Source organism: Sciurus carolinensis, chromosome 7 (genome assembly GCF_902686445.1).
Source record: "Sciurus carolinensis chromosome 7, mSciCar1.2, whole genome shotgun sequence".
In the NCBI taxonomy this organism is placed as follows: domain Eukaryota; kingdom Metazoa; phylum Chordata; class Mammalia; order Rodentia; family Sciuridae; genus Sciurus; species Sciurus carolinensis.
Window position 1 is genome coordinate 17678450 of NC_062219.1, and position 288358 is coordinate 17966807.

General features: G+C 42.5%; 1 protein-coding gene, 2 long non-coding RNA genes and 1 pseudogene across 6 annotated transcripts; 2 read left to right on the top strand and 2 right to left on the bottom strand.

Annotated features, from left to right (window-relative positions):
* Window positions 1-14379: 14379 nt before the first annotated feature.
* Sash1 (SAM and SH3 domain containing 1) lies at window positions 14380-183351 on the bottom strand. Of its 3 annotated transcripts, XM_047557584.1 has the most exons (20): window positions 182555-183351; window positions 143674-143802; window positions 104645-104695; window positions 104478-104527; window positions 81635-81675; window positions 79065-79151; window positions 76698-76810; window positions 71293-71394; window positions 47328-47460; window positions 42140-42486; window positions 36812-36886; window positions 35274-35417; window positions 33583-33718; window positions 32396-32565; window positions 31443-31652; window positions 30545-30695; window positions 25269-25382; window positions 20459-21582; window positions 19143-19274; window positions 14380-17682 (listed from the first exon to the last, which is right to left on the bottom strand). In XM_047557584.1, exons 1-20 carry the CDS (start codon window positions 182717-182719, stop codon window positions 17419-17421), a joined length of 3738 nt encoding a protein of 1245 aa, XP_047413540.1. In that variant the 5' UTR covers window positions 182720-183351; the 3' UTR covers window positions 14380-17418. The 3 variants fall into 3 exon arrangements, with proteins under 3 accessions (XP_047413540.1, XP_047413541.1, XP_047413543.1); XM_047557585.1 differs by lacking the exon at window positions 104645-104695 and having other exon boundaries at window positions 182555-183347; XM_047557587.1 differs by lacking the exons at window positions 71293-71394; window positions 76698-76810; window positions 79065-79151; ... (3 more) ...; window positions 143674-143802; window positions 182555-183351 and adding an exon at window positions 52851-53587.
* On the bottom strand, window positions 74207-75276 carry LOC124988409 (lanosterol 14-alpha demethylase-like; annotated as a pseudogene).
* A 13589-nt stretch (window positions 183352-196940) lies between the features above and the next one.
* LOC124988265 (uncharacterized) lies at window positions 196941-209254 on the top strand. Its single transcript, XR_007109402.1, has 5 exons — window positions 196941-197007; window positions 197665-197799; window positions 199793-199821; window positions 208657-208825; window positions 209207-209254. It is a non-coding gene; the product is annotated as an uncharacterized LOC124988265 (long non-coding RNA).
* Window positions 209255-219447: 10193 nt separating this feature from the next.
* LOC124988264 (uncharacterized) lies at window positions 219448-261216 on the top strand. Of its 2 annotated transcripts, none has more exons than XR_007109400.1 (5): window positions 219448-219819; window positions 220092-220174; window positions 223975-224066; window positions 259226-259371; window positions 260838-261216. It is a non-coding gene; the product is annotated as an uncharacterized LOC124988264 (long non-coding RNA). The 2 variants fall into 2 exon arrangements; XR_007109401.1 differs by having other exon boundaries at window positions 259229-259371.
* Window positions 261217-288358: the final 27142 nt, after the last annotated feature.

Sequence of the window (288358 nt, forward strand, 5' to 3'; positions counted from 1 at the left end):
GGTCATGGGCTGCCCAAATAGCTGGTTAAACATTATTTGTGGTGTGTCTGTGAGGATGTGTCCTGACACGATGAGCACTTGAATCAGCAGCTTGAGTAAAGAAGTTGGCCCACTCCAAAGTGGACGGGCATCATACAGTTCACCAAGGGACTGAACTGAACAAAAAGGCAGAGGCAGGGGGAGTTTGCTGTCTTGGCCTGAGTGCTGGAGCTGGGCCACAGTTTGCTGGGCCACAGTCAGCTGGGACTTCCACCATTGGTCCCCTGGTTCTCAGAACCATACCATCACTTTTTTTTGGTCTCAAGCTGGAAGATGGCAGATCATGGATTTGGCCTCCACAGTCACGTCAGCCAATACCAATACTTGGGCAGTGCGGCCATGGCTGGCAAGCACAGGTGGAAAAGTCCAGAGACTGGCCCTAAAATCTAAAGGCTGCATACACACACACACACACACACACACACACACACACACACACTGTTTTTGTTTCTTTGGAGAACTGTGACTAATACACAGAGCACGAGTGCTTCTTTATCAATGCGTTAAGAAAACAAAGAAACAAGAGTTAGCAGTGAGTTCAAGAGCTACATGATTTCGAAGTATAAAACATTGTGGGGTACCTGCAGCACTGTGAGGTGACATGAGGATACCCAAGGTTTGTGCTGGTGACTTCACAGATGGCATAATCACTGAAGGTTATTTCTTATATTTATAACTGAGGAAATGACACACTTCGATGAGAGGTTAGTGGGGAGAAAAGATGCAATTTTTCTGCTCAGGTTTGTAAACTCTGAGTCAAGAACCCCCATCCAGACAATTCCTGCATTAGCATTTCCCCAGATGTCTCTACATATCGAGCAGGTTCTTTAGAGGCTCATGCCAAGGAGACCTGCCACCTAAACACAAGTCTCTGTCACTTCCATGCCCTTGATATGCACATAAAATACTGTTGGGAAGCTTTGGTTGCCTCTCTGGATGCCCCACTGAGAGATCCCGCCCTCAGTATCCCTGCCTCCGCACAGGGAGGCATTCAGAACACAAATGCACGTGGTCTCCAGCAGGAGGAAGAGGAAAGCTCCCAGCTCCACAATGCTCGCTCACACGAAAGCACAATGACATGCTTGATGATTTGGGGTGGGAGAGTCATGTGCTTCTTCCCACACTTGGCCAAGTGAGTCAGTCAAGAGGGAACGCTTGTGCATTTGGGTGGTATTGGACGGGACAGCTGACCCACTGACCACTTGGCTGGTGAGGATAGACAAGGCTGGCTTCCTTTCTCTGTTATACAGCTTGTAAGCCAAGTCCCAGAGGCAGAGGCAGGAGGCAGGGCAGAGAGGCCCGGCCTGGCCAGCACAGGCAGGAGCCTAGACCTAAAGTCCAGCAACCACGCATTTCACTCTTCTTGGGGAAGTCTCCTCAATAAGGCGGGAGGAAGGTACTGGAAGACTACTGGTGGGCACTGTTTATCCAGCAAATATCTTCTGATCCCTGGCATGTACTAGACCCTGCTGGATGTTTGGGAAATAATGATGACATTTGCCAAGCCCTGCTCTCTCTGAGTTCAGTCTAGGGAGGGGAGGAGGTAGTAGGCACAGTGTACGGTGAGAACACACAGATGCGCCTGGACCTACCATGGGTTATGTTTGGAAAAACTCATTGTAAGTTGAAAATATCCTGACTCCAGAATGCATATGACACACCTAACCTGCTGAGCCTGCCTTACCTGTGCTCAGAACTTCTGTTAGCTCAATGGGCGAGGCCATCTAACTCAAAGCCTGCGTTAGTGTTGAATATCTCATGGGACTTTTGGAGTACCGTACTGAAAATCAGAAAAGCTGTTAGGTCTCACGCTGTAAGTTGGGGACATCTGTATAGGTCAGAAATCTACCCTGTGCTGTGGAGCGAGGAGGCAGCAGGGTCCCCTTTAAAACATGACCTACAAACTGCTTTACTCAAACCATTAACATGCAACCATCAAACACCTTGGGTTACTTTCCTGTTTCCTGTTGAATGCTGTACAGAAATGGAAACAATGCATATTAAGTCCAGGGGAAGGAATGGGGACTGATTTTTTTGTCATTGTCCTTGAGAAAGCACTGGGTTCCACTACCTCCACTCCCAAGAATCCTTTTTTGCTCAGCCCCACCCCTTGCCAAAGTCAGTAAAAACGCCAAGAAGTCAAAAATAAAGCCATTAAAAAAATAATAAAATAAAAAGAATAAAGCCATTATAAAATTCCATCAATCAAGGCAATTTGAAGACTGGTGCTGGCCATTCCTTTGAGAGATGTGAGTAAGAGAATATCCAGGGACCAGTGAGGAGGAAGGTGAGCCGTGTCAGACCTCAGAGAGACCATCCAACAGCACAGGCCTCAGGGTTCAGCCAAGAAGCCGGAATAGCACCAGTTCCCTGGGAGAAATGGCAGAGGGCAGTTGCTGGATTTCAGGTGACAGTGGTGGCATTTCCACTCATTCTGGTGGAAAGGCAGCCTCTTAGATGGCTGCTTTTAATGACTCATTGTCTTCCTGGGTGGGACATGGGAGAGAGACTCTGGAGCTGACCACTGGGACGCTAGCACAGGGGGCCGTCTTCGTGGCACCCGTCATTGACACACATCTGGGGGTGGCTGCGGTAAAGTCATGGGTACTGGGAAGCCACTCCTGCTTTCCCTGCCAAAAATAAGAGAGTAAATTAATTGTCCAATTTGTACGTTTTTAGAGAGTGCTCTGAGCAAAACCAGCCATCTTGCACCAGGCACATATTTGGCCTCACCCGGCTGGTCTAAAGAAAACATCTCATGTCTTGGTTTGTGAAAAATCATTCTTCGCATGTCTTTTGAACACATTCCCCAAATGGACACTATACATTTTCTCTCATTTTTGAAGGGGAAAAATATCTGCAAGGAAAATTTGAGTTTTTCTAATGTCCTCCAACCAGCACGAACCCTCGTCAAAGCTTCTGTGAGCATCACCCTCAAACCTCAAATCCAGCAGGGGAAGAATCCAAGGGAAGAAGAATAGACTGTCCCCAAAGGTTCAGGTAGCCACCGTCTCCATGTGTCCTGACAGTGCAAAGAAATACTACTGCATGCCTGCCTGCAAAGCCCTATTCCATACATTCAGAGCCTGCGACTAAATAGGAAGTGCCCAGGTGCCAAAATAAATGAGTCTCCTCCCTGGGGTGGTGCCAAGGCCCTGGATTTAGACCACAGCTGAAAGGGCCCATGGAAAACTTCTGGAAAGCTCCCCTAAGAAGGTGGAGGGAATCTGCTCCGCAAACAAGGACAGGGCTTTGCAGGGAGACACAGCTCTAGGATATGGAGACTTCATCTATCCCCAGGTGGCCCTTGACAGACACTTGAAGAATTCTGAAGCTGGGAACACAGAACAGGAGAAAAGGGGACTTTCTTTTGTCAGGTCCTCGATCTGGAGCCACTTCTCATGTCTCCTTTTCATCTTCTTTCTGTCCAAACTCACCCTTACTCACTGCTCAGAAGCAAAACCTCAAAGCAGATTTTTAATTGGTGCATCAGAAAAATGCCAAGAGGAGGCTCATTGGATCAAAGAGATGACTGGCATTAGCCAAAGAGGGAAGGACTGGAATGAATCTCAGAGGAGCCACGTGAGCTACAGGGGGCAGTGTGGACCCATCTTCCCATGTGCCCTAGTGGCCCCAGCCCAGGAGAGAGAGGTCAGCTCTGCAGCTGTCGCTGGGTCCACCCTTTCCCACCTGGCCCTCAGCAAGGGGGCTCCTCCTCTCACTTGGAGGTTTCCCCAGGTCTGTCCTTGCAGACAGCTGCAAGTAATAGAAGCACCGAGACCATATGGGAAGGAGGAGGGCCAGAGGAGAGACCAGGCCAGGGAGAAGTCCCTGCCATCTCCCACATGGCTTCATTTAATTCTGGCCAGAGCTCACACAGCATGGGAGCTTGAGAGCCTTCTCAGCCTGGCCAAGCAGGCCGTTAAGAAGCTGCCACGTAAATAGGATCTGTTCTCTGATGAGGTGGATCTGCCTGTCACCCCTGTACCTTAACTTCAGTGGAGCCTCACAATGATTCCTCTCTAAAGCAAGTGGTCATTAGTGATACCCTGTGACATCGGTGGCCAGGAAGACTATCACATTTTGTCCTTTGTTATACAGAGTAGTCCCTTGAAGGAATATAGGTCAATTTAAATAGGGACTAAGTTGCCTCCTTGTTTTCTTAGAATGCAATGTGATCAGAACTTCTTGGGCTGAGAAGGTAGTGATATCACCCAAGTGCCCCCGGTTAAGAACCATTCCAGGGAAGAGTGAGTTGGGATGACCTGGCTTGTTTCCCCCAGGAGAAAGTCCTTTTGGGGATTGGTTTGGGCAGATTATGTAAGCAAGTGCCACTGACAAGACTCTTCAGGCAGAGAAAGCATCTTGCGAGACTGAGTGCGAATCTCCCTGGGGACCTCTAAACTCTAGGCAGTCATAGCTGGAAAGACAGGGACTGTTCTTTGTCCTCCCACAAAATAAAATATCACTGTGGTTTTGAGTTCATCAGGAGTGATGAAAGCAAGGACGCACTGAACCACAGGGACGCCATTTTCACAGTGGTCAATGAAATTATGAGGGTGGAGAATTGGAGCCTGTCGATAGTGGACAGGTTGCTCTGGCTTTAATCTAAACCTGTCGTTTGGAAGCAAGACAGGTCTCCTGGGGAAAACCTGGCAGTCCCAAGCAATTTTTTACAGGAGCATCTTAGGAGAAATACAACACACTCTGTAATTTGAGTAAGTGGGGCTGAAGCAATTAAATTAAACAGAAAAAGATGACCTTACCTTTTTAAAACAGATCAATCTGGGTAGTTATTTTCAGACATGGAACTAACTCTAAGCTGTTGGTATTCTCTGACTCCTGTCACTCATCCTTCAGTTTAATGTCATATTTAAGGAAACGAAGTAGCATGCATGAGAGCTAGTAAAATATCCCTGAACAGAATTTCAGTCAATTTGTGACACTTTTAAACATGGGTTTGAATTGGTTTATTAAGAATTTAGTTGTTAGGGGGAAAACACATTTGGACCCCTCCCTGAGGACTCTTTTACCGTCCTGAGATCAAATACTTCAGCAAAGGGCACCACAGGAAGGGCGCTGGGCTGTCAGGAGCCATTTGGGCCCCCTGGGGCTGCTAGGCCTTGCTGGAGGAGGCTTGATTTCAGATGGTGGGATTCACACAGGCAGAGAAGTGAAGATGGGGTGAGGATGATGTTAGCCAAGACAGACAGAAGAATCCACCATGGAATGTTCCAGAGAGCTGAGGAGAGAAAGCACATCTGTTGGCACAGGAATGGCTATAGCTCCGAGGGACTTGAGTGCTTCTTTCAGGACTAGCTCTTCTTTCTGAAGGGAGATGAGAGGGCTTTCACTACAGCCAGATCGCAGAGCTGAGAATCTTCCATCTCCCAGATCCCACTGTTAGCCCCAACTAAGAACCATCCTCTCCCTTTCCTTGCTATATCCGCTGCTGATTGTAGCAGGTTTTCCTAGGAAACGTTTTGTAACTGCAGGTGGGAGATGGCTCCACAGTGGCATCGAAGGTCCCACTTAGTCATTTCCCTTTCTCCTCCTTGGTGGGAGACTCATGGTCTCACCCCCTTCCCATCCTCTCACTGCTGCCTGTCAAGAGGTGGGAGTAAGATGGGGGGTTGGCCTTGCTCTCTGTTAGGGAAAGAAACATCACCCCAAAGACCAGAGCTGACTTTACCTGGGCCTCATTGGCTACAACTGAGCCCTGTGCCCACCACTGACTATAAGGGAAGCTGGTCAGTAGGGTCTGCACCACCAGGACTGGTTTGGATCAAATACATTCCCCATCCTGGGACTGGGATTCTGAGGTCAACAAAACAAAAGATTCTGTCATCAACAGTAGGGAGGCCGTTGGATAAAGGTTGGTGGGCCAGTGAGGACCTACCCACCCCTCATCTTCTCCTTGTATAGACGATGGCAATGAGGCTAAGTGGGGAAGAGCCTGCCTGGGGTCATACAGCAAGACCATGCCATCCCCAGGTGACCCAAAGAGTATACCAAGTGCTAGTGGTTCTGCAAAGTCAAGGCCCCAGAGAACCTGTCACTGAGGAAATGCACAGTTCTTAACCCTCTCAATGCATCAGTAACTTGAGGAGCTTGAAAGATACCCCAGGAGTGTCCTGGCTCCACTCTTCCTGTTCATATTCAAGTGTTCTGGCTTGAGACCCAGGAAGCCCCCTTTCCAAAGGCTTCCCAGGTGTTACGGGGGTTTCAATGTGTCAACTTGGGTTACTATCTCCAGTTAGTCAAATGCTAATTCAGGTGTTGCAGGTGGGATTAAAGTCCATAATCAATTGACATTAAATAAGAGATGATCCTGGTCCATCTGGGCCCTGATTCAATTTGTTGAAAGATCTTAAGAGCAAGTTGAGGCTTCCCCAATGAAAAAAGAAGTTCCATGTGGACAGCAGCTTCAGCCAACTACTCTCCCTGGTGGTCTGTCCTGTGAATTTCAGACAATTGCCAATGCCAGGCAACAAATCTCTACGTATGTATTGCCCACTGGTTCTAGTTTTTCTAGTGGAACCCTAATACACCAGGTGATTTTAATATGCAGCTCAGGCTGAGAATCAGTAGTGGGTAAGTCACAAGTTATCAGAATAAAATAAGCCAAGGTCTAGCCTCATCTCTTCTACCGAGAAGTCCCTGGGGCCCCGCGGCTGTAAAATAGGAAATATACTGTCCATGGCACGGTCACCAGTGTGAAAGTTTCATACTTTCAGGTATGTATGAGTACAATGCACATCTGGACAGAATGGAGGCTACTGTTCTTATTACAGTGTTGGGCTATTCTTGGCCACCAACACTTAAATGCCATTAAAACAAAAAAATGAGTGTGGAGTTCCACCTCATTGGCATCTAAAGGTGAGGACTTTGTTTCAGAGACACTTAAACACTACCTGTCCCCAACTTACTCCTAAAACAGGCAGAAGGGCACCTGAGTACACCCAGAGACACGCAGCCACACAGAATTCATGAAACTGAGGCAGGTCACCCACCACTAGTGAAGAAAAAAAGACTGCCAGGGAGTCAAGAGGGCTGCAGCGTTTATTAAAACAGACTACGTTCTTTCATTTACTCTTTCTCATTCTCCTAGGGCATTTTCATAGGTTTTTTTTTGTTTGTTTGTTTGTTTTTTTTTGGTTTTTTTGTTTTTTTTTTTTTTTGGTTACAAAGCACTTGGAAAGTCACCCAAGTCTTGCTTTTGCTCCCGCAGCGGCGTTTGGTTTCCAAGTTGCTGGCAATCAGGAGCTCCCTTTGGCTGCGGCTGCGCAGTGCGGCCACTTTCCTCCAGATTTCCTCTTCCTCCCCAGGCTTTGGTAGCTTTCAGCCTGGAAGACCAGTGCCCTCTGGTGGCCGCACGCTGCAGTAACTACTCCTTGTGCAAGAGCTCGCTGCAAGAGGTTCTGGGATCTGATTTCTTTCTAAGCCACGGACGCTCAAGTGCTCCAAGTAAGCTTTTGAAGGGCAGAGAGGAGCTGTGTATTCGTCTATTTATTCTGTCCTTAGTCATCTGTGTATGACCTTAGCGCCTTTATAGATGAAGGAAAAGCACCTCTGAGTCTCTGTCTTTTCTCTATTAAATGGAAGGGTTAAAACGAGGCTCCTCCAGATTTAACATTTAGGATTCGGGGCTGGTAGTTCACGAGCAATCAACACATATTCGTGTCAAATGGAGAGGTTTCTGGTTGATCTGAGAGCAAACCTGTGCATTCCTGGATCTTAAATTGCACTCCGAGACAGATAATAAGCATAAGCATTAAACATAAAGTAATAAACTGCACAGTACACTACAAGGTGAGAAATGAATGCTAGAGGGAAACAGAGCAAGTAGGGGAATTGAGCGGTGGCAGAGGCAGGTGAGCCTCCTGCGGAAAGCTCTGATCAAAGACCTGCAGGAGGAGGGCATGAGGGAATTAATCATAAAGATTTTGGGGGAAAGAGCATTCCAGGTAGAGGAGGACCTGAAAAGACCTAAGGTGAGAACCTGTCTGGTAGGTTTGAGGACCAAGAAGCCTGGATGAAGGTTTTAGTGATGGAGTGAGGCCAGCTGGCAACAGGAGACAGTTACATAAGCCTTGGAGGCTGTTGTAAAGTGTTCGTCCTTGACTCTGAAACAAGTGGGGAGCCACCACAGAGCTCTAAGCAGAGGAGTGGCAAGATCTGACTTATACTTTTAGGGTCTGTATTTGCTTGGGCTGCCCTGATGGAATTCTGTAGACCTGGTGACTTACACAATAGTAATTTGTTTTCTCACAGTCCTGGATGGAAAGTCCACGATCAAGGTGCTGGCAAATTCAGTCCCCATGGGGACCCTTTCCTGGCTTTGCACATTCTGCCTTCTCTACTCTGTCCTCACAAGGTGGAGAGAAGAAGAAGCGGAGGGAGACAGGCTCTTCCTCTTCTCGTAAAGGGCATTAATCTCAACACTCAACATGGGGACTCCTCCCAAAGTACCCACGTTCTAATACTATCACACTTGGCGGTGGGGCTTCAACATAAAAATGTGTAGGGAGACATGAGAGTCACCCAGGCAACTATGTGAGCTAAGAGAGGGTGGGATGGAAGCAAGGAAGCAGGAGACCTTGGTGACAATCCAGGGAAGGACAATGGTTGTGGCTTGGGCTAGCATGGTAGCAGTACATGAATGTAGTGAGAAGCCATCAGGTTCTGGAGAAACTTTGGAAGTGCAGACAACAGGACTTCCTGATGCTGAATGTGGAATGTGAGAAGAAAAAGAAGTCAAGGGTGACTAGGAATTCTGAACAAACGAATTTGTGTTTAAATCTTAGCTCTGTGGCTTACTGGCAGTGCTAGCCTGGAAAAGTGTCTTAACTTCTCTAAACCTTCTTATTCAATATGTATTTTTCAGCCCCTCCATGTGTCAATCACTGTTCTGGGTGCTGGTGACACAGGAATAAACTAAAAAAGGTTCCTGCTATCCTGGAGGATCTTTGGTGGAATAGGGACATTAAATGACCATCCAGTGTTCACTGAATGAATTAAGTGTGTCAGCTGCCTGCAGCCACCATACAGTGCTTTTCTCCAGGAAGCAGCTGATTCTACCACCCTCTTCTGGCTTTCTACCCATTGGAGGACAAATCATGTCACGCAATTGGACCAACCAATGAAGGGCCAGAAGACTGAGTGGCAGCTTTCCCACTCAGAAATGACTCCCTAAGAATAGAAGTTGGTCCCAAGGACCAGAAATAAGAGAATGATGTTCCCACACAGAGGAATGGAGCCTCTGGTTTTTCTTCTTGACTTTATTTCTGTCTGGATACCAAACCCAGCACAACGACCGCGGAGCTGCGAAGAAACCGAGCTGCAGATGGAGACTCCAACAAGCCAACCAGCTGTGCCAGGATCTTAGCCAGTAGTTTGTTCTTATTATAATAAACATCCTCTTAGTTAAAAGCATTACGTCTCCTCTTACGTGTTTTAGAAGGGAAAACCATAGCAACTTCAAGTTAACAAAGTTTGAGGAAAGAATGATTGGCCAATGGGGCAGCCCTCAGAACTGAGCTGGCGGTAGGCACTCCAGCCCACAGCGCTGTCCCGCAGCAGCACCTGAGGACAGGAAGCCCCGAAGGACGTAGAGTCAGCTCCACTGTCTGCCGGATTTCAGTCAGTTGGCCGCCTGTGATTGGCTGATGCTCCGCGGCTGTGCTTGGCCGGGACTCAGCAGTTTGTTACAAACTGTGCTCCTTTGGATTGGTTTATGTTCCAACTTGGGCTGCAGTTCCTCAGGGAAGGACTTGAGTTTGGACGCATCCTCTGGCCAGATTTAAAGTTTGACAAGGGATGATGTCTGGGGTTCTTTCTCTCACTCGAACCTGGCTCTGGGGTGAAAAGAAAAGTACAGAGATCACCAAGAGTGAGACGAGGCCCTTGGATGAAAGTCTGAGGTTCTAGAACAGTCAAAGGGTGAGTAGAGGAGGAGGAGGCTGCCAAGGACATTGAGAGGCAGCAGTTATCAGTGGAATGTTCCAAAGCGGGGTGAAGTGGAAGCTCAGGAGGAGGAGGAGGTAGTGAATGGTAACACCATCAGATGCCCCAGAGAGGACAGGGCAGGGGCAGGAGGTCTGCTCTCCAGTTCACAGGCAGAATGTTGCTTCCCTTGGAGGTCTTGTTTGCAACCAGGGAGCCATGGGCTGCAAATGTCAGAGAGTAAGGAGGAGGAGACAATGGGCAGGAACATCTTTTAAGACATTTGTCTGGAAATGCAAGAGACAGAGAGCAAGGATTATCAAGATGAGGGAAATGTGGGGTTGAAAGGGAGATTTTAAAGGGAAAAAACAGTTCACACCGTTATAGTTGATGGATCTTTCTTCATAGGCAAAACCAGCAACTCTGACTTATGAGCAAGAAAGGGAATATTTCAGAAGAACCCTAGGTAGCCTACTGCAAAGGTCTTCAATCTGTGATTCTTTCCAAAGCCTACTGCCTCACATAACTTTGATAAGGGAATCTGTTTCTAGATCAGTGTGGTCCTAACACTGATCTGCCTAATCATCCTGCCAGGATTCCTTTCTCATCTTTTCTTTCATACATGTCTTTCTCTTATAAAAAAAAAAAAAAAAAAAAAAAAAAAAAAGCATCTATTTTAACAGTCTTAACAGGTTGTAAAAATTTCTGGGGCTTTAATTAGGAAACCTGGAAGTAACTGCTGTTACAACATTTTCTAGGATCAAGGTACCCTACGGCAGCAACCCCCCCCCTCCATCTAATGTGAGACATTTCCAACTTTAATTTTTATATTTGATCATTACTTGTCAAAATTACAATAATGTTATATATTGGTAAAGAATTGGTCAATGATAATAGTATAGGGATAACAAAATTCAGATTTTTTAACAGATAGAGCATAATAATCAAAAGATGAAAATGAATATCTGTTCATAAACATTTTTGTTACAGGGAAATAGAATGAACAAATATGCATATAAAAATCTATTATATTAGGATGAAAATCTGTGGAGGAAGTAGAATGGATACAGGATCTTTAGAAGGAAAAGGAATGGAATAAAAATTTTAAATTGTTCTTGTGTCCTTTCAATGGACAAGGGGAAGGTATCAAAGTTCTGTGGTATTTATTTTCCAATTGATACATATTTAAAAGTAATGTTGCTGTTTTATTTTTCAACACAAATGTTTGCAGTACAGAGGGAAACGTGCAGTTGCGCAAATATTTAAACTTATGGTTAAGAACATGTACAGGCCAACTTTAACAGGTGCAGTAGAGTTCTTCCTGCTTGAATTATTTATTCAATGAGCAAAAGTATTTGGCAGCCATTGGCACAGGAATCAAAGAGAAGGACAGGAAGGCAGAGGGCGCCTCACTTTCTGGACTTCACGGACTCTTGGGCACCACCATGGGGCACTTCCGCCAGCACCATTCAGTTCCAGTCCTCTCGTGTGGATGACATTCAGCCTAAGAGCCTGATTCCACAGGAAGGAGACTGGGCTATGCTCACTGCTCAGGGGTGGATGGGGACAGCATAACTGAAGGTTGTGTCAAGATCACTTGAAATGTGGATGGTGCACTTCCACCTAAAGGAAATGCAGTGTATAAAGGGAGGGGGGAGAGAGAGAGGAGAGAGAGAGAGAGAGAGAGAGAGAGAGAGAGAGAGAGAGAGAGAGAGAGAGAGAGGAGGAGGAAGGTAGGGCAGCCTGAAAAGAACAGCAATGGCCTACTGCAAACAAGTTCAGGAAGAAGCTCTGGAGAAGAGAGGGAACTGATGATGGCCTGAGGGTCCCCAGACTGGAGGATCCTGAGTTAAAAGTAGAAGGATTGGACCAGGTGGATCAACACCTTTTTTTTTTAATGGCAGAAACAAGAAGGGAAGACTAAATGAGGACGCTACAGAGTTTGCAAGGTGCAATGCATGGTTTCTGCTCTTCCTACCAGACAGGGAAGAGACCATTCACTCAGGGAGAGGGGCAGGAGAATCAGGAGTTTGGGCTTGTAGGAGATGCTATTTCTCAATTATTTTCTTGTGCTTTCAGGACTTTGTTTTTAAAAGCCTAACGACACTTGATTATAATCTATATAACTGTCTCCTCCGTTCTTTTCTGCACTCAGCCTGTTTCAGGTTCCTACAGTCCTTTGCATACAACTCTTACAGTTCCAACCATATTCATTATCTAACTTTGGGGGAAAGTCTGTTGCAGCTGAATGGAGATGGAGGTGAATTCCAGTGAGATTATTCTTAGCTACAATGACCCCCACAGAAGTGGCCCAAGTTCTTCCATACTGGACTCTAGCTTGCTTTGGTTAGCACTTTCAGTTGTGTCTGTTAAAGTTTACAGGACGTGGGCTTAGTTCACATTGCATTGCTATAACATAATACAACAGACTGAGTGATTTTTAAAGTACAGAGACTTCTTCCTTACAGTTCTGGAAAGCTGGCAAGTCCAAGATGGAGGTGCAGCATCCAGTAAGGGCCTTCTTGCTGCATTATAACATGGCAGAAGGCATCACCGGCCAGATAGAGCAAGAGTCACAGCTCCCTTTCTCCTTCTTCCTATAAAACCACTAATACCCATGGTGGGTCCCACCCTCATGACTTCATCTAGTCCTAATTACCTCCCCAAGGCTCCACCTCCAAATATCATCAATATATAAACTTGGATATTAAGTTTCCAATACATGAACTATTTGGGACACATTCAAGTCATAGCAGGAAATAAAGCTAAATTCTCTTTGCAGAGTGGTTTTCTCTGAACTCATGGTACTGGAGGGGACTTGAATGAGGAATTGAAATGCTTCTAATAAATGTTGTCTGTGATCCCCTGACCTCTGTTTTAATGAGAAGTCACCTCTTTCTCCCCCAAACTCACACATGCTTACAGTTCCAGGAAGTCCAGAGTATAGTTTGCCCTGAGAGGGTCCTTGTGGCTAAGGGTGAAGAAAGTCATGATTCTAGGAACCCCAAAATGAATTGTGCAGCTTAAGAACAGTTATCCACTACCTTCTTTTTTTCTTTTCCCTAATAAAATTTATGTTATTCATAACTTCTAAGTGAATACAACATAGGTACTTAAGTATGAAGAGTAATTAGAACACAAAGATTCTGGTCAAGCCTTCTTAGGAATGCGAAGAGAAATGTCTCTTCTTTGAATTGATTTTGCAGTCTGCTTGGGATAAACAAGGTTTGAAGTTTATGGTTAGTTCTTTAAGATAATGCAGCAGTTAAGATAAACTCTTAGAAGACGTGAAATATCCCCATTTCCAAAATGGATCAGGTGTGGGGACAATAATTTTAAAACAACTATCTTCATAGTGTCCTTTAGTGAAATCCACCAGTGAATTTAAAATTTAGAACACACATAACATGGATACAGCTATTCTACATGGCAAGCGATAAAGGTATAATATTCATAATGGCTTTTTTTTTAACAGCAAAAGGTTATGTGTTCATAGAATATTGGTTAAATAAATTACCTGCTTAATAGAACTTTCTGTAGTCTTTAAGGCAGTGTGTTGACATGGAAAGATTCCAAAGGTATATTAATTTAAAATGAGAGTGAGGAGGTGTGAAGAATTAATATCATTTCTGTATGGAAAATACATATGCAATTATATTTGTAAATACATGAGTATTTCTGAAAAGCTAGGCTGTAACACTATTATAATAGCTGCTTGTAGAGACAGGAATAAGGTGGTTGCTGAGAAAGGAGACTGATTTTTTTTTTGTCTCCAGTGCATATATTATCTACTCAAGAAATGTTTTTGGTATACCACACACCCTGCTTCCCCAATTTAAAAAAGTATGTCTTTGGGGGTTGGCAGTATAGCTCAGTGATGAGCATTTACCTAACGTGCACAAGACTCTGAGTTTGATTCCTGACACGAGGGATAAAAAAAAAAAAAAAAAAAAAGTCTTTGTTATCAATTGTGGTAACACTGAAAATATATTTTTGTCAAGTCGACTAATTTCTCGAAGATCCAGACCTGGAATTTTTTTCTCTCTTAAAGGAAGTCTTGGGTTCTACTATCATTTAACTGTGCAATATCAGGTCAGTCAACCACCTATGTGGCCTCAGATTCTTCATTTGAAAATGATGGACTTAGAGGTGATTTCCAACATTCTCTTTCTAAGATGCTGTGATTATATGACTCAATGACTATTTGAAAAAAAAATTCAATAAATCGACAAAGAGAATCCAGGTACATGTCAGATAGTGTGGTGATATGGCAGAAGTAATTGTTTATAATTTTTCACAATATATATATTTCATTTCTTAACCATACTTCTTGATTTCCCCTTCCTATATACCCCATCACCTTTAAAACATCCCAAGAACAACAAAAGAAGCAGATTCAACTGAAGAAATTTATTTACTTTTTTTTCTAGGTACATAGATGACATAATTATAGACAAGTTCTGATACATAGGAAAACCCTTCTGTCCACCTTTCTTTTTGCTAAATGAATCATCACAATAATTTTTACAAATTTTAAAACAATACACAGCTTTCTTGGGCTGAAGCAATTGCAAGAACATATTGGTACTGGTATATTACAGCTACTTACAATGTTTAAGAACAGCAATGGAGAAAAATAAGTTATTTAAATATTGATTTCATATACAGAAAGTGCAATGTTGTTAGTTGTTATATAACTTGCTTGACTGTTTTCTCTATTAATTTAAAATCAAGATAACTTGGACTCAGACAATTATTTTTTTCTGAATATAATGTAGTATGCACATGTAGCAAGTGACTTGGGGAACTGAACTCTTTCGCTGCAGTTATGAAAGCAAACTTTGCTATGTCAGGAACTGATTTCTAACATGAGTCATTTCTAATTTCAACCACACCTGGGTTCAGGATAGAGAAAAGGACCTCTGAGTAAGTGAAGCCCATGAAAAGCTATTTGTTCTTGGTTATCCAGGAATGTAAATAGTATTTGGGAAACTGTATTTCCTTCCAGAAGCTGTGACATAAAAATTATACACAATGTCATGTGTAGCTACCTGAGCTGAACTGCCTTTCTAGGTTTCTTTTGTGCTTTCCAAGGAAGACAACGATTTTCACCGTTACTCAAAACTTTTACCAAATGCAACTGATTAAAACTGGATATTGCTAAAGCCTCCCACCTGTCCACTAACATCCACAGGCAGCCCCAAAGCACCTCAGTCAAATGTCACATACAAACATTCAGGCTTTTCTCAGACCAGATTAAAAGGTGAAAGAAAAAGCAGACCAAACAAACATTAAAGATATAAAACAAAATTTTAAAAAAAAAGAACAATAAAGTCAAAACAACCTCAGCCCCCTTAGATCAGACGTTCACACTAAAAATTATTTGTGGTCCCTGAATTTAATTTTCCATGCAAAGGCAATGACGTCTGAAGAGCGATAAAAATACGGTTTGGCATTCTCGAAACCTCTGGTGCTAGTTTCAGTGAAAGTCCTGCACTGGGAAGGAACTAAAACTTGGAAATTCACACGAGAGTTCCCCTCCTGCCCCCCCCCCCTTTTTTTAACCTCTAACGTGACTTTCGTGTGATCTTTTTGCAACATTTGTCAGAACGTGAAGCCGAGTGAGGTATGTCAAAGAAGAAAAAGCCCCACCTCCATCACAGTACAGAAAATCTGTTTGAATGCTGTAGTTATCTGAGGACCCTGCAGCCCCTCCACCTTCCAGATGGGCTATTCCAGAGCCTGAGAGGACAAAAATGAGCTGTTTGCAAGAGTTAATAGAAATTTGGCAGCTTTACCTTTTTTATTTTACATTTCCACAACTTCTTCACATGGCCTCTTATAGGAAATGAATATTATTAAAGAAAAATACATTATTTTTTAAAAATGTATACCAAAGCATGAAAAAAAAAAAAATCACCTGAGAATGTCCTTTTCCTCAGAGACATGGATCCAGATAGATAAAGCATATGTTAAAGATGACTTTGTAATTAATGAAATCACTTTTCCTACTCCCAAGGGAAATAATTTGTAGATGAAATATTAGAGCACTTCTGATCAAGGTCATGTGTTCAAAATGTTTCTCCTATACACGATCACATTTGAGATTTCAAATAGTGCTCATGATAAGAATGTGAAGGAAAAAATTATTTTGAAAGCAACAGAAGCCTTAAGAGTTGTCTAAATTTGCTGTTTGCTAGAAAATCAGACAATAGAATAAAAGAGGATACGATATGCTGAAATCAGCTGAAAAGCAACTGAAAACATGCAATTCTTAACACCTGGCTAAGGTGGTTTATCTGGCTCTCTCACGAACCCTTGTTTGAATTAGAAGAATTATCTAAATAAGAAGAACAGTGCTATCTTAATTATAAAACCAAAAAGAAAAAACTTTAATAGCATCTCATAAAATACTTCCCTTTTTAGAAACAACTTTCTGAAATATTCAACTTTATGACTTTCTGCAAAGGTGATCCATTAGCTGATGACTGAATTTTGGAATGGACGTTGTCAGGATTCCAAGTCAATACTGCAACAGAGTGACTCATGTGGCAGAATACAAAACTGATTAAAATTAAAGGCAGTTATTGCAGTTAACACACACACACACACACACACACACGAATTTCAGACGGCTTTTTCCTGGATTTGTGTAGTTAGTTTAAAACCCAAAAGCCAACATGAAATGTGTGCCTAATAAACATCCCACAAAGTAAGCCATGTTAAAATGAGACAATTAGAAAAGCCCATTTTTGCTGGAAACATCCCAGATACATTAGATGGCAGTCTAAGCTGAAGATTTGGAATTAGGGTTACAGGGTTGTGGACACTAGTTAGATAATGCTTAGAAGCTTATATTAAGGCAAATAAAAGCTGATTGCTAGGAAGCAAATATTTAAAAGTCTTTTGTTTATCTAAAGGAGAATAGGACTTTCTTTTTCCTGGTACAGCCAGATATTCTAACTTCTGAACAAATGCGCATGGTCAATAGTGTACAATTACTCCAGAGTCTGTTACTTTGGCCTAGCTAAGTCTGTCTGGCTCGGGCATCCACAGGACCAACAGAAGGGCAAGGGCGTGCTCAGAAATGGGTCAGGCTATCCTGCCCTTTCCCAGCCCCCTGCCAGGACACAAAGACAGACCAGAGGCACAGCACTTGCAGCTAGTCAGCATCGGCTCTTCTGTGTTCTGAAAATAAGTGCTTGTCTTGCCTTTGGGGGTCAAAGAGAACTGCACCAATTTCCTTCTGGGGGCTTTTCTGGAGAAGGTCCTCGGTCCTGTGCCTGGGTTTCACTCTCTGTAGGCCACACTTGGGGCCCTTCTTCTGAATCTGGCTGGCCTGCCAGAGATGGAGGAATTGCATCAGCTTCGTAAGCACAGTGAAAGGCTGGCTCTTGTCCAGGGAGGTCTATCGGGAGCCTGGCTCGGGCCTGGCTACATGGCCTCGGGGCTTGGTGGCAGTTTGAAGAGTCTGGCTGCGGATACAAGCTTCCTTATGTGTCGCTCCTCTGTGATGCCGGCCTCCTGAAGGCAAGAGTGGGACAGAGAAGGCACTTGGCTCAGTGTGCTGAACCCCGCATCAGAGAGGGTGCTGGTGTACATGGGCAGGCCAATGGAAATGAGCCAGTCGGACACAGAGGCAACGCATCCGGGAGACAGAGGCTTTCTACAGATTTCTGTGAGGCCGCCACTTGGGATCTGGATAAATAAAAAAAAAAAAAAAAAACAGTGTCACAAAGACTCTGCATGTGCCAGGAAGGACCACTTCTTATATTCCTAAAAGGGATGGTACTAAAGCACACCACTGCTAGAGTATTAGAAAGTGATACTGTTATATCAAAAATCAAGACTAGCACAAAGAATTCTCAAAGATGAACAAATCTTTAAGAAAGTGTTCTAGAAGGTTCTAGAAGGCATCTGGACTTAAACCCCAATTATGTGTCCAAGTCTCCAAACTGTAAGCCTTTATAGATCCTATTTTGCCTCTATGTGCTATATTTTTCAACAGGAGATCCCTCAGGTGATTTGCAGGGAAAAACCTGTGCGAATGTGAGAAAAATGGTACTCAAGGAGTAAGGTTTTTATAAATTCAATTTTATACTATATTCTGAATCTAAATTAAGACACAAAATTATGTCTTTGATTAATATAGTTCAAAAGGACTTAGAATACAATAGTATCAAGTGTTGGCTAGGACAGGGAAATCCACATTTAAATTTGACTACTGGGTACACATAGGGCTACATCTTTCATAAAGGTGATGTGTAACATGTATGAAAATCCTGGATATTTTGTCCAATCTTGATTAAGAAAAGAATATGACTTCAGAAATTACCTTGGAAGTCTACAAAGATGTTCTTTACTATGTTATTTAAAGTAAAAAAACTGGAAAAAAATTTAACTTTTCAACAATACACAATTGGCTATATTAAGGAACAATAATCTAATAGGACACATTGAAATACTGATTATAAAAAAGAATTTTTTTGTAACAGCAAAACAGATTCACGATCTGATAACTAAAAACAATTGGGTTTCCAAACTGTACATTTACTATTAGGCATGCGCATAGAAATAACTAGGTTTTTGTAAAGTGAGAAGTAAAAACTGGACATACTTAGGGGTGTACAACCTGATGCTTTGATGAATACACATTGTGGGATGGTTAAATTAAGCCATTTAACTTGTGCACCACCTCACGTAGTTAGCACTTTTCTTCTGAGAACACTTAAAATCTACTGCTTTAGTAATTTTCTAATATACAATATATTGCTATTAACTCTAGTCATATGTGGTACAATAGAGTTCTTTGACATTATTCTTCCTAACTAAAATTTTGGGCCCATTAGATGGATTTTTTAAAAAGTTGTCATAGTGCTGGGATTATAGATAATTTTCTTTCTAAAATTGTATCTTGAAAAATTTCTAGGTACTTGGGGCAAAGCTCAGTGGAGAGCGTGCATGAGGCCCTGGGTTTGACCCCCAGCACCCCACCTCCAAATTCCAGGCTGACCGTGTATTACTCTGCCAACTGTCTCCCCTGCAGGGCTATACCAAGCCTCATTTGCTTAGCACTGATTAGTGCACAATATCAGCACTGTAACTAAACGCACTACAGACAGCTGCGGGAGGGACTGCCGGAGGCATTTGCTGCTCACCGCCATGCGGTGCTGCTTCCGGAGCAACTTCACGCGGATCTGGTCCAAGTTGGTGGCAACGTCCCTCTCAGGCTGATCGAGGTCCTCTGCATATCTTTGCACCAGGGCTTCTGGAATCCCACAGCGGCCATGCTGCCAGGGAAGAAGAAAAATGGGGTATGAAGGGTGGTACAGATTTCTTCTTTTTCTTTTTCTAAGATACATCAAACATAAGGAAGGATAAGACATTTAAGCTTCGGGGAAATAACACCCAAAGTTTTAATATGAAATAACTATATGTTCTTTATCACTGGGATGGATGCTTTTGAGGAAATACATTTACATCTTCCAGATAATGGTACATTCTAGAAAAATGGTTTGAAATATGAGGGCAGAACATGAGCATCCTGTGGTTTTTCAGGCCAATGCCTTCACGTGACTCTACCTCACCATTTTGCGAAATCTGGTTCCTCCAATATTGTTGAATATAGTCAGTCTCCTAAACTGCAGAAAGATGAATTTCTGTTCTAGATATTCTACTCCTGGCCCTTCATCTGTTACAAGTTATATCGCCACATCCCTACACCACATTCGCTTTTATATTCTTCCCATTTTCCTTTCAATGGGGTTGATTCACGAAACGTTATAGAAAGGCATTCATGCCATTAGAATTTTGTAACAAGAATTCTCATATAAAACATGCATTTCAGGAGTAATGTAGAGTCATCACTGTTACTGATTTATCTTCAAAGTCACTTTGGTACTGGTAAATCTTTTTTTCTTCTTCAAAAGAGAAAGGATTTTTTTCATTACAGATTTAAATGTTTGGGATACAATTTTTTAAATATTATCTTTCCTTCCACAATCTAGATAATTGTGTACCATAATTACTATATTACATTTGAACAGGGCTCTACAATTTTCAAAGTATGTTCACATTTACTGTTCTTTGCTCCCAGGAAGCCATCTAAGAAGTAGTTATGCAGGTTATTTTTAACCCCAGCTGACCTATATGGAAATGAAGTGGGGAGGTGTTCCTGTCAAGTAGGACACCCACACTTGGACTTGGTCTCCTGCCCACTAAATGATCCTTCTTGCAAACCAGATTTGGCACCGATCATTCTCCCTGCAAAGCAAAACTGCCCCAAACTAGAAACTAACAAGCAAGAGCAAAAGAAAAGAAGACTGCAGGGCTCCACTTGCATTTAATCTGGGGATGGTCCCTGTCCACCAGGGGCCACTGGAGGGGCGGGTCACACAGCAGCACTCTCAGAACACCAGGCTGCCTGAAATGCCAAAAAAGAAGGACCAGTGCAGTGGGGCTGCGCCTTGAGTACCTTGTCGGAGTAGGGCTCCTCGGTGAGATCGATGCCCTCGGCGTGCAGCTTGCTTTCGGTCAGCATCTCCAGATCCACGCCCCGGGCGCAGGACACCTTCCTGCTCAGCGCGGCGCCCAGCCTCACGCCGTGCTCCTGCAGGCTGGCGCTCTCGGGCAGCTCCGAGAGCCAGGGCGGTGGCCTGGTGCAGGGGGGGCTGCCAGGCTCCGGGCCCGAGGGCGACCGGGCGGCAGGTGCTGGGCAGTCGGAGGGGCCGGTCTTCTTTATGGGCAGACTGGGAGCATCAGGGCTGGGCAGGGTCCCGCCAGGGCCCCCGGGCACCAGGTGGAGGCCGTTAGCAAGGCGTTCTCTACTCTTTTTAGCAGGAACAGGTGGAGGCTGTGGAGCTTTTGGCTGTGTCCGTGTTTCAGGGACCCTCTGTTCAGCATCTGCCCCTTCTTTGGTGCCCGGGGGATGGTATGTTCCTTCAAAATCAGGTCCTTTTCGGTGAGCCTCCAGAGATGTCCTTGTTAAACTGTGTTTGGCTCCGGGAGGCTGAGCCTCAGAGTTTCTGGGCAAACACTGAAGTGATGAGCCGCGGTCGGTGGCGGCTGTGGGGCCATCGGGTTTCTTAGTAGTCATTTTCTGAGGTTCAGAAAATCTCTTGCTTTGGGTCAGTAGCAATGCATTGTCGACAGCGGAAAGTCGCTCACGGGCCTGGACCTTTGCGGTAGAGGCAGTTGTCTTTTGTGGCACTTCAGGTACAGTCTGAGGGGAGGGTTCTGTCACCTCAGTAGGCACATCTTTTTCAGCGTCAGGCTCTCCTTGAAGATCATCCAGGGAATGGGATCGGGGCCAGGCTCCCACCGTCTGGGGGTCCTCCAGGGTCTCACAGCTCCGACAGATGGAAACGGGGAGGCTTCTCCGGTTCTTATTCAAACCAGTTACTAAGGGCGGGTCACAGTGCTTGGAAGTGTCAGGGGTGAGACCTCGGCCCAGCCTGCTCTCCTCTCCCCGCTTCCCTGCGTCCACTGACTTCGTTAAAGGCAATGTCGGGTAGTTGCCCAGCTGATTCCTGTTAAAAGACTTCAGGCTGGACTCAGTTGACGACTTGACAGATAAGAGGCCAGTTTTCTGAGTCTTGCCTGTGAGACAATCACATTTTAAAGCCAATCAGTCAGATGCATGCATTAAGACATGCTGGCATATTCGAGGTCTCCAGTTCCCACATCCCATCGTGGGATTACACTAAGACACAAAGTCATCGTTCAAGACATTGGGTGAAGTGGGTCCCATTTTTATTTTTAGAAAGAACTAATAAAAAGACTCACAAGGGGACTAGAAGTCATTGGTTATATGGAAAAGAAACACAGTGTGTCAGGCAATAAAGGAAAGTGGGGCTTCATGTCTGCTCCTGGCTGCACTCAACTCAGAAGAAGGCTGACATCCCTACCCCATCTAGAAACCACATCCATGAGGTGTCTGTTTGGTGATGTGTCTTTAAGGTTATGGCTGAAAAGGAGAGGTGGACTGGTTCCTGGGAAGTTTCTATAAATGGTCCCTCTGAAGGGGTTATCAACAAATTCTCACATCACACCTTCTCTGAAGCTGTGCCCTGCTAATAAATTTATCCAGAAATAACCACCCAACTTTGATACAGTCCAGGAAATACACTGAAGTGAATACTTTGCCAGAGACCATCTGTAAAATAATTGTATGGTTCTAGGTCTCAGCAAAAAACTGCCCTAGTTAAATAATGAATTGTCAGACTGATAACTAAATTATCAATCAGAAACAATCTACTTTACTGGATGACTGCTGATTGATATTAACTGCTGCGGCTTGAAAAGCTTTATCAAAAACATGCCACAGGCCAGGCACTGTGCTAAACATATAGGCAGGTGATGCACACCAGCACTAACGAACCATCCTCTGTTATGTCTTTGGTTAGTAACATGTTTGTTGTCTGCTTTGACAATGGACTGATGCCTGAGGGGATTACCCTGATAATGGACTATATGAACCCAGTGATCTGGGCCTATAGATAAAAATGAAAAATCCTAAAATCACATCAGGTTTGGAAGGTATGAAGAAATGACTGGTTCTAATCTCTGGAAAGCCCCTACTTGTAAGTCAGGGTTTCTTCCTACTACGTTGCTTCAAGGAACATTTTAAGTATTTTAATTTAGAATTTTGACATCTCCCCATTAAGCGACTCTCCCCCTTCCGACACATAAAGCAGCAAGGAGAAACCAGGCTGTGGGCTGATTTGACTGGGAGGGGAGAGGAAGGGTTGGTTGGTGCCCACTCAGAAAAGGAAATGGCTACTTTGGGGTAAATGAAAGACATTCTTTGAAAAACAAATCTCTATGTGTATGCTATACAGATGAGAGGAAAGGAACCGAAATGAAAGGCCAGAGCTCTGATATGACAAGTAGCTTGGCCTTCAGTAGCAGGAAGGAAACAGATTCCTTCCATAATTTCAAAGACTTCTACCAAACTCATTATGATTTCAAACTGCTGATATGAAATGTGTTACATCAAGTATAACTGCACACATTAAGATGAATGGAGAAGAACAGTGGCCCCAATCAGACTTTTTATTAATGATCCCATCCTTGTTGATAAGACAAAGATCGATACATGAAATATTTTGCACTTGGCAAAGCAGAGACATGGTCAAATGGCGTTTGGTCTCCCTGGCGTATAATTACATGAGACCTCAAACTCTGTCCACCTGTATGTTCTACACTGATAAGTAACAACATGCTAGCCATTTATTTGTAGGTTATTATTTTGTTGTCACCCAGAGATCAGTAGCTGAGTGTTAGTCCTGAACACATTAGCCATGGTCCCATTTTTCATTAACAGAAAAATCAACACAGATAAATGGAAAAGGGAAATTCCCTCTTCAGAAAGCATATCACATTAAAGTTCAAAAATCAGTTAAAACGGAAATTTCTTAAAACTCTACTAGCATTAATTTTGGAAGTATATTTTTTCTTCACCCTAATTTGCAATATAAATCAGAAAGAAATTCCATTTTCAAATTCTGCTTAGATTGGAAAGATCCTTGAATTCACCCTGAGTTCAAAGTATGGTTCATCAGCTTCTTTCATTTAGTTCTTCAGCAGATGAACCTGAATTCTTTGGGGCATGAACATTTCTGTCAGTGATGCCTGTGAAATCTTTACCCAGCCAGAAAAGTTGCGATTAATTTACTGAAATTTTTTGGCTATGAAAAGGTTGTTAATAATAACAAAATAATAATGACAATAAAATCTGGGCCTACATGAGAATATGAGGTTTTCTGCAACTCAGGATGTGTATGTGCTCCGGGAGGTGGGGTTTGGGTTCCTTGAGGTTAGGCTTCATAGAGATCCACTATCTTCCCAGATTGACACAATTCCCTGAGTACAAGTGCAAGGGACAAATGTTGAGGTCCCCAAGATACTCTAAGAATCGAGATCAGGGTGAGGCAAACAAGGTGTCCAGGATGCCATGCTAAGGAGTGAACATTCTGAGTCAGGCAACTGCAGACTGGTACCTGGGAGTGAGCAGCTCATCGGAGTGTGACCCCTGGACACCTACTTGCCTCACCTTAGTCCTGATTTTGGTGCCTACAATGGCTGTCAGTATTTTGAACCATGATCCATAGTAAGAAATGCACTTTACATTCACCATCCAACATATGTGCACTCACACGCACTCACATACACACACGAACACACACACAAACACTAAAACACAAAGATTACCAGTAATAACACTATCAGTACTTACCAATGTACTTATGGAATGCCTAATATACTTTATGGAATGCATTCTGGTATTTTTTACTCTATTTTGTCTCATAAAACTGCTATCCATGACCCACTAAATTGACCTTAGAACCCAGTAATGAACAGCGAACTGTAGTTCACGAAACTCTGCCTTAGCAGGTGCTCATGAATATACTAACACACGGACTACTGGAAGGGATTCCGGTGGCAGCTGAAAACCATCACACCTGGGCATTTTTCCCGACAGTCTTCAATAAGTCACGATGGCAGTGAGAACCCTTCACTACTATTTCTAATCTTGCACTAATAGGAATCTGGGGTTCACAACAGGAAATCACACACTCACTCATGGTGACATTAGCTTACCTGAACGCATTCTAACTGAAGACTGCTTCTGTTTGAGACAAGTAGGCTTTCTGAAACTTGACACTGACTGCTTCCTGAGTGTTAGGACAGGGACACCACAAAAAAGACACGTGGCCTTCCTGTCACCGTCTTCCATGGTAACTGCTTCTGGACTGACTCAGGCCAAGCAGCTGGGGTTTTAAGATGTGGCTGCTAGTGTGACCCTGATGGATGGTGTACCTGGTAAACAGTTTGCCTTGTGGACCTCACAGTTCCCAATGGTCACATGTTGGTTGTCATTACGTAAGGGCACAGGAGACACAAGTTTTAGGTTTTACAGATGCAGGTATTTTAGATGGAATTCATGAACCTCTTACAGCAGCCAGGAGGAAGACATGCAGGCCAGTCGCATACTAGCATGCGGAAGAGGCTAGAAATGAAAAGGCAACTGCTGGGTTCATCACAGTAAAAGAATCAATCCTTTGGGGACTGGGGTTGTAGCGCAGTGGTAGAGCACTTGCCTAGCATGTGTAGGCACTGGGTTCCATCCTTAGCACCACATAAAAATAAATAAAATTAAGCTATTGTGTCCATCTACAAAAAATATTAAAAGAAAAAAAAAAGAATTGATCTTTTGGAGACCCTTATACTTCTGAAATTGGGAACTGTGGAAACAGGTTCTGGGCGGTCTAGGTGGACATTACCGTGTTCCAGGTTCTCACTGCTCTCGTAGCAGCCTGAGTCTCGTGGGGAGCATCCGCTCAGGCCCTGGCTGTCCACAAGCAGCTTCTCCTGGGACCCCGACTGGTCACTGTTACCTGGAGAAGGTGAACACATGGCAAGGCATCACAAAGGGCACAAGCAGCTGAGGTTCCCACATTGGATCCCAGTTTTATCCTCTGTCACTGCCATTGATTTTAAGCCTTAGACTTTTAGAAGGGGGCAAATTATTTTAAGATAAAAATGAACACTTTTTTTTTTCAGATGAAGTATCAATTGCATGAAGATGAATCTGGAGAGCGCACATAGCAGGAGTTTGACAGTGACTTTCAAATGACCAGACAGAGGGGGACCCAAGGCCCTGAGGGGAGGAGACCTGCAGGGTGTGATGCTGGCCTGGGGAGCACTCATGGCCACCTCCAAGTGAGAGCACCAACAGGGAAGAGCTGAGTGAATAAATATCCTTTCGCTGGGTGCGATTTGGACATGAGCTTTTTAGAGATCTGTAAGACAGGTGTTCCAAGGTACTTATGTCAGCACCTCTCTGAATTTGTGGCTTGTATAAAACTATCAAATGAAATATCACATTCTGTTGGCATCCAGGAGACTCTTAGCTCTTGGTGACATGTGCTGGCTGTTGTATTTCCTTGGCAAGCCTGAGGCTGGCCAGAGTGGGCACAGACCCCTCAACTGAGGAGGAGCCGGTTGCAAATCCTTTGTCTTTGTTGTTTGGGATGAATTAGAGGGTTCCTTTCAGTTTGGACTTCTTCTTTGTCTTGGACCAGCATTTTCACTTCCTGGTCACAAAACAGAGATAGGGAACACTCCAGAAACCCTCCAACATGGAAAGTAAGCAGAAGATGCTTTTAAGGTGGACAGGGGCAAGCTGAGTATCCTTGTGCTGAGGAAACCTTTTAAAGGGAAGTGTCATTATTTGTCAATTAGGCTCAATAAGCCCAGGGGGAAGAGGCAAGAGGAGCATCAGCTGCCTCCGCTGAGGGATTTGCCTAGAGTAATTCCCACGGAAAATCACGTGGGCCCGTTCCCCAGTGGCATGACTGCACCTCCTAGAGAGGCCCGCAGAGCCTTATGGGGGACACTGAGGTTCATCAGAGCATCATCGTATCAGGACGCAGTGCGTGTGCTCAGTCACATAAATCAGAAACCAAGAACATACTTTCTGCATAAAATAGCTAGCTGCAGTGACAAATGGCTTTAATTTATTTTCCTTTCTCTTCACCTCCCGCCCTCCTATCCCAACCACAAACACAAAGAAAAAAGAAATCAATAAGCCAGAAATATGAAGCCTTTTTTCAGGTCATCAACATAAAAATGTGGGGAGGCGGAGAGCTGCCATTCCACACATGTGCCAGCGGGTCCCACTGTCCCCTGCCACTTCCTGCCTGTATTTCTCACAGGGAAAGCTTCTGAACGCAATTATGGCACAGATCATGGCAGAATAAGCCCTTAGAATAGAACCCTGAGTTAAGAGAGCTAATTGTTAAATGAGTAACTAAAAATTAACAAATTAGAAGCTCATGAGCAAACACTGCCCACCCCCAACACCCAAACTTGGGACATTCTTGAGTGATGTCCTCATCACGTGGAAGAGCCTGTGGATTTGGAGTGGCTTCTGTTCCGGCCTAGCATGTTATTTAGAAAAATGATACTTGGAAAGTGGTGGTTTTGAGCTCTCCACTGTTGTCCAGGAAGAGCAATGAGTGTCATCTGTCACTGGTGGCAACAGTTCAGTGTACCACAGTGGCCAAAGCAGACTCCAGAGTGCTGACCAAGGAGATAAAAACTGAACACATGTTCCCTGCCGCTGCTTGGAGATGCATGCTGGGTCTGCTTGCTGGGGATCCTGGCCTCACCAGACATCGTGGGCCACTTGGAGTTGTCACACAGAGGACAAGGATCCCTCCTGTCACCTGAAACCACAGTCCAGGTTATAAAGCCATGAGGCACAGGGTACGGGGCTAGAGTCACTGTCTCCCTCAGGGATAGGAAGAGCTGGGTAGCTGGCAGAATCACACCCATAACCTTTGCCCTCGCTAATTAGCTCTAATGCCAAAGTACAAGAGAAGAGAAAGAAGATGAGTTGGAACCCTGCGAATTCTCACAGTCAAACAAGAACAAAGGGCTGAAACCCTGTTTCAGTATGACCTGAACTTGGACCTGAAGGGACTCTACTTGGGTTAAAGTTTTCCCCACCTGAACCCAAATATGCACATACATGCATGCACTCTGAAAGAACATGCTAAGGCACGTATGAACCTTCAAATGTCACGGGTGGTAGGCCAAGAGCTGAGAACCAGAGAAGGGAGAAGAGAAGTGGGATTCTTGGTTAGCAGCACTTTCAATGGCCTTGTAACATTATTTCTTAAGAAAAGAAGGAAAATGAGGCAATATGGCAAAATGTTACTTTCAGTCGAATACAGGACGTGGCATGTGTAGGTATTTGCTTTACTTTTCTATGTACTCCATACTTGAAATAATTCCTAATTAAAATTTTATGAAAATTATTGTTTTTATTGAGCTGTATACTTAAAAATGGTTGACTATAAACTTTATGGTATGTGTATTTTACCATAATTTTAAAAATTTTAAGGGAGCTTTCATTTAGCAGACCCAAGGGAGTGTAAGACAATTAGTGTCTTTCCCAAATGGAACACTGTGTGAAGGTTGCCCTTCTGTATGTGCTGGAAGACTCTGGACAGCTTTGATTTTCAAGCAGTGCTCTTGATAGAAGGCAGAGCTAGAAAACTTTCAAGATCTCTACACAGCTTCAAAGAACTCAATACCTCTATCTCCCTAGAGCACAAGAATTTAGTTTGACAGAAACCTATAATTATGTTCCTCTAAGTTATCTGTTACTTAGAAGAACTACTTCTTAAACATGATGAATTTAACTGCATTGGAAGTAAAGTCCCACAACCCCAGAATAAGTCTAGACCTAGCCTCTTGACATTAATCAGTACCTCTGAGCTGTCAGAGCCTTTGTTTCAGAACCAATGACAGGAAATTCTACTTTATGTATGAGGGAAATTCCAAAGCAACCAAACAACCCTGGTACAAATCTCAAGATGTGATCCTAGCTGGGCACAGTGGCACACACCTGTAATCCCAGCAACTCAGGAGGTTGAGGCAGGAGAATCACAGGTTCAAGACCAGACTTAGCAACTTAGGAAGGTCCTAAGCAACTCAGTGAGACCCTATTTCAAAAACAGAAAGTAAAAAGGGCTGGTAGCTCAGTGCTGAAGTGCCCCAGCATTCAGTCCCCAGTACCAAAATAAATAAATAAAAATAAAATAGAAGAATAAAAGAAAATAAAGTTCGAGAACCACGGGTCTGAGCCAATGTGGCATGAAAGAGATCAAGCACAGAACCCTGTCTTACACTCAGGATTTAGGGGTATGGGAAATGTAATAAATAGTATATAAAAATGACTGTTCTCCAGTCGTTTTTATAGCAAATGAGCTAAATTATGGAGCAGATGGGGTTTAGAAAAATAGATGACTTAATATTAATTCCTATTAAAATAGTTGGTTGGCTATACCAGTCATTGTCCTAGGTTTTCTGCACACAACCTGGCCATACACCCCAGGGTGTCTCTTGGGAGATTCCAATACTATAAAGACCTGGTTACACACTAACATTAAATATTAAATGTAATTCCCTGAAAACCTATCCCTGAAGGCTGCTTATTTATTGAGGGTTCAGACATCTGTTTGATGGTGTGTGCTATTCTATGCTATCAGTTAACTTGGAGCACCTTTTAAACAGAAGTGAATTTGAATGTACTGACACACTCGCTTCCATGTCTCCTGGAAATGATGCATTCAGTACACGTGCTCCTCAGCTGACCATGGGATTCCAGAACCCCACTGTGAGTTGAAAATACCATAAGCCAAGAATGTATTTAAAATACCCAACCTGGTGAGCATCCCAGCTAGGCAACGTGGGGTCCCGCCATGCTGGTTGTTCACCCTCGTGATTGTGGGGCCCACTGGGCATTGTAGCTCACTGCCGCTGCCCAGTATCCTAAGACAGTATCAGACTGCAGATCAGAAGTCTGAGAAAAGATCAGGATTCAAACTTTGAAGTATGGTTTCTACTGAATGTATATGACTTTCACACCATCAGAAAAAAAAAAAAAAAACAAAACCAAAAACAAAACCTAAGATGGGGCCATGTGTATCATACATTTTTTTTTCCCCACCATTAACCATGGTTTTGGTGTGTTTTTAGCAATAGAAATGCTATTAGTTACTAATATTCCTGAAGCAGAGCCCTTGAAAGAAAATGTATTTGAATTCAATAACTGTAAAGGATGCTCCCTTGGTGATGAATAATTTCAGGAATATTTTTGATGTCAGACTGAAGAATAAAGAGCAAGATAAGACGAGGCTAATGGAGCAGGGGATCTGATGCATTCAGATAGACTCCATAAAAGCCACATGCTCACTGAATTCTGTTCACAGGCTATAAAAATAAGCTGTCATTTATTTAAGTTGGGAATGCTCGCACACAAACATGGCCTCCTTCTTTAATGGAAACTGATGAATTTTACTTAGTCGCTAACCAATCTATTCAATAAGAAAACCATTTGTCACATGTTTTGAGACATAATAAACCCTTAGCTGGGCAAGAAACTTCCAGTTGGTCAGTCATTTTTGTGCCCAGGGATCCTAATTACCTACTGAAATCTGCACAGCACAGCAGTACTGAAGGCAGAGTGTATTGGTTTCTTAGAACTGCAAGTCAGTTCTCCTAGACACTAGATATAGCACTGTCCTCCACTGTTACCCAGAATTATGCCAGGAAAGGTACTTGTGGTATATTAAGGCTTAATTATTTATTTGGGGGGGTACCAGGGATTGAACTCAGGGGCACTCAACCACTGAGCCACATCCCCAGCCCTGTTTTCTATTTTATTTAGAGATAAGTCTCACTGAGTTGCTTAGTGCCTCGCCATTGCTGAGACTGGCTTTAAACTTGTAATCCTCCTGTCTCAGCCTCCCGAGCCACTAGAATTCCAGGCATGCACCCAGCTTCTGTTAAGGTTTATGATGGGGATATCTGCACTGGGGATTTTTGTCTTGGAGCTGCTTTGTACAATATGAAATCGACATTGGCTCTGGAAAGATTAAGACCAATGAGTGACTCCAGGGATACTGAGAGCTTACAGGAGGTCTTCAGGTGACCAAAGACTGTGGCTGAGCAACCAATGGCTACGTTGGTGTCTGCAGAGACTTACTGTCATATTCCTGCAACAGTTCCACGGCTGTCAAGAGGACAGCTCTGTGTTCTGGGTCCCTGATATTTAATTCGTCCAAGTCTTCTTCCTCCAGGAGCTTGAAGGTGTCCAAATCTTCATATCCATTGAACAGGAAAGTGGGCATGTGCTCCTGAAGACAGAAGGACCGTGTGAGTTGCAGCCCAGCCTGTGATGCAGGACCAACAACTAGCCTCAGCCCCCTCAGCTCCTTTCCCACATTTGTTATGTTAATGAAAATATTAATACCATCTGTAAGGTACTATGTACTATGCCTCCCAGTCCTCCAGCTTAGGAGGCAGGCAGGGTGCTTTCTTAATCATGGTTAAGATGTATGTACGCTGCAGACTAGGGTGGATTCCACTTGCTGGCATTATAATTGTGCCCTTGAAATAAACTAATTCCTTTATCACCAACCCACAGTGGAAAAGCCTCCTCCTTCATGTACAGAGATGCTGACATCTAACTTGGTGAGCCCCAGGAATCTCTCAGGAGTAAGAAGGTTTGTTAGAACTGCAAGTCGATTCTCCCAGACAGTCTAGGAAGAGAGAGTCTCCACTGCACGGTCCCCCTCCTAGATGCTGGAGAATGACGGAGGGCCGTTGCCTCCCAGCCCCCAGGGAGCTGGCTGTGAGCAGGCACCTGGGTTTTTGCTTCCAGCACGTCTTGCAGCAAACGTTTGATCTAGCGCTTATACTATCACCCGAGCAGAGGTCAAGGACAACACCCCAATACTGGCAGTGCTTTCTGTGAATGGGCACTCACCATATGACTGCAATCCCTTGTGGACAACACAGACCACCTGAGTGTACCCTTTCCTTTATCTGGGAGAAGGAAAAGGCAAGGTGGGAAACGCGTTCCCAGAGTGAAAGTGACTGACCTTCAGGTTAATCCGATCCAGCAGATCCTCCACGGATTTGGGCTGCGGTGGTCTTCCTTTTCTCCTTCTCCTGGTGGGGCGCTTGGGCTTCTCCTCTTCCTCATTGAGAACATCCACGTAGATGAATTTGAATGTGCCAACTTTGTTGTTCAACAGGCCCATCCAGGTACCCATGGGTGGCTTGCTGATTATATCAATGATATCCCCTTTCTGTGGCCCAGGGAACAAAGACCTTTCCATTAGGTACATTTCTAAGCATGAATAGTGAATCAGATCTGTGAGTCTCAGGGGAGAGAAAAGGCTATTTAAGGCAGAACCAGGTCCCTCAGGTCACCTTTCTGAGCAATAAACACGGGAAGACTAGAAGTTTCCAAGAGGCCAGTCAGAGCACTTGGATGACACATGGGCCCCAAGTCACAGCCCTGTGCACTGCACTGCACAGTGCAGCCCTGGCACTGCAGGCCAGCAGGGTCCGGGCCCTCAGCTCTCTGAACACCCTCCCATTATCCACAGGGCTCCTTCTTCTTGGAGAAAGAATTTCCCACCAGTCATAAGCCAGCAGCAATCCGTGCCCTGTGATCACTTCATACGGTTTACGCAACTCCATCTTTACATTCCACCTAAATATCTCTGTTTCCGTAAGGAAGGCAGTAATCCATCTTCAGATGGAAAAGCATAGAAAACTGCGAAGTTAGGGGGGCACTAGAATTCTAGAGGGCAGCTAGGGCAGAGGACAGGGTCGGGGTAGGAGGTGGTGACCCCAGACCCTCTCTGCCTGGACTGTGGGATGGTTCTCATTTCATTTTACTACACAGGTGGCCAGCCCACCAAGTGGCCGAGACATTGTGCGGTCTGCACAGTACATCCCGGTGGTCATAGGTTTGGAGGAAAGAAAGCCTCTCAAAGAGACAGCAGAGCCTGGGCTAGCTGCCCAAGGCCAGGGGGAGGCCCACCTTGAGCTTCAGCGAATCCGTGTCATAGGGACTGGGGGTGAAGTCGGTGTGCACCCGGGCGCGCCCACAGAAGGGGCCCCGGTAGGGCGGCTCCTCGTCGTCTCCATCTTCCGACTTGACGCTCTCCCTGTTGCTGGTGGAGGAATCGGTGGTGCTGACTGTTTGGCCACCTGGGCAGGAAGAACGGAGAGAGGGAGGGTGAATCCAGATCCCTACCAAGTGAGGCGGAAAGGAACTAAAGGCTTTGCAGATGCCCAGGAAGGGCAATCACGTGCCACAGCCTTAGCAGGACCAGAGCGGGGCCACTCATGAGCTCTCTGGCCGCTTATATCAAGTACCTAGTTGGACAGAGGACTCAGGACGTGTTCGCCTCATGTCAGGATTCCACGTGACCTGGAGACTCTGCTGGAGGACACTGCTTTGCTAGAACCAGCCTTTGCCTTTAACACTGTGACCTCTTTTTTGTACAGTACACTGATTTTATCACACAGATGAAGAAACGGAGTGGCCAAGTCACTTACCCAAGGGTAAGCAAGTGGTGGATTTAAAGGTGATCTCTCCCCCTTTATTATCTGGCCAACACCAACCACCCTTGGCCCTGAAGCAACTGAACAGCATTTGTCAGGGATGTTTCTAATTCTCCTTCCTTCCCCAGTCCCCATGGTTTTGTTGGTCACCTTCATGTACTTTTCTTCAGGCTTATTCTCCTCCATTCTCTAGATCCTTCCTCTGAGATGCATTCCCTAGGTTCTCCAAACAAAATTAATCACCCACTCTTCTGTGTCCCTGCTGTATACCTGCTATCAAACAAATGACTCCAAATCCAGGTATTTTAGCCAAGCATTATGGTGCACACCTGTAATCCCAGCAGCTCGAGAGGCTGACGAAGGAGGATTGCAAGTTCAAAGCCAGCAATTTAGGGGGGCCCTAAGTAACTCAGCAAGACCCTGTATCTAAATAAAAAATTAAAAAGAGCTGGGGATGTGGCTCAGTGGTTAAGTGCCCCTGGATTCAATCCCTGGTACAAAAAAAAATCCAGGTATTTTGCAGTCTGACTTTCTGACAGCACCCTAAGGGCAAAAACTTGGTCTTACTTATCTTTAACTTGCCTGAACTTGAGGTTCAATCAATGTCTGATGTTTTACTCCAAAGGAAATCACCCACAATTACAAACTGGACTGACTTACTCATTGAGCTCTGCCCACTCAGGGAACTTCGAAGACTTTCTACAGATCCTCCGGCTTTGAGCTTGGGTTTGTCTATGTGCTCAGAGTCTGGCTGTACAGAAGCGGGGGAGCCCGGCGGGCCGTCGAGGCCTGAGTCCTGAAATGGTTTCAATAAATACAAGTTTCATAAGTGGACAATTTTTGTTTTGTAATTCTCAGCAATTGGTCAACTCTATCAATCAAATCCATCTTTATATCCATACTTGAGTCGATGACCAATATTCTCTTCCTTTTCAACCTATATTCTTGCTTAATTTTAGTGTTGTAACCCATGGTACTATTCAGTAAGCATATGAAAATTATTTTTCATGCTCAAGTAAATACTCGGGTAAAAATCTACCTTCCACATAGACAAAATATTTACATAAAGGCTTAGGGACTTAGCATATTCAATAGCCCAGTAATAAGACTGAACTTCAAATGTAGGTCAAATACGATCCACTATGAATGCAGAAGTATTATCAGAGGACATTTAATCTACCCTGAAAGGAAAGATATGGATGAAAAAAAAAAGGGAAAAAAGAAAGAAAAAAGTTTTCTCCTCAAAAAACAACTAGGCAGATTCTCATGTTCCCATTTATACAAATTACTGAAATTGGCTAAGTAGTTAGCAACTTAATACCCAGATATATAGCAAAAATATCTTTTCAATATTTAACAAAAGTCCCTACATTCCCAAATCATGCACACTCCTACGGTGAGAACCATAGACGTAAACTGAAGATGTGCAGGTTTTGAATTCAAGAGCACAGGGCTGATGAGTTGGTTGTTGAGTGGCTAAGAGGAAGATGCTTGGTGTTGAGCTCGCTACATCCACCAGGGGGCAGCAGCTGAACAAAAATGTCTCCACCTCCTGCAGCTCTTTATTGGGAACATAAAGTGTCATTCCCTATTTCAAGTAATCAGCTCATATACAGGTACTTTAACAAGCTGAAAATGAGTACCACAAAGGTTCCGGGGAGCGGGGGGTTGGAAATCCAATGGTCAAAATTACCTCAAGTCCCAGCTCTCCAAGTGTTTTTATTCTCTGAACCCATGTAATTAAGGCAGACCCTGATCATATTTCTGGCAGTCAAAATTTTTAGAGAACTAGGAAGAAAATCAATTCTGTGATCTCTTCATGGCTACAGATAGACCCAGTTAGTGAAAGCACCACCCGCTCCTCCCATGGAAGCCTCACAGCTACCAAAGTCCAGTAGCCAGGAAGCATTTTCTGAGTTTTCTTTTCAGACTTGCTTTGTATTTCTAGAACAATCTATGCTACATCTGAAAAGTCTGCTGTCCAGGTGTTGAGGTTGGACTCTGGTGATAGACATTTTGCAGCATGGGTATTTTAGAAATTTGTGTTCAAGTTTACAATGCTTATTGTATGAAAGAAACATCTCCTCTTTATGTGGCTGTCTCTTCTCCCATATGGATGCAGAAGGCAGGGCCTGTGTTTTATATTTCCAGCACCAAGCACATTGCATTGACAACCCTAAGTGCTTAATAAATGTTTCATGAATTGAGTGTCTACATAAAGCATGGTTCTACAGCAGGTTAGTGTCAAGGAATATGCACACTTAGCACCATTTAAAATCTCAGATGGCTCATCCTCAGCTTTCTCTGTTGTCAGGAAGACCCAAGGGGGCTTTCCCTGGGTGGCCACATACCTGCTCAGAGACAGAACTGCTGTATTTTTTAGACATTCTCTTCCTCATTGTCTCTTTCACTGATTTCACTTTTTTTCCAAGAGAGATGCGAGAGGCCGTGGGTGATTTGATGACTTCTTTGTACACGAAATCTCCTTCTTTACCCTGTGAGACAAAACATAAATACTTTGTCTTGGAACATGGAGCCCAGAAACAGGTTTTACTACCCAAACCATTAATGTTCTAGCTTTCAGGAAAACACTGGCATTCCCCAGAATCTTGAAATTTTTCTTATGTTAACTCAGTGCTGCTATTTATCTGTTTGATTAGAAATTAAAGCCTAGTTAGAGTCTTTTTGTTTGTTTAAAATGGGATGAGTCACTTTTTTACTAAATCTTAGTACATTCTTCTCCAATTATGATTTTTTTCAATCATATTAAACACACAAGAACTTCATTTCATTAGTACACAGGGATCTACATGAACCAGGGCCCATGTAACCTCAGCAGTTGGGGAGAAGGGAGGGATAATACTATGGAATCATGCTAAGAAAGTGCTAAGGACACAGTGGTAGAAGCTCAGACATGAGAAATGCAACATCAGATTAGATTTTTGTCACTGACGTTCAGTGTGGTCACCGCCTAGGAGTGCATAAACGTCCTTCCCTGAACAATTGAGACTGTGACCATCTTGCCCCAAGAAAGAAAATAAAAGCACTTTCTCTCATTTTTAAAACAGATTGACTACATAAAAATTATTGGTTTAGGAATTAATAAAATTTGGTATTCAAATAAAATAGTTTAATCTTCCAGAAAATTCTTACCCTGTGTCTCACAGTTGGGAATTTTAGCTGTTAATTGATCACAACAAATTTAAAAGGGAAATCTTCACTTCACAGCTTCATAGCAATATACCTTAGGGTCCAGTAAAACTGCAAGTAAAATTCACCTATACCCCAGGAGCCTTGAGAAAGATGTCGGGGGACAGAACCTTTATGACAAGGTGGTGGCATGGCCCTAGACCACAACCTAGAGCAGGTTCACGGAGGCAGTGACCTTGGTCTTGAGGTGTTGGGCTTGCTTTGGCCCTAAGAAGGCTGGGTTCATTCTAGAACACTCTATATCAGAAAGACCTAGGTTTAGTGGAGACCATGGGGGGCCATGAACTGAGTCCTCAGTAAGACTGTCATTAGAAATGCCACCCCCTACTCTCAGAACACAAGTCATGGGCCTCACTGCTTGTGTTTAGCTGTGGTTCTGTGCACCTGCAACTAGTGTGAATAAACGGTTTGTGGGGGCAAATGACTGGGACTGCAGAAGCCAGGCTCATCTGGATTTGTTTATGTGAGGAAAACTGGAAGCAGAGTCATTCAAGGAACTGTGCCCTCTCAGGAAAGCCAGGGAGGCCAGAGGGGGTCATCATCCACTCTTCCGTGTGGACGGTGCAGTAGGGTTTCTCTGCAAACACGGATTAGGATGCTGAGGAAAACCAGGGTCCACTCTCAAACGCATCGGCCACGTCACGTGAGATCTAACCTGTCGGTTCTGGGCTCTACTCACCATAGGATCAGAGGTGTTACTGCCCACGTGCAGAGAACGATTTGTCAGGTCGAATCCTCCAAAACTGCAGGTTCTCTGTGGAAAAGGAGGGGGCAGGGCAGGGATAAGCCCGTTATGCTAAGTCAGCTGAGCACAACCCCACACACGTGCCTTCTGTGGGACATCTCTGAATCACAAATACGTGTACGGGATGAAAGGAGGAAACAAGAAATGATGAGGGAAAAAGCACATGATTCATGTCAGAAGGGAACTGCACTTACTCTGCTCTTCACAGACGCCTGGAACTCTGCCTGCACCCGAGGTCTAAATCCCCAGAACATGCAAAAGACGACTGGATTTTCTTTTTCTTTCTTTTTTTTTTTTTTTTTCTTAACCAAAAACCTTCCACGAATTTAGTGCTATTAGGATTCCCTGATCTCGACATAGAACTTCCCCTTCAAATTCCCTTAATATGAGCTACAAACATCAGTGACAATACAGGTATATCGCTTAGTGGTCATGGAAACCAGTCCTGAAGCGCTCTGCTCTGCTTCTGACAGCAGGCTTTCCTAAAAGGCTGTTTTGTTTAATTTTAAACGCTGAAAAGGGGAAGGGGGTTATGTTTATAGCAGTCCAAACAGGCCAAGATTACTCATCACTGCTTCTCCATCCTAGCCAAAAACACTGCTAACTTTCCCATCTAACTGCCCAACTCAATTAATTATAGCCCTTTTCTCACAGTGGATGGAGCAGAGACACATCTGCCCAGAGAGAGAAATTCTGCTTGAGTGACTGTCTTGGACCACGCTCTTTAATTTCAATAGGAAAAACACTGATGTTATAAAAATGGGTGAAAACTTTATAGCACTTTTTGTTAGTTTCAAACTTCATGGAACTGCTTATATTTCAGCAATTTGGTATTTCCAGAACTCAGATCAAATTTCTGTTGTTTTTCTATCACAAATCACTCAATGACCACTCTTGCTGCCCCCACCCCCAAACACACTAATTTTTGTTATAACTAATGATTTTTTTTTTACACAGTTAGCAATAAAAGCTGAATACCAGATTTGGGCCCCAATATTTTGTATTACCTGTTTCTTAGAAAACTCTAGTTAACAGCTATTAAATGGAAGAAATAAACAGGAAAGTACAATGCATGTTACAAACATTGTCTATTTAACATAAATGTACTTTAGACATATGTGAATTTACTATTCTAGGAAAGCAGAAGCATCCTGGGAAAGAAAATGACTTGGTTTTTGAAACTGCACAGAGGTAGACCCAAGTTCTGGTTTGGCCACTTACTTGCTAGGTGTCCACAGGTCGAGCTTTGAATTCTGCATTAGTGAAATCATTTTTACATCACATATTTGAAGACCCCTAGCACACTGTCTGGCATGAAGCAGACACGCTATGAATGCTGGTCTCCCTGCTTACTTCGTTATGGCCTTGCTGAGAACTTGGTAATCCTTCCTGACTACCTTGATGCCGAAGCTCAGGCTTAGTCAACATTATAAATATAATGAATTATAAATAATTATAAATATAACGAAGGGTTAGAGCTCCATTCTGGGCCTTAGATCTGGGAGCTCAGTTGTAAAACCAGAGCATGCCAAGAATGGGTCACAACCAGAGAGGTGACAATTGTGGCATTAGGTGAGGTAGAAAGAACAAGGCCTTTGGGGACAACTAACATTCAGATGTCCCAGAACACTTGTTCTTTATCAGCACCGCTGCTGCTGTTTTAAATGACCTACTACCCACTTGCTTTCAGTGATGTTCATCTAATTTTGTTAAATATTAGTCAACCTGAATTCCTTTCCATCCAACTTAACTAGACTTCTGTCCAGCTCTACAAAAGGAAAGAGAACTCTCCATGCAAACAGCCACCAGATCACCTAACTGGGAAGTAGTACTGTGACCATTTCTCAAGGCAAAATTTTGACATTAACTTTCCTTTCTGGCTTATAATGCCAAATCAAGTTTTCTCATTTTTGCAAAGGCAGCGACTTTATTCAGTTCCTTTCCTGTGACTCAGGGCTTCACAGACACAGTATGGCGCCCAGATGCCTGATTACTTTATGGCTTTTGCACGTCCTTGCTCTAAATGACATCTACTGCAACTCTGGAGCCCAGCATGTTATTTCTGATGCATATGAAATAACTGACAAAGAATTCATGTGGAAACTATGACTGCAGTAAATTAGAAGCTCATTTAAGTTTTGTATACACCCGTTGTGTGCATTTAGGCCTAAAATAAAAAGCTGAAAGAAGGGGCTGGTTTGCTTCACTACCAACTAAAATTCCTCCCAGCGATAACACTAAGATTTCTGAAACATTGCTTTTCTTATCAATGGAGGACTGACAAAAATATAACAATAAACATTGCTTGAATGAATCTCCAACTTCTTCTAATAAGATTAAGTCGTTCTTGAAGCAACACCCTTCAAGAGAGAATCCAAAAATAAAAATTAACCCATCTTTGACTTGGACAATCTAGATAAATGAAATTTAAGTCATTTTTTTAGCTTATAATCTCTTGTATAGATAATTATAAAACATTTTAGATAGATGCTTGGGATGAGGAGAGCTAGTCAATGGATGGTCATGCAGTTGAAAACATGTTCTGGAGGTTGAATTTAAAATGGACAAAATTCCGAAATGTCATGCATGTCTGTTCTCCCAAACAAAAATTGAATGACCAAATAAAAAGGAAGACACGTGACCATTTCCAGTGAATACAAAGCATTATCATTTCCCTGAGGTTTCATCAAGCATATATGGCATTTTTGAAAGGCAAAAAGATCAAGGCTAAAGATTAAAGGAAACTGTGCACTCCGGGATAAAATGGAGGAAATGTATGGCAGGGAGAATGGAAAAGAACATTTCAAATGAAAGAAGCAAAGAAATAAGAACGATCCTTTACAAAAACAAAGCCCCAAGGCTGGGGGTGTAGCCTGGTGATAGAGGGCTGGCCCAGCTCTGGGTTCAATCTCCAGCACCAAAAAGAAGAAAAGCACCTTCTATTGTTAAAACACATATTCTCGCTTAAGTTCTCTGCATTAAAACAGTCCAGTACTGCTCAAGTTCATAGCATCATGAAAATACACAGCTCAGACTGATAATTGGGACAAAGATCACACAGCACCATCTTGGCGGGGGGTACTCAGAGACAAGGTGGCCTGATATTCATCCTCAAAGTCAGTGAAAAGTGATCATTGGCCCACAATGTTAATGAACACAAATCTCAGAAATACAGCTTCTTGAGAGACAGACCTGATGTTCTATTATTAATCTGGCAATAAATTAGAGGCACATGAGCAACTCAAGCTGCTTAAACTGAATGAATTCTCAGTATTATATAATTTAAACTCACAGAGATGAGCCATCAAGTACTATGTGGCTCTGTTCTTTCAAGGTTTTATATAAATATATTTTATATAAACATATATACATTGAGAGAGGGAAAAAGAGAGAAATCTCTGAGACACACACATATGCGCACACACACACTCGTAATTTATAAAAGATCTGTGGGTCAGAGTAGACCAGAGGCTGAATGAGTGACAAAGACAATTCTGTTATTTCCAAATAAAACCAACAAAAACTGTTGCCATGATGTAGAAAGAGCCAGAAGAAAAGCTTTTGCCACAGACGAATAGTATTAAAAGTGTTGCAAGAAGCATACAAATGTGAAAAGATAGAAAATAAGATCTAGGAAGAAAGTCAATGCATGTGGGAAGAGTTGGAAAACCCAAGGGCTAGGAAGGATCCAAGATCCTTTCAGAACAGAGAAGGTCATTTTAAGGATGGCATTGACCAATCAGTCTTCATTTTCACAAAAGCAGAACTTGACTGAATGAATTTAAATTACAGTAATCGTCTGGGGAAGAACGTCCTATTCATGAATGTGAAGGAACCCTGGGAAAAGCCACCATCGAAGCATATCCTGCTGTAAAGGTTCTTTCAGACCTTTCAAAGGGGCCCAGAGCCAACAGTCCGGGTGGATTAAGCAAGGTGCCAGAGGACAGCAGTGCCAGCTCCTCCTCCCTCCGTGCCATTTCACATGGGCCATTGTGCAAGTTCAAAGTGAGGTGGTGATTCCAGGGGGGAAAATATCTATATTCTGAAGTTCAAAATAATTCATGCCCAGAAAACAAATTGTGCTAGGTCTCTCTGACCTTTCAGAATTACACTTGAAAAACATTTTATTATTTGGACTTGATTCCTCCTTGTGGACAGAAGCATCTATGTGGCATTAGAGGACATTACCAAACGTCAGTTCCTCTGTTTAAAAAGATAAGAATGCCAAATAGACTTGAGCAGAGCAAGAGCGCTCTAGTTCATTGTTTTCCCGCCTGGACTTAAGGACTCGCCACCTGTACCTACAAATAAAAGGGATGTGCTTCACCAATGGGCGACGGTTGACCGCAAAGTTTCCGAGAGCAAGTCCCTATTGTTTTCACCAAGTGAGAGTCAGCATCTCTTTCCAGGGCCAAACGGCCTTCTGTTTTGAATCAGCTTCTTTGAGGTCAAGTGACGTGATGGCTGGGGATCAGGAGGGCCACTCCAGCAAGGCAGCCCGGCCCCACCCCTGTACCCTGGATGCCCCTCTGGGCCTCGGCCTCAGCACTGAGTTTGAATTCAACATCAAATGGCTTCACTCAGCCTGGGAGAAATGGGAAGGGAAGAGAGAGCCACCAGGAAGGGAAGGCAGGGTTAGGAGTGGAGGTGATGGAGGAAGGGATGAGGGGAAGCGGAGAGGAGGAAGCCAGCCTCCAGAGAAGAAAGGCCACGTTGCCTGATGCACCTCACGGAAATGACAAGGCCATCCTCACCACCGTCGTGGAGACTCACAGACTTCTGGTGGATTCTCAAGAGAACCCGCTTAGTACAGCGGTCCACCGTGGCGGCCCACTTGCGCTTTGCCTCCTCCTCCTCCTCCAGCAAGCACCGCCTCAGGTCCTGCTTCTCGGCCTTGCTCAGGGTCCTGTCTGAGGCGGGCCGCACTAGCTGGGTCAGGTTCAGATGGCTGTACAGACTCCGCTCCACCACGTAGGTGACATTGAACTCGCTGACCGAGGCGCGCCCGCGCACCCTTCTGCCGGGGAGGCCGCAGCTCCCGCCCCCCTTGGATTTCTGCCGGGGCAGCTGCAGGTCGCAGGTGGTGCCGTTCACTCCTTTTCTGGAGGGGCGCTGGCAGAGAAAAGCTCTGGAACAGGAATAATTAGTATCCGTTTTCTTCAAGCGGATTTGCTTGCGGACACTCTGAACCTCCTCTAGGGACACCAGAAAGTGGTGCCTGCGGCGATGGCTGTCATAGAAGAAAACACCGTCCGTACTTACCCCGTGGCTCAGGGACCCCAGGCCCTTCTTCATCTCCCCCTCGGTGAGGGAGCGCGACACTTTCTGGGCCTTTTCTTCTTCTGGGTAGGAGAAGAATGTCCCCATCTTCTTGGGGGGCTTGATCAGGCCCCGACTCTCTCCTTTGCTGAAGGTTTTGACCAGCTTCCGGCCAGCTCCCCAGGTGTCCAGGCTGCTGGACGATGGGGACGTGGTGATAGAGTCTGAATCATCTTCAGGAGGCTTCTCCGGAGAGCCATCGAAGAAAAAAGGCTTCTTGTGCACTCCAGAGTAAAGGGCGGATCTTTCATCCAGGACGGGGGAATTCTCCAGCACGTGCTCCTCCCCACCTGCAGGGAACCAAGAGAGCCCCTGTGACCACGCCTCTGTATCCCCCACGGGCTCTAGGTCACCTCCCCCCTCCCTCCCACAAGCTAGGTCACACGGAGATCACAGCTCTCCCCGCCCACATCATGACCCTTTTCACAAACACAGCCCCCACTTGAATAGGCCCCCCACTTAAATATGTGTATAACAAAGAAAAATGATCCAACTGTGCAAATGTGTGGTTTCACACAAGCGTACGGTTAACAGGTGGCGATGTGTCTGCTTCTCCTTCTCTAAGAATTTTTGTAGACCAAACACCTTCACGGATCTACTAAAAATGCCATTTGCAATATCCAAGCCAGTCATGATCATGACATGCTTTCTGCCTTTCTAGATAATCTCCTCTCCCCTTTAAGGGCAAGCGGCAGAAGCAGGGAACCGGTCTTTCCCCTTCCTGAAAGGCCCTCCTCTAAGCGTCTCTGATGGCTTTGTGTGGTTGGATCCTGATGAATGCCCTGTGGCTGACAGTGACTTTTTTTTTTTTTTTTTTTTTTTTCTTCCCAATTGGTACATGTGCCATTTAAGTGATTAAATCTCCAAGAGAGTTTGGGCAGGGGAAACACCATCAAGGGTTATATCTTGCAAATGTGATTGAAAAATGGCCCCCACTTGACTGGCCAAACACAGAAGTTAGGGAACTGGGTGGTCCCAGTCAGATATTTCCAACCACTCAGGCCCTGCTGAAGCAGGGCATTTAAGGGCCTTGACACGCAGGCAGCTCAAGCGAGTGTTCCACTTTGTCTAAAGGACTCCAGCCTGTGAAGCCCTTGCTGGAGCCAGGTAGCGAGCCAAGCCCTCCAGAGTCCAGTGGAAAGGCTGGGACTTGCTGGCAGGAAAGCCGAGTTCTTTTCTGCATGTGTTATGTGAACAGATGTGAGGAAAGAAGTAGGTCAAGCTGTGGGTGTAGTGATCCCAACTGGCTGTGTCCCTCGAATTATAAGGAAATGCTGGAGCTTCGCAGCTTTCTGCCAGCTGAATAGTGAGGAGGAAAAAATACAAAGTTCCTTGGAACAGAAGGACCGCATTAAATATGCCAGCTGGGATGAGGGTCTGGTGCCTCGTTAAATGTCAGGAGAAAAAGGGACAGGAATGCTCCATTCAGAGAGGGAGAGGTGTTCAGAAGGGTACCAATCCTCGCAAATTCTAAAAACCGCTACCTTTCCTAAATGACGATAATTACAGTTACAAATAGAGGAGGAAGAAAACAACTGCTATTAAATCTAGTTCCAGATGAACTTTATGTTCACGGCCAGGGATGGTGGTGGAGAAGGAGGCCCTAAACTATGTCAAGCACAGAGTTCGCTGAAGAATTGTTCAGGAATCTTTTAGGAAAGCTTAAAAGCAGAGGTCAGGGCCTGACCGGATCTAGACAGACCACAGGAAGCTTCCTGCTCTTTCCTCAGGACACCTGAATAATACAGCAGGGAGAACAAGGATCCGTACGCTGTTTGAGATGCATGCAGCAGCCTCTTCTAGAGGCAATGCACCCTCCACTTCCAGAAAGAAACAGCTGAGACAGGACTGCAGGCATAGGCTGTGACAGAGACGGCCCAACAGAGAACTGTTTTAAAGAACCCAAGCTTGGGTAAAGTCTTTGTTGAGTCCAGGTGTCTCAGGATGTACAGAATCTCTTAGCAACACACAATCCTGATGGGAGGCCAGGTGGGTCCAGCCTGGATATTGGAAGGACCTGTCACTCAGCAGTGGTCTGCACATTTTCTGGATTGTGTTTAAGGTTGTCGTCAGAGATTCCAATACTTCTGATGTCACGTTTGAGCCTGGAACCAGCTGGAGCACACATGTACGTGACATATGTGACTCTGTTTTTTGGGTTCTGAAAAGTCAGAGCCTGGTAAGGACTTGGGAGGAAAGGTGGCAACAGCCTACGAAGAGGCTGCGTCCTGAGCTTGTGCTGAGTGCAGGCCACGTGCAACGCAGTCCTCCTGTCAATGCCTATGGGCAATGAACTCCCAGCCTTGTCTTGGATTCCTTGGACTTAGAGCATTGCTTCCCCCATTCTTCTCTGACTTAAAGGTACAACTGTTCTTTTGGCAGAATGGCACCTGAGATGAGCTCACTCAATCACATTTGGTGTGGTTTGCTTCCCCTGAAGGCCTTTACCTATCTCATGCAGCTGATACAGGCATACAGAAAGGAGATTTTGACAGGAGGATATGGGGTGACTTCATGCCAAAGACACAGTCTTGTGCTCTGGATTCTGGTTCCAACTCTGCCACTCACCAGCTCCATGACCTTGGGTGATCACTTCTGTGTACTAATGCTAGCCTATCTACATAATATCCCCAAAATGCATGTTGTGAGAATAACATTTAAGGAAAAGAGATACATGAAGCTACTTCTAAAGCTGGACAGCACTGCACAAAAGCCAATGAATCTGTAGAGGGTAGCTGAGCTGGTACCAGGACAAGAGGAATATCAGTTCTATGGACAAGACACAGAAATGGGCAGATGATAGGAGCTGCCATGGCCTGTATTAAATACTACTGTCCAAGACCACATGTACCAGGACATGGACTCAAAACTCAAGCTAGGCAGGTGAGACTGGGTGAAGAGTTATTGACTGTCCTGGCTTTCGAGTGGAGACACCGAGGGGTCTGGCTGCCTAGACTCAGCTCTGGACCTTTTTCTGTCAGCCGACTGGTAGACCTCGAGTAAATGACTTAGCCTCTTTGTGTCTGTTTCCTTATTTGTGAAGTGAGGTTGGTGTAAGTACCATTCTAAGGATGACATATAAAATCTAAAGCATTTAGGAAAGTGCTGGGCACTCAGAATGCTCTTGGTAAAGGACAATTACTATTCAGACAACTTGGTACTGGCACAGGCATGCAGGAGATAGTGACAGGATCAAATCTCTGAGTCCAAAGGCATCAGAGAAGAGGGGTTATAAGGAGCATGGGTCCTAAATTCTTTTGCCAAAGAGGAGCCTCAGACAGCTGTGTCATGCCAGGGCTCCAGGGAGCTCCAGGGCAGCAGGGTGTTAGGGGCAGCCCAGAGCAGATGCCCTGAGCCACGCACATACTGGGGCTTCTTCTGGTGACATGGACAAGCTTTGCGACTTGCAACTTGAGTTCAAGTCCATCTTCCATCTGTGAAGCCTCAATCATACCCAGAGGTCCATGGGGTGATTATTTTCCACCTTCTAGTTATAATTCTTTGTATATTATTATCATTTTTTCCAACTAGGCCTCTCAGAGATAGCTGAATTGATTTATTCTGGCATGATATACAAATTAGGGCATCTCTGTATGTTTAAAATGTTATTCTCGTGGAAGCCTGCCCCGAGACACTTGACTGTTACACAAGAAGGGCCTTCAGGGTGGTGGACCTGAAGTTGGGTACTTCACCCATTTTATTTACGGATAAGACCCACCAACTTGTCAGAGCTGAAATTTGGTTTTGGCAAGTGTGCATGAAGCTTGTTTTAAAATATGCCCTCAGGATTGAACTTGGCAACCCCATATGGTTATCTTAACAGTTCCAAACAGCACTTGTGTGTGGTTCCACAGGACCTACTATGGCATGAGGAAATCAGGATACGTCCTACCCTGTGGGAACCAGGGCTGATGGGCAGGATTGAAACATTCAAAAGTCAACATTTTACTCAAACATAAACAGAATTACTGCACACAAAGACACTCAGATGCAGCCCTAGAATTAAAGATAACTCCAAGTTTGTAAAACCAGCCATAAAGCTGATTTCTCTCTTGCTGGTCCCCCTTTTCTCCTTCTAATCTACATTTTGCCACAGGAACCCCTTACTCTCAATACTATTTTAGATGATTTAAATGAATAAATAATAACAAAATTAGAAAGCATCAGTAAACTCATCAGCATCAATGATAAACTCTTATCATTGCAAATAAGGTGAAATCCAGTTCCCTGCATGGCTTGATTTTATTTACAGAGAACGAGAAGGCCTCTACAGTAATACTTTTGAAACCTACATGTTAAAATTCCTCAAAATGTAGATGTGACATTTTAACAAGTAATGTGCCTTTTTTTTTTTTTTAAGTGTGGTATTTTTTTTCCAATTTGTTTACTATCATTTACAAACAAGAAATTCTTTTATTTGTTTTTTGGGGGAGAATTTTACAAGATGCTGCCAATGCATATTGCTAAAAAGGAGAGATGAAGAAGGCTGAGGTTTAAACTGTCATAACTGTAATTCAAAGGTTAACTGTTCAGTACCGTAAAGCCCAGCTGGGCTCTCTCTTGACATTACTGCTTCATCTCAGCAGCCTGTAATACTGCTCTTAAAGATCCCCTCAGAACTGAAGGTCCTTAAAACCCCATTTGAATTGAGACTTGAGATTGTTTACCAGAGAACAAATCACCCCTCAGAGATTCAAAGGGATATTAAGTGCCTTGATGGTTAGATGTTTGCTCAAGAAGGATGCACTATCTATCAAATTTGAACTAAAATCACTGAGCAAGAACTATAGACCTTTTTGGAAGGAGAGGCTTATGTAAGAAGTTGCAAGGTTTATATAAAATGGTACAAACTCTTAATTAAAGCTATACTACACTTGAGAGAATTTCATTGTAACATAATGCCATTTCCCATATTTGTCACATCTAAATTACTAAGCCCCTGAAATACTCAACCTGGGGGCTCCTTCCTTCCATAACATGCAGAGCATCCTCCTGCTAATGAGCAGCCTCAATTCCATCAGCCTCAGCCAGAGCTCAATACATTTTCCACTTGAAATCATATTGTTCCTACTGAAAAACTGACCCCAAGTGACTTCTTTCGGAATAACCAGGGTGGAGTTGGCTTTTTTACCTTCAGTGCTGGGCTTTTTCATATCTTCCACCCTAATTAGTTTCTTTCTGACTCTGCGAGTCGAGTTGACCAGCTTGTGTAACCTCTTAAACTTCACCGACTCCTCAGTCTCATCATCCGATTGTTCTCTTGACTGGCAAAGAAACAGAGGAAAAATTAATCAGATAATTGCTCCACAGCCGTGCTCTTGCAGCTGGGTATAGCTGGCTTTTCCACCAGCCGGAACCTGAATGGCTCTGTGGCTGAACTTGGGGCACCAACAGATTTGCCCAGCAGGTTTACACAGCTGCACATACCATCTTAAGGTCTAATTCAGCATAGAATTAAGTCCTGGGCATGAGACACACATCCTTGCCTTTGAATGGCACATGGGACATATGTCTCATCCGACTGTTTCCCTGTCTCTTTTAGAGACAGGACCTCTTCGGCAGGACTCTCTCCGAGCTGGCCCTATAATTCCAGTTACACTGCTGTGGTTTGGGCCGGGCTCTCCTTTGTCTGCCCCATCAGGACTTGCTGTTGAACGTGGTCATCAACTACTTCTCCAAACCAAAATTCTGTTGACTTTTTCCAGTCCTCCCCTGAAAATCAAAAACAGCAGGCAGGAAAGGGGAAGCAGTGCAGAAACCTCCTCCTGTCCGATTTGTCAGGAGTGATGCCACATCACAGCCATTCCTTCCGCCTCCCGGCTCCTTCCAAGGGCTCACAGGCGAGGGCAGCCTGCATTCCTCCAAGGGAGGCAAGGGAAAAAGCTGACCTTTTCCGCCATACAGTCCAGTCCATATTCCCCAGCAACCCATCCCGTTTTGCAGCGATTCAAGTATGTTCTGGCCCAGCTGTTTTCCCTCAAGTATCAAACATTACAGAGAGAGAGAGAGAGAGAGAGAGAGAGAGAGAGAGAGAGAGAGAAGGGGGGGAATCTCTCTCCACAGCAGTGACCCAGGCTAAAAACAATCCTTTCCTTGTGAACAAAATGAGAGTTTCATTTCCAAGTCGGCTCCAACATTCAATATGCAGCTTCCTCTGCTGTATCGATTCAAAATGTGGAAAAGCAAAAGATGTTTCCCACTAACAGCATGCTGCATGGGCCGGAGCTTGGGCCGTGCTGGGAGCGCAGCCTCAGCACACCCTGGAGACCCATGAGCATCCAGCTAATCCTGCATATCCTGACAGCAGCCTTCCCTCCACGTCCTCAAACCCAGTTCACGAAATGGTAGGGAGCGAAATGACTCAAACCAGAAAACAAAACAAAAACAAACCACATATCTGAATGCCATGTGAAGGCGGGGACTTTTACCCCAAGAAAAGCTCCCATTAATGCCAATTTTACGATGAGATAGGGAAGCAAGAGTTAGCAGAGGACAGCTAACTCTTGTTAGAGAAGATTCTGTCAATGACCAGGCATAACAACGGTGCAGGATGTAAGTGCACAAATATTTTCTTAGCACTCTGGCCCTCTCTGTGGGATAAACACCACCACTTTCCTGGCCTTGGTCCTTCCCTGGAGCTCAGAGCCTAGCGTCACGGTACTTTCTCCCTCTTGACCACTAATGATTAATTATTATAAACCTATCAGCAAGTCATTAGGAAGGGGTACTGTTCAGTCTCCCCTTCTGGGGATTTATCAACATCTATGTCCAATTTCTCTCAAATTCCTAGATGAAAACATTGTATATGGGTTTCAAAATTAAAGTTAACTATGGGTGACCTGGTTAAGAAGAATGGAAACTGGATCCTTAGGTAACTGAGAAGGTTGGTTATGTTGAATGCTGACAATTAGGTATGGTACACTTGGCTAAAATTTAAGAGGTAAAAAATTTAACATAAAAAGTGTAGCCAAATTCATATGAATACTGTCAGATCTGAATTTCAGTTTTACTTGGTTGAAATGTTGACAGGTGATGAAATGGTCCAAGTGGTCAACCAGAGGAATGAGAACCTGGTTAGCCCGCTCTCTGGGTAATCAGCTCCTGAAGAGCCCACGGTGCATGGAATTACAAGAAACGCGACAACATTGTGCCTGGTGATGCAGCTCAAAAGCCAAGCAATTGCAACAGAAGCGGCAACTGTGCCTTACAGAATGTCTCTGAACATATCCATGAGAGAAGCCCAAGACATGTCACTAACTTTCACCTTAAAAATACCGGATTCAGGTAAAATGAGATAAGCAGAGAGTGCTCGTAATCAAGATACAGGAAGCCGTGGTACATGCCCCAAATCCAAATGCACATATACTTTACACCTGTTTGTTGGTTGTTGGTGATTGTGGTTTGTAGGTGAAGCCAGAATTGGGGACAGGCAGTTAGTGTAGAAATAGGGGATCGGGTCAATTCGAGGAAATGAAGCCATGAAGCCATCTGCCTCTGGAAGTTGGCGACTGCCCCTGGGAGAACGGAATGTCAAAGATCTCTGGAGTCCATTGATTACCAATTTCACCTGCCTTTATCAAGGACTGCAAGCATGAAGCTGCTAATTAACGCCCCCTGGGCCCTTACCTGCCTGAATCACCTTGGCCCTCCCCCTGCCCATGGCTTCTCACTTTATGCAAAACCGGGCCTAGTCAGGTAGGCAGGAAGGAGAGAAGTGGGGAGAAAACTGGAGAACAAGAGACCTTAACCTATAAAAGATGTAGGGTGCACTCACTTCTTGGGACTTTAGAACATCAGCCATGGCGCCCTTCTCCCTCCTGGGAGAAGTCTGTATTATTACTTTTAATAAAACCTGCTTAATACGTTTGCCTTGGCTGCTTCTCTAGTGTTCAGACTTCAACATTAGAGGGAGCAGGATGCGTCACCGGTAAACGGCGGTATCATAGGTATGCATGGAGGGGGCAGACGAGGAAGTGAAAAGAAATAGGATACAGAAATTAGTAATACAAAAACCTTAGTCCATGAAGACACACATCATCTGCAGGGGAGGCACTTTAGACAGAGCTTTTCAGGGAGAAATCCAAACAGTTCCACCAGGACAACAGATATCCAGGCCGTGCCGGCACAAAGCCCCACTTTCCCTTGCCCAGATCCACGGTGGTGAGAAATAACAGATTCCAGGTACTTGGTTAATTGCTATCACATGCTCCATCTACTTTTTGAGAAATGTAAGCTCTTTAGAATGTTGAACTGATGCTTTTCTATTTTTCTAAAGAAGAAGGAGGAGGAGAAGGAAGAGGAGGAGGAGAAGAAGGTTTTGCAGGTGCTTGCCATTGACAAATCACAAACCATGGCAACTGACAACTTCCTTTGCGTTATCATGTTTTGGATTCTGGACAAGATTGATGCAGCAAAATTTATATGAAGAAAAATGTAAGATATAACCCAAGTCGTTCAAGAAATATGTTTTCTTTCTTGTTCTTTTTAAAAATATTTTTAGTTGTAGGTTACTCAATACCCATTTATTTTTTTATTTGGTGCTGCTGAGGTTCGAACCCAGAGCCTCACACATGCTAGGCGAGCACTCTACCACTGAGCTACAACTCCAGCCCTGTTTTCTTATTAAATAAAAAATTTCCTCTTAAGTCAGCCTGTAAGTTACTTGAGTTCAAGAGTGCTTTTGATTAATGGAGACTCACTTCCTCCTGAGTCCCCAGGAAAAAAGTTGTGAAATATTTTAACATGAAGATATTGTAAAAGGCTGCATTTCTTCTAAACTGGGTGGTAAATCATAAATGCTTCATATAGTATTTCTCTTTTCAAATAACCATGTGCCACTTCTCAACTGCTGAAAGTAGTGTATCGTGTTTTTTATTTAGGAAATATACTACCCAGAATGGAAGTTTGAGAACTTTTAAAATTAAGAAACACAAAAGAAATACATATAGGCATATAATTTTTAAATTAAAATGTTATAAATATTTAAAATAAATATTCCCACCTGAAGAAGCTTTGTGAAAGATGAAGGAAATCTGCATCGTATATAAAATAAATGATTCTGAGAAACAGGATCAGAACTATCATGACAGATTTTAACCAAAGTGAAAAAATATTCACACATATTCAACCATGAGATGGTAGTGTCTCCTTCCCCCGAGTCAGAGTTTACTAAAATTTACTAAAAGAATTTTTAATTTGATCGCCAATAAACAAGAGGTGGATGCTGTCATCTGTATACCTCCCCATCCAAACCTTCAAGAGAAAAAGGCATCCTATCCCACCCAAAGGATGTGGGAAAAGAGTGGCTCCACAGTATTGTAAATAGAAACATTTGATTTCTAGCCTCTCTGCTGCAGATTTTTCCACCAGAAAGCCCATATGGCTCAACTTTTAATTACTTTGGCTAATGCTATATGTAGTAATTCTGTGGTGAATGCTTAAGTGTTTCATTTCTGGTTTCCATAGCAACATTACATCAGATTGCAGACAGCTGGCTCCACAGTTTTTAACCATAACAAATTGACCAAGCCAAGGCACAAAACTATAGCTGCTTTAAAGAGATAGTACACCATTTGGCTGCCAGGACGCTGAATGGGGAACCTTCAGGGCCATTTGGCACAAGAAGGAGGGTGGAGCCTCCTTCCTCCCCAGCTTCTTTTGGAACAAGTGCATCCTTGACACATCTGCGATGTTCTAATGGGAAAGCCATGGAGCCAGCGTGGAGAACTTTTATAACACAGCTACATGCAGGATGATCGGAAAAGGGAAACAAAATTAATCACATCTGCAAGTAGGAAGATTTGTGTCCTGGAGCACAGTCAAAGCATCCCCTTGCTGCTGCAGGCAAGCCTGTCACTGCTGCTGCAACATACTTCACTCGACCCTATGACAAACACTTCTTGCAACTATGATGTACAGAATAAATGCTTCCACAGAGCCACATGGCACAGTAGAAATCAATGTGCCGGAATAAAGGTTAAACCAGACTTGCAAGAACTACTAGACCCTTCCAGGGACCACTTGAGACCATGCTGAGCACCGATTACAACCCTGCCCTTTTCAGACTCACTCACTCAGCTTGCTTCCCTGTTCCAAACCTGAGACCCGCTGTCACAATTAACACCCAGGCTAAGTCAACTTATCTCCCCAGTGCCTCATAACACTGTAAGATAAATAAGCATTTCGGAGAATTATTTTCAAATTGCAAATATACTTGCTTGTAAAAGTCACCCAACAGTTTCTTTATAAACTAGCACATCGTCAGACATAGCCGTTTCATCTTCCTATGTCCAAATTGTCACGGCATTAAAGTTAAGAGAAGAAAACCCATTCCTTGTGAACTTACGAAAAACAATGTACAGCGCTATCTGAATTCAAGTCTGCACAGCTCACAACTGAGTTCCTATCCACGCACACTCTTTCTCTCGCATTCTCAAAATAATATTTACTATTCTCCAAAAGCTAGGCACCGTTACAGGGGAGACTGCAGGGTAAGAACGCTCAGGGTTACAGGCAGCAAAGTAAGCAAAGAAGGACAAATCTAGAGGAATTCAAGGATAAAAGAAAGATGCATCATAGGAGCAATCAAAAAGCTTTTTCTTGATTCGATAGGAAAAAAGTTTTTCTTTCTCATCAAAGGCATTCGGTGACTTACCGGTTTCGGCATTTAGCAGGCGTAAGGGGCAGTTTGAAAAAGGTCCGGTACCCCCACCCCCTCCCCAGTCCGGGAATGTCTTCCTCTTGATCCGTCAAGTCTGTAATCTCAAAGTCAGGATCGGGCACTCCTTGAACATGTTCTCTGCAGTTACATGATCGGGCAGGCTCCACCGTCACAGCCCAATATCCAAAGAAGAAGAAAGTTAAGACACTGGATTCAATTAGCCTCTCTCTGCCTGCTGCCCGATTCCCCAGCCGCTCGCTAACTGCATAAGTTGTAAGAAAGGCATAAGTCATCAGCTCTAAGCAAATCTCCTATTCACCACAAGGAAAAAAGGGAGTGTTGTGCATGGCCAACAATCCCTGTTTTCACTGAGGAAGGCTCTCTGACCTCCTGCTGGCCTCCAGTTCCTTAATTGCTGTCTATGGAATTCCAGAGAAAGAAAGAAAGAACGCGAGAATCTGAGCAAATCCAGGACAAGGACTAGCCCTTAAAAGTGACTGAACTTAAAAAAAGATCTCTTTTGCAGATATTCTTCCAAACCTTTCCTGAAGGGAGTGGTCTCAATTGAAAATAGACACCTTCCAGGGGCTATTTTTGAAATTACTGAATTAAAACTTATGATTTTGGTTTTTTCCCAGAGTTGTCACTTTCTGTCTCCCCACTCCCTTTTCTATTTTAACCACGAGAGTAAACGTAGGCTGTTTCCCGGTCACTGAGGCTTCTAAAACTGTCTCCCCAAATCACTTCAAGGATCGTTTCAGGGCAGCTGAGTTCTCTGGCATTCTGAAAGCATGAGCCTGGGGACTGTGTCACAAGATGACCATTTAATTTTCTCAGGGGTCTCTGGGGAGCGCCAGGCACATGCTGTTACTTAAACAGAGCATCATCTAAACAACACAGGACTGAAAACCCATATAAAGCCTCCATGACGTGGGCTGCTAGTCATGTCTATCTTTCCAGGGCTGAATTCATTCAGTCCTAAGTCATTTATTCCCCTTGCGCAGTCTGAACCAGCGGTCTCTCCCATTGTGTGGCTCTTATGTATTATGCATGGGCCAGTCTCTTTGGAGGACATCGCAGAACACAATGAGTACTAATGACCACCTCTCCTTAAAAAAACAGGAGGTTAGATATGGAGGGGATCAGAGGTGCCTAAACAAAGAGAAAAAGGGGGTACTGGGATACACAGCTCTCCAGTGGAAGGTCAGGGTTTACCTTGCAGAGGTCCCAGGTTCTGGAGCGGACTGCCAGCACCCTCCCCTCTCCTGGGTCCAGCCTGCCCTTCTTCCCTGGCTGGCTGGCCTCGCTCACTCTTTGGCAAGAATTGCATCAATCCCACGCTCCCCCAAGTCTTCTGCCCCAGAAGTGTTTCCTCCCATCCTTCAGAGAACTTCCTTTTCTTCTTCCTTTTAGGGTTTGCCACAGCTTCCCTGTACTACCCAGTTCCCCATTCAACAAACCGCTGCTCCCACACACTTTGGTTTACAAACTCCCTTTCCCACAGCCAGCTCAGGACCACATGTGCCCCAAATCAAACCATGGCAGGTACTTTTCCAGTGCTGTACATCCGAGGATGAGAATTTACCAAAGGCCCTCCATTCCCAGGTACTGTGCTTAGGGTTTACATGCATGACCCCACTTCACAGACAGCACGGCAGGGGAGAATTTGGAACTCTGTGGGTTTGCTCCCTACACAACTCTGTGTTAAGAGGGATTTTCTTCACTTAGAACTCCTCAAGACTGTCTGGAGAAGACCCGATCGAATCTTCTTGTTACATAGGAGAAACTAAGAAAACAACTATGCCCCAGTGGGGTTGGGGTCCAAGGAAGAGGATCATTCCTGGGCCCCTGGAGATAGAACAACCCAGGTTTCATTTCCAAATCTTCCAGCAAATCATGTTACTTCTAGGGGTCCAAGGATTCCTCCATGAGTGACTTTGGCATAATGATATTTACCCTACAATGCTGTTGTTTTTAAAATTATGTGCACAGAATCAACAGCCGGAGTTTGGTAATGCTTATTACCTCTGCGGTCTTCTATTTTATTATTGATTGAAGTTCAAACAGCGCTGATTTTAATTCTTACAAACTGCTCTTTTGAGTGCTGTGGAAAGAAAAGCAAGGACAGCTTCCCCACGTAAAAGCTGGGGACTCGTGACATTTGAGGGTGTGTGGCACAGGCTGCTGAGATGCCAAGAGGCCAGACCAGGATTAGGAGCCAGGACTCTGCCATGAAGCAGATGCAGGTTCTGATCCCGCTTGTGGCCCTTGGGAAGAGCGGGTGGCTTTGAGCATGTTTCTCAACTTCGCTCCTTTCTAAAATAGGCAACGAGAAGCATCCTGGGCTCTTGGGAGGAAGGAAGGAGCCTGGCGTGCGAGGCCTAGTGCCTGGTAGGTTTGGAAGCCCCAGGTCAATGCGAGACCCAGTGAGGCTCTGGAGCAGACTGATCCAGACACCAAGAGGAAGGTGGAGGGAAGAGCATCTCCAGTTTTCCCTGCCTGCCCACTCCTCAGCCTGCTGAAGAGAATGGGAAAGAGGGCTGACATTGCACACACCTTTTCAATGTCACTGCTGCCACCTCTTGGAGGACAATTCAGGGTATTCACAAAGCTATTCAAAACTGGGCTCCAGTGGAGACAACATGGACTGGTCTTTCAGAGGCCGGAAGCTCTGCAGGGACAGGGACCTGGCTTCTTTCTGCTCCTCTTGTATTCACAACGCCTAGTCAGTTCCTGCCCATAAGCGAGCCCTCAATAAATATTTGTGTAACTGGCAAGGAGTGAAGAAGTTTCGACTCTGCAGCCCCATAGCTCCCAGCCCTCATGGTGTGACAGTGTAAACTGGGAAATTTGAAAACTAGACTGGGCCAGGCCGTCCTGGGAAACTTCCTAACTGGGAGGGAAGAGAACTCGTGAGGGAAGGGCCTCACTAGTTTTGTTCTCCAGGGACTGGACTTGAACTGAACCAGCGCACAGGTTTTACAGATACACAGATTTGAGCATCTGACTTCATGAGGTCCCCAGAACAAGGTCCAGAGGGCTCACTGCGGAACGTGCCTCTGTGAGCTCAGGTCCCTTCCCTTAGCTCCAGCTTCTGTGTGTTCCTCCCCGCTCCTCAGAAACTATGGGTAGAGGCCCTTCAGAGCCCCGCTTCTCAACCCCACACTCCTCACGTCATCTCGAGTGCCCCAGGCTGTCCTGTGCGGGAGACCTCTGCGCTTGCTGGCTCCTGTTCTAGGGAGAGCTCCGTGGCGCCCACCCATCTGGAACACCTTCCTGGCCTTCGCCACCCAGCTGTAGTCAACTGAGGACTCTGCACACACCATGCCTCCGCTGTATTACCTGGTCCCTCCCTGCACTTCAAGAGGACCATGGACACTTGAAGCCATTTTTTCTATCTTAGGGGCATTTATTATCTATGTATGGTTATACACAATACATATTTAATATTAAAAAATTGGCAAGTGTAGAAACACATAAAGAAGTAAGAGAAATGGCCTACCCCCACCACATACTCAAATGTGGTAATGTTTTTATTTTGTCCTTCCACTTCCCAACACACACAGACACACACACACTCCACCCTTATGCTTATGCTTCTGTACAAAAAGGATGACATTTGACCTTTAGCTTCCCTACCTTCCACAGATACAGTGTCCCCAAAGGCTCCCTCAGATGAATACATGGTCTAAGTTGAAACAACACACGTGCCTGTAATAGCACTTCCTCCATGAGACCTTTGGTGCTCTGCAGGTTCCTCCAGAGAAATCCAGAACTCTCTGTGGATACTAATCAAGGTGCTACAAATCCCACTTGGTAAAATTACCATGTATTGAGCATTTTCTCATGTCAACAAATAGAATACAAAAATATAATAATTTAATTGCATTCCATCACAGAAGCATTTACTTAAGTCATGCCTCTCATTGGACATTTCTGTTTCTCATGCTCAACATTATAGCAATGCCCAGTGAACACTTTGGGGTAAAATTTCTAACATGTAACATATTCTTTTTAAAAAATAGATGATTGGCAGGGCTGGGGTTGTGGCTTAGTTGTGGCTCACCTAGCATGTGTGAGGCATTGGGTTTGATCATCAGCACCACACAAAAAAACAAATAAATGAAATAAAGGTATTGTGTCCATCTATGATTAAAAATACTTTAAAAAAATAGATGACTGGACTGTAGAATTGGTGAGTAAAAACATACCTTTAAGACTTTTGATACATATTAATGACTTGCTCTGAACATGTATTATTTTAAAATCTCACAAGCAGTAAAAAGGGTGTCTGTTTCCTCACACTATCGCCAATACCGGGCATTGCCATATTCTCTTCTCTTAGACAAATAAAAATAGCACCTATGCTGGTGCTAAGTAAACCTTTCCTGGTGGAATTGAAAGAATGAATGAATGAACGAAAGAATGAAGCAACTGATCCAAGGCATTTGAAAAGGCAGGGACTACAAATCAGCTGTATCCCTAGCTTTAGAAGGTGACAGTTGAGAAGTCGAGGGGTAGGGGGAGCTCCAAGGCAAGCTCAGAAATGTATGTGCTTCACGTCAACTGCATACGTGAAACACAGACACAGGGACTGGGGTGTGAGAGGACTCACCTTTGGCTGGGGACACTGAGGCATGTCACTGGGAGGCACTTGTCTCAGGTTTGGGGACATTCTCATATTCCTAAATAAGCCTGAAAGTCCAGTGTTTGCATAGTCCTGAGGTCCCACTCCTTTGTGCCCAATCTGACCTTAGATGCTTGTCTTTCTAGAGGGACAAAGAAGAGTCCGGCTGATGCTGTGCCTTATAAACAGCATGTGACAGCAATCAGCAATGGCTTCCCAGCCCCTCCTCTTCTCCAAGCTGGATTTCATAATCTCTCCAACAAGCCTGATCTCTCTCCACGGTCCAAGAAGTGATGCATTCAAGGTCCCTCCCTACCTTCGGGGCAGCATTACCGTCTCTAGCTGGTTATGTTCAAAAATTTCCCAACTGTGAGGACTGAGCATCGTCCAGCCACCACAGGGGTCTCTGGTCATAGTCATTGAGTTGATGTGTCGTTCTTTGTGTTTACAAAAAAATTAGTCTCACTGTGTTTAAAGAAGTCATATTCAGTTAAAAATGTGTAACTATATTAAATGCAAAACACATTGTGGGGTTTTTTTTTTTTCCTCTTTTATCACGAAGAAGTCAGGGAAGGAGACTCATCGGTTTAGCAAGAAATATTTTGCTTATTAGATGGTGACATCACTGCCTCTGAAACTGGGAGATTTTTGTCAGCATATGGAAAAAAAGATGAGATTCCATTCTTCTCCCAGAGGTGCTGTGTAACACTGAAATAATTTCTCTGGCAGTTTCAAAATTAACTAGTTGTCGCCAGACTTGAAGAAAGAGGAAGACGAGGAGGCGGAGGCAGAAGAGGAGATAATTATAGGATACTTTTATTTGGAAAAAGTATGTGAGAATTTGAGGTAATATTACCATCCCCTAGGGGCAAAGACTTGTCAGCACTTAATTCACTTAAGAAACTTTAAAAAATTAATGATGAACCCAAAGGAGTAGCAAATGGATGTTCCCTTCCACAACAAACTCTATTCTATTTTTTAATAAACCCGTGAGCTTTGAATTGCTCTTAACCACCCCAAATAATGTTGCTACTTTCCCCCAAAAGGAGTAGGAAAAAACAGAAGATGTCAGGAATCCTACTATCAAGTCCACAGTGACTCGGAACACAGGTGAACCCGCTCGCCCCAAATCTGCAAGTGGTCAGGGAGCAAAGAAATAAGTGCCTTTCAGCTCCTGAGGGGTGGGGTGGGGTGGGGGGTAGAGGAGAGAGGGCTGAATTCCTTCCCATCTGTAAATCTTCGGGAGATTTTTCTGTGTGGAATTATGTCACCCTGCCCATAGGTTAAGGAACCGGCTGTCCATATTAAATAGGCTACAGTAACAAAGTTAAGGTAGAAAGGGGTACTGGGCAGGTTGTCCACAGCTCTGCAGGATCCTCTCAGGACTGGAGTGGTGGACCAACATGCACCTAAGGTGGGAGGCACCCCAAGCCCCTCAATGCCAAGTACACGGGACTTTCCCGTGCCACGGAGGAGGGATGACTCAGAGAAGCACTGCCAAGTGGGGCAATTACACACGCATTGGAGTCTCCAGTTTCTGGAGTTAATGAAGTGTTCATCCCCAGAGCGCTCAGTGTCCAAGGGGATTGGGTGGTGTTACAAAGTCACATTACTTTTATGGCATCTCAGCCTGACTGACTCATGGATCAGGCATGATGACTTCTTGGACAGGGCTGCCAAACAACTTTGTCTAGGCAGATGACGATGTAGAAATACAGAAAAGACGGGGCCAAGTGGTCATGGAGGGAAGGTGTGTGCACTAAGTTCCTTCCTCCAACCCAAACTCCTGCCACCAGGTCAGCAGTCATCTGTCAAAGTTGGAAGTAGACTGTCACCCCAGAGTCACAATCTACAACCTTACCCTGATCCTCCCTCTGTCTGCAGAATGAATAATAAACAAATCTACTTCAAGTTCCAAACTGAAGCCATCTAGGCTGAATCCCTACCTTCTAAAAGGAGTCATTTAGAGCTGGGAAGACTGATTGTCATCTGACTGACAAAACTACCAGGCACAATCTCTGCCAAACACTGAACCATGGAATGTCTTTCTCACAACAACTAGAAAAATGAACAACGGACCTGCTTCTCCAAAAAAAGTTCCCAAAATCTAGCAAAGATATTCCACCAAGAGCAGCCAAACAAGGAAAGGTACATGTCCCAATGTATTAAATGTAAACACTCCATGGTCAAGGTAAGAAAGGAATTCCTGAAGGCCCCCACTTCTCCAAAAGCCAGATGGGCAAAAGTCCAGAGAATTCTTTCATATAAGACCAAATCTGGAAGGAAGGGGAGTGCACGGCCTCTTCCCATCTCGATGGCTACTGGGCAGCAAAGAGTGATGTGATGGGAAGTCGATGGTGAGGCTGATCCTGACTGAAAGTGAGCCTGGTTCAAAGGAACTCACTAGAACTGGAGAAGCGAAGGAAGGAAGAGTGGCTCTGCTCTGCCAATCACCCACAGACCACCTGACTTGAACTTGGTACAGCACCTTGGACAGTCTCGGGAGAGAGAAGGCAGAGCACAGGTGTCCCAGGGGAGAACACATTCTGCCATGCCTCTGGCCACTCATCAGGCCCCAGCAGCAACACACAGAGAAAAGTTCTCAACTATTATCTTGGAAAAAGGGCAGATCTGAATGGCAAAGGGTCAAAAATAGGCCATTCTTACATGAGCACAAATAGAAAATGTGACCAGTGCCACCCAAGAATGATCAAGGTAAAAAACACATGACAACTATTCAAATAAATATGAGGGAGAGAATGAGAGAATGAGAAAATGAGAAAGCATTGAAAAAAATCAGATCTTCCGATCTTGTATCTCTACCAGGAGAAAATAAAAGGAGGCAAAGAAATTCCTAATTGTTTCACTGTATAAAATAATTTAATAAGTACATGAATGCAATTAAATGAGTCCTCTAGACAAGATATAAAACAAGAATGAGTTAAAAAGTCACAGACATAAAGACCAAGACATCCAATATAGAACAAATTCCTAAATAAGAATGAGCAAACACAGAATGGATCTCCTGGAAGCTAAAATACAAACAAAGGGAAAAGTTTCATGTTACTTGAATCACTTTTCTCATATGACCCAAGTTTTAAACTTACCCAGTTCCTCACCTAGACCTTGGACTTGCTGTTCCCTTCACCAGACCTGCACTTCTCTTCCGTCCCTGGAGAACTCCTACTCTGTCACCTTCCCTGGGGAGGCCTCCTCAATGGCTCACCAGGGCTCAGTGGATTCCCCGTGTGCACCTTCACACCAGGTGGGTGCAGCCCAAGTAAGTCCACGATCATGCCATCCATTTCTTTGTATTCTCTTTTCAAATACAACTGTGTGCACAGGAACCAGCACTCAGTAGGTACTCAATAAATGTTTGCTCAATGAATGAATAAAAGAATGCTTGAGATGACATTCTTTCATCTACTCTCTGGGTCAAGAAGTGGTTTACATCCTTTTAGGAACTATTATGCAATGCTACTAGCATAATACCTGCAACAGTACAGGGAACCTGGACTGCCAGAGGGGAGGTGGTGTGGTAAGAAAAGGAAGAGAAAGATGGGCAAAGAATAAAAGAGAGTAGAAGGCAAAGGGATATTTTCATAGAAATTATTATGTTGAATTATAATTAAGATATTAATTTCCAAATGAGTGCCATTTTCTGATGACTGATTGTTATTCTAAGAGCTTTGACATAAGAGGTAACTGTGGTGACAAAATTCAAATGGACTTTAAACAGGTGATGGGCAGCCTACGATCTCAATGGGCTGGCTTAGGACCCAGCTCACAGGATCAGGCTTACTGGATGCTCAGTCTGGAATCTCTCCATGAGCCACGAGAGGGCCTGGTATCTTTCCAACCCACCCTATAAGTATGGCTTGGCACGAGAGCATATGATTTAATGAGAAATAGACATGACGAATCAATAAGAACCAATGATGGAAATCCTCTCTTATCCTCAAACTCCCCGAGGTGGCTCCCAGAAGCAAAATAAGAAACTGCTACTGCAAACTGAAATGCCAATTCCTAACCCCAATCAGATTGCACCTATACTTGACATAATAAGTTAACAGGGGGAAAGTGGTATGTAGATCTTATTTGATAGTCATGTATCAGGTTGGATATATGAAAGTGACATTTTTATAGGTCAGAAGCTGTCTATCTGTACAATTTCATGGGGCTTAACCTCATGATAAAAAGAAGACTGAATTAAATCCAAAAGTTATATGAGGTTAAAACTTTTATAATAGACATCTCCAGATTATGTAGTACCTGCACATGTTGTTGGTATTTATTTTTATTCACGTGGCCCTTGATATGTTGAGGAGGGTCTGCAGGTACCACCTTCAAAACCCTGTAACTGCACAAACTGGTGAAAACAGAGACATAGGCAGTTAGTTTGCAAAGAGTCAAGCTTCTGGTTATTTCTGCACCTCTGGTGAGAGTGTCCTCCAACATAGCAGGTGTATAAGCCACACCTACATACTTAAAGAAATCACCCTCAACACTGAGACCCCAGATGATTTCAGTACAATTCACCCCTCCCGAAGTCCACCTATGACCAAACATGCTTGCTAAATCACGTGAAGCCATCCCTAGATCCACTCACATCAAAGTGAGTTGTCTTCTGAAACAAAAAACTGCTTACGCACTTCGTAAAAGTGTAACTACGTAATCAAGCACTTTTGTTGAAAGATTTGTTCTGACCATGCTATCTACTGATACGTAAACTTAATGGCATGTACAAAAATAGCTCTTTTAGGAGAACTCAAAAATTTCAAGACAGCTACTGGGAAGGGCAGAAGATGTTTATACAGAGTAATGGGAGCTAACATTCACTGGGGATTTGCACTCTGGGCCATTAATCCTTGTGATACCCTGAAGGAATGGTAGGATGGACCTGTCTTCTAGGTAAGGAGACTGTAGCACAAAGATGAGTGACCTGCCACAGAAGCAGAGCTAGCAGGTGGGAGGGAGGGTGGGCTCTGGGCCCAGGTCTGACTCACGTCTGAGCTTAACAGGCCCCTCTCCTGCCCACGTTGGGCAAATGCCTGATTTCCAGAGGTTGGTTAGAGGCAAGTGCCTCCTTCTCATCTCACTGTGTTTCAACATGGTGATCTTAAGGGACTCATCAAATACATGCCTCAAACTTTGGCCCCTGTCCCAGGGAGAAGGCTGGGAATGGGAGTGGGCAGCAGGGAATAAATGACAGGAAGTCACCAAGCAACAGCTCTCAGTCAGCTTAGATCCTGTTGGAACACATTTCTTATTTCTCAAAAGACCTCACTGTGTATATTTTTCCAATGGATTGATTTTGCCTCTTAATCTTACCCTAAACTGGACACCTAGGGAATCACTAACTTTTATCCTTTTAATAAGAATTTTAATATGTCCCCATTTTACTATCATTTTAGTTTCAAAACTTACCATTTTATGAAAATACTGGTAATATTTCTTTTTGTATATTCCCACCCAAACATATAAAGTGGAAATTCACAGAAATTACTCTTAAAAATCGGAATAACCATCTGCAGACTTTAAGTCTGCATTAAAAGACCAGAATCAATAAAAGTTATTTTTAACATAGTTACACCTAGAAATATTTAGAAAAGGATTATTTATTCTGGCACAACATAACTCAAAAGTGGTATGAAGAATTGCTGAGCTGGGAATGCAGTTCAGTGGTCAAGTACTTGCCTAGAATGGGTCAGTCCCAGGTTCTATCTCCAGCCCTGCAGAGCATGACTGATATCTGTTCTAAGAACTCAGAGCATAAATGTCCTTTGGCAACTATCGCTAGGCCTCTTTTCTACTTTCTCAAGTGAAATGAGTAAATTCAACTTTTTAATTTTTTTTCACTAGGTTGCTCACTAAGTTGCTGAGGCTGGCTTCAAACCTGTGATCCTCCTGCCTCAGCCTCCCAAGATGTTGGAATTCCAGGCATGCACTACCTTGCCCAGTTGAGTAAACTCACCTTTTGTGTGAGAAATAAAATACTAAAGCACATGTCCAACCATCCCATGGTTAAGTCTAGCACCATTAAAGCTTCAATAAGTAGAATGATTTTCTATCCATAAATTAGAAAACAACAACAACAAAAAAACTTGTCATTTAGAACTCTTTTAGGTTGAAACCATCACACTCAGATCTATGAAAGCATTCCCTAGAAAAGAAACACAAAGGAAAAAGTAAACACCAAGCAAAGGAAACAACTTATTTGGAAACGTAAGTTGTTTCTACACTTGGAATCTATCCTCTCTTAAATTTCCTTACCAGAAAACACAATGATGTAGGAAGACAGTGGAATCAAGGCCCACCATTTTTGTAGCAAAATGGTTCCTATATCGCCAACTTCATGACCATGGCATACATACATTTTCACATAATTTATGTATCGAACAAATCACACCATCCACATCATGAAAATATGGAAATAATACTTTTTTACTTGTCAGGAATATTTATAGGTGGGAGATTTTGTAAATTCATCATGTGCTGGCATAAAAAAGTCTTCCTTCAGGTTATATAGGATGACCTCAGTGACACTGGTGTTTATATTTTCTTTGAACACCTTTAAATAATAAAAATAAGACTGGCTGGGCATGGTGGCACACACCTGTAATCCCAGCTACTTGGAAAGTTGAGGCAGGAGGATCACAAGGACAGTCTGGGCAACTTGGTGAGATCATGTCTCAAAATAAAAATGAAAGAGAACTAGGAATGCAGTTCAGTGGTAGAGCACTCTGGGTCCAATCCCCAGTACCATTTGATTGATTGATTGATAGATAGATAGATAGATAGATAGACAGATAGATACAGATAGATGATAGATGATAGAGAGACAATCAAAAAAACTTCCAATAATTTTTAACTTACACACATTTTCTAAAAATTCCTCTAGTTTTAAAAAATATATTCAAAATAAACACATCAAGAATATCCCATTTAAAAAAAAATCAGGTTCAACCCAGAATAGCAGACTCCAAAAACGGCATCACGGATATACACATTGAAGGTTCTACCCTCTGCTTCTCAAAGGAGTCAAAACTCAAGCTCCTTAGGGCCCCCCGGAAGCACATGCACTAGTCTCCCACCACAGTCCATAAAAGCGACTGCATCGCTAGCCTTTCCTTCCACCATAATAGAAGCTAAGCCTTTCTCTGCAAGAACCACAAAAAATGAACTGCGAGGGATGACCCGGTTTCTGCACATACTAGAATTGCTAATTGTCTTTCAGAAAGTTCTAGTTCAGACTAAAGCTGTGGGAACCTCTCCTTCCAAAACATCATATCTGAGTCATCTGGCTTATTGAAGACAATGCCTGTTATTGATGCAGGTGAGGAGGAGGAGGAGAAGAGAGGAAGACACCAATCACTAAGTAAACCTTGCTGCTGAAGAGGGGCAAGTTCAGGGGTTCCAATTTTAGAAAGTGCCCAAAACCTTTAACAGATGCCAACAGAAACATCCTAGAACGGGAGATATTTTAGTGGAGACCTTCAAAGTCCTCAATCAAGGAGACACTTGAAATGGCATTTTGTAAAAAAAGCAAAACAAGTGGCCACGTAGCTTTCTGTCTGTCTGCTACGTCAAACTTTGGACACAGTTCAACCACGTGGCTCTCCGGCACCTCAAACCAGGTTAGTGGCAGTATGTGTATCTGGCAGGAAAGACTGAAAAGATGTACGTGGATGGAAGGCTTTAGTCTAGCACCACAGTTCACTTTATAACCTGAGCCGCAGAGGTATTTCCCACTTCTTTAAATCTCCCCAAATGCAAAAGTGTCCGCTTCTGAAACGATGACAGGCTTTACAAAATAACTCACTTCACAAACACACGTCACAACAGCAGCTTCACACTGCCAAAGAACTCCAGCTCCAGAAACACAATGACCACTTTGGGGGGAACATGCTTTATATGAAGTGAAGCAAATGAACAAGAACCAAATACGTGTTGGCAACAGACTGTTAAGCGCTCTTGTAGTTTTGCTGTCATTGCTGTTGTTTTATTTTTTATACATTACACATTTTAAAAATAATTTAAAATAACGTCACTATCAAGTGCATGCAGTTTGGCAGTTTGGCACATTTTGGAATGACTTCAGTGCAAACATTTTCAATGATATTCAAGCACCAGGTACAAATCACCAACTCTTACCTACCAGCTTTGCAAAAGCATAAAACAAATGATTTAGTAAGATTTATATCTTGAGTAAAAAGCTACACAACCTAGTGAGGCAGAAAGCATGATTTCTTTAAATGTTTTCTTAACAAGAAGGTAAACTGAACCTCCAGGCACCAAGCTGATAGATAGCAGAGAGCAACAGCTCTTATAACCTTTCCCCTGGCAGAAAACAAATGAACATAAAATTACTAAAATAAATTAAAAGGAAAACATTAAACATTCAATGTTTAACAAGGAATAAAGTTAAGGTCTCCACCAAAACCCCTCTTTAAAATGCTAACACTCCCAACAGAAGTTTATTATTAATGAGAAACAGCGCAGAACAGATTCTCTTTTGGCAAAGAGAAAGCTATTTTTCACTTCCCCTGGTAACTATCTTTAGTACTTAACACTCTTAGAAAGGAGGAATGTGCGTATGGATTTATTGTGAGGCAACACGCAATTATCTAATGTCAGTTGTGGGGGTGGGGAAGCCTATGAAATCAGTGCAAATGAAGTCCTAAGGCATGTCAGACATCAATATAGGCATTGAGGTCTGGTGACAAAGGCCTTATGATCCCCGAAGCTTTCATGGCCTGGGCATTCCCAACCAGAGCCAGTGGGCTATTTACATCTCAGTATAGAAAAGAATCGATAGAAAGCTGAAAATTGCCTAATTCATGGTGGCCGAAGGAGGACACAGTGGGAATTATCTGAAATTAACTGCTCTGCTATGGAGGCAAATCCAGAATAGTGAGAAAGAAGGTTCTGGATGGGAGCATTTCAAGCTGACTCACCATAAAAATACAGGAAAGGCTACAGTAAGACAGGAGCAGCAAGCATCAGACACGTTAGGTTTGCGATGAAGTTCAAGCAAACTTCAGTGACGGTGGAAGTTGACTATAGTTTTGAAAGGCAAGACTCAATGGAGGAAGTCAAGGAGCCAAGTGCACAGGGTAAATAATGCTTCAGAAAACTCTCTCCATTAACAGCCACACTCTCATCAGCCACACTCTCAGCTCCAAGAAAGGACACACTTTTTTCTTTTTCCTTTTTTGGTACCAGGGATCGAACCCAGGGGTACTTACCCACTGAGCCACATCCTCGGCCCTTTTCACAGTGTGATTTAGAGACAGGCTTTCACTATGTTGCTTAGGGCCTCACTAAGTTGCAGAGGCTGACTTTGAATTTGCAATCTTCCTGCCTCAGCCTGCCAAGCCACTGGGATTACAGGCGTGCACCTGTGTACCCCTGGGCCCGGCAGAAAAGGTCACTCTTGTGGAAGTTTGTACACTAATGGAGGGAGCATAGGATTAGGTCTGGTCTTTCATCCAATGACAACAGGCTGAGTTTATTTTCAAGCCATATAGAGAGTCAGTTTGGCAAGAAGTTAATAGTGGAAATGTGGACGTGGCACGTCAAACTTCTGTGCACGTGTGGGGGTGATCTGGGGCTCTGCACTAAAGGGCAAGCTTTGTGAGGGCGGGGCTGCCTCTTTCTCCTCCACTTTTGTACCTGAACTCTAGCACTATGCCTGCTACATGGCAAGGGTTCCATAAATGTCTCCCAAATGAACAAATGCAGAAATGCTCCAGAGAATAAAATGCCCAACCCTTAAGAAGAACCAATTTCATTCTGTGAATTTATAGCTAAGTGATGGCTATGATTAACCCCCTGAAAGGGATCCAACAAACCAGAATGTAATAATTCTTCCTTAGCCTCTTGTACAAAATGCTTACAGCATTCAACATACATTTACTTTTTCCTAAAGAGACAAGAATCTCTCCTTGCAGGCTAAGTGTATGAGGTTTTAACACAGTTCTATGTGCAGACAAAGTCTTCTAACTTCCCTGACTCAGATGCTGTTAAATCAGGAGAGTACACAGTGGGTCTCATACTAAAGAGCCACTCTGGACAAATGGGTCTGTTTTCTTGCCTGAGTTGGGTTTGAATCACACCGGTCCTGAGTTACTGTATTTATTCTTCAGGATTCTTTAGGTTCACAATTTAAATTATGTTAGTCTTTAGAACTTGGGATAAAAGACCAAAAAGGCACAATGTAAACCATGGACATGGTTCTTTTGATTACCTCATAGTTCCAGGACACAGGGCTGGCTGGCCTATGACACATTTATTATTATAAATGGTAACGTCTCAATCTCTTTCACACAGAAGCAAACCGGGCAGGGCTTTCGATCTCATAATCCTTGGGGCACCCTGGTCCTTGTTTCAGGAAATTAGGAATAAGAAGGTACTAAGAGGGTTCCTTTCACTTCTGATAAACCACCATTTGTTGCTTAGATGCAAAGAAAGGTAAAGATTCAATCTGCAGTCGCAAAACATAAAACCTGCTCTTAAAGCAGCCAGGAAGCACAAATGCTCAAATATAACTGTGTTTATTAAACATTTCAACATGAGCTGGACACTGGACTAGGTGCTCACTGGAGAGACAAAGAACACAGCATGCCTGTCTTGCTCGCAGAGCTTGTGATTTCCAAGAAGCCAGGAAATGTACAATGATTTCTGATACGCTAGGATAACCGTTTAGGGTTGACATATAAATCTACCTTAACAAAAGCACAGAATAGGAAGCAATAAATACACTTGAGGAGGCTAAGGAAAGTCAGAGTTGGAACTGAGAGTCAGGTTTTACCTTGAAGGATGCACAGGGTCCCACCAGGAAAAATTTGGAAGATATATTTTAGGTAGCAGAAAATGCATGTGGTAAAGCACAGAGGTATGAAAGCATTAAGTTTGTCCAGTAATGTATGCAGGGTCCAGTGTGGTTGGAGGAAAGGGGACAGGGTGTAGGGTGAAGGATGAGATCGGAGAAAAGGATCAAAGCCAGATCACACAGGGCTTTGACTGGGCCAAGAAGTTTGGAATTTATTTATAGAAACGGGAAACTTTTAGGCTTTCTTGAAACACATGATTGTGAGAAAAGAGGTATGTTTTAGGGCGTGGACAAGAGACTGGGACACAGAGGAAGAGTTGCTTCCAGATTTTAAGGAAGATAAAAACTAACAAGCTAAACAAAACATCTGTAGAAAATATGGGAAAGGATAACCCCCTCCATTCTTTATCCACACAGTTTGGTCATGGCACCATGAAATGTCTACTTGAAATTCTGGAGTTTCAATTCCTATAATCCCTGTGAAACCCCTACTTTAAAAAGGACTATGTTGGTCACATTAAAAACAGCACAGATAACAAAATTCATCAAAACCGAAAAGGAAGAAGTCAGATTATGTCTTTTTGCAAATGACATACTCTTATGTGTAGAAAATCCTCACACACATACACACACACACACACACACACATGCACGCACACGCACACACGCACACGGCATTTAAAAGAAGAAAAACATATATACCCTCAGGACCAAACTTAACCAAAGAATTATACACTGAAAACTGCAAACATAGCTGACATAAATTTAAAAAGACCTAAATAAATGGAAAGATAGATTCATGGGTTAAAGAACTTCATATTTTTCAGATGACAATACATTTTTTTCCTGTAGATTCAATGCAGTTTTTATCAAAACATCAAGGGCACATTTTTTAGAAATAGAAAAATCCATCCTAAAATTCATATGGACTCTCAAGGGACCCCAACTAGCTAAAACAATCTTTAAAAAGAAAAAATAAAATTAGAGCTCTCATGCTTCCCAATTTTAAAACAATATAAAACTGTGATAATCAAAATAGTATGGTACTAGCAAAGTATAGATATCTAGACCAATGGAACAAAACAGCCCAGAAATAAACTCTCACATAGACAGTCAACTAATTTTCAGTAAGGGTAAAGACCATTCACTGGGGAAAGGATGACCTTTCCAACAAGTGGTTCTGAAAAAACTGGATATCCACAAGCAAAAGAACAAAGCTGGACCCATATATTACATCATATGCAAACATTAAAAATGGGTGAAAGATCAATGTAAGAGCTAAAAGCTATGAAACAATTAGAAGCTGAGTACTGTGCTGCATGCCTGCAATTCCAGCAATTTGGGAGGTTGAAATAGGAGAATTACAAGTTCAAGGCAAGCCTCATGAATTCTGCAAGACCCTGTCTCAAAATAAAAAAATTTAAAAGGCTGGGAATGTAGCTCAATGGTAAAGCATCCTAGGGTTAAATCCCCAGTACCAAAAAAAAAAAAAAAAGCCAAAAACTCAAGATGACACCTTCTTCACAATGATTTTGGCAATGATTTCTAGGGTATGACAGCAAAACACAGGCAACAGAAGAAAAAATGACATTGGATTTCAAAATTTAAACTTTGGTACATCAAAGTAAAAATGCAACTCACAGAATAGGAGAAAATATTGATAAATCATACATAGAATAAGGGATTCATATCTAGGATACACAAAGAACTATAACCCAACAACAATAACAACACAATTTGAGAATAGGCGAAGGACTTGAACAGACATTTATCCAAACATATACAAATGGCCAGTGAGTACATGAAAAAAATGTTTAACATCCTTATTCATTAGGGAAATGCAAATAAAAACACAAATGGGATAACATTTTATAACCATTAGGAGGACTATTATCAAAACAAGGGAAAAGATTTTTAACGTTAGTGAGGAATGGTAAGAAAATTTGGAAACTTTGTGCATTGCTGGCAGGAATGTAAGACGGTGCAGCTACTACAGAAAATGTATAATGGTTCCTCGAAAAAATAAGAAATTAAACATAACCAGGTGTAGTGGCATACACCTCTAAACCCAGCTCCTCAGGAGGCTGAGTTTGAGGCAACCTGGGCAATGGAGTGAGAGCCTATCTCAAAATAAAAAATGAAAAGGGATGGGAATGTACCTCAGTGGTTGAGCACCCTGAGTTCAATCCCTGGTGTCACAAAAAGGAAAGAAAAAATTAAACATAGAATTGCCATGTAACCTAGAAATTTTTACCAGAGCCATGACCCAGAAGAACTGGAAGCAGGGACTCAATGAGATACTTGGACACTAATGTTCACAGCAGCACTGTTTACAACAGCTAGAAGGTGGAAGCAACCCAAGTGTCCACTGATGGACGAATGGATAAACAAAATGGTATACACATACAGTGGAACATTATACATCCATAAAAAGGCATAAAATTGGACATATGCTTCAATGTAGATGAACCTTGAAAAAATTATTGTGGTTTGAAGTAACCATACACCTGAGGACAAATGTATGATCCCACTTTTATCAGGTGCCTTAAATAGTAAACTTCACAGAGACAGAAAGTACAGTGGTGTTGCCAGAGGCTGGGGGAGGGGAGAATGAGGAGCCATTATTTAATGGGTGCAGAATTTCTGTTGGAATGATGAACAACCAGACATGGATTGTGGTGCTGGTTGCCTAGCATTGTGAGTGTCCTTAATGAAGCTGAACTGAGCATTTAGAGGTGATTAAAATGGTAACAATTTTTTTGTTGTGTATCCTTTACCACAAACAAGCCAAAACCCCAGCATAAGAGCATGCGTCTGTCTATACATGAGTCTCTGTTAGCAAGAAAAGAAGAGAGGCCTTATTTTCAGGCCCAGGGGAGAGCTGGGAGTTAAAGAAAGCAACACTGAGGCGGAAATGGTTCAGGTCACCCCTGAGCGGCAGGGGAGGTCGAGACACCCCGGGCCAGCAAACTCACATTGCAGGTGGAGGAGCCATCGAGAGCCGGGTAGGAGCCGTCTGGCCAGTCCGCGGGGTCCAAGGCCGCCGACTGCCGGTGCTGGGCCTCGTATTCCTTGAGCTGCAGCAAAAAGAAGTGGAAGGTTGAAATGGACATCATGGCGGAACGCAGGCCACCACGGGGCTGCAGGGTCAGTTTGGGGGCCTTCTTCATGCCACTGTTGGTGACCAAGTGCCAACCCAAGACGAGTCTCCCAGAACCAGAGGAAGAGGAATACCCTGCCCTGCGGGTTTTCATCTAAGTCAGACAGACAGGCACAATGGGCCCTTTGTCTCCCGCCTTCCACAGAGAGCCTTGATTTCCCCTCCAGCATCCAAAGGCATCTTTCCTCAGTGCAATTATAAGTTTGAAAACGGAAACCATTTGCAGTGGGGCCTCTGCAACACCTCCAGCATGTGGAAGTCAAAAGCAGGAGACACGGGGGAGATTACAGACGTCTCAGCGACACAGGCAGGAGGCTGAGGCGGACCTAAAACACATTTCTCGTTCTTGAGAACTTCAACCGATGAGTTCAATGTCACTACCTAACAAGTGAATGGGGTTCACTGGGGACCCTTGAGGATAGGGAGGAAAATGACAACTGGAATATCTTCAGATATTTAAAGCTTCTGTTTAGAAACGAAGTCTCTGGTTTTTGATAAACAGAAAGGCAAGTGAAATGCCTTAGAAAAGGGAGAAAATTTGACTTAGCAAAATTAGATGAAGGACCTTTGAGAATGGCGTGTGAGAAGTTCTAGGTGTGCTTTCATAAAACAGAACTGAGCTCCGCTACTTAGTACAATTAAGTTGTCACTGCATTAAGATTCTATCATAAAGTCATTGTTAGACATGAATTTAAGACATTGATCAAATTACGCTCCATGAACCAAGCAAATGAGCAACAGAAGTAGCCTGATCCGAAGCCCAGGTGATAGTGACAAGGCACGTCTGAACCACTGGAACTGAGGGACGCAGCAAAGCCATCACACTGACCCTCATCCCTCAAGGAGAAAGCAACTTTTCCAAATGTTATTTTCCCTCAGAAATTCTCTCCTGCACATCTGTGTGGAAGGACATAGGTGGGATTGATTATTGGGCAAAAGGTTGGACCCACACACCAAATGCCAGCTGGGAGCCCGTGCAATTCCTTAACCTGTCTGTTTCAATTCTTCCACCCAGAGAATGGGGAAAATGATCAATCTATCTCACAGACTTGAACCAGAATTCAGTAAAATATGCAGCAAAGCTCTTGACCTCCTCTACCCAGGCAATGGAGCTATTTGTATAGTACTATTATCATTACCCTGTAGTTTCAGATTTTTAAGACCCTCTACGTTCACATCAACACCATATATTCAAACTTTTTGTTATTCAGGACACTAATCATTTTAGTCTTTCTCACACATTAGGGACATTTACATTGTTCTAATCTTTACAGTATACTTATGCTACATACTAGAATGTTCTTCCCATGTGGATATGTGTTTTTGAGATGCTATGTTCTTCTCCCTGCATACTCGGGAAGAGCTGCCAATTGGCAAATGGGATCATTATGGGATTATCAGATTTTCTTTCCATTTTCACACTACACCTTAGCCTCAACTTACCTGGAATAGCTAAATAAACTTCATCTGTAAAAAAAAGATACAGATTCCTAACTGGTAATCCTCAATAAATTTAGTTTGTTTTTTTTAAATCTAATTACTTTATTTTCACTTTTACACAGATGTGGTCTTGAGGAACCAAAAAACTTATCATGCTTATCGGATGGATAAATGCATGATATTTAGAACTTAGATCACATTGCATGAGTAGTCTTTAATATCAGGATTTATATTTTTAAGGAAATACAAAGATCACCTAACACTCCCACTCTCCTTTACACCAATTTCCAGTTAAATTTTCAAGGAACATATTTTTCTAAAACCCAACTCCATCGTTGCTGAGTATCATCATGCCAAAACAATTCACAGTATTCTTTTTTACCCAAGACTTTAAATACAAGTTTATTCCCTATTCTCTTGCTTCACAGCACCCCCACCCCACTACCACACACACACTGAGCCAGGTAAATGAATAACCTATAACTTCCCAGAATCTCACTGGGCTTTCTTCACCTAGCAGAGCCATTATAAGATCTGAAAACCCTGAACTTACTTGCCAAGAACCATGTATGTCCTTGAGATTAGTACCTGGACACCATGTTATTTAAAACCTGCTGATTATCTTGAGCTGCCTAAACTTTTTCTTTTTTTTTTTAACTAATGAGCTTGACTTCTTTAAAACACATATAGTAAATATTCATCACAAAACTATTAGAAAATGTTGAAAATGTCACTAGATTGGATGGAAGTATACAGTTAATAAAATGTAAAAATCATAAATTAAGTTTGCTATCTTTATAAATTAGGCAGTGAAAAAGAGTACAATGCGTGTAGTTGAGTGAGCTTCATTCTCTTCAGATACTTTTGTAGCTTACGATATTGTTTCACACATTAGTACCTTGTAGTCTTTTTCACTTTGATCTTCATTTGTATTGGGTAACTGGGTTTCCAGGGGTGTGAATCATGGCTGTATAATTTACAGTGGGAAAATCACCCATCCATGAGATCAAATTCATACAAATGAAGCCTGATGGACCCAACTTTCTCAATTTGAACACAGGCAAAAAAAACCCTGTGACATCCAGCTCCAATGGTGCATAGGCAAACTCCTCTGCTGATGGATGTTTTGTCATTATCAATCAGGGTTCATATCCAGAAGTTCTACCCATGAGTCTTTGCGACTTTGATTGATAGTGGAAGGCCCAGGCCACCTGACATCCTGGAGCAATGATACACCCTGATACTGCCTGAGGAGTTTAGGTATTTTCATCATGGTTGTTATAAGAGGTTTATCTTAGCATTTCTTTTATACAGTGATGGAGTAAATTTAGATTCTCAAGCTGGCCACAAGCTGAAGGAAGCAGAACCTTTGTGCTGACTGTTTTCTGTTCCTGATCACATTCACTTAAAGTGTTTTGTCTCTGGCTAAAATGAATCCCATCGAGGTTCCAGTAATGGAGATGCATGCTGCCCTGAGAAGAGCAATCAAAACAGCGTCCCTCCCACTTCATCATCTGTCAAAGGGTGCCCAGCCCTGTATGGTGAAGCTACTAAAGTGTGAAGAATGCAACTCTTTCTTTCTCCTGACTGCTTTTCTGGGTTGCCTTACAGATGATATTCTTGAAGTCTTGATGAGCAAGGAGGCTGCATTTGAAACTAGGCAAAGCTGCCCACCCAGCAGCAGCCAGGCGGCATGACAGAAAGCGACAAGCAAGCCTGCACCCAGGATCACTTTCCCATTCAGTTCACTTCTGATGTAAACAAAGCTAGCTGCTAAAACTACAAGCTCATAAAGCTTTAAGCCTTTTTTTTTCCATTTCTTCCCCAAGTTTAAAAGCATTCTTTGGTTTCTTTTTCAATTATTGAAATATGCTATATAAGTTGGACAAGGTTAGGTCACTTTTTAACAGTTTTCTCTTGCTCCAAGAAAACTGGATTAGGTATACCACATGCAACCTTCTCAAACACAGGTGCAGTGAGATGACTGTGGATGTCTTTGGTTTTACTATTAAGCAGGTGCAGAGCATCACTCCTCAGAAGAAAGGTAAACACTGTTATCTGTGAACCTAGATGCAGGTCCACTCTTCTCATATCTGTTTTCTAGAGATTCAGTTGGATTTTTCCCAAATTCTATGGCATCACCAAGGAATGGAACTGGAGGGAAAATGTATGGGGGGCTTTTTGTTTCAGCCAACAGCTGTGCCAGAAGGTCAAGTCCATAGAAAGGAGACAGATCAGGCTGAGCATGAAGGTGCAGGAGGTCGGCACGGTGGATGTTGATCCCTGTCACCTGCTCCATCACCTGTCCCAGCAAAACCTGCTCATCTGCAGTAAACCCAGCCAACACCATCCCTGCCATTGCCACTGCGTTAATCTGCTGGTGACTCTGAAGGCCAAGGTCACTACCACTTTTCCAAATCCAGAGATGGAGAGAAGTCAGCAGATGGGTATCCCAAGGTAGCACTCTCTCTCTGGTCTCCTACTAGACCCAGCCCGCCCTCCACTCACAGAGGGCTTTTCCTTGCAGCATTGTTTCAGCAACAAATTTTCTTTTTTAAATTTAAAGCTACTGAGGCTTAGAGTCAGGTATTCTAAACTAAACCCAGTATGCTTATTGAGGTTTCAGACCTTTAAGTTTCCATTTAATGGTGGCTTTGGTTTGAATGTCCCTTGCCAAAAAAAAAATTCATGTTGAAATTTGGTTGCCCCTGTGGCAGTGTTAAGAGGTGGGCATTGGAATTTGGGAGATAACAGGCCATGAAAGCTCTGCCCTCGTGGGTAGGATTATTAACGGGTTTATTAACGGGTGAGGTTATTAGCCTCCTTCCCTTCTTGGCCCTTCCACCTTCTGCTGTGTGAGCACCCAGTCTTCCTCTCCTCCAGAGGACACTGCATGCAAGGTGCCCGCCCCCAACACAAACCTACCAGCACCTTGACCTGGACTTCCCAGCCTCCAGAACTGGGAGCCAGTAGGTTCACATTCTTTTCACATTACCAGTCTAGGGCGTTCTACTACAGCAGCACAGAACGGACTAACACAAAGCCAGAATTACAACTTATTCAATGGTTTCACAGTAACTCGAAGGCTTTCCTTAGTTTCTAATCCTGTCTATGACTAGTCAGTACAATAAGAAACCAACCATTCAACAATCAGTCTGTTCATTGGTCAACAACAATTAGCCTAAAGGCTAATTGGCTTCTAATTTAACTCAGGGTCAGGGGAAAGACACAATAAACTGCAGCTAATATTCCCTTAGATATGAATGTAAGCAAAATTTTAAGGCATACCTGAACCACAACTTTGGCCTCTTAGAACTGATGTTTATAATACATTTAATTTTCATTTAAAAATTGATTCTTAATCATTGATTACATTCTTATCAATTTTTTCCAATGGAATTCAGAGAGTCATTCACTCACTGAAGTGGTCCACAGATGAACAATACCTGCCTTTCATTTGTTCCCGTATTCCCATATAGATGTGTTACATCATAAGGTGGAATGCTCGCATCGAGTGCGTAGAATCAAATCAGTACTTCATCTGACAATGCAGGTGAGTGATGGCCATTGAAATATCGGCAAAATTCTAGTCTAGGGTTGACGGTGTGGCTTAGTGTAGAGTGCTTGCCTAGCACATGCAAGGCCCGGGGTCCAATCCCAAGCACTGTCCCCCCACCAAATTACTTTCGATATTAGCTTCTGGACCCTGTAGTGCCCCCAAACATTTTAAGTGTAAGGAGGCAGCACGCGTAGCTGTGGGCCCAACACCTGCTCTCTTACCCTGGCGAGGGCCTCTTCGATGGTGATCATCTTTTCTTTGACCATCATCATCAGCTGAATCCGCTCCTCGTCACTCATTGTTATCTCACTGGCGACATAACCAACGTCTTCTCCTGGAGATAGAAGACAAAGGGCGTCAGGAGCGAAAATGAGAGAAGAAACAGGGCGCATCATCTGGAACAAGGGCAGGCTGCTGCTGAGGGGCACCATCTGCACCTTCCGCTACTGCTGGAGCGACCGAACAGAAACGCGTTGCTTTTCAGGATGCCAGTGAGCATGGCTCCTTGGGAAAAGGGTCCCGAGTACACGTGGAGGCTATCATAGGTGGGAATCTTTCAAAACGACCAGCACTTTTGTAACAGAGCGTCTAGTTTTGGAAGAAAGCTGACAGGGAGCTCCTTGTGACAGGTGGGGCAGAGATCTAATTTAAACAACTGGATCTGACCCGAGCTCCAGGGCTCCTCTGGCCAAGAGCTCTCAGATTCCTTCCATTTGGAATACAAATAAGAAGAACGTATATTTGGGAGAAACGGGTGAGAACCCTCTGCCATGGTAGATAAAGGTAAGGCCACAGAGCCAAACCCTGCAGTTTGCTCCAGTCCTACATTCCTGCTGAGCCATGTGACTGCAGGTCCTCACAGGACAAGTTCAGATAATAAATATGATATGAAGCACGCTAAGCTAAGTGGAGGAAAGGTACTAGGGGCATTTATATCTGGAGGTATTATCTTCATAATAATTGTCCAAACTACAAGGAAAGGTCAGCTTCTGACTCAAGACCACTGAAGACCAATCCCCATTAGGATCCTTGGAAAGCCTCTTTCCTGCAAAGCAAGCAGACTGCATCACCACTAATATATATGAGGCAGGATGGCCAGCTGTGCCCTTGGTCATTATGTGGGAAAGGACATCAGTGACAGTAGGTACCCACAGACTGGGTGGAAGCCGACATCCAGCCCCTCACCTTTCTCCTTTGCCTTATCTTCTTCACATACTTCTGATGTCATCAGGATCTCAGCCCTGGCTTGGTTCACCCTCAGTGTGCAGGGACAGAACAAGAGAGTCTAGCTGCAGACTCCTAGGAACCCATGACAGGCAGGGCCTATCTTGGAATTTATGTTCCCTGTCTCATTTCTATTTTGTAATCAATCAATCAATCCAGAAGTGCCCCTCAAGTTTCCATTGCCACGGGTACAAAGAGTGACAGCGTGTGCCAGGTGAGGAGAGATGCCTGTTGGGTTAGTGCATTTCGCTGTCCCCACTGCCTCTGAGCACAGCTGTGTTGGGGTGTTGGCTGGGTTTTTAACAAAGCCTGGGAGCTGGTAAGATGCTGGCTTCCCCCTTCCTCCACTCTCTCCCTCTTCACCTTTCTTTTTCCATAGCTTTCTTTCTAAATAAGACTTTATTCAAATACAAGATTCATTTGGAATCACAAATGATCCTGGGTGTGCACCCAAGGGAAAAACTGGGGGTGTCTCAGAGGAACTCCTCTAAGTAGGACATCATAGCAAAGTAATGGCACTTGAGTGCTGCCCAGGAAGCCAGGTGTGTGGTAGGGATATCTGATGTCCAGGTCCCCTGTTCCCGTTTCTGTGCAGGAGTAACTGATGGAGCATTCTGAACAGGGTAGGATATTTGATTTTGTAAAGAAAGACATGTAGTGTCATTGGTGAGGAATAAAAAAATGTTTGCTTATTGATCACCGTGTTCAGTCAGACTGGAATCTGGAAGTGAATTTGTTCTGGTTTCCTCTGTGAATGCTGGGGAAACATAAATTATAGGACCAGGCCTCAAAAGGATGGCATATTTACTTACCATCTAAACAACAACAAAAGAAAAACCCAGAGTAGGGCAGAACCGCCTTCACAAAGCAGCCTGGGCAAATTCCCATGATGTCAGACCATTAGAGAGTTTCCAGGGGCAACAACCCCATCACTGTCCCTGCCACGGAACAGCGTCAAAAGTTCAGAAGAATGCAAAGTCTCCGAGTGGGGGTGTGGACAGGAGGGTCCAAAACTAAAAACTGCTAGACCTTTCTCCACTCTTCGAGGTTAGCGCTCAGCAAGTTTAAGAGTAAAGACGTTTCTGAGGTCTGTGTTACTAGGAACACTAACAATTTGGCCTTTGCTGCCAGCTCTGTAAAAGGAATGGACTGCTAACTCCTCCTATTTTGTTTTCTCTGAGTTAAAAAAAAAAAAAAAAAATGACCAAAATGAAGTCTTAAAGCTAATGACAGGAATGTCAGAAAAGCTGACCATTTTTACAGGCTCATGCAATGAGCATAACTTCCAACATCCATTTAAATGAGCACACAGGCTTAGTTTGGGAGCTAAAAGGACCTACTGTCCGCCAGCTGCATTATAGTACCTTTTGAAGTCTGTCTCATTATTCCTTTTTGGTTCTTTCGGAAGTTCTGCCAGAAATACTTATTCTTCTTCTTCCAATCTCCTTTCCCTTTAAAACGAGAAAAATGGAAGAAAAGGCACAAGTAATAAATTCATTGATAGCAGAAGTAGCCTCTTCCTTATCATTTCAAAGCTTGAAAGAATTCTCTGATTTAAAAAAAAAAAAAGTTTTTCTCTTTCAGTTTGTGAATGACTGGGAAATGCCTATAAAGTTGTTTAAAAGAAATGCAAATTTCTTAGTAGCAAGAAATGGCACAGTAGGGTTAAGATGAGAAATAAAGAAACATCAAAAGGCAGGCAAAATGTGCATTCTTGTACCCGCTTTGATGTTTGTTTAACTAGTCTGCCTCATTCGGCCTTGTCTGTGGTTCTTTGGGTCTTAGCCACAATTATTTCCGCTATACCACAAGTAGGACACTTTAAGAAGTTGACTTTATGTTGTTATTCCTGTCGTTGATCTACACTTGTTTAATTTCTGTTACTTCAGATTGAATGAAAAGAACAGAACAGAATAGTTGGTAGTCCTGTGACCCACAGGTCACTCTAGCTGGTTCTAGGGGATTCCGAGGGGTTGGGGGAGGAGGCAGGCAGGCCACAGAATGACCCACACTGTTTCTCTACGGTGTGGCATTTGTCTGGGTCTAGCTAGGGCATGGGTGGGGCAAGATTCCCACCTCTCTGGCATGCAGGCCACTTGGCAACCTATCTACCGATTAGCCAGGGCACAGTGACAAGAAAAACACATTGCAATCCTGCTGTGACACCTCCCAGCTGGTCTCCCTCTAACTTCCCATCCTTCCTAGACTATTTTGGACGGCTTATGAGTGAAAACAAATTCCTTGCCACAGATAGACATTTTTAATACTTGGTAGGGTCCTGATCATCAATCCTATGGAGCACCTTTTAAAAGTAAAGGGAAGCCGGCACCGCAGTGCACACCTGTAATCCCAGCAACCTGGGAGGCTGAGGCAGGAGGATCGCAAGTTCAAGACCAGCCTCAACAACTAAATGAGGCCCTAAGTAACTTAGCAAGTTTTGACCCTGTCTCAAAATAAAAATTAACAAGGGCTGGGGATGAAACTCAGTGGTTAAGTACCCCTGGGTTCAATCCTTGGTGTGTGTGTGTGTGTGTGTGTGTGTGTGTATGTTAAAAAAAAACCAAAAAACTGAAGGGAATAAAAGAATGGGTAGAGCAGTCCTATATTCTTTAAAAACAGTGATATCTGCCATTGTGCTGATGTGGCACACTCAGGAGCAGCAGCTTCGTCACTGTTTGGTGGCTGTCTGGTTGCTCCATGGCCACTGGAAAAAGGACAAAGTGGTGGGTTTCAGTCTAGACTGGTGGTTCCCAGCAAAGCAATGCTTGGAACAGACGTGTGGGAAACCCATCCCTGGTGCTCCCAGGCTGGCAAGGGTGTCATTTGTCAAGACGGGGTGCCCTCATTTAAGTTCTGACAACCCCAGAGCCATGGGAATAAAGCCAGAGCCCTCCAGCCAAGACGGCCTCTGCTCTCAGATCTTAAAGGCAAGTTTAAGGGCCTCTGCTGCCCTTGGGTGCCACACTGAAGCAAGTGGCAGCAACGAAGGGTTAAAAGCAGAGTGACTGTCACTTATTCAAACCTTTCTCAGGCAACTAGAGAATATAATGCATTTCTTTGAGCTATATTCCCCACTTCTCCCATTGTTATGTTTCTGAAATAGAGATACAGCTCCAAAAAATATATATCGTATTTATTCAGCACTTGCTATATCCAGGCACTTTGCTGTCTAATGAGCATACCTCATTTAAGACTCGCTTATAAGATGTGCCATATTATCATTCTCATTGAGGAAAAAACCAAGGCCTGGGGTCGGGGGGAACGTCCCAAGACTGAGTTGACAGAGTTGTGACTCAAGTCCAGCAGCACAATTTGAGCACTTAGGTCACTACTACCCACCCACCCTCCAGCCCTGACTAAATCAAGACTGGGTTTTATAATCTAGAATATATAAAATGTATAATGCCTTAAGTGCATACTTCTGGGTCCAAAGATTTCAAATTGAAGAATTTACCCTAATGACACTATCAAGGGTAGAGAGTCAAGGAATTTTATAGCAGCATCATTTGTCCATGACAGAGAAAAAAGAAAAAACAAACTTAAATGTCCAGCAAAGAAAAGAATGGTTATTTAACTATGGCACTTCCAATACAATGCAGACTTACAACTTTCACTGTAAAGAATATTCCATCATGGGGGGAAATGCTCATAACTTTCAATTTTTCAAAATTATAAAGCAGTATCAGAATATGATCCTACTTGTTAAAGAAAAACCCTACTCAATGGAAAACAGAGAGAGAGAGAGAGAAGAGAGAGAAAAAAGAGAGAGAAAGAGAGAGAGAGAGAGAAGAGAGAGAGAGAGAGAGAGAGAAGTTGTGTATCAAAATCTTAATAATATTTCTGGATAGAAGGATTCTTTCTGGTTTCTGTAGTTTCATGTCTTCATTTTCTATAAAAATAGTTAGATAGTTAAACCAAGAAAAGTGGTACTGACCTACAGAGCCGTCTTCTGAGTTTGATTTATGAAGAGGGTGCCTAAAATAGAAAGACAGATCAGGTTACCAGGGAGCACTGCTTTCAGGAGTGAACTACAGACCCTCCTAAGCTAGTGTGACCCAGCATCCATACCACCTCAGAGCCAGGAACATTTGCTACGGTCTAAATATGAGATGTCCCCCAAAAGCTCACATGTGAGACAATGCAAGAAGGTTTTGAGGTGAAATGACTGGGCTCTGAGAGTATTAACCCCATCAGTGAAAGAATCCCCTGAGAGGGATTAACTGGGTAGTAACCGAAGGCAGGGAGCGTGTGGCTGGAGGAGGTGGGCTCTGGGGGTCTACCTGTGGGTATGTATTTTGTATATGGTAAGTGGAGTCTCTCTCTCTGCTTCTTGGTGGCCACATCCCCAGCTGCTTTCCTCTGCCACACTCCCACCATGGTGTTCTGCCTCACCTTGAGGCCCGAAGATGGAGTCTTCTGTGGACTGAGACCTCTGACACTGTGAACGCCCAAGTAAACCTTTCCTTCTCTAACTGTTCTCCTCAGGTCTTTGGATCACAGCAGTTGAAAAGCTGACTAAAACCACATTCTTATGTGATCTTTACCACCAGACTCTCCCACCCATCTGCCGACTTCCTAGGAACAGACTCAGGTACCATGTGCCGACATTTATTAAAGACTCGCTTTAGAACGAGACCTACAGTAAATGAAGAGGACAGACTCCATCAGGGGATCACGGAAGCATCTTCCACTATGGTGAACTATTAACTCCAAGTCACGTCACTGCCACTGGGACGTCTCTTGGGTACGTGGAAAACAAAAATTGCATAATCATGAAAATTATCAACTCGGCACCATATGGGTCGCCTGGTGCAGCAGGTGAGTCACGCTGAAGGAAAGCTATGGGGTTGGGTGGAAGGAGGGTAAGGATATCATCAGCAGGAGATCGATGCCAGACAGAGGAGGCAGCCAGTGTGGAGCTACTCCAGTTGGTGGCTGCCAACTGGCAACTGCAATATCCATCTTGCCAGATCTTCCAAGTTCAAAGGCAAGCCAGAAACCTGCATTTTTAGATGAGAGTGCCACGTTTTTAAGTGATAGCAAATAACTCAATGTTTCTAGAAATGGGTCCAATTAAGCAACACATGTCTGGGCACCAGATTTGGCCCCATGCAATATCCTAGGGCCTGACTGCCAGTTTGTGACAGCTGATGTGGGTGAACCCAAATGACCCGAAAAGTACACACAGCCTAACACCAGTCGAGTAAGCATTTCTCTAGAAAATACTTAAATACCAATTTCAACAGAAAGGCAGGAAAGCAAAGAAAGTTAAGACTGGTCGTCTCAAAAAGGGAAGAGCAGAGACTGGAGCAAAGTCTTTCACTGGGTGAGTCCCAAGCCCCAAGGGCAAGTTCATAGTCCGTGGGCTTGATGACAAGGAAATTTTGAAAGAAAGAAAGAACCTGTGATTGAGCAGAAGCTGAGCACTCAAGACACTCACACCCAAATCTGCACTGCAAGTTCACTGCCAGAAAGGAACGTGAAGTGGTTTCTGATGAAACAGTGTAGCTAGAATCCAAATGTTTGGGAAGATAGGTCTGAAAACCTGTTACACTGAGAAAATCAGAGGAAGAGAAGCAGAACAGGAAATTCACCTCTCCTGGACTTGGCACCACATTTGCAGGCATAAGGAGTATAAGGTGACCAGAGAAGGGGAGACAGGCTCTTCTTGTTCAGGGACACCTATAATGCTCCACCATTTCCAATGCAGTGCACTATGCTGGCTGGTGACTAGGACCTGAGTCTGCAAACATCACCCTGCTCTAAGTTTGCGAGGACAGAAATGTTCTTAACCACCGCAAAAATCTCAAGATGTCTGCGGTGAACTTGATGAGAGGAGAAGCTGAGACAGGGAGAAGCACTTGCAGAGGACAGGAGTAGTTCTGAATTCTAGTTATTTCCCCTTGCTACCATGCTGCCAACACAGAAAATACAACGAAAACCTACTGTCATCAGATTGGGTCAAAATGTAGCTCCTAGAGTCCACTTTCATTCCTTCTATCCTTGCAAAAATGAAAATGCCTTAAACATACTTAACCTTTTAAGAATTGCCATTTCAAATTTTAAAACATTCAGTCAAAATGGATTGAATGATATCATAAGGAAGGTTCATGAGTACATATGAAATGGACACACAAGCTAGGGAGGGGGTGGATGTGAATGAAGATGGACATGAAGGAAGAGAGGAAGGGGAAGTGGGAGGGGGGACAAGCAAGGGAAGGAAGGGGGGGGAGGAGGAGGAGGAGGAGGAGGAGAAGGAGGAGGAGGAGGCGGCGGCCGCATGCTTAGAGGCACAAAGGGCAGCTGAGACTAAGAAGTTAGCCAGTTGGTTGGGAACTAAGGAAAGAAATCATTCAATGAAAAATGTTTAAACTGTTTGGGTTCTTACATTTAAAAAAATAAAACACCTTACTCTAGCATTGTGAACTCAGTCATGGTAGCATGTATCAGTCCACCTACCCCTCTTCAACAGGCCACAATCTATCAGTAAGTTTAATGACCACTTAAAGCAAAGGATGCCCCACATCTATATTTGTGCTTAATCTGAGGACTAGAAAAGTACTGACCTAATTGCTCAGGACAAAGTATATCAAATTCCCCAGAACTGGATGGAACTAACTATGTAATATATTAGAAATATGTACTACAAACTTCTACTTTTTTTTGACAGAAACATTTTCGTGGGAAAGTGGTCTACAGAAGCATTACTTTCCTTAAGGCCTTCACTGATTTAGAATAATAAATCCTATCAAGTTGTCAGAAACTTTCCCATTCACTTAATGTAAATCCCAATTTGACAGGAAATTATGGTCTCCAGAAGTTAAGGAAGTGACCCTGGAAGGCTGGGGATTGTGGCTCAGTGGTAGAACACTTGCCTAGCATGCATGAGGTCCTGGACTTGATCCCCAGCACAAAAGAAAAGGAAAGAAAGAAAAATAAATAAAAGAGAGACAAAACAAACCAAAACAAAACCCTGAGGATGTGACCCATGGTCCCATAGTTACTTGGCAGTCACCAGGGATTGGGTCAAGGAAACATAATGCAGCACTATTGCGTTCCTCTCCTTCTTTGGATAATATGTATTTAAAATCATCTCAATTCTTTGCTTAAAAAATTCAAATGCTGGGCTGGGGTTGTAGCTCAGTAGTAGAGCACTTGTCTGGCACATGTGAGGCCCTGGGTTCGATCCTCCACACCACATAAAAATGAATAAATCAAATAAGATGTGTGTCCATCTACAATTTAAAAAATATTTTTTTAAAAATTCAAATGCTCATCCCTATTTTTCCAACCCATTTTTCACTCTTTCTGCCAGATACCATAAAACTCTTAAAACTTACATTGCAAAAAGCTCTCAAAATACTACATAGCTATAACAAAACATAATAGTATTTTTCTCTCTAGAACACTGACTTACAATGTTTTCATTATTTTTATTTACTTTCTTCAAATTATCATGAATTTTGAATAATTTTTATCTTCAGTTTTGGTCTTGTCTACAGCGCTTGCGTTTCCCAAGATGACCAGTAGATGGCACTGTAGGGTCTCTTTTGATCTTGCAGGGGTTAGTGGAATTTTGTTTTTAACATTTCACAACTTCGACAACCTACATCCCCGTCAAAGAATAACAAGCTAATGTTTTGTAAATATGAGGCTCCTCAACTCATCCATTTGCAAAGGAGGAGAATGACACTATGAATTTTGACACGATGAATTCTAACTGTAAACAGAAGCTGGCAGAGAGGGATCCAAAGTGCCATCTCCTTTTTCCTTGACACTGATTATAAAATTCATCCAGCAGGAGCCAAAATCAATGATGTAACCAAATTTCAAACTTGGATGTTGGCAGGTGAAAGAAGTCATTTGCTGATTCCCTGGTGGAAGAAATTAATGCTCAGAAATCAGCTCCAAAGAGGCCTCCTTCCTGGCACTATCTTTATTCCAGTCAGACACTGGGTCTAAGAATGGCAGGTGCTGGAGGCCAGTTTATGGGCCCTTTGGATCCATCACTTTCCTTGTTAATGGAGTAAAAAGGATGAGAACTTCAGTAGGGTTTCCATAACCAGGAAACAATAATTAACATTCTGTTGCACGTTGAAAACCTATTTAAGTATTTGACAATCATTAAGTATTGCATTTAAAGTCTCAGAACTGAGCCTTAGCAAATCCCTTCTCACCAATAACTACTATTAGAACCCCAAACTGCTGAAGTGTGAACATTTTACCTCAAGATCTCTCAATTACTTGAGCTGTTTCTAAAGGCAAAATTCACTTAAGAAAAATAATTAGTTAAGGAATTGTTAATTAGATTTAAAAAATCAATTGAAGGGTGCTTCCTCAGAATTTGACTAAGGTCTTTCATCCCATCTGTTATGGTTTGGATTGAGGCATCCTCCACAAAGCTCACGTGACAATGCAGGAATGTTCAGGGGTGAAATGATTAGATTATGAGAGCTGCAATGTCATTGGTGGATTAATCCATTTGATGGATTAATAATTAGACTGGATTACTGGGTGATCACTATAGGCAGGTGGGGTGTGGCTGGAGGAAATAGGTTACTGGGGGTGTGCCTTTGGGGATTCTATATCTTGTCCCTGACTCCTCTCTCTCTCTCCTTCCTGGCCACCATAAGTGAAGCAACGTTCCTCCACCACACCTTTCCGCCATGATGTTCTACTCACATCCGGCCCAGAGCAATGGAGTCTGCTGACCATGAAACAGTGAGCCCAGGAGAAAATATTTTCTTCTCTAAGTTGTTCTCGTCAGGGATTTTAGACACAGTGATGAAGAGCAGATTAATACATTACTTCGATCTTTGATAATTTCTTTGTCAAATTACTTTGTTCAGTCATTTTCATTATTTCCAATAAATATTAATTCACCTCTCAGTGTGACTTGGGCATCCTCTGGGGCACTGGGAATGTAGCAGTAAACAAGACAGGTAAGAATGGTGCCCTGGAGCTGGATGAGAGGGAGACAGGAGGGGGACAGCAGAGTCAAGGAGTGGGGAGCTCTGGAGTGGAATGGACAGAGAAGGCCTCTCAGAAGAGGTGGCTGAGATGGTGTGACCTGGGGAAGGCAGGTAGGTATCTTCAGGTGAGGAAACCAACAGGTCTGCTCTGGACACATGGCGTGGGGTTGCTTAGCAAACCTCCCTATAGAGATATGAAAGGAAGGGTGGGCTGCAAGAGCCTAGAGCCTCAGCAAGAATCTGGAAGCCACTTGCATATTTAAAGTGAAGAAGCCAACTGAAGAAAAGTATCATGGAAACTGAGCCCTGAGGCAGTCCAACTTTTAGGGGTCTGAAAGAGAAGGTGAGGCCGGGTAACAAGACTGGTCCACAGAGAAAAGGAACACCAGGAAGTGTGCTTTCCCCTTTCCTGGTGGAATAATAATCAACTTGATTTTACAAAAGTTGTATTGCTGTCCTAAACTCACCATGCAGGTTACATTCAGGTTGCTATTCTCTGTTATTCTCTTTTCTACAGATTCTGTTGCTTTACAGCAGATATCCTCATAAAACCACAGGGAGGAACAATCACAAGTCAAAATGAAATTCTTTACACTTGTATGAAATGTCATCTCCAAACTCAATGCTCTTATGGATCCTCCAACAACAGAACAGGTTTATCACTGAATGATGGCCTATCTGGGGTCACAGAATTGGGTGGGGGCACAGCGGCCCTCTCTCTCTTCCTTGCCATGCTGTTTGTCACTCACACAGATCTCACACTGCACGCCCTCACGTGCACCCCTCTTCCAATTTCAGGGATGAATTGAAAGGACACACGTACATACAGGCCCTGCTCTGGTGTCAATTGCTAGATGGATGCTCAGAAGAACTCATGATGATAAAACATTTCCAACACCAAACCTGAACATGTCTGTGGATTGATTATAACTAAGCACTTCAAGAACACTTTCCAGGACTGGTTGTTCTGCTGCTGCATGAACCTCTGGTCTTCCTGTGGAAGAAAAGGAGGCCGAAACAAAAACGAAAACAAAACAAAAAGAGAGAAACGTGGCTCACGTTTATTTTTCTTCTTGTGTCTATTTATATACAAATAGTCTAAGGTGCATCCAGGCAAAGACAGACAACTCTATCTCGTTTTCCCACATGGAGCCTGGCACACCAGAGAGTGTAATGAATGCCCAAGTGTAAAGATATTTCAAAAATAGACTTCACATTCGGGCTTTGATAGGCTATTCAGAAACTTCACTATAACCAAAACAAAATAAATAAATAAATAAGAAAAGCAGTTACAAGCTAATTTCTAAGCAAGGAACATATGTTACATTAGGAAAACTTAAACGTAAAGGGATTTTTATGATTCCATAGTCCTGAGTCTCAGGAAATTATCTTCTCCATTAGTTTATTTCCTGCTGAATTCTGAATCAGGGCTCTTGCTATGTCTGGCTCTTCCTGTGTCACCCCCCCTGCCAAGGCAGCCCCAAAGCCAGTAGCCTCTTCCTCAAGACGTGGAGGACATTCTCTGTGCTATCGAATTATGCATGGACAAGAGGAGGTGCAAGAAAGTAAAAAGGCTGAGGGAACTATAAGAAGTTAATATTTTTTTTGTGTTCTATGTAAGTATAATTATGTACATTCATATTTTGCTTAGAGATAATTTTAAATAAAATAATTCCTTAATTCGATATTATCCTTGGAGTATTAAAGACACCTTCATCATATGATCTTATCTCTTCTACTTAGTAGAAATAAATATGGAATGAAATTCAGTTAATGCTTTTCTACCATCTGCCATAAAAATTCAAAGGTCACCTTTTCCTTAGCTGTAGGGCTAGGATGCAGGTGAGGTGACAGAGATATGAGGTCCCAGGCCATAAGGAGATGTCATTTGAGGGTTGAGTGGTTACAAGAACAAGTGTCTCTTTCAATTCTGTGCCCTAAGCGCCTCTCTTGCTTTACCCCAAATCTGGCCCCGCATGGCCAACAGAAGTTGGATTTCATGTCCGTGACATAACTCAGTTTGCAAATTCACTGGCTGAGAATGAAAGTAATTCTAGTGCCAAATCTGGCGTATTGTGAGAACACCATGAATATTTAGTATCAATGAAACACTGGTGACATTTTGTCAACCCGGTCAAAGCACTTTCAGGATATCCAGGCTTTTTCTTTCATTTCACGCTCTAGTCCCAGTCTGTGCATTCTGGCTTTTTCTTACAAGTTCGCCTTCATACAAGATCAAGGCAGGAGTCTGCAGTACCAAACCCAAGGCCATAGCCCTGCCCAGTCCAACCAAGAGCCCATACACCATGGAGTCAAGCAGACCTGGGGAAAAGGCCAGTACTGCCACATCAAGCCTTGGGGCTCTGGGTGGGAAGGAGTGATGACGAAACAGGACCTTCTTCCTGGACTGTGCGAGCCCAACAGTTCCTGGTCCTTGGTAAACACCACGTCCATTCTTAGCCTTCCCCACAGACCCCTCATTCCTCCAAGCGATCCCACCACACATCTCCTATTCTACACTCTAACCACTTCTAAACCACTGAGGTTTCACCTTTCAAATTTTAACATTAACTTCTCTCAAATAATTAGAATGGCTGTAGTGATTTCCCTCCCTCAAAGTTTTTAACAACAATTCATGCTTTACATAGCATTACAAAACAAACAAAAACATAAACACAATGGCTGACCAAGACATCAAAAACTCTTTATCCAATCTATTTTCAGCATATTATTATTTCCATTTGTTTCTATCCTACTGTCTTCCTTAAGTAGTATTTAGTTTAATACAGCACAGTATATTTAGTTTAGCCAAGTAAATGCTAATTTTTTTGTTGATGCTGGGTATTTTTTCAATATGGACACTTGGCCAGGGAATGGCTTGGGTTCATTAATTACGTAACATTAACTATCCAAAATAAATGGCAGGTTTCTCAGATTTTGGAAGTGTACCTATCATCTCAAAACAATAATATTACCCAATCTTAATTCTGGTTTGTAGATAACTTTTATCACATAGTATAAATTCTTGCATTTGAAGAATACTTAAAGGACATTAAAGAAGTCTGAAATTGTCATGAGTTTTGGCATTTTGAACTTTTTCCATCCTACCCCCATTTAATATCTTTGGTTTAAAATCATCGTTAAAACTACATTGGGTCAACTTACTTTTTACATATAAGATATGTCAAAAGGGCATCTTGCTCAAAAAAAAAAAAAAAAAAAAAAAAGAGGAGAAAGGTACTGCCAATTCAGAAGCATACCTGTGGGGTTAATGACAACCATCTTTGCTCTCCTCACCCCCGCTAATCGTAGTGACGTGGAAGTGCCAGGAACTTAAACATGGTCTTGCCTCTGCAAACCCAACCAGGCTCCTTTTGGTTTGTACTCAGTAGGGATCATGGCAGCAGAGTGGTACCTACATGTGAATAATGTCTCAAATGCTGGCCTAAGTCCTGCCCCTCAGGAAGTGGCACAGCACAAGGTGTGCTCATCATATGGGTTCTGCAGTCCAAATGCCAGTGGTCAAAGCCCTACTCCTTACTGATCAGTAACTGTGAGCAAGTTACTTAGAACCACTGGATCCCAGTTTCCAGCTATGCAAAATAGAGAGAATGTTATATATGACACAGTTTTTCCAGAGGTTTCTCTGAGTTCTGACTTGCACTGTACTCAGAACATCCTTGCACATGCTAAGCACTGAAAATAAGTAAAACAAGGTATGTTCTTATTTCTGGTCTTTTCTTTCAACCAGCTTTACCTAGGAGTCAAGCTCTCCAACTCCTTCTCAAAATGCACTTCAGCTTCTCAGCATGCGAGAGATGGTTCTCTGGCTCCTCACGGGTGGCCAATAAGCCCTCTGAGCCAAAACAGGGCTCCAACCCTGCTGAATCTGAAAATCCCTCACAAAGGTGCTCTGAAAGAGGGCTGTGTCCTTCCATTCACCAGTTGATAACTTGTCCTGAAACTTAATGATGTAGGTTACTGGCAGAAATTGAAGTTTCATGTCTGAGAAGCAGCCAAATGCCATCCCCCCCAGGGGAGGCCGTGGCCTGGTTGTTTCTGGGGCATGGACTCAGGGAGGCCAGGGCTACACAAGTATAAGAAGGCAGAGTGGAATGTGCCTGGGGATGTGGGTTCCCGGTAGGAGAAGCACACAGGGAGAGGCAGTCGGTCATCCTTTGCAGTTTCCTAAGACCTCTCAGGGATCTTCTCTTGTCCATATGGGCCATACATTCCATGTGTAGCCTTGTGAGTCTGAACTGAACCAGAAGTTGATATAAATTTGTGGTATGGATGCCAGCTTTTGATGCCCATTACACTACAGATGGTAACGATGTGTCCCCCCCCACTGAGAAGGTACAAAAGTCTTCCCAACCCCCTCAACTTTAAACTAATCTTCAGCACCCCCATGACATAGTAGAGGGCCCAGAGTATCTTAAGTAAGGCCATAGATACAAGAATCAGTAACTAATCAGTGTCATATAAGAACAAGCAATGATAACTTTTTATTTGCTTGGGAGAGATAATGAACTTCTATGCAGTGGGAACCCTACATGACATGGCCACTCCTTCCAGGAGTTTACCATGCATCAGGTGGACTTTAATGATGTGCTGCAAGGCTAGAACCACAGAGTCAGTTGCCTCCATCTCAATATCCATCTTTCTTTCTGACCAACAGCTCCCTGATTTCATTTGAGGTGGCAGTGTGCCCTGTTAAAACCCTTCCCCAGACTCCCTTGTAGCTAGGAGAGGCCAAGTATGAGGTTCTGGCAGAGAAGAAGTACTAGAACTTTCTAGTGGGGTGTTTCTAAGAAAGTTAGTGCAGGTCTGACTCAGTATATACCTCCTTTGTCCTTTGCTCCTCCCCTTCATTCTACCTGAAATGAGGACATGATACCCAAGTAGTCATCATCTTATCATAAGGAAAGTCACATGCTAAAGATGGTGGAGTGGGAGAGGGGATGATTCCTTGGACAGCGGCACCAGCCTTGGGATCCCTGCCTCTAGTCTCCTTGTTAAATGCTGAAGTTGAGAATCAATTCCATGCAAAAGACCCTGAAAAGAACTAACCCATTATAGTGACGCAGAGACCGAGGCTCTACATGACTTGTCTGGAGTCAAAAAATGGCACAGTAGTCTTCCCCTTCTGTGTGGTTTTGTTTTTCTGAGTTTCAGTTACCCAGGGCCATCTGTAGTCCAAAAATATTATATGGAAAAATCTAGAAATAAACAATTCAGGCTGGGAATGTAACTTGGTGATCAAGTGCTTGCCTAGTATGCTCTAGGCTCTGGATTCAACGCCCAACACCACAAAAACAACCTTTTATTACAGTATATTGGTATGACTAATGTGTTTATTAAGAGTTATTGTGGTTAATCCCTTCATCCTATGTCTAATTTATAAATCAAACTTTATCACAAGTACTTATGTATAAGAAAAATCATAATACATATAGGGTTGAGGACTCAGTGGTTTCAGGCATCCACAGAACATACTGGAATGTATCTCCCCCAGAGAGGAAAAGAGCTACTGTGGATGGAAGTCACAGAGCCAGAGCTTCAACTCAGGTCTTCAGACACCTAACCCAATGTTTTTTCCACTAAAACCTGGGCTCTCTGAAGACAAGGGCCTCACCAGCCAGGTAAAATTGTGAGCCCGAAGCTAAACCACTGCACCTTTTCTCTAATTACTAGTGTAAAAGTGCAATTGCGGTTTGTAGCTTGGCTGCCTGAGTCTGCAGCCCTACGTAAAACTGACTTTTGATCATTCCTCAGCAGACATAGAAATTAAACTACAAAAATATGGAAAGGACCCTGAATTTCTTCTGTTCATTCTGGTTTTAGTGAAGCCAGTAATCGCCAATGCTTTCATTTAACCCTTCCAGGTCAATTTTAGATTTATGTCTTTACATCTTCTTTTCTTATTCTTAATTATTTTTATTATAATGATTAATGCATATTAATTGTATAAAATTATGGGTTTCACTCTGACATTTACATTAGGTTTTCAGACCTTAAGAATCACTAAATTTTTGTCAAAAGCAAAATAAAGACAGGGCATAGCATATTCTTCTCAACACACCAGTTAGTATTTACAAAATGAGAAAAAATGATAAATAACTTCATACGAGCTTATGCAGTGCACTTTTGAAAAACACCTTTAGGCTGGGAGAGCACTTGCCTCATATATGAGAGGCTCTGGGTTCAATCCCCAGCACTGAAAAAAAAAATTGTTTACATTATTTAATGGCTGCTACCGTTATTTCTGGAACAAAATTATTCCTTCCCTCTATTTCCACTTTTAAATGTTTTGCATATGTGTGATAAATATGTGATCCCAAACAGGCTTTCCTGCAAAGAAACATGGCTCAGGACTGAGGCAGGATGGAAGGACAGGAATGCTCCGCATGCCTCTCTGGAAGGTCACTTAGCTATCACTCTGCATGAGGCTGGCACACGGACCCACAATGGTACAGGGGGAAGGTGGGGTCAGGGGTCCCAGCACAGCCTGGGCTAGGGGAGGAAGCTGACTCCTGGCGATCTCATTAAATTTATAGGACCCTACAGGGAAAGCAAGCCTGCAGGGGCTGGCCCTTACCAGGCACGGTGAGAGCAGGAGAGGGGAGAGAAGGAGAGGGGAGGAAAAGAGGCTTCTTTCAATTATCTCCTCCATACGTTTCCATGGCGATGGCTCCGGAAGCTGGTCAGAACTTTCTCAGTGGAAACAAACAGCGGCTCTCATTCACCCTCGCCAGGCCTGCTGGCCACACTGGCCACTTGTGCAGTCTGAGCACAGAGGACCCCAGGGAGGGCCATGGGGGCTGCCCAGCCTTTCTTCTGTCAGCTGCTCTCAGGGACAGCAGGGGAGTCCTGAAGAAGCTGGCTCTGAAGGCCAGAGTTGGAGGTGCTTTGGTATGGAGGGCACTTCCTTGCTGGAAGCACAGTGACCAATCCACCCTCCAGGACACCACTGTGGGAGCAGTCTGCTGCCCTACTTCTCTGGCAGGCAGCAAGAACAATGTGGTGGCCTGACTCTGGGTCCTTTCGATGGCAACCGCTGCCATAACCACTTGAATTTTTCTCCCTGCCTTTGATTGCTGTTTACACACAGCTGATCGGTGTTTAATACATTATAAACGTTATGAACATGGAAACCCAAGCTTCCCTGTCTTCTCAGTTTTAAACCCTCTAACATCTTCTCTCTTACACTCATGCACCCTCCACATCTGGACCCACTCAGCAGCTGGCACCCTTCTCCTTCCCTGTTATAATTCTGCAGGTTGGTCTCACTTCCTCCTGGGACAGCTCTGTATCTCCCTCCTCTTCTGACTCCATGGCTTCATCAGAAGCCAGAACGCCAACATCTGCAGGTCAGCACTTGCTGAAGCTGATCCAGACACCAGGAAGCTCTGTCAGGGTCCCCCGGGTGATAAAATGACCCCTACTGGCATCAGTCAAGAGGCCCCCAAATTCTACTTGTGCTTGAGAAGCAGAGGGCTTGGATCTGACTGATAAGACTCCAGTTTCTGTAGTAATTCAAAAACCCCAGCTGGCTTCCCAAGAATCTCCAGGAAGAGTTTTTAACATCTCCAGGCCTCCACAGCTGGAGAATCCAGTCCATTAGATCTGGGTGGGCCAGGGCATCTGTCTTTGCTAGAACCCACTGGTCAGTTCTGATGTGTAGATAGGCGTGAAGCACTGGCTTAACCCAGTAGACAGGGGAGCACAAACCCTCTCCCTTCCCTCCGCATATCCTGACTCCAGCACCTCCAAAGAAAACTAAGCAATAGCACAGGTGAGACTCACAGACAAGGACACAGGGACACGAGAGGACAAGCAGCCATGCCCCTGCAAGCATTATCCCGACTGTAAGGTTGTTCAGACAAAGCTTCTACACAGAGGCTTGTGGGTCAGGTTTAGCTTTACCCCGGTGATTTCTGCCGTGCAGGAGACACTCGTTAAGGACCTGAGGTTGGAATTTGCCAGTGGATGAAAGAATCTGGAGAGTGGAGGGATGAAGAAAGGCCCGACAAGTTTCAGACCTCCAGGATCTTTCCCATCACGGGCTTCCGGTCTCCTGGAGGCCATCAGCCCAGCTCTTCACACTGACATGGTCTCGTAAGGTACAGAAGGAGCCTCAGTGGGCAACACCTGGGCTGGTCTGCAGTCTCCCATGAGCCAGGCGTGGGCCCCACACCCTTCCCCCAAGCAGCTGTGCTCCAGCTGTGCGCACGCTCGCTCTCTTCTACCTGGAAGTCACCTCCCCTTTGCTCTGCTAAGCACCTCCCACCAGTCATTCCACGTGCTCACTATTTGGGAACCTGTGATGGGTGTGGAGTCTGACAATGTAGCTCAGCTGGATTAAGCTTCCCAGAATTCTCTTCCCTGAATGGTTCCAGGTTGGCATGGGCCACAGGAGATATTTTCTGCTGGATGTGGACATAAGTAGCCATTTCTCTCTATACTTCAAGACCTGTGTGGGCACAAGATCCGCAGCACTCACATTCCTGCTGAGTGTCCTCCTCAGGTTCTCCGAATCCTGGACCCGTCAAGGGGCACCAGCAATTCCTGCAGGTCGCCAGAAACCAGGAAGTTGGAGGCTCCTTTGGGGGTGCTGAAGATGGCATGGGCTTCGAGCAGTTCAGCCTGGCTCCCCCGGGGGGCATGCAGGGTTTGCTCCCTGACTGATGCCCAGGCAACCTGACTGATGCTCAGACACAGCAGGAAAAGCTCACCTGGACTGTGACGAACCCCCACAAAGCCACAAGGTCAAAAACCCTCTAATCAAATCCTCACTGTGTCTTAAGGTTCTGCATCTCTAATAAAACCCTGACTGACAGTGACACCACGTGGTCAACCCCATGCCTGTTCCTGAGCTCCCTGGCCCTCTTTCTGCAGTTTTCTGTCCTGATGGTATTCACATTGCACTGTAACTACCTTTCACGTCTCTGCAGACCGGAAGGGGACAGCTCTCCCTGCCAACCTCATCGCGCCAGGGCCTAGCGCATTTGTCCACATAGCTGAAACTCGATAAATGCTTATTAAATTAAGCCTCATCTCTCTGCAGGGCCTCACTCTTCCTGGAGTTGTGATGGGCTGTGTGATAAGAGGCCTGGGCCCTGCAGATAAACAGACCGGGATATGAAATCCGGCTCTTCCTCACCCTGGCTTTGTGATCTTGGTAAGTCATTTAACCTTTCTGAACCTTGGTTTCCTTAACTGTGTAATATCATCCACGTTATAGACTTGTTAGAAGGATTAAAAAAGACAGGCAGGGAGCACTCAGAACATCCAAGGCAAGTCTTATTCCTGCTTCTGTTGGAATGCTATTTATTTACCTTCCCATCCCACATCTCTGGCCCAGTCTCTGTTCACTTTTTATGCAGAAGAGAGAATAAACATCAGCCACTTCTGTGTATTAAACTTTCCCGGTGGCAGTGCCTGTCCCCAGCAATGGCAGCAAGAGCCTGCACAGCCTGATCTCGGTGCAGGGTGCAGCCCAGCACGTGGCCTCTAGCTGAGGCTGGCCAGCTGGAGGCTCCCTCACCAGACAGAGTGAAGGGCAGCAGGGCTTGTTGTTGGGGACAGCTGAGGTGGCAGACACTGGCACAGCTGCTCCCACCCCCGGCCCCACATCTTGGAATGTTGAGCCCCTCAAATATGCCACGTGATGGAGCACACAGGTGTGCACACAGATATGTGTGTACGAATACTTCAGCACTCTAAGACTACAGGGGCACTGGAAAAATGTCTGTTTGTTTACAACCCCCCCCCCCAACGTTTTATGACATGGAAACTAAGGTCATGTAGGGAAAGGACAAGCTCTGTGTACTCTACCATCCATGAGACTGAGGACAGACCCCAAGACACACCGCCTCTGCCAGGGCAGCTTGGCAGCTTAGGGAGGGGTGGGCAGGGGACAGGTAGGATGGGGGCCAGGCACTGTGTGGGATGTTTCACGACCCTCGGAAAGAGCTGTCACTGGCTTGATGGATTAGGAACCTAAGGCTTAGAGAACTCACACACATTGTTCCTAATCACACAACTAGTAGAGTTCAAATTCAGACTCAGGTCTGTCCAGCCCCAGGGCCTATACCTGCAGCATATGCGGAGTCCAGGCAAAGTTGGTGGGTGTGAGGTATGCTTTGCCTAGGCCAGAAAAATGGGAGACCCCAAGTTAGAGGGGCCCTGGAGACCCCAACTCAGACCATCTCTGTGGAAATGAGGGCACTGGAGCCCGGGGTAACACAACCTAGATGAAGAGTCACTGACAGGCAGCACGCCCAAAACCTGGGTGCTCAGTCAGTAATCTTGCCCTTGTGCCCTTGACCTCTACACACGGCTATCATAAAACTGATTAAAGCAAAAACATACGTAATACATACAGTATACCTGGCTTGTGGTCCGCCTGCTTGTTTTCTAAAATCTAACTTTGCTGTTGTGTCTATAGTTCCTCTGGTAAGTACAAAGAAGCAAAGAACGGTGGCCCCGGCTGTCCCTGCTTCTCTCTCTTAACAGGCTACACGAGCCCACCTCCCTTTCCTGGGAGCAATACAGTGAGCGCACACTGAAGTCCTGACCACCTCAACTGGGGAGAAGCAACTTGGTGACTTCTCCAAAGGCACACCTCCACACGACTTCCGTGTCCCCTACACAGAGGCAAGACCAAGGCCTGGGGCACACAAGGCGATTTCCCCATGGGAAAACACGGGCATCCCCTCCCCACCCCACAGCCCTATCACAAACAGGATGTAGAGACAGGACGTGTTAGGCTCAGCTGGAGGGGACATGGCTTGACCTGGATTTCCCAGCAATCTCACGACCTCATCAGCTCTTCTCACTGGATCTGGTCTAATTCCAAGGTGTGATAATCCCACAGCATGTGAATGTCTGTCATCCACTTCCATAAATGAGCCACAGAGTTGGACCTGGGTCACATAGGAGGAAAATCAATGTGACAGCCAACAGCAGTCCCTGTCCTTGGGGAGTGTCCACAAAAGGATGAAGCCTGAGCCCCTCTCCCTGATGCCAGCTTCTTAAGAAACAATTTACTAAAAGAATAGTAATTTCTTACATATTTCAAAAGGACTTGATATAAAGTTACCAGAAATTAGATTCAAGATTCTATGCTTAATACTGTGTAAATCCACAACAAATTTCCTTTCAAATTTCCTTTCCCTCTATATGAAATATCTGGAATAGGCAAGATTAATTAAAATAAAATGATGATTGCTTAAGGTTTTATAAGCAATAGGATTATCATAGCTAGAGAGCACCTTCCAGAGTTTTGTAGTCATTACCACAACCAATTTGAGGGTAATTCTGTAAATTCAAAAATAACCCTTGCACAGTATGGTGAATGGTAGGGCATATGAATTCTATCTCAATAAAGCTGTTATCAAAAATAAAAGCACTTTCCCACGAAAATTGCAGGTCTAAAAAGTTTCTAAATTTTAAAAAATAACTGTAGTATTTTGTATATGATTCTTGATGTTATCCCTTTATCTGGAGATGGTACGTGGTCCTCCAGGTCTATTTTAAGAGGAAGAAAAGGTCGGGAGATGACTTGAACAAGACTGCAGAATATGGGCAGGTCAGGAACGAGGGACAGTCATTGGAAAGAGATTTGGGGATTTGAGGACGCCATCTGCTCCAGCAAATGATTTTTTCAGGTGGCTTTTTAATGTTAATACTGACAAGCAGAAACCATTTCGTATTACACTGCTATCAGTTAGGGGAGAGAAGGCACATGCTGGGTAAAAGGTAAAGACCAAGGTAGTCCTTCTGCTCAGCAATTCCAGGCCTATGACAATCCATTTCTAACTGTATTTCAAAGAGCCAGGGGCACTCACTGAACTCGATGCAAGTACCAAATGAGCTTGTGGTACTGTGTGGACCCCACAGAAAGTCCTGAGAAGGGGGCAGCAAGCTCTTGGCCTCAGAGCTCAGGCCATGCTGATTCATGTGGGCTCAGAAGAGAACACAAGCAACCAGAGTCACTGATAAGGGTGTGAACTTGGGCCAGACTGGATTGACCAGAAAACCAAGCACTTCCTACATGCCAGATAGCCTACTAAGTGAGATAAGTATTACAAATATTGTGGTTGTGGAATCTGCAGATGAGAGGCCATGGAACTCATCTCGGGGTGGCAAAGCTGGTATGGAAGAGCCTGGGTTCGAGTGCAGAGAGTATGGAACCAGGCAGGGAGCTTCACCCCAAGGCCACAACAGCACTTGGGCTGGACTGAGATGTGTGTCTCCAGCTCTGGGACCCCAGGCAGGTCAATTATTCCCCCAAAGAGTATATACTTCAGTGAGTTTATTAAAAAATTAAATGATAAACTATAATGAAGGTGATCAGCACAGTGCAGAGAACTAAAGAGCTGGCCTCAGCTGTGCTAGGGAAGCAATCCGGAGTTGCCAGGCCCAGGGCTGAGTTGCTACGGTTGGATGGAGCTCGCCCAAACGATGGGGTGACGGTCAGGGGTCAGGGGCGCACAGAGAAACCCTAGGAGCAGCGGTTTTAGAGCCTCGGCACACCATGGAACAGGCCTGCCTGAGGAACTGCAGGGGCTGCGGCCTGACTGGAGAGCAAGTAGCAAGGGCAACGAGGCCAGAGGGGAGGTGGAGGACAGAAGAGGAAGCGAGGGGAGGAGGAGGAGCAGCAGATGCCCAGAGCCAGGCAGGGGCCAGAGGAACTGAACAGGCTTCTTCCCTGAAGTCCACGAGGAAGTGGGGAGAAGACAGAGACTGGAGGGGAGAAAGGGAAGCTGACATAGCCGGAAGTCTTCAGTCCCCCGGGAAACAAACCCGAGAGCCAGCAAAGCCCAGGTGCCGGAAAGCTTTCACAGAGCACCCACAGACCACAGCCCCACCGGCCGGCTCCCTCTCTTTTATTCATCTGTCTTATGAATCATGCTTTATGTTTTTGGGCTTTTTCACTGTAAAACAGTTCAAATGCAGTCACAGGGAATGAAAGAAAGTGAAACTAAATCAGTGAATTTTCAACTCTGGTGAAAGACCTAGTAGAAACCAAGTTATAAATACTGGCTAAGGTGAAGTTTCGAGATCTATTTTGGACTCTCCCACCTCTATAGATAAATAACTGCATGAGAGTAGAACTTGCTCCTATTTCTAAGAGAACCACGGATGGTAGGCTATTTAATTGCTGCTATTTATTTCATGCTGATGAACCTGGCCAGCCCCTAACCTCTCAATCTGCAGAAGCAACACAATTATAAATACTTGTGAATTAGAGTGGTTAGGAGCAGGGGTCCTTAATGAAACCAAATTCAGGATCTGCTATTAGTAGCCAACTTATTAACCTCTTGGTGCTTCCCTTTCTGTATTTTGTAAACAGGAATAATGTCATACAGAACTCACAGTGTTGTTCTATATATTAGATAGTCAATGTTAAGTAATTAGATCAGTTCTTGGTACATACTAAACACCCAATGAATTATATATCAGGTATATAAATGTCATATGTTATAAATTAGTTTATATATTATATATATACATATCATTACCTGTTTTTCTTTCCAAATCACAGTCCCTATGAATCAATTCCATGTGTCTATAGAACACATAAAAATACATATGTACACACATACATACATACATACATACATACATGAAACTTGTTCTATTTGTTCATCACACATCTGAGAACCCAGAAGAGCAGCCTCTCCACACAGTAAGTGCTCAGAAAGCAGCTGCTATATGAAGAAATGAGAAAGATAAACTGGAATGGGCTGAGTAGAGTTTCTAGGAAAGCTTTTAAAAGGCATGTGTCTTTGACCAGGTGTGGTGGCACACACCTGGAGTCCCAGTGACTGGGAGGCTGAGGCAGGGAGATTGCAAAGTTTGAGGCCAGCCTCAGCAACTTAGCAAGACCCAGTCTCAAAATAGAATAAAGGGACTGGAGGTGTAGCTCAGTGGTAGAGTGCTTGCCTAGCATGCATGAGCCCCTGGGTTCAATTCCCAGTACTGGGGGAAAAAAAGGAGGGGGAAATGTGACTTTCATTGTCTTCCAACTGCCTCCTTCCCTACATTCTACTGTCTCTTCTCACCTAGAAGATGCAGCAGCCCTTTTAAAGCCTTGAAGAAAAAATGGAGGGGAGACAGTTCAGGTTCCTAAGCTAAGCAACTCAGTGAGAGTTGAACTGGTGGGGAGGTGGCTCAGTGGTGGAGTGCCTCTGAGTTCAATCCCCAGTACCCACTCCCCCTCAAAAAACAAAGAAAAAATGGGACTTTGTTGAACTGGTGATGGGGGTGGGCAGGGTCCACTCTTCCTTGTTACGGACTTACCTACCTACTGAGCTACCTACCTGCCTCCATCTCTGTTTCTCTGAGCAGGCCCAGCACACCTAGCTGCAAGCCCACCTGGCAAGGTCCTCCAGTGCTGTGATGGTCCAGTTGTGTTAGGATTCTCATTTCTTATCTCCCCCACAGAGGACCCACTACCTCCACCTCTGCTGATCAGAGTTATCTTCCTATAACTTAAAACTTAAACTCTGTTAAATGCCAAATACCACTGGGAGAAGTGGGGTTATTTTTTTTTTCAATATTTTTAGTTGTAGTTGGACTTAATAACTTTATTTTATTTATTTATCTTTTCATGTGGTGCTGAGGATCGAACCTGGTGCTTCTCACATGCTAGGCAAGCGCTCTACCACTGAGCCACAACCCCAGCCCGGTGGTGTTTTTTAGAAACAGACATTCACATCAAAATTCATGCCATAATCCACAATTCATCCCTCCCCCAGAAGAGGTTTAGCTGGGGAGGAAGCATGTGCTGAGGTCCCAGAGATAACTGGGGCGACTGGATCCGGAACACAGGAGTCACAGGGCCAGTTGCTCCAGTTTCTGGATTCCTGTTGCCTCAGAACCTCTGCCTCTAAGGGTGGGCTGCTGCAGGACTTGCCTGCTTTTGTTTACTGAGATCTCTTGCCTTTTGAATAAAAAATAGAAGAAAATTTCTGCCCATAAAACAACACTGAGTCAGAATGTATTTTGGTTGGCAGACACTTTGCGGACGCTGACCAGACACAACCAACTGGTTTGCTAGGTCATCCTTCATAGCTTGAATATTCAACTGCAAAGCTCCCAGCAAGGATTCTGGTGGGAGGAATAGTGGGATTTTCCATTTGAACATATTTGAATTTTCAAGTGCAAAGAATAAATTCTGAACATAAACGGTGTTCCAACTCTCCTCAAATGATAACCTGACCTAGGTTTTCACAGTAATACTTTATCCTTAGAAATGAATACAAAAATAAAAACAAAACCACTTAAAAGATTTAAACTAAAATAATCATCAATTTAAGGATAATCATCACCATTTTGCAACCATTACATTAAATATTGATTCAGGCAAAAATCACCCAAAGAATCTAAAATCATTAGGTAAAAGTTTGATGAGGAACAGGATATTTACAGTCTCAGATTACCTCCCCACAGACTATGCATTCTTTAAAAAGAAAAAAAAACTTCTAACTTCCCAGAGAAAACCTGGCAAATACCACCTTAATCGAATGATGAAAATTCATATCAGTGATCAGGGGACAATCATGTGATTCTAATGTGAGGAGAAAGAAGAAACAAAGGAACCCCATGCAAGGAACACTTCAAAAGCATCCAGCTCACAGTCTTTAAAAATGTCAAGACCATAAAAGACAAAGAAATGCTCTCAGATTAACTGTGGCCAAAAAGACATGACAAGCCAGGAGTAATTGTTTTTAAAGGACTGAATTGGAAATTGAGTGCTGTCAGAGACATTACTGGGACAAGTGGACAAACTTGAGTATGAAATGTATATTAGGGAAAGTGATAAAATCTCCTATATTTGATAGTTAGACTATGGTTCTATAGAAGAATGTCCTTGTCTTTAGGAACTATATGCTGAAGTATTTAGGGCTGAAGGTCATGACGTGTGCAATGCACTCTGGATTGGTTCAGCAATAATAATAACTAGTGGTACCGTGAATGAGGGCTGGGGAGCAAGAACAGGCCAACGTCAACAACTGTGAGTCCAAGTGTAATTGATATGGAAGTCACTGCACAGTTCTTGCCACTTTTCTGGAAGTTATAAGTTTTTCAAAGTTAAAAACAAAACAAAACAAAAAAGAGTGTCATAGTTCTCAAAAACCATGAACAGGGACAAGAAGGATGAACTGTTTGAAACTTTTCAAAATGTTTAGAAAGACATACATCTGAACCACTTGAAAATACAGAGGCAAATTGGCAATATTACAAACGAAGAGTCGGGGGCTGTGGAGAGAGAGCCAGACAGAGAGACTCTGGAGTGGATGTGCACATGTGTGTAGGTTGAACATTTGTTAACCTCAGGAGGCCGTCAGTCTCTCTCTTGGCCACAGGAGTCATACCATATTTTGCTAAGTAAAGGATATAAACACGGAAAGAATGACTCCCCAAAACTGAGAGGAAGGAGAAGTACCCAGCCTAACTAAGGTTAGTACAAACTTGGTGAGTCACTTCCTCCCAGAAGGAAGAGCAAGCATTTCTGGTTCCCTGAAGGATTCAGAGATGCTCAGAACCCCGACCTCTCTGCCTGACTCTTGCTAGGGAAGCGGTCAACCAGGTCAGGGAACCACAGCCCGTTCACTCAGTGCTTCACCACCAACAAGGACCTCCATGTTCAAAGTCAACATGTACCTGAATCTCCTGTCTGGGTTCCTGAGACGACACGATGAAACCAGAGCAAAAGAAGTTCTTGAGGTGGACACATTTATCCTCTCCCTTGACTGGGCAATGGCCTTGGTTTTCTCTGGCACATCACCCTGTGGCTCTCCATCCTGAAACCAAACCTATGCAGCCCCTTGCGTTCAGAACTGGAGCTTTCTGGCAAAGCAGTCTGCCCTCCCTGACTCTGCCTCTGTGCCAACAGCACACACACGTGGATGGATTAGGCAGAGCTGGACTGTAAAGCGCACACACACTCTCCTAACGTGTGCTTCTCATTCCAGAAATACTTCATTCCTAAACCACTTCTATGCCTCTCTTGGCACGAAACAGTGCAAGTGGCTCTGTGCCAGAGGAAGTGTCTGTTTAGAGATTTGGACTTTCTTTAAATTTCTTTACCTCAGAAGATCATAAATAGAACATTCTAGAATAATTATAAAGAAATAAAGTAGAAAAGGGAAAGGTTACCAGGAGGGGAAAACACATTTGTTTTGTGGGTTTTTTTTTTTTTTAAGTTGCCTAAAAGAAATACTGAAAATATACAATAAAGCATAACATTATCCTCCATGAGAGTAGAAATTACAGGGTCCAAGTTAGGACAAGGAAACAACAGTATTTCCTTTAACAGGAAAGGTTGGAGGGCATTTGCCAGCTTCTGACACACACACACATACACACACATAAACACTCATTCTTGTTTTAAGGTCACCTGGAAAAGTGAGGTATGGGGAGGGGTTTTTAATTGTTGTTTTTTTGGGAGAAGCTATTCCTGTATTTGGCTTCCTTATGATTTCCATCCTATGTTAAAATTGTCATAAGTCATGAAAACCCACCTCAGTTGACTTACCTGTCCTCTCCCTTATTTCCAAGGGTTTATTTGGGGCTCCCTCACAAGAAACCGTGTGAGATCAGTAATTCTTCCCAGAAGCCTCAGGCTTCACCAGCTGGATGGCAGACACTTTCTGAGCCACCTCAATTCATGCACATGCACAGGACCCGTAAGGGCCACACACACACCACTGCCCACTCGATTTCCATCTCTGTGGACCCAAAGACACCTTCCTGGAAACCCGGATGGTGGGCAGAGGAGGGGACACTTACTTTCTCTCCACTTCTGGTGTTGACACGGCGCTACAGAAGCCAAGCGACTCCTAGGAGAGAGAGAAGAATGGCAGCGTCAGAGCCGGTAGGGCAGCGGGCTTCATCTGAATATCACTTAAGGAGAACAGGCAGAAGCAGAAATAGATGATTAAAGTCATTGTGCTTACTTCAATCTGGGACCGCAGCTGAAGTGATGTGGGGCTGGCGTCGGGTTTCTCCTAAAACAGAACAGATGCCGGTTTAACGAGACTCCCCAGTGTGGCACACACCAGCGAGACAAATAGATGTGTAAGAAGAGACGGGGGATTTGGGGAACGCAGGCTATATGGTGGGAGGAGATGGCCGAGATAAATAGATTTTCTGGAAAAAACTCAAGTACTTTTAAAATGAGAGCTCTGGTCTCTTAAATTTGAACTGTTTACCAAACTGCACTGCTGGACATTGCTGACAATTTTATTGCAGAAAAACACAATTTAACGGAAGGGCTCTGACAGTGGTGAAGTCATTCCCTGGATATACTTAGAGCAGGAGGACTCCAAATTTACTGCAACCAGCTCAAGTTCAGTTTGTTTTTCAATAACAATGGAGTTCCAACCTGATTTTAAAGTTCTAAATGTATTCAAGGTACTCAGAAATGTAGGGCTTGTTCCAAGTGTCTTGAGGAAACAGCCCACTGGATATTCTCTTACAATCCTAAAACATCACTATATTCCTAAAATGCAAATGAACTGGCCTATCTGAAAATATACAAACAAAAACTCTCAGCATGCAGGTGATAAATGAAACATAAACGCATGATATAATGAGTGCACTGAAAAATCATTAAATCATAAAGGAGAGGTGAAGAAAACAAACAAGTTTAGAGATAAAACCATGCAGCGTGACACCTTCATTTATGGTAAAGGACATCATATTCCCTTTGAAAGTAAAACAAAAGGGGAGAGATAAATGAGTTGCCTGTGATGAAAATAATGGATTGAAATGACCTCTGTCAGTAAAATACAAAAATTATAGATATAATTATGGGTAAAGAAGAGCTGTCCTAGTGCACAGAGCTCAGAGCAACACACTGATATCCATCGCAAGTAGAGACTAATTCTCAAATGACACAGGTGTAAATAAAGGTCCTCATCAATGAGAGGTCTGCAGACAAGAGAAGGTTCCCCGACTGTCAAACTAAAAGCAGGACTTTGGGTAGTTTCAAAGGAAGTCATAATTATCATTAACATTACACAATGATTGGGTTTTCTCCAATGATCCTACTGAGATATTCTTAACAGCTGTCAGATTCCTCAGGCCTGCACATGCACTTTAGGAACCATCTTGTTAGTCTCAGCTAACATCATGGAGCAAGCAGATCATCTGCAATGATGCCTTCTCCAGTGCATCTAATTTATTAAAGTTGCACATAATTTATTAAAGTGTAACATCTTAATGGACTTGCCACTCACTCACACCCTAGTCCCAAGACCTTGTTTGCTATAAAAGAAATCAGGATGTCCAGGCACAGTGGCACATGCCTGTCACCCCGGCAACTTGGGAGGCTGAGGCGAGAAGATCACAAGTTCAAAGTTATCCTCAGCAACTTAGTGAGGGCATAAACAACTTAGCAAGCCCCTGTCTCAAAATGAAATATAAAAAAGGGCTGGGGATATGGCTCAGTGGTTAAGTGCCCCTGGATTCAACCCCTAGTACTGATGGATAGATGGATGGATGGATGGATGGATGGATGGATGGACGAACGGATGGATGGACGGACGGACAGACAGACAGGGTGATGTGAGACCCCAGAGAACTCTCTCACTAACTTCCTCCTTTCATCTGGTGCTGTTGTTTATACTGTTTACATTTCTGTACCAAACTTGGTAGACTATAAAACATTGTATGGAAATGTTCCAGTTACATTCCAAATCGAACTGGCATTACATCAAACTCGAGTGCACTGACAAAGGGGATACATACTTTGGACACTACTATTGCTCATAGACCAACCCAGATGCCCATACCTAGCCTTTTAGCATCACAGAGAAAGTCAGAAACTTCAACAGTAAGAGGTAAGTAAAAGTAAAGTTTGCAATGTTTTTATCCCAAGTCTTCCTGTTCCAGAGTTGGTACAGAAAACCCAGAATGGTGATAAATCTCTCCAGTTCCTCTCCAATCTTCTCTTAAAATTGCCCACTTAACAACCAGCTCCAGCTCATCTCCTTCCAGAATCATCCACAAAAGTAATTGATTCAACTCACCACCCCCATTCTTACCTTTCTTTTAAGCTCTAATTTTCTACCTCAATAGTAATGGTCCATGATAGGAAATTATCGCCTTTCCTTGTATACATCTACCAGCATCTTCCCAGTAGATCTGGTTAAGTACATCACTTGTCAAGCCAAAGATGTAATACTAACAGTATACTATGCAAAATATATTTGTTCCGGTACACAGAACAGTTGTTAACAACCACGTTAAATGATGATCAGGAAGTGACATTTAAAGGTTTCCCTTTCACATATACTTTGTTACTTATAACAGGCATCTGATTGTGTTTTAGCTACTTTTTAGGAACTTGCTTGAGGGTGTACTTAAAATTCATTGTGTTAAAATAATGGAGCCAGGTAATGCTTTTGTGCAGAACATTTGTTTCATCAGGGAAAGTTCACTGATGTACAGACAGATTTTCTACAGGAACCCTTCCACTGTTTTTAAAAAAATTTTTTCCAGAACATGTGACAAAATTATTTATTTCAGGGCACATCCTATAATTTTATCACTCAAGGAAAGAGACTATCTGTCATTATTTAGAGTTATTTCTTAGAGAAAACTTATCCTACAATAAACACATTACACAATTGAGAAGAAGCTTGTAAAATTATTCACTTAGTTAAGGACTTAAGAGATGCTTTTAGGAAAACAAAATGAACTATTGGGAAAATTCCATTATTTATGAGACTGAAGGGGTCACGTGGTATCAAAGACAAAGGTGCACGTATCTTTGTAGATTATGAAACATAAGATACACAAAAGAAGTAATAAAAATCCAAGCTAATATTTGAGAACCCATCCTAAAGTCTGAGAAATGGGATACATGAGCACAGTTAATGACGGCAGATACTCTGACATACACTTGGACAAAACATCTTAGATGCAGAGCATGAAGAGGTCTTCACTGTGTTGCATGCAGAAGGAAGAAGTTCTGGACAACTTTTTATTCTGTTCACGCTGAAAAACATTTAAGATTTGTTTTCAGAAATCCACAGAAGGTGCAGAGGTGACTGACGTAAGGGGCTGAGCAAGGTGCACAGAACAAAGGGCGTGGCTCTCATAATAACAGCAGCAGGGATGGGGGCGAGAGAGGCTCCAAAGCATCCCTCCTCCTTGTCCAGGTTCCAGAGTATACTGGCTCCTTCTCTGCCCTCACCGCAACCAGCATAGTCAGGGGGAAAGAGCAGAAAGGTAAAGTTCTAGAAAGCCAGATTTGGGAGGAGAGAAAGAAAAATCAAAGATAAATACTTGAGTATTTATGCCCTGGCACAGCTGCTTTATTCAAAGAAAAACTGATGATCCACAGGCCAGTTCCTGGGATGGAAATGATGGTGTTAATGGCAACAGTAAAAACTGTGAGGACCATTAAAACACAGTCGCTGAGTACATGTGTATTATCTGAGCATAATTATGGAAAGAAAGGCTCACCGGGAAAGAAGCTGCTGCTCTTCCCCCTAACACATACTGGCTGTCTCAGTCACTCCTGCCAGGTAACAAATCATCCCAACGGGGGCATCGACCAACACGCACTTTCTGATGCTCGCACATTCTGTGGGTAAGAATGCAGAAGGACAATGGCAGAAAAGACTTGTCTCTGCTCCAAGATGTGTGGGGCCTCAGCAGAGAGGAGTCAGAGGACGGGGGTGACTGGGTAGCTGAGCTGTGACTACTGGTGAGCTCACCTCCTCGCACACCTGGAGGTGGATGCTGCCTGGCAGCCGGACCCATGCAGGGGCCACAGGCTGTGACCAGCTCACAGTGCTCTTCACAGGGCTGCTTGGGCTGCCTCCCAATAGGAGGTTGGAGTCACAAGAGGAAGCACGTGGAAAGAGCCAGGCAAGAGCGACATTCCCTCTGCAACACAGCCCCAAAGTGGTGTCACACCTGCCAGAGTCACAGCCTTCCTTCCCCGGTACAAGAGGGTCCCTGGCCCCCACCTTAGCGGGAGGAGAGAGAAAAATCTCACTGAGAAGAGCCCGAAGATGGGAGACATCCCTGTAGACAGGTTTGGTTGACTGCCAAGGACACAGCACGCTACCAAGTTTCTAATGAAGAATGAGATGAGACCACCTATTCAACACAAGGTCCATAAGGATTATTTTGTGATTTTTTTCCCAGTTTTCTCCAGTAGAATAACTTGGAAATTATTTGAGCCTGAATCCACGACTTAAAGGCTGAAATGATGCACTTCTTAGTGGCTACATTTTGCTCTAAAGCACTACAACCCATTGTGATGGACACCAACGTCAAAAAATCCCCCAGGGCCGGTATGTCCTGGAAAACAGATATCATGCCCTGGTCCCCAGTCCAGCTTTGTTTCTAGCTTCGTAAGGAAATCCACACTTTTTCCTTCCTCACTGCTGCCAGGACCGCAAGCCAAATGAACTTGACAGCTGGAAGAGGAGGAGGGCCAAACCTCCGTGCCTTTCCAAAAGCAGAGAGGAAGAGCACCCAGCGCCCACCAGCTCCACGGAGTGCCAAGTTCTCCTCCCCAACACTGGGTGCAGGAAGGAGGAGGTGGAAAAAGTCAGACACCGCTGCTGGCCTAGCATGTGCAGCCAACTGCTGACGTACTAGACTGATGGGGTCCCAGCTCTCCACCGCCGGGGGAAGTCGCTGCAGCTGGTGGATTTAAAAACTGCTTTACATGAAGACTTCATGGCTGTGGTTTTTTCTAGCGGGAAAAGTATGCCTTGTTTTTTCTCAACCAAGGTCCTTACCAAATAACAGAAAAACTAGACACAGTGAAACACACAGGTAAACTTACAGGTAAATGCTGCTTCAACGAAAAGAAAAACCTAGGCTTGGCTTTTACTTGGTTTCCAACCCACTGCCAATGAGTCCTTGCTATCAAGCCCCCATGGGTAATTTGTCAAATTTTAAAGCAGGTCTCTTACTCCCATTTTTAAACATAAAAATATCATCACATCTTTATATTTCTTTGAAAATCAAAAAGACCCTAGTTAGGGATTTCTGGGAGTTCAAGCTTGATCCGTATCTCTCTGGCCCTGTGGAGACTCACTTTTTCACCTTTCCCAGAGTCACATGGAATGAGCTGCCACAGCACACGGATAGGTGCAAGGCAATCACGGATGTTGATTCTGGAACACCAGAAATTTGACATACCTAAAGTTCCAAGTCTCCTCTTTACCTGGAAAACAGCTTCCCTCTTGTCTGACTTCTCTATTGCAGGTGATCAATGGGACATCTGTTCATTTTATGGTAACTTAAAATTCAGCACTCTCTTGGGAGCCTTCTCCCTGTTCATGAGCTCAGCCAGCAGGGGCTATGGCTTCTGTCTCTACCCATCTTCTCTCCGCATCCATCTAACACATTCCACTGAAGTCCTTTGCATCTCAGGTACCTGAACTGTCACTGTAGGGTGAAGTAGGAGGTATGTCTCAGAGTTGAGAGGTTCAATTCCAGTTCTGCTCCTAACAGTGAGACCTTTAGACCTTGGTTTTGTTTTGGTTTGGTGTTTTTCAATGGCTGTGGAAGATAAAAGAACCACTAGATTATATTTAGGTTCTTTTTTGTTTTTTGACTATAAAATCCTATAATGAAGTCAGGTACTACCCATTCAATCACTACTGTCAAATAAATTTTGAAATAATACTCAAAGTTGTCACTGTTCAAAGATCATCAGCATCACCTGGGAGTTTATTACAAATGCAGTCTTGGCCAGGTGAAGTGGTACATGCCTGTCCTCCCAATTACGAGGGAGGCTGGGGTAGGGGGATTGCCAAGTTCTAGGTGAGCCTTGGCAACCTAGTGGGACCTTGTTTCAAAATTTAAAATAGGGGGTGGGTGGAGATGTAGTTCAGTGGTAAAGCATACCTGGGTTCAATTCCCCAGTACCAAAAAGGTAGGTAGGTAGGTAGGTAGGTAGATAGATACATAGATAGATAGATAGGGGAGGGGGGTTGGAGCCCATCCAGGCCTCTGGAATGTAATCCGCTGAGATCTTATGTTTAATTCTGCTTGAGAAACACACTGCTATGTCATTTCTGTTTCAAAATCTTTCAAGAGACAGTGCTGATGGAATGAAGTCTGCATTTTGGGAGGAAGGGCCACTCGTGGAAGGGGCCCTCCCAAGCCCTCTCCTTAGCAAACACATGGTGTATGCACTGTCCCCTGAGCACATTCCATGTCTGGTGTCTTGATTCTGCTTGTGGGGCCTGGAATGTCCATCCACGCCCTTCTCGTCCTTTGGACCCAGTTCCACACACCCCTCTTGTCAAACCCTGCCTGCCCTCCTGTGCTGTAAATTACTCACCCGAACACGATCAAAACAATAGTGACCCGTGCTGTTTAATGAGTGTACCTATGTTGGCAATTCTTCTCTCATTTCCTTAACTAGACTACAAATGCTCTCATAACAGGGATTCACTGTCCCTTCACAGTCTATCAAAACCAGTTTATTCAGTTTATTACATGCTAGGGCCCCAATTCAAGCGCTAAAGGTATAGCACCAAACAAGGCAAGAGATCTCCAATATAGATCTATAAGAACTTAAAAGAAAATGCTAGGATGTTTAATCACTTTTAGGTAAAACCCAGCGGTGGCCTGAGGTTTTGCCCCCATTCCTGCCCTTTCCTGTTCTATCTCACTCATATTCTCAGGTGAAACAGGAAGTGATAATCATTAGTTGGGTTTCTATAAGTTCATAGCTGAGAATATGAAAATTTTTATAATAAGTGAAAGTGAATGGGAAAGAACTCCTATCCCTAATATCAATGAAGAAAGACCTCAAGGGAAAGACATTGTTCCCAGCAGAAAATTCTATTTCATTAGTTGCAGCCTTAAAATCTACCCATATTTAGCAGATCAGTGAATTTCTAGAAGCCTTGGTAAGCAATAAACCCTAAAATTGTAATTTTCCTCTGGTCATTAATGTTCTAAGGTAAAATAAAGGAGTCTCTTGCTTTATCAATCTGTGGTCTGCAATTATTAATTACATATGTATTTAGACCTCACCATGTACCAAACAAAAACAAAAACAAGAACCTTAAAGACAGTTTATCAAACCTCAGTTCAATGTTACACCACAAATTAAAAGTTTAAAGAGCTAATTTAAATGATATAAAGGGTAGGGGGAATCAAGATTGAAAGTAAAATCAATTCAGAAATTAAGTTAGTTCACCAAATTCAGGTCATGGGACCCTTTGCTGGAGATGGACCATGTGATCAGTGAGTGTCACCAGACTTTGTTTTCAGGTATTCACACAGGGCACATGACCATTTCTGCTACTGAATATTTCTTCTCTGGCCTCTGACAAAGGGAATACTATATGGCACTGAATGACATCATGAGGAGTCCCTGCAGAACTCACTGTGGCCCACCAGGGCGTTAACCCTGGACAAAGCCAGAGTTGGGTTGGGAACCCCTCTAGGGGAACAGGGCCCCACGAGGGGCTTCCCTCAAGTGCACACTCACTCCCCACCCATTCAAAGGAGCTGACAGGATGCTGAGTGCAGGGGCAGAAATCAGACTGGAGAGACAGCAGAGAGAGCTCTACCATCTTGACGCACGGCTGAGGAAAAACAGCTGAGAGTCGCTGCAAATTGGAAGAATTGGTTACATTCAGGGATAATGTCCACCTGCGAGGGTCACGCTTGGCGCTCTGATGGCTCATTTCAAACAAGACAGTCTAGAAACAGCAATGCTGACTGGGCGTACACCCTCTCACTCAGGGGCAGGAGTAGCATCATGACATGAGGACAGATCCTTTCGGCAAGATGTGAGCACCCTGGCAGAAGGATGTACCTTGTGCTTGGAACAAAACTAACACAGGGTCATCACAGAAACGATGTAAATATTAAAAGGTACAGTGTCCCTGAAACCATTTTAATTAATCTTTTAAAGAAAGACACTAACAAATTCTATTGTTTAAATTTTTACTTTACTAGCAAAAATCAGCTTACTGACACCAAGCTACAGAGGATCTTGACACTAAGCTACAGGGGGTCTTGATACTCAGCTACAGAGGGTGCTGCCTTTCCCAGTGATGGAGGCCATGACAGTAGCCATTCCAGATGGATGTCCCCATCCACCAAGTCCACCCACCCTTCCTGACTGCACTCCACACTCACCAGTGAGGTCCTCTAGGGACACGTGGTTACTCTTTGGGATTGACTGATATGAGATAAATGTGGCAGGAAGCAACTGGAGGGGTCCACTTCGTTTTACTTCCTCCTGTTTCTCCCCATCTCCTCTTTCATCTCATAGTTCTTTAAGTTTAAAAATATTTATTGAACAAATACCTTGTGCCAACCACTGTTCTGGTCAACCAAGATCAGTGAAAGGACAGCCTCTGCCTTTAAGGGGCTTCCATGCCAGTGACTCTGCTGTAGTCTGGATGTCCAGTGTGGTAAAGGCCCATGTGGTAAAGGCTTGGTCCCAGAGTGGTGCTATTTAGGTAAATGGCGGAATCTTTAGGAGGTGGGGCCTGGCAGTAGGTCCTGGGGTCATTGGGAGGATGTCCTCAAAGGAGACCGTAGGATCTCTGTGCTCCAGTTTGAGATGTGATACCTGCTCCTACATGAACTCCTCAAAAGAGGCCAAATCAAGCCCCCTTACCACCCCACCTCCTGATCTTGAACTCTGAAACTCCTGAAACTCCACAACTGTGAAGAAGATAACCCTCCTCTTCTTTTTTGGTGTTGAGGTTCAAGCCAGGGCCATGCCCATGCTCAGCAAGTGCTCTATCACAGAGTTACATTCCCAGTTCAACCTTTTTCTCTTTATAAAATTATCTGTCTCAGGTATTTTGTTGTAGCAACAAAAAGCAGACTAATACAGACTTCTACAGTCAATCACGGAATCACTTGCATTTCACACATAGGCGCAATATCCCTTCTGTTCTGGCATCAGGTAACTCTGCTAAGGTCTAGATACAACATCTTCCAGGGGATACAGGAAAGCAGGACCCCACCCCTTCATTAAAATGGTATGTGGAAATGGTGTCAGATAATCAGCATCAGTGGGAGAAGCTGGGGCTTGCTGACACAGAGAAGGGAAGGAAATTCCAAGAAGCAGAGGGCAGAACTGCCAGAGTAGAACTGCCCAGTCTTGTCCTGGTGGCTCTCTAACAGTGACAACTGCACTGGGAAAACTGGGAGAATCTGAGGTGGAAAAAATACATTAAATTTTAAAATAATACCTAATGATTATAAAGAACATGAAACCAGAGTATTATGGAAGATATTAAATGTGGAATTGGTATAAAACTTCCATATAAGATCTTTTCCATTAAAAAAAATAAGAGTCTTGAGCTCACTTCCTTGAAAATAACTTTGTGTGCACGGTGGCACACACCTGTAATCCCAGGGACTGGGGAGGCTGAGGCAGAAGGATCACAAGTTCAAAGTCAGCCTCAACAATTTAACAAGGCCCTAAGAAACTTAGTGAGACCTTGTCTCAAAATCAAAAATAGAATCAATCCCTGATACAAAAATATTAAATTTTTTTAAAAAATCAGGTTCTATGCTTGAAGGGGCTGTCACCATTCTAAATCAAGTGTTAATGACAGCCTCCTGATGCTCTTGTTAGTCAGTATTATCAAGAACTGTACTCATACAACCAAATGACCAAAATTATTTTAACCAATTTTACAAACACTTAAATATAAAATTTCTATTCCTAGGACCTAACAGCACCTTATTGTATTAACGTCATAGTTCTATTTCTTATGAAAATATAACAGATGTTAAATCTAATTGGAGATTTTTGGTTGGGTATTACAAAATACTGACAAAATTCTAATGTATACCCCAGTTCCAATGTGTAGTGCTCACCCTGAGGTTGGCTTGGCCACACTGGATTGGAGGGTCCCAGTACCCCAACACCATGTCTGAGCACTGCACCCTGGACTTCATGCCTGACCTTGAACCAAACCCTCACAAGAGCTCCAAGGACCCTTCACCACGTGTCCAGCAGCAGTGTGCTCCATAGTTGGGCACTGATATGTCTGCCATCTTGTGTTCTCTACTCTTAGGAATCACACATAGACACCCACTCTAGGACCAGCCTCCACCAAGAGTTGTAAGAGAGGTTCTCAAGTTTAATTCACTACAGATCTCTGGAGTGCTTGTTAAAGACAGATTGCTGGATCCCACTCCCAAAGTTTCAGGCTCTGTAGGTCTGGGGGTGGGCTCTACCAAGGCACATTTCCTCCAGGTTCTTGGGTAAAGTTGCTGATGGTGGGGAACCACATTTTGAGAATGGCTGTCCCAAATCAAGGGGCAGAGCTGCCTCTAGTCTGGGAGTCAATGGTCTGTAGGTTGGAGGGAACCATTTATTTGGACCCACATCTGAACTCTGGCCTATCTTCTGTGTACAGACTAATGGTTTTAATGTTAAAAGGAAAGACAAGGACTCGATATCATTTTTTTAAATGTCAAATAGAGCCAGGTGTCTGACAGCAAAAATTATTGACAATATTTGGAAGCCATATCAACAGAGGATTCAAGCTTGACTGCAAGTCCATCTGCGTGGGATGGGATCTTTCAGAAACTGGTCAGACCTTGCAATGACTACTGCGACTACTACTTGGCTGGAGTATAATCATTGGAAATTTTATAGCATAAATTATATCTTGCATTAAATTTTTATGATAAAATTAACTATGAGTCCTGAACTAATGACTAAACATTGTGGAATGAATGACCTTCAGACACCAGTGACAGTCTGTAACTAAACACATTCATGTATTCATTTATTCAACCAATATTTCCTACGTGTCAGCTTGGTACTCAGTTGACAAGTTGAGTACCAGGTATATGAAGAATTATCACTGACCTTCAAGTGCTCACAGTCATGTAAGAGAAGCACATAACAGAATATAACAAACCAAAAGTCTCCACGTTATCATATTAATACCATCTGAACCAATCAGTATATAGCTTGGGTATCTGAACATGGGTTTTACAAAATTATGTGACCTGATTGAACTGAGGATAACAATTTTAGTGACTCTTCTAATAGATGAAATCATGTTTTGTCACGAAGTGCCATTATTATTGTTGTCTACATTGTTATAAAATCAAATGTACGATCATGACCTTTAACTGCCTGTTTCTTGAGCTTTAAATCATATTTTCAAATCATTTTTAAAGGTTCAAAATCAATGGCAATACCAGTGCATTGTGAACTTATTTACCTCAACTATACTTTGAAAATAAGTGGTGAAGCAAGAAAGTGCTGGGGAGTGATATTGGCTAAGTTATATTGTTCTATCGGGCACATGTGCAAGTATATAACAAGAAATCTCATCATAATGTACAGTAATGCACCAATTTTAAAAGTGGGGGGAAATAAGTGGGGAATATTTATTTTATTTTGTGAAGTATTGCCTGACTCTAGAATCAAAAAGAAAGCCAAACTGGATCTTTTGTTTTCCAAAAATTTTTAAATCTTTGAAAAATACAAAGTAAAAAAATAAATGAACTTTAGAATTAGTAATGTCTAATGAGTAAAACACTTAAAAGTACATGGATGGATGTCACTATTCAAGAATGAAAAAACTAAAACAAAAATTGTAGTCTTGGGAGGTTGAGACAAATGCCAAACTTTATAGCTCAGGGCAAACTTTTTATTATAAATGCTTGCAAGATCAAGTTTAAAATGGAAACACAAGCAGACAAGGCTCCAATGTAATATACATAAATGATATGTTTCTGTTCCTGTATAGTGATTTTCCTCCCTTCTGAGCATTAATCTTTGAGTGACTGACTCTATAAATTATTGAACTAAGTTCAAAAGCAAATGAAATTTAAAATACCCATTTATTGAATGGCAAAAGTGCCATGTTGAAATTACTGTGATTTATCTGTTTCTTTAACGATTCCTGTAGCAAACTTACTTCATTGCTCAAAATTATTACCTGGTTGCATAGTTGATTCTGGCTTAAACATAAATTTATCCCCACTGTTCAGAACAGCAGCCATTTGTCAGGATCTCGTTCATTCAGTTACAGTCATAAGGCCTAAGTTTTCTTTCTACAGCTCTAAAGGGACACACTGTGGTACATGTGGCTAGTACTCACCTTTCAGAAACTGATGAAGTTCACGTGCACCATTGATCACTACAACAGGGGAGGCGCAAAGAGGAGCGCCATCTAACCAGGACAGAGTTCGCCCACCATGGTCACCTGCCTATTTACAACCTGTGTGGTCCCAGCAGCTCAGGCACAGATGGGTACCATAAAGGCAAGTTTCTCTGCAGAACCAAAGCATTTCTTGAGCATTAATGCCTGTGGGTACTGCGATCGCAGCAACTGCTGTGGTTACAGTCTGGTCTAAAAGCCAACTTCTCCCTCACACCAAGAAGAGGATCCTCTTGGGGCTGGGTATGGGTACAGTTCAGTGGTAGAGTGCTTACCAAGCATGCAAGAGCTCCTGGTTTGATTACCAGAACCAAAAGAGGCAAGCAAGGGGCTCCCTCTTTTTTCTCCTCCAGATTTACTTAGTGGAAAAATTGTGTGTGGCAGGAGAGCACGTATTCAGGCTAGGGGTGCAGTTCAGTAGAGCACTTGCCTAACGTGTGTCAAGTTCCATCCCTAGCACCACAAAAACAAAAAGCATAATCTCCACTGGGCAGAAAATTTGCCATATACATGATAATGGATGAAACTCTCCATCTATAAAGAATGCTGAAAAGTAAATAAGAAAAACATAAGTTAAGACAAAAATGGGCAAATGATTTTAAGACATGAATCCTAGATATAAAGATAAGAAAATATGCATGTTTGTACAAATGATCAAAGAAATACAACTTTAAAAGCCTGATGAGACAACTTTCTGCCAAACTGGTAGAGGGTTTTTTCCCCCTGATAATATTTAATATAAGGAAGTATGAAATAAGGGATGCATTTATATTGCTGGTAGGAGTGCAAACAATAGAATATCTCCTAGTGGTGATTTAACAGTATTTCAGGAGTCTTTAAAACACCTCACTGTACAATATGCTAAGTTCATATCTAACAATTGTCCCTAAAGAAGTAAGTTATTAAGGTAAAGATGTACATTTAAAATGTTCAAGGTCACTTATATTTATAATAACAAAATACTGAAAATTCCCTAAATATCTAAAATGCTTACATAAATTATGTATATTCACAAAAAATAAATCATTAAAATCATTAAAAATACCAATGCTAAAAAATACTTAGTAAGGGAAAAGTATTCCTTAGCGGAGGTTATGGAACATAAGCACGTGTGTATTTTTAGTATGCACATATAAATAGCAGTCTAAACTCCACTGGACGGGAAATTTGCACATTTTCCCCACTGGTACATCTCCAGAACTCAGCAGAGTGTCTGGTACTTAGTAGGTACTCAAGATTTACTGAAATATTTATGTTAGGCGAAAGCCTATGGGTATATCTGAGTTGGAAGTACAGTGGGGAAGGGAGTTTAGACACAACCTTAATTTTCTTCTTTAAGCTTTCCTGAATTTTCTAGTTTTCCTAATATGTGTACACACACACACACACACACACACACACTGCTTTCACAATCAGCAAAACAAAAATGTTTCTACTTAAATTATCATTTTTCTTAATACTGTTCCTTATAGAGACCCAGCATCAGATCTGGTTTGAAATTTACATGCAGACATGTGCACACGATTAAGGTCCCAGACTGTAGCCAGAACACTGGAGGTCCATGACAGAAGATCTATGTTAACTCTTTAAAAATCACATTGGGTGGCTCAGGAGGCCGAGGCAGGAGGATTGTGAGTTCAAAGTCAGCCCAGTAACGGCAAGGTGCTAAGCAACTAGGTGAGACTCTGTTTCTATATAAAAATACAAAATAGGGCTGGGGATGTGGCTTAGTGGTTGAGTGCCCCCCAAGTTCAATCCCCAGTACCAAAAAATTAAATAAATAAGAATAAAATAAAAATCACGTTGGTCATATGATGACTAATTTCCTTTCTACAATAGATCTTTGGGGAATACTTGTCATTTAAAGATGCATTATTCAAAACATCATACACATACCATAGTATCTTATTTTTTAAAAATGTATAATATAATTAAAGATCCTAAAGCATATATAAGAATTTTCCTCATGTCTGTTCTACTCTCCCTTTGCCTGTAACTGCCTTGTCTAATTCTCCTTTCTTACAGCACAGAAAGGACGTATTGAAGTATTTTCTTGTTATTTCTTAACTGGCCTCAATCACCTAAATAGTGCCAGGATGGTGATTAGAACATGGTTATTTCATACAAAATTATGCAGATTATATGCACATTTTCTATGCACATACACAATCATTATGCCAACTTCCCCCTAGCAGAGAACATTTTTTTCTGAGGAAAATCTAAAAAACAAAAAAGAAAAACTTCAGAGGAGTACAGACAGGAAACATATTTGGACCTCATGGTCAAGGGCAGAACACAGACGGATCACCCTTTCCTAGCATCTGCAGCAGGGCAGGCAAAAGCAGCGGGCTCACATACAATGACTAATGTACCTGGGAAACAGGATGGCAGGGCTGACTGTGGCCCCAAAACTATGTGACCCTCTCAAAAGGTTGAAATGAGTCAAGAGATATGACTGTTATTTTCAGATTCAAGACAATAAAGAATTTTGAAGATACAAACAGATCTTTCTTCTTTTCTAACCCTACAGTGATAGGTACCACATCTAAGTCACCCGTATTTCCCCTACCAGGTCCCAAAATAATGTATGCAGATTCAAAGCACTAACACTTGAGTTTTTCACTTGTATAAAATTCAACAAGAGAATCCAAGAGTGCTTTCATTTACCACAAAACCTCCAGTTCAAATGAGAAACATTATCATTCTAGTCTAAATTTTAAATGTTATACCCTGTACATTTTTAAAGATGCTATGAAGACTATTCTAATCACCAGACAAATGCCCTTAACAACTCATGAAAATACTCATTATACCAAAGAGAAAAATGGGCTCCAAAAATCGAGAGGATGAATAAATGAATGGAACAGTAGAGGGCTGGGGTGTGGCTCAGTGGGAGAGCACCCGCCTGGCATGCAAGAGGCCCAGCACCACCAAGAAATCAATGAAAAAATCAGAATTTAAGAAATTCAAAGTGGAGACATCATGGTACATAACACCGAGCATTCTACATGTGGTAGGAGAACAATATATGTCTATAAGTTGAATTTAAAGTTTTATTGTGGTTTCATTTCCTAGGTATTAATATTGTATAATTTGATTCACAAAACATGAGCATTGTGTTGAAGCAGTAAAGAAAAACAAGGAGAGAAACAGGTTCAAGGAAGGACAGAGCCACGTGAAGTTCTATATATATCCTCCATCACATGTGCCAAGGGCTTTGTTAGGGATTACATGGCCTGCCACTTGTCCTTGCTGATCCTGAGCAGACCACCATGGGAAAACAAAGCGGACTGCTGTGGGAACAAAAGCACATAATTATTTTCTTGAAAATCTCTTATATAATTGGAATCAAATGGAACACATTTTAAAAATCAAACTGCTATCTACGCCAAGGTGCTAGCAAATCACAGAAAGAGCAGCAAGACCCCTTTAGCATGTAGTCCTTAAACCCCAAGGACTACCAAGTGCCCACCAAGGCCACCCCACTAGTTCTCAGCCTGCAGTTCACTCCCCACTGCTGGCAATCACTAGATCTCCACCTATAAATCGAGTTCATCACAGTTGGGTGAGTGTCCCCTAAAGGTTCATTTGGTAAAGGCTTGGTCCCCACAGTGGTGCTACTGGGAGGTGGCAGAAACCAAGGGGTGGGGCCAAATGAGATCCTTGACTCATTGAGGGTGTGACCTGGAATCAAGGGACACCCCCTCCCCCCCCCCACCATCTTTTCTCCTTCCTATCCGACTTTGCTTCCTGGTTCATGAGGTGACTCACCTTTACTCTACCACTCACTCCTGCCATTATGGCTGCTTTGCCAGAGGCACAAAGCAATGGTGCCAATGGATCTGGAACTGTAGGCTCTAAAACCATGTACTCAAATAAACCTTTTCTTTTTACCAGTGAATTATCTCAGGTGACTTATTACAGTAATGCAAACCTGAATAATACAACCATACAAAACCATTTCCTGCTTCACTTCCCACCCATCAAGGCCAACTTCTATCAAGTGCTTGCCTACCTGGTGCCCCACACCATTCTAGGCACTGTGTGTGTGTGTATATAATATATATGTATATATATAATTAATATAATACATATTACATATAATATATACAAATATATGTGTATATATACATATATGCATATGTATAATATATAATTTATACATATTACATATATGTATTACATATATATATAATTTTTTCCCATTTAATCTTCTCAAAACCTGGTAAGATAGGAACTTTTACTATTTGCATTTTTACTAATGAAAAGATTGAGGCATGGAGAGATCTTGCCCAAGACCACACACTAGAAGACGGTAGCATTTACTGATACCCTCTGATGTGATCCTGGGCACCTGCTCTTAACTGCCATGCTAACACCTATCGGTCCTGCAGTCAGCGCTCCTATGGCAATGACAGGCTTCCTTCAGCTTTCTGAGTCTCTATCTTCCTCCCTACTCCCTCGCCTGTGCCCAGGAGTTCTGTTCTGTTTCCTTCCTTCTAAGGCCATGTTTACTGATGCCTGCACAACCCTCCTCTTCTCCCAGGCCCCACCCACACTCAGCCTAGTGACCAGTTCTCTTCCACCTGCTACCAGACCTAGCAATGGACAGACACACAAATATGGACTGCTCTAGTTTCCTAGAGCCACTCCCACCCCACTGTCCTGTCTGAAAGGCCCCCATCACCTGCTGTTCACCCAGACTTGAACTTCACACTCAAGGACTAAGCCTCTCCAGCAAATCCCTGCAGTGAGGCCTCTCCAATGGGTGCATTTATCTCCAAGTACTGGTCTCTCCTGTGTGTCTCTGTAGGGGACATCCTGCTATCAATGACTCCTGCTAACAATGACTGGCTTTGTCTGGAAAAATCCCAAAGTTCCTAAGAATGGTGTCGAATCTTACTTAATAACTACCCAGGTCCTTGGAAGGATGCTGGGTTACCTGGTCCAACTATAATCCAAGGAAGGTACACAGAGAGCCCCAAGACACAAAGACACTGCTGTGAGCGGGTGGTGGACGCGCAGGAAATCCCTCTTTCTGCAAGCCACGGAGGGGCCTGCCACCTGTCAGCGTGCGGTTAATTAGGTAACACTTGTGAAGGGTTTTGCAACATGTAGCACACATGTTGTCCAGGATCTCACACACATGGTGCTCTACAATACAAAACTTCGGAGCTATTTTTAAACTCTATCTACCAGTTGAGCAAATCTCAAGAGTATCTCTTTTTGTAGATCACTGTAAACCCATTCCTGTTCCACTGAGATACCTCAAAGAGGAGCGCACAACTGGTGGGGATTACTGAATAGGATACAAAGGATATTTAAAACAAACCCCCTAAAAAAAAAAAAAAAAAAAAAAAAAAAACTAGTTACAATCCATGCTTCATTTTCAGGGAAACCACAAAGAACCTGCTTCACTTCATTATGATTTTGACAACAAGCAGTTCAAGGGGAAAGAAGCAGATGAATTCTTTTGTGTCTGTGCGGATGTCACTTCCACATATGTGAGAGTCACAGAGCTGGTGGCCATTCCAGGACACACTGGGGAGGTTTCTGGGATGTCTCAGAACCTGTGAGGACAAAAGCCAACTTCTCTGAAGCCCTGGTCAGACTTGCTTGGGCAGCTAAGCCAAGTGCCTTGTGGGAGGGTATAGGATGAAGAGTGAGGTCACCTTTACCTCCCAAACTATAATTATGGGTAGCTCTTCTGGCTTCAGGAAAAATAAAAGGTTTATTTTTAATTAATGAGGGCAGGTCACTAATTCCCTCTTTAAAAGAGCTTCCTTTTGCTAAAGGGAATCCCATGAATGAGTGGGCAGTTTTAATGAATTGCCTTTGGCTAAGAGGTTTGAGGGGAGTTCCTCAAAATGGTTAAGTTCTTCCAACCATGGAGCCACTGGCGGTGCCTACATGCGCCTGGGTCTCTGCTTCGACAGTCACCACTGCACTGCCTTGGTGGCGACCTTTGTCCCGCTGGCTCTCGGGTGGCTGCCAACATTTTTTCAGTTCTTGAAGTTTACAGGGGCAGGCACTAGCATGTTCTCAAGCCCATGTGGACGTATCTTCAACTCAGCTTGCAGACAGCACTGTCGATCTCCCCAAGTTCCTCAGTCAAACCTACAGTGATTTCCATTGTTCTCATCTTTTTTTTTTTTTTTTTGTACCAGGGATTGAACTCAGGGGCACATGTCCACTGAGCCACAGCCCCAGGCCTATTTTGTATTTTATTTAGAGATAGGGTCTTACTGAGGTGCTTAGCACCTCACTTTTGCTGAGGCTGGCTTTGAACTCACAATCCTCTTACCTTGGCATCCTGAGCTGCTGGGATTACAGGTGTGCACCACAGGACCTGGCTATTATTCTCATTTTTACGAAAGCAATCCTATGCTCCATTTCCCACAAAAGTAATACTTTTCCTCAATAACTGTTTTACCAATCCTGTCTTTTCCCCCAGATGTGTGACATAATATGGAGAACCTTCAAGAGAAAAGCTCATGTCGAGCATAAGTCAGAAAAGTACAGCGCCTCCTTCAGGCTCAGCATTTAATAAGAAGAATGGGAAGAAACGCAAGCATATGAAAATCAGTACCTAGGTTCCTGTAGAATTATTGGAATTTCCTAGGCATACAAACGATTATCATTGGTTAATATCAACACCTAAATTATTCGGGTGGCATGCACATACCAATAAAAACACTAAGTAATTTTCTCTTTCAAATTAAAAGTATTCAGTACCATAATCTAAATTCATTTGCCAACGGAAGTCCTACTTTCTTATCTGAAAAATAAGATAATATTGGTGGCATTTGTCTTAGTTCCAGCTACTCAGGAGGCTGAGATGGGAGGATCACTTGAACCCAGAAGTTTGAGGCCAGTCTGGGCCCCACAGTGAGACCTCCATCATACCCCTGCCATCTGTATCTTCTTGTCTATGAAGTCCACAGCATTGGCACTGGTTGATTACACACAGTCAGGCCTAAGCTTGGTGTGTTACAGATCCTCCCTCTTGGGAAATGTACCAACATTTCTGGGCTTAGTGGAAGGGAAGCTCCCAAGAGGCACACATTTCCCTTACTGCTGCAGCCTAGGACCATGACCAGTGAGTGCCTGGTTCAACAAATATGTGCTGCATAAATTTTTAAAAAATTATTCCCCATAGTTCTCACTGCAGTCTTCAAGGTGGGAATTCTGTTTGTCCTCTTTTTGGGGGGAAACGAGGGCTTGCAGAGGCTGGGTAACTTGCTCCAATCACTAACTAGGAGTGGCCAGGCCAGAATTGCCACCGGTTCTGCCTGCCTCCTGAGTTCACCCTAAATCAAACCACTTTGCTCTGCTACCCAGGAGTTCCCTACAGTCAATTCCCACTAAAGCCATTTGTATCCGACAGCAGGACCACATTAATTCTCATATAGAGACACTCCAAAAGTTCTTCCTATTATAGGCCTTCTGACTATGTCTTATGACCTGAGGTTTAACAATCCTGGGTTCTCCAATGAAACAATTTAGCGCTTCTTCTATTTCTTTACATGTCTCTTTTTAGTAAATACTGTGCAGACCAAAGTATAGAAACGAGCCTCATGGGATGAACTGCACCTGTTGCAAATATTAATGCTGTGCCCCTGGAAAGGCACCCAATCCCCCCGGAAGTACTCCCACTGTCCAGGGGAGGCAGATCCAGCTTCTCCAACTGCTTTTACCTGGGCTTTGCAAAAAGGAGCAATTCACCAACTTTGTTCTTTCTTTCTAGTTTTTCATCCTTCATTATCGTTCTTCTTTTCTCTCTGGATACAAATATGTTCAACTATCCCCATAAAATGATTGAGAGGAGAAAGGAAGGAGAGAGGAGAGAAGGAAGGGAGGAAGGTGGTAGGCTCCTTCTCCACTCCTTCATTGTTTCCACTCCTCAGAGCCAGAGTTCTAACTTGAATGAGTTTCCAAGCCCTGCCCACGGACCATTTGAGGCCCTGCATCAAGGGAGGTACTTACTCACAAGGACAGACAAACATCAGAAGGAGCGTGAGAACCACCCCTCTCCTTCCAGCTGCTTCTCAGACTCTGACACCACCTTTCCTAACTGCCTGGCTATATTGCTCCTTAAGTTCCTCAAACAACACACTGCACAGGGGTCTCTGGTCTCCCTGCACACCCACCTCCTTCCCTGTCATCCGTTAGTAGCCACACTAACCTCCCAAGCTTGCCTTCACTCACTCCATCCATTCCACAGTCAATCGGGTTCTAAATCACTCCAACAAAAGGTCTGACCTGTGTCCTTCCTTCGATGTCCACACCCAGGATCTTTGCTCTGCCTTATTCTGGACTGAAGCAACACCTTCTCCTGTTCTTCTTCCTCCCAAGTATTCCAATGCTCTAATGTCAAGCCGAATTTCCCCAGACAGGTCCTCATGTCACTGTCCCAATCCAGAACTTTCCCATGTCCCTCTTAACAACAGAACACCATCAAACTGTGAAACTGGCATTTCAGGTTTCTACAGTATGGACACAATCTACTATCCAGAGTACTGAATTTCACTAATTTCCTTGAAATTGAACTCCCCTGAGCTCCCTTAGAATCCTAAACATGAACTCAAACTGGCTAAATATTAAGTAGTTCAAGCCACTACTGGAATAATGAGGAAATTAACTTTGGTAAGAAATCAATACACACGCCAGGTTCACACATCTTCTAAAATGGTAAATATTTCCCTACAGGGTCTCATTATTAAAACCATAGCAACAAACTAATACATTTGCACAAGCTTACACATTTTCCAAAATAGTAAATATTTCCTTACAGTCTCATTATTAAAACCAAAGCAGCATTCCAATATGTAGAGCTGTTTTCTTTAAAACTGCTGCCTTCCTTTTATTTCTACAGTAATAATTTTCCTACATCTCTTGTTCTACATTCTTTATGATAGAATATTCTGGCTTTTGGGCATTCACTGCAACTGAAGTAGCTATGGTACAAATTCTAGAAACCAAACACAAAATTCTTCATTGTATCATTGTACAACCTTTTCAAGCAACTTTTTTTCTTTAATTCAGAGATACTTTAAATGCAGCATCCAAGCAGATACCTGTTACTTCGGCCCAAAGAGAGCAGTTGACGAATTGAAATTTATGTGAAAAGTAATCACTGGCTGCTAAATCATTTCTTAAATGAACTGTAATGTTCTCAATCATTAAATAAAAATCTAGCCAAAATGACCCTTCTTATTTTCAAAAAATGTAACCATATAGACATGAAATATATATATATATATATATATATATGCGCATGTGCAGGTTTACATCTTAATGACAATTTATCAAGAGTCGGAAGTATCAACATTCAGTCAGGCTTCGCATCATCAAATGGTCTTAGCACAACAGAAACTCTACCAAAATGGTGATTTAAAAACTGGTGAAAAAGTCTATCAAAAGTGAAGCTTGAACAGAGACTTTGGCAAATATTCCCCCCATGATCTTTGGGAAAAAATTTTCGAACAACTGAGGGCTGGGGATGCAGCTTGGAGGCAGAGCAAGTGTTCATTAGCATGTGCAAGGCCCCGAGTTCAAACCCCAGCACCAGAAAAAACAAATTAAGTAAACTTTCAAACAACTGGGAATTTCAAGGTGATTTCATGCTTTATATTATTTCATCAAAAAAAAAAAATTGTTTTTTTGCTTGTTTGTTGGTGCTGGGGCTCAAACCCAGGACCTTGCAAATGCTAGGCAAGTGCTCTACCACCGAGCCACATTGTAGCCCAATTTCACCATATTTTACAAAGACAATTCCTAAATACCGAGGGGCATTACTTTATTCCATACAGGCTTAGATACAGCCTTGTACATGGTGAGGACTCAATAAATGTTGACCAATATAACTGCATAATACTAAATTTCAAAAATCTTATCCCCTCCTATTTCATCTGTGGTCTTTGAGTGGGAAAAGTTTTATACTGGGGTACACAGTAAGTGCTCAATCAATATTTAGTGACTGATTGAATCATAGGATTACATATTTAACTAGAATTCATGAAACTGCTTAAATCAAAATGCAGACCTGGAAGGCCATTTTTATGTCTATGTCACAGACAGGTGGACAAAGCTCTGATATTGCATCTCTGGGTAGCCTGTGGCACTATGGTGTGTCCATTTTCCACCTTATGTAGTTTCCGTTTACTGTCCTTTAAGTGCAACTTATATTTATGATTGTTCTAGAGAGAAAATGTAATGCTGATAATCATGGCTCATGGGTTTACAGGGGGTAATGTCTCTTACCTCAAGGGGATCAATGCTGAGAACTTTAAGCACCTTCTGAGATAAGAAACATCTGTTCCAGATTACTCATAATCACTTTTGTGATTTGAATACACAACCACCAATGTACCAGTGTGAAGCGGTGCCTTCCACAATCATAGTTTTTTCTTGTAAACAAAACCACACATGCCCCTCAAGATTCTGGAAGTTTCTCATGGTAGGCGCTCATCAGGACTGCTCTACAAGACACGCTCCAAATCTGCTGTCCCTCCTTTACATGCATACACAACCTCGGGCTAATGTATGCCATGAGGATTTCCACAGGCAGCTCCTGGTGTGCAGTATGGGAGCTTGTGTTAAGCTAGGAGGGTGCTCCCCATGGTCTGCAGTGAAAGCGACTGTGGAGGTGACCCAGCTTTGTCATTTGACACACATCCCACAACTGCCTCCAGCAGTTCAATTTCACTAACAACACAAGGAAACCTCCTGTTGCCAAATATGAATTGCAGTCTTTAGGACAATCATGGATTTACTTGGATAGAAAATAGCTCATATAGTCTTCAGATGTCATTGGTATAAAAATGCCTCCTTTCTCTTACTTCGGTAATATCGATGGCGGCTTCTGCAGCATTTGACACTTTAAAGAAGACAAAACTGAACTTGAGAGTTCTACCATCAAAACTTCTAAATCCAGTATATCTACTCACATATCATCTGATTACAACTCTATATAACTGGCATCCAGTTAATGTGTGTTGAAACTCTGCAAAACCTGTCACCATGGGGCCCAAGTCACCATGGGGCCCAAGTCACCATGGGGCCCAAGTCACCATGGGGCATAAGGCACCATGACAGCTGCTAGGAAGGACACAAGGTTGTAACATAAAGCCAGACATTTGGGTGTGCATCACCTGGTGGAAGAGGTGAGGCAAGTACCTGAGAATAATACATGATGCAAAAGAACAGACGCCGTGCGAGAAGGAAGACAAAACTGTGCTGGAGGTTTAGAAAGACAGGTGTCACTTCTCTTGGAGAACCAAGGAAGGGCCTACAGAGGCAGTGGCACCAGAGGAGAGTGGAGCAAGAAAGGCAGTGGATGAATGGAGGTGCAGACGAGAAAGAGCTGCAAGGGAGGCCAGATGTTCTCCATAACAAACCTCTTAATAAAAGCTAAGTTAGCTGGACGTGGTGGTGCACATCTGGAATCCCAGCAGCTCAGGAGGCCCAGGCAGGATTGCAAGTCCAAGGCCAGCCTCAGCAACTTAGTGGAGCCTCTGTCTCAAAATAAAAAATAAAAAGGGCTGGGGTAAAAGTCAGCGGTAGAGGGTCCCCGAGTTCAATCCCCAGGACAGCAAAAAGAAAACAGAAGAAGTTAAGGAAGGGCCCCATACCATATACTCAAGATAGATCAAAGACCTGGACATAAAATCTTAAAGTTGAAAACTGGCAGAGACGACACAAAGGGAAAGCCTCTTGACATTGACTTTGGCAATGATTTCTTGGATATGATGCCATCATGGGTAATTTTAAAAAGAAATAAATGGGGCTCCATCAGAATTATAAAATGTTTTATGCATCAAAGGACACTATCAATTTAGGATAAGAATTTAAAAAATGTGCAAATCATATATCCATTGTGGCATTAATAGCCAGAAATACATAAAGAACTACAATTTAATAGTAACAAAATAAACAACTCCACTAGCAAAAAGAGAAAAGGATGTGTGTAGACATTTCTGCAAAGAAAATATAAAGATGGTCAATAAGCATATAAAAAGATGCTCCACATCACTAACCACAGGGAAAATACAAGTCAAAATCATAGTGAGATACCATTTCACACCCATTAGGAGAGAATTTTTAAAAAATAGAAAATAACCAGTTTTGACAAGGACATGGAGAAATTGGAAGCCTGTGTTTTATTGGCAAGAATGCAAACAGTATGTAGCCACTATGGAAAACAACAGGAAGGTTCCAAAAAAATTACAACTGGAATTCCGTATGATCTAACAACTGTACTTCTAGGTATATTCCCCCCTCCCACAAAAAAAATTGAACACAGGGATGCTGATATTTGCACACTCATGTTCACAGCAACATTATTCATAATAGCCAAATGGTGGAAGCAGCTTAGCTGTCAATGAATAAATGGATAAACATAACGTGGTGTATGGATACAGTGGAATATTACTCAGCCTTAAAAAGGAAGGATATTCTGACACATTCTACAACAGTAATGGCCAACTGAAGACATTATGCTAAATGAAATGAGCCAACCACAAAAGGACAAATACAGTCTAATTTCACTTGTAAGAGCTACCTGGAGTGGCCACATTGATAGAGACAGAACAGAACCGTGGTTGCCAAGGGCAGGAGAGAGTGCAGTAAGGAGCTGTTGTTTAGTAGTGGTGGCTTCCATTGTGCAGGATGGAAAGGGTTTTGCAGGTGGAGGGTGGGAATGTTTGCACAACAAGGAGAATGTGCCTACTACCACTGAACTGTCCACTTAAAGAGTTAAGGCAGGGCTGGAGGGACAGGTCAGTGTAGAAGGCTTGCCTAGCACGTGTGCAACCCCCTACATACCTCTGCTGAGGACAAAGTCTTCCTACCCTGCTCTGTGACCCCTCACTCTCCTGCGGCTCTCTGAGCTGATAACCCTGCCAGCCAGTTCCCTCAGGCTGGACCTTCTTTGCAAGCCTTACTTCTTAAGCCCAGTCTCTCAGCTGACCTAGAAGGTGACTGGCATACGTGCGGCATGCAGAGGGTACCACTGTTTCACACCATGCAAAAAATTAAAATAACTTTAAATAAGCCAACTGCTTTTATTTATAATATCTTGTTTTCTTTTTCTTTTTTTTAACCTCGTGCAGTTCAGAAACTGATTTCACTCATATCAACAAGACTCACGCTGAGCTTCCTGATGAAGGTACCCTCCGAGGTCCACGTGGAAAGCCAAAACAAACAAGCAGGAAAATAAATGGGTTGCCCAGCAGATTAAACCTCACCAAAATGCTGGCTTGTGTTTAACATCTTCATCTCCGCGGTGACAGACTCCCAGCAAGGAGAAAAATGCCCCTCTGGCCTGATCTATTGCCCTGCCCGTTTTTTTACAATGTCCATCTTTGAATCAGTGAACATGGTTACAACACCCATCTCCATCTGGAGAAAATGTCCCATGGAGGTCACTTCCAGTAAAAGAAATGTGGAGGTCAAAAGAGTACACTGTTAATGTCTGATTTTTAAAAAAATAATTGAGATTTAACTTAGTAAACGCAGACACAATTCCCAGCCACAATCCCAGGTCAACCAGGAAGCCCAGTTTTCCTCCTGATGTGCTGGGATACAGAAATGCAGAACTTGCCCATTAGACAGAACAAGTTCCTATAGGAAGATGGGGGTTGGGCTCAATATGAGAAACCAAGAAGAATCTGCTCCCCAGAGGAAGCAAGTGAGGGCAGGCAGCTCCAGGCAAGGCCAGGGTGTTACCACTGGGCGGTGCAGGGGGAGAGGTGGGCTGTGGGTGGAGGCAGACGCAGGTGGTGAGCAGAGGGAATGGAGGCCTAGGAGGCGAGGATGAAGGCTTAGCAGCACCGAGGAGAGATGGGAAGGGGAGGGCAGCAGATGGACGGGTAGTTCCTGTGCATCTCCACCCTCAGCCCAGCTGGACCCAGCTACACCGGAACTGGTGGGAATCGGGCAGAGTCTCCACTTCCCACTGTATCTTTAAACCACAGAAGCTGAGCAAGGAATAAAGGGGCCTGGGCTGATCAGATCCTGGGCAAGTAGGGCACTTTCTCGGCGCTCCTTCCTTCTCTTTAGGCTAGCCCTGGCCACCATTATTGCTAACATTCCCTCCTTCCTTCCCTGTCCCACACCCGCATGCACACACATGATCACAGAAGGACAGTCAGTTGGTGCGAGAGACAAAGAATCGTCCCGGTCCAGAGTGCAGAGTAGGAAGAGAGGAAGGGGCGAGGAGAGGAGAGGGAAGCAGTGGCACCTGCCACCATCTGCTCACAGGCAGGAAGGTCTGCACATTAAGTCAGCCACCCTGTGAGCAGAATCCGCCATCCTTTCCAGACTCTGCAGGGCTGGCCATGGCTCCCTCACAGGCCCCCCTGGGCTCCAATAGTTGCCTGGTTATCTGCTGTTCTGCAGTTCCATGTGACTGGACAACAGGCTCACTTGTGTTAAATTACAGATGAGAGCTGCAGCCCTGGAGAGTTCACTATCAGATGGAACAGAAACTCCAACAGGGGGATGGCACCAGCAACCGTGTGCTGGGGCCACTGCGAGCTGTCAGTTTGGAAAGTGCTGGAATACCAAATGCATTTCTCTATTTGATACCAGTTTTTACGGTTTAGCCTTGTTTCATCCCAGATTTTTGTTGTCTTTAAATATTAAGACAACAGCCTATCCCTTATTTCCACATTAAGAAATAGGCAAATATAAGACAACTTTAAAGCAGGAAAGAGATCTTTTTTATTATCTAATATACTTTAATTGGGAGTCTTTCCTCCTCTAATTAGACATTTGAATCTCAACATATTTAACATTTTTATTGCCAGCAGGTTCATTCTGTAATAAAGGCACTTCTCTAGAATTATAATTTCTGAAACTTTCTTGCTTCAAAAAGTTTTTCTTCATCATTGTTATTTTTTTTAAAGCAAAAGGATAGCATGCAGATTTCACTTTGAGGACAGAAGTGCAAATATCCCCAGCATGCACAAGTATTGTCATTCATTTATCCTGCAAATATTTGATTATTTAATACATGATGGAAACTGTTCTAGTCACAGAGACACAGTGACAGACCATGTACTCCCTATAGAAAGGTGAAAATAGAATTAAAAGTACTATGGATTTTGGAAATAGTGGTAAAGATGGCACAACTTTCTGAAAACACTAAAACCACTGAACTGTATGCTTTAAAAGATGAACTTTATGGTATCTAAACTATATCCCAATTAAAAACCTCATTTAAAAAGCCCTATGGGAGGGGCTGGGTAGATAGCTCAGTCAGCAGAGTGCTTGCCTTGCATGCACAAGGTCCTGGGTTCGATCCCCAGCACCGCAAAACAAAAAGAAAAAAAAAAAAAAGATTGTATAAAAAAGCCCTATGGGAGTGTTCCGGGGGAGTACGTACCATGTGTTTTCACACAGCAGGTATTCAATAAATGTTTATAAAGAACGCAATCAGGGCTGGGATGCAGCTCAGTAGCGGAGCACTTGCCTAGCATGCATGAAGCCCTGGGTTCTATGCCCAGCATCACAAACAAGAATACAATCAGCTATAACATTTAATTAAGAGAAGATACCCACCTGGAAAACGAAACATTTATACTTATAAAATCTGGGATACTGCTATAGTTAGCATGGATGGTCATTCTAACTATCACAGCTCCTCGAAGGCCAGCCCTGATAAACTCATCCCGACCTTAGCTGCTTACTTCTGGTGGTCTAGCTTATGGTACGGCAAGAGCGGGGCGATTATACCTGGCCAAGCTCAGAAACCAGCACTGCGCTGCACTTCAGGTTGCAGGGTCCTGACCCTAGCCAGAGGGGCCTGTCCTTCCAGCTAAGGTGTCCCTCTATCCAGCATCACCTCTTCCAGCTCATTTCTGTGGTCTTAGGTACGTGCACCGCCGTGGGAACTGACACAGAGTCAGGGTTTGTCGTAAGCAGATCTACATCAGTCACCTACAGGTTAAACCGAAACAATCCTGATCTGTGTCTTCTTGTCCCATTGTAAATGGTCTTCCTGGAACACGGATTCTATTTGCTATTTTACTAGCAGTTTTCCCACGACACCACATAAATTACTGGAACACCAGAAACTCAGTCAATGTTGCTATTTACCAATTCTTTGTCATTCACTTTCAGGAACAACATGGCATATCATCATTTAGCCATCTGTAAAAGTTATTATATAATACTCTAAAATTATAAAATTATAGAACCCTCTAATAATAGGCCATTCTGTTGAATAAACTTCATTTTCAAGAAAAAAATAATATACAGGTAAAAAATAAAATGTCTTCATTTACTTATTTTTTACCTTCCTGAATGGAATTTTTTTCTTAATTCTATTATCTGCTGTGTTCTGAAACAATGTAGGGAATAATACATAACAGATTTTTTTTTTCCCCCAGTACAAGGGATTGAATCCAGGACACTACCACCGAGTCACATTCTCAGTCTTTTTTTATTTTTTTATTTTAAGGCAGGGCCTCTCTAAGTGGCTGAGGCTGGCTTTGAACTTGTGATCCTCCTGCCTCAGCCTTCCAAATCCCTGGGATTACAGGCATGTGCCACAATACCCACCTTAACAGATTCTTTTAAATTCAGGATTGCCCCACAGAATTGCAAGGTATGTCAACTTGTTTGTCCCTACTTTAAATACTCCAGGTTTTGAATTTTTGGAGTTCTGATATTGACTTTCTACATTTTCTGTTTCTTCGTTTGCTAATATTTCTTACCACTATCAGATGACTTTCTCCAACAATAAATCACCCTCTTTTAATTTGCTGCTTCTAACCTGCTGTACATAAAACATCATGTATTATTTTATGTGTGTATGCACAGAAGAGAAAAGAGACAGAGAAAACACTAAGTAAAATTACTGTCTTTGGAAAGAGGCTATTAGAAGATTTTAATTTGGCACTGCCTTCCCATTTGGTTTGAAAGTTCAGGAATTTTATTTCAGGCAGAAGAAAGCACGATACTGAGTAAATTCATTCTGTGTATTTGGTTCAGTTATTCTGGCTTTCCAAAAATATATGTCTGGAAGGACATAAGTAAAGGTGGTAACTTTAGAAAACACAATTTCGAGCATCCACTCTCTCTTTGGTGAACTTACTTTAGATTTTTAACAAATGTATTATTATAATTTGTATAATAAAAATAATTTTAGTCACACCAAAAAAAAAAAAAAAAAAAAAAAAAAGAAGAAGGAAGAAGAGGAGGAAGAAGAAGGAAAGAAAATGGCTGGGTTCAATTCTCACTACTACTAAATAAATTATTTTCTTCTAGTATATTATGCTTCATAACACTGAACCTCCATAATATGTCACCTAAGCACTTAAATAATCTGTGAACCAAGCTGTCATGTACTCTTCCAGGAGGTGGAAGAATCTCCACAGAGGAAAATGCAAGGTTAGTGAGTGGCCTGGGGATTTGAGATTTCACTCACTCCTGATGTCAAATCCCATCTCTGATACGTACTAATTGTTGACTTTCAACAATTCCTAGGCTTATCAACAGTCTTATCAATAATTAGCAGTTCTGTTATAAATAACTATATTTATTATAAATGTTAATTGAGTTCCAGTACATACCCAGAAATTCTGCCAAGAGCTCTACGAATATGATTTTATTTAATGTTTCCAACAACTTGATGAAGAAGGCATTCGCATGTGGTAGAGCACAAGATCCTGGGTTCATTCTCCAGCCAAAAAGGCACTGCACCCTACCAGGCAGGGAAGGGCCTAAGGGTCCATCCAGAGAATGCCCAGGCTGGGGCTGATGGACCTGGGTCTCTCCCACAAGGTCACACCACCTCCCTCTCCAAGCAATGATGTCTGCCCAACTGAAATCAAATGATTGCTAATATCCACCTCACGGGGTCATTAAAAGAAACAAAGTCATAGATGTGGATGCCTTATCAATTATAATGTGCTTTCACAAATGTCAGTTTCGTGATAAACTTTAAGCATGTTGATTATTACGGCCTTTTCATGTTTTGTTCATTGCTCCCTAATTCTTGGCAGTATTTTAGGCAGTGAAACAATACCCCAAGATTCAGATGTACATAGTTATTCTAGTGAAACAGAAAAACCTAATTGATAAATTATAATATCGCTAGCACTTTAAAAATTCATCAAAAATATTAAATAGTAAATTTTTTCTTAAGTTAAAATTCTCCTTTATTAAAAAAATGTTTAATCTCCATGAGCTGAGGGCCTGACTCCAATGAAGAATTCAGATAAAATACCAAAACAGATTCTGAGAGATGAAAGAGATCAAAGGCATGTCTTAAAGAAGAGAACCCACACCCTAAGGAGAAAGGACATATACAGACAAACAAAAACTCCCTTTGAAATCACAGATGGAAATCTGTCTTCCTTTCGGCATCTTTGTTAAGAAGCCACGTCTCTGCTGTCGCACACATTAAAAAAATAACGAACACCCCTACAAACACATCCAGATGTTCAGGAATATTCATGATGTGCTTCCAATTTGGTTTGGACTTGTCCTTGATTTATTTTTGATTAAGTTCCATCAGCTTCTGCTGAGGCCCATGAGATGAATGGCATTGCTATTACACAAATTATGAACATCTTCATATTCTAAGTAATTGCAGAAAGTCTCTCAAACTATCCCTTGTAAATAAATAATTGATGCTCTGGCCTTGGAATGTCAGAGATAGAAGCAGTTTACAAACCCCTGAACTTGAACTCTAATTCCATTGCTAGAGGTGCAAAATTATGCCTCCATTTCTAAAGCATAGATGACATATCAAGGGAGGAAGAGGGAAAAAAAAAAAAGCTAGAGATTGACAAGTCAAGGAGAAAAAAAGCTAGAACCTGATTTTCTTTTTTGGTTAAAATAGTGATAGATTCAAGGAAAGACTGAGAATGTCTCTGAGAATGCGCTCTGAGAATGTCACATTAGGTTGGATCCTTCCAAATAGTGAATCTGGATAGTTGAAAACACAAAATAACTAAATCATCTGCACAAAACAACTTTGCTCGATGTTTTTGCCATTGTGCTTTCTTCTATGTAGAATAAACTTCTTGAAACTCCCAAACTGAAAAGGCAGCTTCAAATTAAAGCTTGTTGAAATGGATGCAATGACCTTCTGATAAGAGGTGGCCAGGAAAATCTCCAGTTAACGTACTTGGTGACAGAGGGTGTATCTCCATGGTGGAATGTTTTGCCCAGCACGTGGGAGCACATGGGTCTCTTCCCCAGCACCACAGACACAACAAGCAAATGTGCATGGCCCTACACTTGGTGATCCAAACCAGCTCTTTCTACCATTAGCTATTTCAGCACATCAGAGCAGTGGTAAGACATCAGCCTCGAACATGAACTTAGGGACCAGGAGGCCAAAGTCAGGTGTGTATGGGGACAGCATCAAGGGCTCACAGCCCTGCCCCAGTTGACTTGCAGGTTGGGCCCTATATGTACCTATCTGTATTATCTCATTCCAGATACCAATGCCAGCAGGGCCTTGGGGGACAGATGAGCCACTCCTCCTGGACCACCCAGTGGTCACCAAAGGTCTCTATTTAGACCTCAGACAATATCGTCCATCCAATGACATTACCAATCTGACTTCAGAAACCCAGCCTAAGGGCTTGAAAATATACATTCACCACCCTCCTTTAAATTTTGTCTCACTGAAAGACCACACTGCCTTGAGTGTACCACAAATTAACATTTTTAAATAGCCTGTAATTAGCTTATGATTAGCACAAATATCTTACACCATAATCACCCATGACCAAAGTGTGAAATGTAAACATTTAGATGACACTACAGTTTTTGGCAATCTGCTTGTGATAATCCAGGACCTCCCTCACCCTCTGAAGGGTCCTGATTCCAAAAACAACAATGCTCTTTTTCCTCCAAGCCCTGGGCAAGTATGGGATTCTGCCCTTGGAGTGGCCTCTTTGACTTTGAGCTCCTTGGTTTTTTCCCCACTGAGTGTTAATTTGATTATCATTTAGGAATTCTCTCTGTCATATATAAATGGAGCAACAACAAAGTCTGGACCTTGTCCTTTCTGTCAAGTATTTGTATTTTTTTTTTTTTTTAAAGAAAACTATTTTGGTTTTTAATCTCACAGGCATACTAGGTTTTGTTAAAGCAAATGAATAAAAAAAAAATCAGTCATTTCTAACTGCTTGGGAGTCATCAGAGAAGAAACTGAAGTTGCTGATCCATATTTGAAAAATCTGAATACACTTCAACAATTAGACTGCTTGTTATCGCACAGAACACAAGTTTCCATAATCACACAAGCAGTCTGCAAAAGTGTCCAAGTTTAAGTGAATTGAAACATAAATTTATTGCTGCTTTAGTAAAATCTTCTTAATAACCAAAGGTATAGGATGTCAAGATCAAATTCGGCACCAAGAGATCTGTTTATGCCCAAGTTCACTCCGTGCAATGTACAAAAACTGCTGACTAAATTGGGACCGGGCACCAGAGCACAAATGCGACTTTGTCTGAGAGGAGCCAGAGCAGGGAACCGCATTACCATCTGGCTTAAGATATAATGCCTCAGTGTATTTTGACATCAAGTGTGCGAATCCCACAGCAGAATGTAGCTCAGACGCACCATCGAATGCCCACTGATTCTGATTGCAATCTGCAAGTCAACAGGAGCCCAAAGCTAGAGAATAATGGGAGTTAACACAAGACAAAACAAAACAAAAACAAATGACTTTCAGAGCAGCCCGTGTCAGAGGGTGTGGGTTTTAGCAGGGTGATTTAGGATCATAAGCAACACGTCCTCATTCTGGAAAAGAGAATGGGAATATGGAGGGAACGCTTGTCATCTTTGCTTCTCAGTTCTGGGCACCTTTATTCCAAACACTGAGGACCCACAGATGGAGCTGGGGCAACCCTGCATTGCCTATCATTTTCTTGAATATTCATGGAGTTCAAATGTACAGGAAACCCACTTTCCTCATGCTCTGCTGTCTGTAGCAAATTGCAAAGGAAAAGCAATCAATAAAACACAACAAAAACTCTTCCATGCCAAAAACGTTAAATGTAAACATTTAGATCACACTATAGTTTTGGTAACCTGGTTTTGATAATTCAGGGCTCCAAAAAAGACACCACGCCTGGGTTTCCCTCCCCCTCTGAAAGGTCCTGATTGTAAAAATAATAATTCTCTTCCCCATCTCCCACCCCATAAGCCCCGGATTCTGAAAAAAAAAAAAAAAAAAACTCCCATGCCCAACGTGTTAAAACATCAAGATCACAGATGGACTATTGTGTGCATTCTGTGTGAAGCCACAAGCAAAACAGAAGCAAGTTCACCTTGGCCAGCCAGTCACTGAAGGTAAAATGGCAATGACTTTTGTTTTGTCTTGTGGAGAGTGATGAATCACAACATTCTATGCTATCTCCTTATAGGATTAACGATCCAAGGACCTGTGAAAGAACAGCACGCAGCGCAGCTTCCCCACTTCATTCAGACCTCGGTTTCTAGTTACAGTGAAATTCCTGCAGTAGCTGGTAAAAGTCACATTTTCTCCCTCAAGTTTTAGCTTTGACCCAAAACATGACCTTGACCTTTGCCTAAAGCTATTCAGCACTGCCCACAGTTCCAGGTCAAACCAGGTCTGTCTTCTAAGTTCTCTGTGATTGGGGAGCCTGGCATTGCTTCTAGGATGCCTCCTAAACTCACCTAAAGGAGGCCAGGGGCCCTCTCCATATTCCTGCACAGCGTTTTATTACTGTGTTCACTTGTTTCATGCCTCTACCGAATTGTGACCTCTTTGTGCATAGGGAATACATTTTATATATATATATATATATATATATATATATATATATATATATATTTTTTTTTTTTTTTTTTTTTTTTTTTTTTTTTTTTGTACCAGGAGTTGAACCCAGGGAACTTCAACCACTGAGCCTCATTCCCAGCCCAGGAATACATCTTTTATTTGTGTTCCTAGAAGAACCAAATATGGGCTTGATGCTAATTTTTTTTAATCACTAAACACTTTTAAATGATTACATAGAGAGCTGGACACGGTAGTGCACACCTGTAATTCTAACAATTTAGGGAGGTTGAGACAGGAACATCACAAGTTCCAAGCCAGCCTTGGCAACTCTGCCAGACCGTCTCAAAATTTAAAAAAAAATTGAAAGGGGTGGGGATGTAGCTCAGTGTTGGAGCACCCCATATATTCAATTCTCCATATCGCAAAAAATAAATAAATAAAAATAAAAAACTGTAAATAACAATCAAATGTGAGTAGGGGGTAAGACAAAACAGAGATAGTAGGATGCTGGTAATGACTGTGGAGATTGGCGAAAGGCACAGGAAGTTCATTATACTTTGCTGTTTATATGTATTAAATTCTCCAAAGCAAAAAGCTAAAAAAAAAAAAAAAAACCCCAAAATCCCTGAATAAATATTAATGAAGTATGAATAACAGATACTCTCCAGCATTACTGAAGGAATTCTTGAACTAAGAAGAAAAAGGAAGAAAAAGAAACCATTGGAAGACATTTATGATGGCTAAAAGGCTTTTAAAAATTAATTCTCAAAATGACTATGTGAGATATTTATCCCCCATTATACAGATGGGGAAACTGAGGCTTGATGAGGGTAAGCACCTTGCCAGGTGAACAAAAGAGCCAGAATGTGAACCCCTGTCCAATTCCTCCAGTCTATCTTATGGACCTTCCTCACTTTTTACCCAAGCAGCAAGCCCAGGGCCAGGAGTCCCACCTGGACCTGGAGTGGTCCCAAGACACCTGGGCAGCATTAGAATGCAGAATGCTTTCATTTGCATTTCTAGTCCCTGAGTACCTAGTGAGGCTCTGCCTGGACTTCCTCTTCCTTCTACACACACAGCTATGATAACGATTTGGCACAGAGTCCAGGCTGGGCTTTGGCTGCCACAAATACGTCATCGTCAACAGTGAGCGTGCCGCATCAACAGCCACCCAAACTTGTTCGCTGCCAACATCCAAACAGAGTCAACCTCAGAGATGCAGAGGAATCTAATGCTGCCAGTAATAAGAGGCCACCTTGAGCATGTCCCTTCCTGGCCAGGGTGTCACTTTGACAGATGTCAGACTTAGCATCACTAGACATGGGTCCCTTATGGAACTGGAAAGCTGCTATCATTTCTGATTGCAGCTTCTCCTAGCCAAAAAAACACACGGTGCTCAGGGAGGCGCCAAATGTGGGGAAATATGGGCAACTTCCCTGCTGTTCACAAGCACTAATGTCCCAATGCCCAACAGAGGCTGCGGCTGCCATCCAAACACACCATTCCTTTAGGGGCCATTTGGTGCTAAATAAAAACTCTTCCCACTATTATAAATTGGAATTGGAATCCCTGCTTAAACCGTTGAATTTTTACCCATCTGTACTCCCTGTTGACTTCATCAAAACTGGCCCCAAGGACCCATGGATCCAGGTGATTAGGTCCTCAAGAAGTAGCTTGACATCTAGTCCAGAAAGTTAATTACTAACACAATTATCAAAAAACTCCCCCCTCCCAGGATTAGATCAAGCATCTTTATGGGCAGGGTATCTCTGGTTTGTTCTCTAGTTGACATGTAATTAACACTTACAGACAATGCATTTTTTGACTTTATAAAGCTATTTGTAGCTATTCTGACTACAGAATATTTTCTTAAGCCCCCCAAATCCACTCACAAGATTTAGAATGAAATCAAATCATAAATTAATTTATCCACAAAACTTTCCCTGAGGGCTCTTTTCTACATGACTTTTTCAATGTAATATACATTCTGCTACCTTTGCCCTTCTAGAATATTTTAGGATACTCCATGTTACAATTTCCTCTTACTACTGCTGATGGATCATTGCTTCTGAAGACATCTCACATTCTCAGACCCAGAGCTGCTCCAAACGGTGAGCATGAGACAGTTTATGTAATTGTTCCAAGGCAGAATTGAGAGTCTAGAAATAGACCTAAAATTCAGATGCAATAAAAGGGAGTATTATGGATTGAAAGCCACAGTTCTACAAGAAAGTGAGCTACCATCAGAAGTCTATGATGAGCTGACCACTGAGAAAGGGAAATTTAAGTAAATCGCAAGCATCATGTACATGACATACATGATGGATAATCTCAAAACTTCTAGATTCCTAAACCATGTGAGTGACATGTGAAACATCCCACATCTAACCTGGTCTTCAGTAGTTTGGAAATTCCCCTTTACTGCTACAACTTGCCTGGAATTTAAAAAAAAAAAAAAAAAAATAGTATGAATGCCAATTTTAGATCTTTCTTTTCTCACTAACTACAATTTAAAGAATGAACAGTCAAGCTTCCAGCCTGGCTTGAATTAGCTCCCATCAATTTTACCCACCACCAAGTTCTTACACCTTTGATGGGAACTAATTAAGCTCGTGCGGTGTTTTTTTTCCCCCAGACTGCCTTTTGCTGGTCTGGAACACAGCACACCAAATTAGGCCCATCTGTCTAAATGGGAAGGAGGTCATTTATCCCACCGACAGACAGGCTTCCTTTACAATCTAGAAGCTGTGTCCCAGGTTTCTGAACACCATGGATGAAGGGTTACCCCAACTCTTGATCAGCTGGCATTTTAAGAGCAGTTTAATGTTGTATCAACAATCATTTTCCAATTCACAGCCATCATTCCCTCACAGTGAACTCTTCAAGGAGATGAGTTACCACATTAGCATCCCAGATCAAAACTGCAACATCAAGAATTAGGGGCTGGAGCCAGGTGTGGTGGCACATGCCTATAATCCCAGTGACTCAGGAGGCTGAGGCAGAAGGATTGCAAATTTGAGGCCAGCCTCAGCAACTTAGTGAGGCCTTAAGCAACTTAGTGAAACACTGTCTTAAAAAAAAAAAAAAAAAATAGAATTAAGGCAAGGGCAGAGTGTGCTTGCCTAGCATGTACTGAGGGTCCTGAGTTTGATCCACAGCACCATAAACATAAATAAATAAAGTGCAATATTTAAGCTATTGTTCTGGCAATAGTGTTGATACAAAAGTATTTTTTTATTTAACTATGCCCCAATAGGGGAGGCTAGTTATTTGAGCAGGCATAGGAGTCTTTTGACACATGAGGTCACTTTCTTAGAAAGAAAAAAATAATCCTACCAGTCATACAAGCCAAGGGACAAAGTTATAGTGGGAAAAAAATATCCCTTGGCAATGATGATGCCCAGGAGGCTTCCTGGGCCAAGGTGTCAGGCTCCGGGACAGTTGAGGCTTTCTGCCATCGACTGACACTTCTCAGCCTCAACTGACTTTATTAAACTAATGCCCCTCCCTGTGGACTACTAAATCGGTGAAGGAGAAGGAAAGAGCATGAACTCATATTTGGCAGTCATGATATAACATCACTCCTGACCCAAGGACTCTTTTCTTAGGTTGAGTTGAGGAAAGAAATTAGGACGCACAAGAACTTCAAGTGCCTAGTTAGGTGGAAACAGACCACGACCACTTACGGATTGTACGTCAGCGGTATCCAACTACATGGAGGGTTCCATCTAGAAGGAGTAGACTGAGAACCCTTTTATACAACATGAAAACAAGTGTTCATAAAGAATCACTCTTCATTAGTTCTACATTAGTTACCTAATTCTTGTTTTTTTTTTTTCTTTTTCTACCCTAAATAGATTTATTTAAAATTTTTTAATAGGACAAATAAGGCTTCATTCGATTGACTCAGTATTTGTTAAACAGGTTTTTTAATATATAATTTTTTTAAAAATATTTTTTTATTTTTACAGACACATTTTGATTCATTGTACACAAATGGGGTACAACTTTTCATTTCTATGGTTGTACTCAATGTATATTCACGCCATTCATGTAATCATACATATATGTAGGGTACAGTTTTTAAAGACACAGGGATGCTATTACTCCAAACTGGTTCGTGCAGCCTCTCACTATGTTAGAGGGTCCCAAAAGCGCTATCAGGATGAGTAGATATAGAGGGCTGAGCCTTTTCTTCTGAGGTCCCCACAGTAAATGAAACAATTTGAAAAGCATGAATCTAAAATGAAGCCAACATGTAGCTAACTTAATTGATAAGTATGAAAGTTTCCATAAGTTATTTAATTGCAAATGTACAAGGGAACACCAGCATACACTTAGATATATAGAGCTCCTAAGCTATTTATTTACTATGTATCACAAAGTTCAAAAGCTCTGCTAATTACACATGCAAAGACTTTACAACATGGCTAAGTGAGAGGGAAGACTAGAGTCACGAAAGATGGTGATCACAAAGCAATCTCAATGATGAGGAAGAACTGTAAAAAATCAAGAGGTGATATATATCAGGATTATACTGCAGATTTTAAAATGTCCAGTGAAATACTGAAAGCCCACCTCTAAAACATCCACATGCTTATGGCCAGGTGAGAGGTTATGGGTAGATTCTTGCTTCTTTAAATTTTTATTTTCTTTTTCAAAAATAGAAAAGAAAGAGAGAAGAAAAGAAAAAGGGAAGGGAGAAAAGAACTTGCCTAGACACCCTCTGAGCAATAAAAATTCAGTACACACTGGTCAATGGTAAAAAAATCATCCTTTTTTCCTAAGTTAAAAAAAAATGAAAATAAAAACCCAGTCTTTCAATGACTGCACAGATTTGGTCATATTGCTTCAGCCAATACTCATTCAATTTAATACCTGCAGAAAAACTGGGCTGCTCTTTTGGGGACCTGATCTTTTTTAGTGGACACAAGCACAGCAGCCTGTAGATGGAGGCCCCAGGCACAGCGGGGGCTGTTAGAAGAACCAGGGAGCTGAGAGACCGGAGCATGATGGGAACCGCTGTGCTCAGGGGATGGTACTCCCAGGGCCACCACTCACCACATCCAGGTCCTGGGACACCCGGCGCTTGCGCAGCTCCTCCATCCTCTCGCACACGTCCGAGAAGCAGGTATTGTAGTAGTCTGCATACTGCTGCGCCAGGTCGTCGATGTTTCCCAGTGAGCCATCCTGAGGGGGAGGAGGAGACAGGAAAAGAACAAAGGCGGTCAGGTCAGGTCAGGTCAGGTCACCCTGGAAAAGCCCCGCGGCCATCCGATCGCCCTCTCACAGCCTTTGGAGTAATAATGGCTGATCTTTATTACTCAGTGAACATGCGCCAGGCTAAGTTTTACACGTGGGAGCTAATCCTCAGGGCAGCCCTCTGAGACAGAACCTTGTCCTTTTTCTCCTGTATCACTGAGCAAACAGTAGCTAAAAGGAGGTGAGTGACTGCCCCTGGATCCCAGGGCCAACAAGCAAAGATGCCAAGTCTCCAACCACTGGGCCTCCAAAGCCACGGCATCAGCCTCGCCTCTCTTGGAGAGTGGACAGGCCAAGACACCGGGTGTGTGACAGGCTCCTTGCCACTCAGCTGCAGTCAGGGCTACACCAGCTCCTCCAGGAAGCTTATGAAAAAGACAGATGCCAAGCCCTCCTCCCAGCCATTCTGAATGAAACCTGAGAACTCAGGTATCCACGGGGATGCTGCATCTGGGATGTACTTCACACCCTCCCAAGAGACCCTCAGAAGAGCGGAAAACCGTCTTCGGCAGTCATCAGGGTTTATGAGTATTCATCATTCAGTATTGTAGTCATTAATATTCATCAGACTTATTATTCCTTAGCCATTCCAAGTACAGGTGCAAGAGCACAAATTAGAAATTCAGTAAATGCATCATTTGTCCCTTCCTGGAAGCAGGTGCACAGGTGGTGGCAAAGGAGTTTACACCAGTTCTGCAGCCACATGCTGGCTAAGTGGCCTCAGCCTCACTGCTCACCCTGCCAGTGACACTGGAGAAGTGACAGCACCTACCTGGCAGCAACACTACAGGAAGAGCTTGTGTGCGGCATGCGGGCTGCCAGACACACAGAAAATGCTCCAAAGGTCCGTAGCTAATGTCATTTGCCACGAGACCAAGTTTCACACTGGGTTTTCCTTGAGGAAGTGCATTCCTAAGCTCACATCTGAACACATGGAGAGAGGTTGGAGATGCCGCCTATGCTTGTAAGTTACGCCATTACTCTTTCTATCAATCCATCTATTCAGGAAGATATCGCCTCTCCTTTGCCCCTTTTAAATCTCCCCTCCCTCAGATATGAATAAGTGACTTTACTAACACAACCAAGTCACATGGTTTTACCAAAGCAACCAAGTTGCATTTTAACTTCCAGACAACTGAAAAATTGCACCCACATTCTCCAATGCTCTCCAGCCCTTTCCATCATGTTGATTCTCCCTGACAGCAACACATCTAGCCCTGCAAAAAGCAGCCTTAGATACAAGTAGGTGTGGGGGAGTCCCGAAGTCTTTCCGCTAAAAACCGTAAGCTCTGGTGAGATCTGGGTCACAGCAGGCAATGGTTCACTTCCACATTCCCTGATTTTAGGAACAAAAGGGAGAGAAGAAAAAGAAATTGAAAGAAATGATTTTTTAGAAATGCTCCTTTCTTTCCCGTGACTAACATGTTCCGCATTTCAGTCAAGTGCCTCAAAGTTCCTAGTAGAGATCTGGAGAAAAGAAGGACTCTCACAAGGACAGCAAGATCATTGAATGTTTAAACATGCCTGGGCAAAAGTCATCTCCACTGTGGGCCAGAGATGACAGGCTAGACACAGCAGCAGAGGTGGGAGGCCACCCTCCCCAAGTTCACTGTCAAGTTTCCAGTAGGGAAATAACATCCACCAACATGGGATTCTGCTGAGAACCTCAGAGGTCACCTGCCAGCTCTCTTTTCCTCTTCTGCCGCAATGAAGAAACCGACTGAAAGCAGAAACTCTGTGGAGAGGGGAAGCTGGCCAGAATATCTTAAGGTGGGGTTTCTGAAATACAGCATGATAAATCAAAGTAGATCCTAAGGATTGCCCTGACTTGTCTCCACGCAGCCACACAGGCCTGTGGGCCATGGGACGAACTTCAACAACCTCCCAGCTGGTTTTCTTGTCTCCTTCCCCACCTGCCCAGTCTGCCCTTGACCCAGCCACTTTCACCTTGCTCAGTAGAGATCTCCCCAGGTCTCCCTCCACCAAGAAACCTCCACACCATTCCCATCACACACTCTGCAAAATAAATCCCTGAATAAATCCCAAGTGGCTCCAGTCCCCTTCACCTCTGATTCCCAGTCCCATTTGGGTCAAAAAAGAAAGCTGAGGCCTGTGGACTGGAGAGGACCTGGGGAGCAACAGGCAGCTTCTTCCAACGGGGAAGGAGGCACAAAGCAGGCCCTCACCCTCCCCGCCAACCTCTCACCTCACCACCTTGTGCCCAATGCACAAATGCCCCAGCAGACGGGCAGCAACTTGCTGGAGGGAACTTTAAGAGACAGGAGGACTAAAGAGCAGTTTCCACAGCAGCATCTGTTCTGACCACCAGCTAACACCAGCTAGAAGAGTAAAGTACCAGCCACTCAGAGGTGAGGGCTCAAGTCCATGGCTGCCCTGGCTATTCTAGAAGAACCTGGGAAGTTCCTAGGACAAAGGGAACTGGGCATCCTTTGACTTCAGGACATCGGCCTTCTATAAGCCAGAAGGTTGCTTATACTGCAAAGGAGCAAAGCCCTCACTGTCCCTGTTTGCGGAAGCATCTCCTGCTTTCTTAGCATTTACTGGATAGATAAAGAAGGACCCTTTCCAGTGTGTGGGGGTGGAGGGGACTTGCAACAACTGTACCCCAGAATCTGCTTTTATGAGTTATATCCCTGATCCCCACCATAACCAGGTCCCCTGGAAGATCCTGGGCTATTCAGAATCATCTTAGTCTCTCAGGAATGTGATGCTATCTCATGTAGAAACTTCTCATTTCATCCAACAGGGAAACAGACCATTCACATCTTCTAATAGCCCAGTGTGCTTGCTAAAGAGGTTGCATCGGACACATCTTGCTGTGGCTTGCTGTTCTTCAATGGAAATCTATCCCTTCCTCTCACACACACGGGCACTACAAGTCGTGCTGTCCATGCCAAAGCACTTCCACCTAGAATTCTGGCTTTTCTCAGAAATGACCAGTTTTCATATTTGTGAACCATATGACCTGTCACAATTGACTATTTTCTTGGCATAATGCAGGCCACTAGAACAGTATTGAAAGGCAACTATTTAGACAGCTGTGTTTCAGTGACCCTGCCCCACGTTCTCTCTTCTCTCATATATCTTAACAACACCTTCAAAGTCAACGCTTCACTTCAGTTCTGAAGTTTGCCATCTACTGATCTCTTTTCCTACGAGTGCGAAATTTGAATTCCCTCTTTCACTCTGAACTATTCAAAACTCCCCCAGTAATTTGAGGGCCTGAAAAACATACTGGTTGTGCATGAGGAGGAAAGCAGCTGTTCAACCCAAGCGAGGCCAAAGACAGCCAATATTTCACTCCCTCAATATGGCACCACGGCCACTCCTCACTTGGCGCTCAGCGGGTAATGATTTAGAGCGGCAGAGCACAGCTGCCTTGACGTTGTCCCAAATCACTTTCCAGATGTGCAGTAAGCCCCCATAATTGCCACTTTCGTCCATCTTGATGATTTAAATGCCAAGAAAGGCAAAAGAACAAAAGAAATGTGTGTGTGTGTGCTTTGAAGAGTAGGTTTTGTCTGCCACCCTCTTAAAAGTCCTTTGTGTCCCAACCAAATGAAACCAATGAACGACCTGGTGATTTTCTCTTTTTCCACTCAAACTCTCGCTTCTTTAAAGAAGAAGAAAATAATAAAGAGGGTGAGAGGAAACATTGGCAGATGATAAGTGTTTATGGCCTTCATGACAGAGATGACTTCAGTAGTGTATACTTATCTCTGGGCTCACTGAGTTGTATACATTAAGTATGCACAGCTTTTTGTATGTCCATCATATTAAACCCATGCTCTTTCAGGGAGTTTTTCAAAAAACAATTCCATGTTTTTTCAGAACTATCTAGCAATCTTGGCTTCACTTTCATCCAACTTGTTTTTATTTGAGATAGGTACAGACCGACTCAGTGAAAATATTTACTCCCACTAAAAGTATTTGCAACATGAGTCTGTAGGGAATTTGAATAATGCAGCTAATATTTCAAAAGCATCATACTTACTGCATCTTTCTTTCAGGAATGTGAAGTTTATGTCTGACTCCACACCCTACAATGCTAATGTTAAGAGGCAATGATGTTGCAAAACAAACTATAACTTTAAATCATTTTCATTCACCATAATAAATACTTTTTTTTTTTTTTTTTTTTTTTTTTTGGTGGTGGTGGTACTGGTGGTTGATCCTAGGGACACTCTACCACTGAGCTAAATCCCCAGACATTTTTAGTTTTTATTTTTATTTTTATTTTGAGACAGGGTCTCGCTAAGTTGCCTATACTGGCCTTGAGCTTACTATCCTCCTGCCTCAGCCTCCCAAGTAGTTGGAATCACAGGTACACACCACTATGCCCAGCATAGATACTTCTATTAAAACACTGAAAGAGATTCCTTTTTAAACCTTTGCTTTTAAGGATTTGAAGCTTCTGAGCTAGAGGTTATTACTTGCCTAATCTGTTTCACTTCTTTATTATTTTTCTCTTTTGGTTCTCATTTATTAGACATGAGCCCAAGTTTAGGAACAGAGGAAAATGTTATTTCCTCAAAAATTTTTTTTCAAGCAGATTTTGAAATTTTGAGTCACATTATCTATTTCCAAGACTTTCCCATGCCTGTCTTTAAAAACAAGAAAAGAGATACATGCAAATGCAAGTTCTCTTTCCTTTTCTCATTACAGAACTAGGTCGCTGCACCAGTACTATGACTGTCCACCGCACTTGGTGCATGAGAATTAAATCTTGGCCCTAACGATCAGTTCAGCTGTGAAAGCCAAGCTGTGTAGCTTTCCCCCAAGGCCATGCAGTACATTTATACCCCAAACCCAGCTTTCATACAACCAACATGCAAATAGGGGATAAGGGACTTTGAACCAAACCTGTTCACACCAGGAGGACTGTTGTTACAATTAAGGAGGAAGGAAATGGCATCGTTCTCCAAAAATTGGTTTAACAGTATGTATGAGTTCTGTCTCTGGAAGACAGAAAAACTCAGAAGACAGAGGCATGTGTATCATTAATTTTGTTACTTTTGCTCTCTTCTTTCCCCAGATGTCACTATGGTTTAGAATATCTTGAGAGACTTAAGGGAAAAGGAGAAGAAAAATGGGGAACAGTCTCTGAAAACACTGGAAGATACAATGTAATCTTCCTATGCAGATTATATGCAAATGATTGCAAATGAACTCTGGTCCTCCTATTTTATGTAACTGTAAAGACAGAGCCTAGAGGGACAAACCAACTGGTTGCTGTAACTCTTCGAGCAAGAAAGAGAATACTCCTGATTCATTTTTTGTTTTGTTTTTTTCTTTTTCTGTTCCTCTAAGTATATACTTGACATATTTTATGTAATATAAATTATATGTTATATTTATATTGCTTTTTGTTGTTCTGTAAAGGGATGGAGACAGAGATCCCCTACAAACCAAATTCACTAAAAGAAATTCCTACCATACAAAGAAGCTTGAGTTCTTCAAGACCTCGTGGTGTCTTTTCATTCTTTGTTAGCTTGTTTAAAGACTGTGAGGCAACAGACACTTTGTGCAGCCCTTCAGGTGAAATTGCTACAAGCATAAAAACAACTTTAACTCTGGTTGCCTTGTTCAGTCTCCCTGAATCTGTGCAACCTCACTGTTTGTACCAGCTCTGTCATCCTGTTCCACCCCATCCCTCCCAGCGTGTTGATCTGGAGAAATGAGTTGAATATATAGTAACTGATCTCATGAATTTCTCTGAGGTATCATTTCAAGCATTCCTACAGATGGTTTGAACTGGACTACAGTTCTGGAAAAATAGTTTTGAACACATAACAACTAAAAACATACACTAACGGACATATTAGATCATGCTGGTGGTGAGGGAGGACCGAGGGGTGAGCACACTCATGTGGCAGGTGGCTGGAGGAGGGTTGACTTCATATCTTCCATTTCCCTCTCCAAAACCACCCAGAACTTGCCAGAGCCTTTATCTAATTCCTGCATTGGCCAATATGGTCCTGGTGTCCATGGCCCCATTGCCGTGCATAGGAGGATTCCAGTTAACACAAATTCGCAAGAATGAATGGCCTCTCAGAAAGCAGATTCCAGAAAGCAGAACCCACACTCCCTCCTCCCCAGAACTCTGTCAGCTCCTAATTCTAGGGTAGTGGTCTTCAAATATCTGGAGAAAAAATAGGGGAAAAAATAGGAACATAGAACCTCCTCAAACATATATATGTATATATAATTAATATATATATTTATAATTTACTTATGAATATACATTATATCTACTTTAACCATAAGCACTTATTAATATCAGTTCAATCTATTTATAACTATGATAATTTACATTAAAAATAACACAAAGCATGCCTATAACCCCAGCTACTTGGGAGGCTGAGGCAGGAGGATCGCCAAGTTCAAGGCGAGCCTGGGCAATGAAGGAAGAGCCTGTCTAGAAATAAAATGTAAAGGGCTAGGAGTTTTGCTCAGCCCTCTGACAGAGCACTTGTCCAGCATTTGCAAAGTCCTGAGTTTTCTCTCTCTCTCTCTCTCTCTCTCTCTCTCTCTCTCTCTCTCTCTCTCTCTCTCACACACACACACACACACACACACACAGACGTCCCCAAATAGACATTTTAAATGAGATAAAACAAGTGTAAGTAAAAAGTCGTAGTTCTCTCCTGTCCCCAAATGCACAAGCAGTTGAAGATCATGACCCTTTGGGGTCACGGTTGCATGGGTTGCAGGGAGCTGGTGAAGGCAGCCTCCACAGGTTGCTGCCTCTGTGGGCAGCAGTGAGCCTAACCTCACTCCAGGTCAGCAGACTGACAGATGGGAAAGGAAGTAGGATGTGAAAGAGAACAAGAACAAAACACAGCCCATAACAACATGGGAAGCATGAGGACCAGCAGAGCCACCTCTGACGCTCATGAACTCAACCTCAACACCACAGGTAACCTACACGGGAAGCTGGATCTCCACCGTGGACCAGCACACACTTGCCTCTGGACATGAAGAGGATGAGGAAAATCTGGAAGGATCACTTTGGAGTCACTGTCAATCCAGGTGCTGCCTCACACCAACAAGGGAAGCCACCAGGTCAACGACACCTCGCATAAGCCACCCCAAAGTCTAGCATCCTCCACTGAACTTCAGAGTCTAAAAACTATGGCTGTTGCTGATCTACTTCCAGTTTCCAAATCTCACACTAACCCAGCGGCCTTCCCTAACCCAGAGCCATGCTGAGAAGGGTCCACACAGGCTAAGCCATCACAGGGTGTTAAGATAAATTGAGATATTTGAGACCCACATTTAATTAATTAGTGTTGCATAGTATAGTAAGCACAAAACAGAATGGAAATTGTGAGAGCACAACTCGTGAATTAAGGGCATTGTTTCCTACTGTGTTGGTGACAGTTTTATAGATAGCTGTCCCTTGGTACCCACGGGAGATTCATTCCAGGATTTCCATCCCCCACATCCTGAGGATACCAAAGCCCATGGATGCTCAATCCTCTTATATAAAATGGCATAGTATATGCATCTTACCTGACCACCCCTCCTGTATGCTATAAATCATCTCTAGATTACTTTTAATACCTGATACAAATGTAAATGCTACGTTAATAGTTATTATACTGTATTATTTATGAAATAATAAGAAAAAGTCTATACACAGATGCAGCTTGTTTTCAAAATATTTGTAATCCTTGGTTGGTTGAATCCATGGATGGGGACTATGCAGACGCAGACAGCCAACTGAATGTGTATTATTGTACTTGACCCCCATGTAAAGCATAATCCTTCCCATGAACCCGTGACAAAAGTTGGCAAGTCACTGAAGGAGCTCACCTTCCAGATTGCAGCCCTGCAGCTTCTCTCCTGTTCTCCATTTCAGAAGCCTCTGCCTATGGGTCTCTGGGCAGCTCTCAATCCCTCCTGCTCGGCTCACCCTTCACGGCAGGTGCTTCCCTTGCATTCCTCCCTTGTTTAGCTCCCTGCTCCTCTGGGGAAATGTCACCTGTGGCTGATGAAGGGAAAGTCCCAGTAGAAGCATCTTTGCCTCTCATCTCCCTCCCTCTGGTCTAAGGCAGCCTGCTTGATCACAGATGCAAAAGTCTTGCTTGAAATTTTTCGCCAAAAAAAAAAAAAGGTTATTACCAAAATCTTCCACAGGAACTAGTAATCCCTAACTTGGGGAGGAATCTGAAAAGCTTGGTCTAAATATTAATAAACTCAGGTTAATGGCCATGGAGAAGAGAAGCTGGAATAAACGGGATGAAGAGAAGGTCCCCCCTGCGTCCCTAAATCTTGGTACCTCTGCACACCACATTGTTTGTCAGGTATGATGAAGAATGTGATGATGGCTAGAAAATTCACTGTTTATGCTCTTTAATCAACAGCTTAAAGGACATGTCATTAATTCAGATGGCATTTCCTGAACACTTACTATGTTCCAGGTGCTATGCCAGATATTAAGTTTACAATAGAAAATCCAGACACATGAGTGTTTATTGTCACTAGGCAAAAGAACAAAGTGCATCTTTATTTTCATGCAGTCATATGGTGGAGCCAAGGAACAGTAACTTGTTGAAGGGATTTACAAAGTTGTATTCATAATATAAGGTTTGTTCAGAATTAAAGGTTCTGAAAGACCCAATCTAGCAGTCATCAGTGACAGGAAGTCTAAAAACTTGCAAATGTAGAGAAAAGGGTGGGGACAATGATAATCTGATGTTAATAAATACAAGCCTGATGCAGGCTCAAAATGGACATTTGGATTTAGCAGATGGCAATTTTAGACTGAACTCATTTTCCATTTCTAAACTGCCCTGAGCTTAATAGAATCACAGATTTGGAAAGAACAGCACAGTTAGTTGGGTGGCAATGAAGTCATAATTTGAGACCAGCTTCACAGATTTTGATGAGTGTGAATCACACTGAGTTTTCTCAGGCTGCCTTTGGCACACAGACTGGAGGATGTGGGCATTTTCAAGTATTTGGCCAATCAAGAACTGCATGGGAAAAAGTGATCTATGATATTCCTAGAACTTTGGAAATGAATCTATTAATTTCAGAATAATCCTGAAAGTTCTGGCAACGTGGTTAAACACCGTACAACATTCAAGTTTGCTGCTCTTTATGAAAATCATATTCTGCCATAGTGTGAGCAGAACCTGGGTGGGATCCCTCCAGGAGACAGACTGACCTTGGCTCTGCCTGACTTCCTCCTGTCCCTCCTGAGCACAGCTGGTGAGCGAGACCCAGGAGTCTGGCCTAGAGGATTAGAACTGCTGATGGTAGGCATCACCCTTTTAAGTAAAGTTGACTAAACATTTCTTGGTGCCGTTGCCAAAATTTCACATTTAATAACTGACAGGTAAAACCTAAGTAGTCTTTGGATAGCACCTGACCTTCTGCATTATGTAAATCATACATTTCCCCATCTCACAAACAAATGGCTTGAGATGATATCCAGACTTGTTTCAAAATCCTGAGCTCAAGATAAAACAAGATCAGCTATAATCAAAGACCCCAGAGGCAGAACATAGTGGTTCTTTAACACAGTTACTCTACCTTTGTATACATTTGAAATTTTCCATTGTAAAGAGGCTTTATTTATGCTGTTTGTTTGTTTGCACAGTACTGAGGATTGGTTCAGGGGGGCTCTACAACTGAGCAACATCAACAGCCCTTTTTATTTTTTATGTTAAGACAGGATGTCACAAAATTGCCCAGACTAGCCTCAAATTCGTGATTCTTCTGCCTCAGTCTTCTGAGTCACTGGAGTAGAGGCCTGTACCACTATATCCAGCTATTTTTCATTTTCTTTTATTTCTGGAACTTGAACCCGGGGCCTCATGCATGCCAGGCAAATGCCCTACTACTAAGCTACATTTCCCTAAGCTCTATAAAGAGGTTTTAAGAGGTAGTTTTTATTCATGTGCTTGTTGTCACCAGGAGATTCTAGTGCTTCTGAAAGGTAAGGCAAAGACTCATTCATTTTTGCAATCTCAATACCTAAGACCATCACAATCCTGACTTTTAAGCAGTTACCTAAGAAAAAGCTATCAAATGCATGCACACATGAATGAATGAATGAATGGAGTGAATGTCAGTAGAAATGATCTCTCCTCTTCCTGGGAAGGCCATAAAATTCACATAGTAATTATGAATTAATAGACTTCTCACAAAGCCAGCATTTCTACACATAATGATGAGTTTTTTAGTCGGTCCCTGTCCCCAGTGACCTTACACCCCTAACAGTCTCCTGAATGAGACAATGAAACAGGAACTATATTACTAGAAACCATGGTGAATGAGGAACTGGGGAGAGGGGCGGAGAGATGGTGCCAGGCAGAAGGAACAACAAGTGTAATTCCTCTGCATCCAAATTCAGCCCAGCCGTTTACAGGAAGAGTTACCCTGGGTAGCTAAATTGTCAGACTGCACAGGTGTGGCAGGACAGGGAGAGAGGGAGGGGCCCAGGTGTGGGACTTCCTGGTGAATTCAACAGCCATGGAAGGCTTTTCAGGCAGAGAGATGGAACACACATACTTTGATTGAAATAGAGCAACAACCTCCTGTCACACACTTCATGACAACCAAACCACACAGACTTTGAAAGCAGAGACCCGTTCTGTTTCCTTTGCATTCCAGGAGAAAAACCTCTTAACATAAGACCAGTTGGAACTGTGAGTTTATAGTGCCTTGTTCCTTATCAGCTAGGGGGTCCCCTAAAAAATGGGCAAACCATCCAGGAAACTCATCCAGTCCTTGCCCATCTCTGTTTTATTATATTTCTCTCTGATGAGACCAATGAAGTACCCTAAGAGAACCGCCACCAGGGCTTTTGCTGCTGTGATCCCGGGCAGGGGACCTCTTCCTACCTTCGTCTAGAAAAGGCTACAATTTCTCAAGATAGATCAAAAACCACTGGGATGTTAGCTCTCTTTCCAAGCTTAGCCACAGTCAAACCGGGAGAGAAGAGTTCATGGAATAAGGCCCGTGGACGTGAGGAAGAATCAATGGTGGTCATGACTCCAACCAAAGGATTAGGAGGTCCCGTATCTGAACCTACTCCTCCACCTCCTAGCTGGTGATCCTGAACAGACCTTTGCACAGACTGCTTTTTCTCGACTGGAAAATGGGAACAATATTGCTACCCTGCATCTTGTAATGGGATTAAATAAAATAATACCTGCAAACCCTTAGCCAAGTATCTGGCCCTCACTCAGAACTCATGAAATCATCCTCCTCTAACAGCAAGGCAAAAGTGTCACTATCACCTGATAGAACCAGATTATATCCCAGGGTCAGGCACAGGATTCCAAGTAATTGCAAATACAGATGCTTAGAATTTCAATACAGGGAAGGGCCTTAATGATGGCTTCATTTTAAAGGTGAATAAGTGGGAACCAAAGGCCATAAGGTTTTGAGGGAACTGACTCAGAAGACAAGACACCAAAATGCCTAAATAATCACCACATAGGAATTACGGATTTCTAAATACTTTCACTTTTTACTGCTAATGCTTAACATCTTGGGGGTTCATAGATTTTTTTTTTTTTTTTTAATACAGGATTAAAAGGAAAGTTCCTTGATGCAGTGGGTTCAAGTCACCACAATCACAATCTTCTCACATGCTGACAGAAAAAAAAGCATTAAAAAGTCTTGAAACAAAGATGGACTATATTTGAAAGGCCCTAAATACACCAGGAGCTTATCTGGATGAGTCCTGGGTCTTCCACTCCTATCAGGCAGAGCACTGGGAAGACACACCTTGTAAGCCACAGGCTCTCCCACACGGGTCCAGGTGTGTATGTGCACAAGGCTGTGGCCACAGAGAGCATGCGTGTTCCCTTTGTGGCCCAGAGCAGCTGGAAGGGCCCCTGCTGAGCCAAAGGCAAGCCTGTTTGTTCCTATTTGCTGGAAACTAATTAGAGCTATTCATTCATGTGACACCAAGTTGGTGATATCTTCCCAAAGTCAGGGAGAAACCAAGTCACCCCCTGGCCTGGAAAAACATCAATCTCCAAGTGACTCTTCATCACACACCTAACTCTCTCCTAGCATGGCTCATGATTTAGCTTCTGGCATTTGCTCCTCTGATCAACTCAAAGGCACTACTACAGCAATCTGTGCACCAAGGATTTCAGTGAGAAACTCAAACTTGCATTTGCACTGGGAAAACCTGTTGGTTTCATCCTGCATCACATGCTGACCTGGAACATGCAGGAAATTGGGATTAGAGAACATCAGAACTGCAGACTTGCCCTTCTTATACAGGATCGCTGTCTGCACCTACATCTGTCCACTGTCCACTGTCCATGCAACTATATAAAATATACATGTGACATGATGGCCTAATTTCATTTTGGTTTCTGTGGGAATAAAAGTTCTCTTCTAACCACATCATTTCCCCTCAAGATGAACTCAATTTTCATTATAAAAGACTTTTACTTTTGCCAAGAGTATAATGTGAAAGGGCTCTGAGAGGTACCAGAAGCACGTGGGTTTGTTCTTACTCGTAGATTAAAAACATCTTGGAAGCGGAGAGTGGAGTGTTTGCTTGGTACCACATTCTACCCTGGGTCACAAGGTAAACTCAACAGTCATCTTATGCCTATGAGAAGAAAAATACAATTGACAATGAATTCACATCATTCTAACAAGCCAATTATCACAAGAATGAAAACATCCATTTTCTCAATTTGGTCACAAGCTAGGAATTTACTAACATCACCGCTGACTTTTCAGTGACATCTCATATTTAAATATCTATCACTTTTTTTTTTTTTTTTTTTTTTGGGTACTGGGGATTGAACCCAGAGGATCTTTACCACTAAGCCACATCTCCAGCCCTTTTTACTTTTTTTATTTTGAGACAGGGTCTCCCTAAGTTGCTGAGGCCTCACTAAGCTGCTGAGTCTGGCCTTGAACTTGCAATCCTCCATTCTTAGCCTCCTGAAATTCTGGCATTAAAGATGTCATCACTACACCCAGTTGTCACACACTTTTTTGAAAAAGCAATTGCTTTCACTGAAGGATGAACATTTTTATCCACTCATCAGACAAATCTTGATGATCCCATTTGCTTGGACTTTCTTCCCATTCATGTTCTTGGATTTCCAGAGAGGAAGCTCTTCACATAGGAAATGCGCTAGTTAAGACTTGCCTACCTCCTACCCAAACTTCTCTATGCTTCTCAATGGCCCTATTAAAAAGGGCAATTTCACTTTCTTCTCTGTGATGTAGGTAGGACAAATATTTTTTATTTTAATTGCTTGCCATATTGTGTGTAATTTTGACATAGAAAATTAAATGTACTACTAAAAAGTTTCATTTGTTTTCCTTTTTAAAGTGCTGATTCTGTCACAATGGGCTGTTTTTCTGTTCATAAAGTACAGCAGTTCAACAACTGCGTTTTATACTGGGAAATCAGACTGGGCTTCCTTGCTGCATCCTTGAGCACCACCAGACACAGAGATTCTACTGGCACCTGAGTCAGATTGTGCCCATCTGCTCAGAAACCTTCCCCAGTGTCTGGCTGCATTCTGAGCAAAGACCACAGGCCTCACAACAACCTAAAAGGCTCAGACCACCAACACAACTCCTAGCTTCGATGCCACCTCGTCTCTCACCTCTCCCTGGCTCCCTGTCCCCAACTGCACTGGTGGCCCTAATGGTCCTGCACCACAAAACCCTCTTGGTCTTGACCAGGCCTTTGATCTTGCCCTCTCTGTCTGGGCCCTCCCCACCTGCAGATATCACACAGATACCCTCTTCTTAAGAGACTTGACGTCTAAAACTGCAACCTCCCTCTCCTGCACCATCCCCAACCTCATTCTCTGCCTTACATTTCTTCTTAGGACTTTTTTCCATATAAAATAGTTTGCTTCTTTTTGTCTTCCTCTTCCAACTAACATGTCTAGCCCAGGAGGGCAAAGATTTTTCTAAATTTTGTCTTGTGCTATGACAGCCTACGACAGCCTCAGTATAAATGAGGCTCTCAATATAAATGTGTTGAATGAATGAATGAACTGATGGGAGGAAATGAAATAATCAATCAACATGTACTGTGCCAGGTACTAGGCTCTGGCCTTTGGGCAAACAGATATGAACAATTTCTATATAACTTCTGCTTTAAATTTTTCAATTAAGTAACATATCTAGTACTCTTCAGTTCTCAGACTTAAAAGTAACTAGCAAGTTTAAACTTCTCAAACACCCATGACTTCATTATAATTTTAAAAAGCCAGTCTTAACTATGCTGGTGCCTTTTGTATGTGTATCATCCTGTTCTCTTTGTTTGGTTTCAAAGAAACAAATGGAATATAGTTCAAGGTGTTAATTACATAAGCTTATTAAAAACAAACCCCCGAGAGGTGTAAGTTCTAACACTTAGCACTTTTATGTTTACTCCTTTATTAGTTTTATATATGTGAGAAAGTCAAATGCAGTAAGCATAATATTGCAAAATAGCCACTACCAAAGGAAAATTCTTCTTCTCCATAGGCAAGCCTTATGAAGAACCTCTGTAGTCTATAAATGTGAAAGTGAAAGAACCTGGCAGCAGAAACAGGTTTTTACTTGCTGGATTCTCAGTAAGGCGATGGTGTGCTTCCCCATGTAACTGAAATTTAAACAGGGAAAGAAGTGTTTGCACTACTCTACTTCGTAAGAATGAGTAGGGATTATTTCAAGGCCTCTGTGTACCCAGGTTATAAATGATCTAGATAGAAAATTATGGATAATTTTATTTGTGTTACATTCAGAGACCAAGTTCTATGAATAACTATTAGTGGGGAAAATGGTTCTGCTAATGACTATACCAGAATAAGACCTTTGGACCTCCAAACTCAAGATGGGGCCACCACAATTGCAGGAAATAAAGATTCTCCACTGGCTACTAGAGATAACTCTCCTCCAAGGAGCAGCAGATATCCACCAGCCTCCTGGAACATGGAAGGTGGGTGTGTGTGTGTCAGAGCCTGGACAGTGGAAGGTTCCCTGGTGCCAATCCAGCCTTTCCTTCCATTGAGCACCCCAATCCCAGAAAGTATCCTGGCTCTGGTCCTAGGCTGAGGTCAGATCTGTATGTATCTACATACCTAGAGACTAAAGTGACCCTGGAGACTTGTCATGACTTTTGGACTAAAATGCAAAACAGCAACTTTGTTTTCAGAGAAAGAATTCAGAAAATTCTTAAAAAGAGGTCATCATCAAGTGATTTCAGTCTCACTTCATTTTTTCATAAACATTAGCCCCTGTCCCTTTGGTGGCAACAAATTCCCTAAGAGGTAAAACATAGAGGAAAGAGGGGGACAGCAACACTCAAGGAAAAGACCTAGAGGAAGACACTAAGCGTGAAGCAAGTGGTGATGTACATCAACGAACATACTTCTGGAAAGAGCCGTGACTCTAAATAACTCCAGTGCAGAAAAGTGAATTTCAAAGGTAAAAACCAGGATGGCGCAATCGAAAGACAAGAAAAGGGTAAGCCTGAGATGAAGACACTTCCAGCCAGTGTGCCAAGACAGGGATAATTTAAGGACTAGAGGGCTGGGACTAATATTTCAAAACTTCCCACAGACAACTTCTGTGTAAATTTCCTCCTGATTCCAAATCTTGCCAACTATCTTTAAATCTCCAATGACAGTTAAATTGTCTACTTGTTTCTGAGAATTGCACTGGATTCTGTCCATATTCCATAATTTTTCAACAAGAGATATACAAATAGACTAAAGGCCACAGAATAGTCTGTCTGCCAGGAGGAGGCATTTGAGACTTAATCACTTCACCTATCCTTCTACCCAGCTTCACCCACGCCTTCCATTCACAAAAAAGAAAAATGCCAATATTTGTTTTAACAAATTATTTATCTATTTTTATGGGGTATTTTCCTTTGCTTTGCTTTTTTATTTTTTGGAGGGCACTGAGGGGGTTGTTTGAAGGACAGGGAAGAACACTATGGTAAAGTGGTTAAGATCCCAGGTTCAAACCTTAAGAAAGTTATTAATTTTCTTGGTGTCTTAGAGAGACAGGTACCTGCCTCACAAGGCAACACAGCCACGCAAATGAGATAATCCATGCAGATCTCTGAAGCAGGGCTTGCACCAAGAACGCACTAAATGTTGCTCTTTGCACTTACCATTGCTGCTTCTAACTTTATGGATTAATCACACCAATTCTTACACTGTCCATCTTTAAAAGTCTTCCTGTATCACAATGAAATCACTTTTGTCCAGGTAGAAACAGTTTCGGTATGTGAAGCAGAAGGGACTACAGATAGAAACAGTATTTAGAAGTCACAGAGATTCATGATAAACCCAGCTTCCAAAGTTGGCCCCTCCTCTTTCCCACTAGGGGTGCAGCTAAAGTCAGCCCCTCCTGTGATCTGTCTTCCTGTTGGTGTATGCCACCGTTATGCCTTGCAGAGGCTGATTTCTAATGGTTTCATACACATACACTCAGGTATTCTCCTCAAACTATGGTGGCTCCTACTGCACTTGGTGTGTTGAAAGTCCCCCAAAGGCCCATGTGTTAAAGACTTGGTCCTCAGGTTGGTGATGTTGCGGGGAAAGGAACCTTCAGGAGTGGGTCTAGTGGGAGAAGTCAGGTCACCAGGGAGTGTCTTGAAGGGGACATTGAGACCCCTGACTTCTTCCTGTCTTTCTCTCTCTCTACTTCCTGGCTGTCATGAGGTAAATTTACCTCCTCCATCACTGACTCCCACCATGATACACTGAGCTGCCACAAGCCCAAAGCATCAAGGCCAAATGCCCATGGACTGAAACCTCAGAAACTGTGGGCCAAACAAACACATGATAAAAATGTTCAACATCATTAGCAATTAGAGAAATGCAGGTCAAAACTACACTGAGATTTCATCTCATACCAGTCCGAATGGCAGTCATCAAGAATACAAATAATAATAAATGCTGGAGAGGATGGGGAGGAAAAGGAACACTTTTACACTGTTGGTGGGACTGTGAATTAGTAAACCACTATGAAAATCAGTATGGAGATTACTCAAAAGACTAGGCATGGAACCACCACATGACCCAGCTATAACACTTCTCAGTATTTACCCTGAAGAATTCAAGTCATCCTACGACAGTGAGACATGTACACCCATGTTTATAGCAGCACAATTCACAATAGCCAAACTATGGAACCAGCCTAGGTGTCCATCAGTGGATGAACAGATAAAGAAAATGTGGTACATATACACAATGGAGTATTATTCAACCATAAATAAAACTAAAATTGTGACATTTGCAAGAAAATGGATAGAACGAGAGACCATTATGTTACAAGAATTAAGCTAAAGTCAGAAGGTCAAGGGTCAGATGTTTTTTCTCCTATGTGGAAGCTAGAGGAAAAAAAGAAAAACAAATATGAGGGTAGATCTCCTACAAATCAAAGGGAGAACACTCAAGGAAAGGGACCAAGGTGTAAGAAGGCAGGGAGGGAGGGGGAAGTGCTGGGGAGCGATACTGGCCAAATTATATTGTCACTGTGTGCATGTATAAGTATGTAACAAATTCCACAGCATGTACTATAACTATAATGCACCAATAAAAAAACAAGGAGAAAATAAAAAGAAACTGTGGGCCAAAATAAACCTTTCCGCCCTTAAAGCTGATTATCTCAGGAGGAGGGTATAGGTCAGTGACAGAGAGCTCCCCAGAATGTGTGAAGCCCTGACTTCAAGTTGATTATCTCAGGTATTTTCTCAGAGTAACGAAGCTAAGACAGCCCTGTCAGGCCAACACATGTGGCCATACCACTGCAAGGCAGCACAAGGCTGGCGTTTGCTAAGTTTCACCATGGAATGAATCCTTACCTTCCAGACTAGGAGACAGCATGAAGCTTCATACACATATGGACTCCTTGAAAATCATTCGCTTTTGTCCCATTTGCTCACATTTGTAAACACGCTGAATGCCTTCTGTCAACTTTCCTACACTGTGGATTCAGAACCCAAGAAGATTCCTGTATCTATGTCAGGCAGAAAACAGAATCTGGGGGTGTGGGGGATACCCAAGTATGTACATGCTCACATGTGTATGTGAGTGCTAGGGATATAGAAGGATGAGAATCCGAGAGAAATTAACATTTATTGGGCATCTACATGCCTACACTATATGTCAAGTATTATTCCACACAAAACAAACAAGTCTTAACACAGGTCTTGCAAAGTATACAATACCAACAACAACCTAGACACTCAGAGGTTACCAACATGTCGGATGTCACACAGCTAATAAATAGCAGATCCAGGTTTAAAATCCATGCCTGTCTGCTCTAAAGTCAGACTTTGCCACCCCAGAAATGTGGTCTTGCCTCAGCTGGGTATACAACAAATCAAAGTGAGTCTTATTCAAGGTTATTTGAATTTCTGCTGCTTTGAATTGTAAAGCCAACTTTCAAGACTTTCTACAGGAAGAGCCTCCCCATTAGCTATTTAAATAAAAGTCAGTGTGAGCTAGTGTTCCTGAGCTGCATACAACACACAAGTGAGGACTCCACTTCACCACAGATGAGGAAACATATGGCTGGTGCTTTGCCAGGCCAAACAAACTGTCATATCCTTGGATCCATCATTTCTTCCTGAGGCTGGGCTCATGGCTGACCCAGCAGCCTCGAGTGACCCCACCCACAGTCCTGTGGGAAAAGCTGGGGCTCAAATGCTGATACAGCTGCTGTCCACAATCCTGGCGGCCTCTGAAGGGTATCCTCTCCAAGAGCATGATGCCAGGGGACGAGACCTGGTCTACCTCCTACAACTCCCCCAGTCCCATAATGCATGGCTGGCGAGACACACACCCAGGTTTGACCTCAGCGTGGCTCAGGGCAGAGAGCTGCATGTCATCGCATCCTGGTCAGGCCCAGCCCACCCTCCCCAGGAAAGCTTCCTGAGGAAATCCTGGCCACTCCAGAGAAATGGGTGGCCCAGGGCTGAGGATGTAAACAGGAGCTGTGTGTTTTGTTCTGTGTCCCTGCAGACCTGAGCTGGGCCTCTGGCTCAAAAGTTTTTTGGCAGTAGTGCAACAGAAGCTGGGCCGAGCAACAGCTCAGAGCACTAGAATTTACGAGTCCAGAACGTGTATGGGCCGACTTGGCTAAGGATAGCTGAAAGGACAGAGGTGGGTGTTCTCACCTAAACTGTTAGCTTAGAAAGAAAAATTTCAATAAACGACAGGAGGCAGGCAAAGCTCTTAAGGCAAATCCTCCAGCCAAAGGTCAAAATGCCCAAAATGTGTCTATCTCTGGGGGACACACAGGCTGGAGACCAAACTGCATAGAGTCAGGGCCAGGTCCTGGTGTCTCTCTGAGTGCCTGGCACATGGTAAAAGCTCAATAAATATCTGCTGAATGAAGTTTCCCTCCCAGTTCACAACTTGCCTGTGTCTAAGAATGTGCATACACACCAAGAACACTGCAAGAAAAATTGAAAAGGGAAAATAAAAAGAAAGAGTAAAAAGGATACCGTCCTTCCTACTCGACCCCCTCTTGTTCACACCAACCCTCCACCCATCCCATCCCTTGTGTTTGCTTTGTTCCTAGAAACTTCCTTAGGATCAGGGGATTCCCAAAGCCACAAGAAGCCAGGCCTGTCTCAGGATGGTATGGCACCTTCCTCCTCAACACTCAAAGCAGCAAACAACAGACGTTGATACATACATATGCTCTCCTATACTGTCTTAATAAATTTAGGATCCGTGGAGCCTGGTGGGATCTGCGTGTTCGTCGTGCCACTTTGGAAACCTGCATCCTCACCTGACCCCTGGCTTCCCTGCTCATCTTCTGCTTTACCATTTCATCTGGTACACAGAAGGAAGGATACTGCGAGATGTTGACTGCCAGACAGGATGGCAAGCTGGCACCTGTCCATCACAGTTCCTACCACAACTGCGAGTTGGCAATGGCTGCCAGTTCCCCCTTGGAGAAGGAAATATTAACATAATATAACAAAGATTCATGTACACACTGGTGTGCATTGGAGACCAGGATGGGCTGTGAAGCCAGAATTCCTGGGGTTTCATCCCAGTTGCAGGACTCTGGGACCTAGGGCAAATACATCACCCTACTCAACCTGATCTATGAAATGGGGGATAATGACAATCCCTGCAGCTCGCCACAGTGGACGGTGCACAGCATTGAGGCTGGTGCTACCTCACAGGGATCAAATGATATGTCCCATCTAGTATTAACTATCGAGCACCCAAATGGGAGAACTACTTATCTAAGCAAAGTCCTCCAGGCTCCTGTATTTTATTATTAGGAACGCTGATAGAGGTTTCAGGAAGTTTCAGACATTTAATTATGTTGGACACAGTTACATTCCATGAGCTTTTAACCACAAAGTTTAATTTCAATATTCTCTGGAATCATATTTTTAAGTTCCAAAAACTACTTGTGCTATTATGTATATCAACTACAGCTCTGTATTCAGCATAGGAAAGAACTCCTCCCATTGGTCATTTAACAATAATTTGGACCACGGGGCCACAGGGCATGCTGCCCTTGGCCACACAGTGGCTTCTACCATTGCCCACGGGATCTGATGTGAGGTTCTGCTTTTCTCCAGCAGTTGAGAACAGTCCTGTCCAGCCATGTGGATCAACAAGCAATGGAGACTCCAGCAAGATGACCACATCTTACCAGCATGACCGTACAGCTCTTAGTCACTACACTTCCTAAGAGGAACAAGAGATTCATGTGAAAATACATCTTATCTTAGAAGACAACATATGGTCACTCCACACAGAAAGGGGTGGAGGAAAAAAGAAACGTCTTTTCCAGTTGATCAAACACACTTGGAAGCTTCCAGAAGACAGATAAGATTGATATGGACACTAAGACACAGAGTTATCTTGAGTGTTCCCACATAAAGGACCCTTTGCACTAACAAGTACCAGGCCCACTGCAATGCCAGCACAATGCCATTCTCCTCCATCTCTCATCCCATCCCACCCAAATTGCATGCCTGGCCCCATCAGTAATCTCTTAAATGGTCCTCAAAGTCAACCATTAGGGTCCCTAGCCCCTTTATCTTGTGGGGAAGCATGCCTCCCTATAACTGATGTGGATCTGAGCCTGGAACCTGCAGTGCAGACTGTTCTGCCCTTTGCCAACAGAGCCAATGACAGTGACTTGGGTCTCTAGTGCTGCTCAGGGGAGGCATGGGTTCTGGTTCCCCTAATAAATCTCTATAGTGCTGGGGATGTAGCTCAGTAATAGAGGGCTTGCCTAGCATGTATGAGGCCCTGGTTTTAATCCCCAGTTCAGGAAAAAAAAAAAAAAAAAAGAATAAGTCTATATAAACTGATGGCAGGATCAAAACCTGGTTCTAGTTAAGTTATCCAAGTAGGCTTTCTTACAGAATAGACATGGTAAGCCATTCTGCCAAGCAATTTTAAAAATCTCACTATAAATCAATTTAATGGCATTGGGTCGGTCTGGATTCCCCACGTCCACCCTCACAACTCCCATCTACCTGGATGGATGATCAGGCAAAATACCTCAGTGGCCTTCTCAGTTTCCCCTTTCCCTCACCTCCCTGCCCTGCTACCCTCCAGCCCCACTGCAGGGGCTTCACCTCCCAAACAAATTCCATGTCTGTCTACTTCTCCCCAACTCCAGGCCCACAGCTGGTCCTAGACTACCACCACCCCTCCCATGCAGTGGCCTCCCGCTGAATGACACTTCATTTCCAGTCTTCTAAGCACAGAAATTGCTACAGGCCCTCCAGTAGGTTCCAGTCATGCTTCTATCACCTCCACCACCCAGCCTCTGGCTTACTCTTTAACCCAGTCTCAGGTCTCTCGTATTCACTAAGCAATAATCCTGTTGGCCTTCTTTCTACTCCTAAATTCACCAAGTTCTGCCATCTTTGAGGGGCTTTGAGGTTGATGTGTGTTCTCTCTATCTTGAAGGTACTCTCCCCAATGACATTCACTGGAACCATTTTCTGCTTCCTCCTTGACCTCCCTATTTAAACCTCACCCCTTGGGAAGTGGACTATACCACTTACTCAGCCCTCAAGGAATTCACATTGCTCACCGAAGACACTGTACAAATAAAAATGACATAGCATATATGTATATCCTGCCTTGTTTCACAATGAACTTGAGGTAGCAATTCAAAGTAATAAGTGACAAATACTTTTTAAAGATGCATAAGAAAGGGCCATCCTTCATCCACTGTCCGTGGTCTAGTTCAAAATAACTCCACTAACATGGTCAACTCCCAAGGGATGCACATTCTACATGCTGTGGTGTTCTCAGGAGAATCAGTACAGAAGTGGATTCACACAAGAAAAGATGAAAAATAACTCAAAATAAGATATCCAAAATATCCAGAGGAATTCATATTAAGAGTCGTTCACTAGTTTCAAAATCCATCTAACCCCAAAAATGATGAGAAGAAAGACAGGTTAAGTTACTGGGAGAGTATTCTACAGTCTTGTACCTGTATCTGTTTTCTGTTTTGTTTTGTTTTGTTTTTTCAAGTACTGGGATTGAACCCAGGGGGCGCTCTCCTACTGTGCTACATCCCCAGCCCTTTGTATCTTGAGGTGGGGTCTCACTGAATTGCCCAGGCTGACCTCAAACGCCAAGGACAGCAAGCCAGGCTTGTATCTTCTAATGAACTTCCTCAGTATGGTGTCTTTCTTTGCTAAATCTCCCATCCTCAAAAGCAATCTGCATCTTCCCAGTCCCATCTGTCTGTCAGTTAAAGCTCCCTTAGAGGAGCCACTTCAGCAGGGTTACCTTAGTGGAGTCTGCACCATTTGAACCCCTGGGAGAAGTGCAGGCACCAGGAGGTGGAGAGGTGGGGGGGATGAGAAGGACTAGCAGGGGACCTCCTCCCCGCCTCCTCCACCAGGGAAACCAAGGTCTTCACAGGGAGCTCAGCACCCTCCAACACGCCTCAGGAAAAATGGAGAAGATAGGAAAAGAGTTTGAGCCAACAAAACACAAAATAGCAAAGAAGCATCCTGCAGGCTCTAAAGATCAAAAGAGTGAAACAAATGGTAGGTGCTAAAGATTACAGATACGAGAAATACTGATTTTACAACGTCAAGAGATAAACTTTTTTTTTTTTTTTTTGGTCCTGGGGATTGAACCCAGGGGCACTTTACCACTGAGCCATATCCCCAGCTCCTTTATTTATTTATTCTTTTAATTTTGAGACAAGGTCTTACTAAGTTGCTAAGGCCCTAGCTAAGTTGCTGAGGCAGGTCTTGAATTTGCGATCGTCCTTCCTCAGCCTCCTGAGTCACTGGAATTACAGGCATAAAAAATAAGATCCAGAGTTTTAAGTCACATGACAATGAATTATGACATCCGGGAACTTTTTTGGTCATAGTGGGGCACAGTAAAATATTGGAGAAAGAATTTTGCTAGTCATTGAATGTTCTTTATTTTGCAGTATTTTGATATCCTTGCGCCACGTTTCATTTTTAACATTTTGCGGTGTTTCCTGTTGTCAGAACTCTTGGGGATGGTGCTGATTCTGTCCTTGGGTTCTGCCCAAGTCCTGTGGCACACCTTACTCTCACCTTGACCTTGCATCTATGGAAACCTTCCTTTTGGTCTTGAGTCATTTCCTGCCTCAACTGTAGCAACCACAAGTTTTATGTTTTTCTTGAACATTGGAGCTATTTAGATCCAGTCTACATCGACACAGGACAAGCAACTTACACTTCAACTTGCCCACTCCACTAACAACATGTCTATACACTTCCATTTTTATCCATTGCTGAGCTTGATTCCAAATTACCGATTCCTCTGTCATTTTTTTATGTGAACGTGGTCCTGCCCATGTGCTCCAGTGACTTTCTGCAGCTACCCTGTGGGTGTGTGTCTCCCACAAGGAAAGGGTAGCAGCCTTAGGTCATCTCTGAAAATTTCTGGAGGCCTTTTCCTTTGGGAGTGAATCACTTTCCTTCTCAGTCTCAACTCTAAAACTTTTTTTCCCTCTGCAAATCTCAAGTTTATTAACAGGATGTGTGCTGCACCGTGTAAGACTCTCCAAAAGGAAGTGATGGGGGTTTGGGCTCCAAGCACCACACTAGCGCCGGGAGTGATCGGCACTAATGTTCTGCACGAAGCAGTCCTTTACTAAAAGGCCGGGCCACAGAGGAGCTCAGAAACAATTTTTCTAACTATCCATTTTTATATTACTTTATGAAGACATTTTTTCTAAATGCATTTGCTCTGAATGAATGTGGGGTATTGAAATGAATTTATTCAGTCATCTAGACTTTTTAGAATGAATGGTCAAATAGATTTAATTAAAATGTCCACCATGGAATCCACAAGGAACAAAATATACTATAAACTGCCTCCACTTTCTCTACATCCTCTTTTATTTTCTTTCCTAACCCTCAGCAATCCAGCCAGAAGTGATTTCTGAGCCTCTGATCTTGTATTATAGGGAAGAGTTCTGCCAGCTCCACACAGCCTCAGAGACCCAGCAAGCAAAGTGGTACCAGGAGAGGTTCCAAGTAGAGGTGAAGCTTTCCTTCTAGAAACCTCTATGACTCCTTCCTTAACACAGTCCTCATAAAATACCATAATTGCTCTGTTTCTGGAAGGGTGAGCCCACGGGCAGCCCTGGGCTAATGGACATCACTACCAACACTTTTTACAGTCCCACATCCCAAAACCCCCTGCCAAAGTCCCTGCCCTGCATCAGCTTCTCTGCAACCCCTAGATGTCAGTTCAAGAAACGTAAGCACTAATGACTTGTCTGGGGACCTTCTCTCCATACCTCCCTCCCAACTCTGTCCTGGCTAGTGGTTGGGGTGAGTGGCAGAAAAGTGTTGTCCTCTCTGGGAGACTCGAATTTAGTTCCACTACTTCTGAACAAAGATGTCTCCACTTTCTCGTCTCTACCTGCTCCTGCCCTCCCTGCACCACCACACTTAATTATGGTAGCAGGAGAAGCTGGGAAGGTCAGAGGCATTGGTGCAGGCCCTGTCCACGTGGGGAGACAGGACACATGGCAATTTCTTCCCATCCCCCACTCCACCTGCTCATCTGTACAACCTAAGAGGAAATGCTGGACAGCTGGACACTCACCAAGGAAACCGAGCGTGCTTCCCATGGCCCCCATCTCTTGCTATTCACCAAGTACTCTGCGGGGACGGACATCTGTCTTCCTCATCCATGGTGACCCCTAACAGATTTTGTGCCACCACTTCCAGGTTCTCACCAAGGCTCCCTGCTGACCTCCCCTCTCAACTTTCTTTTTCCTACCGTCAATACGTGAGTCAAGAGCTCAAAGCTGTTCCCCATAAGAAGTCACCGGCCTGTATTAGTGTCCTGGGGCCACCATGACAATGCACGACTAGGTAGCATTAAACAAGAAGTTTCTTGTCCCAGGGGTCTAGAAGCTAGAGGTTGGAGACCAAGGCATTAGTAAGGCCATGCTCCCTCTGAATCCTGAAGAAGCAGATCCTTCCTCAACTCTTCCCAGCTGCACAGCGTTGCTGGCAATCTTGGGCACTCCTTGGCTCTACCTTCACATGGTGCTCTCTTTGTGTTTTCCTGTCATTTTCCCTGTGCATATCTGTGCCTGTGTTCAAATTTCCCATTTTCACATGGACATCAGTTACTATATTAAAACCCACCCTAATGATGCCATCTTAACTTGATTTAATCTTCAAAGAACCTACTTCCAAATAAAGTCACATTCTGAGGTATCAAGGGTTAGGACCTCAACATTTCTTTCTAGGGGGAAGAACACAATACCATACCCCCCAACTCACAGGGACAACAAAATGAGAAAATGTATGATTGTACCACCTTTGACACATAGTGTATGACCTAAAAATATCCATTCTCTGGGCCCTATGGCATCTTTATTTTAAAGATTTTAGAATTAAACAAGTCTTTGTAGCAGTCAAGTTTCTAAAAATAATGTCCCAACTATCACCTCCAACCAAACTCCTTGGGAAAAAAATAATGACGATGGCTCAGTGGCTCTCTGGATGGCACGTGGTAGGCTGCTCCTTGTTCTGTCCCTTGAGCTCTGAAACATCAAGGAAGCGAGGAATGCAGAGCTGTGTAGGAATCAGGAAAGAAGTCTTCCAAAGAATCTGCTGACAACTGCATTTCTAAGTTCCTTTGGTTTGTAGGGAGAAAAAAAAAAAAAAAAACAACTTCAATTCTATCCTGCACACTCTCCCTATGGTACCAAAAAGAAAATGTTATATACATTTCTAAATAAAAAGTTCAAAGACATTAGATGCTTAAACACCATGTTAGAAAACCAGAAACCAAAACCCAACTGATTAAGGAGGAGTGACTTAAATTAAAAAAATAAATAAAGGTGATCACCCCTGGTTTTAAAAGCTATTGAAGAAGCCAGGTACAGCGGTAGTTCCAGTTACTCAGGATGCTGAGGTAGGAAGATGGCTTGAGCTCAGGAGTTCAAGGCCAGCCTGGGCAACAGAGTGAGTGCCTGTCTCAAAAAAAAAAAAAGAAAAAAAGAAAAGAAAAGAAAACAAACGAACAAAAAAACAAAAACAAAAACACAACGTAAGTGTGTGACCATACACAGGCAGAGTTGTACAACAGTGACAATCAAGTCATCACTCCAAGGCTCTGGTGCAGTATCAGCATACATTTCTCTGCACTTGTTGTGATACAGACCCTAAGACCCTCATTGGAGCACAGAGTGGTGGGCCACTACCTCCTCCTCCCCCCACTTATTTTGCTAAGTCATTTCTCTACCAAAACAAGCTTGGAGCCTCACGGATCCTCCCTGCCAACTACATTGCATAACCCACTGCTTACTTATCTTGACCCGACTAGCAAATTCCAGATTCAAACTCATCTGCTTTGGCTTGCTCACTTGGTCTTTGGCTGATCCTCTGGAACCACCGGTAACCTAGTGCCCTTGAGCAACTCTTGCCCTGGATTTTCTTCTTCCTATGTAAGGACTTGAAACAGAACGTACTCAAACTTGTCTGCGAGGAAATTTGCAGGCATACAACACTAGCTTTATGTGTCTCACAGTCTTGATCTTTTTTTTTTTTTTTTTTTTTTTTAAAGTCAAACCTAATGTTATAAAACCAGACTGGTCCACTGCTGGAAAAACTTTTTGGCTGACGGCAGGAGACCGTCTTTCCCAATGTCATGGAAGTAGACCTTCCTGTTTTCTACAGCAGAACAGTCTGGAAGTCATGGGACTCACATGGTTTTGCTCCAGAGCTTGCCACAAACATAGCAAGAATAGTCATAAGGCACCAGGTATTTGTGCTCTTTACCTTCTCAAAACATGAAAGCCTGCAAGTCCTGAGTGTTCACCACACCACCCCAACAATAGCAGCCAGCACCCCAGGAAACCGGGAAAAGCCATAGAGCAGGTCACTTTCTGGCTTCATCCCCAAACTCTGCTCAAAGAATAGCAGAGCCCATATCCATCTGGTTGGGGTGGACTTCAGAGGACACTCAGCAAAGATTTATATAACCTGAGTATTTTACCTGTTTAACAGACAAAATAGGTGAAACTGGAAGCTTGAACTTGAAATCTGCAGAAGTCAAAATCAACCAGCAGTTGCTGAATCATGGGTATTGAACTAGGGGCAATGAAACGGGGGTGTGTTTACAAAGGAACCAGGGAAGCCCAGACTGCTGACAGCTCAAGGATCACGGATGCCAACGTGGATGGGCCCAGCTGGCTCTGAGGGCAGGGAACCTTTCAACGTACATAAAGACACGCTGTTCCATCCAGGAGTCCTGCACATTCAATAGCATCGTTCTAACCTCTAAAGCAGCACTCACTTCTCAGAGCAAGGGGTGGACCTTGACGTTTAGGGAGTACATTGGGTCTGTTATGTCCCCTTCTGGTTTCTGTGAAAGCTCTTCCACTGAGGGAGACATCTCTGCTTCTAAAGACAAACTCGGAACAGTTCCCTCTGAGAGTGACAAGCTTCGAGTCTTGATATAGAATGCCAATGGTGGAGGGGGTGTTGCTGTCTGACACATGGTTCTGCTGAAACAGTACTATCTTGGCTAATGCTAAAGTTACATCACACAGATTTTACTATATCCTTCGCGCATCATTTATGAATCATTTGACACCTATTTACTTCAATGCTCATCATGAAGTCTCAGTTTCATAATATTCTAATCAAGGCAAATTGCTCCTATGCATCAGTATTACGAGGCTCTTCCATTAAATTACCACCTGGGCGCCACATGTTGCAAAAGTTATGCCAACATGTTGCAGAAGGCGGTAATAACAATTTCCCAGTAAACGTGACCTAACACAAAACCTTCTTAGAAAGTTTTTAACAGAACTGTAATTTATAATAAAAAAAACTTTAAAAAATGAAAGGTTTTACCTCTCCTAAATAACCGTTTATGGTTTTTACAGATTTTCCCAAATTTACGTAAATGGAAATTTTTTTTTTTTTTTTTGTACTAGGGATTGAACCCAAGGGCACTTTGCCACTGAGCCACATCCCCAGTCCTTCATAGTTTTTATTCTGAGATAGGGTCTTGCATAAGTTGCTCAGAGCCTCACTAAGTTGCTGAGGATGACCTTGAACTTGAGATTCTCCTGTCTCAGCCTCCTGAGTCTCTGGGATTACAGGCATGTGTCAATGTGCCCAGCATAAATGAAAATTTGATTCACTACAAGTTAATGATTATTTCACAAACGACTTTCTATCATATTCACACTGAAACATGTCATCAGGTACTTTGGGCTCTAGTGGGGCCATCACTCTGTGAGGCCTTTATAAATTCCTGATTGGGGGCTGAAGACGCCTAATTAATTACAACATGAAAATCCAGAATGAATGATTTGCAACCCTGACAGACACAGGTGCTCACTGAAGGAAACCCTGGGAAAACACTGGAAGACAGATCTAGCACACTCACCTGAGTCCGGCACTCAAAAAATGAAATTGCTAGTGAAGTGGATGCTTTTAGTATTTTACATGTTTCTAATAAATCAACTATTAAAATGCTGTCTTCCATGATCTCACTCCTATGTGGAATATTAAAAAGTTGATCTCGCAGAATGGTAGAGTAGAACAGTTACCAGAGACTGGGGACAGCAGCGGGGAGGGATGGAGAGAGGTTGATCAATGGGTACCAAGTTCTGCTGTGCTACTGCACAGGAGGGTGACCATGTGTAACAAGAGTGTGTTATATACCTCAAAAAGCTAAAAGAAAGGATCTTTAATGTTTTCACCAGAAATTTAATCTGACTTTAAGCTTTCTACAATCCTTACACATATCAGAACATGGTGCCTATTAATATGCATGGTCTTTGTGCTTCTTTTGCAACTGTTAAAAAATAAATTTAAACTAAAAAAGAGCTCTTCAGTGATGTTGTGCATGCTTATAGGTATAATAAAAATTATTTGATTTCCTTTTTAGAAAAATTTGAAAACAACATGCTCATGTTATTTGCCACTTAAACACAGCAATCTGGATACAATTTAAACAAAAAAAAAAGAAAGAAAGAAAACATACTTTCATTACAAATATCTTCTTGCCTCTAAAAAAATCCTAGCTATCCAGAGCACTCATAAATTTTTTCTCTTGAATACAGAAAATATTTTAAGCATGTTTCTTAATATGTAAACTAAGAGTTAAGACCTTGAAGCAATGTATGCATTTATTTTAAAGTGTGAATAAAGAAAGGGCATTTGATACACTGTAAAAGTAGGAGGGGGAGTGAAGGAGGGGGAGGAGGAAGGGCATTTAATCAACATTACATCAATAGTTAAAAGTCATCTCAAATTAAACACATGGAATCAGAACATCTCTCCATTGAAAGATAAAAAAGAAATTAATTCACATTCTAACTAAAGAGATCTGACTATTATTAATAGCTAATAATAACATTTATGAAAAACTCAGTCTATACCCTGAATAATTCTAGTGTTTCAATTAATCCTGAGCACTCAATAATGTTGAGTGGCCACCACCCTCATTTTACAGATGAGGAAACTGAGGCACAGCATGATTAAGTAGCTCACCCAACTCCACTAAGGGTGGAAGTAGGGAATTGATCTTAAACAATCTGACCTAGTTCCTTTGTTCTTAACTACTCTACTTTTCAGTTATCTAAGGTGTCTAACTTTTTTGTTGTTATTTCTAAATGTTTTAATTCACAGATCAAAGTTGCTCTTCTCTCTTTCAAAAGTTTTACCTAGAACTCTAGACATTTCCATACAAGGAAGTTAACAAAATGGTGAAAGGTTTACAAGTGAAGTCTTTCAAATCTTCTAAAGATGGATGTAATCCTATAGCAAATATATGTATTTTTCAAATAGAGTATTCCTTTCTTCTACAAATACCTTAATATTGAATACGGTATTTTCAAAGTTCATACAAAAAAAGCATGTAAACTTTTTTTTTCTCTAAGTGGGTGGGGGGAAAGACTTGGCAGATAACAAGGTTTAGTTAAAATTATTATAATCAACAAATTCAAGATTACCTAAGATAAAAGAAAAGTAGCTAGGACTCAGGACACATACCAAGGTTTTTTCCTTTTGCTCTGGAATGACACTTTTAGGTAAAAATCATGTGATTCTCATAATGCATTCGTTTTCTTTCCCATTATCTGCATGCCAGGAGGAAGAAGGAAACCATAAGCAGGCAGAGGTGATGGAGAGAGTCTCAGACCTTCTTCCCTCTCTATTTGCAAAGCCACATGAACAAATGGTGAGAAAGTGTTCAAGTCAACCATGAACAGCATCTGCACTGTCTCCTTAGACAGCCAGGGAGAACTGCTGTTAAGTCAGACGAGCACACCAATGCACTGGGGTCTTCACCAATCATCTTAGAAAGATGAAAGATTTAGGAGATCCCTTCACAAAACAGAACTGATGACAAGAGAAGAAACTCTCCCATCTCAAGTGTTCACTTTCTGAGGCCTTAGAGATCCCCTGATGCCTGGACACACAGCCCCCAGGATGGAGATGTCAGGATTCCATGACTTGACATGCACAAAAGATAGACAGTTATCTCCAGGTAGCATCCCTCCTCATAAAGAATTGATGCTGCCCATTGAAATGCTTCAGAGAACAAAAGAAGGGACACTGGACATCTGGCTAGGAGCAATGCTAATGTGCAACAGCTGAACCATCTTGGGGTCTCATTACCTAAAGTAAATTAATGAATAAATAAGCACACCATTTGAAACACAACAATTCTGAGCCATTACAAATATACATTTTACTTCAAAATTAGTTTGAATGATTGGTTGACTGTGACAGTCTCCCCTATACTCACTATTTAAATGGTATAGTTCATTCTAAGAGTCTTAGCTTCCATGAATTTCAATTCGCTCTTTCAGGGCTGGGGGTGTAGTTCAGTGACAGAGTGCTTGCCTATCATGCTCAGGGCTGAGTCCAATCCCCAGCAACACAACAAGAAAGAAAAAAAAAATCAGTCTTTTGAGATCAATTTCATTTCTATTATATGGCAAGAATGTGTGTAAACTGTGACGGGCGCACAATCTATTACAACAGGATTACGATGGTTAACTCCTAAGCAGGAAAGTCAGCTAGCACCACAGCACTCCTAAGAAGAATCCATTAGCTGGGTGAGTTGGTGCACGCCGGCAGTCCCAGATTTCAGGAGGCTGAGGCTGGAAGGTGGCAAGGAGGAGACCACCTCAGCAACTTAGCAAGACCCTGTCTCAAAATAAAAATTTAAAAACAACTGGGGATATAGCTCAGTGGTAAAGTTCAATCCCCAATACAGGAAAAAAAAAATTTTTTTTAAAAATAAGAGGGACTGGGACTATATCTCAGGGATAGAGCACTTGCCTAGCATCTGCAAGGTACTGGGTTCAATCCTCAGTACCGCAAAGAAAAAAACAATCCATTAGATAAATTTATAGTTTTTTCCTTTTATTGTCCTTTATGAAGTTGAGCTAGGAATTTGCTTGACAATTTGTACAACTGAGTATTTCCCACTATTTCAATGTACTCTACAATTAGCTTTAAAAGCTATATCTAATTATCGTTTAACTATAGGATGGTATACATGGTGTTATAAATAATAATTTTCTTTTTAAGGAACCACATCATTCACTCAAAAGAGACAGGTAGATAGACATGTGTACAAATATATGTGAATAGAAAATTAGATATTTTTTCTCTTAGAAAAAGAAAATCACAAATCATATAGTATTTCAAAACTTTTTACACTAACTCATCTTGGGCTTAAAAGTATTCCACAGCCAAGAGTACAGTTCAGTAGTAAAGCACGTCCAGCAAACATGAGATCTGGGTTTGATCCCCAGCACGGAGTGGGGGGAATAAAAAGAAAGTTCTTTTTTTTTTAAAAATTATTTATTTATTCCTAACTGACAAATAATTGTGTATATTTACGGGGTACAATGGGGTGTACTGATCATTGTATACATCAGCACACAGCAATCCTTAAACACCACAGACACCCAGTAAAATGCTGGGCCTAAGGAAGCCAGAGGGTGAACAATGAGATGGGTAAACACATCCTCCGGGCTGGACCACTAAAGTTGTCTCCTTTCTCCAAACTCATTGCCAACTCATCCCCCACCAAAGTCACTTTGAGTGTGTGTGTGTGCGTGTGTGCATGTGCAAATGTTTATGGGAATGGCATCCAAGGCCTCACATGCCAGGCAAGCAATCTGTGGACTTAACACTCTCAGCCCCAAAAGCCACTTTTCTAAACACATGGCTTGTCCCCTGCTAGTGTGACACTCTGCAATGGCTTCTCACTGAAGGCTGCAGAATGATATCCAGCCATGTGAGCCCTCAGACCTGTGGCCACCTCAGGGCCTGTGCTCCCCCACTTCTGTCTGACTTCTCTCTGCTGGGAAGGCTCTTCTCTTCTTCCCCAACCTTTACTTGAGAATCCTTTCTGGAAACTCCTACTCACCCACCAGCTCCCAAATCCAGAGGTTTGGGATGTAAGGAGGGAAGGAACATAGAGCTATAGATGTTTTACCTACAAAACTACGCCTTACCAGAAGTCCTGGGCATGCACAGAGGTCTCCCCTTATTTGCAGGGGATACTGTTTTAAGTTTCTCTGTGGATGCACGAAACCAGACAGTAGTAAACCCAAAGAACACTGTATTATTTCCCAAACATACATATCTATGATACAGTTTGATTATAAGTCAGGTAAACTAAGAAATCAACAAGAATAACTAATAATAAAATAGGACAATTACAACAATATACTGATAAAAATTACATAAATGTAATATCTCTCTCAAAATATATTATGTCCTATAGATCTTAGCAACCCTAGCATACGATTTTTCTTTCCTTATGAAGTCTAGAATTTTTACCCTTCTATTTAAGGAAGCACTTTAATGCTTCTCTTCAGTATATCTGAATTACACTTTGGGGTCATTATTAAGTAGAAATAAGGGTTACCTGAACATAAGTACTGACAACTGATCTGATAATCAGGTCAATTGCTTACAGGTGGGTAGCATATACAGCATGTACACGCTGGTCAAAGTGATGATTCCAATCCTTTATGAGACTGAGTAGGATGGCATGAGATTTCATCACAACACTCAGAAGGGCATGCAATTTAAAACTTAAGAATTTTTTCTGAAATTTTCCATCAAATAATTTCAGACCAAGATTGACAGCAGGTAACGAAACCACAGAAAGTGATCACTAATACTGCATCACTAATACTCAGCTAATATTAATACATAGCTCAATCACTTAAATAAAAATATAGCTTAACCTAAAGAAAATGAAAGCCAATAAGTGTCTGAATAGATATGTGAACAAATGAGTTATAAAACTACAAAAAAGGAAAATTGCGACTTGAAGTTTATTTCAAAGAAATAACACGATTCAAATCTCAGCTTCTCCATTTACTACCTTTTTGATTTAGGATAAGCATGCTTACTTCTTAACTGTCAACTGGGGACATAATACCCACTGGTCACATCCACTGGGAGGATCAAGGAAGGTAGGATTTACAGGGCCGAGCACAGCACTGGGACTCAGTCCTCCTGAGCACTCTTACCAGGTAACTACAGTCTACCACCAAAAGCTGGAGTCAACAAAGAAAAACAAGGACATAAGCAGAAGAGCGAAGGGTTCTAGGAGTCACAGAAAAAAGAAGGCAGAGAATGGCAAATGAAGAACTAGAGGAGGGCCCTTCAATCTCTCCCACTACTTCACCCAGCAAATTCTTCTCTTATAAAAGCCATAAGGCTTTCAGCCGGCTAAAAGGAACATAAAATTTGGATGAAGTCAGAATAGTTGAAACTGGGGCTGGCTCCCAAATTCCAACACATAAAGTTAATTAAGTCATTAGTCAACAGGCTTACCTCAAGACACCCCCAAGAGAACATGTGGAGCAACTGCTTTCAAAGGAGTTAACATTTTCAAAGCCTCCTCCTCTCCCCTCCCCCACTTTTTTTCCTCTTTTTTTTCCCCCCTTTGCCTAACAAAGGAAAGGGGTGCATTTTTAAATCTTTATTTTTTTTATTTGGATTTTGGTTGTTTTTAAGGCCAGAGTAAACAGCAAGACAGGCTAAATATAACAGTTCTGTGGACTGAAGCCTACTTCTGTAGGCTTTCTGTAGTTTGCACAGGACTCAGAGCAGGGGAAGGTTTGCAGTATCCCTATTCAACAAATATTTTCCAGGCATTGCTGGGAAATCATTGTAAACTGTAGGAACAGAGCAAGGAACAGAGGAAATTTCAGGTTTGGGGGAGGGGCATCTTGCAGGATCCTGAGAACAATAGGCACTTACTAACCCCCTTTCCAGTTAGCAAGTAGCTTTGAAGGCCTAGCTTAGTTTTAGAGGTCCTGGAATTCTGGAGGCAGAAGCTAAAGAACAGCACAATCTGCCACATGGATAATCATCCTGAAAAAAAAAAAAAAAAAAAAGAAAGAAAAGATCTTCCATATCTAACCATGTCAACCTTAGCCATGACTACTCCTAAAGACAACTACCCTCCCCCACCAGAAAAAAAAAAAGAAGGGAAAAAAAGGAAAACAGACTGTGACCACACAGTAAAGACCTGAGACTAAAATCGCACAGGGTTCTAACTAATCTTTTGCTCCTTGGCAGACATGTAAGCATGTCATAGGCAAAGGTGACAGACACGCTTCAGAAAACCACGTGTTACAGAGTAGGTGAATAGAATGCACATTTCACAAGAACCCCAAGGCTTAATTGCTCAGGGCTTACAAACATTTCGCAAGGGACAATACCACTGGAAGCCCTAGGATTTTAGTTTGCATGATGAAAGGGTCCAAATGTTAGCATCAGCCTGAAGAGAATTTATTAACATCTTGACAAGTGTGTCCCCATCCTAGTGGGTGAGTCCTTAGAGAACCATGCTCTGATGTGACTCCTGCATTTAAGAAATGCATGCTTTTCTTTTTTCCTTTTTAATGAACAAAATTATGCTCTCAACATCGCAGTAAGTCAAAGGCACTAGAGTTAGAAAAATGAATGACATGGACTTTGCTCTCCAGGTATTCAGAATCTGGTATTTTCGTAAGCTCATTTTCTCTTCATTCTATACCAACTTACACTATTGACTTATTAGCATTTATCTATTCTAGCACTCCTTAAACATTTTCATGCTTTAAATTATACTATTATTTCTTCTCTAAATAAGCACTTTGTTAACAATTATCTGAAAGCAACTATTGGATGCTCATCTGTGCATGGACTGAATTAATTTAAATGCAAAATGTGTCTGAATGAACTCAAACAGCTATCCAGTATTTACTGAGATCCAGGACACTGGGTGAACACCCTTCTCTGGGTTATAACCAATAAATCCCTGGGGGCCAAAAGTCTCTCACTGCTAAGCACTAGTGGAAAACTGGACTCTGCTCTTTCACCTAAAAACATTTTAATCTACTAGGCTGTGAGGTTTGATTCTCACACTTAGTATCTTTGAAGGTAAGATCTCTCCCCCATCTCTCTCTCTCTCACGCTCACTCACACACACACACACACACACACACACACACACACATACACACACACACACCCCTACACTCCTCTCCTCCGGGTCAGAATGGAGAAAGAATCTTTCCAATCTTTTTGCCTAAAATTCTGGAAATAGTTACATTTCGTGGTATCAGGCTTCCGACTGGCAGTCCCACACACTGGGGTCCTATTGTCACTAACAACATGAGTCACTGGTCAAGTCTCTTCATCTGTCTAGGCTGATAGATGACTGCAGAATCCCACATTTTAAGCATGAAACGATGAAAATGGTATCTTGTACTTCAGTAAGAATGGAGTCAACTGTCAGTTTTGGGTCTTGATACATTCTCCCAAGGTTCCAGTTTTAGTAAATGTAAGGATCACAGTTTTTTAGTACTAGAAAGAAGAGCCACCCTTTAAAGGTCGTTCCAACAACAGGTACAAAGGAAACTCAGCCTTGTCTTCTCTCTCTGTATTTTACTAAGGAACAATCCTGATGCCCAAGTTTACCCCAAAGAAAACACGACTGTATCAAGAATAGGAAAATATGAATGAACATAACCTGTTTGGGACCAGCTTTATGTTCTTTCCTGCTTCACACTGAACTACTAGCTGTGCAAGAAACACATATTTTCTTTTCTCCAGCAACTGTTCTTTGAATAACAGGTTTGAGCTTCTAGGGCCCCACCCCATCTTTTAACTCAGCCAAAGAACACTCTGCTACAACTGACCCAACAGTGCTGGAATCTGCCAGGGAAGGAAAGCAAATATTCAGAAAGTGCCACCTGCCAACCCTCCTCCCCCAAACAACCCTCAGTCCAACTTCCATTTAAGCCAGCTCCCCAGTCCACACCCTAGCAAGGGATGCAAAGTGATGTTATCAAATCAATGTTCTCAGCAACTGAAAATTTACAGAGCAGGAGGAATCTCAGCAAGAAGTAAGAAGATAAGCTTCCTGGTTGATGAACTTGAAAAATAATCTGCCACCCAAACTTTAAAATGTTCATCGGGTTTTCTGTAATTTTAGTTTAGGAACTTATTCTTCTGAAAAGTTTAGAAAATGTGAAAACAGGAGATTTAAATCCAAAATCTATATTGTGTGCATACTGTATACATATATGAAGTGTATATATGTATACAGGTATATAGTATGTCAACATATATTTTACTGTATACAGGTATATAGTATGTCAACATATATTTTACTGTATACAGGTATATAGTATGTCAACATATATTTTGCCGTATATACATATGCTTTAAAATATTGAGTGAAAAGTAGACAGAATTTTTATTTATTTTATCTTACTTTACTTTTTGCAGTGCTAGGGATTGAACCCAGGTTTTGTGCCTGCTAGGCAAGCACTCTACCACTGAGTTACATTCCCAGTCCCAGATAGAAATCTTTAACCAACCTTTTCTGGTTCTCTTTTCTCTGTACAGTAATAATCATAAATATCAATAGAGACCTGAAAATGAAATAACTGGGACTTTAGGATGTCTGGAAAGGCAGACACAAGATTCTATTTGCAGGAAAAAAATATAAACAGAGCTACATTCAATAAGCATCTACTAATGTCAGGTTGTATGCTAAGTATTTGATATACATCAATTTAGCTAAATCTCAGAAAACTCAAGAAGTGAGCCTTCTTTTCCTCATTTTTCGGGTGATAAATTGAGATTGAGATGGGTTAAAAAAAACTTGGCCAAGGTAACACAGAAAATCTGCTGGGATTTGGCACAGACCAACTCACTTCAACACCCAAGAGCTTCATGACTGTGGTCAAAACTATACAATATTCATTATTCCTGAAGAAGAAATCTAAAAACTACATCTCCCATTTGAAAAAAAAAAAAAAAAAAAAATCACAAAGTCAATCTTGTACCTGTTCCAATGGTCTACACATCTGGCCATTCCAAGACTTTTACACTAAGGATGTCTTTTTACGTGTGAATTAAGACGTAATAACCCATCTGATTCTGTGAACCATCTGATTCTAGTGGACCTAACTACAGCTCCACCAAAAGTGGTCAACTAATTCCCCATAATATTATATCCTGATCAGGTTAAAGCTTCATCCTTCGTGTATGAGACCTGTTTTCCGGAATTATGCCAAATACATGGGCAGTTTTAGACTCTGGACATTTCAAAATACTTGACAGCACAGATTTAGCAAAATAAACCCTATTGCTTTTCCCCAAACATGTAAAACAAATATCCCATGATTCTACAAATTGAAAAGACTGCAAACAGAGCAAGTAAACATTCTGGAGTCCTGAGCAAGGAAATGGTTGTTTTCTTCTCGCGGTCACAACAAGTGGCGAGGAGATAAACATCAGGGCCATCAGCCTCTTCCAGATCCAACTGTGAGAAGTCCATCAACCAGATATTTAACCTGTAGTATTTACATTCACTCCCCTTTAAAAGACTCTTTCTTGTCTTTTCTTTACCAACATCTCAGCAGGTGTTCCAGATTTAAACTGTTGAATATTATACCCAATCCTTCAAAAAGTGTCTTTGATGTGATCGGTGGCTAGTTATTTTTTAATTAGGGTCTGAAATCCTATACTGTGTGTATTTAACCCCCTAAGAACCAGAGTAAGAGAAGGAAGACGCTGCTAAGAGAGGGGTGCCCACAGGGTGGGCAAGAAGGGAGCACCGGATCCAGACCCGCAGCCGCGGGCTAGTCCTGCTTCCAGAGCCTCCTTCCGCAGGTAACTCACCAGGATGCCCATCACGTCGGTCCAGAGTCGGGAGAACGTCTCCGACGTGCCGACGTCCAGCACCGGCTCCGGCTCGGGCCCAGGCTCCTGCTCGGGCTCAGGCTCGGGCTCGGGCTCCGGCTGGGGCTCCGGCGCCGGGCCAGCCGCTCCCGGGTCTTCCTCCATGGCCGCGTCCCGCGCGCTGGCCGTGCGTCCCGGTTCGCGCTGCGCCCTCGCCCAGCCCCAGTGCGCGACCGTCCGAGGTGTCCGGCCTCGGCGTCACGGAGCCGCGCCCCCGCGCAGCATGGCCAGGCGGCCCCCGCCAGCCCGCGGGGCCCTCGCAGGCGTCCGCACCTCGGAACTAGGTGGCCGCGGGCAGCACGACTGACAACTCCAGAAACTTTCCCAGCCCGACTGGGCTCAGCAACAGGGTAGCAGGAGCAAAGTCCGCACCACTGAGTGCTGCGGCGGGGAATGCGCTCAGCCCAGAAGCAATTAAACGCACGGCAAAGGCGTTGCTTCCTGTGACGGGGACCGGCTCAGTGCGGCACGCGACTCGTTCCTGCCAGCAAGTTTGGGCAGGGCCGCGCAGGAGTGACGGCCGCGCCTCGGGACCTCAGAAGCCACTGCCCGGGACCCCTCTCTTCAAAATGAGCTCTTCCAGCTCCACATGACTCTCTCCCCTCCAGGCTAAAGAAAGCGTTTAGCAACAAAAGGTGCTCTGATGTCAGGCTCTTTGCATGGAAATGAGCCGCCGACAGGAGGACAAATCGCCTGTTGAAAGAGCAGCCGCGCCGCGGCCACCGGCCCGCACGAGTTTCCAATCACGCCGTTCACCGGGACCGCGCTGGCCCCCGGAAACTTGGAAAAGTTAATCTTTAAGCGACTCCTGCCAAAGAGTTCACCAACAGGCAGCGTCCTTACGACCTACACCAATCCCCTCGGGAAGTCGGGTGACCTAAAGAATGACAACCCTGCCTCTGTCAGCCTAGACGTTGCTGAAAAACAAGTGTGAACGCTTGGGCACGAGCCATTGTTTGGATGGTTCCTTTGAGTGGGGACGTGTGGGCCCCTGAGTGCCACCGCGCTGTGCACTGCTAGGCTTTCCGCTAGTTGGGGGACGGCGCTGGGATGGGGGGTTCCTTTACCTTAAGAACATGGGCAAAGGCTGTTTTCAACAGCAGCTGTTAATGGTTGTAGCGCTCGGCCCGTGCCACACTCGGGCCCCGTGTATGTGTTTTTCCAAGGGGAGGATCCATGACGGATTTATTTACTGAGGGAAATAGCCCTGTGGAGGTTCCTCATCCTTCTGCAATTCTTCCTTTGAAAATCACTCAGGGAATTTTCCCTGGGAGATGACAATGCTTGTCACACTTGATGTGGTGACTGATCACTTTGTGAAACAGTTAAGAACTCAAGGAATCAGTCCCTTGTTAAAGAGTTGTGGAGTGGGGGAGGGGAACAGGGTGAGAGCCCTTGCTGGTTTCTCTCCTGGTTTTTGTTGTTGTTTTTCCCCTTCTGGGCGCAGTGAAGGGAAGGGGTTAAGTCCTCTTCCAAAGCCTGAATTGCCAGGAGCACCAGTTCTTGAGATGAATGAACAGCTCTTATAGGAAAGTTTAGAACAGTAAAAACTTTTTCAAAAATGAAGTTGTGGGGGCTGAGGATGTCGCTCAGTGGTAGATCAGCCCTGAGTTCAATTGCCAACATCAATAAATTAATTAGTAAGCATGACCCCTGATGATACTATTTTTCCCCAAATGTGTCTTGATGATCCTTCTTTTAAAGGAAAGAACAAGAATGAGGTTTTCCTCTGATAGTAAGAAAGCACTGTGTGACATGACATAACTTTCCTATGTACGTATATGAGTACACCACAGTAAATCTCAACATCGTGTATATCCACCAGACGGAAATCCTAATTGGAATAAGACATATTCCATGCTTGTGTGTTTATATATATGGATAGATAGATAGATAGATAGATAGATTCTACCATCATATATAACTAAAAAAAAAAAAATCAAAATTATAAAAAGAAAGCAAGAAAGCACTGTGTTGAAGAGAAAAGAGACCTGGACTGCGAGTCAATGTAGCCCACCTGGTCTTTTTCTGGGAAGAGGCTGGGTCAGGTCCAAAAAGGGTTTCTGAGGCGCTCTCACGCTCTACCATACTGTGAACGCAAATAAATTCAGTTAAGGCAGGTGGGCTTCATAAAGATGTCATTTCTATGAAGACATGAAAATAAGCAAATTCTAAGAGAGGGTAAATAGCCTTTGTCATTTATTTTACTGGCTTATTTAAGAATTTCAACTTATTTGCTATATTATACTTCTTCAAATTCCAGAAAATGTAGGCACTATGCGGCTTCCACCAAGGGCAGCTTGTCCTCTGCAGAAACACTTCCTGGCCAGTGACTGGGGAGGGGTTGGAGGGACGTTGTGCAAGCAGGGGCCTTGGGTGCTGCAGTGAGGATAAGAGCAAAGGGCTCACAGCCATCGAAGTGTTTTCTCCTTGACTCAGATAACCTGGGGCAAGGTGTTTGACCTTTCGGTGATGCTGCAGTTTCCCCAGTCTTGTTCAGGCGAGCCCAAGGTAATTGCCACCCACCCCCTCACAGGTGATATTGTGTTTCGAGGTCATCAAAAGATAGGCACAATTGAGGGACAACGCGTCCACACATCAATATGATTAAACCGTAGCCAGCATTTTGGTACTTATAGAAATCAATACTCTAGATATTCAAGCTCCTTTTATACCCTAGCTATTCAAACTCCTTTTCCTAATGCTCCCTAATAAATGACCGGAAGTGAGATCAGCAATGTTTTAGGAAGACCGTTGATACCTCTGCCTATAATGTGAAATTTTATGTTTGCTATATTGCCTACAGTCAATTTTCTATTCCTGGAACATAAACAATTTTGTTGATAAAGTAAAAAATAAAAGTTGAACCTTTTTACTCAGTTTCCAAACATTAACCAAAGAGGAGTCTGATTACTGTGCCCACGACTGAGTCTTTTTTTTCTTCTAAATTCTTTCAAGGGCTTTTTAATAGTTTCCTTTTCCTTATATAAGAATCATCTTCTTCCCCCTCCTCCTCCTCATCATCATCACCATTTCAAAGTCCCAGGGGGCTACCAGTTCCCAAGGGATTCCTATAATAGCATTCTATCTCATGAAGGTGGGGAAGGGCTTCCAAGATCTAGGTCAAATCCCTCACTTCACAGATGAAGAAATGGGCTTCGGAGAACATGAGTGACTGGTCCAAGTGAACACAGTCATTTGTGGGCAGTCAAAGAACAACCTGATCATTTTACCGGTTCTTTCATCTGTATCATACTACATTGATTCCCATAAAAATGGCAATGCAGATATCTGCCTGTCCCCCTTTCCTTCCCATTCCGGTTCTTGACCAGTTTGTTGGAATTGTGGAGTAGTTATGTGGGTTCTGATGAATGTTTATTTTAGCAAATGAACATAAAACCATCAGAATGAATTTATTGAGAATTTTGATAATACAGTGATTCTCAATAAGTATTGTTTATTGGAAATAAGTGTCTACCATATTGATGCACACATAAGTATACAATAGAATATACATATGCATGTTTATTATGACTGACTTTGAAAAAAGTTGTTCTTCCTATGGGTTAGGATCACAAAATGTAAATGCCACTAATCCAGCTGGGGGTGTGGCTCAATAGTAGAGTGCTTACCTAGCTTGTGTAAGACCCTGTGTTCAACCCTTAGTGCTACAAAAAAAAAAAAAAATAAAATAACCAGACATTTAAGATACAGTTGCAACCTAGTTAGGACAGTATACCAAAAACAATTAATTAGAATTGAATTTTCCCTGCAGTTTCTATAAGGCAGTGGGCAAGTTATGTATCTCATCTACAAAATGGAGAAATTGCACCTGCTTCACATAATTCTGAGGTTATCTGGGATTATGGAAGAACCTCTATGAATTAGACCCTTACCTGCTTTTCCCACCCTCTCTTCCTTCCCCACCTTGTCAACCCATGAGGCTGAATCTACAAACAGAAAGTTTCCTTTTCATTCCTGAATCTCTTAGATCACCCAAAGAAGTAATTCCTAGCCCTGAATGCAGTTGCTGAGTAATGGAGTTGGGAGTTTACCTTTGGCAAGGTGCAGTGATGGCAAGCTACATAGTGAAGGTAGTGAGAGCAACAATAACAATAGTTGTCATTTACTGAAAACCTACTCTGCTAGGTATTGTGCTGGAATTTTAAAAGTATTTCATTGAAACTTTTTATTATTTGCAGTACTGGGGATTGAATGCCACCTAGCAACCTCCCAGCCCTTGATATTTTTCATTTTGAGACAGGGTCTTGCTAAGTTACTGAGGCTGGCCTTTAATTTGTGATCCTCCTGCCTTAGCCTCCTGAGTTGCTGAGATTACAGGTGTGCACCACCATACCCGGCTTATTAAAACTTTAATATTAGCAAAATGGAATTTAGGATTTCCCACCATGATCAGCACTCCCACCTAGTTTCTTCATATTTTAACCCTCTGTTACATCCATCCATTGTTTTAAGATACCAACCTCTCTAACCCTCTCTTCCCTCATCATCACTCCCATCCACATTATAGCTAAATACTACTGTTCCTCCTAAATCAAGGCCAAATACGTTCACTTCTCTCCATCTACACTACCAGGACCTGAATCCACATCATCTCTTATGATATTTTATTCCAACCAGTGCTTCTCAGAGTGGGGACACCATCATTAGCATCCCCTAGGAACTTGCTGGAAATGCAATTTTCTGATCCTGCTGGGAGTCTAAGTTGAACTTTCCGGAGGTGGTACCAGTAATCTGTGTTTTCACAAGCTCCCCAGGGGATAGTGATAGTGAGGACCCTTGCAAAATTTGGGCAGGTCAGAATAAGAAAAAGGAGCAGATTGCTGAGGAAATGTGAAGTTTTAATAGACTATTTTAAAAAGCTATACCAGTAGACCATTTTTAAAATCTACGGGTAAAAGAAGCTGTCGAAAGGCAAGTGAATGGAGATCCCCAGATCAGATATTCAGAAATATTTGGTTTTGTAGAGCACACAATTAAATATTTAAGTTAAAATATATTCTCCATAAGAATAGTACATGTTTTAGTCAGAGAGCTTCATTGAAATACTTGATTTAATTAAAAATTTTTTTCTGCTTATTGCATAGATTAAATCTGAAAGATTATAAATAGTCCAATTTATTTTTTACCATCCTGCCTGCCTGCTAAAATTGAGCAATGAAAATAGATAAGCTCCTTTAATTTTTACCAACAGTCAGCAACCCTCTCTGGCACTCCTACATGGGGCATTCCACAATGCCTTGGGGAACTGACTTCAGGAAAAAACTGATATGCTAAAACATTTTTCCCCATCATAATCCCCAATAATTTTTTTCCACTTTTAATGGTGAGCCAAACCCCTGCTGAAGCATTACCTGCTTAAAAGTTCCTTCATCAGTGAGTACTTGGTAAGAGAGAGGAAAGAAAGATCAAACTAGAGAGAAAATAAAACAATGTGAAGACAGCCAGAACAGGCTAGGGAGAGAAGGTAAATAAACAAAGTAAGGATACAGGGCTATAAATACTTTTCTCTGAAATCCCTTCTACTCTGATACACAGTGCTACTGGCCCAGCCAATTGGTCTCTGTTGGTGCTAGGTAAGAGCCAAGGCTCTGCCTGGAAATTATTCTCTCAGATACAATAGTACTGTCACAGATTTTTCATTTTACACATGGGGTTGAACTAGATAACTTCTAAAGCCCCTTAGGATTCTGAACCATGAGGATTCTGAATTCACACAATATCTTCTGTAACACACATTATAGATGAAAAGCAAAATGCTGGTGGGCTGTCTACGGGTGCCTATGAGGATCAAATGTGTACCGTGCAAATTAAATTACATTGTATTTAAGGCAAAGAACCAAAGGACTTCAACTCACCATAAAGTGACTTTTGAATCAAGATGAGAGCAGACTCTCCTGGGGAGAGGTATGAAATTATGTGAGAGTGGACTTAGCATTCAAAAGGAAGAAAAAAAGAAACATTGGAGAACGAATTAATTTTAGAATCATATCCTCTCCTATAGTCTTTTTAGCTTAAGAGAGTGTAAGGGAAAATTGCGTTAAGAGACCAGAAATTATGTTGAATATTTCTAAGGTATGCAAGTTGAACTTAAAAGCATAGTGGGAAAGTGTCTACAACCCAAATTGATTCATCAATCTATTTTATAAACTTCATTCTGTGAGAAGTCCTCCATGGCTGTCTGATGCTTAAAACTAGTAGAAAAATATGCGTGCGTGTGTGTGTGTGTGTGTGTGTGTGTGGTGTGTGTATTTTACTTAAAATTTAAAAGCTCTGATTAAACTAGTACTCTGCTTCTCTGAGATACTACAATGTGATAGTACATAGTACAAAAGATTCCCACTGCCACCGTTCATCCTGGTAAATGGAAGATTTTTACAGTCTTACCCAGAGTTGAAATTATCCAGGATACTTGGATTCAACAACAATAAATTTGATCAATGACATTCATGTATGAGTAGTTAAAAAAAAGAAGGCACTGAACTGAGTATAACATTCTGAGAAAAACGTGTTGACCCACTAAAACAAAACAAAATGTGCCAGCCTTTGTCCTGCTCATTTTTAAAAAGAGCCATGAATTTCCTAGATAAATTACTTGAAGAAAAACCTTGACTGTCAGGTGCCCTGCCCAGCCCTGATGTTAACTTTGTGGCTCTGCTTCCTTCTATTCTGTCTTTATCGGGAGTCCAGATTTTGGATCACAAAGAACAAGATATTTATACTAGAAAAATTCATAGAGCAGCTATGAAAGAGACTCCCATTCTTGTTTCTGTCAGTGGGGGGGGAGGAGGAAAGAAAGAAATTCTCAACTTTCCCTCTAGCTATAAAACTCTATTATTTTAGAATCTCAGAAACATGTATCTTCCTTCTCACGCGACCTAAGTCCCCTCTTCCCATGTGCAGTAAGTCTTAGGGACACTCTCCAGTTGTTCAAAGCCATTTTCCTCTCCTGGGCACTTTCTTTCAAATTGTATTTACTGTGATGTACACACATACATGGGGACACACACACACACACACACACACACACACACACACACACAAAGGCTCGCTTATCTCAGTGCTTTTGAGTTGCCTTACACAATTGCAGATATAAATAAGTGAACTCTGACAAACTCATCAAAAGAGGTAACGTCTTGGGAATGTCTCAATGAGCTTCTCACATGTGGAGATAGAAGTTTCAAGTGACAGGACATTGGGGTCATGGCTACTTCTTTAAATAGTGCCCCGGTGAAACAATTCCCTGTTTATGGAAATCCATAATATGTGCTGCTCCTATGGTTAGTGCTGGGTTGAAGTTTAAGGGAAATATTAACATGGGTGAGCAGTCACCAGATTTTCTGTACCATTTGCTTCTCAAAGAATACAAATGTTTTTTTTTTAAATGGATTGTCTAGAAAAATTTTCTCCATGTCTCCCAAATGAAACAACTAGGTGCTAGCTACCCTTTATCTAATGAATGTTCTCAAAAAATCAGATGATGTTGATCCCAATAGCAAAGAGACACTCAACAAAGAACGCTTGTTCTAGAAATGAGGTCATTTGGACAGTCTATCCATTAAGAAAAAGCCTATTTTGCTTTCAGAGGTCACCTATTGGGGCAGGAAATCCATCTTTCAGCCAGTGAACTAACATCTGGCCTAAGTCTTCCAGGCTGAAATGTCAATTTCCTGATCTAAATGGAACACACATGAAAGAAAAAAAAGATGAAAAACACAAATCTTCATTTGCTGAAGAATTTCCAACAGCAGCATACATCAGGTTCCTCCAAAAACAGACCTAGTCTTTATTGATCAAAACAAACAAAAACAATAAAGTACTCCAATGCTTGAAATAAAGAAAATTTTATTTCTTTATGTATTAATTCAAAGGTAAACGATAGCAAAGGGGTAAATCAATCATCCTCTGATAAATCCATACATACATTTACTTTAATCTAAGCCAGTAAATCACAATTCATTTTGGTCTGGGCAAAGAATTAATTTTTGTTGTTGTTTGTGGTACTGGGGATTGACCCTAAGCCTTGTGCTTAATTTCACATACTCTACCACTGAGCAACATTTACTTTTGGGCTACAAGAAAGCAGGGGAGGGGATTGAAAGAGAGAAGTAGGAGGATGTTTAACCAAAATAAGAATAATAATCTTTTAAAGCTGGTTGAAGTTGGGTACAGTGGTGCACACTGATCACAGTAACTCCGGAGGCTGAGGCAGGAGTATTGCCAAGTTTGAGGCCAGTCTGGGCAACTTAATGAGACCCTGTCTCAAATTAAAAAATAAAAAGGCCTAGAGGTGTAGCTCAGTGCTGGAGTGCCTCTGGGTTTAATTCCAAGTACAGAGGGGAAGAAAAAATAATAGATACCTTAAAGTGCTAGAAAACATTTCAAGTAATGGGCAGGGGTGTAGCTCAATAAAAGAGCACGCAGTTAGCTTGTATAGACTCAGGGTTCCATCCCCAGCACCAAACACAGAGAACAAAACAAAACAAGAAAACAAAAACAGTTCATGTAATTTTCAAATTTGTCACTCAATTTCTTTCTTCATTTCTTTTTTCCTTCTAATTCTGGGGATCAAACCTATGGGCTTGACACACACTCAGCAAGCACTCTATCACTAAGCTACATCCTCAACCCTTTTTATTTTTTATTTTGAGACAGGGTCTCACTAAATTGCCCAGGCTGACTTTGAACTTGAGATCCTCAGCCTCCCAAGTAACTGAGATTATAGGTGTATATCACTGTACCCCACTCTTTGCTTTTTGGACTCTGAAAAGATTCTGTAATTTTTACTAGGTTTCTTCTATGGGTACAGATTATGGAAGTTTCGTGTCCATCTTTCATATCCACGTAACAAGTAGTGATTGAGTAGATTGCATCTGACATAGCAGTAGGTATCAAGAATAGACAGGCCTGTTTTCTGGATCATCTAATCTAGTAAGGCAGATAGAGAGGTAAATAACAGGCATACGTACACAGTAAAGAGCTGCTCAGCTGGGTGGGGAATGTGAAGAGGAGATGATCCCTATGAAGGGTTTGAAGGCCACGCAATTCATCAGTCAGTTAAGGAAGTAAAAGGCGATTGTCTCAGCCAAAGGAAAATCCTGGAGGGGTTACAATGGACAGTCCCAGTGAGGAGAGTGGGGTAGGACATCAGCAGGTAGGAAGAGGAAGAATGGATGGTCTCCATGTCTGCCCCTTCTAACACCAGTTTGCTATAACTCCATCCCCTTCATCTTCCATCAAGAAAGCAGCGTGAGGCTGGGGTGTAGCTCAGTGGTAGAGCACTTGCCTGGCATGCGCATGCGCAAGGCCGTGGGTTCAATCTGCATCAACCCTCCTGACCCAAAGAGAGCAGAGGGTTGAATCCCTTGAAACACACACACACACACACACACACACACACACACACACACACACGATTAAAATTTTTAAAATAATAACAAAACAGAGTAGTAATGCAAGTGTGTGATAAAATATGATTACATCTTACCAGTTACTATAGTAAAAGCAAGATGGAGTCATTGAGGGTTTTAAGTGGGTAAGTATTAAACTGTCTGACTTAGGTTTATTTCAAAATGAAAGGTAATGCAGAGCTCAGCCCCGAAGAGGATAAAATTGAAGCAAAGCAACTTCTAAGAGTCATGCTGGGGCTGGGTACGTGCTAAGTGAGATCCTAAGTGAGGTTTGATTGCCAGCACCAGGAATAAAAAAAAAAAAAAAAAAAAAGAATCATGCTACTAATCCGGACGAGGGGTTACGTGGTATCATGGCAGATACCAGCAGTTTGTGTACCTGATGCCCATTCCGACTCTGTCTAGCATGCAGGAGCTGTGTAGCTACCACCTACACTTCTCAGGGTCCCTTGCCCTGTGGTTAAAGGCTTTGTTGAGGTCCTGCCACATCAATGCATTCACATAAGGCTTTGGAACTGGGGAGGGGCTCAGTGCACAGCGTGGTTAAATGGGCTGAGAAGGATCATGAACCCGCAGCACTGGCTTCCCGTTTGGGGTTGCTTGATGGTGGCCGAGGCATCCATCAGTTCTGGGTAATTTTATTCTTTCTATTTTTTTGTTTTTGTATATTGGAAGGGAACGCTCTACCACTGGGCTTCCTGCCCAGCCTTGGCATCCATCGGTCCTGGGCGACCCAGTCATGAGTGCAGTTTGCACTCTTCTACTTTGCCCAGGACTGTTCAGTTTTAGCCCTGAAATTTCTGCATTTTGAAAACCGCTCATGCCCAGGTCACTGGGATTGTTAGCCACTCTACAAAACTGTGGTCATTCTTGGAGGCTCAACCCACAGTCCGTTTCATCAGTCCTCCCAACAATTCTGAGTGATCTACATGTCTTAATACTATACCCTTATTTAAAAACAAAAATACTAAAGTAGATTTCTTTTTCCCAGCAGCTAAGAATTTGGAGGAAGACAGCCCGGAGCTGCAGCCATGGTAGTGCAGTAGAGAACTGAGACCTTCGGGAGCTGAATTAGAAGGACTGACCATTGATTGGTTAGGGGAGTTGAGGGAAGGGAACACACAAAGGCCGATTCCAGGTTCCTGGCTCTGCAACCAGGCGTGTGACAGTGTGACAGAGCTGGAGAATGAACATAGAGCGGGAAACAGGTTTGAGAAGGTGGAACTTTGTGGAACTTTGCTTGTGGAATAACCACATCCACAGTTCATGGATGGCATAGGATGAACTCACATGGACGCAGACTCACAGACATGCCAGGAAAATCCCTTCAGGACTTTCTGCTACCTTCCTCCCCAGCCCTGCCTCACATGACCCCTCCAAAAGTGGAGGGGTCCCTCTCCCACTTCCCATGCTTCCGCCATCTGCACTAACTCCCTACTGCAGGGTCTCACTCGTGGGCCCTGAATGAATAGCCCTTCTCCTTAGCTGGGAAAAGCAGGTCCCCCAGGAAACCTTCGGGGGCCTTGCCTGGGGGCCCTGGCAGTCTTGTCCCTCTTTTGTTTCTCTGTAACACCCAGCTGTTTTCCTAGCACAACAGTTAATCCTACTTCCTGCAATTGTTTATTGTGTCCCTCATGTTGAACTGCAAATTCTGTGATGGGGGGGCCATGCACGTCTCACTTTCTGTTCATCTCCAGTAACTTGCATTGTCCTGGGCACTTGGTAGACATTCAAACATTATTTGATAAAGGAAATCAACTCAGAGGAAACAGCAGTGAATATCCCATGCAGGTACACAATACAATTACTTTGGTGCTTTTGAAAGTAGAGGTGTCCAGGAGCTACCTAGAACTGTCAGGATCCTTGGAGATGGGACCCAGGCGCCTTTACTTTTTGAAAGTGCTATGGGTGATTCTGATGAGTAGTCAGGGATGAAATCCATCCATGTGAGAGTGGAGAACCATGAATAGCAAAAATTGGAGAATATCTGCATTTAAGAGAACAGGAGAGAAAAATAACATCAGGACTGACAGAAGGTGTCAGAATTAGGAATGACCACAGCACACTGTTGAAGAAGGCAGGAATTGCAGGAGGGAACCAGGCATCGGTGATGGCCAGTGCGGCAGAAAAGTCAGAGAGGTGGGGAGTGTCAGCTGAAGATGCGTTTTGGAGTCTCTGGGAAACTTACCCAGTCACCCACTCAGGCTTAGAGGAAGAACTGGAAACTGGAATGCAGCAGATTGAAGAATAAGGGAAAATGGATTAAGGAAAATGATAATCAGGGCTGGGGGTGTGGCTAAGTGGTAGAGCATTTGCCTAGCATGTGAGAAGCCCTGGCTTCGATGCCAGCACCACAAAAACAAAGAAAGAAATAAACTCTTGCTATTATTATGCTGTTGAATGTTAATGGGTTGGGGGCATTGTGTTTTGCTTTTTGCAGTACCAGGGAATGAGCTCTGGGGTGCTCTACCACTGAGCTATATTACCAGGCTTTTTCATTTTGTTGTGGGAGGCGGGTACCAACGATTGATCTCAGGGACACTCAGCCACTGAGCCACCTCCCCAGACCTATTTAGTATTTTATTTAGAGACAGGGTCTCACTGAGTTGCTTAGCATTTCATTGTTGCTGAGGCTGGCTTTGAACTCGAGATCCTCCTGCCTCAGCTTCCCAAGTCACTGGGATTATCATGGTGCCTGGCCCTCTTTCATTTTTTTATTTTGACACAAGGTCTCACTAAGTTGCCTGGGCCGACCTTGAACTTGTGATCCTCCTGCCTCAGCCTCCTGGGTCACAGGGATATCAGGCATGCATCACCATGCCAGGATAATGCTGTGAATGTTAATCAGTAACATTTATTGAGTATTTACTGTATGGACATATTAAAAATTTTGTAGTGCGACCTATTCATCACCTTCTGAAACATGCCTGTTATCTTTCCACATTTATGAAGGAAAATTCAATGCTGACCAAACATAGAAGTACCCTAAGAGTTAGTCTGATGAAAAGGAGAAGGAGGAAGGAAGGAAAGAAGAAGCAAAGAAAGAAAGAACCTCAGTGAGTGAGTGCAGGGGAGACTGGGGCTCAGGGTACCAGTGTCTTAGGCTGTGAGGTCTCTGGTGGGATTTATGGGCAGGAATTCTCAGAACTCACTCAGTCTAAGTCCTCTATACCTAGACTGTCTATGTAAATAACCGCTAGAATTGGAATGACGGAGTTCCTGAAACTGAGATACAAAGGAAGAGTTCTCCCAAAACGGCCTCAGAAAGCATACCATTTCACCTCACTTAGGAAGATTCCTGAATGCCTCCGTGTTAGATGAAAGAACGCAGTGTGAAAGGTTTCCATATTGTAGCATTTCCAAAACAGGCAGGAATGTACTATGGCAAATAGCTCACAAACGGAAACGGAACACATCCAACTAAAGCAAGCAGGGACTGTTGAGAGTGCCATCAGAAAAAGTTTTCTCCATATTGCCTCCAACCTCCTTAATAACAACAAATATTCAGAAACCACCTCTTTTGATCCACCCATAGTGTTTGACCTTCCTGGTGTTCAGGTTGGATGACAGGCATGGGGTTGCAGATGAGTAAGAGTTCAGTATTAGACCAGATTTCATCGTTGGTTTATGTGTGCACGGGGTCTGTAGAGACCATTGGAACTGCTCTTCTGCATCCCAGAGAAGTATTTAGTTTTTGGTCAGTAAGACCAGTAAATTTACCCTTGATTTTTCTTGGATACAGAGCCTACCTTCTTTACTATTCATTTCTAGATTTTCCAGTGAGAGATGTTATTTTTGAAATTATTATGAGCCGTTGGCTGTTTCTACTGTTTCCTTCCCTTTTGGGCTGACTTAGAATGGAGGACAAAGTTAGCCAGGTGCCATGTCTGATCACAGCCATATTCCTTGAGGCACAAATGGCAGTATTTTTAAGCACAGCCATCTCAGGGCTCTTCTGTTTCATCAGGTCTCATGACAGAAAGCATCTCCCTTTGGTCTTGCTTGCATACTCAGACTCTAGCTATAGACCTCTATAACCCTAAATCCACAAACCTCGCCTGAGATCTCAGTCAGTAATCATAAATGCCACCTGGGTCTTCTCAAGGATGGTGCCTGGTTTTGCTCAGGAATATTTACATTCTAGGAAGAAAAACCAGCAAAATAGTCCATAAACCAATGATGCTAAATGCCACTCATTCTCTTGGTCTATAAAACAAGAAGAGAAGAGAGACAAATTGAGAGTCCCACTGCAGGCTGCCCAGCATTTCCTGAGACATTTCTTCTGATCACAGATGCATTCTGGGCAGGCCAATTAATCCGGGCGCCGTGCCCCGAAGTGGGCCGTGTGTGACTTGACATCAATAACAGCATGACATATATCTGCACCCTGTACCCACTTAATTTGTCCCTGGCTGGAATACATGACCTTTTATTTGTGCTATTATCATCATATCCTGTCTAGACTGAAAACAGCCTCAGAGCTCCCTTCACATTGAGTGAGCTAAAAATCAAGAGGCCAGTCTGCCCCCATGCCACCACGAGGGGGACTCTGGTGGGTCCCCGCAGCTTCTCTGATTTAAAATGGGAGACAGGGAGGAAAGGCCCTGGAAGCCTTTTCCAAGTGGGAGAATTCAGATAAGAGCACAGCCTGGCTTTACATTGCCAGTGTTGTGACCAGTCTCTAGTAATAACTATATTTTAAGTAAATCATTTGGGAAAATAATGAAAGTTTTAAATCAAGCAAGGCAGAAGTATTGTTTGGGCTATGTTTTGATTCCATTTTGAAAACACTGGTGCTCCAGGAAATGAATGAACAAAAGGACCACTGTATCCTCAGGACTGTGAAGGGAGCAAAGCTCCTGGCCCACAGCGTAGAGATTCAGGGCCACTAAAATGCTCAGGCGGGTGGCAGGCGGTGCTGAGCTCTGAGAATCTGACAGGCAAGAAGCTCCCAGAACTAAGGTAAGAAAACCTCTTCCATTAAAAAAAAAAGTTTAAATTGATCTAAAACTGGTCAATTGATGGGGTTATTTGCGTCAGTTAAACATACTGCCCTCATTGAAGGGTTCACCAAAGAATCTGAGGTCGTGGCTGAGCACAAGGGCTTTGGTTTCAGACAGACCAAGTTCAGCTCCCAGGAAATTAGTTACTCTCCAACATTCACTTTCTTCAGTTACAAAATGGGATTAGTGAGGGTGTCTATGGCATAGCATTGATATGAAGAATAAAGAAGGTTGCTTGCAAAGATTCAGCACCACCAGTGGAACATAGTAAATGATTGATAAAAATACATTAGCTCCTGTTTTATTATTATGTGGAAAAACAATATAATATCTACATGGAAAAATAGTTACACTTCCTACTTGAGTGGACAGTTACAACAATCAATCATTTTCTGAAATGACCATTATATTTTCAATTTATCATGAACTACTCTGAACTTACTGAGATGTAGTCAAAGTCAGAAGTGAAGAGGTAGGGAGGTTATTCCTGGCTTTTCCAGCTTTTGGTTTTCATTGGTTATATATTATTACTAGAAACAACATAAATTTAAAATACTCATCATTTGATGCAGTTTTTAATGAGTGGTTTCCTTTCCTTTGTATTTATGTTTTAAAGACTGCCTAAAACATGAGCCCTGTGCTTCATAAAGAAAGCTGCATATGCAGATTCAGTATTGTATCTTTGGACAACTGGATGGACATTTAAAATGGAACTTCTTTAACCTGACAGGATCAGCTACAATGCCCTGTGGTAAACTGTTTTAAAAGTTTTCCCTCTTCTTTTTTGCCAATAAAGTTGTAAATAAAGACCATCATACATTAAAATCCAAAAAAAAAAAAAAAAGAAAAGAAAAGAAATCTACATGGCAGAAAAAGACTATTATTCAGTAAACAAAGCGGTTATTAAAAATTTCAGTTCTATTTAATATGAATGATAAATAGTAGTTCACTTAGTTTCTTAAATGTTTGCAGATCATTAACTGCCTTTAAAAAATTATTTGGGAACTTGGGCTGTGGTTCAGGGGCAGTGTTTGCCTAGCAGGGCCCAAGGCTATAAAAAGGAAATAATTTACACTATTTTTCATTGATAGATTGGGGGCGTATAAAAGCTAAAGTTATTCTGTGTCCACCTTCTCTTTCTGTCCCTCCTTTTGAATTAAAAATACGGTAATGATCTTGGGTAGAGGAGAGAAAGGAAATGGAAAGGACACTTATTTTCAAACTTTTGTTCAAAGAATTAAAATGAAAATGTGTGTTGATTATAGGAAAATGACCATGAAGGTCTTAAAAATAACCCCCAGACTCAGGCAGGAGATGATACACTCAGCAGGTTCAGTCAATTCCTCATTATCATATAAATTGTTTTCAAGATTGATCTAATAGGATGTGATTAATAATTGGGATTTTTCTTCTAAGGAGCTGAATGATTGGAGGGACCCATGTATATGTTTAAAAGACCATTCCTAAATTGACCAAGTGTTTTTTGTTCTGCTTTGTATAAACACAAGTATAGTAATTACTATGCTGAGTGAGGAAAACTGTGGCTTATAGCCTTGGCATTGGACGTGGGCTGCATCTCCTCCCCATATGGCTGCTAAGATGAGAACTGCAAAAATTATGGCCTTTCAGGGACAAGACTCCTGCCTGCATAGCCCATTTAAAAAAAAAAAAATTATTTCAAGGCAGAGTCTCACAAGGCTGCTAAGTTGCTGAGGCTGGCTTTGAACCTGCGATCCTCCTGCCTCAGCCCCAGAGTCACTGGGATTACAGGCACGTACCACTACGCCCTGCTCTGTGGATCATTCTAAGAAGCACAAGTTTATTTCTGGTGTAAATTCAAGACAACTTGAGTTGCTTATGGAGAACTGGGCAGGAAAACACTGAGCTTCTGCTAAAGGTAATTTTCAGAGAACAAGGTTTCCTTGTAGAAGTTTTTCCTAAATCCAGAGCCACGTAAGTGGGAGGGAAGGATTAGCAAGTTAAGGGAAATAAAACCTCACTTCTCTGCCACCAGGAGCAGGTAGCAGTTTCTAATTCTATTGCCCTAAACCAGGCATGCAGTCACACGTGCCACAGCCACCAAGGCCCTTGACAATTAGAAATAACATTAAAATGACATCCCATCTGCTCTACAAATGTCAATGAGCTCGTGCCACCTGTTGAGGGCTTGTGGGGGCAGTGAAAGGGTAAAGAGTCTTGACACAGGTTTGTACATTTATACAAACAAAGAGCCACTTGATTGAGTGTTCACCCTGTCGCCACCACCCTCTATTTCCCTTCTTTGCCAGAAATCCTTCGAATAGTTTTGCAGTGGTATTTTGTAACCAGAAGAGCATTAGTTGTATTTAAATACCATGCCCCAGGACTCACAGGACCTTGAAAATTATGCAATATCCTTCAACTGGTAAAAAAGCTAATAGCTCTCAGTCCTTGAACCCACGGAGGAAAACTGCAACCCACAGGGTTTCCGTTGAGCTAAAATGAATTTTGCAGGTTGAAGACTAAGACACTGGAGTGGGTAGAGAGGAGATTGTGAACCTTCTTCCCCCAAGATCTGGACATTAGCATAGCGAGTCAGAATCAGGATGTCATCTCTGTGAGCCGCCGTCCCAGTCTGCTAATGCAACTTCCCTCCTTGTACACCAGCTGAGCCTAACTCTGAGGTTCGGCTCCATTGGTCTCTCCTACCTTTCCCCTTATGACCATGACCTGTTTTGTTTGTTTGTTTGTTTGTTGTTTTTCAGGAATGGTGGTGGGGGTTTCCTATCATTTGGTAAGTCTCTTTCCTCAATCACTGGGTGTCCCTCTGGGTCTTGCCTGCAGACACTTCTACCTGTCCTTCAACACACAGATGCCACCTCCCCTGGAAGAATGTTTGAACAGTGTCTCCCCACTCTCCTCCTCTTCCTCACCCTCCTCTCCCACCTCCTCCTCCACCCCATGCTCCCCTTTCCTGGAACAGCATCCAAACCCCAGTCTTGGCACAATCCCTCTGCATTCATATTGTAAGTTTGCCCCATGGTCTCTTTTCTTAGACTGGGAGCTGGTTTTTGGTTTTCCCACCGCGCCTAATTGAAAGATTCTCAATCTCAGAGCGCTTCCTCTGTGCCAGGCCCGCTGTCTGCATCTTCAGAACAGAACCTGACTCCTCAGGGGTCAGAGGCCCCCTCTTCACGATTAAAGGGCACAGTGGAAACCTGGGGGCTCTGAGTTGATGGTCAATAAATTGTTGCTGATTTTACTTCGTTCATTTTGTCACTTAATTCTCAGCACAGGTTTTATGCAGTGCTACTTCTGCTTCCCTTCCCTTCCCTTCCCTTCCCTTCCTTCCTTCCTTCCTTCTTCCCTTCCCTTCCCTTCCCTTCCCTTCCCTTCCCTTCCCTTCCCTTCCCTTCCCTTCCCTTCCTTCCCTTCCCTTCCCTTCCCTTCCCTTCCCTTCCCTTCCCTTCCCTTCCCTTCCCTTCCCTTCCCTTCCCTTCCCTTCCCTTCCCTTCCCTTCCCTTCCCTTCCCTTCCCTTCCCTTCCCTTCCCTTCCCTTCCCTTCCCTTCCCTTCCCGTCCGTCCCTTCCCTTCCCTTCCCTTCCCTTCCCTCCCTTCCCTTCCCTTCCCTTCCCTTTCCTTTTGTATTAGGAATTGAAGCCAGGAGTGCTCTACCACTCAGCTATATTCCTAGCCATTTTATTTTTAGTCAGGGTCTCCCAAAGTTATTGAGGTTCTCACTAATGTGCCGAGGCTGGCCGAGAATGTGTGATCCTCCTGCCCCAGCCTCCCGAGTCACTGGGATTACAGGTGTGTGCCACTACACCTGACTTTTTTTCTCAATTGAAAAATGAAGAAATGGATATTTAGAAAGGTTAGAAACCTAGTGCCAGTTCATTTACTCAACTCTAAGTGCAAGAGCAGAGGTTTTCAGAATCACTTTTCTAGATTTTGATGACAACTAAGCACTGTCTATGGTGGTATTTCTTTTTCTTCCAAATCTGGCTTGCGGATGTACAATTTGCACACTGAAAAACACACGCTCCTTACTGTACATTGTTATGAGTTTACAGCCATGTAACCAGCACCACAGTTAAGACATAGACAAGCCCATCACCCCACAAAATCTCTCATGCTCTTTAGTGGAAAGTCTCTCCTCTCACCCCCAAGCTTGGAAGAACACTGATCTGATTGCTGTTTCTACCATTCTGCTTTCTTCAAAATATTACCTGCATGAAATCGTGCAGTTCATAGCCTTTGAGCCTGGATCCTTTCATGAGCCTGAAGCATCTGCGATCCACTCAGGTTGCTGAACGTACCAGTAGTGTGTTCTTTTGGCTTCTGTGTAGTGTTCACTGTGTGGGTGGGTGAACCACAGTTCATCCATTCACCAGTTGAAGCATGCTGGGATATTTTCTAGTTTTTGTTGATTACAAACAAAGCCACTACAAACATTCATGGGTAGGTTTTATGTGATCCTGGGTTTTTATTTCACTTGGGTAAATACCCTGTAGTGGGATTGGGAAGTTGTAGGGTAACTTTGTGATGGGCTGACAGATCTGGTTCCATGAGAATGTTATAGGCCAGACTCCATTTTGCTCTGAGACTCCATATTATGTAGGAAATAAGCTTTTCCATGGGAACACCCCACCTCTGTCCCCATCATCAGTTACTTAGTGTGACATGTTTAGCAATACAAAATGACAATTCTTATGTAATGAAAAATTGCTCTCTTTTGATCCTTATTGCTCCTAAACAATGTACCAAGTGAACGGTGATTGTGTGGATGTTAGTAACCATTCTTTAGTTTGAACCTAGGTAAGGGTCATTTTGACCCACTTCCCTCTCTGTTGATGATCTCATGATGGTAATGTGTAATTTCAAATCATAGCAACAGACACTTTGATTTTTGGTATAAGAACCCCTACAACCCTATGGTTGGGGCTGTTCTCCCAATAGCCATTTTTGGGGCATTGTGTGAGGCAATCAGCCAACTGTCTTAATAAAGACTCTCAAATTTGAACTTCTCTGTGGTGATTGGTCTGTGCTTAAGTTGAGGCCCATAACAATTTCATACATCTATTTAATTTTACAAGAAACTGTTGAACTGTTTTCTGCAGTGGTTACACCATTTTGCATTCCCAAATAGCAATGTATAAGAAGAGTTCCCTTCAGGGCTGGGGTTGTGGCTCAGTGGTAGAGCACTTGCCTGGCTCCTGTAAGGCACTGGGTTCAATTCTCAGCACCACATATAAATAAATAAAGGACTATCAACAACTAAAAATATTTTTATATAATAATAATAAAGAAAAGAGTTCCCTTCACCCTAGGTCCTTGCTAGCACTTGGTGTCATCTGTCTTTGTTTTGAGTCTGTGTTAGTCTGGTTTCTGTTGCTGTGACAAAGTACTTCAGATAACAACTTAAAAGGGGGAAAGATGGATTATGGTTCGTGGTTTCAAAGGCTCTAATCCATGGTCTCTTGGCCCTGTTGCCTTGGGCTGGCAGCAAGGCAGAAAATCATGGTGGGGAGTGTATGCTGGAAGGAAGTTGCTCACTTAAAGGTGACCAGGAAGCCCAAGGGGAGAGGCTGGGGTCCCAAGCCCCTTCAAGGGCATGCTTCCGGTGCTCTGACTTCCTTCCTCCAGGCCCGCCCCATCTTAGAGCTGTCACCGCCTCCCACTAGTGCCACAGCCTGACCTTTAACACATGATCTTTGGGGACATTCAACATCCAAACCAGAGAAAAGTCTTTTCAATGCTAAATGTGCTTTTAATTTACATTTCCCAAATGACTCATGAAGGTCTTGATAAGTTGCCTAGGCTGATATTGAACTTGCAATCCTCCTGCCTCAGTCTCCTGAGTAGCTAGGATTACGGGCATGCACCTCTGCGCCCACCTCTGTTAAACTTAACTCATTTAAAAAATTTTTTTAAATCATTAAGTTTTGAGATATCTGAATACAGAATTCAGATACAAATCCTCTATCAGATGTGTGCTTGGCATATAGTTTCTTTCAGTCGGTGATTGTCTTTTCATTTTCTAGTCTTTTGAGGAGACTCTTCAATTTTGATTAAGTCCAAATTATTCATTTTTTTCATGGATCATATTTTGTTGTTTTTGTTAGGGAAAGCAAATTCACAGAGATTGTCTCCTGTACTTTCTTCTAGGAAAAAATTCTAGTTAAGTATTACATTCAGGTCTGTGATCTCTCTCTCTCTCTCTCTCTCTCTCTCTCTCTCTCTCTCTCTCTCTCTCCCCCTCCCTCCCTTTCTCTCTCCCTCCCTTTCTTTTCTAGTACTGAGACCCAGGGATGCTCCACCACTGAGTTACATCCCCAGCCTTTTAAAAAAAATTATTTGGAGACAGGGTCTTGCTAATTTGCTGATGCTGCCTCCAGCTTGTAACCCTCCTACCTCAGTCTTCCAGTCCCTGGGTCCACAGGAATGTGCCACCTTGCCCAGGTATGATTTCTTTTGAGTTAATATTTGCATAAGGTAGGATGTGAGTTTCCTTTTCCCACACATGGATGTCCAGTTCTAGCAATTTATTAAAGTTAAAGCACACAATATAGATTCACACCATTCATGTAACCATACGTATACATAAGGTAATACCGTCAGTCTCATTTTACTATCTTTCCATCCCCCATCCCCTTCCCACCCCATTTTCTTCTACACCATCAAAAGTTCCTTCATTCTTCTCTCCCCACGGCCCCCCCACCCCATTATGTATCATCATCCACTTATCAGAGGAAACACTCAGCCTTTGGTTTTTTGGGCTTAGCCTATTTCACTTAGCATGATATTTTCCAACTTTCATCCATTTACCAGCAAATGCCATAATTTTATTCTTCATTATGGCTGAGTAATATTCCCTTGTGTATATATACCACAGTTTCTTTATCCATTCGATTGAAGAGCATCTTGGTTGGTTCCATGATCTAGCTATTGTGAATTGAGCTGCTATGAACATCGGTGTGGCTGCATCACTGTAGTATGCTGATTTGAAATCCTTTGGGTATAAACTGAGGAGTGGGATAGCTGGGTCAAATAATGGACAACCATAGAAATTGTAGAAATGAAAAGTTATACCCTGTTTGTGTACAATGAATCAAAATGCAATCTGTAAAAAAGTTTTTTAAAATCTATAAAAAAATTAAAAAGGTTAAAAAAATAAAGTTAAAGCACAGATGTGAGCTCAGTTTTTTCTGATCTAGAGGCTAAGTTCTTACCATGTACTTTTGTGACTATGCTCGCAGTTTTAACGCTCTACTAGAGTCTAAATTTTCCACCCACTTCCCGACATGCCACAGTGTCATTCCTTGAACACCTTCATGGACATCCCTGGTTTGACTATGTAATGGAGGATGGTGCCTCTATTAGACTTCTGATCCCCCACCAGGCAGGCAGAGGTCCGAACCTTAAGTTTTGTAGTACAGGGATAGAGGGACCAGCAACGTGACGAGGTAGCACAAGACCCAGTTTATGAATGGCTTGAGGAAAACGGCATTTCCTGTGACCACATTCCTGTCTGACGTACACGCTCTCACTGTCCTAAAGAATGAGCATTTGCCACTCTGTTCTGACCAGTGGGCAGGGCAGCTCAGGAGCAATTTGGGGCTAGCTGTGGGCGGATGTGGGTGGATGTGGGAAATACGCAACACTAGTATAACTGAGATTAACTCAGGTCTTGATCCTGATCCCGGAGTAAACAAGCTAGTGTGGGCAAGCCCTGTGCATGACCTTAGCTCCATGGATTTATAAGCAAAGGCCTTTCTGTGCCTCACAGAGGGCAAAGCCAGAAGACCAGTGCTTAGCCTGTGTCACTAAAAAGGCAAGCAGGCCTCGCCAAGCCCATTTTAAAGGATGGTGGCATTTAGACCCTGCTGTTTGGATGAGTGTCCCCCAAAGGTCCATGTGTTAAAGGTTTGGTCCCCAGTCTGTGGTGCTATTAGGAGGTAGAGGAACCTCTACAAAGTGGAGTCTGGTGGCATGTCTTCAGTCACTGAGAGCTTACCCTGAAAAGGGTTCGCTGGGCCCTGGTCCCTTCTTCTTCCTCTCTTCTTTGCTCCTGGCCATGAGGTGAGTGCTTCATGTCCTCCCCACGATGCTGTGCTGCTTTGCCACAGGACTAAAAGTGATGGAGCCAATCAATCATAGATTGGAAACTTTGAAATTGTAAGCCAGACTAAACCCTTGCTTTTTCTAAGTCGTTTAGCTCAGGTATTTGGTCTAGTGATGGAAAACCGACTCTCACATGTCCCAACACTCATCTTGAATGATCACAACCTTCTATTCTCCTCCAATATCTCAGATTCTCTTTTTCCCAAGGAAATATGCCTATAAGCACCAAACCATTTCTGACAGGGTCACTTAGAAAAAAGACAATCTTACTGACCAAAAAAGGATAATTCCATTTCCAGACAAGAGAAACTGGATTGCAAGAAGAAAAGCAGAAAACACTTAAGTTACCAAGTGTAAATGCATGAAAAGTTTTTAACCCAGGACTCATAACAGAGCCAGTTCTTAGGAATGTCATATTGTTAGTTATCATTACATTTAAAAAAATTTATGGTAAAATGTCATCATAAAATTTTATACAGAGTGTAATATACTCATACTCAGGCATGCATGCCCACACACACAAACATACACAAGACACCAGAGAAAGACATAAGAAATATAAGGATATAGAGCTTAAGAACCCAGAGAAAAAAGATCAAAGTATAACAAATAAAGAGATCAATGATAGCAAGAAGGCTATGGTTGGTCATACATTTTGCTTATCTCCACGGCAAACTCCTGAGTATTCAGGCTATCTCTCTTTCACATTTTCTTTTTTCTTTTTCTTTTGGTGGGGGGTAGTAGCAGGGATTGAACTCAGGGGCACTCAACCACTAAGCCACATCCCCAGCCCTATTTTGTATTTTATTTAGAGACAGGGTCTCACTGAGTTGCTTTGGGCCTCACTTTTGTTGAGGCTGGCTTTGAACTCATGATATTCCTGCCTCAGTTCCCCAAGCTGCTGGAATTACAGGTGTGTACCACCATGCCTGGCTGTTCCACATTTTCCAACACATTATTATAGAATTCATTCTATGACCTGTCCTCTTCCATGTCTTGCATGTCTTGGACATTCTGGGCCAGTTATTTCAGGAGAAAAATAAAACAAAATGTTATTTCAGGAGAAAAATAGAACAAAATACTAATGGAAAAGTCACCAAGTCCTGAGCTAAGTGAGCAATTAAGCAAAATTCAAGTAACCAAATGATTCACTTTCCACCAAAATAAAATAAAGTCAAGTTAAGTTGCCTAAGAGGCTGAGCACCAACTTTAATAATCTACTTCGACAAGTCGCCTCCAATAGCAATAGCAATAGCAGCATGAGCGAGATTACAGGTCCTTCTGGTGGGGCTGGATTCTCAGCACAAACCATACATCATCTTTTGAAGACTGAGATCAACCAAGGGTGGAAGAACAGTAAACACAATAGGAGGCATGAAGCTTTGGACAGCCATGGAGCCTGGTTCATAAATACCCTGTTCCAGGACAAGGCCATTATTTAATGGGTTTGGCAGCTCATTATACTGTAAGCTCTTTTAGGGCAGGACTGGTTTCCTCTTCAGTTGCCTGTGAAGGTTGTGTTGATGATGTGGCAAGTGGCCAGTTCTCTGGGTCCTCAGGGATGACTAAGAGGAGCTGTTACCACATATGTTTAAAATATCCAGGCCTGGTCATCCAACCCACATCTACTGGAGCACATTGTACGAAGTGATTCCCTAGAGGGACTCACCATCCTGTGGCCAGGATGAAGTTCTCCCAACCCTTGGGTACAGATGGTTTCTGAGACACAGTGTGCAGATGACCAGTGATGCCACGGAGTGAACTCAGACCAGCCCTAGGTCTCCTTTTTGTACAGTAAAACAAAGCAACAAGGCAGGGTATGGTAGGCAGAGTACAAATGCTACTTGCAATAGTGACGTCCATTATATAGCCCTGGAGAAAACCCAAAGTAGAACACATTCCTTGCCCTACCTTGGTATTCTAGACAAGTGGTTCTCAGCCTTTGGCCTCATCAGAATCTCTCCCAGGGGGCTCCCAGAATTGATTTGGGTTGGGCCTGAGAATTTGCATTGCTAGTCAGTTCCCAGACAGGCCTACTGCTGCAGGTTCAGGAACCACCACCTGAGAACCACCGTAGCAACTTTTTTTTTTTTTTTGGGGTGCTGGGGATCGAACCCAGGGCTCTACCGACTGAGCTATCTCCCCAGCCCCTCGTAGCAACTTTTGTTCAGATAATATTTTCTATTTCTCTGCCTTTAAACTTGACACATCATGGAACTTCAGAATTTAGCATTGACTGGATGCTTTTATAGTGTAAGAAAACAGTAAAGGAAAATGAACCACATTTCACCTACATAGAAGTCAGATTCTTGGCAACCTCAGCTATTTGGAACATACTCAGAAGTAAGATAAAAGGTCTTTAAGTTAGAATAAGGCTATGTAAAAGTTATGGCATGCTTCAGGGGGCAAAATTGGGGAGCCCTTTTAGGTCTGTGTATAAAAGAAGCCAAAGCATAAGGAACAGCTAAGATGCATCAGATGCAAGATGATGACAAAAGAAATTTGAAGGCATCAGCATAAGTATCTGCAGGCAAACTGTCAGTCTGATTTGGTAGTTAGCCTCTGGGGTCACCATTACCCTATAAGCAGAACACAATGATTGATTTTAACATAATAAGGTTGTTCTCATACAGCTCTCTCCCACTAGTGCCCAGGTTTCAAATAAAGAAAATATCAAAGGGCCAATAAGGAACTCTACCTGAATGTGAGAGTATAAAATGACTTAAGGCTCAGCTTGGGACACACAATGATCTCAGTTGGAAGAAGGGGCTGTGTGGACGTCTTGGCTATGTCCTTCAGCTTTTTTCTTAGGGCGACAAGTGAGATTGAAAAGAACACTTGACTGTGTCTCAACTCCCAGGGATCCTGTGTAGGATTCTAAGGAGAGGGGGCCCTGAAACAGGAAGAAAAGGCCTCTTTAATTAATCAAAGGAAGAGCTGTAAATTCTAGCAGGGAGGGACACCTCTCACTCAGCAAGAACAAAGACTTCCTGGAGAAACCTAGAAGGGGTTAAAAAATGGTTGGTTTTGCAAGGGCCATTTTGCAAGGGTATTGGGAGCAGAGAGCAATACTAGCAACAGAGAAGGTGACAGTGTGTGCAGACACTGAACAATCAAGGAGAGGCCTCTTGGGACCCACCTAGAGCCTGGAACCATGGGGTCTAGAGAGCCAACAAACTTGGTGGGTCAAGACTTGTGCTGGCTCATCTCTATCTGCCCTTCAGATTCATCTCTGCCTTCTCTGCCATCTGTCCCCTGAGAGACAGATGTCTATAGATGGTACAGGTTCTCTGGCTGATTTCCTGGTTCTCTGGCTTCCTTTGTGTGGGGTCAGTGACATGGTATGAGAGAGAAGAGAGGTACAATAGAGCATTTATATCCATCCTTACCTGTGTCTCAAAACTGGCTAAGTTTTTGCTTTTTTCCTCTAAGGTCAGGGTTCAATAGAGGAAAGCCCTCATCCAGGGTTCTTGTTTTAACAATTTTCCCCTCTAACTCCCTCCAGGCTTAAGGATGGTAACGATTCCTGATGCTGCTAGTCTGTGGTACTTTGCCATCTTTGTTCTTTAATCCTGTTCCACCTCTATTAGAAAGTGCCCTCATTCGACTCTGGTCAAATACTTCGAGTGTACCTGCTGTTGATTGCCTGGACCCTCACTGAAATAGGAATCAAGGTAAAACTTTCCATGATTAAGCAAGAGCTTTGATGAGCTCATGACTGTAAACTCAGGAACAAATGGAATTACAAACTTCTTCAGGGACTATGCAGCAGCAGATAAGGAAAGTAAAGGACTTGAGAAAATAAGCCTGAGCTCAGGAATATTGATGAGAAAATGACTGAAACAATTATCAAAAGTGCACAAATAGGGGTTAAACAGGTGAATACATTCTGAAGAAACAGCCATTCAGGAGATGATTAGCATAGAAAGTAAGAGTAATTTTAATAGAGTTTTCTAGAAATCATGACATTTTAAATCTTGAAATTGTTTTGTTTCTAGTTTCTTAAAGTATAGATTTGTTTATTGATCTGAGATCTTTCTTCTTTTTTAATGTAGGCATTAGTGGCATACATTACCCTCTGAGTACTGCTTTAGCTGCATCTCGTAAGTTTCGGTAGGTTATTTATCTAGTCTCAAAGCATTTTCCATGTGATATCTTCTTGGATCCATTTGGTTATTTTAGAATATGCTATTTAATACGCTCATATTTGTGAATTTCCCTAATTTCTATCTGTTATGGATTTCTAATTTAATTCCATTGTCATTAGAAAACATACTGTGTATGATTTCAATACATTTTTTAAAAAAACTAAGTATTGCTTTATGGTGTAGGTGGTATATCCCAGAGAATGTTCTTGATAAAAATGTCTATTCTGGAGCCTGATTTTTAATTTTTTTAAAATCAAGCTTAAAGTACAGTCGTGCCTGCAATCAAACACATTCTCATCTCCTTTATCTTATCCATGATCAAACTGGGAGAAGAATAATGGTTGGTCATCTGTGTCCTGTCTGTCTGTCTCTCCATCCATCTTCTTGTTTGATTTCTGAAGCAGAGACATGCTATGAGTTTGGTAATAAGGTAGCATGAAGTCATAGAAACTACATGGATCTAAGATTTCAAACTCAAACTCTCTGACGCAAGTGCTGATGCAAATCAAAATTAGAAGAATGAATTCTATGATTCCAAAGGTCCCTTCTGATGTTAAAATAGCAGGCACATTACTTAATTCCTTTCTTACTTTGGTCATTTCTATTAACCAGGATTATAATAGTACTCGCTTCTTAAGGGTCTTGTGAAAGTTAAATAAACTTTTTGATTAAATGAGAAATGACATGAAAATTATTTAGCATAATGTTCGACCCATAATAATCATTTAATGAAGGTTACTTGTTGTAAGATATAAAACTATTACTACTAATAAAGAAGGGTTTTACCATTCCTTTTTCTGCCATAAAGTAAAAGATTCAGGGAATAGATTTATAAAAAGTGCTTTAGGGTTTTGTTGCTATTGTTGTTTGTTTGCTTAGAGACAGTCTTGCTATGTTGCCCAGGCTGACCTTGAACTGCGGGACTCAAGGAATCTTGTTGCCTCAGCCTCCTGAGTAACTGCAACTACAAATACATGCCAATACCCAGAGCTGCTTCAGGCCTCCTGATTCCTTGCTCTAAGTTAAAACAAAAAACAAAACAAAAACAAAAACAAACAAACAAACAAAAAAAACCAGAATATCTTGTTTCTGGGAGACACAGATTGTATTTATTTCTTATATTTATTATCATTTGTGGTTTAGGCGAATGAAACCAGGGCCTTAGAGACTCTAGGTAACTGCTCTCCCACTCAGCACTGGCCCCTTTTAGGACACTAAAAGGGTTAGACCACTTGGTGAGGATATTATGGAGGCGGGTGAATGTCTGATTGGGCCTAGGGAAGGCTGACTAGATGACCTTTAACATCTGTCTGACCTTGAGTTTACTGAGGAAGACAATAGAAGCTAAGAATGAGCATTAGCATGATATCATCTCATGAATCTGATCACACTAATGAAAAAAGAACACATTAATCAATTTATTTCTTGGAAGTGCATTCAGGTTTTTTGTCTTCCATATTCAGTTTACTAAATCACTTCTGACAGCATGTTATGGTAATGCAGTCAGAGGAAAGAGTTAATTCATTTCCACGCAAAAGTAATTTACTACCTCTGGAGTGTAGGATAAGAGCTACAATGTGTGGCTAAACTGATATCCATGCATCAATGGAAACAGGCCCTTGGAACTTAAAGTTTCATTTCCTCCCCAACATCTTGACAACATTCTCTGATCCTAAAAATAACCACTGAGATGTGGGAAGCAGAGTGGACGGACACCCTGTAAATTTATTTTATTATCTCTGCAGTACTGGGGATTGATCCTAGGGGTGCCTTACCACTGAGTCACATCCTTTACCCTTTTTATTTTTTACTTTGAGTCAGGCTATTGCAAAGTTGCTGAGACTGGTCTCAAACCTACAAACCTCCTGCCTCAAGGCCTTCAGAGTTGCTGGGATTATAGGCATGTGCCACCACACCTGGCCTGACAATTGATTCTGATTGAAGAATTTGAGACTGTATCAAGAACTAGCATCTTGAATTATTTCTTGTTCCCTTCCTGAATTTGCTTCTTGGTCCCTCCTAATTCAGTTTGACCTTTTACCCTAAAGTCTTAAGTTTATGTAGTTTTCAGGTATAAAACTTCAGAGACCTTCTCAAAGGACTTAAATGATACCAGGATATATAATTCCTATAAGATTAATAAATGCTGAAAAGTAAACATCAATCTCTGAAGTCATATGAAATGGAAATCTTTAAAATATTAGATTGCCCTGTACAATATTATTGAGTCTCCGGTACTTGGCTACAGTTTAAAGTTAACACATCTTCATAAAACCATCCTCTAAACTCCAAGAGGACAGAGAAGTTCATTTTGTTTCCTTCTGGTCCCCAAATAGCTTCAACAGTGTCAGACAAAGGGTGAGGGCTCAGTAGATATTTATTCAATGAATTACCCTTTTTTAAACACAAAAACATTTATACACAGTTTAAAGTATTTTAAAGTGCTAGCGAAAATTTTTGTATACTTTATTTTTGAATTACTTAATGATATAACTCAAGAGAAACCTAACCTATTGCTTGTCTGACAGCAAACAAATAGATTTACATAAAGTAGGAAATTGCCATGCAAGAAATTATGGTAAAATTAGTTGCAAGAAGATTCCTTATATTTATGCTTATTGCCTGCTATTTCCTAAAAGCCATGTACTAATTTTTTACTAAAGGGGGTGGTGTTTTGTTAGCATTGATTTTTTAGTGGTGGTACCAGGTGAAATAGAAATGATTTTTTGTTACACATATATTCCGAATATTGTATGGGGCATATGCATGTACACTTAAAAGTTATTCATTTTTTATTGAAAAAATTATTCATTGTAATTCAACTTTACTGGACACCCTATGCTTTTTCTCTTCTAAGTTTGACAAACTCAGCTAAGAAACTCTTAAATGGTGTCACGATCAAATAAAAATGCTCAACACCTGAGCCTGTAACCCTCTTCAGACACGTCTTTAGTGTAAGCTATTTTACCATCCTTTTTCCTCAGAAAAATAAACAAACTAAGGGGGAATATATCTGTCCTGACTGACACCCTGGTGTGAGTCTTCACAGGCCTGTCCTTTGTAGTTCTGAAGGTCAGAGGCTCCCTGGGGCAGTGTACACCATGGCCCGGAGTTTTCCTCTTCATCCTGAACTGAGTGAACAGTCTCTCATATTACACACCCTCATTAAAGTACTCTTCCAGAAATTTCTTTCCACTTCTGGAGGAGCAGCCTATCCATATGGAAATACTTGAAATTTTAAGAATGCTGCAACAAAGAGATTCCCTTCTCTGAAATCCTATATTAATCAGCTTCGTGTCACTGACAAAATATCCAAAAAGAACAACTTAGAGGAGGAAAAGTTTATTATAGGTTCACAGATTTAGAGGCTCAGTCCATGGTCAGCAGACTCCATTGCTCTGGGCCCTAGGGGAGACAGAACATCATGGTGGAAGGGCATGCCAGACGAAGCTGCTGACCTCATGGCAACTGGGAAGCTGAGAGACAGCATGAGGATCCTGGGCCAGGACCAGTAATCCTCCAGGGCACGCCCCCGTGACCTACTTCCTGTAGCCACACCCTACCTACCTATAGCTACCACCCCGCACAGGAGTCCTTTCAAATTATTAATCTATCAAACGCATGGATCCCAGACTAGGGTGTAGCTCACATGATGTAATCGGTCCATCTCTGAACACTCCTGCGGGGACACAGGAGCTTCTGGGGGAGACCTTATATCCAAACTGCACCACCTTTCTTCCTTCGGGTGAGCCCCATGCAGAGTAATGGCACCCACAACTGCAGCCCTTTGGCTCTCAACTGAACTCCCCATATTTAAGCAACAGGCAACCATCAGAGCGGAGCAGTAAACTGCATTGTACTTTGGTGTCTTCCTGCAAGTTCCTCGTCATAAATGCTCTGTGCCGGGCAAGTTGTCTCTTTTTTCCCTTTCCCTTGTCTGCTTCCTCCACACAGCCACCATATGGATATTGGACATGTGCCCTGTATGTGCAACAGTCTGGATAAATAGCCTGAAGGAGTCTGCAGGTCCCAACAGCCTGATAGTACAGCATTATAAAAAAAAAAATGTTGTTAGGTCAGTTGCTCAATCTTAGAGCCTCAGTTTTCTCATCTATATATTGGGACTATGAATAGCATGAAGTCCATGAACTTACATGAGATACTGGTGTAAAGCACTGAGGAATATCCTAAGTGCTAAGTAAATGTTACTACTTTTATTTTTATTTTTTATTTTTTGGCATTGGGGATTGAACCCAAGGGTGCTTCACAACTAAACTACCTCCCCAGATCTTTTTTTTTTTTTTTTTTTTGAGACAGGGTCTCACTAAGTTGTTGAGGCTGGCCTCAAACCTGTGATCTTCCTGCCTTAGCGTCCCCAGTTGCTGGGATTACCGGTGTGTGCCACCATGCCAGCTTAAATTACTATTTTTAATATAAAATATATTTCGGAGTACACAGATATCCCATAGACACTGGCTTTTTAAGCAAACATTCCCGCTTTTAAAATAACAAGAATGATGCAGGCATGGTGGTGCACACCTGTAATCCCAGTCACTCAGGAGGCTGAGACGGATTTGAGGCCAGCCTTAGGAACTTAGACCCTGTCTCAAAATAATAAATAAAAAGATGGGGGATGTCTTGAACCCATTGCCCCTGGGTTCAATCCTCTGTACCAAAAAAGATAAGACAAAATAAACTAACAAGGATTTCCAATAGGTTTTAAAGGTAATGAACAAAGACTTAATAAAAGGCAATACATATAATAAGTGATATTATAATATTATGGAGTTCACATTTTGGTTTTTGGAAGAACTTTAAGCAGTTGGCTTCCTGACATTTAGCAGCAATGTTACAAGAACTGAGCAGCGAGTCTCTCTCCATTCCACTAGAGCAGAGGAAGAACACAGGGAATTAGTGATTTCACCAAGGAGCCCGCTGTGACCAGTATAGCAGTTGTCCCCACCCACCAGGGGAAGCCCTGGCTGCTGTCACCAGGTTCACTCCTGTGTCAGGCTGTGAGGGAACCAGGCATGCTGCGGACAATTCTGTACTATTCCTCAGGCCTCTGCACTTGTTCAGACAGGGGGACAGAGGGGTCCTGTGGTCTCCAGGGTTGTACTTCCATCAGCCTAATCTGAATGTACCACAGGCCACCAAGAAACGCTTCTCTGCTGGTGGGACTGCTGGCTCCAGAGAGTTCTAGTGAATGTTACTACTTGCTGTGGTCTTTCTCTGCTTCTCCCTAAGAGAGAAGAAGCTGAGAACAGAAATCAGAATGTGCACTCTACTCACCCAAAGAATAATGCATTTGTTCTGCTCAAAAAAATGCCTTGATTGTTGATTTTTTTTTTTTTTTTTTTTTTGCTTCAGTTCCTGCTCTGAAGGAAAGTATCAGAATTTGGGGTGACAAAGCATAGATTAGGGTGGGGGAGAAAAAAGCAGCGGGGGGTGGGAAGGAGGGGAGGGGAGAGAGAATGCACGCATGTGCCCACAGAGCTCCTTCCTCTGGGATCAACATGTCTCTGTGAAGAGCCTGCCCACCCCACGGAGGCAGCAAAACAAGGGTCTTTTTCCCCAAAAAACACCCTTAAAGAGGACATCCAGGAATGCTGGCCCTCATTTCCTGCATTATCTCGGTCTTTGTTTAATCATCTGTGAAATGAAGACATCAGATCGGACATAATCTCAGACCTTTCACATCTAAAATGCTGAATCGTGGGTCAAAAATCACCATAAGCAAAGAAGTGTGTGTGTGTGTGTGTGTGTGTGTGTGTGTGTGTGTGTGTGTATGAGAGAGATTGAGAGAGAGAGAGAGAGAGAGAGAGAGAGAGAAAATAGTCCAAAGAATTTACTGGACATCCATGGCTTTCTTCTTTGCAATTTTTTTTGCTACCAGGGTTTGAACTCAGGGGCGCTTAACCACTGAGCCACACCCCCAGCCCTTTTTTTGTATTTTATTTAGAGACAGGGTCTCGCTGACTTGCTTAGAGCCTTGCTAAGTTACTGAGGCTGACTTTGAACTCAAGATCCTCCTACCTCAGCCTCCTGAGCTACGGGGATTACAGGTGTGCGCCACCTCGCTTGGCTTTCTTTGCCTATTTTGAAAGCGAGGACCAGATTCTATGCATTTTACTTCATTTATTTATTGATTTTGTGTTACTGGGGGTTGAACCCAGGACCTCCCACACATATGGCAACTGCTCTTCCCCTGAGCTACACTCCCAACCCTTTTTCTATTTTATTTTGTGACAGGGTCTCACTGACCTGGAACTTGTGATCCTCCTGCCTCTGCCTCCTGAGTCACTGTAATTATAGGGGTGCACCACCATGCCTGGTGATTCTATGGGTTTTAGCAAAATGGTTGCACCCAGGTGTTTAACCCCATTCTTTGGAAAAGGTCAATGTCAATCAACATGGAGCATAGAGCAGAGGCTAGAAAACCCCACTGAGCTATTGAAACACTTCAGTAAGAATATTTTCTTGGTGTTTTATTTTTTCCCCCATTCAGCAAGATATAAGGGTAATGCAAAATTTCAGGACAATTATTCTCCTCCACCCTCTTTCCCCATTACAAATTATAGCTTAGTATTTGATCATACACGCTGAGGTTCACAGCTCAACAGTGCCACTTATAAGGAAGGTGTTATTTAAAATATAGGGCAATAGCAATTGGGCATTAGTAAAAATGCAGTCCTTTCTGTGTGAGAGTAATAATAAAAATAACAGCAGCAGAGTAATAATAAAAATAACAGCAGCAACCATGTATCAAATACTTGGTTCAATTCTAGGCAGGGCACTAAGTACACATTTTCTCATTGGTGGCTTGATCTTCCTATATCCTGATAAGAGAGAACCTATGCCTATCATTCTAACTTGGACCTCATTCTGGTGAGAAAGGCCCATCTCCCATCTCTACACAGACAGGTGCAGTAATTTGCTCAGGGTCTCAAAGCTCATTTGTGTTCCCAACCATTTTTGAACTCTGCCACCGGTCCCTGTTCTAAACCCATTTTGGTCTCTGCCATTGGTCAGGGTCCACTGATCCTGTGACAGTTTCTTGGCTCTGAGTCCTCATTTAAATTCTTGTCTGCTTTCTCTTGTGGCCATCAACACATCTCCAAAGCCATTTGTGGAGATGGAACTGAGCTTCTCTGCAAAATCTAAGCATATTGCTCTCAAAATATGCATGTGACCAGTGCCATGCACACATCTTTGTACAGTGGGACAGCGCAGGTGTGGCAGATGTAGACCCACATTCTGCTTTTTCATGGACTGGATTCCCCCTTTGCTTCTCTAGAACTGTGCCAAAGGCCCAATTGCAATTCCCAGGCTTTTCCATGAATCGATTCAGCCATCCGAATTAGGCCAATGATTATTTCTCAGGTTTCTCTTGCTCCCTGATGAATGTTAATGCTTGCAGAGTGTATAAGAATAACAAAAATGGCCTAAGTTCCAATAAGGGACTAGAACCTTCACTTTTCCTCCCTCAAGGACAGTTGACATGGTTGCTGTAAGATGAGAACTCTGTTCCAGCATCACAGGGAGAGAATCGGGGGTGCAGCATTTGTGACTTGTGGGAAGGCTGTAGCTGATGGCTTGTCCCAGGATCTTAACTCACTGTACCTTGTGGTCAAGCTATAGGATACTGACAATCAGCTTTTAGAAAAGGTACATCTAGGGCTGGGGAGATAGCTCAGTTGGTAGAGTGCTTGCTTTAAAAGCACTAAGGCCCTGGGTTCGATCCCCAGCACCGCAAAAAAAAAAAAAAAAAGAAAAGAAAAGAAAAAAAAACTGTATATAGAAAAGGTACATCTTACCAGGCATGGTGGCACATGCCTGTAATCCCAGCACTCAGGAGGTTGAGGCAGAAGGATCACAAGTTCAAGGCCAGCTTCAACAAAAGTGAGGTGCTAAGCAATTCTCTAAATAAAATACAAAATAGGGCTGGGGATGTGGCTCAATGGCTGAGTGTCCCTGAGTTCAATCCCCAGTACTAAAAAAAGAAAGCATACATCTTGGCATCACTAGCATAGATGAAGTTTCTCCAAGGTGCATGCTCCCAGTGGTGTCTGTATTGGGGCCAAGCAAGTGGGTACTGACCTGCTGCCTTCTGTGAGACTTCTGGGGCTCAGTCCCTCCACTTCCATTCTGAAGGGAAGAAAACACTCAGTTCAGGGATACCTCCTCTAACAGGCAGAATTTGCAAACCGATCAGGGATGTTCATTGGCTGCTGATTTCCTGCTGCATGTCAGGAGCCAAGCTAAAGAGAAAAGGGCAGTATCTGTGCCCAGCACTAGTCCAGAAGTGCTGTGGTTCTGAGAACATCTGGAGGGCGATTCCAAGCACCACAGACTTTGGTTTGGACCACCTGGCGTTTGTAGGTTGCTCCATGGTCACTTCGTAGTGAACCATATCTGAGTTGAGTGAGCTCTTCTGGATTACTATAGATTGTGGTAGATCAAATCCACTTCTCGAGGCTGCTGCTGATTCAGATAGACTTTTTTGGGTGGGGGTGGTACTGGGAATTGAACTCAGGGGCACTCAATCACCTTGCCACATCCCCAGCCCTATTTTGTATTTTATTTAGAGACAGGGTCTCACTGAATTGCTTAGCACCTTGCTTTTGCTGGGGCTGGCTTTGGACTTGCGATCCTCCTGAGCCACTGGGATTAAAGGCATGCACCACCGCCCCTGGCCAGATAGACTTTTACCCCTTCTACGGGGTAGAAGCCGTGATCAGTGGAATCTGCTTATCATTTGCTTTGCTGCCATGCCCTGATGCTCACGTAGGGAGAGAGTGGATCCGCCAAGGCTCGGCTCTGGCTTGAGTGACCGAGTTCCCAAGAGACTCAATGTTTGAGCGATGTACCCTTCACAGACCTCTCAGGGGCAGAGCCTTCCAAAAGCTATTTTTTGTGTTCTAAAGCTCCACAGGCCAGCACATTTCTAGAAGCATTGGAAGTGCCTAAAGGCTGATGGTTGCTAATATCTGTATTAATATCCACATCCCCACCAAAATCCCATTTCTATGGAAATTTCCATTAGTACATGTCTCAGGGTAAAACGGGTGGGACCCTGGGGTCGATGGGACCCCTAGGCAGCTGTGTCACTCTGCTCATGGGGAGTTGGCAGGCAAGCCCAGCGCTCAGTGCGGACAGTGGTTTAAAATCTTTTAAAATAATGAATTGGCTAATCATTCCAATTGGATGGTTTGGCTATACAGCTCCCTGAGCTAGGTAATAAGACTGAACTGACTTCCCGCGGCACAGGTCTATGGAAAGACCCACCCAGGAGACACCTCTGTCCCCCTCTACTCTCAAGCAACGCTGGAAGACACTTTATTAAGTTCATTTCACAAAGTTAGTTCCTTCCTGTTCTTTACCCAGTAGTTTTTTTCCTTCTTTTGCCTGATTTTTGTTACCAGTATTAAAGATGCTAACTGCTCTTTTTCAGGAGGGATTTAACTAAATTTTAAAAATACTAATATCTGTTTTTACTGGCTCTAAACTTTTCTTCTTTTCCAAGTCTGGATTTTTCAGTTCTTTCCTTTAACCTTCTCTCTAAAAACCTCCCCTGCGTAACTGGTGACAAGAAGAATAACATTATAATATATACCTTGTGTGTTATGTTGTAGTTCTTTTCCCTAATTTTGGCTTTCATTTGATTTTAAAGAACACTTCAGCCCCGAATCTTCATCATGTTGGCTTAGGATCAGACTTCCTCAATAAGATTCCAAAGCACAAGAAATAAATGGATGGAATTGGAGAATATCATGTTAAGTGAAATAAGCCAATCCCAAAAAACCAAAGGCCAAATGTTTTCCCTGATAAGTGGAGAATGATATATAATGGGGGTGGGAGGTGGGATATGAGAGAATAATGGGGGAACTTTAGAATATGTATAAGGAAATGAGAGGAAGGGGGTATGAAAAATGGTGGAATGAGACAGACATCATTACCCTATGTACATGTATGATTACATGAATGGTATGAATCTACATCGTGTTCAACCATAGAAATGAAATTATGTAACCCATTTGTGTACAATGAATTAAAATGCAGTCTGTAAAAAATTAAAAGCTAAATAAAAATAATAATAAAAAAATTTTTAAAAAGAGAACACTTTAATACTCCATGGATCAGTTACTATTTGCCTCTCTCTTCATCTCTCGTCAGTTTTTCTCTTTACTTAGTATTCTTGGAGAAAGCTGAGTCCATCTCACCAGACCAGGTGAATGGTTCTCCCAATTTGGAGGGACTGAGATTGGGCAGACTACAGGAAGTCATTTCAATGATTTGTGTTAGGTTGAATCACATGGAAGTGTCTATGTTGAGTTTTCTCTCTTTCTTTCAGTACTAGGGATTGAACCCAGGAATATTCTACCTCTGAGCTACATCCCTATCCTTTTAAATTTTTTAAAACTGTTAAAATTTTGAGACAGGGTCTCACTAAGCTGCTCACACCGGCATAGAACTTGTGATTGTCCAGCTTCAGCCGCCTGAGTAGCTGGGATTCTCAGGTATGTGCCACTGAACTCAGCCCGGGCATTTCTTTTTCTTTTCTACTTTCTTTCTTTCTTTTTAGCCATAAAAGTAACTTCCTATGGTTTGGACTAGTTAGTGGGAGTTTGGAGCTCATAAGAGTGAATCACAATCCTCCTGGCACCACGCTCAGACAGAGGGAATAAAAGTGACTTCCCTCTCTCATAGACTGCATTCGAGCTTAATACCACATTTTCTAGAGATGGAAAAGTTCATATTTATTTCACAACATCTTCATTATTCCATTTAGTCCTCACACCAATTCCATGATGGAGGAATGAAGATTCCCATTTCACAGATCTGGACACCGAGGCACAGAGAGACCAAGGGAAGGTAGGTCAGGTTTTCTCTATTCCCTGTACTTTTCCTGTCACCCCATACTGCCTTACTGCCTCTCACCATTTAGAAGCAATTCTTTTTTTTTTTTTTGAGGTACTGGGGATCGAACTCAGGGCCTTGTGCTTGCGAGGCAAGCACTCTACCAGCTGAGCTATCTCCCCAGCCCTAGAAGCTATTCTTGATATTCCTTTCCAACTGATTTTTCTGGAAGCAAGTGTATGCAAATTATTAATCACCTGGTTTTCACCATGTTCTAATTACCCAAAATATGGCAGTGAGCCTCAGCCTCCCTGAAGAGAAGGGTGTTATAGGGACCGTGCTGTTTATTCATCGATCTGTGTTCCTCCATTTCTTCAAGTAGAAATGCACTGACATTATAAACCCCATTTAGAGTTATAGGCAAATGGTCAATTTGTATGTATTGAAAACAAACTGGGAAGCCAGAGCACTCATGGATTTTGCTTTTAGATGCCGCCCAATAGAATCTAAGAGGTTAAGTTAATCTGACAGATACTTAATGAAGTACATAATCATTATTGTGTTGCACTGTAATTAGGCATAAACGGGAAGCAATTCACAGAAGTGACTGTAATTGCTGTGACTTTCCATAGGCAAACCAAATTTTTAGGCTTTCTTTGTTAGTGTTGAGTTTCCCAAGGACCATAACAGGTTCCAGTGTGGACCATGTCCCCTGACTCCATACACCATCATCACACACCAGTCCAGGGATGTGCAGCTGTCCCCTCAGTAGTGAGGGCTTCCCGTGCTCCCCTCCCCCATCCCTCATCTAAGCTAGCTCCCCTGGGGTCTCTCTGTGCTGCTCCACCGTTCAGCTCCAAACTCTCACCCTGAAGGGGTCCAAAAGCAGCAGGTGAAGCGCTGCTTTACCCTCCTCTTGGATGCCCTGGATGCTGAAGGCTCAAAGTGTCTAATGGGTTCCAATGTTGTGGATGGGAATGGTCCCAGGGGGTCAAGGTGAAGGAGGATGAAGCACAGCTTGAGGCAGGAGATGGGTGGCTTAGACCCAGGTTTCTGGCTCAGAGTGATCAGCTTGTTGCAAGTGACCCTATCCTATTTGCTTAACCAAGGGGAATTTATTAGTTGCCAGAACTGGATTGTTGCTGGTGGATCCAAGTGCTTGGGATGACACTGGGAGTCTGTCTCTCTTAACTTGCTTCCTTAATCTTCAGCAGACTTCTACACAGTGGGAAGATGGCCAACAGCAGTTCCCCGATTAAATTGACCACCTTAGAAACTATAGAAGGCCAGCTCCTCTTTTTCGAAAGTTCCAGCAATGTTCTCGAGATCAACTCTGGGTGACTGATATGGTTTGCCTGACTCTTTCCCTACTTAAGCAGGGAGGCCATAGGAATGTGAGGCTCCAGTGGCCAGGCCTGTCCCAGGGCAGCTGTTAGAGCTGGAGGTGCGTTCGTTCTCATAGGACCACACAGACTTGTGGGAAGGCTCTAGTTGGGCAATACTGAGTTACAAAAGGAAACGGGAATTTGAGTGTTCACAACACAGAGAAATGATAAATGTTTGAGGTGATGGATATGCCAGTTACCCTCATCTGATCATTATGCATTATATGTATTGGAATGTCATACTGTACCTCATAGATATGTACAATTACTATGTATCAATTAAAAATCAAAATATATTATTAAAAATCAGGGACAGAGAATACCATTCAAAAAGGCCAGAAAGAAGGAATCCAGAAGACTGAAGACAGAAGACAGAGACAATTTCTCAAATTTACAAATATCAGCCCATGTGACTGGACACAGAAGCTGCAAAACTCATCTTAGTGGAAATTCGATTGTATTGCATGTGTTTACCATTGATCTTTTTGCTTTTAAAGCTTCTTGGTTTATTGAATAGAAAATTTAAGTACTTAGCACTTATTCTTGTTTGAGGACTCTCAATAGTCTGAATAAAATCCTGGTCAAGTTAGGTCATAATTCTAACTAGTGAGAATTCAAGATAAAATATGCTACAAGAGAAATTCATTGACTCTGAGCAGCATCAAGAGCCTTGGCATTTCTTAATGCAGTTCAACTTTATTTTCTTTTGTGATATAATCTATATTTTGCTAAACAGGACTTAAAGTATCTTGAACTTTATTCCAAAAGAGAGTGAAGCAGTTCAAGTAACAGTATTACTTGATGGTTAAGTGGCAGAACTTCAGGTTTACCTGCTACTTGAAGACACACTGAAAATTATACATTGTGCCCCCCTCAGTGTGCCATCATCTTAATTGCACACTGAATGACCAGCGTTTGGGAGGCTGGTCCTCATGGCTACCTAGCTCCTTGATGTGATCCCATAGGTCTTACCACTTAAGATATTCTGAAGATTTCCCCATGAGGGTCAGTAATATGAGGCCCAACAAGTCACACTGCAGTTTCAAGTATTTTTATGACATTCACTCTTCAATACGAGTGTTCCAATGAACATGAACATGGGTCAAACAGTATTCTAAAAACATTAATAAGGAGAATCAGTATCACACAAAGTTGTCCTAAACACCCTGTAACTGATAAAAAAAAAAAGTGATATTAAGGTCATATCTGGATCATTTGGTTCTGATATAACAAGTAGAATCATAGGAAAGTGCCTGGAATGGGTTCAGATAGAATAATGATGCATATAAGGCAGGCATGGAGAAAAGATTTTTTTATGTGTTTCATAAAGCATACCAAAATCTATAACTTTTTCATTAACTCCAGGGTTTTTTGTTTGTGTATGTGTGTGTGTGTGTGTGTGTGTGTGTGTGTGTTTTTCTAGTACTGGGGATTGAACCCAGGAGCATCTACCACTGAAGTACATCCCCAGTCCTTTTTATTTTTTATTTTGTAACAGTATCTCATCAAGCTGCCCAGGCTGACCTTGAACTTGTGACCATTCTGCCTCAGCTCCCCAGTAGCTGGGATAACAGATGTGCACCACTGCCTCTGGCTAACTCCCAGTTATTAATTGGGTGAAAGAAGGAAAAGTTTTACTATATATCTGGGAATCAAAGACTATAAAAGCTAGAAGGTACTGGTTATATTCACAGACAAAAGTAACCATTTCCTGAACATTTAGGCTTTCCTCACAGAATTCATGGCTTTTATTGTGTTCACACTTGCACATGAACACAGGCAGGATAGAAATGAAACCACTGTCTATTATACATTAAATGAGCACCATCTACCTGCCGACCCCCCCCCCACATACAAAACTCAGTGCACCTGTTTTAGGCCCCTACTTTTTAGATGCTCTCCGTGTCTGACAGCTTTATCAGTACCAACCATCTATGTTTCTGAAGCTAATTGGTCTTAAAAAGAAGACTTTTCCATGGCCACCACTGGCTACAGTGAAGATCTCTGTAGTGACCTCTCCAGGCTAATCCACCATGGTGGCCTGGAGATAGACTCTGGCGGGATGGACCCTTTGTCCTACTACTTCATTGCCTTTTATGACAAATCAACAGGAGAGAGTGATAGCAACAGAATGAGGGTAGAGGCCCTTGAGACTATGAGTGAGGCATCTGAAATCAGGTAGGATTGGGTAGGATCAGGGCTTTGCTCATGAATGGACTGGTGGCATGTTTGTCCAAGGTGAGTCACCCTTGCCCCGCCCTGAGTCAACGCCAGTAGCTCCCACCCTCCCCTCTTCTGGCTTGCCGCCCGTCAACTCAAAGTATAAAATGTTTCTCTAGTTATGGATCGCCAGGTGATTTGGGCTGGGAATTGACCCAAACAATCCTTGAACTTGACCTTGTATTCTTTTTTTTTTTTTTTTTGGCATAGCAAAAAAGAAAAAGGTATAGGTATACCCCTAAATTGTGCACCATGTGAGATCAGGCAGTCTCCAGTCAACTGACTTTCCAGGAACCTGAAAGGTAAGAAGGTAAAATCTCTCTGACCCTTCTTGTGTGATAATCAGACTTTGGTGCAAATGATTTGGGCAACATGCTGAATCCATTAAAAGAAGCACAGATTCTGGAGCTGACTGTTGAGAACCAGGTTGGAAATGAAAATTTAATTGCTACTAGGACCTATTTTTCTGATATTAGTGAGTGTTCTTGTGTATGTTTGCATCAGCTCCAGGATTGGCATGGGATTTACTGAGAAGCAGGAAATTATAGAATTAAAATATTCTTGAAGTCAGGATGAGGGACCAAGAAGCACATATGTGGTAGACAAGATAGAATGCAGAGGGAGAACTGTTTTTAGCCAAGATGTCACTTCCTGTTTCATGCACGGATGCATATCTAGTCTAATCCTTTCCCTCCATTTATTTCTATATTTTTAAATTACATTGAAGTTTAAGGGTTTGACTTAAAAGACATCTTTGTGCTTTACGCCACAGCTTTGGCAACAGATCGTTTCTGTGTCTGTGACAGGGTGGGGCATATTTCTGTGATACCTCTGCTGTAGGAGACAGTAACAAGGGATCATCTCATATTCGAACCCCAGGGCCACTCTCTCACTTACTCTGAATTTCTCCAACTGATTGAAAAGCATACGTGACATACACTCCCTTTTTGAAAATCAAGTTATAATTAAATCCAGGAAATCTCTCTCATGACTGGAGCCAGCAGGTTTTGAGTCTGATATTTGTTCTTACAACAGCCAATAGCTATAGATTATGTGCTGCTGCCCCAGGCAGGACCAGTTAGGGTGATTATGAAATGTTTGTTCTGTCTGCTGTTTATTTTGTTTGGTGAAAATGAAAGCTGGCCAGTAAAGAGGAGTTGCTTGGAATACAGATTTAAGCATTTTCTTACAAAACTCAAACCCAACTATTTTCAGAGAGGGCTAAGGTTAGTTCCATATTGTGCCAACAAATAAGAAACCATCGCTAAGCATTTAAGAATAGGTAAACACAAAGGGCTTGGGAGGGGGAGATGTCTAGTGGGAGCCAGTGTGAAGCTCAGATTTAACAGCTTCATCAAAGGGAATGTGTTAAATGCTCATTAACTGAATTTACAAATGATTCCCAACTGGGAGGTGTTGCAAACAACAGAAGACGACCACACAGGTGCATGCGCACACACACACACACACACACACACACACACACACTAATTACATGCATGCATGCACACAAAACAGAAAATGCAGTACCATTCTGTTTGGAAAACTGATCCAAGATTAAGTAATCTTAAATACAGACATCCAAAGAGAGTGTTGATAGAGAGTTAATATGGAATTAAGGCAACTCAAGAAGAGCAAGTTTCCATCTCTGGTGAAGGTTTTGGAGTACTGCAAGGGAGACCTGGCAGAGGTAGCAGGGGGTGTGAAGAACCTCAGGTATTCTGAAAAAAATCTGAAATACACCCAGAGGAGAGACCATGGGTCACTGGGCAGCAGCAGAGGTGGAACTGTGGTGGGAGAACATGTGATAGTAGCACGTAACCAGATTCTAAGTATTGCTATCAAAATCCTCAATCTTCCAAGGTTTCAGGAGGCATTGACCCATCCCACCATATGGATCTCGAAGGAAGAGGGAGGATTACACTAGATCAGTTGGCACCCCCATCACCCCTCCCATCCTAGGGAGACATCAGGAAGACTCTTGGACATATTGTTTTGGATTCTGCAAAGCCACCTTGAGGAAAAAGGAGTGCATTCCAATTCTTGGTCTCATCCCGATGCCATTAGAGACCCCAGGGTGGCAGTAGACCTCCACTCAGGTCCTGTCTCTCAAATCTGAGCCTGTGGGCTTTGCAGGCTCTCAGGCAGCACACTGTGGTCCAGCAGAGCATGCAGAGAGCAGGCAGGGCGGACAGAGGCTGGGTGACCGGACCCCTGGCTTGTAGCTCTGCCTCTTCTGCTGAGTATGTGTGACACTGGGCAAGTCTCTGAACCTCTCTGGGTTATGGCTCCCAAATTTGCTTAGGGATTTATTATGGCCTGAACTGTGTCCCTTCCAAATGTATATGGTGAAGTCCTGATCCCCAGTACCTCAGTATGTGATTGTGGGTGGAGTGGGGTCTTTATATAGGTGATTAAAATGAAGTCTTTAGGGTGGGTCCTAATCCAATATGACTGGTATCCTTATAAAAAGACAGGGGCTGGTGTGGTGGCACAAGCTTGTAATCCCAGCGAGTCAGAGACTGAGGCAGGAGGATCTCAGGTTCAAATCCTGCCTCAGCAACTTATTGAGGCCCTAAGCAACTCGGCAAGTAATAAAATATAAAAGGAGGCTGGGGATATGGCTCAGTGGTTAAACGCCCCTGGGTTCAATCCCTGGTACTCCCCACCAAATAAATAAATAAAAATAAAAATAAAGAGACCAAGACTTTGACATACCTAGAGAGAAGACCATGTGAGGACATGGGGAGAAGGTGGCCTCAGAAGGAACAACCCTATTTATTGACCCTTTGATCTTGGACTTCCAGCTTCTGAGGACAGTGAGAAATAAATTTCTGTTGTTTAAATCACCCAGGTTGTGGGTTTTGTTTTTTTTTTTTTTTTGAGGTGCTGGGGATTGAACCCAGAGCCTTGTGCTTGCAAGGCAGGCACTCTACAAATTGAGTTATCTCCTGAGCCCCAGGTTGTGGTTTTCTGCTACAGCTGCCTTGTCTGTCAATACTGGATTCTTATTGAAGGGTCCATGAATTGGCTTCAAGAAGGTCTCAAATCCTTTGATGCTTGGAAACATTTTGTGTAGATAGACATGTGCATACATTTTAGAGAAAGAATATTCTTTGGGAAAGACATAGTTTTAGAGATATTCCTGATTCACAAAAGTTAATAAGCATCAACTAGATTATCACTGGAGTTACTTCCATAGTCAAACTTCAACCCTTACAAATATAATCCCTTCAACCTCTAGCATACATGAGCAACCTGAGATTATGGGACTTCAGAAAGAAACTGAGCCACCTGCTCATCATAGACCACGAAACCTATAATCCAGACATCTGGCCACCTTAATTATGTGCGTGTTTGTACTGAAAACTGGTTTGTACTGAAAACTGGTGGATCATTTGTTTAGGACATAGTAAAAGTAAGTGCAGAACTGTAGGTTTGATTGCTTAGACCATTTCAGATTCACCTGAAAAGTGCAGAAAGGGGGAAAACAGTCTTCCACTGGCACTCCCAATGGGACACTACTCAGACATCTTTTAGATGTTTGTTTTGAAACCCAAGGAAAACTGTGAAAAAGAGAAATATATAGCTTCTCACTGCTTTTGAAATAACAGCAAGTATGACATCAATTTGTCCCCAGCAAGATCTTGTCAAGAGTTGTCTTGCTGACATCCTGGAAAATGGCTTTTCTTGGGCCCCAAACACCCAGAGGCTACATGGCAGGGTAATGCCCCATAACACATAGGGTGCTGGGTGCTCCTCTTGGTTAACCTATGGCACAACCATAGCAGTGGATGGAATTAGCTTCATCCTTGCTTTTCAAGGGGAGAAATGGGACTAGAAATGGCCAGGGAACTTTCCTTAAGCCTCTGATGTCAAGTGTCAGAGCTTGGACTTAAGTGTAGGCAGGCCCCTAAAGACTCAAGTCTTTCCATTTTACTCTGTCTTGTTCTATGGCTCAAAAACTGTGCCTGATTCCCCTTTCCCTTTCTCTTGTTCTCCCATATTTCCTCCCTTCTTTTTTTCTCCTTTTTCCTTTTCTTTCTTTCCTCCCTCCCTCCCTTCCTTCCTTCTTTCCTTTTCTTTTTTCTTCTCTTTTTCTTTTCTTTTCCTCTCCTCTCCTCTCCTCCCCTCCCCTCCCCTCCCTTTCTCTCTCTCTCTCTCCCTCTCTCTCTCTTCTTTCCAGTGGTAGGGATCAAATCCAGGCATCATACATGCTGGGCAAATGATCTACCAGAGACCCACAATCCCAGTCTCTCTTTTATTTTCTAAGATAAAGACTTTATATCCTTGAAGTTTTGTTGCTTTAAAAAAACCTCAGAATAAAAATTCAGAATAATGGCTGCCTTTGGAATTGAGGGGGTGGGATGAAATGGGGAGATGTACGGAGTGACTTCCACCATACAGATAATAAGTTTCTAAACTGGATGAGGATATGCACTAGTTGGTTTATTCATTTAATCTGAAAAGTCTGATATTAAATATTAAGCAAACTTTTCAACAACCTATCTAAAAAAAGATTTACTTAGCCTGAAATATGTTCATATCACTGGACTGAGTAGCTTTATTTCTGGACTTTATTGAGGGGAAATAATCTGAAATGAAGACAAAGATTTGTATGCCAAAATTTCATCATATCATTATTTCTTACCTAAAAAATTTTGCACTAATTTAAAAGTCCAACAAAGAAGGATAATTGGGCAAATTATGTTGCTTTTATGAGCTGGAACATTACACAGACTTCAAAAAAAAAATGCTTACAAAGAGTTTTTAATGATATGAGGACATGCATTTGATAAAATTTTAAGTGGAAAATCAGGATATGAAATTATGCATAAAATAAGGTTTCAAAGCTCTGGAAAAGACTTTGAAAAAAGGCAGAAAGGAAATATGACAAATAATGGATGTTTTTGGGTTCCACAATTATGGCCCTTTTGTTCTTCTAAGATTTTTTTTTTTCCAGTGCTGGGGTCAAATTCAGGGCCTTGTGCATAGTAGGCAAGATCTTCTGAACTACACCACTGTCCCTTTTAAGATTTAATTTTTATATATGAGAGCATGTACTGCTTTTATAAAATGGAAAAAAATTTCAAAAAATAGTCTGCCTAGTGGTTTTTATCCTCACACATTTTCTGGTAGGTTCCTAAACTGGTGACTAGGATGACTTTAGAGTCTTGGCCTGAAGTGGCTGATGTGCTGCTGCTAAGAGACACCAGGAGGGTCACGGGTGGCCATCTGAGGGCTGCTGATCCCTCCTGGTACTTACTGCTCACCTCACATCTTAAAGATGTAAATAAAATTTCTCCCCAGACAGCTCGGAGTATTTCTTGTCTTGCCCCATCTGAGGATGCGGTAAGCCCCTCGCTGGCTCAGGAGACCCAGGCAGACACACGTGCTTCTGACCAAGTGGGCAGCACTCCTGTTCTTCCCTCCATGTGATGCCAGACTACGAGGCTTCTCTCACGTGTATGCATGTGCGTGCACACCACACACCACACACACACACACACACCACACACACCACACACACACCACACACACACCACACACACCACACACCACACACACACCACACACACCACACACACACCACACACACACACACACACACACACACACCACACCACACACCACACACCACACACACCACACACACACACCACACACAGAGCAACCCTGCCTACACTCCACCTGGCCTGAGCCCCGTGGAAGGAAGGCAGGTGGCAGGAGTCTGTGGCAGCTGTTTCAAAGCCCAGGTGGTGTCAGGCAGGCAGTCACAGCTGCAGGGGGAGGTTGGGGAGGGGAGAGGAAGAGGAAGGAGCTGACTGGCAGCCATCTTTTCTTCTTCAGGTTCTGCTCCTCTTTGTTTAGTCCGCTCAGTCACACAAGGGGAAAGTATTTGACTAGTTTAATCAGTGGCTGATGTGTCTCGGGATGAGGAAACCCTGGCTTCACTGTAAGCACATAAGCAGCCTGCTGGGGCCAACCTGGGTGAGACTGGCAAGCAGTTGCTGAGGGACCTCTCCTGGTCCCCTCCTGGGGTGCCGTTCTTGCCCCAGGTGCTCTCTGGATGCACCTCCTGGTGTGTCTTCTCTGGCAGACAAATGAGTGGTTTAGAACTGGGGCTGCGACCAGATGGGGCAGCAGGGATGAGTGAACATGGGGTCCGGGGCGAGGCTTGGACTGCAGATAGGAGAGGGGACATCCAGGTCCGACTCCGCCCCCAGCTATCTTGAACAAACATCTTTATCTGTGTGTATGTCTGTATATGTACACACACACACACACACACACACACACACACACTTTATCATCAACACTTAAAAAGCAACCCTTTCATTAAGTCAAGCAAGTGCTCAGGTGTTATTCCCCTTCCTCTCCCCTGTATGTAATTCTCTACCCCACCCCACCTTCCCCGACACAACTATTTTAATTCTTTCCGATTTTGTTGTTGTTGTTGTCAGCTTGCAGTACTGGGGATGGAGCCCAGGGGCACTTACCATTGCATAACATCTCCAGCTCTTTATTTTGAGACAGGGTCTTGCTAAGTCGCGGAGGCTAACCTTGAATTTGCGATCCTCTTGTCTCAGCCTCCTAAGCAGCTGGATTATAAGCGTGTGCCACCACTCCTGGCTATCGATTCATTTTTTTTGAAAGGATGGATTGTTGAATGGATGAACATGATCTTATTTAATTCTCAAAGCAACCCAATTATAACTCTAATTATCCTTTTGTAAAAGGTTAGGAAACAAGTCACAGAAACCTGGGACTTCATTTCCCAGGGGACTGTCTTTTCTAGGAAGCGATTTTTTTTTCATATAATCTGAGAATTATTCATAATAATAACCCTGGTAACCTATGTTGACAGGGGCTAACAAGAAAGTTGAGTTGGTCTTGCTATTAGTCCAGATTATCCAGCATTTACTCAACGAATATTATAGAGTGTCCAGTACATGCTGGTTAGAGGCACTACGTTGGTAAGAGTTTATATTCATTATATCTCTTCCTATTCTCACGAAAGCTCTGCCAGGCATCTTCCTTAATAAGGCCCCAAAAACACAAGAAATAAAACCAAGAATCAATAAGTGGGATACCATCAAATGAGAAAAGCTTCTGCCCAGCAAAGGAAATAATTAAGAGCATGAAGAGAGAGACTAGAGAAAGGGAGAAAATCTTTGCCAGCTACTCCTCCAATAGGGGATTAATATCCAGAATATACAAAGAACTCAAATAACTTGGCACCAAAACAAAAACAAAAAATCCAATTAATAAATGGGCAAAAGAACTAAACAAAAACTTCTCAAAAGAAGAAACACAACTGGCCAACAAATACATGAAAAAAAAAAATTCAACATCTCTAGCAGCCAGAAAAATGTAAACCGATACTGCACTAAGATTTTATCTTATTCCAGTCAAAATGGCTATTATCAAGAAAACAAACAATAATATATCCTGGCCACTATGTGGGTGAAAATGAACACTTGTACATTGTTGGTAGAACTGCAGATTAGTACAACCACTCTGAAAAACAGTATGGAGGGTCCTCAAAAAATTAGGAATAGAACCGCCACATGATTCAGCTATCCCACTCCTTGATATTTATCTAAAAGAACTAAAATCAGCATATTATAGTAATACAGCCACTTCAATGTTTATAGAAGCAAAATTCACAATAGCCAAATTAAGAAATCAGTTCAGATGTTTGTAAATAGATGACTGGATTGAGAAAATGTGGTATATATACACAGTAGAGTTCTACTCAGTCATAAAGAAGAATGAAATTATGGCATTTGATGGTAAATGTATGGAAATGGGAAACATCAAGCTAAGTGAGATAAACCAGACTTAGAAAGACAAAGTTTGAATGTTTTCTTTCAAATGTAGAAGCTAGAGCAAAATAAATGAAAGAAGGATAAGATATCGTATAGATAAAGGGAAGGCAGGTAATGTAGAAGCAGGAGATCAAGAGGCAGAGCAGAAGGGTGGGAAAGGGGAGAATGAATTCTTTTTTAAAAAAATCATGTTATGTGCATATATAAATATACCACAGGGAATTTCACCATTATGTATGAGTAAAAAGAATCAATAATAAATAAATAAATAAATGAGTGCAAGGAAGTCTGGCAGAGTAGAGGAAGGAGAAAGCATAGATACCTGAAGGGGAAAAGGAGATGGTGAACTGAAATTGAATTCCATGCAAGTATGATTTTGTTGGGATGAACCCAACTACAATTATAACTCTAATGCTCTAATTGGGGGAAAAGGCCCTGTCAGGGGGACACCTGGCTTAAACCTAGCTTCTTAAAGATCCATTTGCCCATCCTGGAGTCTAGTTAACAACTGATCTCTGTTCGAGAGGCTAGATTTCACTTTAATGTCCTATGTTTTCTTGGAATTGGGGGGAGTTTGATGATGAAAAAAAAAAAAAAGAAGAAGAAGAAGAAACAGAGTGTTCCTCTAAAAGCACAGCTAATTTGATTTTGTATTTATATTAGGTATTAAACTTGCAGACTTGTTTTTAAATGATACGATTGTTCTGCATGCTTGAAAGTGCCTCTTTGTATTTGCCCTACTTTTTGATAGTTCTTTCGAGTCACTTTATGGAAAGTCCTTTATTCAGAATTCAAATCAAATTAAAATTTAATTTAATTTTTATTTGAAGGACACCTAAACATATGTACAAATGCTCCAAAGGGGATTGAATTTTACATGAATGGCTTCTCCAGTCAAGCTGGAATGAGAAAAAAATGGGGACAAAGACCCAGGCAACCCACCTACTATGTCCTCCCTGCCTCCAGCTCCTCCTCCTTCCTACCAGCATCCAGGGAGGACACTGTGGCTCCTGTGGCTTCTCATTTTTAGATTTGAGACATCAAATGCTATTTTTCCTGTTCTCCTGAGTCAGAAGTAAGAGTGAGCCATTGGGTGGATGTTTGAGAGTCAAGCTCCTGATGACCTTTCATAGACTTGTATTCACACTTAAGCCATGCCTTAAGACATTGGTGCAACATGTAAATGACTTAGCATAGGGAAGGTCGAGCTCACCCGAGAATCAAATAACCCTGAAGCATTTGCAGAGTGGCTTCATTTATTATTGAAATGCTTACAATAATTCAAAAAGAAAAAGGGAAGACCTACATTATTTCTGCCAGCCTAACATGTTCTTGGAACAGAGTTTGTTAAATTGGTTGAGTATGTTAACTATTTGAAAAAGTGCATATTTCTGATATGAGAAAATGGAATCTTAATTGCTCAAACTATTTTAGGCAAAGGCAGAACCTAGGGGTTAAGCCTAAGAATAATGCAATTATTTCAGAAATGAATCTGTCAAACCTAGCCTAGAAAACAAACAGAGTGCTCAAAGACTATATTGTTGCTTTTCAGTAAAAGTCTCTTATGGATTGGATGTGAGGTGTTCCCCAAAAGTTCATGTTTGATATAATTCAAGAAGGTTCAGAGGAGAAATGATTGGGTTATGAGAGCCTTAAACCAATCAGTGAATAAATCCTGATTGAGATTAACTGAGTGGTGGGGTAGGGTGTGGCTGGAGGAGGAGGGTCATTGGAGATGTGTCTTCAGGGTATAGATTTTGTATCTGGTGAGTGGAGTCTCTCTCTCTCTCTGCTTCCTGATCATCATGTTAGCTGCTTCCCTCTGCCACACTCTTCCACCATGATGTTCTGCCTCACCCCAAGGGATTTAGCCTGATGTTCATGGACTTAGACCTCTGAAATCATGAACCTCCAAACAAATTTTTTTCCTGTACAATTGTTCTGGTTAAGTCTTTCAGTCACAGCAGCAAAAAAGTTGACGAAAACAAAGTCAAAAACAAATGATTCTTGGACTGGGGATGTAGCTCAGGGTGGTTTGCTTGCCTAGCATGCAGGAGACCCTAGGTTTGATCCCCAACACTGAAAGAAAAGGGAAAAGTCTCAAAAAGAAAGTACAATTGTTGTAGTTTTTACTTTTGGAAAACAACTGGAGTATCAACATAATAGTATATATAAACTTTCAGCAAGAATTTTTGTCAACTTTTCTGGACATTGTCTAGAATGTAGATGGCACCCTTCTGCCCCTGAAGTGCTAGGTAGGTGGCAGGAATCATGAGACTTCTGCCTCATGTATGTACGGAGACCTTGACCAGTGGCCCTGAGATGGACCTTTCCTGGGACACTCAGCACAATCACCTGGCTGGTCTGAACCTAATGAACCAAGCATCCCTCCATGCTATGAAATTCTATCTAACTTTTCAGGTGTTAACATGGTATTTTGATCAGTATATTCACAGAGCTGTCCACCAAATTGAACTTTACTGTGTTGTTGACAGTAGCAGCTGGATCGACCATCTGGTCCATGCCCGGGGCCTCCTTAGTGGCAGGTGCGTTCCTGGGGGGAGTCCACTTATGGCTGTCATTTGATTGAGAGTGCAGACTCTGGGGCCAGGCTGTCTGGGTTCCATACTGGCCCCCGCACCCCAGGATTGCTACTTACTATGTGCACTCTTTCCTTATCAGTAAAATAGATTTCCTGTGCCCATCTCAGTGTTGCGAAGATGAAATGAGTTCATTCGTGTGAGGAGCTTAGAACGGTGCCTGGCACAGGGTAAATAGTGTCTAAGTGTTACCCAGTTATTATTATTTATATTTTATATGAGGCATATCATTATTATTATTATTTATATGAGGCACCTCTTGGGTCACAAATGCAAAGGAGTGCAGTTTCCCATGGGACAGCTTCTTTCTTCTTCCCTTTGCCACCCCTGCCACCACACCACCCTCTCAATCCCCTGCTCTTCTTTCTTGCATGTTCTCTGTTCCCTTTTCCTCTACTGCAGCTTACTTAATTCTACTTTGGGCAATTACTTTCTTCCACTTAAAAATCCCCTGAACTCTTGTCCACTTTCTCTCACTCTTCTAAGTTTTGTTTTATTTTATTTTGATTACCCAAGTGATATAGGAAGTGGCTGATAAAAGGCAAGGCCAGGATTTTGACATGTTGCATCAAAACAAGGGGGACCAAATAGCAAAAGGCGGGGAGTCCAAACCTAGGAGAGAGGCCCAGGTTCCTTCTGGCTTCAGAGTTCTGTGTCTGTGTTTGGCATTTCAGATTTAGATTCACTGTTTTCCTAACACTTATCTTCTATCTTGTAGGGCTTAAACCCTTGGCTATAACTTTGAGATGGATTATCATTTAATCCTTACTACAACTCCTTGAAGGCAGGTATTACTCCTATCTTACAGATGAGAAGAAAAAGTAGAAAAGTAAACAACTTACCCAAGGCCACACAACTAGGAAGTAGACAGCCAGAACTCCATGTTATAACTCCAGGTTCTGTTCTCTTCCCAGTACTCAATCCTTCCCACTCACAAAAGGGACAAATTCCATCAATTTCATGCTCTCGAAACTATCTAAAGCTCTTGCTCAGAGATTTGTAGAAGTTTCTGTATAGTTCTTCATCCTTATCCAATAAACATTTTCTCCATTACTCTATCCATCCAACCATCCGTCTTCAGATCCAATGATTGTTCCTTCCTCCATCTGACTATCCATCCAATGATCCCTTCATTCATCCATCTACCTATGCATTTATATATCCATGTGATTATCCATGCATGTCCTCTTTTATTGATTACGTACTACATATCAGGCATTATAATAAAATCCTAAGAAATCCCTGTCTTTAAGGAGTGAGTATAAGACAGAGGGCAACATATAAATAACAAATTGCATCATAATGTGGTAAATATTAATGCATAGTGGTACTTGTAAGGTGTTATGGAAATGCAGGAAAGGTGGGAGGGTTAACTTTTCTGAGGGAGGAATTTTTAATTGGTGTCCTTGGACCTTGAGAAGGTCAGGGAGGAAGCCTCTGAAGTGTGTGCAAAATTTTCTCAAAAGGGTCTATGACCAAGAGAGTCAAGAGGTGGGAATTTGATCAGAGCATGATGGGGAATTTTAACTGCGTTAATGTTAGTTGATCAAGTGTTTGCCAGGAATTAGAAGGGGAAGACGACATTCCAGGCAAAAGAAACCACAAGTGGAAACCAAATGCAAATAATTATCTTGGACTGCAGCCCGAGGTACCATTTGAGGGATCAAGAAGAGAAAAAGCACCTAGGATAGGTGGTTAAGGTCCAGACCAAGAAAGGCTTGGCACACAAGGGCAAGAACAAATCCTCAAGGACATCAAAAATGCTCTCAGAAACATGATCACAGTTTATAGTAAAATTTATTCTCCAATGCTGTTGGACAAAATGATAATTTTTTTCTTTTTCCAGAAGCTCATAGCACATTTTCTATATTTTAGGGAAAATTTGCATTCAGGAGTTGAGCTGGGAGTCCAACCTTGTTTCTAAGGGATAATGTGTTCTCTATTCCAAACACTGGCTTACAAAACTTCTGAGGAGTGAGGAGGCTATAAATTGGCCTGGTGGCACAGCCCATTGGTACCATGGTGGTACATTACCAAATACCTGGTGTTCAAACATGGGGCTGTAAAGGGAGAGGACAGGGGAATAGGATTCAGTCCCAAATGAAGAGCTGCTTATTTTGCTGCTTAAAAAGAGGCAAAGGGTTCTTTGGATGTGAATTGTATTTGAGTATAATCCAGGTATCATTGTGGAAGTCTCTGCCATATGGCCTTTATTTTCTTCCCAAACATCTGGGGTTGAAGAATTAATTAGGTAGATTAACTAGATTAGTTAAATTAAGATGTATATACACAGTCATCACTCAATAAGGAAGTCAGTCTGCACTGGAACCATTTCTTTAGATTTTAAAGCTCATTTGCAGGTTGCCTTAGATAGGACAGGGACGATATTTCTGAGCCTGGCAATTCCCCTTTCTGACTGAACTGATCAATACATCTTTTTGCATCCTCCAACACAAAAACCCAAATGTGCTTGCTTCCTTTTCTAAAAGAAAGCTTCTATCTCCCTGGAATTAAGAGAGCATAGTCCCATGACACAGTTTCCAGTCAAATTTTGGCATCTGAAGAACCTTTCCTCTTTCAAGAACTGTGGGCAACCTGTCAAGAGGGAGCAGTCTTTTGGCGTTCGGACTGAAAATGTTACCTGCCAACTGGGCTGCCCTCAACATATTGTTTCTGAGACCAGAGGAAATACATGGAACAGAACAGGCTTTGTACTGCTGGAATGTTTTTGATGAGCACATCTGTACCGAGTTGAAGGGAAAACCAACCACTTGTGTCTGGTCCACTTTCTCCTATCCCAGCTCTCCTGGGCTCCCAAACACTCTCGCAGGGCGTGGCTATTGTCTATCAAGACTTTTTCTCCAGAACTTTAACTTTGTTCAAACCATAACCCTAGCACCATATGCAGTTGCTCCGAGGGGTACTCTGGGGCTTTTCTCTCAACTGCCCATCACTCCCCTTTCTCTACCTCTGCTCCCTCTTTATCAAGAACAGAGGGGACATTCACCAAATCTGGGGCTCACTAGTTCAATATATCTAAACTGACATTTCTTCTAGAACTCTTTTCCACCATTCTATTTTCATTCAATAAGTATTTGTTGGTGTACCACACACCATCCTCATCTCCTCAGAGATGTGGTGAGTAAAACAGAGTTCTGGAAGCAACCCGAGAAGCCTCCATTCACCCAAGCCCAATCGAGAACCAGAACAGGAGCCAGAAGGGTCTGCGGAGCCAGACTGGGGGTCTCAGCTCCAGGCATCCACCTCCTGGGTCCACAGACCCTTCCTTGCTTGTGACTTCCATATTCTTCTCTTTCCTTTAATCATCTTTCATGAACAAAGCTCATCTTTTTAATTAAGAAGGCAAAGAACTCCAAACTCTATAACATAAATAGTGCTTAAACGGAGAAGACAGACAACAAACTTTTCAGCAAACTGAGAAGAAAACTCCTTCAGTAGAATATTAGATGCTAAATAGTTAATCTGAGGGTCCTGGTCCCCAGAGGCTTGTAATATGAAGTATAGAGCTACAGCCCTCACTCTTAGCATGAATTTAAAATTTTTTCATAGATAAGCAAAGGGTAGAAAAAGCTGTGGGGTCTAACAGTAAAAACTTTTCTTGGCTTACAACAACCTCTCTTAGCGTCTTGGAGGAAAATAAATATCTGCATAATCATATCAATATATCTTATATAATAAATGGTAAGTCGCAAAAATGGCAAAACCTGGCAGCAGAATGCTGGCAGGGAGGCTGCCTAGCTTCTTGGAATCTCGATCAATGCCTTGGCAGCCCTGAAAAGCCCAGAGAAGGACAGTTTCTCACCACCGTTCCCTCCCGAATATTCCAAAAAAACAGACTTAAAACTTGAAAAGCGACAGCCCACGTACCCCGTCCTCTCGGTCCTCCATGAAGGTTGCTGCTTGCTCGTGTCTATGGGGCCATACGTTCAAATGTCTCCCACTTCCTCTCTGACTCATGAGTCCACAGCACTGATGATGTAAGGCTCTTAGTGGGAATCTGTTTTCAATTCAGGGCAGATGTGGGACACTCGTGTAGCCCCAGAGATTATCAACTTTAAAACAAATCGCCTTCAGGATGATAAGTCCAGAGGCAGTAACTGCTTCCTGAGGCCTTACTGGGGGCCTTCCAAATACTTTCCATAACACACAATAACTGCGACACGAAAGCAAGATTCGCTCTTTGGGTTCTCAGACTGTAACACTAAGCTGCAGAAACCCCTCAAAAACAAAGCTTGTAAATGTATCTCGGAATGTTGAAACAGAAATTCAGATATTCTTGTAATGTACGACAGGGATTGAAATGCTTCCCCCCCCAACCTCCCCAAACTGTCTTCACATTGTGTTTGGCTCACTGAGTTTAGTTTTTCCACAAATTGAAATTGAATTGTTCTGGTTCAGAGTTTTCTTGGCTCAAGAAAAGGAAGGGGAGGACTATTCCAAGACTTCCACAGAGAAACATCTAGAAATCCATTTAACACGGTAAGTTTAATGTTCTAGAATGAGCGTTCACACCGCATGACCTGTCTGCATCTCAGCACACCCTCTGTTCTGAGACTACTCTGTAGGGTTGGCCCATCCGCCAAATTTCAAACTCAGGAAAGCCCTAGCTGGGGTTTATTATGATTTAATCCAAGTTAATAACCCTGAAAAGAAAGAGCTCACAAAAACACTAATTTCAAAGACATCCAAAAGGGGGCGGGGGGAAGATACTTAAAAAAACTTTCCTTTTAATAAAATAAAATTTTGTATAGTCCTTTAGAATAGTAAAAGTAAATGCACCTGGTATTTCCTATATACAGGTACAAATATATTATCCAAAATATATGTTCTTTCTTTTTCTTTTTTTTTTTTTTTTTTTTGCGGTGCTGGGGATCAAACCCAGGGCCTTGTACTTGCAAGGCAAGCACTCTACCGACTGAGCTATCTTCCCAGCCCAAAATATATGTTCTTTACAAACAGTGGGCAACCTCACAGAGTTACATGTAAAATATCCAGTCACCAAAGAACATTAGGGCTACTATTTCTCCTACCTTCATGGGGAAAGATAGACTAAACCAACAACTAAACCTACTATATCTTAGAAATATATTAAAATAATCATTAAGCAGCATTATTAGGGGTGTTAAGAGTTCTGGAAGGGATACAAAGGGAGCTGTCCCCAGATCTCTCTTTAAAGGAGTTGACCTGACAAGCCACGGCCAAGGTCCCAGTGTGCTTAGTAGTGAAGAAACTGAATCTGGTAGATGATTTCTCAAATCCAAGCCTCAAATATCAGCAATGATGTGCTAACCGAGACCTGGTAGAACAGGAGGTGAAAGATTTTTATTCTTTTGTTTTCAAAAGATATCACTAACTGGTATGAGGTTGACATCTCAGATTGAATTCTTTGCTCACTCAGGAGAATAAATTCACAATTAAGGCTGACACAGTAAATTTTAGCTAAAACGTTGGATCTGAAGGGTGAAGAAACCTAGCACCTTATACAGATACAACACTTCAGAGTTTCTCTGGGTTCAAAGGATTTTAGGGAAACTGACTAAAGGTGCTAATTCCCAACTTTTGATCCTGCTCGTGGGCATCAAAAATATAGTTACTGGGCAATTAGGATCAGTTTAATAAAAATGCTGGATTTTTTGGTTAGGAAAGTAGTAGAGGTTTTTTCTTTTTTTGTGTGTGTGGTAGGAAAGTAGTTGAGGAAAGTCAGATGTTGTCAGCGAGAGTGTTATTTTGATGGGTGGTGGTAAGGAGGGGACCCCCACAGCTGCAGGACAGCGTGGTTTGGTGAGGGAGCCCCAGCTTGTGAGTAAGAGGTTTGAGTTCTAGTACTAGGCATGCTCCTGGCATGTGGCTAGCCAGGTGACTGGCCACAGTGCTTTCCTATTCTCAGCCTGTTTCCTTGTCTATAGGAGAAAGGCTCTGGTAGCCTCATCCTCCCCCAACAACCCGAAGAGAAATTCTACCCACGAGATGTAGCGTTTGTTTTCAAGTTTGGGCCTCAGGGGCACAGCAGACCCCAAGCCCATGAAATCAGTGCATACCAGAGTACAGAGCACATCAAGTCGTAACCGAGATCAGGCAAACACCTGCAGCGAGCCTGCCAGACACCCTTACCCCCGACAATCCTCAGAGACACACACTCACCTGCAGCAAAGAGCTCAGACACACCAGCGAAGCCTGGCATGAGGAGCATCCTCAGTCAGTTTTCTTTCCACAAACCTCTTTTCATTTCTCAGCTATCATTTGAAAAGCCATGAATATCGTTGAAAATAATCACGCATCGTAGTGAGGAAATGGCTCACACTGTCCTTCCTGCCCTTCTCAGAGTCACATGTTGGAGTTCTGACACTAGTACCCCAGAATGTGACCTTATTTGGAGACAGGATCTTTACAGAGGTGATTAAATTAAAAGGAGGCATCAGGGTGGGTCCTAATCCAACATGACTTATGTCATGACAAGAGGAAATTTGGTCACAGAGACGTGGACGGGGAGAATGCCATGCAAACGGGAAGATGGTCACCGACAAGCCAAGGACAGGCCTGGAGCAGATCCTTTTTTCACAGTCCTCGGAAGGGACCAACCCCCTACTATCTTGATCTTGGACTTACATCGCTTAGAACTGTAAGAAGATAAATCTCACTTGGCAAAGGCACCAAAGCATGGAACTTTATGATGGCAGCCCCAGCAAACCAATACAAGCAGCATCCTACGAACCCCAATTGTCATGACACCTTGCGTCTGAATGTGCACACTCACGACACACACATCAAGGCGCTATGCAGCCAAAGACAGTGAGCTCTGGGAGAAATGGACCCTGAAGATGGGCTGACAGGAGGAAAGGCCAGCAGTCATCAGTTGTTTTGAAAAAATTCCCGATATATATTTGTCCCTCATCCCCTAGACACACAATCCAACACTGAAATGACTCACCAAAGCACAGAAAAATACAAAATAAAAACAACCCATGAAATCCTGCAGACACTTGGGAATGCTCACAACTCTGCTCTTGTTCAGGGTCTGGTGTGCACTGGCCCACCACCAGAGTCAGGGCTCAGCTCTTTCCACCAGCACCTCCAGGAGGCAGGGGACTCCAACACAGAGGTGCTGATAATTAATTGTAAGGACTTGTTAATGATAAGAACTTTTCTCCAAATGGAAACCAATGCTGCTATACTGCGTTATTGTTTTGTTTCATGGAGAATAGGCTACATTGATTTTCTCTATTAAAATACGTTATCTAAAGTAAAAGGAGGACTGGGATATAGCTTAGTCAGAGTCTAGCATGCACGAGGGTCTGGGTTCAATCCCCAGCACTTGCAAAAATAAATAAATAAAATAGAGTTAATAAAAGGGGATGCTAAAGCATGGGAATGGTGAATACACAATTACACAAGCATTTGCTACACCGCCAATTGCTACAGCTTCCAAAGATAAAATTCAGACCAGATCCAGCACTGCGCGATTCCCAAATGCCTTATCTGGCAACATTCAGATGTGAGTAACTTGTACAAAGCCATTACAAAGGAAATACATATATTATAAACTTTTAGATTGATTAAAATCAATCTCCATTATCCTTCTTAAAAAGCTTAGCAGTAAACTGGGCGTGATGGTGCATGCCTGTTATCCTAGCAACTCAGGAGGCTGAGGCAGGAGGATTGCAAATTTGAGGCCAGCCTTAGGAACTTAGTGAGATGCTGTATTAAAATAAAATAAAAAGGGCTGGGGATGTAACGCAGTGGTTAAGTTCCCCTGAGTTCAATAGAAAATAAAACCAAACAAAAACCAACCAACCAATCCTACCCCCAAACTTAAGAGGTAAATGTAGTCTCTAAATACTCACAGTATTTATAACACAAAGTAAGGCAGGACTCAAACAGAGCAGGAAGTAAGGAGGAAAAGTTTAAGGTTAACTACATAGGCCAGGCAGGTGGATATGGCCCCAGAAGAAATGGGATTTCACAAGACAATTTGTCAAAGGCAATGTTAGAATGTTCCAGAACTCATAGATCAATGGTTCCAGCAGTCTGATGCATTCAAAATAGTGAGGAGTGGAAAGACCTACTGCTGTGCTCAGAGTTGAGCCATGTCTTGAAACTTTGGTATCAACAGCTGATTAACTTTATTCCCTTCATATTTACCAATTTTCTGTGACCTAGTAGCCTGTCTGTATGTTTCTTACATTAAACCTGATCTGCCTAACTTTCCCTTGAGAGCTAAGAGTAACTGCAAAACCTTCCCAGAGCTGTGCAATATATCCTTTCAGGAGGGGAAAAATTAAAATCTAGCTACATCTGTCCCATCTGGAGGTCAATTCCCACTGCACCACCGGAGAGCTTGTTTTTTTAATTTTCTTTCACATCACTCAGACATTTTTTCTCAAACGAAGGAATTTTTCTTTCTGTGCACATCTTGGCATTCTAAGTTGCTGAATCTGAAAAGTTTCATAACGCTGCAAATCTTTTCCATCAGTCAAGGTTTCCTGAACTAGAAAGTGGCTGTGAGGATTCCTGCTCACAGTTGCTTTATGTATTGTCTGCATAGTTGGTTGACACACGTTGATTTTCTATTCGTGGGATTCATAAAGTTTCACATGGCTCTGAGATGATTCAAGTGTGAAGACTTTAAATAATATCCCTTCCAACTCTTAAGCTATGATTCATCAGATTATTTCTCACAACTGCCTGCTGATAAGAGTCAATGAAGGGTGCTTGTGGAACAGACTGGCTCCTAGTCTCCACCCTTGGAAGGCTGATTCAGGAGGTATGGGGAGACTTGGGAGCTTCTTATGATTGGGCAAGTTTAAGAAACAGTTTGCTTCCTGACTCTTAATCTTGGCTGGATATTGGAACCACTTAGGGAACTTAAAATTAAGAAAAAGGTACTGAGCCTGGATCCTCCCTGCAGAGATCCTGGCTTAGTCTAGGGGGGTGGTCTGGACATTTGAGGTTTTTTTGATAATTTTTTTTTCTTCATGTGTAGCTGCTGACTTGATTGAGACAACAAACAGCCAGTTAACTGAGCACATGGGAAAGCATTAACATCCTCATGAAGATACACAAAGTGCTTTTGCATACGTGTGTGTCATTTGAATCCTTGATAACCAGGGGAGGCAGATAGAGTTATACTATCTTCCTTTAATAGATAAGCAAAGGAAAGCTCAGAGCAGCAAAGTGACTTGATGGAGGTTCCACTCTAAGCAGACTTCTGGAATGCTCGATGCCCCTTACTAACTCTCTGGTTCCCCAGTCTCCCTTTAAAGGACAAGAAAAAAACAAAAGCAAGTCTTGTGTGCCTAGAGTTTCTCTTCCATCAGAACTGTTAATAATAATACTAAAACAGTGGCAGCCCACACAAGGTCCTTTCTACACCTTGTGCTAAGTGCTCTGGATGCATTATCTTAATGTCTCAAGGACTCCACGAGGTAGGTTATGTCCCCATTTTTACAGGTGAGAAAACTGAGGCTTAGAGAGTAAGTAACTTGCCAAGGGGCATATTGCTATGCAACATGTTTATTTTACATAAACCTCTTCTTCTTTTCCTCCCACCAACCAAATTTTATCAAGAGGCAGAGAAGAAAGAATCTGGGAAGTATTTCAGAATAAATCATTACTGATGAGAACAACTTCTCTGAATTTCATTATCACTTCTGTGGAGATTTGGATCTTTTGAGAAACTTCTAGAACCATCCATTCAAAGCATGAGTAACAGGTATTTGATTAGTTCAACTGTAGAATCATGGACCTTCATTTCTTAACCGGCCCTGCTTCCCAGAGACAGTCAAAGTGCACTAAATTGAGTCCTAATTCACCAGAATGCTTGGGTCCAGGTCCCAAATGCTTTTTATTAGTTGTGGGATCTTGAGTCAGTCACAGTCAGGACAATATCTTCATATCTACTTTTCCATGTTTTCTAAAATACCAAACTTACTTTTTAAGTTATATCAGTATTCAGAACTCAAAGTTGATCAAGTCAAAAATTTGAGTTCTAGAAGTTCAAGAGGCATGAGGAACCGATTGGTTAGCTACAAAAACCCTTTATAGAAACTTGGTACCATTTTATGATATTATGAGGAGGGAGAGAAATGTAAAAGAACAGAGTTTCTTTATCTCTCTATTTTCTAAGACTATTAAGTGTCCTTACCCTCAGGAAGTACACTGTTTAGATGGGCATACAGACAAAGGACAAAACAGATCAGCAATACAGTAACTGTGTTAAATTCAACAAAAAACCCCAGCAGGGGTCATGATAGAGAAGGTTCCCTTTTGGCATGGGGCAAGCAGGTGAAGATGACGTTCAAGCTGGAAGAATCTGAAGAAGCCAGCTATTCTGCGTGTGGAAGGAAGTGCATTGCAGGTAGAAGAGACTTCCCTGAGTTAGGAGAAAAGTTTGGTATAGTCGAGAAACTGGAAAGTCAAGTATTATTGGAGGATGGAGCATAAGGCTGGCATGAGGCAACAGGGCTTTTGAGGGGCCAGGTCTCATGGCGCTCATGGGCCACGGTGAGGAGAGTGGTTTTACTGGAAATTCAATGAGGACAAGGGTAGGTCCTACTTCTCCTTACCAGTGTCCTTATAGGAAGAGGAAATTTGGACACACAAAGAGATACCAGGGATGTGTGAGCACAAAGAGATACCAGGGATGTGAGGAAAGGGAGCAGGGGCCACCTGCAACTCAGGGAGCGAACCACAGGAGAACCCAACCTGGCTGACATGTTGATTTTTATGCTAGCCTTTGAAATCCAACGAGAAGCTGAAGATTCTTTGAGTGTGCGCTAGTGCAGAATTTTAAGCAGAGAAGCAGCATGACCTGAATCCTGCCTTAATGTACCTCCAGGGGCATGCGGAGAAAGGATCAGAGGATATCATCTGCAATACTTATTAGAAAAAGCAGAAAATAGAATATCTGCTTATGTTATATTGTCTTTCTAAGCAGCACTTATTAGAAAAAGCAGAAAATAAAATATCTGCTTATGTTTTTAAAGCAATCTTCCAGGAACCCACTCCTTCATATTTTTGTAGGAACAATAGTTATTTTACCTTCAAAATCAGACAGGATTATAGATATGTAGCCCTTCAAGCGTTAACCTGCCTAGCTGGGGATAGGAATGCATTTTGCAACATTTTCTTATGTGCGTCAAAATAAAAGATAACAGAGTCCTTTTAAACCATTGTGGTGACAAGCCTTCAGGTCTCCCTTTCATCAGAGCCGTGTTGAAAGTGAGCAGGATCCAGCCAGATGTAACCTCATTAAGTCCCAGGTGGAGCATTAGAACTCTGCTTCCTCATTTTGGACAGGCAACGGTCAGCAAAACACAAATGTGCTCACCTAGCATGCGCAATTGCCGTCCAAGTGCGACTTCCCATTATGATAGAGCTCTTGGCATCCTCGACACGCATAAAAGTTAAGACATTCAAATTTCCCCTGGGTCAGCTCAGACATGAACCTTCCATCCTCAGGCAGTCTATTTCCACAGTCCAGCCAGGGGCAGGAAGACAGTAAGACTTTCTTCAGAGCTGTACATGTGCAGATGGGAATGACAATGGTGGCAATCCACAGTCCTGAAAGTGAAACTCTCTTTACCCCATGGTAGTTTCCTGTTCAGGTTTCAGTTCAATGCAAAGCACATTTTCTATGGATTGAGTTATGAACTCCAAAACTAGGGGCTTGTAATGGAAATGCAGACAGACGCCTCGCAGTAGCCGTGTTCCTGGGCACAGCTACAGTCATCAGTTTTAATGAGAGCTGTTAATATCACCTCCATCAGGATGGTTGCCCTGGGCTGACGTTCTGGGCCTTGCACAGGTGTTCTCGGCCAGGACTGTAATGTAGGTTATTACACTATCAATGAGGCACAGATGTGCTTTCTGTCTGAATTCATGGTGGTGTTCCTGCCAAGTGTGTAACTCTTTCAGTGGGCCCACGTCTGCTGGTATCAAAATGCTGTTCTAGCTCCGTGAACCTGAGAACTGCCTTCTGCTTCCCCAGGACAGGGGTTTAGAAACACACCTAAGAATGCAAGAAGGCTGGGCTCTCAGAAGGCAGGTGTGGGCTTCCTTAAGAGCACAAATCACATCCTTCCACCTGAGGCTTTTTCGATGAAAGCATGACTCTGCATATACATATGCTGACTCATCAGGTTTTTCTTGGGCAACTATGGGTACCAGGCACCCTGCAAGAGTCAAGGTCAGACTTGTGGGGGAGTCTACCTCTAAATGTCCTGCAGTGATATCTGCAGTTTCTGGTCTTCTCACTGCTTCTGAGTTGTTTCTCAAAACTTGTGTCTCCTTTGCTTCTCCCTGAAGTTCTGGTCCTAAAACCACAGCATTACTCTAGTGCGGGATGCGTTCCTGAATGTACCAGCTAGACAGCTCCTTTTTCCTAAGCTTGAAACCCCAGTTCGGTGAGAGTTCTGTCCCTGGCATCTATCTGACCTGAAGGTCCATTTCCTTTCAAGCTGGTAGCTGTGAGTGGTGGCCACTGCAGAGACATGGGTGCTGAGAACTGGCTTAGAGATGTGCTGAAGGCCACGGTCAAGGCATGCTGCAACGGACCGTGGCCTCCATGCAGGGGGAGAATGTGGCTCAGAAGGAGAAACGGGTTCTCCTCAATTGAGAAAGCAACCTAGAATTGATCTTGACTTTGAGAGTGACATTGCCTTGCTGTCTAGAAAGTCTCTCTCTCTAGCAGCTAAATAGTCAGAAAGGCGATCAGCTCACTGTCTACAGTTCAGCCTCCCGACTTCCATTTCAGTGCTAAGCACATAGGTGGACAACCAAGTTAGGACACTGGGAAATGTGTGCAGGTGCACACGTGGGCATTTGTGTGTGTGATTTATGTGTGAGCTTGGAGCTGTGGGCAACGTCTTCCTAGGCATCAGGGTACATCACACTTAAGAAATCAGGACCTGGTGTTACTCAGTCCTTCCATCCTGTTCTTCTGTTAACCATCAATGACAGAAAGAGCCTGACAATAAATGGATGCTCTCTTCCCACCCCCATCACGCCTGGTTTCAGTTCACCTCCCTGTTTCCCTTATTCCCTTTCCTTTTCTACCCCTCACTTGACTGAAGGTTTGGCAGTAGTGGCATTAAGGGGTGGCTGGTGGCATTAACCCTGTTGTCTGTCCCCACTCCCCACAGGGATGTGGCTGTTGCTGGGGAGGGCAGAGCTGTCATTCCTGCAGCCTGCCTGAGAGCCCTGAAGATTTGGGCCAGCAGTCGCCGGCCCTGGTGGCGCCGTGGCTGTTCTACATGGCTGGCCTCGTTGTGAAGGAAATCTCTTGACAGGCAATTTGCTTCTACCACCTGTATCTCCAAGTCCTTTGCCGAGGCTGTGAAACGCGTCCAATCCCCTCTCCTCCCAGGCTGGGCTCTTGCGACGTGTTCTGCTTCCACTTATTGCTCTGTTTGCATTTCCATTTGGTGCTTGAAATATTCTGATCACCTCTCCTTTCTCCCAGTCAGATAGACACATGTTTTGTAAGTGGGAGGGATGCAAGCACATAAAAGACCCAACAAGTGATAATAGAAGGTAAATGTCAAATTGACGCACTCCTACTCAGGAAGATGTGGCGGGGCTGTGGTAGCAAGTCCCTCCAATGAGAATCTGTGCTTGGATGAAATTCAGAGGTGGGAAGCTTATTTATTTATTTATCTTTTATGTAGGGATTTTGCATGGGCTTTGTTTTATCCAATACTGAGGTGAGATCCCCCTGATGATTGACTTAATGACAGAAAATTGGGACAATACATTAGCATTGATAAAATCTTCCTAGGAGCTTTGCCAAACACTATGCAGATTCAAAATGAGGCACATAAAAAACTGACTAATATGTTAAAGTTATATATCAAATACATAAACTGTATCACAAGATTTGGGGAGGGGCAACTATCAGATGATAAATGTGATAATTTTAGTAACATTTGAAAATAGTTTCTATTTAAAATAAAAATTCTTCCCCATAAATATTTTATCATAGTACAATTAATTTCATGAAAACTGAATGGAAGATTATGAATTTGGTATCCCTTGATCTCTGTTATTTTAATATTTTCAAAATAGTCTATATTTCAAATATATGTGCACATTATACTTAAATTTGGACCACAGGAAAATGTTGGTTTTTAAATAAAACAGGGACAAGGGATTTGAAAAGCCAAGCTTCACAGTGCTTTGAAAATGTGTTAAATGATGAAAGGCACCTTAGTCTTTAAAAGACCGTACTAAACCAAAGAAAGTCTTCCCCAGCAAATAAGGCTTGGCGCATCCTTAGTGTCTGGGGCACCCTCTGTGAGATCCCAGGTCTTCTGTATGATGTGGGAGCTAGTTCCCACCATGTTTTTCCAGGCGTTTCTTCTCCATCAATGTCATAATTCACTTATACAATGAGAAAAAAATATATTAAGTCAGGTGTGTGGCACGTTCTGGCAACAGAGTGGTGAGCAAGTTTGAATTCAGCTCCACCTTCAGGGATCGCAGAATGACAGGCAGTGAAAGAAGCAACAGCCGTGTAACCAAGGCCAGGTCAGGTTAGCACCGATATTACTCATGGGGCCTAATACAGGGGCAGCCCATGGGTACTGGTGAGGATGGGTCAGGGCAGTGGGGATTTTGCCCTTGCTTTGGAAAAAGAGTTCAAGATGGATGCCTGGACTTCCTTGTTCTTTGCCCACATAGTTCACTGGAAACTTGAGGATGGTTTACACTATTAGCATTGGCCACCCTGTCTCTGTAGAATTTTGACTTAATCCTAAATACACTAAATGCCTTGAGCATGAATGTTAACTCTGATGCTGTTCTAACTTTTCTAATGGTCGGCACTGGTATTACACAATTTCAAGCTGTCCTGGAACAGGAGTGGCCCCTAATTGGGGTATGACCATCTTACTTTCCCTGCCTCCATAACCACCTCCAGAGGATAATTTTTGAGTCCTGTCCAGTCATAACATACACATGGCCAAGGTAATGGGGGTGAGTAGAAAGTCGGAAATGTACCAGGCTATTTGCACTGGAACATGGCAACCATGAAATGAGCAAACATTTCATTTTGTTTATTGAGGTCAATGTGAAAGCTGCTGAATCTCTTATAACAGCTTTCAGGACATGCGATGCGTGTCTTTTTGAAACACCTTGAGCCAAGTCTGTTATTCTGAAATGTCAGAATATTTCATTATGGTAAGCATTTGACTCATATTGAGTTCTTTCATTGTGTAAAACTCTGCAAAGTGCAGCTAAAGCACATAAGAGGAACAAAAGAAGAAAAATAAGTCCTTGGAACCTGTGCGGCAATAGACAGAGGAAACAACCCGGGCAGGCTTTCAGGTTTTTATGGATTACGGACTGAGTACGTGGTCAAGGGGAAGAAGCCACCCATTCTCTTGTGTGTGCCTTATTTTTATGGTCTTCTCCTTAATGCAAGGGGCTGTTGGGCTGTAAGTGTGGCTTATGAAGTAAGGTAAGCTCAGAACATTACAGTTCAAGTTTGAAGAAGTGTGACTCTGGACCCAGGTAGGGATTTGCTAACTTTTGAAGCCAAGATACCATCAGACAGGACTGAAAGGGATGTGAACAATCTCAAGCCACAATACTTGCTTCTTTTTCCATTTTCCTCCAACAAGAGTACATTGGCAAATAAAATATCGAGAATCCATAATTATATAGAAGATGAGAGCACAGACTCTGGAGTTCCAGAGTTTGACTAATGGCTCACTGCTAGTCACATAACCTCTGTGAGCCTCAGTTTCCACATCTGTAAAATAGGGATCACAAAAATAAAAATATCTCCTGAGAGTTGGGCATGGTGGTGAATGCCTATAATTCCAGAGACTCAGAATGCTGAGGCAGGAGGATCCCAAGTTCAGGATGAGTCTGGGCAACTTAGCAAAACTCTCACTCAAAATAAAAAATTAAAAAGGTGTGGGAATGTAGCTCAGTGGTAAAATGCCCCTTGATGCAATTCCTGGCATAGTACTGTAAAAACAAAAACTATTGGGTATATTGTGAGGTTTAAATGAGATAATGAAAATGAATTGCTTAGTTCAGAGTCCACTTCAGAACTGTTCAATAAATGTTAAGCAATTATTATCCATACGATGTCAACTCTGGAAAAATCAGTGTTTTAGTTAGGGTTCTTTGGTTCATTAGTTCTGAAAATGGCTCACTGTAGCACAAGCAAAAAGTTATGTGAATTCTAACAGTTAAAAATGAGAAAGTCAAGTACCTATTTATTCATTGTTTAACAAGCATCTGTGGAGTGTTTCCATGTGGTTGGCAGTGAGCAAGGACTGGGGGTGCAGATATAAAAGTAACACTTCCCGTCTTCCAGACTCTTGAAGTCCAGTGGAGCAGATCAGTATGTAAACCAACAATGGTGTGCATGTGCTTAATAAATGCAGTTTGGCTGACCTGTGCTTTGAAAACCCAGTGCTCAAGAGAGAAGAATATGAAAGGTTTACATGCTTACCAAAGTCCAATACTCAGTATTAGGAATGGAAGGGGAAGTCAGTAACATAGGCGAGATTAGCTCAGACCCTGCTGACTCCCAGCCTCAGGAACTCTCTTGTCCCCAGGCTGGGATGTCATTCTTTGGTTTCTAAGATCAATGCTGGCCTTGGACAGGAATTTAAGGAGCTTTAGGTCAACCCTTTGTGACTGAAGTTCAAGTCAAGATAGCTGTCGGGAAGGCACTAACCATGTGCCCCGGATCTGACACCTGCCTTTCTGTCCATCTTTCCTTAATGTGTAAGGGGTAAGATCAGAAATGAGCTCTTCCTTCTTTGCAGGTATTTAAAGACTGGTCCTGGCTCTGAACTCCAGGCTTGTGGGTGCAATCCTCCCACCTCTGAAACACTTCACTGATGATGCTTTTTTCCTCCTTAGGCTTTTATTTTTTTGCCACAGCTTTATTGATATGGAATTCACTTGGTGTAAAATTCGCTCATGTGTGATGTACAGTTCAGTGGGCTTTAGCATGTTCACAGACATGAGCAACCACTATCACAATCAACCTCAGAACACTTTTATCACCCAAAAAGAAGTCTCACCCACCCTGGCTGTCAATCCTCCCATGCCCCCAAACCTGGCAACCACTGATGTACTTTTCCTCTCCATAAATATGCCTATTCTGAACACGTCATATAAGCAGATGCTGTAGACTGAACTGTACCCCCTGACACCAACATGTATATTTTGAAGCCCTAAAGTCCAAAGTGATTATATTTGGAGATAAAGCCTTTAAGGAGGTAATTAAGTTTAAATAAGTTTCTAAGGGCAGATCACTAATTCCATAGGAATGATGTCCTTATAAAAAGCAGAAGAGACCCCAGAAATGTATACACACAGAAAAACAGACCATGTCAGGACATGGTAGAAGACAGCCACCTGCAAGCCAACAGAGAAGCGTCAGGAGGAACTGAACCTACCAACACCTTGACCTTGGACTTCCAGCCTCCAGAATTGTAGGAAAAGAAAAGTCTATTGCTTAATCCACCTACTCTGTAGTATTTTTGGAGTGTTTGCTTGTTATGGACCCAATGTTTGTGTCCCTGCCAAAAATTCACTTGTTGATGTTTTAACCATCATTATGACTGTATTTGGAGATGGGCCCTGTAAGAAAGTAATTAAAGTTAAATGAGGTCATAAGGGTGGGGCCCTGATCTGATAGGATTGGTATCTTTTTAAGAAGGGATACCAGAGAACACATGGTCTCTTCTGGGAGCACAGAGGAAAGGATGTGTGGGGACATAGCGAGAAGGCTGTCCACAAGTCAGAAAGAGAGTGCACCAGGAACAGAATTTGAGGGCACCTTGATCATGGCTTCCAGCCTCCTGTTGTCAAAGTCACTCACTCCAGCATTTTGTTATAGAAGCTCTAGCAGACTGATACGGTGGAATTGTACAACGTGTGGTCTTTTGTGTCCAACTTCTTTCACTTAGCATCTTGTTTTTTGAGGTTTATTCATATTGTAGCATATGTCAGTCCTTTATCCCTTTTTATTGACAAACATAATTCCATTACATGGAAACACCTTATGTGTTTACCTATTCATCATTTCATGGACATTTCATTTGTTTCTATCTTTGCTGTGAATATTCATGTAAACATCTTGTTTTCATCTATCTTGGGTGTATATCTAGGAATGCAAAGCCTGGATCATTTGAGAGCTCTATGGAGAACCTGTGGGAACTTTTGAGGAACTGCCAAACCCTTTTCTGAGTGGCTGCGCCCTTTTCCATTCTCATTAGCAACTAATGGGGGTTGCAATTTCTCTGCAGCTTTATCAACACCTGTTAGGATCTGTCTTTTTCATTATAGCCATCCTAGTGAGTGCCAAGTGGCACAGCATTGTGGTTTTGATTTGTGCTTCTCCAATTTGTCGAATGTTGTTATCTTTTAGGTACATACTGGCTATTTGTATATCTTCTTTGAGGAGATTTCTATTCAGGGACTTTGCCCATTTTTAGTTGGCAATTACATTTTAAATTATTTAAATCATTGATATCTCATTCTTTATACATATAGGTAGAGTTTCCTTATCAGACACGATTTGCAAACAATTTGTCCCATTCTGTGTGCTATATTTTTACTTTACTGATGGAGTCTTTTGAAGTACAAAAGTTTTAATTATGATAGTTACATTGTTTTTCATTTTATTACTTCCTTTCTTGGTGTCATTTCTAAAAGTCATTCCAAATCCAAAGTACAAGTCTTTACTCATATTTTTCCTAATAGTTCCATAGTTTTCTTATATTCTCTGTACCATGTAACGTAGATGTCCAACTTCGTTCTTCCACATGAGGATGTGCAGTTAACCTGGCATTGTTGGTTGAAAAGGCTGTTGATTTCCCACATGAATTGTCTTGGCACCCTTGCTGGTAATCAATTGATCATAAATGTAAGGGTTTATTCTTAGACTCAAAGTTCTATTCCATTGATCCATATGTATGTCTCTGTGCACACCACACTATCTTGTAAACTGTAGCTCCGTAGTAACTTTTGAACTCGGGAAGTGTGAGCTTCTTAGCTTTGCTCTTTGTCAGGATTGTTTTGGCTATTCTGTGTACCTTAAAGATTTCCTAGGCTTTTGAAGGATCAACTTTCTCTGGTGCTTGTGGCTGGGGTCTATCTACAGCTCAAGACATCAGAGATTGATCTGCTCATATGCTGGAGTACCCACATGGGCTGGTCCTCATGAGCCTCAGTATTAGTCAGTGTGATGGAATATAATTTTTCTAGTCACTAGAGCTGAATATTATGGACCCAAATTCCGACAGACACCTTGTGGAGGAGGAGATGAAATTCTAAGTCCAGCTCTTGTGGTGTTCCAAATAGGACTGATGCATCAGGTCTGATAGTTCCCTGTGGAATCCTAAGAGTTAATTGGCCTTGATGGACAGCTTGTCAGTGGAGTCCTGTTGTAGCTAGTGTTTTAAGTTAGTCACAATCTAAAAGAAAATGACAGAGAAAAATATTCACCCTAATCAGGATGTACTTGTCAAAGGTTATAATGTAACTATCGAATCACCTAATGTATCACTAAAGATACACTTTTTCCTTTGTAGAAAGAAGTTTTTCCATTACTTTTGGACTTTAGTGGAGAATTCCATTAGGAATTTTTTTAGTATCTATTGTTTCTCTCACGACCTGACAGACCAGACACATTACTGAAGGCATAATCAAACAAAATCATACTTTGGGTCAAAAAGAGTTTTTGCTACTCTATAGGGGTGCATTCATAGTAATTGGGTTACCTGGATTTATTTTGAAGTTAGGATAAGACTTAACACATAGTTTCTCTTCATATTACATTTTTTTCCTCTCTAAGGGAATATGTGCCTTTCCAAATGCACTATTGCATTTGGCTTCATAATCCTTGCTACAGATATTTGGACTAAAGAAGGTTGGCCACTGCACTTTTGGAAACCTGGGTTCTGGAATCCTTCTGCTCAGATTTTCTTCAGGTTGACCAGCAAGGGGCACTAAAGCATAGCGTCTCTTCCTCATTTCCTCCCAGCAACAGTGCAACAGTAGAGGTTCAGAAAGCAAGCAATTGGGCAAGAATCTGGAAACTGCACTCTTACAGTCAGATAAAAAGGCTGGCGGTCGTCTCTTTGATATTTTTCAAGGGTATTGATATTTTTTAAGATGAGAAAAATTCTGATTGGGCAAAAAGGCAACAAAACAATTCCAAATACAGAATCACTCTTTGCTTGCAAGCCATAATTCTCCTGTCTAGTCAATACTGTTAGGTAAACCGGCAGAATCCTGTCATTACTTTTCTGTGAATTACTGCATTTTCTTTCCATCCATGGAACATAATGGCCAAGCCACATAACGAGTCCTTAAAAGGATGAACTACTTGATGTTACGGTGACAAGCAATTATTATGGAGGCCTACTGGTTGGTCTTTTTTCCCTCCCTTTAAATTTTGCCTGCCTATTTCCATCAGCTACTGAGGATGACTCTTTTATTGTTTCAAATAAAGGATGCAATCTATATGCTAGGCACACATTATGAATAATTCCTTGTCATAACGAGGCACAGTGTCCTTCAGAGACTGGCATGAAGTTACTGAAGCTCTTTAGTATTTGATAATGGGCTTGTCTTTCTTTCTCTCACTTTAAAAAAATTTCTGCTTTTATCTTTGCTTAATCACATCAAGGTACTGAAACATTAAGAATCATAGAATTCAACAATTAGTCCACCAAGCTAGAAGCAAACGCCCATTATGGTTTCTAAGACTGAATCAAACACATAATTTTTGGAAGCTTTGTTAACTTATTAATATTATGACAATCATGCATGTAAAGGTGATGAGTTTAATGTTCATGTTTAATTATAGACCAACATATAATTTTTTTAACATAACTAAGAGAAAATGGATGCAACCAACATATATTTTGAGAGACATTTCACTCTTTGCTTAGATTTTCTGGACCCTGTTATTTGCAGCATGTGAGAATTACATATTAAAATGGATAACACACTTCTTGATGCGACTCATTACGGCTCTCCTCCCTCGAATACAATCCTAGACCTCCAATGGCTGATTACTTAAGAACCCTTAAGAAGTCTTAGCTAAATGATGGATAGCTCTGAGTATGATTTCTAATATTTTTCTCTCTGCTAGCCAAAATTAGAAATTGGAGGTGTCAGAGAAAAGATTTCTAAGAGCTGAGGCAGATATCAAGAGTGAGATGAAAAAGACAGAACAAGAGATAGGAAAGACTTTTGATTCCACATCTTCCAAGTCAAGCCTGAAGGTGTTCTGCCTTAGCTACTTGAGATGGCTTTTATATGTCCAGATGTTAGGCATCTCTGCCCACCAGGGCCTTTCTTCTCTGATCCCAGGGGAATGAATGCAGAGACCATAAATGACTGGCATGGTTAAGAGCACACCCCTGGGGTTTGTTTTGGGATTCATGTTCTGACTATGTGACTGGGCAAGTTACCTATCTAAGCCTCAGTTAATGCTTCAGTACAGGAAGGATGCGTTCTCTCATTTAACAAATATTTACCAAATTTATCAAACACCTGCCACATGCTGGGCACCACTGTCAGCACATGTGTTTGTTCTGAGAATCAAGTGAGAGAAGGAATGTAAAACATTTAGGACTGTGACAATAAATAATGGTCATCAGAATCTACTGAGACTCTATTGTGAGCACACACTGTGCTGTATACCTTGGGCAATTCATAACCTCTGTCTGCTTCAGTTTTCCTCATTTGCAAAGAGAGATCCTTGTCTCATATGGCTCTCGTGAGGTTTAAATGAGGTAATGTATCTAAAGTGCTTAGAAAAGTTCCTGGCACTTAAGTGTTATGTAAGTGTTAGTTCTCATTACCAGTTTCTCAAGAGCAACCTGGAGAGGTCTATGCTATTATCACTGCTTTTAAGGATGAGGTAACTGAAGCTCAGGGGGGTAAGGTAACTTGGCCAAGGTTGAATGACTCGTAAACTACAGATGGATGTCCCATCTGTCTGGATCAGATCTGCTTTTCTCACTGTTCCCTGACGTCTCCTGGAGGCATTGAAGGCCCACCTTGAACTCACACAGATGGCTTACACATGGAACTGTGATAGCTCTGAGATGCCACTCTCAAGGTACTCCAGGTCTTCCCATCAGCCACCAGTGTACCCACTCATTCACTCACGTGCTCATTGGCATCTTACAGTCTTTGCGCTTCGCATTCATTCTGATAAGCTGCTTCTCTGTGCATACATTTAGCAAAGCCTCCATTCACTGCCTTAGGACCTTTATACTTTTTGCTAGACAATCAGTAAAAAAATGAAAATTTATTTTTTCCACCTGTGAACCTTCCTGGGGAGGAAGGCTATTGCTGGCTTATTATTTAATCATTTGTTCACACATTCATTCAGCTGGTCATTCAATTACTGGCATCAGTCATTCATCAAACCTTTACTATGAGCCAGGCCCTGTACTAGGTAAGTTGTTAAACTTTAATGAACCACACACTATATTTTCTCAGTATGTAAAAATATTGAATCCCAATTGTTGATCTTATGCAAATTAGTGTAAAAGATAGACTGCAGCAGAAGACAATGTTGGCTTGACTGGCTTGTTTACTTTCAACATCCCCAGCCCGTAGTTGTAACTGACTGTCAGAAGATAGTTCTATCAACGCTTCACAGCTTCAACAAGAAGCAAATTTTCTCCAAGTGTCCTTTGTATATTCACCCCTTTGGGAACAGGCAGCTCCAAATTATGTGGAGATGCTTTAGCATTGAATGAACCCTCTACTGGCACTTGTGGGAAAAGTGACTGCTTTTATAAACTATTCTTTTTGACTTGAAATTGAAAATGTTGTGAACGTTCCAAAGAACAACATTATACTAAGCTGATGATCAATTTGTGGAAAACAATCTTCCATGGTCGAATATAGTAACTATTTCTTTAAGAGAGAGAGAGAGAGAGAGAGAGAGAGAGAGAGAGAGAGAATGGTTTCTTATCCCAAGCATACCTAAATTTGGAGGGAGTAGATTCTGAGGACTTATGCCTTTATAGCATGAATTCTACATTTTATGCCCTCAAAGAGCTATAAATTTAAGAATAGATTCGCTGACTATTGCTCATGGAGGTCATTCATTCTTCTCTCTTTTTTTAAACTTTTGTGGTACTGGGGATTGGACTCAGGACCCCACATATGCTGGGTAAGCACCCCACCACTGAACTACACCCCAAACCTCTTCTTTTTTTTCTTAATAATATGTCAACTTTTCCCTGGGGAAAGCTCTGTGCTGGCTTTTGGATTAAAACAAAGAAAGGAAGAAAACACCCTTACTGCCTTTCCCCTACTCTTTTGGGAATGTGCCCTGTGACTATTGCCGAGTGCTGCCCTCATGGGGTTTCTTCCTTAGGGATCCTCCTGGGAATGCTAGAAGGGAGTATTGTTTAAGAGACAGGCTTCCACTCAGGTCTATTATTTGGCAATTAGAGAACTGAAGAGGAATTTTAAGCATTTTCTGACTTGTATTTGTCAGGATTTAGGACTTACCATGAAGTCGATGTTGAGAACTTGAAATAAAGAATTGAGTGTTCAGTGGCAAAATCAATACATAGTGAATCACATCAGAGTATCTTAAAGAGACAGACCTGTTAGAGGTACTTGCCTTGCCTGTCACCATGAGCAGGACAGATAATTGAAGGTTTTGATTCTTTAGTTGTTGGACTTTGGGGAGGTCTAGGGTTTCCTAGGGATGGGCCAAGATGGCCAAAGCAGTAGTGCTTTAACAACTAGTATGAAAGTGTTTCCAAGTTCAATAATTGGTTTGTAGAGAGATGGATTTTCTATGAAATAAATGGATCTCCACTTGTATGAGAGCCTTCCAAATATATATTCACTTTCATAATCAATTTTTACTCATAAAGGTTTATTGTACCTTTGTACAAACTTGTATAAGCATTGGGTTCTACAAATGCAGATTTTGGACATTTTGGATCTATCCCTGGCACACAAACTGGAAACAGTTCAGTCAGCACTGCTGGATGGCAACTGTCGAAGGCATCTGCATGAGGGGTGTGGGATGGGCCAACCTTGGTTGTGCCCATGGAAGTACTCATTGTCCATGGGAGAAGATGTTCTTGCCTTAGGTTTTGACTCATCCAATGCTACTGTCAGGTCTACCTGTTGGGGTCTTTATCCCCCTTGCTCTTCTCGACCAGCGACAAGGGAAGGGAGCACTCCCCAACAAGGCCAGACAGGGAAAGGTAGGGCCAACTGACCGCCCACACCCAACCCTCCGGGCGGAGGATAATCAGACGCATCAGGGAGACCCGTCACAGCAAGAACTCATTTATTGAGGAAGTCACACAGCTTTTATGTAGGGTGGAGGCTAGGCGGGAACCAATCAGCTTAAAGGTCAGCAAGGCATGGGGGTTCACGCAGGTGAGAGTTCCATAGGACTATATGGCAAGCACGAGCTGATCACGTCCGCGGAACTGTTGTTAACCAATCCCTGACAGTGGTCCGATTTATTGTCATTAACTTTTGAAACCGCCTTTGAGGCCTTGATCTTGGTCACCCGCCAGAGAGTAAGGAGTCAGCCTGAGTTAGTTAACGTGTCATTAGTCCCAACATCTACCCACTGAAGGAGATGGATGAATCAGGCTCTCTTCAGCTGGCACCTTTATAGTTTCTCATAGTCTTTTGGTGGACACAAATTTCTTCTTTCATGCCTACCAGGAGGCTTATGATGATAACTGGGCTCCCTCTGTGTCTGCGATGGTGTGCTGGCCATGGAAATAGAGTCAGGACTCTTGGGTATTACTATTTCTCAGGAGAGATTAATAAATTGACCTTTTAGTTGGTTATTAATTAGTCTAATTATGTGGTCAATGTGAGTTCACTTCTGAGAGGCAATCTATGCTAAGGCTTCTGAGTTTGTGAAGTTAGATTGAGGGACCATGGCAAAATGAACAAAATCAACATTCTGTCTCCAGAGACAGACACTCCACTGCATTGACCTTGACCTTCCTCCATTATTTTCAGCAGGACTTTATGGGAAGTGTTTGTGTCCCCAGTAGACTGTAAACTCATTGAGAACCGGTCTGTATTCCAAACCCTCAGTGCAAATGCATGGCACCAAGGAAGAACTCAATAAATACCCAGTGAGAAAGGAAATGGAATAATAAGAAGTAAGTGATTTTTTTTTGTAGACTAGTAATCTTGTAGCAATACAAACTCTTAGTTCAGTTGATGAATCTTTTTTTTTTTTTTGATGAATCATTTTGTTTTTGAATAAATTTGCTGTTTCCTTACAAAAAGACACACAATACTTTGCAGGTTTAGTATCTTCCACAAGCACCAGATATATTACAGACCTGACCATGGTTGATATAAAATAATCCCTTCCTTATAATATTTTCATTTCATCATATAATTCATTTTATTGTCTTATGTCTATCAGATCTGCAAATATTACAGGGGACGGAAAACCTTTTGTACTTGGCACTAAAAACTAGTGATGAAAAACTAGTTGAATCAAGAATAAACCAGTCTGAGATGAATACTTTTATTGGAAAATGTGAGAAATAACACAAATGAATGGTATCGACACTATCACAGATCATTTTTCAACACCCAGAAAAATCTGCTGTTTGTTTTAAAGAAATGTATCTAGAGGAAAATGCATGAATTGAATGATGATAAGAAAAATAGTAATGAAAAGACTTCTACTTATCTATAGCTATATATCCTGTTAGCTCTTGTTTCTGATTTCATTGTCTTGTCAACTCTCAAGGACATGGGTAATCTATGGGGGAGGGAAAGAGAGGGAAAAGGAGGGAGAAAATAAAGTGTGAGTATGCACATGTGTGTGTAAATATTAGGGAAAAGATATTTCACAACTGAATTCTGATTTTCTCAAGCTTGACAACAAAACCAAAGGAATATACTCCATCCTTCTATCACACACATGTCCTTCGAAAGAAAAAAAAAAAAAAAACTCCTTCAGTTATTATGAACTATATTACCACTTCTGTACCTTGCCACACTAAAGCGCCACAGCAGAGTCAACCAACATTGTATGGGATGATTAACTGCTCTAGGTTGATGATTAGCATTTCCAAATTAATAATGACTTCTGCTTGATTGACACTTTGTTATTCAAAGGTGAGACTTTCCAGTCTCAAGCAGAAATCATCTGTTCTCTATTTTGCATCCATAATGATAAACAGTATACGCGCTATAACACCAAGAACTGATTTTTAATAGCAGCGTCGGTAACTTAACTGCAGGCTACCGGATATCACCTTTACCTTGATACAACTGAGTTTAGGAAAGAAACAATCAATTGGGAACTGTGTTTGTGTTGAGAGAGGAGTTAGTGCTGTTTGTTTTCATAAGCAGAGAGGAAGTTATTAGCCCTTGTGGAGTCTAAAATTCTAACCCTCAGGAACTTTCAATATTTCCTCTTTAAGGCATCAAACAGCTGTTTCTCTTGGGAGGGCTCCTGGCAGCCAACTGAGTTGAACATGGGGTACTGGAATGTGGGCTTGCAAAAGGAATGTGGAGAGGCAGCTTGTAATCTCACACACATACACACACTCACCCAGGCCCCAGGCCCCTGAATGGCTCAACTGAAGATTTTTTTCCCTTCCAGCCAGGGAAAGCAAGAATCCACTCTGTCAAGTGACCTTTCTCCTGTTGTCCCTCCTGGAGAGGCACCCTCTGGGGAGGAGCACAGCTGTGATCCAGCTTCCTTGGGACAGTGGTCACCAGACACATGATCCCAGGAGGAACAACAGCAACCATAGTGGCGGCAGCTCCTATGGGACCTGCCACGTGAGAGCATCGGAGTCCTGCCTAGGGAAGACATGGCATCTGGAAGAACTGTGCGCCTTGGGAGTTATCTGCTTATTCATTCCACAGTCCTCCTTCTAGTAGAGCTGCCAACAGTTCCTCAGCATCCGGGAACGCAGGACCACTCTCTGATTATGTCTGTGACAGTTGTATTATCGTAATGACCATTTATAATAAAGCAACGTCCTGCCCTGGGTGTGTTCATTCCTCAATGCGTGGATGCAACATTCTGATACGGCTGTTGTGGCAAGGCCATAGGAAAGGCTGTGCCTGTGAAGAAAGCCACCCCCCTGCAGGGAAGGAGAATGATTTCCGGTGTCAAGTATGCAGGCAAGACATGTATGGAGGACAGGAACCAGACGCAGTGGATGGTCAGGTCTAGGCTGTAGGAGTCTAAGGTCTTCCTAGCAACCAGCAAGGTGATAAAGGTCAACAATGGGGGTCATGACTGTTCAGAGAGCTCAGAGTTAAAACTCAGCTTTAAGGCTGGATTTTAAGTTTCCTGATCAGATCTAATTCTAATTCTTCCATATGATCTGCCAACTGAAACATTCTGTGTTCTTGGGATGGCCAACATATGGGATTTATACCATTACTAAGGGTAAAAATAGCTCATATTGAGAGTCCACAGACCAGAGAACTGAGATTTACATAGCACATAGCCTCAGTCCCTGGTCCTGAAGAAGAAAACTATTTTTCCTTTTTTGATTTGGGCAAGTCCACAGGAAAAAAAAAATCCTTCGAAATTATTGGGCCTTAATGTAGATGAACCAATGCCATATGGGACTCATGGTACAATAGTATATTTCACCAAAGAGAAGAGATCAGAATAAAATGCAATCTGTGTTTGTTTCTATGGCAGCTGCCATTTTTGAAGTAATACTAATGCAATTTTGAGGTCACCCCCTGTCACACATGTGTAAACCCTCTCTGTGATCATTACAACAGACATTGAGGTATGAAGGACAAATAGAAGATTTGGGATAGATGGACCATATACACACTTTATTTGAGAAAGATTGAACACTAGAAATCTGAGTCTTTGTTGTTAGGGGAGAAATTCTGAAGTCACTTGGGCCTGAAAGAGTTCCCAGGCTGATTCCAAGCTACCAAAATACAGAGTCCAAAGACACTCAGAGTCTCAGGAAGCATCTTGCCAAGAAAAAAAATGGAACTTTGCCTTCTTGGCTTTCAAAAAGAGGGTTTTCATCCAGGATCCCACTGCAGTGGGGTAGTCATTCACATATTTTCCCACCCTTTCTGGTCCCTCTGAATCACAATGACTTTATTTTAGCCAGTTATTTGCAAAAGGAAAATGGTTTCTTATAATCAAGTCAAATATTAGTCTTTAGGTTAACAAAAATAGGATATCAGATTGCCTGAGTGCAACTGTGGACAAAAAGTATGTACAGAAAAAAGACTGGCAGCAAATAACCCCAAATGCAAAGGGCGGTTATCTAATGGCATAAAATAAACCTGTTTTCTCTAATGAAAGTGATTTCTTTAATATGGAAATAAAGCTTACTCCTGATCTTATTTGAAAATAAATTCATATCCTGCTGGGCTTGGTGGCATACACCTGTAATCCCAGCAGCTTGGGAAGCTGAGGCAGGAAGATCGTGAATTCAAAGCTAGCCTCAACAAAAGTGAGGCCCAAAGCAACTCAGTGAGACCCTGACTCTAATTAAAATACAAAATAGGACTGGGGATGTGGCTCAGTGTTTGAGTGCCCTGAGTTCAATCCCTGGTACCCCTCCCCACAAATAAATAAATCCATGAAAAAAATACTTCCATTTCCAATGACCATTTAGTAAGTCAAGTCTTCACCATTTGCTTGGTGACTAAATGCACATAAGTAGGGAACCCTACCTGGCTATAGTTAATCCTACATAGTCCTTCATTACTTAACGTTTCTAGACACAGAAATAACTAAGGCACTGAGAAGCTAATGGTGGCCATACTTGACTTTCTCAATTCTTCCAATTAGACTTAAAACCCCAAGATTTAAAGTAACAATCCAAGTGTGATTATTAATAGTAATAATCATGTTCTTCATTTTAACCCAATTCTCAGTTTATAAAAATAACACCTAATATTCACTGAATGCCTTTTGTGTGCCAATAACTGAGGTAAATGTTACTAATGTAGTATCTACTCCAATCCCTATGACAGTCAAAAAAGGTCAACATGGGAATTAGCCCATGTGCAGATACATGTGTTGGGGCAGGAAGAGGCTAAGGTCAATTTCCCAAGGTCACAGAGAAGAGTCAGATAGAGATTTGAACCTCAGGTGTGTGGCTCCAGAGCCTACACCCTTAACCATGAAGATTTTCTCTTTATGAGCTGATACTGCACCTTACTCCTATGATGATGGCTTTTGGTGCTCAAAATTCTGTTTAAATATTTATACAGACTACAAATAGGTACCCTGAGATTTTACAATAGGCATACTCCTATGACTTTCTCAGACATAATGCAAGGGGATTATAAATCTCAAGTCGGGATGGCCAACATATGGGATTTATACCATTATTAAGGGTAAAAATAGCACATTTTGAGAGTCCACAGTCCTTAAAAGCATGAATTTAAGGAAAATTCTAGAAGTGAAACTGCAAAATGTGTGACATCAGCACTTGCGAGTGTCCACTCGTTTAGAGGCACTTTGATTGCTGGAGGTCTTAATAGGCATATAACCTGGCTGGCTCTTCAGCTAGGTTAAATGATTTGTTCAGTTAGCCATATGGTCAGGGTGAGAAGGCAAGTTTCCATTCCCATTTCTAGACTCTTCTAATTATTTCCCATCTTAAGCCAAGCAATAGATAGAAGACATTGTTTTTTCCAGTACTGGGACTCAAACCCAGGGTTTCACACTCACACATGCTAGGCAAGCACTCTACCACGGAGCTACGTCCCCAGTCCTATTACAAGCAATCTAATGAATCCACAGAATTTCAAAAAGCCTACAATCGGATGGTTCTATTTCCAGTAGATATTTTTTTCCCCTCATGATGAGCTTTAAATATTTTACAGATTTTTTTTAGAGTTTGCCAAAAATAGGTCTTTGGAGACATTGAAATGTTTTGTTTATAAGAGAGGAAGAGATAAAAACATAACTTAAAAACTGGACAGCTATGAAGGCAAAAATAATAATATGGGAAATTAAATCCTGCCTCGAGTCCTGCAGCTGATAACTCTTTTTGACCCCATAGGAAGATATTTTTCTTGCGTAGGGAGCACAAAATCGTTGGCTGGACTTTTTCCTCTTTCTTTGAAAAATCTCTCTTCCCCTTATTAGCTCAGCACAGATCAAGTGACAATAAATCCAACAGGGGATTTCACTTTAAAATATCTTCCCCTCTATCGCATCTTAAGGCCTTCGGCTCTGAGCTGGCGAGCGCTGTGAGCTCGCTTGGCCCACAGAGGCCTGACTCCAGGGCAGGGCATGTGGTAAGTGGGGGTCGTCACCCCGCAGCCTTGGCTGTGGGAAAGTGTTCCTGAGACTCAGGGAAGGGAGCGGACCTCTGAAAACTTGATCCCTTCCTTCTGCCAGAAAGCCAGCTGCAAGATTCTGGGTTCCATCACCATGATTATTAATGTAGGGGGGAAAATGACTTAATTGTAAACCAATGAGCTCACCCTAATAACCAAGTTCTAATCATTTCTAAAGAAAGCTGCCTTCTGCGTTCCTGCCAACTTGCAAATAAAACAAATGACATTGGAACATGATTATATTCATTAGCAATTATTCCGTGAAAACAGTGAGGATTTGAATTTACCCTATACTTAACCCAGACAACTAAAACTGCAATGGGCCAAGTGCTGATGGATACTGAGCTAGGAGCATGTTTAGTTCCAGGTTATGAGCATCCGGCGTTTCCTTCCTTCTCAGTGAGATACGCTTAAACAAAAACAAAAACAAAAAAAGGGAAAATAGATAACAAAGCAACAGAAATACCCTTCTTCTTATGCATAGAAATTACTTAGTTTAGAGCCTGTAAGTGATATTTCTCTGATTTAACTCTGCAGCTTTTTTTTTATGGGAAGGAATGACACTTTGTAGGAGGCTTCTGTCTTCCTGTGACATGTCAGTGTCCTGGGAGAGGCATGGGGTTGGTGCAGGAGCAACGGTCAGGTGCTGACACCTGTCACCTCCCATGTGACAGGCTCAGGAGCGTTCGTGTGTAGATCAAGGCAGGGACTATGTTGGTGGGACATCCAGGTATTCCCCAGGCATCCTGTCCAGGATGAGGAGGGAATGAAGAAAGGTTTTTGCAAGTAGGAAAAAAGAATAAAGAAGCACTATGAAAGAACAACAGCATTTCCAAAAGTCATGTTTATGAATAATTTTTGAGCTGATCCCTATGTCATGGCTAAGAGACTGATTGGAGAGGTCCCACTTTTACAGATGAAAGAGCTAAACTGATAAAAGACAAAGAAGCTGGTTCAATGATTTGCTTGAAATTGATTGACAAGTCTGAGAGAACATGGGGCTGAGCTCCTGAACTCAGACCATGGAGAGGCATTGGCGTCCTGATTTGAAACAAGGAAGACCAAGCAAGTTGAGTCGGCTTCCTGTTAGTTCTATAACTTAGCTATTGTGAGATGAGCTGCTACAAACATTGATGTGCCTGTGTCACTGTAGTATGCTGATTTTAAGTCCTTTGGGTATAAGCTGAAGAGTGGAATAATTGGGTCAAATGGTGGTTCCATTCCAAGTTTTCTGAGGTATCTCCATATTGCTTTCCAGAGTGGTTTGCACCAATTGGCATTTCCAGCAACAATGTATGAGCGTTCCCCACATCCTCACCAACATTTATTGTTACTTGTATTCTTAATAATTGCCATTCTGACTTGAGTGAGATGAAATCTTAGAGTAGTTTTGATTTTCATATCTCTAATTGCTGGAGATATTGAACATTTTCATATATTTTTTGATTGATCATATTTATTCTTCTGTGATTGATTGGGCTATTTGCTTTTTTAGTGTTAAGGTTTTGAGTTCTGTATATATACTGGAGATTGATGCTCTATCTGAGGTACAGATGGTAAAAATTTTCTCCCATTCTATAGGCTCTCTCTTCACATGCTTGATTGTTTACTTTGCTGTGAAGAAGCTTTTTCATTTGATATCATGTAGGAGTAAATTTTAAGCAGATCCCTATTGATTATCCCCCACCTAACCTGGTAGAGAGGTAGAATCAGTAGGAGAGGAATATATAGTTACAATAAAGGGGTGGTGGAATAGATGTATTAAATATTTATTGAGCAACCCCTATGTGCTAGGTACTTTCCTAGTCCTAGAAATACAGGTATGAGCAAAACTCATGCAAATCTCTTCTCTCACAGAATTTACAATTTGCTGTGTGTGTGTGTGTGTGTGTGTCCCCATTTGGTATGAGTGGGTAAGATATTGTGACCCAAATAAGTAGAAAACTCATGTGATATATAAGATGGCAATAAATACTGTGGAGTGGGACTAGCAAAGGGGATTGAAAAGTTTTCAGGTGAGAAGTCATGGGTTAAATTTTACAAAAAATGATTCAATAAAGCACAGTGACTAGGTAACCTTTGAGCAAAAATTTGAAGAAAAAAGAGCAAGTCCTAAGGTCACCTGGGGAAGCCCATTCTAGGTCTAGGAAGGTGAGTGTAGGGGCTCCGAGCCAAGGCCACCTGGCCTGTTTTCAGGGAGTGCCATTCTCAAGGTACCTGGTGTAAATGGCGCCTACTGGAATTGTCATGAGCATCATGCAATGGGAAAACATGACCAGCCTGTCATGAGGCAGAAGCATTTTGACAACCGTAAGGAGGCCAGAGAGAGTAGGTGGAAGTCAGAGAGCAAATGGAAAGCCAGGCATTTCGAGGCTCTTTCCACTGAGTATGTGGGAAGGCTAGTTAAATACCCAAGGAATCTTTGGACAGTCCCATTGTCTTGTCTACTGACCATCCTAAAATGGCTGCCCTGTGTCCAGGCTACTTGGATTTAATAGTTTATAACTGAACTCCCTGGAGGACATATACAAGTGATCTGTCTTTGCATGTGTGTGTGTGCGTGTGTGTGTGTGTGTGTGTGTGTGTGTGTGTGTGATGCTAGGGATGAAATCCAGGGCCTTGCCCATGCTAGGCAAGAGCTTGACTATACTACAACCCCAGTCCAAGTGACATGTCTTTGCATGGTGTTTTTTCAATTCTCCAGATCCCTGATGAAACTTCCCAACAGAACACATACCGATAATAATGTCAATTTGCTACTTTATTAGAAAATGGTGAATTCTACACAAGAAGACAAGAAAACAGAAGGAAGGATGAAATCCATAAGAATTCATGGGAACACGTGGTAATAAGTGAATACCTTGGGTAATACAGGCAAAGCTCACAGGATGTGTTTGGGATAGAATGAAGGTAATTTAGTATATGCTAAGACAAAGATAAATAGAACAAATGGAATCTCTGGTGGAACAAAGAAGAATGTTAAATATAGACAGAAATGGATAGAAATATCAAAGTCACAAGACTTGATCATGCTACCTCTGAGCTGACAGTTGGTTCATCCCAAGATTAGCCACTCATTTGTATCCTTCAATACTATTCTGACCTCACCTGAGCTGTGCTCCAAGTTGCAGATAAAACCTTCCACTGTTCAGCAAGCTAATTGACCAGGGTTATTTTCCTTGCTTTCTCCTATACAGCAAATATGTGTCATTGACCCAGGGGCCTTCTTCTGTGGAGCCCATTGCTCAGAGTTCACATTTGTCCCAGAAACACACCTCAATGGAGAGAAAGACACAGGACATAGGGAATGTGCATAATCCAGAGCTCAGGTAGAAGGCTCTGTCACCTACTTATACCCTGTCCTCATAATCTGACCCTATCCCTTCCCCTTGCTGTTCTCTGTGTGTTTTAAATCAATTGAACAAATTATGTGATTCCAGCATCTCAATTTGTTCTGTGTGCTTTCTGTTGCCTGCCTCTGGAATAACTTGGGCTAATTTCCTGCATGCACCATTTTCTACTCAAATCCTTACCACATTAAGTGCAAAGGCCAAGGTGTTGTAAAGTTTCTAATAGTTCTGATTTTAGGCTATTATTTTCTTAGTCCTGGTATTCATGAGTGAACAGTGTCCTTCAGAGCTCTTAACAGAAGGAAGTAATTTTAAAATATAAAAAGAAAAAAAAACTAGCATACAATGTCTCTGCATGTATCTTTTACATTTCCACTAATTGTGAGTGACATGTGAAAGCTTGACAGTCTTTATCTACCTGTAAAGTTATAATAGAGGTTTTAGAAATAATATTAAACTAGCCAAGTGGGAAAATCCAAGGCCGTTTGGGGATGGGTAGGAGTTCTGAGAGGCAAGGCCTTGACTCATGAGTATGCTACTCTTTGCAGCTACTATTATTTACTGCATTTAATTGCTGGAAACATGTTTGTACTGGTCCCTTTGAATAGTGTGCTGAAATTCAAGGAGGAATGTGTTTGACTCATCATAACACATAAGAATCAACCATGGGGCCCCTATAATAATATAGTCTGAAAACTGCTGAGTTCACACACAATTTCAACACATAAAATCAAGCACAAATACATATTTAAAAAATTAAAGTTTCTAATCAGTTTAACATGTTCTATGGAAAATAGCCATGCTGACAAAATGGTAGCATTAGTTATCTCTTCATAATTGAGTAGGTCAAAAGGACCATAAGAGGTCACAGTAACAGAAAATGCCTATTTGATTAGAGATGTTTATTTTTTCTGATTTTGTCTTTTCTTTCAATGAGTCGATTATACTTGACCAGATTAAGGCATATGAGTCCATAAGGTCAGCAGTCAGGGTCTGTGAATTGACCTCGACTTCCCCTTGCCAGAGCTCCCCCACAACACACATACACCAGTTGCTTTTGAATGTTTTTGTTCTTTGAAGAATCTGGTTTAGATATGTGATTAAAATTGACACATATCTCATGACACAAATGACACTGAGTGGGCCCTTGTCTTCATGGGACATCTGAGCCAAGGAGGCACAGTGGAGGTGTTGAGGGATGAAGATGGGACTCCATACATCATCAGGTGTTAGTAACAGATTCTCCCCAAATGGATTCCATCCTGTTTTACCTTGGACCAAAAATAGACCTTGGAGCCATGAAGGGTAAATTTTAGAGCATATTTCAGATTTTAAAGAGTAAGGATTTTCAGCCTTACAGGTCCTGTAGCTTCCAGCTGTGTCTTAGGTCTGGACCAGCTCTACCTTTGTGTTTTCACTTCTCACCCCTAGTTAACTCAGCCACGCCCAGAGCAGGTAAAGAATCCTACAAACCCAAGTGCCTTGCACAGACCTCAGTGGTAGAAGCCAAATATGAACATGCAGCATAAACACCCCCACCCATTGAGATCCAATCTTACAAACCACTTGAATTAATTACAAACATTTGCTAAATTTGCTAGTTTTTTAGTTAAGATGTTCTCAAGAGATGGCAACCCGGGATGCACTTTCCAATAGAAAGAAATGATTCTTCAATTTGGTGGTACCAGGCCCCTGCTACTAACCTAGGCAGTTCTTGTTTATACCAAATGAGAACTTTCTCTCATTTTCTCTTCTCTTTCAGGGTAAATCAGGTAGATGGAGGGACATTTAGAGACGTAATCAATGTGCAATTCCTTGCTTCATGTGTCCCCCACCCCTCTCATCTGCAAGTACCAGCAAAGCAGAGAGGTTGATTCTTTCTTGTTCCTGTCACCAGTGACTGGTACCTGGCACGTACACATTATTCCTTTTCAAAAAGCTGGATGAATATTTAGGTGAAAGAATAAAAGGAAGGAAAGGAGGCTGGAGGAGGCTGGCTGAAGACTCCAACCTGTCTCAAGCCTGAACATTGACACCCACCCAACTGTTGTCAAATGGATGAGCTTACTGCCTATGCCCACAAACCCATTTTTCCTATTGCCTCCCATATTCCAATTAATAGGTCTCTTTGTTATTAAAGTTTGAACTCATCCTTGGCAAGAGGCTCTTACTCAATGGCCACATTTAGCAAATTCAGTAGCTCCTGTTCCTCTTCCTTTAGATCACTGTCATAGTTCTTTCTCTTCCTGTATCTGCCACTGCAACTCGTCTTCAGAGCACACAGTTAACAGCTTGGAACTTGGTGTTAAAGAACTAGGTTCAAGTGCAAGTTCAGTCATGTTTTAGCTGACTTGTGTGTTCCTAGACAAACTGTTACATCTCCTGTGGGCTCTTCCCTCATCAGGCAAAAGGGACAATAGTAGTTCCCATCTCATGAGGTTGCAGATTAATTGAGATACTATGAACAACAATGCTCATTTCTGATTGCTATCCAGGCCCACCCATCATCGAGTCCTATCTTCCACCCAAGTGCTGGCATTTCTTCTACAGCACTCCTGACAGTCAGGACATCTGCTCTTGGCTTGAATCTTTTTGAAGACCAGTAGACCAGAGTGTGAAAAGAATCTTATTTATTTTTGAATAAGTTCAGTTGTTACAAAGTTCCTCCTTGTATTGGACCAAGTCCCCCCGCCCCCCCCCGGCTCAGTCATTTAAACCATCTGGGGTAATAAGGAATTTAATGAAAGAATTTTCCACATTACAACAACCTTTTAAGCCTATGAAGTAATCTCTCATGCTCCACTTTTAAATTTCATCTTGCAGATTAAACACCACAAAGTTTTGTAATCTTTTTTCTAATGTCCTCTGGATCCGTTCCACTTTATGAATATCCTTTTTAAAATTTGAGGCCCTAAGTTAATTGCGGAAGTTCAATGGACTCAGAACAGGAAAGACAATCTTGAAAAAGAAGAGCACTTCCTCATTCCAAAACTTAGTGCAAAGCTTTCAACAGTCAAGACCACGTGGCGCTGGCATAAGAAGAGACACTGAGATCAACAGAATAGAAGTGAGTCCAGAAACAAACCTTAACATGCCTGGGCAATCGATTGCTGATGACAGTGCCAGGACAATTCAGTGAGGGAAGAGTAGATATTTCAAATGACAATGTTGCAAAAAACTGGATATCCACGTGCAAAAGAACGAGGTTCGCTGAACCCCTTCTCTGCATCATGCAGAAAAGTTAACATGGATCATAGACACGAATATAATGGCTAAAACCATGAAATTCCTGGAAGGAGACATAGAAGTCAATCTCCATGCTCTTGGGTGAGGCAGCGGTTTCTTAGGATACCAAATGCACAAGCAGTGGAAGAAAAAATAGATGAATTGGACCTGATGAAATAACATCCTTTGGTTGCAAATGATATAAACAAGAAAGCAAAAAGATAACCCAGAGGATGGGAGGAAATATCTGCAAATCATATATCTGACCTGGGATTTGTATTTGGAATACATAAAGAACTCTTAAAAATGCATTGAAGATTATAAGTGGACAAAGGATCCAAACAAACCTTTTTTTAAAGAGGGCAAATGGTTAATGAACATGTGGGAGGATGCACATCATTAGTGTCGGGGGAATCTGAATCAAAGCCACAGGAGAAATCACACGGCACACACCACACATGAGAGCTACAATAAAAATGACAGCATTTCCAAGTGTCCACAAGAAAACGGAACAACTCCAAACCTCATGCATTGCTGGTAGGAATACAATACTTTATGAAGAGCCTTTAATTTAAAAATATTAGCGGAATGAATAAACTTTAGTGTAAATGAATGTAGTTTGCATTAGCTTTAGGGTTGAAGTTTCACATGGTATCAGCTGACCCTCCCCAAGTATCCTTTATATTAATTCTCAGGCCATGGCAACTGTATCCTGCACTTGGGCGATAATTTTTGTTCGATGAATCAAAATTAAGAATTTTATATTTATTGATTTATTTTTTTATCTTATGAGATCCCATTGGTCATTCTAGACAGTTTTGCTTTTCTTGGCTCCTTTGTCTCTCATCTAGGGAACTCTATTTCTACCTGCTCCATATTACACACAGATCTGAATAAGTTTGTTTTCTAAGTCTTTCTCCAAGAAGCCAATGGAAACGTTGAACATGACAGAGCTGAGGTCAAAGACTGGGGGAGCATTTAGACTCCCCTGAAAACAGAGTTGGTTAAACTGTACCATGATCTCGTCCTGTGGTGGGAATCACCTGGAATGATCTTCCCGAACCCACTGACAGGCTGGGACCCACTGGCACTTCTTTCATGGGCCATTCTCTGATCATCTCAGCCCAAATATTTATCTCCTTCTATTTCATTTGTTACAATACTGTTTCTCCTACTCTTGGGACCTCCCATACTACTCTAATAGTAGTTCACATGTGAATTACAATTATCACATCTGCTGCACCTGTGTACACTTATTCTAGACCATGACATATTTAAAAAGGAGGAAACGTGATTTCTTTGATATTTTTGCATCTTAGAATTTACGGCTGCTTAATAATTATTAGAAAAAACATAGATAATAAAAATATTCAGTGCTATTAAAAACATTATTAAATCTCAACACCCTCAGGAGATATATATTTGGAAATATATGTATATATATATATATATATTCTAAAACTAATTGAAATAGACCATACAAAACTCTTGCCAGAGTAGGTAACTCTCCCCAATCTTATTCAGTTATTCATGATATAATTTGGCAGGAGCATCACAAATTGTGTATTTAGAGTTTAGCAAGTTAATCATCTCATGGTCTTCAAATCAGTCCACACTAGCTTGGAATTTAATGTTTCTTGCACTTGGATTTCTCCTGTGTTACTTCTGCCAACCTTGGTCCAATGCTTGGGTAAGTTCTGTGCCTTTTCTCTGTTACTGTGGTGCGTGGGTGTGTTTTTCTAGCTGTGCTCTTTGCCGAGGTTGTACTGGGCTATGGCACAGACAGACAAACCTCTTCTCTGTACTCCATGTCAGAACCACTTTAAGGAGAGGGTGGGCAATAACTCCTGTGGCCTCCTCCTATTTCAGGGAATGGAACTTGATCTCATGTGTATAAAAAGATGAAGGGGTTTACATTTTTGGTTTGTAGTACAAAAACGTATAATGTCAGGTTCATGATTTCCACATTGTGGTTGGTGAGGGATTCCAGTATGCTCCTTGCAATTTTATCATTTATCCAACAAGTATTTCCTAAGTGCCTACTGTGTGCTGATTACACTGCTCTAGATGTTAGAGGTGGAGCTGTGAACAAGGCAAATATAGTCTCTGTTATCAGGAAACTCATATTCTAATAGAGGAGGGACACCAAACCAAACCAAAACCCCTACATAAAATCATTCTAATTATTTATTATATATATTAATATATATAAAATCATTCTAATTATTTATTATATATTTATTATATATATTAATATATATTAATATATATTATATATATTATATTATATATTATTCATAATTATTAATAAACTGGGCACATTGGCACACACCTGTAATCGCAAAGATTTGTGAGGCTGAGGCAGAAGGATTCCAAGTGTGAGGCCAGTCTGAGTAGCTTAATAGGACTCTGCCTCAAATTAAAAACCAAAATGGACTGGGTATATAGCTCAGTGGTAAAAGCACCCTTGGGTTCAATCCCCAGTGCTGGGGTGACAGAAACTCCACACAAACAAACAAAACAAAACAAAACAAGCCATAACACAGAAAAAGAAAACAAAATAGAATGATGTCTGAATCATTCTAGCCGCTCATTTTAAGGACCAGACTGCCTGGAACCACGGTGGACTTTTCAGAAACAGCCATTCACCCTTCACAGACCTCTATTTATGACAACATATGCTGGGAATTTGCTGTGGTTTGGATCTGAACTGTCGCCGCAAGGACCTATGTGTTACTGGTCTCCTCCCCAGCCTGATGCCATTGGGCCCTGTAGGGAGGTGGTAGAGACATCAAGAGGTAGGCCCTCCTGGGAAGTCTGAAGGCTATTTGGAGAAGTGCCCTGGAACACAACTGTGGAACCCATCCTTCTTTCTCTCTGTGTCCCATCCAGGAGGTGAGCAGCTCTGTTCCCCCACCCCATACCCCCCACCATGTTGGGCTGCCTGGCCCCAAGCCCAAAAGCAACAGGGTCAACCCACTACGGACTGACACCCAACATTACAATCCAAAACAAACCTTTTCTCTTAAGAAGTGGATCAGCTCAGGTGTTTGCCACTGTAATAGTAAACTGACTAACCCAGGGTTGGCAGGCTCAAGAGGGTACATTCCTTCTCCACACCAAGCTGAGCCACGAAACCATGCAGCCCTGGAGGTGCCGCACTCTGAGCTTTCTTGTTTGGGAGATAATGTATTTTCCTTGCTTTTTAAACCACTTTAAGCTGAGTTTTCTGTTAACAGAAGCCTAAAGCGTTTTAGCAGATAAAAATAGATACAAATGCACATATATAATGAGTATTCTGAGTGACTGATTAAATGTATGTGTAGGCATAAATTACCTCCCGGCACTATTTACAACAGCTATATTTATTCCTACTTTGGGCAACTAAACTATAGAATTAGAAAATTTGCAGGTTGAAAATAAATATCTGAATTTACTAGTTGAAAGTCAATTCCTTTGGTAGTGGTATTACACTAAAACAAAATTAATGCTTACAAATTGGTTAATTGTTTAAGATGTAATAAGATATCAAACAAACCGATTTTTCTTTAAATTCTTTAATAAAAAAAAAATCTGATGTCCAATCCAGTCTTTCATTTTTATCACTGGAATAAACAGAGGAAAGTCATTGCAATCCATTGCCTGTTTATTCCCCAGGGGGCCTCCCACAAGCATCCAGAATGTATGGAAATGAGAGCAGGAAGTGGGTTCCCTTTCAGACCCTCTTCTAGCAGTTTCTCCATTGGGTAGGCTTTTAAAGAAAAGAAAAGCAAAAATGCTAGACTAATGCTGTAGAAAACAGTTTTCTCTAAGAATGAAACGCTGATTGTCTTGCAAATATTTTCTATTTCTCATTCAAAATGTTCCATTGGTCACTTTGATATTGTCAAAGCTTCTGAATATTTATAAAGATTTCTTATTATTTTGGAGAAAGGCCAGAGAGGCAGTAACAACCTCACTGAGTTGTTATCTAACAATGGAACCTTTGTTGATTTATTTGTTTTTGGTACTGGGGATCGAACCCAGGGCCTTGCACAGGCTAAGCACATGCTCTACCACTGAGCTATATCCTGAGTCTCTTCAATTTTTATTTTTAAAGAACTAATGGTAATGAATTGCAATTATGAAATATCTAAATATACAGTCTCTATAAATTGAGTGCTGTAAGTTTAGCTCAATTCATAACCTTTGGTGTACCGCAGTTAGGAGCAGCTGAAGTTATCATTCAAATAACTGTATCTGAAGTGTGCAGGACACAAGGAGTGGAACGGTATTGAAAATGGCCTCTCTCTTGGGTCTTCTTTCCAGTCACTCCTATGGGATCTCGGACCTGCTTACCTTCCAGTTTATTCTATCTTAACCTGTAACAAGCAACCATAGTGTATTTCTTCCTTCTTGCTTTCCATAATCACCAAACCTCAGCTGCCCTTATAGGGAAATATAAAAAGGCCCTTCCCATAACCCTCTGTCAGGATGAGGGAAGCCATGGAGCTGGGTCACCTATATACATGCCCAGCCTTTTAAAGGGCATCAATTCCTATATCTTCACATTCTATACATTTATTTATTTTTTTTCCTAAAATGATCTACCTGAGAGGGAGCTTGGTTCATAATTGTTCAGAAAATATTTTAGCAAAATTATTCCCATCAGTTCATGAAAAAAAAAAAAATCTACCCATCCTCCATCCCAAACCTTGCTTACCCAGGCACATAAAAACTTCTCAAGAGCTCCACAAACTATACACAGAAATGATATTTTTGGGGACACCTTTTTCATTTTCAATGCAACTTAAACACATAAGATTTTCTATCTTTTTCTCTTATACACGTTTCTATAAAAGCTTGGAGTTAATAAAGTGGTATTTTAGATCAGACAGAGCTGACTCTCTCAATTCCAGTCAAAGTAGTATAGGTTATTGTGGCTGATCTTTTTAAATGCGGCTGGAATATTCTGTGGGTCTATCAGAAATTTTGAGGATAAATTTGATAATCTGCATGGCAACATTTACGTCCCCCCCATTTTGACATGCTTTGTTTAATAAAGTAGTTCAAATCTATTTTTAAAAAGTTGAATTATGAGATAGTTTTATTTAGAAAATATTTGTGTAGAAAACATTTTAGCAATTAATCTCCAGGACATATAAAAACTCAAAAACTTAACACCAGAAAAACAAATAACCCAATCAATAAATGGGCAAAGGAACTGAACAGACACTTCACAGAAGAAATATGAATAGCCAACAAATACATGAAAAAATGTTCAACATCTCTAGCAATTAGAAAAATACAAATTAAAACTACACTGAGAGTTTATCTCACTCCAGTCAGAATGGCAATTACCAAGAATACAAGTAACAATAAATTTAGGTAAGGATGTGGGGAAAAGGTACACTCATACATTACTGGTGGGACTGCAAATTGGTGCAACCACTCTGGAAAGTAGTATGGAAATTCCTCAGAAAACTGGGAATGGAACCACCACTTGACCCAGTTATCTCATTCCTCAGTGACACAGCCACATCAATGTTTGTAGCTGCTCAATTCACAATAGCTAAGCTATAGAACCAATCTAGGTGCAGATGAATGGATAAAGAAATTGTGTATACATAGATACATACATATATATATATATATATATATATGAATATTACTCTGCTATAAAGAAGAATGACTTTATGATTTGCCAGTAAATGGATGGATCTGGAGACTATCATGCTAAGTGAAATAAGCCAACCCCCAAAAACCAAAGGTCAAATATTCTATCTGATATGTGAATGCTAACACACAACAAGGGGTAGGGGAGGGAAGAATAGAAGTTCAGTGGATTAAACAAAGGAGATTGAAGGGAAGGGAGGGGGGAATGGAAATAGAAAAGACAAAATGAATCAAACATAACTTTCCTATGTTCATATATGAATACATGACCAGTGAAACTCCACAGAGTATATAACTACAAGATTGGGATCCTAATTAGAATGTTATACTCAATGCATGTACAAAATATCAAATACACTCTACTGTCATGTATATTTAAAAAAAAATAAAAAATTTAAAAAAAACCCTTTTTCTGAATAGGCACAGAAAAAAATATTTTAGCAAAATTACTCCAATCAATCTTCACCTCATTTCACATTTTCTACCTCCTTAGAAATAAAATAGCTTAAATAAATTTAAAATGATAATACAATTTTAGATATCAAATTTAAAGTGGAAAGGTTACATGAGCAAAAATTTTTTAGGAGACAGAGATGCAACATTGTTCAAAGACCAGTAACCAGTGGAGTGTTATATCACATGGTCACTTCTTCCCTGTGCCAGCTGAAGCCTCTCTGTCAAACTTGCTTTTGCCCGTGAGTGACAGCATTTCAGTCACTACAACCACATCCACAACAATCTTAACTGTGTCTTTGCAGACAAAGAGGCCTTTTCCCCAGCACAAGCAGAAATGCGAAATTTTTATTTACGCAGCAATTTGACATTCAAAGCACTGTACTAAGAAGCTTATAAATATTAAGTTGTATAATATTTATAAGTACAGTAATATAATATAAGTACAGTCCCCTGAGGGGGTCACAGAAAGAGGGGGTCTCTGAAAGAGAGAGGAGGCCCACCCCACTGGTCAGAAGCAAGAATGGCATCTAAATCCAGACGGCCTGCCTCTGAGTCTGCGCTTTTTCTTTTCTTTTTTGTTGGGGCTGGGGATCCTGCTGGGTAAGCACCCTCCCACTGAACCACATGCAGCCCTGACATCTATTCTTTTCGTGGTGCTTCTGCCTTTTAGGACATTCACTTTCTGGCTCTTTAGGGAGTTCTCAGGATCATCCTCTCCTTGTGTTGGCCATACCCCAAATGGTAGCACTATTTGGGGGTGGTGATAGTATTTAAAAGCGTTGAGTTACCTTTCATCTGAGAATCAGTTTGCATGTGAACTATTATTATCCCCATTAGATAGATAAGGTCAGGAGCAGCAAACAGGTCAGTTCAATGCAAATGAGACAAAATGGAAAACAGAAGCCCCCAGCCCTGAGATCTAATCACCAGAGAAGATTCCCTTGCCAGGGGTCACTCAGCACACAGATTTGGAGAGAGGGTGAATGACATCAGAGGAGAACAGGGAGGAAAATCCTGAAGCCCCAAAGCCTTTTTCTGCAATCCTCCCCTTTATAAGGTAATGGAAACAAAACGACTTTAAACATTTATTTAACATTTCCTTTTGTGTGGGACAATGTATAGTCATACCCATAGTGTCATTGGTATTAACTTGAAAAACCAGTTGCAGATCTTTCAAGAGGCTAGACATCTTTCAAGAAGTCCGAGGCTAATGCAAATTGTTCTTGGTGCAAAAGCTCAGCCATTCTGCAGTTCAAAGCCAGGTGACATGCACTTGGCATTGAATGCCCTTGGCCTCTTCCCCCACCACCCCGAGGGTGGGACTCACTTTTCTTTCCAGTTCAGGAGCCTGAAGCAAGAGTCACACCCGGCTGTGTGCTGGCAGGTTCCCTGCCCATGGAATAGCTTGATTCTTGATTTTTAATTAAGGCAAGTAGGAGAATTTATAAAATATTTTCATGTTGCTAGGCTATTAATCTTAGGGATATTGATTGTGTCTGGGAGAAAAAAAATCCTAATTGTTGCTGTATCTGCACAAATTCACTATTCCTAAGTTACCCAAGGGTTTGCCTGGGAGTCCATTTGATACATAGAAGGAAAAACAAAATCAAGGTATCTCCCTCCTTCCCTCTCCCCAAGAAGGATCTTGGATTAGGAGGGGAGGGAGAGAAAAGTTCAACTTGCTTTTGAATTTAAGAGGGAAAAGAAAACTTTATAAAGGAAAAGATCAATATTTTTCAGTTTTATTTCATGGGTAGTGAAAAAAGATATGAAGGAAAAGGCTGGAGAAAGAAAATCAAGGAAAAAATTATAAAGAAGGGTCTTTTGGGGGGAGGGGAGTGAGAGACCTTCAGGGAGAGGAATCTTCCAGAACAAAGAGATGGGAAGGAAAGGTTTAAGATTTCCAAGTGTAGTGATGGACTTGAACTTCTCCTCTGCCTTCTCTCTGCTCCCCACTGTTTGCACTGCTCTTTGAAATTCTAATTAGCCAATGAATCACTGTTCACAATCACCAAAGGGAAAATATGCTCTGGGTTGTAGCCCAAGCAATGTCCCCTTGTCTAGGGGAACTCAAATCAAATCAGCTTGAAGTCAAGGGCTCCCTCCATTCTCCTGCCTTAGGCAGTAACCACAGTGAATTCTACAAGAGGTTAATCATTTTCCAAATGAAACTTTTCAAAAAAAGTGTTGCCTAAAAATCAGAATTGTCATAGTACCCTAAAACCTGTAAATGCAAAGAATTGCTATCAATTGTATTTTTCATTTCTCTCTCTTCTGTTTTAAATCTATTCACTTCCTTATATATGACATGGCAAATGGGGAACATAAATCCAGGACTAAGTAAGCTCTGTTGAGGCTTTGTCATGTTAATATCAGCTACAAATGAAAGTAAAATTTTATTTTTAGACTTAACCTTGTAAATTGCCCAAAAGCAATTTTTCATTTCCAGCTGATTTATTTGAAGAAAATAGGCTCAGATTTATTGGGACTGTTAATAAAAAAAAAATTAAATGACCTCCTGTAGTTTCTGCTGCTATTTATTGATCTCTCTCAAATTTAGCAAGCAATTCAATCTGCAGAAAGGCGTGTTGAATGGAATGGATTGTGAATGTAAAAATGAAATGAACATTTAGAAAGCATTTTCAAGTCCCAGGAAGTAGCTTTAATAAATGAGAACAAATTAAATTCACATCACTGGCAAAAGAAAGAGGGATTTTGTTTTAATGGTGGACTATACAGAAATCGTTTATTGGATATAGGATCTATTGACCACTTTTAAGAATCCGGCTCATGGAATGGATTGCTGTCACTCTGATGAGTGAAGAGGTCATCATAATCTATCACAGCAACACCCCCTTCAGAGACTTCATTTTGAAAAATCACTTCTGCCATCATGAGGGTAATTCAACTCTGCTTCTCCACCCAACCACTGAAACTACTACGACTACTTCTGGTAGTAATGGAGTCCTTGTGAATGTCTGCTTGATTATCTCAGCAATGGCATATTCTAGATGCTTAGGAAAGAAGTATATCCACTACATAAAATAGGTACCTCCAGACACTAAAATTCGATTCTATGCCAACCCAGGGTTAGAAAGGTTATGTCTAATCTGAAAGCTGACAGTCACCCTAAACAGCTCCTCCTCCCCTGCTCCTCCTCATCTAGGCGGTTGTTTCTCTTAGCCTGATTTTTCACCCTGGCTATGCATGACAGGAGGCTCAAGTGCAGACTTGCTGGCAAACACTTCCTTTACTTCTCTATGTTAGACTCACCTGGATGAAATCCTTGCCTCCTTTGCTGGCGCCTTCTCACACAGCTGTCAAGATACAATTCTGATCATGAACTTCTTAAACCCTTCAGTGTTTTCTCCTGTCTCTCAAAAATTTAAACTTTAAGTTTAAACTCTAGCATGAACTACTGTAATGTCACAGTCTCCACATACCTACTGTTGTCTCCTCCCCAAGCTTAAGTGTAATGGAAACTCTACTCACCCTAGGCAAAGATTATGGCTCCTTCAGCACCTATACATTCTGCCCTTTAGTGCATCCATCCATTCATCCACCTATCCACCACCCATCCATCCATTCACCCATCCATCCATTCATCACCCATCCACCACCCATCCATCCATCCACCCATCCATCCATCCATCCATCCATCCACCCAACCACCACCCACCCATCCATTCACCCATCCATCCATCCACCCATCCATCCACTCATCCATCTACCCACCCATCCACCCATCCATCACCCACCTGTCCACCACCCATCCATCCAGCCACCCACCCATCCATCCATCCATCATGCACCAACAGAGCACCAACTACATGCCATTCATGGTTCTTTACACCATGGAGACAGTTATGAGTAAATCTAAGTCTTCCTTCCGGTGGGATTCTACTCAAGATGGGGAAACAGACAGCAAAATGTAAACACATGCAAGAATAAAATAGGGTAATCACATAGTAGGGACTTGGAGGTTCTTTAATTAGGGAAATTGGGGTAGGTCTTTCTGGAAAGATCACAGATGAACTGAGAAATGAGTAATGAGAGATAAGAGGCCACATGAAAATCTAGGGGAAGACATTTCCTGGCAATGAAAATGACAGGTTCAAGGACACTCAGGATGGGAATGAAATGTATGAGGGTGGACAGAAGCCAGACTAGGCTCCTGAAGTTCCTAAAATAGAGAGAATGACAGAGAGAAACAGGAGATGGAGTGGAGAGGTCAATGGGAGCCAGGTTAGGGGTCTGAGTTTTATTTTAGTTGCTGTGGAAAGCCATCAGAGGGTTTTAAGTAGAGGGTTCTTGTGGCAGCTGGTGGGGAATGGGCCTAAGTGGGAGAATAGAGGCATATTCCTGGGTAGCAGTCATGGTGTCCCAAACTGGGGTTTTGTCAGGGGAGATGCAAGGATGTGACATGTTTGGGATAGACTTTAGATGCATCTAGGAGGCAGTGCTGATAGACTGTGTGGTGGCTCTTGTCCCTAGGATGACAGTTCATTGGTCAATAGGGACTGTTCATTCATATTTGTATTTTTTGTCCCTAGCACAGTGTCTGGCACTTGTAGGTCATTGAGACTGTCTGTGAATGAAGGAAACAAAAAGAGAAAGAAGTTACCACTGAGGTGGTCAGGGAGGGCTTTATGGTAGAAGTGGCTTAAATGATGGGTACGATTTCAACTGGTGGAGAGGGAAGTGTGGGGAAGGTGAGACCCCAACATCTGCAGGCCTGGGGCAGGAATCCAAGTGGAATCCACGCACCTCCCGTCTTAAGATTTTTAAAGTCATAAGTCAAATTATAGACTGTCATATAAAATGTGTTCTATCTACTTTGAAGTTATAAATTAACAAATGAACAGTAGATGTTCTATCCTTTTACTTGAAAAATGTGCCTTATAATCACCAGCTTCAGATTTGTGATCCTTAAACTCCTCTGTGTTCCAGAACTTGGCAATGAGATGGGAGAGTCAGTGCCTGGCTCTTCCCCCACCCCAGGCTCCACCTCCTCCTGTAAGGAATCTCATAAGCACGTGGAGAATCTCCCGGCCTGTGCCTGCATATTGAAGCTCAGTCTATTTCCCCACCACTCAGACCACGGAAGCTGCTGTCGGGCCACTGGGGCAGGGCATTCTGGCTCGAGGGTAGACACATCCCATCAGTCTTTCCAATTCTTCACCCTAGGAGGAAAGCCCACCAAAGGCCAGGGCAGGATCCCTTAAGCGTGGAGCCATGGGAGGGGCCCATCTTGCCTGAACCTCACAGGAGAGAACCATCTTAAGGGACCAGGAAATGACTACAGTACTTTGCAGCAAATAATTCACACAGATGGGTAGGGATCAGATCATAGAGGCACGAGAATTTGACAGTAAAGAATCTGAGCTTTGATCATGTGGGTAAAAGGGAGTTCTGAACTCTTTTGAGCAGAGGAAGAGATGGTCAGACCTTTGTGAACAGGGTGGATGAGAAAATGGGAGTGGAAACAAGAAGATTGGCAAGGCTAGGGCAGAGTCGGAGGAATGAAGTGCTCAGAGCTGAAAGCAGAGAGACAGGAACCCGTGGAATTTCTACAAAGCAGAGATGATCAGTTAGATGTGGAGAGTGAAGGGGATGGGAAACTGGGCCAAAGATACTTCAGCAAGATAAGAGGTGGCCTGGTTGTTTGGTGCCTAGTAAGTTTCTTCTCCCTCTGAGACCACCGAGCCTGTGTGGGTGTGCTTTGAGCATCCTTCCAGTTCCCTAAGCCAGGTCTGTGACTCCCGTGAATCTGGATTCCTCCTTAAGGTCTTTTAAAGTAAGCCCCCTCCCCCTGGAGCACCCTGTCCCCTTTGAGGCTGAGTACAAGAATGACTTTGGTTCTGAGTTCTAAGGCATGCTTACTTTGGGTTGGAGCGGGCAGAGTCGGGGGTGCTGCAGAGTTTATAGCAACATGGGGCCCCCCCAGGAAAGGGTAAACAAGTGCTCTTGAGGCAGACATGCTAGTCACGCTCAGATAAGGTGAAATTCATCCAGAGAAACAGAAGAGGTTGCCAGGGTGGCGTGGACTCCAGGCTGCCTGGATTTAAGCTCCTGCTCTGCCTCTGACCATCTGTGTGACCTGGAAAGTCCATGGCAGAACTTCTTCAAAGTCCTGCCAGCCGGGGTCTGTTTTCTGTCCTGATATGGGTGCTGGCTGCCGTGGAGAGCTGCCCTCCAGCCTGTCACCAGCAGGGAGATGAGCACAAAGCCAGGGAGCTTTTGGCTGCAGGAATCAGGCACCCACCCCTCAGATGCCCTAGATAACAGTGTTGGGATGGAACCGACGGATTCAAGGAATTTCCCACGAGAAAACTAGGCCTATGGATTTGTGCAATTCAGTGAAAAAAGAACAGCTTTATATTTTCCATACTGGAACATAAAGCAACTTTTGGCAAAAACCTCGCAATCTTAAGTGATTTTTTTTTTTTTTCAGGCAGGTTCTTCTTGTGACCATCTGCAGCCACGTGCTAACTACTTGTTTGTCACTAGTCCTTTTCTCCTCTTCCTCCCTCCAGGGTCGCTTGGCAGCTCAGTTTGTTTTTCATTTCAATCAGTGGCACATGATTTCAAGCAGATGTTTTCAAAAGTGCTTGACTTTTAAGCAGAGTGTATGCACTGGCCTCTTGACGGTGCCGTTACTCTCAGCCCGACTCTGGCTTGCAGATGAGGCTGTTGGGGTGCTCGACAGCCTGGGAACAGGGCCTTCCAGGGCTGCCAGTGCTCCAGATCCTTGACCGGTTTCCTCAGGGTGTTAGTGCCGGGTGCCGCCCTGGCAGCACCTTAGAATTTGTGTGGGTGCCATTTCCCGGGGATTCAGGCCCAGCACTGACTGGAGGACCAGCAGGCTTTAGAGTCACTGGACCTCTTCCAACCCTGCTTTCACCACATGCTGCCTGTGTGATTTTGGACAATGCTCTCAGTTTTCTTATCTGTAAACTGGGGATAAGAATGGAACAGTATCTCAGAGATACTACTGTGAGGATGAAAAGTGATAATGGGGTAAAGCACTTTGCTTTAACAACAGACACCCAAGATTGAATGTCACTGAAAAGATCCTCAGTGCATACCAAATAGTAGAATTATTCCTATCTAGATTTTTTTAAAATCCTTACAACAATCCAATGCTGTGAACGTTACTATCATGGTGTTATGGACAAAGCACAGAGAGGTTCAGTGACTTGCCCAAGGTGGCACAGTGATCTGGCTCTAGAGTTTTCCTAGATTGTTCCTTGGTGTGACATGGAGCTGTGCACTACGTAATACACAGTGAGTACTCTGTGTTGAGGTAAGCGCTTTGCAGCACAAGATTTCATTTAACTCCCAACCCAGACTCCCTAACCATGCTCCGGAATGCCATTATTATCTCCTGATAGAATTGAGGAAAACCAGAGAGTCCAAACAAGGTCAGAGAGGAAGTTTGCTACCCAGAAATGCTGGTCTCTAGGGGGCTCCTAGGCTGGCATCTTGATCTCTTCCTCTGTACCACAGCCACTGCCCCCACCATCCAGAGCTGGCTGGACCTGAGCAGGCATCTCGCAGAGATGTCCTCAGATGCCAGTGGGCTTCCTGGAGGCACATGAGCTGGAGCCCACGTGTCCTGACGCCAGCACGATGTTTTCTTTTTGTTCCTGGTTTAGTAATAACAATATCACTTGCCACTGTAAGGAATCCAATGCACTTTGTGTGTTTTTTTCCCCTTTAGCCACAAGTCTTATAATAATAAAGTTCCCCAAATGAATAAATATTAACACCCTAATTTGCTCAAGTACAAAAAAGTATAGAAGGACAAGTAAACAAGACATCTGGATAGTTTTCTTTACAGAATAAAAAGTATTAGGTAAAAAAAAAAAAAGTGGTAAAAACAGACATGGGCAAGTAATCCTGAAAATTCATTCATGTTATCCATCTTCTGGAAAATTACTGTCTACAGTTGCATATTAGATGGTATTACTGGTTACAGTTCTGCCAGGAAAAAGAGTTTTGTTTTTTTGAATGAGGTATTTTTGTCAGTTTTGTACCACTGTATGCAATGGCAGGATCTGGGGCCATGGAAAATTCTGGGCATACTCTGCAAGCTGATTGTAACTGATTTTACATTTGAACTTTACATGTGGGGACACAATGAAACGATACCAAAATTTATCATCAGTAATAAGATGGTCATTAAAATCTTGCTTAATATGATACCTGGCACAGGGCTGTTTGTTAGTGAGTCTTGTTTGTAAATGCTAAACCTATTATAAGTTTCCTCATTAGCAACCAACGGGAAAGGCTGCCCAGGAAAGTGTCTATGTGTCCTCATGAAAATGGCCTCTTCCCTCTCCAGGGCACCCCACCAAAATGGAAAAGCCCTCCAAGTTAGCTTTTGCTGAGCCAATTTGAACATTGCCTTATCAATCCTTTTTCCTTCTGGAACCTCTGCCCTGGTTTGATGTACATTTTTAAATTTTATGAATTTCCAAGGAAAGGAAAATTTGCCCATTTTACCCAAACCAGGAAAATTATTGACTACATTTCCTACAGGTTTCCAAATGGGGTGATTTTCTTCCAGACATTTATTGGATTTCAGTTGGAATAACACAGGTGGTTTTAGGCTCAAAGCTACTTCAGGCTAACAGAAAAATCAAGCCAGGCCAGTGGCCCTTCTCATAGACAGCCTGCCTGCTGCTGCCAGAACTCTCAAGAGCCACAGAGCCAGGTGACAGCATGGCAGAGTCCCCAGGATTATGCTAGATAAACCAGGCCTCTCTGGGTTCCTGGGGACCAGGGATGTGGGGGAAGGGCCTTCCTGATTCCCCAAAGTGCTCTGCTCTGGACCAGATAGACCCTCCAAGTCCACCCCAGTGATGATCACAGGGCCAAGCCAGAGAAGGACAAGGCAAAAGATATGGGCAGGTTCAATGAGCATGATCATTTCCTTTGTCTCCCAGTTCAGTTCAGTTTAGCAGAAACACACAGAGTTCCTGCAGGATTGTAATAGAGGCTTGAAATCTCACCTCTCAGGCAAAGCAATGTGATAATACGAGAATGGTCACCCTCCTCCATCTATACACTAATTGATATCTCAGAACTGAGAGAAACACCAAATACATATATCCTGGCACATCTTGGGATTCAGCTGAATTTAGGCCTAAATGTTGCTGGAGATGGGTCTTGTGGGAGAACAGAGCTTGGGAATCATTACTATCCTGAGAGATAATGTTAATGATAGCAAATGTATTGAACTAGACCCTGGGCTAAGTGCTTTATGTGCATTATCTCATTTAATCCTTAAGACTTCTCTTTGGGGTAATACTATTTTTAATCCCAGAGACTGAGACAGAGAGATAAAGTAACTTATCATCTTTCATATAGCTGATAAGTGAAGGATTCAAGATCTCAACTCAGGTTGGATTAACTCCAGAGTCCAAGAACATAACCACTTGTCCTAAATTGCATTTATCATTTAATCTTATATATTAACACGGAGAAATGAGGGACACAAGCATTTTGTGCGAACATGTCAACTTTTTAAACTTCATGTTCAAAATGCATGCACCATTAGTTTCTGTTAAACACCAAATGCACAAATCAGGACTACAGCTCAGTCCAGTGTCATGAGCCATGGATACCCCTGTCAGAGAAAAAGCCAGCCTGGGTGTGGAGTGACAAAACTGTCATGAAGGTAATCATGTAAAAAACAAAATCTGTCATTATCAACTCTTTGAATTTCTGAGGAGTTGTTTTCTGCTTTGGCAAATGACGAACATGCTTCTATTCATCATTCCCAGTTTTATACTCTTGGGAGCAGGTTATCAGAACCATCAAACCAGAGACATAAAAGACGAGGAAACATTTAGTTTTACAAAATAATGGCTTATAACCCTAGTAAATCAAAAGAGCGAGGGAGAAAATAAACTAGACAGTTAAGATGCCAGCTGGAGATTCTTTATAGTTGGGCCTTGTCATGGCGTTTGCAAGTTTGAGTATTGCAAATGATGGAAAAGAATCTGCCTAGGAGGTAGAAGTCTCCAAGCGCACACAGATGGAAGGTAATTACAAGACCCTGGAACTAAAAGTGACTTCTACTGTAATCCTTGCTTTTCACTGGTCAGTTGGTAGTTCATAAGAGCAGAGGCCAATAGAGTAGTAAAGGTTTAATAATGCCTATATGCGTCACTTTCCCGAAAAGAGAAAAATCACCCCATCTTCTCCCAACACTTTAATGTGTGAATGCTTGTATGCGTGTGTGTGTCTGTCTGTGTGTGTGTCTGTGTGTGTGTGCACAGACAGACACACACATCCTTTGGCCAGGGAATCCCAGGTTTCTATAGCAATTACATCTACACTGAATCTCTGAATTATATTAATCGAAATGATCTTCACTCTTTAAAGCTGAACTTTGCCCTTCATTTTGTCATGGAAAATGTACTTATCTCCTAACAGCCGAGCACAGAGATTCTTTATCTGGGATTCACTGCTGGGATCCCCAACAGAACGAAGAATGTCAACTGGGGAGTCGTGCACGCTGCCCCCTGTGGACGAGAGAGTCCCCAGCTTTCATCAGCTTCACAGAGGACCTGAGACTCATTCAGGGGTCAAAATGACTGGCCGACAAGGACTCTGACGTCTCTGCAAGACTTCAGAGGTTCACTTCATTCAAAAGCGACATTTCTAGAATTTCATGCAGACAGGAGGGTTCTAGCCCAGCTGTCGTTTCTTTTTAAAAAAAAAAAAAAAAAAAAAACCACAACAACTGTGAGGAGGTAGCGGGCAGGGGCAGGAGAGCACAAGGCACTGAGGATCTGGGGTCTCCTGAGAAGCGTCCCTGAGCTCCCCACGGGGCCACAGACCACTGCTCCACAGTCCCCTCAGCACAACGAATGGCAAAGGCTCAGGAGCTGGCTGTGAATATTTTGAGTTCCAACTTCACACTGTTACTTTTTTTTCACACTCTTATTTGGGACCTTGGTCAAAAGTATTTCTCCGGATCCTATTTTTTTCATCTATGAGATGGGGACAATAAAGCCTGCCTCTTAAGACTTGTGAGGATTACATGAGATAACCTGGAAGTCCATGCATGACACCCCACCCCCCGAAACCCATGGGATCAGATGTGTTTTGAAATTCAGACTTTAGGATTTCA

What these genes read in the sequence shown, in the direction of transcription:
- Sash1 (XM_047557584.1), bottom strand. Translation starts at nt 182,719, where the DNA reads ATGGAGGAAGACCCGGGAGCGGCTGGCCCGGCGCCGGAGCCCCAGCCG. An exon ending in GAAAAAGCCCAGCACTGAAG is followed by an intron (nt 42,487 to 47,327) that starts GTAAAAAAGCCA and finishes GGTTCCCTGCAG; the next exon opens with GTGGGGAGGAGCACGTGCTG. An exon ending in GGAAGCAGCACCGCATGGCG is followed by an intron (nt 17,683 to 19,142) that starts GTGAGCAGCAAA and finishes TTATTTATCCAG; the next exon opens with ATCCCAAGTGGCGGCCTCAC.